We start from the raw sequence: 246,330 nt of genomic DNA on the forward strand, positions 1-246,330 counted from the left end.
GAGAGAGAGAGAGAGAGAGAGAGAGAGAGGTGATGCACCTTCATGGAGGATACTGTTAATAACTTTAAAAAGATGAATGAAAACCTACAAAGATGCTCATTATCTTTTTTTTTTTTTATATATTTTTTATCCCACGATTTTGTAACCCATTTTTCACCCCTGTGTCAATCATCTAATGTGATCCTGGGCTCTACACACCCTCCACCAACCTAGTCCCCATATATGGGGGACAAGGGGAGAGCAACGGACTTGAACTCATGCCTGAGTGTCCACGTTGCTCCTTTACACCTGACAGGGGGGAGTTTCCCTGGTTGGACGTAGCGCGTGGAAGGAACACGTTATTCCAGCCAGTTCCTTTCCCCTCCATCAGGCACCCCGGCTGGCCAGGGAGAGGCAGTTTAGAGACCAGGATTACTGCATGTTTTTTTGTGAGGGTACCTATAGCCTACCCTAGGGGACACGGGGAGAACATGCAAACTCCACACAGAAAGGCCCTTTCGCCAACCCCGCCTTCGGGTGCATAAGATGCTCATTATCAAAAACAATTAACAAGCTCCATCCCTAAACATGGCAAAGTGTTTCACGTTCCGGGGCTGGAAAGGGGCTCTCCTTTCACACATGGAGCACGGTCAGACATCCCTAATCTGTTGCCTTCCCTCAATATACAGACGCCCCAGAGCCGGAAGAGGCGTCTGTCTACCTTTATGGCCTCAACAACCCGTAAATTGAGGCTTTTAACGCCTCGGCGTCTGTTGGCTAAAGGCTAAAGCATTGGCTAAAGCACTTCAGACGTGCATGAGAGCATGGCATGTTTGCGTTGCATTGTAGATCTATTCTTTCCGCTGCAGAGTATCTGTTAGGCTTTAGTCCTCCTCCTTTTTCAAGGAGAAGTCTGTATTACCGATTTGGATGCTGCTACTCCGCCCCCGCCCCCTCCTCCCCCTCCTCCCCCCAACCCCCAAGACATGAGACTTTTAAATGAAACACCCTGAGGCCACGGCGCTCGGCGCAGCAACAACACAGCAACGCCACGTTCTCTCTCTGAAGGGATATACCCTCCGCCTCCCTTCCCTCTCCTCTCCCTCTCTCTCAGAGTCCAGAGTTAACACTCATGCTTTCCATTTGCCATCCGATATTGCTGATTTTTAAGGGTTTTCATGCTTTGTTGTATCAAACATAAGTTGTGTAAAACTAACGGCGGCGCCACTTTGATTTCACCCAAACACATTTTTATCCCCCCCTGTCACCCCGGGTACTATTTTCCAGAGAGGCAGTGCCGAGGCCTGTGGCCCTGCCTGTGCGCAGGCCAGGGGAGTATAGTGGGCCCTGCCTGTGTGCGGGCCAGGGGAGTATAGTGGGCCCTGCCTGTGTGCGGGCCAGGGGAGTATAGTGGGGCCTGCCTGTGAGCGGGCCAGGGGAGTATAGTGGGCCCTGCCTCTCAGTGGGCCAGGGGAGTATAGTGGGCCCTGCCTGTGAGCGGGCCAGGGGAGTATAGTGGGCCCTGCCTGTGAGCGGGCCAGGGGAGTATAGTGGGCCCTGCCTCTGCTCGGGCCAGGGGAGTATAGTGGGCCCTGCCTGTGAGCGGGCCAGGGGAGTATAGTGGGCCCTGCCTGTGAGCGGGCCAGGGGAGTATAGTGGGCCCTGCCTGTGCTCGGGCCAGGTGAGTATAGTGGGCCCTGCCTCTCAGTGGGCCAGGGGAGTATAGTGGGGCCTGCCTGTGAGCGGGCCAGGGGAGTATAGTGGGCCCTGCCTGTGAGCGGGCCAGGGGAGTATAGTGGGCCCTGCCTGTGAGCGGGCCAGGGGAGTATAGTGGGCCCTGCCTGTGAGCGGGCCAGGGGAGTATAGTGGGCCCTGCCTGTGAGCGGGCCAGGGGAGTATAGTGGGCCCTGCCTGTGAGCGGGCCAGGGGAGTATAGTGGGCCCTGCCTGTGAGCGGGCCAGGGGTGTAGCACAGAGCATGTGAGCGCTCATCTTTCTGCCGTTATTAAAAAAAGGAGAAGAGTTGATTGGCAGCTTTCAGTGGAGACTGGAGGGTCTGAGGCTACATCCACACACACACACACACACACACACACACACACAGTAATGTGTGCTCACGCGCACACACATAAAACACGTGTATGCAATCACACTCACACGCCCGCACGCACGCACAAGCATACTTGCCCGAGCTCAAGAAAGAAAGAAAAAAATAGCTACGATTTGTCCAGATTTCATCTGAAAGGGAAAATGAAAGTTTAGCATCTACTGTAGTATAATGCATAACAAATCCTCAGTACTCCCTGCCAAACCATACAATCAAAGCTCCCACTTTCGACAAAAACAACTGTGGGCCTTTTCATTGGAAAGAGCCCTGCTCCAGTTTCCCAGAGTCCCGTTTGGCAGCGCCGTGGATCGGCATGAACAAAGACAAGTCAAGGAAGGGTCCCCGAGGTCACTCACTCTCTCAACAATGATACACGCTTTGACCTCCGACCTCCTCTGTCCTCTCCCCTCATTGGTTGGCAGCGGGGTGAAATCAGCCCTCAACTGCTTCTGACAAAAACATAGGGGCGAGGGTTGCCTCAGGTTGAGTGGCACCGAACGCCGAAGCCTGCACGGGTGCCTTTCTGACAGAATTAGCAGTCTGGTAACTGCCTTTCTGATAGAAATACATTGTGATAAATGTATTTCTGACAGAATTTGCAGTCTGGTAACTGCCTTTCTGATAGAAATACATTGTGATAAATGTATTTCTGACAGAATTTGCAGTCTGGTAACTGCCTTTCTGATAGAAATACATTGTGATAAATGTATTTCTGACAGAATTACCAGTCTGGTAACTGCCTTTCTGATAGAAATACATTGTGATAAATGTATTTCTGACAGAATTAGCAGTCTGGTAACTGCCTTTCTGATAGAAATACATTGTGATAAATGTATTTCTGACAGAATTAGCAGTCTGGTAACTGCCTTTCTGATAGAAATACATTGTGATAAATGTATTTCTGACAGAATTAGCAGTCTGGTAACTGCCTTTCTGATAGAAATACATTGTGATAAATGTATTTCTGACAGAATTAGCAGTCTGGTAACTGCCTTTCTGATAGAAATACATTGTGATAAATGTATTTCTGACAGAATTACCAGTCTGGTAACTGCCTTTCTGATAGAAATACATTGTGATAAATGTATTTCTGACAGAATTACCAGTCTGGTAACTGCCTTTCTGATAGAAATACATTGTGATAAATGTATTTCTGACAGAATTACCAGTCTGGTAACTGCCTTTCTGATAGAAATACATTGTGATAAATGTATTTCTGACAGAATTACCAGTCTGGTAACTGCCTTTCTGATAGAAATACATTGTGATAAATGTATTTCTGACAGAATTACCAGTCTGGTAACTGCCTTTCTGATAGAAATACATTGTGATAAATGTATTTCTGACAGAATTACCAGTCTGGTAACTGCCTTTCTGATAGAAATACATTGTGATAAATGTATTTCTGACAGAATTACCAGTCTGGTAACTGCCTTTCTGATAGAAATACATTGTGATAAATGTATTTCTGACAGAATTACCAGTCTGGTAACTGCCTTTCTGATAGAAATACATTGTGATAAATGTATTTCTGACAGAATTAGCAGTCTGGTAACTGCCTTTCTGATAGAAATACATTGTGATAAATGCATTTCTGACAGAATTAGCAGTCTGGTAACTGCCTTTCTGATAGAAATACATTGTGATAAATGTATTTCTGACAGAATTACCAGTCTGGTAACTGCCTTTCTGATAGAAATACATTGTGATAAATGTATTTCTGACAGAATTACCAGTCTGGTAACTGCCTTTCTGATAGAAATACATTGTGATAAATGTTTTTCTGACAGAATTACCAGTCTGGTAACTGCCTTTCTGATAGAAATACATTGTGATAAATGTATTTCTGACAGAATTAGCAGTCTGGTAACTGCCTTTCTGATAGAAATACATTGTGATAAATGTATTTCTGACAGAATTACCAGTCTGGTATAGTACATGATGCCCAACTCATGTAAAAAAGAAAGAAAATCTCCGGCCTGCGTGCGAGGCTTCCTTGTCCATCCCCTCCCAATATTTCTGTCAGAAGCCGTTGAGGGCTGATTTGACCCTTTTGCGTCATGCGAGCGGAGGGAGAGAGACATTCCCATGATGCCGCTCGCTCTCCCCTCCTCCCCCTCCTCCTCCCACCCTGCACATCTGCTGCGTATCATTAAATAGAGAAGGCCCAGTAAAAAAATATCCACTTCCCACTGCACTCTTTGAGCTAAATATACATCTCCCCAGCTCGTCGTTAGATCGATTAGGACGAGTAAAAAATGCCGTTTGTGTGTCTTTCTTTCTTTGCCTTTATCTGCAGCCACGAACCGGAAGTGTGCTTTTCACCAGGCATGTGTACAAGATGTACACACAATTTATACTCAGTGTCGATTCATGCCAACAAAAAAGAATAACTGATCTACAAGTTAACAATGTTGTCTCCATGGCCATTAAGCGACAGTGGTGGAAAACACATTCTTCACATGCTGAAGAAAAAGTATCAATACTGCAATGTAGACATATACTATTACAAGAAACATCCTGAAAGCTAAATGTATCTTACGTAAAAGCATTGGTATCAAAAGTAAAAAGTGCTCATTATGTGCCATTGGAAATGCATGCCCCCCACCCAGTTATTATGTCTGTGTCCCTTTTATGAGTTCTTTGTCAGGTATACCCAAATATGGAGTCTATGTGTGACGTCAGAACAGGTCAGCTCCATATTATGGAAATCTAGGTGTGATCAATTGGCTAAATTGGGCGCTGAGTGTCCAGAGCCTGTGCGTGTGCATGTGCATGTGGTGTGGAACGCGTGTGTCGAATTTGAAGTCGGGCGGGCAAACAGTTCTCGAATGACGTGGATTACAGACGCACGCACGCACACACGCACACACGCACACACGCACACACGCACGCACGCACACACGCACACACACACACACACACAGAGAGAGAGAGACACAGTGCATTTATAGATAGATACTAGATGCTATTCGCCTACAGTACAAACACTAGTATATAGACATGGAACCGACGTCCACGTCCACTCCTTTTTTTCCGCCTCGACACCAAACCTCTTCACCAACAAAATAGCCGATCTACAAGCTGTGCGTCAGCTATATTTCCGCCCCAGAGTGCTCGGGGGGGGGGAACCGCAGCTTCATGTGGTTAAAACATAACATGCTATAGAGGGAATGCGGAAGCAAGGGGGGAGCTCAATGTGTAAATAATGTGTAAACCACACGTCCCCCTTTTATTGTTTTTTAAATTACTGTATTACATACTTCCCTTTCACTTTCCCCCGCTCCTCGGCTGTACTTTGACCCCTCCCCGACTTATTTCCAGTTATACCACACTGCACCACTTTCCGTTGAGGGGATTGGGTTATATTGCTCTTTTATGGAACCGTGGAGGCACCACTGACCAAAGTGATTTGTCAACGAGGCGCGCTTGGTCTTCAGTTTGGTCACGTCGAGGATAGTTTGGGCTAAAATGCATCCCTTGTTCCCCGCAATTAGGTGTAAGTAATGTGCAATGCAATGGTGGAAAGTAACTAAGTACATTTATCACTTAAAGAGAGTACTCATACTGTTTCATGATGTTGATATTGCCATTTTTTATTAGGAAGAAAACCCGGAGTGGGTCTGTGGATCGGGATCCAGATCTTAAATCCTCCGTATTTCTATATTGCAGTATTGATACTTTTACTTGAGTACAAACGTTGAGTACTTTTCCCCACCACTGCTAAAATGTATCCCTTTGCCCTGCAATTAAGAGTAAGTAATGTGCATGCATGTCCAAATGCACACCAATGTTGTTGGTCTATTTCCACAAAGAATAGATTAAACTGAATGCATTCACAGCTGCTGTCGCTCTACGGTTTTCCTTCAAACTAAACGAAAACACGGTGACAGTTTTCACTCAGCATTTTCTAAACATAACTTTTGGTAAAGGAAAGAAAATCTAACAAACCACGTAATTAATCAAAAGGGAATGAATAGGACTATTAATTACATTTTCAGCAAGGACAGCACTGGCGAACACTTAAGCAATATTACACGAGGGTGTGGGTTAACGTGATTATTGCCACGACAGTGATGCGGTAAGGAACGAGACGAAGTCGAGTCACGTTAAACCACAACCCTCGAGTGTAATATTGCAATTATACAACAGTTCCTTAAAACTAAGAAAATCGCTGAAAAAATATATATTTTTAATGACAGATGTAGTCACTACGACCACAAATGTCGCAACACTCGCAAAACCCAGACCTCTGAGAGAGAGACGTTACACTCTTGTTGCATGTGTTGATTTCAAGACGCCGATGGTTCCAATTTGGAATAACACGCATCTTTACAAAGTCAGCCAATTCCTCAGCATTAAATGGCAAGCTTTTCCTATACTGTACTTAAAGGGATTGTGACATTTAAAAAAAGTTTTGGAATTGTTCTTGTTTTTTTTCGGTTTTCTAATCTCAATTGCACCCAAAAAACATGAACTTTTAACATTCAGTAGATTTTCTGTGATCTGGGGTTTTCTGGCTCAAACAGGTGCTCTGATTTGCCGGCAGTAAGTGACATCACTTACTGCAAATCCCATATAGGCCTATGTCAATGGGATTTGCCAGCAGATGTCACTGTTTTCACTGTGTTGCCTGTTTTCATTGTAGCTCAAAAGGCCCAAAAAACCCCAAAGAAAACTTCAGACCACAGAAAATCCACTGAATGTTCAAAGTTCAGGTTTTTTGGGTGTAATTGAGGTCATAAAACCTAAAAGAAAAAAGAAAAAGAAAAATAAATGAAAATGAATGTCATAAAACCTTTAAAGCTGCTATAAGCAATAATGTCAACATTTTAATGACCTTTTAATAAAAACTAAATTGGTATTCAGACAGCCAGCAATGGGTAGAACGCTCCCAAAACATGTAGTCTCCGTGACACATCTAGGCCTAGGGGCCGAAATCTGCACTGAAAGATTTTCCTAGAAGCTTTTTTGTCATGCCTGTCTGCTTCCTGATTGGTTAGTCATTGTGACCGTTTTTTTTTTTACCAATGACAAAGCTTCTAGGAACATCTTTGAATGCAGATTGTGGCCCTATAGATGTGTCACAGAGACTACTTTTTTTGGGGGAGCGTTTTACCCATTGCTGGCTGTCTGAATACCAAAAAAATAAAAAATAAAAATAATAATATAATTAATTAATAATAATTAAAAAGTTGACATATTATTGCTTATAGCAGCTTTAATCGCTTTAAAGTTTGATTGCCGCGCCACCCTATCAAAACAAAATGTCGATACAAATTCCTCATTATGTGCATGATACTAGGCATTCAAGTGTATATACTGCATGCTAATACTGTAAGTTAGCATGTTGTACCGATGGGCACGCATTTCATTGAGAAGTCGCAGGAAAAATGTGCGTTTTGCCTTTTGACGCGGGGGGGGGGGGGGGGTGCTGAACAGTGGACGGGCCATATCTTTGACCTCAGGTTTAGCCTGTGAAGTAAAAACAGAGAGCCGAGGCTGGCCTGTTAAATCCCAGATGAGAGCGTTCTCTCTTCTCTCTCTGAGGTAGAGGCAGTAAAAATGTGAGACGTGCTCACATCACACACGGTTGAATCTCTGGCACACTGGATGGCGCCTCCACGTTTTAACCCATTCTGACCTGAGATCAGATTCATACGAGGTTTCCACTGGACACACACTGGTCTGATTAAACCCATTCTGACCTGAGATCAGATTCTAAAAAATGCCACCGAGTGGCGCGCTATGAGCTTGTAGATCTGCTATTTTTCAATAGCTAAAGCATAACATGATGCTAACACCAAAATGGGTGCCCGTTCAGAATGGGTTAAATTGGAAATGCTCACAGCCCAGCGGGCACGACGGCCTTGCCAAATCGCATGGTGGGTGTGAGTTGATGGCGGTGTGAGTGTGTGTGTGTGTGTGCGGCGCGCAGCCGCGCGCACATGCATGAATGCCTTTTTAACCGAGTTTGGGCGGGAACCCCTTTTGGTGTTAGCAATTATGTCATGCTTTAGCAGATCTACAAGCTCTGATCTACAAGCTCATAGCGCGCCACTGAGTGGTGCGCTACGAGCTTGTAGGTCTGTGTTTGTGGGTGAGTGGAGTGGGCACTCCTTATAAACAGACACATGCATGTGTCTTTATGTGTACGTGGGTACATGTGCGTTGCGCCCTTGTGTGCATGCATGCGTGCTGGCATGATTATCGTTGCACCCTATAGCACTGAGCATGCCGCATGCATGCGCACGTTCACCCACAAGCGAGCATGCAGTGGGGCTGCCTGTTTGCGTCCAGCGGCAGGCGTCCAAGCTCCCCAAACCTTGGCAGCCAAACGCAAAAAGAAAGTTGGCCCACGTGCAAAGTCAAGGTCGAAGGCTGCACACTATCGGCAGATGTAGACAAACACAGTGTCGGCGCAGGCTGGCCTCCCGCCAGACTGTGATATGTATTGTTTATACGGCGGAGCGCGGCCGTGCAATAGATGCGGTTACGTAGCCGCCCGCGCAGGTCTCACTTCTCACTCTCTGGAATGGATGCCCAACGAATAGCCGCCCGCCCTTGGCCCCTCCGTTCCCCGGGAGGAATTCTTTTGGAGAAGAGCGTATACGATTCGCTTTTTCTTTCTTTCTTTCTTTCTTTTACAGCTGTCCACAGTTATACGGGGGGAATGATCCTGGGAACTAGCTGTTTTGAGAAGACACGAGTGGTTTGAGTTAGCGTATACACAGTACTAATTTGGACCTACTGTATGACTGTATTCAGGAGAGGAAAGCGTTTGAAGTTCGGCTCTCTGCAGAGGCACGACTTGCACATCCCTCAGTGACGCATGCGGCGTGGCCATGTCCTTTTCTTACACTCCAAATCTGGAGAGAGAGAGAGAGAGAGAGAGAGAGAGAGAGAGAGAAAAAGAAGAGAGAGAAATCAATGGGCAGTGAGTAAGCGGTTTGGTCTGATTCTAATTGGCCGACGTAGTGCATAATTTGCATAATTTGTCAGAGGACGGCGAGGCCCGGGGAGAACTTGATTGGAGACGATGTCACGATGGATTCTCATTTCACTGGCGTGTGATTGGTGGTGAAGCCTCGAAAATGAGACCCCCCCTCCCTCCCCCCCGTCCCGTCCCCCATCCCCCGTCCAGGACGAGATGAAATGTCTGTGGATGATGATTATGAGCATGAATAGATGACAGAGCCAAAGCTCTTCTCCTCGGGAGTGAGGAGGGAGAGGAAGAGAGAGAGAGAAGGGGAGGAAGGAGTGGACTGTTTTCACTGCTATCACGCTCTTATTTCATGGAGGCATTAAATGAAAACGCTGTGTCTTCCCAGCGTTGTGAAAGCATCATTCCAGAGCATTTATATAGAACGCTCCGAACGAGAGGAGTCACACGACACACATTGCCTTTCAACTTCCAAGTCTTTTTTTCCCCTATTCTGCTAGTTTTTGATGTCTTCCGAGTTGTCCTGAGGCAGGTTCAAATATTCACCCCAATAAAAAAATAAAAGAAAGGGTTTTTATTTTTATTTTGCCAGCCCAAGAGGACACGGAGTTTAAGGCGGCTTGTTAAACAACGTCAAAAAGATGTTTTTTTCTTTTTCTTCTCCACCCCCCCCCCCCCCCCCCTGACGGAAATATCATTCTCTTATTGTGCAATTTCTCTCTGTTTAAGTCATTTCTGGTGGGAACCCCTTTTGGAGTTTTAAGCATTATGTTATACTTTAGCTATTGAAAAATAGCAGATCTACGATCTTTTAGGTCTGCTATTTTAGAAAATTCGTGATAATTTGGCGCAATGCGAACGTTTTTAACTCAAATCTTTGCTTCTGAGGCGTTCCTGGAATAACATATTTTCAGATGGGGGTCGGTGGCATATTACATATCATTTTTGGGGTCCTTGACATATTGAGCACCACAGATACAGCAACATGAGGTATTTCAGAAAACGGTATTTTTTTTATTTCGATGTCAGACCAAAATGGGTTACGCCAGGGCTCCACGGGCGCGTTGCGTCACGCGTGCGTGCGTCAAAAAACGAACCGGTTCAATTTTATGGTGACGGAGACGCGACGCAACGCGGGCAGTGGAGCCACCCTCCATTGATTAAAAGGGCACATTCCCGACACTGACGGAGACGCGACGCAGACGCGCCGCAGACGCGCCGCAGACGCGCCCAGTGGAGCCCTGGCGTTAGGCACCAGTGTGCCGAACAACAAGGCAGCATGTGACGCCGAGGCAAGCGAGTGCGTGAGAGGGAATGACAGTGACACATGATGCCGGGGGTGACACATGATGCCGGGGGTGACACGGCGTCAGTGCTCACAGCATATGCTCCGTGTCAGCGCAAAAGACCCGGCCCGGGTTCCATTCCGACGCCCGGCTTCTTCTTGTCTCTCTTCTCTCTGTCATTCGCTCAAACCTTTGGAGCTCTTTGCCCATACGGTTCTAAAACTATAGAGACGGACGGTAATGTGTTTTGTGACACAAACCATGGTTGAAATCAAATCAACTGTGCTCACATGTACACAGTTTCTGACTGGTTACCTGAATGATCATGCCTAATTTTGTATATATATTCTAGTATATATTATTTTTTGTTTTAGACTATAGTGTTATTCAAGTTTAGAGAAGTCTGCTGACAGGTGTTGAAAACTAGCACTCGTGGGTAATACACTGTAAGCCAGGGGTCAGCAACCTAAGATGTTGAAAGAGCCATTTTCGACCAAAAATAAATTCAAAATCTGGAGCCGCAAAGAAAATTACACATTATAATGCAGCTTGCCAAGCTTTATTATCTCCCGGGTTGCAACGAAACTAGCAGAATTTAGCATGCTTTCCCTGGAAATGTCTTTCAACGTTACTTTTTTTGTTGTTTGATAGCTTCTCACTGCAGATTAAACATACAGGCAGTCAATCTGCATTGGCTGTGAAGGCAAAAGCCTCTGTCCACGAACTGTTAAATCCTCAGTTTTTGCTTGTCACGTTTGGTCTCCTACAGAAACCATAAATGAAAAATAATTTATTGCTACTTTGAATGCTACAGGGAGCCACTAGGGGTGTGCTCTAGAGCCGCATGCGGCTCTAGAGCCGCCTGTTGCAGACCCCTGCTCTATGTTGTTCATTTAATGGTACTAAATTAACCCGCCAAGCCCATTTAGTATTTGAACTTTCAGAGTTACCAAATTAATTACATATAACCCATTAGACCCAAGTCTCATTCTAAAAACGCCTTAAGTTCTAAAACCTAACCTGAGGTTTCTGAAAACCTTCAGATTGTTATAAAAAAAACGAAAAAAAACAACAACTAATGAGACAACTCAGGGCAAAGCCAGGAGGGGAAAGAAGCGTACCACCTATATGTAGACGCTTAGCTAACAACACTGCAGAGCTCAAGAACCTGATGTTGGATACGTAACTGTGGAGGGCAGCGATCCAGGAATCCCGAGTTGGTGTTGGCTAGACCTCACTCTCGTAGTAAATAACTAATGAGACACAGAAGTATAGCATCCGGATTCACAGGTATAACAACATACAGTATAGGTCAGGGGTCTGCAACAGGCTCTAGAGCACACCCCTAGTGGCTCCCTGTAGCATTAAAAGTAGCAATAAATTATTTTTCATTTATGGTTTCTGTAGGAGGCCAAACGTGACAAGCATTCTTAATATTTATTCTACACATTTTTACAAAATTGGAAAACTTAACTAAACTAAAATTTGCGTCATAGCATGCGACACACTCAGTGCCGTGCCAGCCAGGTGTCTATTATAAACAAACCGGTGGGGGTGTGAGGCTGCTGCCTGCTACGCTATGGCTTCTACAGGGAGAGAAATAAAGATAGCCGACGAAAAACTGAGGATTTAACAGTTCGTGGACAGAGGCTTTTGCCTTCACAGCCAATGCAGATTGACTGCCTGTTTAATCTGCAGTGAGAAGCTATCAAACAACAACAAAAGTAACGTTGAAAGACATTTCCAGGGAAAGCATGCTAAATTCTGCTAGTTTCGTTGCAACCCGGGAGATAATAAAGCTTGGCAAGCTGCATTATAATGCGTAATTTTCTTTGCGGCTCCAGATAGATTTTGAATTTATTTTTGGTCGAAAATGGCTCTTTCAACATCTTGGGTTGCAGACCCCTGACATAGAGGGTTTCATTGTGTGTTTACATGCAGGATTGTATGGACCACTAGCGTTCCTATTCTGGGGCAAAACATCAAGCAAAAACAGTAGACCGGCTATTTTCGGTGAAGAGATTTACATGTAATGTCGTGGGGAAAAAAGGAAAAGGGGTCTAGTATGGACCTCTGGGGCACCCCGGTCAACAAAGTACACGCCGGTTTGAGTGGTTAATGTCATATATTGGATGGAGCAATAAGAGCGCTGTGCTGCATGTCACCCTGGGAGGCTGTCACCCTGGGCGGCTGTCACCCTGGGCCGCTGTCACCCTGGGCGGCTGTCACCCTGGGCCGCTGTCACCCTGGGCGGCTGTCACCCTGGGCCGCTGTCACCCTGGGCCGCTGTCACCCTGGGCCGCTGTCACCCTGGGCGGCTGTCACCCTGGGCGGCTGTCACCCTGGGCGGCTGTCACCCTGGACGGCTGTCACCCTGGACGGCTGTCACCCTGGGCCGCTGTCACCCTGGGCCGCTGTCACCCTGGGCGGCTGTCACCCTGGACGGCTGTCACCCTGGACGGCTGTCACCCTGGGAGGCTGTCGCCCTGGGCCGCTGTCACCCTGGGCGGCTGTCACCCTGGGCGGCTGTCACCCTGGGCGGCTGTCACCCTGGGCGGCTGTCACCCTGGGCGGCTGTCACCCTGGGCCGCTGTCACCCTGGGCCGCTGTCACCCTGGGCCGCTGTCACCCTGGGCCGCTGTCACCCTGGGCCGCTGTCACCCTGGGCCGCTGTCACCCTGGGCCGCTGTCACCCTGGGCCGCTGTCACCCTGGGCCGCTGTCACCCTGGGCCGCTGTCACCCTGGGCCGCTGTCACCCTGGGCCGCTGTCACCCTGGGCCGCTGTCACCCTGGGCCGCTGTCACCCTGGGCCGCTGTCACCCTGGGCCGCTGTCACCCTGGGTGGCTGTGCTGCCTGTCACCCTATGGGTGGCTGTGCTGCTTGTCACCCTATGGGTACTGCCACACTATCTAAAGAGCCGCGGACGTTCTCGGCTGTCCGCAGCTTCTTTTTCCGGGTTTTTAGACAGCTGGTGGACGGAAAAGAAGCTCCACTTCCGCGGCGGCCAGATTCCCGGAAATGCTCTTCTCCGCGGCAGTCGTCCGCAGAGGTGGATCTTCTTTTCCATCCACCAGCTGTCTAAAAACTCGGAAAAGAAGCTGCGGACAGCTTCTTCTGTCCGCAGCGCAAAACCGTTTTGTGTCTGGAAACGGGGTATGGGCGGTATATGCATGCGTGCGTACGTGCGTGTGTGCGTGTTTTCGCTGGCGGCACTTGATGGGGGAGCACAAGGAAACAACTTGCCTCCGTTGTTGACACAAATTACTCCACCCGTCCTTGTTTTGTGTGTGTGTGTGTGTGTGTGTGTGTGTGTGTATGTGTGTGTGTGTGTGTGTGTGTGTGTGTGTGTGTGTGTGTATGTGTGTGTGTGTGTGTGTGTTGGGGGGGGGACGGTTACTTTTCCACAACACCATCCCATCCCAATCCATTGTTAAAAAACAAACCCGGGCCCGCTCTCTGCCGGGGCTGTGTGTGTGTGTGTGTGTGTGTGTGTGTGTGTGTGTGTGTGTGTGTGTGTGTGTGTGTGTGTGTGTGTGTGTGTGTGTGGATGCATGGATTGAATCATGAGGGGGGCCTAAAATGGCGTGACTGCGGCCCGCCAGTTATGGCTCAGATCTCTCCCAGACATCAAACGCGCTGGACGTCCATCAGTCAGCCGCGACACAACATTTTACAGCCATTGATGTGTTTCGCTTCCCTCATGCTTTCTGGCTCCGCCGGGAACAATGGAGCCTCCCTTCCACTGACTCCGCCCGCGAGGATACAACACTTAAGACTGTACACACATTCACGACGAGACATGATGTTGTTCTGTACACGAGGTACAGTACAACAGTTACACACATTCACGACGAGACATGCTAGTCATATTATTTAGGGATGGAGCTCCTTAATTTTTTTATTGATAACGAGCAGAGTATCAAAGCCAACACAAGCAGACTGAAGAACAGTTTTCTCCCCCAGACTGCTTAACAAGCCTAAATGAACATTGAACATTCCATGGTATTACGGCCTTGTATATACTGATCTGAGTTATTTTAAACTTTACTGTTTTAATTATGTGTATTGTGGAGCATCAGCCAACCTAATGTTTTCACAATGCTGTACCTGTACATCTGTGTGACAATAAACACCTTGAACCTTGTGAACCTTATGGGTTCTCATCCAGCCCACATATCGAGCATTTTCTATTGTTTTGTGGAAAGACGGGAGACAATCAATACTTTTTACTACTGTAGGGCCTTCAAATACAGTAGCCTACTTTTCTGACAAACAATCAACCTTTTTACTTTTGGAAAATAGTTTAAAAATTAATTAAAATTCAAAAGCGTAATTTTGTTTACCCGGGCATGCAGTGCTGGTTGGCAAGTATAACTACTCCTTTAGACAGACATGCTCGTTAACCCATTCTGAACGGGAACCCATTTTGGTGTTAGCATCATGTCGTGCTTTAGATATTTAATAATAGCAGATCTACAAGCTCGTATCGCGCCACTCGGTGGCGCGATACGAGCTTGTAGGTCTGCTATTTTTTGAAAAATCGAAGAACGACTGACATAGAAACATAGCTTTTTCAGAAAACTGTCAGGATGTAGAAGACGTTTATAGAATCTGATCTCAGGTCAGAATGAAAACTGTCAGGATGTAGAAGACGTTTATAGAATCTGATCTCAGGTCAGAATGGGTTAACTGGCTTGATAAGCCCATGCAAAGCTTATTGATACCGGGAACTCTGTATACTCTGGTTTTTGGGGGTATGGGGTTTTGAGCTCCATCCCTATATATTATATATATATATTATCATATATATTATATTCCGTACACTTATGCACATTCAGGACGAGACATGTTAGTCATGTCCTGTACGAGGAGGAACAACGTGATGAGAGATATTATTACACGTTTATTAACCCATTCTGACCTGAGATCAGATTCATACGAGGTTTCCACTGGACACACACTGGTCTGATTAACCCATTCTGACCTGAGATCAGATTCTAAAAATGTCACAGTCGTTCTTCAATTTTTTTTAAATAGCAGACCTACAAGCTCGTAGCGCACCACTCGGTGGCGCGCTATGAGCTTGTAGATCTGCTATTTTTAAATAGCTAAAGCACGACATGATGCTAACACCAAAATGGGTTCCCACGCAAAATGGATTAAAGTAAAAGAGCTTCACTTTTTCAAGTCGGAGCAAATGTGTGATTTCCTTTGCAAAACACAGCTTTGTGTCAGTAGTGTGTGTGTGTGTGTGTGTGTGTGTGTGTGTGTGTGTGTGTGTGTGTGTCTGTGTGCGATAGTATACTTCAGTAAACTGAACTGACAACCAAGGCACTTCATTGTTTAGCACCTTCCTACATTTCCGATTGCCTGCCCAGATATGTTCCAATCCGTCTCCTTAAGTCATCCAGCCTTCCTCGAGGCGCCAAAAATGAATTAAAAGTAAAAAAACATGGCGAAGCATCGTTGGGCTTTTATGGGCCAATTGGGGCCTGGAACAAGCTCCCATTACATAATAAGACAGGCAACGACCATAGATGGCTTTAAAAACAAGCCGACACACTGTGAGCTTGTATTGATCGCCTATAATTATTTGAACTATTTTAAAAGGTTTTACAAAATAGTAAAAAAAAAAAAAAAAGGCAAATAAGTTTAATCTCCCCATGAAGGCTCCCAAATCTCTTTGCCGAAAATAGCAGATCTACAAGCTCACAACGAACGCCTCACCAGTTGGAGGCGCTGCAGGGTGCTAAGACCGTAGCTCTGCTAACATGGTGTAAATGTGGCACAGCACTGCAGTTTATGACAGAGTGGCTGGCAGCAGGGATGGAGCTCAAAACCATGTGAAAAGACCTGATAACAAGCTTATTGAGTACCTGGTATCAATAAGCTTTGGGCTTATCGAGCATATATACACCCATGACGTCATGTTTGAACAATCAATACAGGAAGAGGCGATCAAGAAATAAATCTAATCATCCATGCTGGCACAAACATGACGGTCTAAAAGTGGTATTGATATACTTGACAACCAGTGCTGCTTTTAACCCATTCTGACCGGGCACCCATTTTGGTTTTAGCATTATGTTATGCTTTAGCTATTGAAAAATAGCAGACCTACAAGCTCATAGAATCTGATCTCAGGTCAGAATGGGTTAAAGTGATACACATTAACCAGTTAACAGTTCCCACAAAATGATAGAAAATTCTCAACAGTGGGCTCGATAAGAACCCGGCTCCATAAGCCCGATCAATAATCAATAAGGTGCATCATTATCCCCATTTAGGCCTGACCTCAACATTTTTTTAAATTATTCGAAATCCTCCAGTTTTCTGAAATAAATATTTTCACGATTTTTCAAAAATAGCAGACCTACAAGCTCTTAGCGCGCCACTCGGTGGCGCGCTACGAGCTTGTAGATCTGCTATTTTTCAATAGCTAAAGCATAACATGATGCTAAGGGGTTCCCGCCCCAAAATGGGTTAATATCAATAGCTGGCAGACCCCATCATGGCCTCCGTTCAAATCACTGACGGACACTCAACAGACCGCCAGGCCTGCTCAGAGGAGCGAGCACATCGAGACACTGACTGCGTATCGTATACACATCAGCAGTATTTAGTCTGACAATAAAGCCGAGGAGAGACACAGAGGTGTACAGTATAGCCCATTCTGGACGGTGTTATGCTTTAGCTGTTGAAAAATAGCAGACCTACAAGCGGCACCGACTCGAATGCCGCGCTATACGAGCTTGTAAGATTGTGAAAATGTAAATGCAAGTCTTTGAATATATATTCTTTCAGAGCGAATGTTTTTAACTCAAATCTTTGCTTCTATAAGGGGATCCCTGGAACAACATATTTTCAGATGGGGGACGGCGGCCAATTACATATCATTTCTGCGTGGTCCTTGAAATGAAAATGTTTGATAACGACTGACAGAAACATGAGGTTTTTCAGAAAACTGTCAGGATTTAGAAGGCATTTGTAGAATCTTCCTCAGGTCTAAACGGGATAGAGTCAGCGAGCGTGCCCCCCCCCCCCTCCCTCCCTCTCGTCAGGGCACGATAACACCTTGGCAATTCAACACACATGTTGCTATATAGCTGTAGCCGCGCCGTAGCACCCCCAGGCGAGGTACATCCATGTGGAAGAGGTTTTCCACTCAGCCCCAAATGAAGGCCCACCCTCCAGAAAGGCTCGCCCCGGAGCAGCCCGGGAGCGAGATCTGACTCTGTGATATTAGGCATCGGGGTCCAGGAGTGGATTAACACAATTTGCACCTCCCTCCACTCGGTGTAGGTAACAGAGGAGAGCCCCCCCCCCCCCCCCCCCTCCCCCCAGCAGAGGAGGAGGCGGGGTCCTCGCCAACGTGTGAGACTTGGACCCTAGACAAACGAATTCCCCCACACACACGCACACTCACACTCACACACACTCTCACACACACACACACACGCACGCACACACACGCACACACACACACGCACACGCACAAGCACACACACACACACACACACACACACACGCACACGTCTCGAGGAGTCCGGTTTTGTTACAGAAAACATTACATTTACAAAGAGTAAATTCAATTCAGAATGCCCTAATGAAATAAGAGAGAGACGGGAATCTAATTTAACATCACTGCGCCCAACCTGCTGTTTTAATCCGTCCAGGACGGAAACGCATCTCTGTCGCCTTATAGCTTCTGACCACTTTGATTTAACCATTATTTAAAACTTTAGCTGTTGAAAAAAAAATGCTAAAAAAATAGAGCTTGTAGATCTGCTATTTTTGAAAAATCGTGAAAATGTGTGAAAGTCTTTGAATATAATATATTCTTTGCCAGTGAACACTTTTAACTCATATATTTGCTTCTGAGGGTGGGGGGGGGGGTCCCTCGAACAACACATTTTCAAATTGGGGGGGGGGGGGGGTCGGCGGCCAATTACATCGAATTCTGGGGGTCCTTGACATAGTTTGATAGAGAAACATAGATATTTCTGAAAACTGTCATGCTTTAGATTAAGACATTTGCAGAATCAGCTCTCAGGTATAAATGGGTTAAAATGCTTGAACAACTTCTCGGGGCGTTTTGTTACGTTCGTGGCGAGTTCACACGACTGTGGCACAGATACACCCCCACCCCCCCCCCCCCCCCCCACACACACACACACACACACAGCCCCCTCCCCCCCCCCCCCCACCCCCTCGTTTATTTTCTCTTGCACTCTCGCTCTGCGTCTATCCGTCATGTCTTTTTTTTGGGCCAACGGGACCAAGCATAACAAGCCCCAAAACAGAGTTATGATATGAAAGGTATATAACGGGACATCTGTCTTCTATACAGATAGAGCCGTCATAACACCTGTCAGTGCATGCACACACCGTGCTCCGACACGTCTGACACTTCCACACAGGCAGGAGGCTGCAGCCAGCCTCCTTCCACAGGCAGGAGGAGGAGAGCCCAGGCTGCAGCCAGCCTCCTTCACAGGCAGGAGGAGGAGAAGAGCCCAGGCTGCAGCCAGCCTCCTTCCACAGGCAGGAGGAGGAGAGCCCAGGCTGCAGCCAGCCTCCTTCCACAGGCAGGAGGAGAAGAGACCAGGCTGCAGCAAGCCTCCTTCCACAGGCAGGAGGAGAAGAGACCAGGCTGCAGCAAGCCTCCTTCCACAGGCAGGAGGAGGAGAGCCCAGGCTGCAGCAAGCCTCCTTCCACAGGCAGGAGGAGAAGAGACCAGGCTGCAGCCAGCCTCCTTCCACAGGCAGGAGGAGGAGAGCCCAGGCTGCAGCCAGCGTCCTTCCCCAGGCAGGAGGAGGAGAGCCCAGGCTGCAGCCAGCCTCCTTCCCCAGGCAGGAGGAGGAGAAGAGCCCAGGCTGCAGCCAGCCTCCAACCACAGGCAGGAGGAGGAGAGCCCAGGCTGCAGCCAGCCTCCTTCCACAGGCAGGAGGAGGAGAGCCCAGGCTGCAGCAAGCCTCCTTCCCCAGGCAGGAGGAGGAGAGCCCAGGCTGCAGCCAGCCTCCTTCCCCAGGCAGGAGGAGGAGAGCCCAGGCTGCAGCCAGCCTCCTTCCACAGGCAGGAGGAGGAGAGCCCAGGCTGCAGCCAGCCTCCTTCCACAGGCAGGAGGAGGAGAGCCCAGGCTGCAGCCAGCCTCCTTCCCCAGGCAGGAGGAGGAGGAGAGCCCAGGCTGCAGCCAGCCTCCTTCCACAGGCAGGAGGAGGAGAGCCCAGGCTGCAGCCAGCCTCCTTCCACAGGCAAGGGGGAGGAGAGCCCAGGCTGCAGCCAGCCTCCTTCCACAGGCAGGAGGAGGAGAGCCCAGGCTGCAGCCAGCCTCCTTCCACAGGCAGGAGGAGGAGGAGAGCCCAGGCTGCAGCCAGCCTCCTTCCACAGGCAGGAGGAGAAGAGCCCAGGCTGCAGCCAGCCTCCTTCCACAGGCAAGGGGGAGGAGAGCCCAGGCTGCAGCCAGCCTCCTTCCACAGGCAGGTGGAGGAGAGCCCAGGCTGCAGCCAGCCTCCTTCCACAGGCAGGGAGGAGGAGAGCCCAGGCTGCAGCCAGCCTCCTTCCACAGGCAGGAGGAGGAGAGCCCAGGCTGCAGCCAGCCTCCTTCCACAGGCAAGGGGGAGGAGAGCCCAGGCTGCAGCCAGCCTCCTTCCACAGGCAAGGGGGAGGAGAGCCCAGGCTGCAGCCAGCCTCCTTCCACAGGCAGGAGGAGGAGAAGAGCCCAGGCTGCCAGCCTCCTTCCACAGGCAGGAGGAGGAGAGCCCAGGCTGCAGCCAGCCTCCTTCCACAGGTAGGAGGAGGAGAGCCCAGGCTGCAGCCAGCCTCCTTCCCCAGGCAGGAGGAGGAGAGCCCAGCCTCCTTCCACAGGCAGGAGGAGGAGAGCCCAGGCTGCCAGCCAGCCTCCTTCCCCAGGCAGGAGGAGGAGAGCCCAGGCTGCAGCCAGCCTCCTTCCCCAGGCAGGAGGAGGAGAGCCCAGGCTGCAGCCAGCCTCCTTCCACAGGCAGGAGGAGGAGAGCCTAGGCAAACCGGACTTCATTTTAGTGGACGGGAGCAGGCCGGTAAATGGAACAGGACTGCCCCGCGGGCAGCCAGAACCGGCGACGGTGACAGCAGACGGCATCAATGTTAAGATATTTAATCTTTTTACCGCTCCGTGCCGTCCAGCAGGTGGTGCCGTTTGCCGTCTGATTCCATGTGAATGCAGCATTAATCAAATATTTGACCATTTACGATACAGGGCCAGGCAATGGCATGACATGAAAAGTGCACTGTCCTGTCTGTCACATCACATCACATATATATGAACCTTTATTGAGAAAAGGATATCCCCTCGTTTTCAAGGGGGTCCAGCAACATACAGCAAATACAGAACAATACAACAAGTACATTCATACATACTACATAATGGAGGACAAAACAAACAACAAAGCTCTCCTATAAAACTAGCCGCTCCCACCTAATCAGCCGCAACATAGTATCAATAAATCAATCATAGTCATGTAATGATACAAGTATGTAAATATGTAACGATGATGAACATACACCGGAAGCCAAACAGCAGAGCACCGGCTCATGCAAAAGCAGAGCCGTTTCTGTGGCTTTAGGTGGAGGGGACTTTTTTTAAACACGCGCAGACAGCATTATTCACAGAAAACCACCCAATGATATAGAACCACAGGAATTTTTGATAATTTATTAACTGTTAAGTTGAATTGATTAATTTCTTAACGGCGATTAATCGATTAACGATTGGCTATTAACATCCCAAAACTTGTATTGTATCCAGAGTGAAGGACAGGCACATGAATCAGGCAGCAGGGGGCACTGTGGGCCTGATCATCCCCTCACAGTGGAATCATATAAGACACAGCAGTGATGCATTAATGAAGCCATGGGTAACATTGGTTTTTCGACTGCCCCGTTTTCACTGTCAACTATATAGAGGGAAACAATAAATCGAGCAAATCGATTGGAAATCGATTAATAATCTATCCCTATTTTGGGCATGAATATATAGCCTATACTATACTTTCTGTTTTACTGAAGAAAAATCTAAAATTGTGATAATATGAGATCTACAAGTTCACAACGTTTTGTGCTTGTAGATCAGCCATTTTCACAGTTTCTGCACTACACCATTGTGTGTCGTTTTTTTATAGGCCTATATAGGAAAATTTGCACTTCTTGATTATTCGATTAATCCAAAAAGCAATCAATAACGAAAATAATAATCGATAGCCCTATACTCACAACTTTCCCCAACATTTTTCTCTTGCTAGCTATAGCAGTTACATAACATGAACCGTATAGCGCCCCTTCTTATGCGAACAACATCTCAATCACAATTTGCGTCCTCACCTTCATCTGTTTGTTTGTCGTTTACACAATGTTTGTTCCCATTATTGACCTTTATACCGACCTTGAAACATAGTTAAGTTACGTCACCAATAATAGTGGTCCCTTATAGAGCGGCGCAGTCCCTCCCCCTTTCAGAACAACGAACGGCCCAGGAAATGAAATGCAATGCATTCTGACCATAGGATTTTCTTTAAGTATTTATTTAAAGACGGTTACGCCGCGGACAAAGCCAACTCGGATCGTGACAAATCATGACAATGAACACAATATTTTGGGCCGATCAAATCATTAGAAAGAAGAAAATAAAGGCAGGAGACAACACTATTTGTTTTGTTTTTCTTCTTATAAATTATTTGATCGGCCCAAAATAAAAATCCGATAGGAGAAATGCATTGCATTTCATTTCCTGGGCCACTCGCCGTTCTGAAAGGGGGAGGGACTGCGACGCTCTATTGGCCAAGGGTCTCCACCAACATACCCACAGACATTCCGACAGCCGATTGGTTCAGACACACATGACGTAAATTCTCCATTCATTGTCAATGGCATTTTATGTTTGTGTTAGGACAAAAATCTATACACTATAGCTGAGAATAGGAGGGGCTATTGGCGCCCCTTAAGAATATATACACAGGTGTCCGGTGTGAAAGTGGCCAGTCCAGGCCTGTGTGTCTCTCTGTAAGAGACGTTGAACGGCCAAAGATATCCCGTTCCATGAAAGAGCTCTTGTTCTTCTCCATTTGCACTATTTTTTCTTTTTTTTTAGGTTATTTTTTTTTAGGCTTTCGCCTTTTATATATATATATATATATATATATAGAGAGAGAGAGAGAGAGAGAGAGAGAGAGAGAGAGAGAGAGACAGACAGTAGGCTGACAGGAAATGGGGGAGAGAGATGGGGGAGTGGCATGCGGTGAGGGCCGTCGGGATCGGGAGTCGAACCCGCGGCACACTGCCAGACTCGGACTACCGGCCAAGGTACCTGGACCGCTGAGCCACGGCCCAGGACCTCCGTTTGCACTCTTAAAGAGTGTCTAAAGCCTTAATGTTCCATGTGTAAAGCACTTTAAATTGCCTTGCTGTTGAAGTCCGCTATACAAATAAATTAAACTTGCGTCGCCTTTCCTAAAATGCCCTCCAAAGTCCCACATTCAAGGATGTGGTCCGCCAAATAAATGCTTATACAGGCATTTCTATCTGCACCTGTGAAATGTGATAACATTTCTATCAGTACATGCAGTTACAGTATGCCAAAGAAATCTATATTTATTCGCTTTTATATATAGCGATAGTAATCATTAAAAAAATGACAAATAAAGTGATTCTGATTCTCATGGTTAAACGAACACTCTGTGTTCTGCAGTGTGGGCTCTCTCGGAAAAAAGAGAAAAAAATAGAAAAATGCCCAGAGGGTGATCATTTATCATGATTAAGAGCTTGTGTTTATTCAGTTACGTTGAGGCGTCACAGAAACTCACAGAACAAACGTTTTGAGTATGAAACTGTGGACGGGAGATATTAATATCTACACCACCGGAGTAGGCATCATCTGTTAAAGCCTGTACACGTACACACACACACACACACACACACACACACACACACACACACACACACACACACACACACACACACACACACACACACACACACACACACACACACACACACACACACACACACACACACACACACACACACACACACACCCCTACCCAGTGGTGGAAAAAAGGTTTTTCTTTTACTTACAGTAAGTAAAAGTATCAATACTGAAATGTAGAAATACTCTGTTAGAAGTACAAGTACGGAATTTAAATTGTACTTGAGTAAAAGTACAACAGTTATTGGCATCACAATGTACTTAAAGTACCAAACGTAGAAAGTAGACTATACTCATTATGCAGAATGTCCCATTTCAAGTTTTCAAAAGCGTAATCTTTTGAAAATAGCAGATCTACAAGCTCACAATCACGTCACATCACGTCAAACTGTGAGCTTGTGGATTCAAATGGCCGATACGTATGGCTATAATCGGCCGAAGTGGTTAATGTACGTTTTGTGATACAGTAATCAGAATCTACAAAGTATAACTAGTGACTAAAGTTTTCAACTAATTAGTATAATAATTGTCTCTGAGATGTAGTGGAGTAAAAAAATTAAAGTAGGCCTACTGGAAATTGGAAATACTCAAGTAAAGTACATACCTCCAAATTGTATTTAAGTACAGGTAAACGTAGTAAACGTAGGCCTACTTTTACACGCGCACGTACGTACGCACGCACGCACGTGCCGTACATTCAAAGGCTCACACACACAGAGACACCTATACAGTAGTGACAGTCAATCACACACAGCCTGTCTGTACACAGTAAAATCATCTGGGGTTTTGTGCACCCCTCTGTAACTCAGAGACGCATGTGTACAAACCAAACGGACCCCGGCGGCTTACATTCTGCACACTCTCTGCTGAGTTAAATTAACACGGAGGATTGTGACTGTGTACACTCGCACAACAAACAATTGATGCGAGCGCGGTGTTACTATGGCACCCCCCCCTCTGGTTTTATCACAAAGAGAAGGGCATGGGGCCCAGAGTGCTGACAAGAGAAGGCTTAGCGTTAGCTTGTGTTTCGTTCAGCCACTGTGTGCGCGTGTGTGTGTGTGTGTGTGACATTATCAAAAGGGCCTTGTCCAATGGGAGGGTGGCAGGGCCCGGGCGGACCCTCCCTGACACGGTGGCAATGTGCGCTGAACGCATGTCATTTCAGAGGAGGGTGCAACAGCCCACGTAGACCACCAACAAGGTAAGGTGATTTCATCCCATATTAACTGTAGCTCGATTCCTCTGCGGTGTGTGTGTGTGTGTGTGTGTGTGTGTGTGTGTGTGTGCGCGCAAATACAGTGACAGTGTGGTGTGTGGTGCTCAGCTGTCTATTTCTTTTCACCAGTTTAAACCAGTTTAAATGTCTCAGTTTAAAAAAAGTACATCTATGTCGTCGCTATCTGGCAGAAACCTCTCATCTCCATGTTTTCACTTTTTGTGTTTTTTCCGTAAATCAACACCATACCTATAAATACATCACACACACGTATGCAATATAGGAGATCTACAACCTTGAAACGTGGCAGGAAGCCACTCATTTTGAGCTTGTCCGTCTGCTACTTTTGTCGTTTTTTGAATTCGAATGACGGTTTTTGGACAAAACAATGAGGTTTCCATCCGACAGAGATAACATACTGTAATTGCTTCCGGTTCGACAGAGAGCGATCAAGAATATTTGTGTTGCTGAAATGATTGTTCCCACACTGAAATGTAGACCTTGAGAAGGACACAAACAGACATGTTCTTGGATAAATAACAAGCAGCTGTTCTTATAGAACATACAGGGGCAACATGGCGGCCCCCACCTTCACTTAATTAGCTTGTTAATATCCGAATACTGATTATATAATTGATTTCAGCTGTTACAATTCCAAACATGCAAACACCGCTTTAATTACTTCTGTCTATATTTGTACCTTAACCCATTCTGACCTGAGATCAGATTCATACGAGGTTTTCCACTGGACACAAGCTGGTCTGATTAACCCATTCTGACCTGAGATCAGATTCTAAAAATGTCAGTCGTTCTTCGATTTTTCAAAAATAGCAGACCTACAAGCTCGATATGAGCTTGTAGATCTGCTATTTTTCAATAGCTAAAGCATAACATGATGCTAACACCAAAATGGGTGCCCGTTCAGAATGGGTTAATGACTAAAAAAGTATATATGTCTTTTCTTATGTCAAATGTATTTGTATTTAAGTTTGACTGATTGCACTTGAGATTGGGTTATAGGGTTAAAAATGTTACTTTTCAGGATTCAAATTCAAAAATAGCAAAACAAATAAGTCATAACTGATAGCAAGATTTGCTGATCTACAAGCTCAAAACACGAGCTTGTAGATGGGCTATTTTGGAGTGAGTGTGGAACTATAGTGGCCCTCTGGAGTGAGTGTGGAACTATAGTGGCCCTCTGGAGTGAGTGTGGAACTATAGTGGCCCTCTGGAGTGAGTGTGGAAATATAGTGGCCCTCTGGAGTGAGTGTGGAAATATAGTGGCCCTCTGGAGTGAGTGTGGAAATATAGTGGCCCTCTGGAGTGAGTGTGGAAATATAGTGGCCCTCTGGAGTGAGTGTGGAAACAGTGGCCCTCTGGAGTGAGTGTGGAAATATAGTGGCCCTCTGGAGTGAGTGTGGAAATATAGTGACCCTCTGAGTGAGTGTGGAACTATAGTGGCCCTCTGGAGTGAGTGTGGAACTATAGTGGCCCTCTGGAGTGAGTGTGGAACTATAGTGGCCCTCTGGAGTGAGTGTGGAACTATAGTGGCCCTCTGGAGTGAGTGTGGAACTATAGTGGCCCTCTGGAGTGAGTGTGGAACTATAGTGGCCCTCTGGAGTGAGTGTGGAACTATAGTGGCCCTCTGGAGTGAGTGTGGAACTATAGTGACCCTCTGGAGTGAGTGTGGAACTATAGTGACCCTCTGGAGTGAGTGTGGAAATATAGTGACCCTCTGAGTGAGTGTGGAACTATAGTGGCCCTCTGGAGTGAGTGTGGAACTATAGTGACCCTCTGGAGTGAGTGTGGAAATATAGTGGCCCTCTGGAGTGAGTGTGGAACTATAGTGGCCCTCTGGAGTGAGTGTGGAACTATAGTGGCCCTCTGGAGTGAGTGTGGAACTATAGTGGCCCTCTGGAGTGAGTGTGGAACTATAGTGACCCTCTGGAGTGAGTGTGAAACTATAGTGGCCCTCTGGAGTGAGTGTGGAACTATAGTGGCCCTCTGGAGTGAGTGTGGAACTATAGTGACCCTCTGGAGTGAGTGTGGAACAAAGTGGCCCTCTGGAGTGAGTGTGGAAATAGTGGCCCTCTGGAGTGAGTGTGGAAATATAGTGGCCCTCTGGAGTGAGTGTGAACTATAGTGGCCCTCTGGAGTGAGTGTGGAACAAAGTGGCCCTCTGGAGTGAGTGTGGAAATAGTGGCCCTCTGGAGTGAGTGTGGAAATATAGTGGCCCTCTGGAGTGAGTGTGAACTATAGTGGCCCTCTGGAGTGAGTGTGGAACTATAGTGGCCCTCTGGAGTGAGTGTGGAACTATAGTGGCCCTCTGGAGTGAGTGTGGAACTATAGTGTCCCTCTTTATCATCAAAGTCCCCAACGCCTTCTAGAACAGGGTTTCTCAAAGTGGGTGCCATGACGCAAGTCCAGGGGTGCCACAGAATACTTTGATAATATGTTGGAAATGATTAAGAAATTAGACCCTCTACTTAGTATAACAGACCAGAGTTAAACTTCTATACTTGGTTCGTTCTTTTTCAGCCTACAGTTCACCAAGTCTCTTCACCAAAAAATAGCTCACAGCGCACATTGTGAGCTTGTAGATCTGCTACTTTTTGGGGTGAATGCCCCTCCCCCCGAGAATACGTAGGAATGCTGGGGTTTAAGTGGTTAAAAATGCCAAGTGTAGCAGTTGTTTTCAGTCCTAATGGAAACAAATATTCTCTCCAGTATTCCTCGTGACATGACTGATATTTACTTACCGTTAATATGACAAAAGGTGCTGCAAACTAACAATGTATTTCAGGGGTAAAACAAATACATTTACAGGGGTGACCTGAGTGTAAATGTTTGAGAAGCACTTGTTCTAGAAGTTCAGAGTTGGACAATGCGCAGTCACAATCAGCAGCCATTGACTGAGTCTAAATGACTTACAACCGTACAATCACAGCCTATACAAGACAATAATACATCCAACTACAATTGTTGTGTTTAAAACATTACATTTGTTTTATTTGAGAAATCAATTCATAACCGTGCTGCTTCGTTGACTACACTGATTGAACATGACTGTCAAATTCTTGCCAAATTATTTTATATATATATATATATATATATATATATATATATATATATAAAATAATAACCTTAAAAAAAATATATATATATATATATATATATATATATTTAAGGTTTTGTTTTTTGTATTTAAGCAAATATATATTCTATTACAAAATGTATTATGGCATATTAATAATTTGATTGACTAATTTATTATTTATTAGAGACAAAACAGCATTATATTTTTACTCTAAACATAGACGGTAAATATAAATGTATAGAGGTACCAGGTATTTTGCCTTTACAGATATATAATACATTTTAAAGCCAGATACTATTGGCAAAAATAAGGTTTCATTTTTTGTTCAACTTGTTGATTTAGTTCTCTTTCTGTATTTCCCTCTGTAAATGACCCTAACCCTTACACATACACATAATTAAGTAAAGTAAACCAGGCCTTAAATGATTGTCTGTTGGCATCTTTAATCATGATTTATGTCTGCACTTTTAAACAACTTTTAGTTGTTTAACAACTCATTAACAAATACTGAGTTAAACAACGCATACGGCTTCCTACTAAAGTATATATATATTTTAATATATTCAATAAAACAAACCAAAGCATTCTGACTTACCGGTAATCTACTGAGCCAATAATTTGTTTGACCAATAAACACAATTGTTAGAGAAGATTATGTGTATTGCAAGAATGCAGGGTCACCATACAAAACAATCCTATAGTTTTGTTTATATTTATCTGGTGATTTTTCATTCTGATTGGACACAGACTTTTATATTTGAATTAATTATACAATATAATTGCATTATGTACTACAGTGTAGTACATAATGCAATTATATTGTATAATTAATTCAAATAGTTACTGTAGTAACTACAGTATATTCCATTTCTGAAAAATGTGTCATACCAGAACTTCCCTCAGTAGTCATATACTGTAGGCTACGTAATTTCTGCAGTGCACACACACACACACGCACACACACACGCACGCACGCACGCACGCACGCACGCACGCACGCACGCACGCACGCACGCACGCACGCACGCACGCACGCACGCACACACACACACACACACACACACACACACACACACACACACACACACACACACACACACACACACACACACACACACACACACACACACACACACACACACACACACACACACACACACACACACACACACACACAAAAGACACTGTCAGGCTCCTTTTTCACGAGGGTTGAACTGGTACCGCTCATCCCCCCCCCCCCCCCCCCACACACACACACCTAATTTGATCCATAATCCAAATCAGATCCATAAAAGTTGGTTCGGAACTGGAAACAAAAAATACTTAATACTTCTTCTTGCCCTGAAGTGGGAACCAAATTGGACTTGTCACTATTCACTATGTGATATGATATAAACCAGGGGTTCCCAAAGAGGGGTCCCTGAGGGAGTTCCAAGGGGTCCGCAACTACACTCACTCTCAGATATAAATTAACTTTCATTTTACAATATTAATTGGGGTCTCAAGAGTCAAAGAAATGCCATTAATAAATGGGGGTCTGTGTAGACTAAATTATGCGTGTCAAACTGGGGGTCCTTGGAATTAAAATGGTTGAGAGTCACTGCTAGAGCCGTAAAAATCTTCTCTTATGGGGGTCCCTGGCGTATATTTTCTAATGGGGGTCCGCGGGCTAATGAGTGTCAATGTGGGGGTCCCTGACATGAAAGGGTTTGGGAACCACTGTTATAAACATACAAAGAACGGAACCAGCTCTATAAGAACCAAAGGTCTTTTGGTGGAAACGTTTCTTTCCTTTGGTATTGTACTGCCCTCAAGTGTTCACACTTCCACAGATCTGGCATATACATATTACAGTACATACAGTCAGCGGTCGAAGAAGTACTCGCATGTTTTACTTGAGTAAAAGCATCAATACTGCAATGAAGAAATACTGTGGTTGTTGCAGGCAACTTTAACCCATTCTGACCTGAGATCAGATTCATACGAGGTTTCCACTGGGTCTGGTCCACAAGATTCGATACACCACCAAGATACCCATGTACCTGTCTAAATACTTCCTTAATGTAAACGAAGTCCACACCCACAACACCAGAGGGAGTGCAACAAACCATGTACAACCCAGATTCGGCACAAACAAGGGACTAAATTCTTTTCGCTCCTATGCCACCAAAATGTGGAACGCCCTACCAACAGTCATTAAGACATGTGAATCCCTTGACTCCTTCAAAACCGCTCTCAAAGGGCACCTACGGATGGCTGCAATTCGAAACTGGCCTCTGTAAAATCTGAATCCCCCACACCCCCCCACCCCATTTTCCCTCACTGTATATAGTATCTTTTCCCTTTTTTGCTTCCCATATGATGAATTCCTGTTCTGTTCTTTACCTACAGAGAAATGTCTATTTGTATGTCTCTAAATGTTTGTATGTCTTTAAATGTTTTGATGAATTGAACAATGTGGACCCTGTTGTAAACAAGTGTAATGCTTAATTGGGTCGTCCACTCACAGTTGACAGTCTTTGTATTGAGTTTGTGCTTAAAATGTACTGTAAATTCTACAAACTGTTAATAAAGATTTCAATCAATCAATCAAACACACTGGTCTGATGAACCCATTCTGACCTGAGATCAGATTCTAAAAAAATGTCAGTTGTTCTTCGATTCTTTCAAAAATAGCAGACCTACAAGCTTGTAGATCTGCTATTTTTAAATAGCTAAAGCACGACATGATGCTAACACCAAAAGGGGTTCCCTCCCAGAATGGGTTAATACTAAAAGTACAAAAGTATTGGTATCAAAATGTAAAAAGTACTCATTATGCCGAAAGTCTCATTACAAGTTTTCAATTATTTAATGTATGAAACATCTTTTGAAAATAGCAGATCAACAAGCTCACGCGACGCATTGCGAGGGGGGTGGGGTGGGGGGGGGTAGTGGTAGTGGTATAATACAAGCACTCTGGGTTTGATGTTCTAAAAAAGGAGAACTGCGTGTTCTTTTAGGAAAATTTACTTTCATAATATTCCAAGATAATCCCCCTGCTGGCTCCAACGCATATTAATGTCCAAAAGTATGTCGTTAGAAATGGTTTGCCGTTTGGTTTCGTGTTGTTGCTGCCAAGGAAAGGGCTTTATGAATTATGGGTGATTCATTCAAGGCTGTAGGGGCATCATGGCTCCTTAAGTCAGTGAATCCCAAACTTCAAACCAATTTGAAGAGATATGCCAGGGACCCCCAGGGACCCCCATAAGAGAAGATTTTTACAGCTCTAGCAGTGATTCTTAACCCGTTTAATTTCAAGGACCCCCAGTTTGACACGCATATTACGTCTACAGAGACCCCCATTTAATGGCATTTCTATCTCGGAGATCCCAATTTATATTGTAAAATCAATGTTAATTTGTACACACAGTGTACACACAGTTCCATTTGTACACACAGTGCTAGAGACGTAAACATGTTCTCTCATTCCAGACACACAGGAACGCACCCAGGGTGCCGGCCTGATTACGCCGAGCCGCCCCGCGTCCGAAACGGTCAAGGAATGACAGAGTTACTGTGTGGGGAATTAGCATTTAGCAGACACCTCTCTCTCTCTCTCTCTCAGGCAACAGTGCAACACTATCTCTCTCTCTCTCTCTCTCTCTCTGTTTCTAGCACAACAGCGCCCCTACTGGTACTCTAAACATAGTCACATAGGTTAAGACGGACATTGCTGTTCAAAAATGGACTAAAAACATATATTTTTACCAAAGCATTCCCTCGACTTTCCCCCCCCCCCCCCCACTTTTACTTAGTTTTATCCTGTCCCTTTTTAGTTTAGCCAAGCTGGGTCCCACGAAATTGATTGTTGCATATTATGCCGTTTTTATTTTTTATTCTTATTTCTTGCCATGCTTTTAACTCTGTAAGCAATCTGAGATTCGAGAGAATGTAAAGTGCTGTATAAATTATAATTTATTATTAGTATTTTTTTATTACTACTACAGTAACAGGCCTGCTATGATTGCAGTCAGTCAGTAATAAGTAAAAAATCACACCCGCGTGAACAGAGTGGTGCAACTCCACTCTCCCACCCCCCCCCCCCTCCTCTCTCTCTCTCTCTCTCTCATTAGCAGGCAAATGCAGCACTCTCTCTGTTTCTCGCACAACAGCGCCCCTACTGGTACTCATTCTCGTGCTCATTAATGTCACAGCCAGGTGCACATGAACAACACATACTGTAGGTAGGCACGGACATTGCTGGTTGTAGGAGTGGTTGCACCACTCAAAAATCACACCTGTGTGAACCGAGTGGTGCAACTCCCCTCTCTCTCCCCCTGGACACATAGGTGGACACATAGGTGAACACACAGGTGAACACACAGGTGAACACACAGGTGAACACACAGGTGAACACATAGGTGAACACATAGGTGAACACACAGGTGAACACACAGGTGAACACACAGGTGAACACATAGGTGAACATAGGTGAACACATAGGTGAACACACAGGTGAACACACAGGTGAACACATAGGTGAACACATAGGTGAACACACAGGTGAACACACAGGTGAACACACAGGTGAACACATAGGTGAACACATAGGTGAACACATAGGTGAACACACAGGTGAACACATAGGTGAACACACAGGTGAACACATAGGTGAACACATAGGTGAACACACAGGTGAACACACAGGTGAACACACAGGTGAACACATAGGTGAACACATAGGTGAACACACAGGTGAACACATAGGTGAACACACAGGTGAACACACAGGTGAACACATAGGTGAACACATAGGTGAACACACAGGTGAACACACAGGTGAACACACAGGTGAACACATAGGTGAACACATACTGTAGGTGAACACACAGGTGAACACACAGGTGAACACATAGGTGAACACATAGGTGAACACACAGGTGAACACACAGGTGAACACACAGGTGAACACACAGGTGAACACATAGGTGAACACATAGGTGAACACACAGGTGAACACATAGGTGAACACATAGGTGAACACATAGGTGAACACATAGGTGGACACACAGGTGAACACACAGGTGAACACATAGGTGAACACATAGGTGAACACATAGGTGAACACATAGGTGAACACACAGGTGAACACAGGTGAACACACAGGTGAACACACAGGTGAACACGGGAACACGGACATTGCTGTTCCTTGGAGTGGTTGCACTACTCAAAAAGGGTTAAACGTTAAAGTCCTACTACCATTAGTCACATACTGTACTGTACATTGCTGTATGCGAAATTAGTTCTCCGCATTTGAACCATATCTTGGAGCGGGGAGCCAGAAGCCGTGTCGCGCTCAGGAATCATGTTGCTAGTTGATCTACTCCCCCCCCCCCCCTCCTGAGTTTAAGTGGTAATGTAGATAATAGTATTTCAGAGGAATTCAAACTGATTGACCTCTTTGGTCATGTTTGCAGCAGTATAGTAAAGACAGTGTTGACTGAAGTGGCTCTTATACCATGACGTGGTAAACGGTATAAGTGTTGCACAGTAATAGTGCAAAGTAAGGTGACAGTAATAAAAGTCGTCTACCTTTCTTTGTTCTTTCTTCAGGGTATTATGACTCTACCAGGAGTGAAGTTCTGTTGAAAGAGAATGAGCATAACACGTTGTAATCGGTGAGTACACCAGAGTGCTGTGTAGTATTGTAGTGGATGCACAGTGAGTGGATGCTCAACCCCCCAAAAATAATCAGTATTATTTGAACTGGGGACCCCAAATGGGCCCAAAATAATCATATTTGAACTGTGGACCCCCCCCCCCAAAAGAACCCCCGATTCTCATTATAAACGATTAAAAAACGAATCACAATTTCCAAAAAACAACATTTTCAAAGTTAAAGTTACAAGAGTTTTTACTATAAGGTGTTTATTCTTTATGAAATGTTAGCTTACCATAATCACAGTAAACATTATGTCTTCACTCTTCAGTCATATTCAAGTGACTCCAGTCAGGTGTGTGTGTGTGTGTGTGTGTGTGTGTGTGTGTGTGTGTGTGTGTGTGTGTGTGTGTGTGTGTGTGTGTGTGTGTGTGTGTGTGTGTGTGTGTGTGTGTGTGTGTGTGTGTGTGTGTCACTTTTCAGATGATTCTAATCGACTCTCGTTAATGTTACTTACTTGCATCATATCAAGGCAATAATGTTGTTCTGGGTAAATTAGAACTACACCAAATCTAAGATAGATACCATCAAAGCCAAGAATTTGTACATGACCCTCTCACATGTTTTGTTTAACTATAGGCTACACTTGGTTGTTAAAGTCCAAATGAAAACAATATGACTGAAATAACATAGAAAAACTGATCAGGATTTCTTTAATGAGAGTTATTTATATATAATATTTTATATTGGGTAAAATATACCTGTGTTTAGTGATGGTGTAACAAAAATATGTTTAGTGTTCTAGGGTTAAAGGACCTTAAATTGTCACTTCACTGTCATCTGGGGACCCCCCAAAATCACGTGGGGACTCCCTTGGATTGAGGTCCCCCCTGGTGCACTGTACTGTCAACCACGATCAGTCTCCAGTTACCATTAGGCCTACATACAAATGTTACCATTATAAAGTAAAATTTGGCAACAAAGTCATACAGATTGGCAGTTTATTGCTAGGTTATATACATTATCAAATGTATGCATGTATATGTAGTACATTATACGTACTGTATGTGTGTATTAAGAGTATGCGCAGCAGGAATACACATATATGAACATATAGTACTGTATATGTAAGCATGTAAGCATACTGCAGTTTGTGCATAATGCATAACATACTTCCATACATACTGTATGTACTGTACATTCACTACTATATTATTACAGTAAACCACGTAGGGATACGTAAAATAAACCACGTACAGTAGGGGTGCATACTTAGTGTAGACTAGTCATTGTTTAGACATAAGGTTGGTGAGGGGTGCGTTAAGACGACCGGATTAAGGCTGGTGAGGGGTGCGTTAAAACGACCGGATTAAGGCTGGTGAGGGGTGCGTTAAGACGACCGGATTAAGGCTGGTGAGGGGTGCGTTAAAACGACCGGATTAAGGCTGGTGAGGGGTGCGTTAAGACGACCGGATTAAGGCTGGTGAGGGGTGCGTTAAAACGACCGGATTAAGGCTGGTGAGGGGTGCGTTAAGACGACCGGATTAAGGCTGGTGAGGGGTGCGTTAAAACGACCGGATTAAGGCTGGTGAGGGGTGCGTTAAAACGACCGGATTAAGGTTGGTGAGGGGTGCGTTAAGGGTTGGGAGAGGGTTAAGGTTAGGTTTAGGTGTGCTGCCCCGTGGGAGGTTAGGGTTAGAGATAGGTTGTAGGACTAATGACTGGTCTAACCAATGACTAGTCTAAACTACAGTTACTTTCCCCCACGGGACGATAGTGTAAACATTGAATCACTGCCACCTCACTGTGGAAGGGGTGCATATAGTTTAGACTAGTCATTGGTTAGACATGGGTTAAGGTTAGGTTTAGGTGTGCTGCCCCGTGGGAGGTTAGGGTTGTAGTTGTAGGACTAATGACTGGTCTAACCAATGACTAGTCTAAACCAAAAACTGTCTAAACTAAGTACTGCTCCCCTGTGGAACTCACTCCCACCTCACATCAGAGCTGCCCCCACCTTCGCAATGTTCAACTTCACAAACACAGCCACCTTTTCAGACTTGCTTTCCCTACATACAGTAATTCCCCACCCTCCACTACTTGTGTGTCTACCTTAGTTTCTAGTTTTTAACCTTTTCACCTAGTTTATTTTTCTAATGAAACAGTTTTTATTATTTTGTTCGGCAAAGCAACTTTGAGTACCTTGAAATGCGCTATATAAGTATTGTATGTATTAATGTATTAATATTATTATTATAATCATAATATGGTGTCTTGTACATGCATGTACATACAGTAGTACAGTACATTGTCATCATAGTATTACACGTCATACTACTATGGTCCCTTGTACTGTTGTACATGCCTGCCTCTTGTGCTCAGGGCCGTCATCCCCATCAGCACTTTCCAGCCGGTGTAAACACAATAAGAGCAGGGTTCACACACAGATCACACACACGCGCGCACGCACTGACGCACGCACGCACATAAACACACACGCACGCACTGACGCACGCACACAAACACACACGCACGCACTGACGCACGCACGCACACACACACACACACACACACACACACACACACACACACACACACACACACACGCACAGTTAGCACCCGTCTCTCACTCTAAAGGTTTGATTATGACCCACACAAAAGCTAAAATGGGGAACACGTATAGATTTCCGTCTAGACAAGGGTTTATTTCCGTTAATAATAAAGGGGCGGGGGGGGGGGGGGAAACACGTGTGGATGCTTGACTGGTGAGTGGCTTAAAACATGTGTTTTTCTTCCCAAACATTCTGAAATCATGTGGTCGCAACCATTTGATCCAGTAGTAGTTATGGGGCTTTTTCTACCTATTTTCCTTAGGTTTTAGTCAGTGGTGGTTTTAGTCAGTGGTAATTTTTTTACTTTATTGGAGTATCTCAGAGTCAAATATACTTTTACTCCACTACAATTATTTGAAAACTTTAGTTGCTATTTAGTTTGTAGATTTTGATTTATTATTATTATTATTATATAACAGTAAACCCTATACACATTACCGCCATTTGCAAATAGTAAATATCTACAAGCTCTGCAATGCGTCGCGAATCGCGATGCGACACATTGTGAGCTTTTAGATCTATTTTTCAGGAGAAAATACACAGTACATTTGAAAACTTGTGAAATGAGACATTAAGCATAATAATAACACCAATAACACAATTTTGATACCAATAATTTTGTACATTTGTACTTACTAAAGTATATATTTCTTTTATTCTAGGCTTTTACTTGTAACAGAGTATTTCTACATTGCAGTATTGATATTTTACTCAAGCAAAACATTCATTCCACCACTGGTTTTAGTTGATTTAATGTAAAGTTAATCAATAATGGAGTTCAGAGTACATTCTCCTTTAGCTTACGGGCCAGGCTGACCCAGTCCAAGGCTTCATGATGCTGCTCTACTAGAGGACTGATCATAATAGAGGCAGTAGTAATAGAAGAGGCATTTCAAATGTTTTAAAGCAGATCTCAGTGGTTGGTCTATAACTCTGTATACGATTGGGAAAGTCTTTGGTACTCTTCATTGTCTTTGCAAGTGGAACAAACCGACAAGCCAGAAAACTGCAGGTCTGCTAAAACTCTGTTATTTTAAATCAAAGCTAAAACATAATAATAATAATAATAATAACGTTTCTGCCCTTTGAGGGTTATTAATGTTATATTTCTTTCTCATTTTATCGTTTTCAAATATCCTTTTACAATGCGTTTATTTTGCTCTGTGTCTTTATGTCTTAAAGCTTAATGTTTAAACTGAAGCAAATTTGAATGGCCTTGAAATGCGCTATACAATTAAAATTGGTAATCCATCCACTTTGCCACAAACTAAGGACTTGTAGTTTATTAATCTATGTACAGCTTTGTTGTTGCACAGGGTTACATATAGGTTAATCCTTAATCATTGTGAAGTTTGTAAACTATAACATTGATGGTGTTTATGATGTGTAACACCGAAAAGAGACATTATTGTGATCTAGTCTCTTCTCAACAGTGCAATAATTCAACTGACTTTCTGAAGTTTCTCAAACATTGTTCATAGATACAGTTATTTGGCTGTTACTTTCTTTAAGCGAATAGCTTTAAGAAGCTAATATCTTTAAGCCAAAGAACTATAGCTATAGTATAGCTTTAAGCTAATATATGCAGAGCATCTGCCTGTGTTCCACTCAGCCCGTTATGTAGCGTAGTGCTTCTCAAAGTAGGATACGGGGACCCCCAGTGGTCCTCAAAGTAGGATACGGGGACCCCCAGTGCTTCTCAAAGTAGGATACGGGGACCCCCAGTGCTTCTCAAAGTAGGATATGGGGACCCCCAGTGGTCCTCAAAGTAGGATACAGGGACCCCCAGTGGTCCTCAAAGTAGGATACGGGGACCCCCAGTGCTTCTCAAAGTAGGATATGGGGACCCCCAGTGCTTCTCAAAGTAGGATACAGGGACCCCCAGTGCTTCTCAAAGTAGGATACGGGGACCCCCAGTGCTTCTCAAAGTAGGATATGGGGACCCCCAGTGCTTCTCAAAGTAGGATACGGGGACCCCCAGTGCTTCTCAAAGTAGGATATGGGGACCCCCAGTGCTTCTCAAAGTAGGATACGGGGACCCCCAGTGCTTCTCAAAGTAGGATATGGGGACCCCCAGTGCTTCTCAAAGTAGGATACGGGGACCCCCAGTGGTCCTCAAAGTAGGATACGGGGACCCCCAGTGGTCCTCAAAGTAGGATATGGGGACCCCCAGTGGTCCTCAAAGTAGGATACGGGGACCCCCAGTGGTCCTCAAAGTAGGATACGGGGACCCCCAGTGGTCCTCAAAGTAGGATACGGGAACCCCCAGTGGTCCTCAAAGTAGGATACGGGGACCCCCAGTGGTCCTCAAAGTAGGATACGGGAACCCCCAGTGGTCCTCAAAGTAGGATACGGGGACCCCCAGTGGTCCTCAAAGTAGGATACGGGAACCCCCAGTGGTCCTCAAAGTAGGATACGGGGACCCCCAGTGCTTCTCAAAGTAGGATACGGGGACCCCCAGTGGTCCTTAAAGTAGGATATGGGGACCCCCAGTGGTCCTCAAAGTAGGATATGGGGACCCCCAGTGCTTCTCAAAGTAGGATACGGGGACCCCCAGTGGTCCTTAAAGTAGGATATGGGGACCCCCAGTGGTCCTCAAAGTAGGATACAGGGACCCCCAGTGGTCCTTAAAGTAGGATACAGGGACCCCCAGTGCTTCTCAAAGTAGGATACAGGGACCCCCAGTGGTCCTCAAAGTAGGATACAGGGACCCCCAGTGGTCCTCAAAGTAGGATATGGGGACCCCCAGTGGTCCTCAAAGTAGGATACAGGGACCCCCAGTGCTTCTCAAAGTAGGATACGGGGACCCCCAGTGGTCCTCAAAGTAGGATACAGGGACCCCCAGTGGTCCTCAAAGTAGGATACAGGGACCCCCAGTGGTCCTCAAAGTAGGATATGGGGACCCCCAGTGGTCCTCAAAGTAGGATATGGGGACCCCCAGTGGTCCTCAAAGTAGGATATGGGGACCCCCAGTGGTCCTCAAAGTAGGATACAGGGACCCCCAGTGGTCCTCAAAGTAGGATATGGGGACCCCCAGTGGTCCTCAAAGTAGGATACGGGGACCCCCAGTGGTCCTCAAAGTAGGATATGGGGACCCCCAGTGGTCCTCAAAGTAGGATACAGGGACCCCCAGTGGTCCTCAAAGTAGGATACGGGGACCCCCAGTGGTCCTCAAAGTAGGATACAGGGACCCCCAGTGGTCCTCAAAGTAGGATACAGGGACCCCCAGTGCTTCTCAAAGTAGGATACAGGGACCCCCAGTGGTCCTCAAAGTAGGATACGGGGACCCCCAGTGGTCCTCAAAGTAGGATACGGGGACCCCCAGTGGTCCTCAAAGTAGGATATGGGGACCCCCAGTGGTCCTCAAAGTAGGATATGGGGACCCCCAGTGGTCCTCAAAGTAGGATACGGGGACCCCCAGTGGTCCTCAAAGTAGGATACAGGGACCCCCAGTGGTCCTCAAAGTAGGATATGGGGACCCCCAGTGGTCCTCAAAGTAGGATATGGGGACCCCCAGTGGTCCTCAAAGTAGGATACGGGGACCCCCAGTGGTCCTCAAAGTAGGATATGGGGACCCCCAGTGGTCCTGGGGGTTCCCAGCAAATTGAGGAACAGTTTAACCACTTAAGCTCAATTGTATTTATTGCCTATTTCTGAAGAAAATGGACACATACTGTATTCTCTTATGGGGTGCCTGGCACAACATATTTTCAAAAAGGAGTCTGTGGCCCCAATACATACAGTATTATTGTCTCCACCAGCCGAAGGCATGGGGAGAGTATGTTTTGCACTCCGTCCGTCCGTCCGTGTGTCCGTGTGTCCGTCCGTCCGTGACCAGCTAATCTCAGCCACCGTTAACCCGGTCGATGCCAAATTTTGCACACACACTCCCTGGATGCCAACCATGAACCTACGGGTTCTGGATTCTGATCCACTGGAGAAAAAGAAACACCCTGTACTGTACTTTACTGTACTTTTTTAAATTAAAACAATTAAATACACATTGCGTGGCTGCCTTTTCTATCGCACGTTGACAATCTGGCACTTGTGCTCCACCCACTGCCCCCGACTGAACCTGATTGAGTTTGTAACCTGCGTATATGACGGTAATCACTCTCTTGTGCGATAGCAACTGCTGCTTACGACCTCACTGACATGTAATGTAAGGTTGCTTTCATTACGACCTCACTGACATGTAATGTAAGGTTGCTTTCATTACGACCTCACTGACATGTAATGTAAGGTTGCTTTCATTACGACCTCACTGACATGTAATGTAAGGTTGCTTTCATTACGACCTCACTGACATGTAATGTACATAAGGTTGCTTTCATTACGACCTCACTGACATGTAATGTAAGGTTGCTTTCATTACGACCTCACTGACATGTAATGTAAGGTTGCTTTCATTACGACCTCACTGACATGTAATGTAAGGTTGCTTTCATTACGACCTCACTGACATGTAATGTACATAAGGTTGCTTTCATTACAACCTCACTGACATGTAATGTAAGGTTGCTTTCATTACGACCTCACTGACATGTAATGTAAGGTTGCTTTCATTACGACCTCACTGACATGTAATGTAAGGTTGCTTTCATTACGACCTCACTGACATGTAATGTAAGGTTGCTTTCATTACAACCTCACTGACATGTAATGTAAGGTTGCTTTCATTACGACCTCACTGACATGTAATGTAAGGTTGCTTTCATTACGACCTCACTGACATGTAATGTAAGGTTGCTTTCATTACGACCTCACTGACATGTAATGTAAGGTTGCTTTCATTACAACCTCACTGACATGTAATGTAAGGTTGCTTTCATTACGACCTCACTGACATGTAATGTAAGGTTGCTTTCATTACGACCTCACTGACATGTAATGTAAGGTTGCTTTCATTACGACCTCACTGACATGTAATGTAAGGTTGCTTTCATTACGACCTCACTGACATGTAATGTAAGTGTTATGGTCTGGCTCCCTGCCTGTCCATCTTTCCACTTTGGCCACTACCCCCTCCCTTTGCTTCTACACACACCTGTCTCCAACTGCCTCATCAGCCCATTTGTTCACTTCTCACTACTCACCTGTGCCTACTTCCCCTATCAGCTCCACCCATAAGACTGGACTCATTCTGCTAATGCTTGGCTAGAGTATAACCATTTGTTAGTGTGTTTTCCGGACTCCTGCTTTTCAGTACTTCTTTCCCGAGTGTTCCTCAGGTTTGATCCTCTGCGTGTTTTTTGGACGTTAATACATTTACTCTTTGTTTACCTTTTGACCTGCCTGGATGGATTTATGGTTTTTGTCCTGCCTGCTTCAGTTTGGTCTTCATTAAAACTCTTGCAGTACTCTGCCTGTGTTGCCTGCATTTGGGTTCTACTTTGACACGCACCATAACAGTAAGGTTGCTTTCATTACGACCTCACTGACATGTAATGTAAGGTTGCTTTCATTACGACCTCACTGACATGTAATGTAAGGTTGCTTTCATTACGACCTCACTGACATGTAATGTAAGGTTGCTTTCATTACGACCTCACTGACATGTAATGTAAGGTTGCTTTCATTACGACCTCACTGACATGTAATGTAAGGTTGCTTTCATTACGACCTCACTGACATGTAATGTAAGGTTGCTTTCATTACGACCTCACTGACATGTAATGTAAGGTTGCTTTCATTACGACCTCACTGACATGTAATGTAAGGTTGCTTTCTCGACCATGCCTGCAGTATCTTGACTGGATGTGTTCATGACCATGTAGGCAGTGTTGATTTCGTTGACTAAAGCTAAGACGAAAAATGGTCGTCGACTACCATTTTCCACTGATGAAAACTAAATAGAAACTAAATAAATACTAAGCTATGCTGACTAAAACTAAGACTAAATATATTGACAATTTCATCAACAAATTTTAAATCCCCCTTTCATGATGACGCCAGGCCCAGGAAATTATTCCCAATGCATTTTTCCCATGTAGACATTTCAAAAAGTATTTATTTAAAGACGGTTACGCCGCGGACAAAGCCAACTCGAGTTGTGACAAATCATGACAACAAATATACAATATTTTGGGCCAAACAAATAATGAATAAAAATAACTGCCATTTTCTTCTTCTTTCTAATTATTTGTTCGGCCCGAAAATTGTCATGATTTGTCACGACAAGAGTTGGCTTTGTACGACAATAAAAAGTTATTTAAATAAATACTTTTTAAAAAGTCTATGACGAAAATGAACAGTTAACTTAGCTATCGATGAAAAAATATAAGATTTGCACCACATTTTCACAATCTTTCAAAAATAGCAGATGCACAAGCTCGTAGCGCGGCACGCTATTAGCGCTATGAGCTTGTAGATCTGCTATTTTTCAACAGCTGTATAACATAATACTTAAAACCCCAAAAGGGGTTCCCGTTCTGAATGGTTAAATGGGTTAATTGTGACAGACAAACCCTTCTTATATAGGTACAATGATTGCTATCGCTATGATATCGCGAATAAATATAGATTTCTGTGCCATAATGCATGTGCTGATAGAAATGCATGTGTTATCACATTTCACAGGTGCAGATAGAAATGCCTGTGTAAGCATTTATTTGGCGGACCACATCCTTGAATGTGGGACAGTATAGGAACCCTTCCCTATACTGCGCAGCGCCTCCACCTCTGCGTTCTTCTGCCTCCTTTTTCACTTGCCTTTTACTTTATACCTGACGTAAACAAGTCTACTTTATACCTGACGTAAACAAGCCTTAGTGCTTTTTCTGGTTTTGTCCTCGTGGCAGTTTTTGTATTGACCCATTTACAAATGTGACCAAGTCCAGCAGAATATGCCTCATCTCGCCAGAATGAACATGCCTTAAATCAATAAATAAACTCGTTTTTTTTTGTCAAGATTGTTTGTTAAATGTATCTGATTGTACAACCCTAACCCTAACCCTATGTACAGTATATCGTAGCCTACTTTATCAGTGGGATTCAGCGTTTTAGCCAAGGCGATGTAATTACCTAAGCATAATACCAATATCATTTGAAAATGTATCTCTCTTCAACAAATGGGAGCCAGCAGCTGGCTTTTCCCCATTGCTTTTCATAATTCAATGTTTTAGCCAAAGCGTTGCAGGCCTAATTATTATTATTAATATTATAATATTTTCATTCCATACCCAAACTGTGTGTGTGTGTGTGTGTGTGTACTACACACACGCAGAAGGACTGGGGCGCTGCCCGGAATGATGTAGAAACGGGTGCTTCGCTTCCCTACTTCCTTCACATGTGTTACAGATGACACTAATTAAAGGGATAGTTCAGCTTTCTTTTTAACTTAAGCTGTATGAAATACTTGCCATTAATATAGTGGTTGCAACTGTATTAATTGATTGTCCGAGTCCCGTGGTGGGAGTTCTGCTCTGGTTTTGGTGAAATATTAAATAGTCCCGGTCATTTTGTGGGGGGCACTGGGGCCACGCAGTAAAAGTAAATTAATTCACAAAACTAACGTAATTTGCATTTTGTTTTTTGTTTTTTTTTTGCGGCTTACATCTTTTATTGATTTTTTGAAGGGACAGACAGTAGGCTGACAAGAAACGGGAGAGAGATGGGGGATGACATGCAGTAAAGGCCGTGTCGGGTCCGGGAGTCGAACCCGCGGCACACTGCGACTGGATTACCAGTCCGGTGCCCAGACCGGTACGCTACGGCCTGGGCCGTAATTTGCATTGTTGACCTATTTCTAAAATATTAGCGCAACTTTCGTTCAACTTTGACCCCTCTTATCACATGGAACTATTTTTGGGGTGTAGTGATATGGACACAAAAAACATAGTTCCATGTTATAGAGGGGTCAGAACAGGCTCTGTTCTATTTGGTGTACAGTGGTTCTCAAACTTTTAAATTTCAAGGACCCCCATAACTCTGAGAGTGTACAAATGTGACCAAATTTGACTGAGAGACTGCCATTGGATTTTTTTGAATTTTTGTTTTTTCATGTCATATGAAAGCAAGGAAATCATATATCAAATTGACATATTGGTTGTTCAGTTTGACCCACCAGTTTGGGAGATATGGCTTATGGAGTAATGTCTTGCAGAGTTGAGAAAACAGGCTTGAAATGTTCACTTTCAAGCCTCACTCTAACATTACATCTAGCTACATGTTTAAGCATTTATTTCATATTTACATGTCGATTTCAGCTCTGACATTTGTTACAGACATGCTCTAGTATGTGAAGAGTCTGCCTGTGCTATAAACTAATAAAAAAATTAAAAAAAAGTTTTTCTCCTCTGGTGAAAAGCTGGAATGTCTCTCAGTCAAATCTGGTCACAAATGGTTTGTACACTCTCAATAGTTACAGGCCCGTACAGGGCCATGTGGAACCCACTGTGTTTCCAGTCAGCAAACATATACAATATCAGCAACCCTGAATCTGTTCGACCAGAATGGAACAGAGCCTTCATTAGTATCATCGGTAACACCTTGTGAAGAAAGTAGGGAAGTGGCCCAAGTTCTTTCCAAAATGGCGTGTATATGCATATAGTATAGAGCCCATTGGGCCGAGCTCCTGCATTCCTGAGCGCAGTGTGTACTGACAGCTCTGATGTGTTCCCGTCTATCCGCAGAGAGACAGGTGTTCGCTGCGCAGAGATGTCGATGGTATGCCTCACAGACTTTGAAGAGTACGCCAAGGAAAATCTGTCCAAGGCAACCTGGGATTACTACGCCGCGGGGGCAGACGAGTGCTGCACCAGGGATGACAATCTGGTGGCTTACAAACGGTACGGTAAAACAATATTGCAATAATGCACAGATTCACTGCAATGACATACGAAACAATTGCATGAAGCTGGACCTACTGTGCAAACAGTATGGATGGAGTGTGCGTGAGCATGTGTGCGCGCGTGCGTGTGTACGTGCATGCGTGCGTGTGCGTCTATGTTACATACAGTACCATCTGTAATGTATTTGAGAAAAGATATGTTTGTAGGTACACTATTACTGACTGACTTTTGTATAAATAAATATGTGAAATATAGCCGATACGTTTTTACGACATGCTATACGGTTCAAGCACATTAGCAGAGTTCTGCCATATGTGTGAGGCCTAGTTCAGAGCAAATTGTTTTGACGAGATAAAACAATGTTTTACCCGATTAAGGCGGTGTCTCACAACATGTCACATCTGCGAGCATAGATGTAAGCACATTAGAAGAACGATATGTGCAGCGGTCTGAAGGACCCTCAACGAAGAACATATTTTACTGCTGCTAGCCTTGCGTAGCCAGCCTTTCGTCAGCCTTTGCAATGTACAGTATATTGCCCCAGGCAGTTTGAGTCTGGTTCTCGCTCAACTGTGGGCGTGTTTCGGCCATAGAGTTAAAGGATAGAGGGCGGACTGGCCCACCCATAGCTGGCCCACCCATAGCTGGCCCACCCCTAGCTGCTATTCATTTCAATGGAAGTTGCTCAGTGGCGTTTTCGAAGAACGGTCTACTTCCGCATTTTTTCGATTGTCCAAAATGTGGAAGTGCTCAATGTTAAACCCAGACTGCACAGGGTGTCCTCGTGCTAAATGCTAGGGCCCGTCTGCAGTCCCAGCTCTGACCAGTAGGGCCGAGCGCTTCAACGTTGGCCATCCCTTCTGGGGGCTTGGTTTCGGCGGGCTTACACTAGTACCAGGCGATAACCAACCAGGGCCCAGTATGTGTGTGACGTATAGCGGCCTGCGCTGCTCTGATTGGTTGTAGTAGGTCTAAACGATAGAGTCTGTTGAATATTTTTGTAACGACCACACAGAGGGGAACCAGAGTAACATCCACGCAGTGATATTCCTCTATTGGCTGCGCAAGGCTATCTTACCGTAGCAGCAGCCTGCTGATAAACAAAATGGTGGAGGAACAGGTGCACAGCCAAGGACATGAAAACAAGGAGATATACACAAGTTCAGGGACAGTAGTCTCACCGCATGATTCAAGGGCTTCACGATGATTTATTATTATCTAACCATTTATATACACCGGGAATAAATGTTGGCCACCCTACCAGGGGTCACACAAATGTGTCCGTGGCAAATGTTTGATTTTCTGTTTTACACACCATTATAATTCTAATCTCTATCATAACACCCACTGACTAAATGTCACGTCTCCAGGTTTTCTCCAGAATACGTACGTATGGCAATTATTTATTATGAAGCTATTAGGCACATTAGGAGTCCACTAGTACCAGTTAGTGGTTCTCAAATGTTTTATTTGCAAAGGAAGACTCCGGTAACTCTTGAGTGTTCACCTGGAACCAGGTTCCATGTGAACTCTCTCAGAGTTACAGACCTGTTATTCAGGGCTATCTATTTATGCATTTATTTGAAAGGTGAATAAATTGTTCATTTAACTCAGTGTGTATAGAAATGACTCTCGTGGGTTGAAATGAGTAGTTTTCACATCTATAAAGCTGTGTAGAGCATGCCTTTATATGGGCTCTAGCTAAGATATTACCTCAATAACTCAATAGTAGAATTCTGTGCTAATGTATCCATTTGTAACTCAATTATTATGTGTACCTTTTTGCACTAAAATATGTCCCCCAGGGCTCTATACTAGGTCCAGCAGATCTCTTCCCAGAAAATATAGCTGATCTATAAGCTCACATCGCGTCACGGTACAACACGTTTTGAGCTTGAAGATCAGCTATTTTTGAAGAATGTCCCCTCCCCCACTGACCCAGATTAGCGACACTAGGGCTAGTGGTTCTCAAAAGGGGAGGTCCAGAGACCTAACATTGCACGAGTACCGGACATAATTGGTTCATCCGTTCCCTCTCTCTCTCTCCCCATGGTACAGGATCATAGTTGGTTCATCCGTTCCCTCTCTCTCTCTCTCCCCATGGTACAGGATCATAGTTGGTTCATCCGTTCCCTCTCTCTCTCTCCCCATGGTACAGGATCATAGTTGGTTCATCCGTTCCCTCTCTCTCTCTCTCCCCATGGTACAGGATCATAGTTGGTTCATCCGTTCCCTCTCTCTCTCTCTCCATGGTACAGGATCATAGTTGGTTCATCCGTTCCCTCTCTCTCTCTCTCCCCATGGTACAGGATCATAGTTGGTTCATCCGTTCCCTCTCTCTCTCTCTCCCCATGGTACAGGATCATAGTTGGTTCATCCGTTCCCTCTCTCTCTCTCTCCCCATGGTACAGGATCATAGTTGGTTCATCCGTTCCCTCTCTCTCTCTCTCTCCCCATGGTACAGGATCATAGTTGGTTCATCCGTTCCCTCTCTCTCTCTCCCCATGGTACAGGATCATAGTTGGTTCATCCGTTCCCTCTCTCTCTCTCTGGCTCCACTTTACATCTCTGAAGTACTGCATGCAAAGCCAAACACACGTTCTCTCAGGTCCTCTGAAAAAGGCCTTCTGTCTATACCAACAACTAGACTCAAAACAAAGGGTGGCCGTGCATTTGAAGTGGTTGCCCCCACTTTGTGGAATGCCCTGCCCCATGAGCTAAAGAATGCAGAGTCTGTCGACGGTTTAAAAAACTTGTTAAAAACATGTTTATTTCGTCAGCACTTTATTTTATGATGTATTTTTACTTGAATTATTTGCATCTCAATGTTTTACCTTCTATTGTTTGTTTCATGCCCTTGTTTTAACATGATTGTTTTACCTTGTTGTACAGCACTTTGTAACATTGTTTCGAAAGGTGCTCTATAAATAAAATGTACTTACTTACTTACTCTCTCCCCATGGTCCAGGATCATAGTTGGTTCATCCATTCCCTCTCTCTCTCTCTCTCTCTCTCTCCCCATGGTCCAGGATCATAGTTGGTTCATCCATTCCCTCTCTCTCTCTCTCTCTCTCTCTCCCCATGGTCCAGGATCATAGTTGGTTCATCCATTCCCTCTCTCTCTCTCTCTCTCTCTCCCCATGGTCCAGGATCATAGTTGGTTCATCCATTCCCTCTCTCTCTCTCTCCCCATGGTCCAGGATCATAGTTGGTTCATCCATTCCCTCTCTCTCTCTCTCTCTCTCCCCATGGTCCAGGATCATAGTTGGTTCATCCATTCCCTCTCTCTCTCTCTCTCCCCATGGTCCAGGATCATAGTTGGTTCATCCATTCCCTCTCTCTCTCTCTCCCCATGGTCCAGGATCCGTCTGAGGCCGCGCATCCTGCGGGACGTGTCGGTCGCCGACACCAGGACCACCGTGCAGGGGACGGAGATCAGCTTCCCTGTGGGCATCGCGCCCACCGCCTTCCACTGTCTGGCCTGGCACGAGGGAGAGCTGGCCACAGCTAGGGGTGAGAGACAGAGAGAGAGAGAGAGACAGTCGAGATCATGGATTTCACAATGCCACGCCAGACTATAACGTACAGTCGTACAGTTCACTTGTACAGTACTGTACGTATGTTTAACCAAGTGCATTCTGTCTTATGGTGGTGGTGTAAATGGCAGTGGTTTCCCAATCAATGGACACATTTTCATGGGTTACGACACAAGTAAATCTTCTATTTTCAATAGAACAAACAAACACACATCTAAGAAATAATAATAATAATTAAAAACTTAAAGTGTAAATGTTATGTTATTCCTTTTTCTATTAGTTTCGGTTACCTTATACTGTAGGTGGTTGTACTGTTAAGTAACTTGAACAATAACCCTAAAAAACAACGTGAAAAAATATCGTGATATCATGTATATCGTGACACTGCCTGAAAAGATAGTGATATTATATCTTTCCACATCTCCCCCCCCGCCCCAAACAGCGTCGGAGGCAGTCAACACGTGCTACATCAGCAGCACCTACTCCACCTGCTCGGTGGAGGAGATCGTGGCGGCGGCGCCCAACGGCTACCGCTGGTTCCAGCTGTACGTGTACCGCGACAGGAAGCTGTCAGAGCAGATCGTGCAGCGCGTGGAGGCGCTGGGCTACAAGGCGCTGGTGCTCACCGTGGACGTGCCCTACACCGGCAAGCGCCGCAACGACATCCGCAACCAGTTCAAGCTGCCGCCGCACCTCAAGGTCAAGAACTTTGACGGCATGTTCCAGGTACAGTGACTGCGCCGGCGCACTTTAGAGTCACCAAGAAGATGCCAAAAGCCGCGAGCGGCAGGCTTTTTAAGACAGCTGGTGGATGGAAATGAAGCTCCACCCTGCATGCGGCAGAATGCCGCGGGGGCAAGCGCTTCCGGGAATCTGGCCGACGCTACATTCTGCCGCTAAGGGTGGAGCTTCATTTCCATCCACCAGCTGTCTAAAAACCAGGAAGAGACGCCTGCCACGAGCTGCTTTTGCCTGTGCATGGAAGCCCAAGTGTGCTTACACCCTGAGTGGGTGTAACATTTTCTTTTTTATCCCAATACTAGGAGGAGTGAGCAGGCCGCTTCTGACAGGGGGAGGAGTTTTCCCGGTTGGACGTATAGCGTGTGGAAGGAACACGTTATTCCAACCAGTTCCTTTCCCCTTCATACAAAACATAACCACTTCAGCCCTATATACATTTTGGCCCTTTGAGAATAGCCGATCTACAAGCTTGCGATGCGAAGCATTGTGAGCTTGTAGATCGTCTATTTTCAAAAGATTTGAAAACTCGTAGAAACTTCACACAGAAAGGCCCTTTCGCCATCCCTCACCTCTAGGGTATGGGCACTGATGATTAAATTTTTCATATACCGACGTAGAGGTATTTCTGCTTTTACTTAACCACTTAAAACCTAGTTGGCTGAAGAGTTCCACCGGGCTCTACACTAGGCCTGTTTTCGTGCGATACTAAATATCTCAACTGAAAATAGCAGTACCTACTTTTTGTATGCCTTTATTATAGATAGGAAAAGTGTCAGAAAAAGACATGCTCGCTGCATGAAAAATTAAGGAAGACTCCTTAGACTGAGACTTAAAATAAGGCGAGTTAAAATGAGCAAACGCTTCTTCAGTGCTATAAGTATAAGGCCCTATTATAACAGTGAAGAAGGTCCCAGGACCGAAACGTTTGCTAATTTTAACTCACCATGAGCACAGATGGAGCACTTTATCATGAGCATATAAAACGTCTCAGTCTAAGGAGTCTTCCTTAATCTTTCATGCAGCGAGTGAGTCTGCCAGTTTTCCTTTGTGTTTTTGAGACCACCACACCTGCAGTACACCATGGAACAAAGGACGGAAGAAAGGCGCAGCAGTTTCCCCATGTGCTTTATCCCATTCTGACCTGAGATCAGATTCATACGAGGTTTCCACTGGACACACACTGGTCTGATTAACCCATTCTGACCTGATATCAGATTCTAGAAATGTCAGTCGCTCTTCGATTTTTCAAAAATAGCAGACCTACAAGCTCGTATCGCGCCACTCGGTGGCGCGATATGAGCTTGTAGATCTGCTATTTTTCAATAGCTAAAGCATAACATGATGCGGACACCAAAATGGGTGCCCGTTCAGAATGGGTTAGTCGAATCTAACATTTCAAAAAGATAACTCAACGCGTCAAATAAACTACAAAAAAAAAGAAAACAAAAATCACGATGTAAACATCCGGCTGCTGCTAACACACAGAATTCGTTTCTGCAGCAGCTGACGGCTGAACAACCATCCTGCTCTTCTACCCAACGCATGTTGTGCTTACCGCTGCCCAAGGCAAGCACGGTAAGACGTTGCCATCAGTTATTCATCCAATTCATAATAATACGTTTGGGAAAGTCAAATCTCCCTGCCATAGAGTTATTATCTGCCGCGGATCGATTGAATAGTCTCACATAATACGTGACGTATTCAATGTGCAACTTCTCAGTCTATCGTTGCCGAAAAGGCAGAGCTACAAGCTCACAACGCGATGCAACCAGGTGCGATGTGAGCTTGTAGATTGGCTATTTTTGGTGCGTGACACTGTCGTACGATGATGTACAGTATACAGTACATTACGCTTTTAAAGTGACGGTACACAATGAACAGTTCCCTCTGTCTGAAATGTTCTGTATAACGGCCAAGCTACACCGGGCATGTGTGCGTTTGACGTGAGCGCACTGCGCGCACAAAGTATGCGTGCGAAATGCCCCGGCTACACCAGATCTGTGGCGCGCGGCAGATTTGTACAGGACCTTCCGGGAGGATATATAGATACGCGTGCGTATGCGTTTACTGCACGCATTTACTGCGCGCGTACAGTGTGTTTGGATAATGATATGTCAATGATACCAGCTACACCAGACGCACGGATACCGCGGGCCATCCTACGCGTGCTCTAAAAATAGGATTCGTTCTCATTTTTTTTACGTGCGTATGCCCCCATGCACGCGTATCTATATATCCTCCCGGAAGGTCCCACACAAACCTGCCGCGCGCCACAGATCTGGTGTAGCCGGGGCATTTCGCACGCATACTTTGTGCGCGCAGTGCGCTTACGTCAAACCGTGAGGCCGTGAGGCCCTAGTAAAATGTAGTGCAGGTTGTAGGTTGGTTAAAATAAAGAGAAGATTATTAAAATAGAATAAGATAAAAATATACAGTATATTCTGTTTCTGTGTGTGTGTGTGTGGGGGGGGGGGGGGAGAGAAAAAAAATGCTGCTGCATGAGAAACAAACCTACTGTGGCTGTCAAATGCACCAAGCACCAAAAATGTGTCTTCAGTGTTTGGGTGATTAACTGCAAGGGATTATTATTTTTGAGACTTATTTTGAGTCCTGCTTAGTACAAGTAAAAAACACTTTTGTAAAACTTTTGATAATAAAATACTTTTTTTTGTCCAGCTCATGAATGTAGCCTGTGATAGTGTGATTAGTGAGTAACAAGTAAGAAGAAAACAAAAAACAATCTTAACCCATGGTGCATGAATGCCCCACCACTATTGTGTCGGGTTGGTCCATCGTAGATCTACGATGAACCCACCCGACAAAACAGTGGTGGTCCCCAGGCTGCTCCTAGTCAGAATGGTGGTCCCTGGGTCAAAACCAGTTGAAAACCCCTGATGTATAGTATAGTATAGTTAGTATATACACTGTATGTATAGTTTATATGTACTGTATAGTTTCATTATATAGAGATTCCACTGTAACATTCTTAGCTTACGCATGTTTCATGAATACTACCGTAATTTCCGGACTATAAGCAACGACTTTTTACCCATGATTTGAACCCTGCGGCTTATACAACGGTGCGGCTAATCTATGGATTTTTACAGCTAACGCAGAGCCATCTAAGGCTCTGAGCTAACGAAACGGCCACTAGGGGGCCACCTGCGGCTTATAGTCCGGTGCGGCTTGTATACGTACATATTTGGGATTTTCCCTAAATTTGGCTGGTGCGGCTTATATTCAGGTGCGCCTTATAGTCCGGAAATTACGGTACTTTTTATGTATGTGATGTATTGCCATGCTTTTTTGTTCTTGCCTAATGTAAGTCGCTCTGGATTAAAGATGCTATGAGCAATAATATGTCAACATTTGTATGACCTTTTTATTTGTTAGGTATTCAGACAGCCAGCAGTGTGTAGAACGCTCCGAAACTAAGTTTAGTCTCTGTGACACATCTGCAATCTGCATTCAAAGATGTTCCTATAGAAGCTTTGTCATTGGTCGGAAAAAAAACCCGGTCGCAATGACTAACCAATCAGGAAGCAGACAGGTAAATCGACCAATGACAAAGCTTCTAGGAAAATCTTTGAATGCAGATTGCGGCCCCTAGATGACGTGTCGCAGAGACTACATTTTTTGGGGGAGTGTTCTACCCATTGCTGGCTGTCTGACTACCAAAAAAATTAAGTCATTAAAATGTTGACATATTATTGCTTATACCAGCATCTGTTAAATGCCTAAATTGTAAATTGTAATATATACTTTGTATACTTCCCCCCCCCCACCCCCCACCCCTGTTAAAAGCAGCAAGAGGCTGCAAACGCCGAGGAGTACGGGATCCCGGCCAACAGCCTGGACCCGTCCATCAGCTGGAAGGATGTGTACTGGCTGCAGTCCCTGACCCGCCTGCCCATCATCATCAAGGGCATCCTCACCAAGGAGGACGCCGAGCTGGCCGTGGAGCACGGCGTCCAGGGCATCATCGTGTCCAACCACGGAGGGCGGCAGCTGGACGGAGGGCCCGCCACGGTCAGAGAATTAGCATTACTGTGTAGCCCTTATACCCGTTATGTGAGATATTATTGCCCCCTCTAGGTGCATGGGTTTTTAATTCAGTAATACATTCATTATCATCGTACTATAATTCAGTCAATGTCTGTCTAAATGTGTGTCTGTGTGTCTGTGTGTCTGTGTGTCTGTGTGTCTGTCTGTCTGTCTGTCTGTCTGTGTGTCAGAAACACCACCGTATCTCCTCACCGCCTGCACCAATCGCTCCCACTTTTCACACAGGCATTGACCATAATAATATGGATGTCTTAACGAAAATGTCTTTTCCAATTTAACAAATTATAAATTAATAATTTATATTTATTATGGTCAATGCCTGTGTGAAAAGTGGGAGCGATTGGTGCAGGCGGTAAGGCCGTATCTCACACATTCAGACAGACATTGACTGAATTATAGTATGATGATAGTATGATGATGATGATTGTCATCATTTGCTTTCGTGAAACTTAACTTCTGCCGTTTTAAGAGTTTTGGCAGTTCTGAGCTATATCGTTTTGCACGAAATGTGGCAATTATGGTAGAGGGCCGTGACGATCCCTACAAGCTCACAGCATGGGCGGAGCTTGAGGGGGTTCAGGGGGTGCACTGCATAAGTTTTTTTTTTAACTTAACTTCTGGCTTCTGACTGTAGTTTGTAATCATCTCTCTTATCATGATATGATGACTCGCTGTATGGCTGTAGTGCATGTGTGTATGTGTGTGAGCTGCTGTACTACCTAAATAACTCATTTTTAGGGGTTAGGGCATTGTAAAAACGCTAAAATAATAAAATAAAGGTCAAAAAAATTGCGCGCGTCGTTGGCCAAGCAGTCGCACCCCCAGGCGTCAAGTTCAAGCTCCGCCTATATGGCTCACAGTCAATGGTCAAAAGACCTCTGACCTTTAGATCTCTAGATGCAAAAATGTTGTTATGATTTGCTTGATCAATCTTTGGCCTTTTTTTTCCATACATGCCAATGGCATCTCTCTCTCTCCCCCCCCCCCCCTCCCCCCTCTCTCTGCAGATAGACGCCCTGTCTGAGATCGTGGACACGGTGCAGGGCCGGATCGAGGTGTATCTGGACGGAGGCATCAGGACAGGCAGTGACGTGTTGAAGGCCCTGGCCTTGGGAGCCAAGTGTGTGTTCATCGGCAGACCAGCCGTCTGGGGCCTGGCCTACAAGGTGTGTGTGTGTGTGTGTGTGTGTGTGTGTGTGTGTGTGTGTGTGTGTGTGTGTGTGTGTGTGTGTGTGTGTGTGTGTGTGTGTGTGTGTGTGTGTGTGTGTGTGTGTGTGTGTGTGTGTGTGTGTGTGTGTGTGTGTGTGTGTGTGTGTGTGTGCGTGCGTGCGTGCGTGCGTGCGTGCGTGCGTGCGGTTATGTTTTTCTATATTATTCCTGTCACTAATCATATTCAACTACCAAATGTAGAAACGATCAGCTGTGACTTAAGTTATAATAAGGAGTAATAACGAGCCTGAGGGCGAGAAGCGAGGTCGCGTGCACGCCATCAACTATGGGCTTTGGCATGGGGGGTCAGACCAACATATCCGCCTGGGTGACAGCAGACTGCTGGGCGAGCGCTGGCGCTTTTGCATTGGGGTGGAAGTGGCTTGAGTGTGCAGGGTTTGATGAGGGCCCAGGGCGGGCTTTCATTTTCGGGCCTGTTGAGAACTCTAGTTTTCACCGGATATATGGAGATCTAAGGGTTTGAGGTCAGAAGTAGAGTTGCTGGCCAATATTGATGACACCAGGGATTCTCCATATATGGGCTTAACTGTGACAGCAGGTCGCATTTACTATGACATCAGGTCGATCAGGGTCTCCGCACTTCCTTCCGTGACGATGTCACATGATGTCATGAGACCTGGACACCATACACACTGGTGCCCGACACACTGACGAAATGCGCCATTCCATAGTTAACTGCAACCTTCGGGTCGCAATCATAGCACCTTTCATACAAATCATGCTGCTCAAAGACTGCTACAATTGAAAACATGCAACTACTTGCAAGTTGCAACCATTATATCCACAATGGCATGGAGTTGCATTGTACATTTGTGCGGTCTGGCCTTTAACCCATTTTGGCTTTAGCTATTTAAAAATAGCAGATCTACAAGCTCATATCGCGCCACCGAGTGGCGCGATACGAGCTTGTAGGTCTGCTATTTTTGAAAAATCGAAGAGCGACTGACATTTTTATAATCTGATCTCAGCTCAGAATGGGTTAATCAGACCAGTGTGTGTCCGGCGGAAACCTCGTATGAATCTGATCTCAGGTCAGAATGGGTTAAAGTAAGCAGTAATAAATCAAATGCATAATAATAGAGGGTATATACTGTACGCACATGCATAAAGTGAATGGAAAATCAATTGGAAAAGTGAATTTCACGTCGTTTAACCCTCTAACACCCAGCGTTGCTTTTTAGCAACACTTTTATTTTATTTAATTACTAAATTATTATTTTCTGTTCTTTTTTCACCTAAACGTCATCAGTGATGTTCATTGCAATGCCATTTCAATGCCATTGGTCATGATATTTGCATATAAATACCCCCCACAGAGGCTGAAATTCACACAAATAAAAAATGTCTGGACTCTGTGCGATTTTGAATTTTTTTTAACCTAAGACTTTTGACCTTTACCCTAATAAAAGTAGGTAAAATAATTGTAATATATGTTTTTTTGTGATCATTAGAATGTCTAGAACATGTTTTATTCATTATTGTGAAAGATATCCCCAAAATGTAAATTATTAATTATATTATTATATAATTATTATATAATGATTATACATTTTTCATATATATATATATATTTTTTTGTCTTAGTCCTAGTAAAAGTAGTAGTAAGGTTGAAATCTATTTTTTGCAAGTAGAAATTAATGCGGGTGTTAGAGGGTTAATGCAATCAGGTAGGAGTTTTTTGTTTGGATGTATGGGCCAGAAAGTAGTTTTTTGCCACTTCCGGGTAGGATGATGATATCATGTCACGCACATACTGTACCCTCTATAGTAATCTAGGATCATAGATGAACTAGATAAAGTGCCCCTCGGGGCACAGGGCTCCTGGTGGTGCTATAATAGGACAATAATGTGAAAAAGGTGCCATTTGTTCTTACGTCTTGGATGGCAATTGCATGATTTGAGGCATTTTGTTCAAAAACATCTGTTGTGCAAAAAATCCACCTGTTGGTGGCGCTATAACAGGCCATTGTGAAAAGCGTGGGATATATTCCTCAGCCTATTAGGAAAGTATGTGAAAGATTTCACGTAAATTTATGATTTGAGGCTTTTTGTTCAAAACGGGGCAATCCGTCAAACTTTGAAAGCCAATGTGAACACATGACATGACTTTTTAAACAAACAGTATAATATTAAAACAGCTATAATCTGTACATTACTATTATGCTCGATGTCAGGTCAAATTACCTGACATCTATCTATATAACATGCTATCGTTCACAAAGTGGAGTTCGGGGACCCCCAGGGGGTTGCCAGCTAAATTATAGTTTGTAACCAAATGGACCCTTATGGGTATGAAACTCAGAGAGTGTACACATGGAACATTGGTAATTTGGTTCCATTTGTACTCAGAGTTAAATTAACAGTGGTTTTGAAATGCCATCAAATGGGGATCCGTAGCCTAATGCATGTCAAACTGAGGGTCCATGAAATTAATGTTTCAGAATCACTCCTAGAGCCGTAAAAATCCTCTCTTATCGGGGCAACTGGCTGGTATATATTTTCAAGCGGGGGTCCGCGGGCTAATAAGTGTCAATTTGGGGGTCCTTGACATGATAATGTTTGGGAACCACTGATCTAAATGACATATTTTAGCCTTTGCATAAGCCTGCAAGGTCGTCGAGGCTAGGCAAGTGCAAGGACTATTTAAAGAGGGCAGGTATAGCGAAGACTCCATGTTGCTCCCTGGAAGGAAAGAAACATGGGCAATGGGCTATAATATGCAGCCAACACTTCCGCGTTCAGCTTCCTTGGTTCTCAATTGCGCATGTTTTGTTCCTTCCAGGGAGCAACATGGAGTCCACCGTACGGTCTTCGCTTCCTGTCCTCTTTTAACCAATTCTGACCTGAGATCAGATTCATACGAGGTTTCCACTGGACACACACTGGTCTGATTGACCCATTCTGACCTGAGATCAGATTCTAAAAAATGTCAGTCGTTCTTCGATTTTTTTCAAAAATAGCAGACCTACAAGCTTGTATCGCGCCACTCGGTGGCGCGATATGAGCTTGTAGATCTGCTATTTTTCAATAGCTAAAGCATAACATGATGCCAACACCAAAATGGGTGCCCGGTCAGAATGGGTTAATAATAGTCCTTGAGCAAGTGCTACGGGCTGAGGTGGAGACTGAATACACAACAATTTGAGTCATGACATAATAATAATGTTTTTTTACATCCTGAAGGCGCCACTTCACTGCAGTTCTAACTGCAATGAGGAATGCTTCAACGGACAACGGACTGTTTCAGGGGACGCTCCGCGGCCAGCCATGTACTGTATGGCCACAGACATGTACTGTATGGCCACAGACAGACAGGCGCAGAGTGCTAAATGTACATAAACATGTGTGTCCTTGTCATTCCAGGGCGAAGAGGGAGTGCGGGAGGTGTTGCAGATCTTAAACGATGAGTTCCGCCTGTGTATGGCTCTTTCTGGTGAGTCATGTTAAATACAGATTAAAGGGACACTTCACCCTTTTTGCAAAAAAATATATGTTAATGACGTTTAGAAGCTTTAGAACACTTTCCTGGGGGTCTTTATGTGTGTAATATGTGGTTTTAGATATTTTAGATTGTAGCAGTGAGCCTGTTGTCTCTGATGTCATGGACACTGGGCTCACTTCCTTCCTGGACTACATGTTGTCTCAGTAAGACAGCTCTCCCCCTATCCACAAGGAGGAGCAGTGCACCAAAGAATTATGGGAATTGTAGTCCAGGAAGGTAGTGAGACCAGTGTCCATGACATCAGAGACAACAGGCTCACTGCTACAATCTAAAATATCTAAAACCACATATTACATACATAAAGACCCCCCAGGAAAGTGATCTAAAGCTTCTAAACGTCATTAACATATATTTTTTTGCAAAAAGGGAGAAGTGTCCCTTTAACCACATCAGGCCTGTGATATACATTTCGGCCATTTGAAAATAGCCGATCTACAAGCTCACAATGCTTATTTGTGATCTGCTATATTTTATATAAATTTGAAAACTTGAAATGGGACATACTGCACTACTAGTACTTCTACTTTTGGTATACTTTAAGTACAATTTGATGCCAGTACTTTTGTACTTCTACTCAATTACATTTTGAATTATTCTTACAATGAGTAAAACGCTCCTCCAAAAATAGTCTCTGTGACACATCTAGGGGGCCACAGTCTGCATTCAAAGATGTTCCTAGAAGCTTTGTCATTGGTCGAAGAAAAAAAAAAAAACTGGTCGAAATGACTAACCAATCAGGAAGTAGACAGGCAAATCGATCCAATGACAAAGCTTCTAGGGACACCTTTGAATGCAGATTGTGGCCCCTAGATGTGTCACAGTGACTACATTTCTAATGGGAGAGTTTAACCCATTGTTGGCTGTCTGAATAACAAAAACTAATAAACAAAATGTTTGCTCTGAAAGAATATATGTTCAAAGATTTGTGCCGCATTTGTACGATTCTTCAAAAATAGCAGACCTACAAGTTCATAGCGCCGCCACTCGGTGGCGCGCTATGAGCTTGTAGATCTGCTATTTTTCAATAGCTAAAGTATAACATAATGCTTAGTTAAAACACCAAAAGGGGTTCCCAACCAAAATGGGTTAAAATGTTGCCATATTATTGCTTACAGCAGCTTTAATAAAAAAAAAAAATGTGAGTACTTTTTCCCCACCACTGTCTATGCTATACTGTCTTTAAACAGGTTGCAGGAATGTGGCTGAGGTCAACAGGAACCTCATTCAGTTCTCTAGACTCTGAGGCAACCAGCAGAGGGCGACATTGAGCCAGAAGTACGACTATACCGGGGATGACGGACTGATGACTCACCAGGCCTGGTCTACTGTTGAAGCATGTCCCAATACTACAGAGAGAGAGACTACACAACACACTAAACATTAAGAGAGCTACTGAGCTTTTAAAAAAAAATCATATAAAATCAACCTTGTTCAATTTTGTTTCATCATTGAGCCGAGTTCCTTGGATGAAAAAAGCTCATACGATGGACACTATACAAGTCTTTGTATAGCTAATAATCCACTATCTTATCTAAAGAGTGGAAGAGTGTGAGAGTGAATATAGAGGCATGACATTCTGTCTGTGAGGTGGAGGAGGGGCGGAGGGGGGAGGAGGGGTGGCAAACTAAGTAAGTGAACATTGATGGATATTTTTTTTTTTCCCCTTTTTCTTTGCATTTTGATCTTGGAAAATTATTTAAATCGGTGGAACGTTTTTATTTTGATTGTATGAAGGCTTGTAATGGTTGGTGACCTTTTCAAAATGAATGCCATTATGCAATGAGAGTGTTTGAATAAATGCCTGCTGACATTAAGTGGTGTCCCATGGAGTCAATGCCTCGTTTTGCTCTGATCCTGAGTGGAACTCCTTTTATTTGTAAGATCTTAATGTAGAGCAGATGGAAGACCTGGCAGGATTCCTGCACTGGCTGCTGTTTGACAGCCTGTGTTGACAGCATGTTACCATGCAGTAGCAATATTAATAAACAGGACAGGTGATTAGGAACTTCCCACAATTTGTTAAAAATGGTAAAAGGTAAATGGTGCATTTATATAGCGCCTTTATCCAAGGCGCTTTACATAGATTGTGCATTACATTCACCCATTCATACACCGATTGCGGCGGAAGCCATGCAAGGTACCAACCAGCACATCGGGAGCAATTGGGGGTTCAGTGTCTTGCCCAAGGACACTTCGACATGTAGACAGGAGGAGGAGCCGGGATTCGAACCGCCGACCCATGGATCATTGGACGACCTGCTCTACCTCTTGAGCCACAGTCGCCCCATGTTACCACTATTATGTACTATGTGGGACCATATTTTGATCTTGACATTTGAACAAAACGAGATATCACCATTTGGGAAATTAGCAGTCAATATAGAATATATACCGACCTTTTTCAAGCAACATTTAAGTGTTACGGTGTCAAAGGGTGGCAGAATGTGTTGAACCCAAAATGCAGAGTCAAGACTCACAAACAGCAGAATAGTGTTCAAACACTAATTTATTGATTAAATGCTGAACAAAGGCAGGGTAACAAAAACGGGCAGGGTATCAGCAATCCCAAAATGCAAACACAAAAACAGGTACGAGCAATTACCTGAGGTATTCACGGCAGGGTCCAGAGGAAACACCGACAAGAGCTCCAGGGTAGACCACCTAACATGAAAGTAATGAACTGACAAAGTGTGAGTGCAAAGAGTCCAGTTATATCAGGGGCAGGCTGATTGTCAAAGTGTTCACAGGTGGGATGATGAGGGGATTGGAGACAGGTGAGTGAACTGACTGTGAGTGGAAGGGAAAGTGGGGGTTGCCAGGTCTGTGGAGAGGTTGCCAGGTCTGGCAAGGTCTGTGGAGAGACAGATGGACCGGCCGGGAGCCAGACCATAACATTAAGGAAACAGTTTTTTTAGTTTTTATGTTGAAATCCTTCAATTTGAAGAATAATGAACACTTTTTGGGGCGTCTTATTATAGGAGCCATTTCAAAACTGTTCCAACATGGTCAAGCTTTGTCCAAAAAATAGCAGAAATACAGTATAGGTAATCTATAAGCGCACAAGAAGTTTCATTGCGATGCAATGGGCTACTGTTGACCTATATTTTGTATTCATTCGTCGGTCAAAATGGGCCTGATGCAAGCTAGTCATCGCTGACCAAAAAGTGGTGGAAAAAATACTCAATTGTTTTACTTAAGTAAAAGTACCAATACTGCAATTTAGAACTAGAACTAAGTAAAAGTACGGAATTGAAGATGTACTTGAGGCCCAGGCCGTAGCGTAACGGTCTGGGCACCGGACTGGTGATCCAGTCGCGGTGTGCCGCGGGTTCGACTCCCGGACCCGACACGGCCTTTACCGCATGTCATCCCCCCATCTCTCTCCCGTTTCCTGTCAGCCTACTTTCTATCCCTTAAAAAATCAATAAAGGCGTAAGCCGCAAAAAAATATCTAAAAAAAAAAAAGAAGATGTACTTGAGTAAAAGTACAAAAGTATTGGCATCAAAAAGTACTAAAAGTTAAAGTATTCATATTGCAGAATGAATGTCCCATTTCACAAGTTCAAAATGTGTAGAAACTCTATTGAAAAAAGCCGATCTACAAGCTCACAATTGTTGCGATGCATTGTGAGCTTGTAGATCGGCTATTTTCAAATGGCCGAAATGTATAGGGTTGAAGTGGTTAATGTATGTTTTCTAATCACAATTTAAATCACCAAAGTAACTAGTAACTAAAGTTTTCAAATAATTGTAGTGAAGTAAAATTTTGACTCTGAGATGTAGTGGAGTAGAAGTAAAAGTACTGGGAATTGGAAATACTCAAGTAAAGTACAAATACCTCAAAATTGTACTTAACCCATTCTGAACGGGAACCCATTTTGGTGTCAGCATCATGTTATGCTTTAGCTATTTAAAAATAGCAGATCTACAAGCTCATATCGCGCCACCGAGTGGCGCGATACGAGCTTGTAGGTCTGCTATTTTTGAAAAATCGAAGAGCGACTGACATTTTTAGAATCTGATCTCAGGTCAGAATGGGTTGATCAGACCAGTGTGTCCCCAGTGGAAACCTCATATTAATCTGATCTCAGGTCAGAATGGGTACAGTACAGTACTAAAGTAAAAGTACCTACAGTAGTTACTTTCCACCACTAAGCTAATTTGACTAACTGCCACTTCCTTTTACAGTGAAAGTCGATCCACAGAATAAAGGCCAAAACCAGCATGCAGTCTTCTGCACTTCTCTATTCTAAACAATGCTTCTGTAAAACGGGCTTCCTCAGCCAGTGCACACAGACCACATACTGTGAGCCCAAGAAGGACCTGGGTTTGAATAAGACGCCCATCTTGTCTTGCAGCCGACAGTAGGTCTCTCCTCTATCTGCCCTTCCCTTGGATTCCTTTATATCTATCTACTAGGGGTGTGTAACGATATAGTAACTGTACCGAAATATCGAAGTATATCGTTGTGTAAACAGCAAATATCGTGTCGTATCATTTTGACTTTGTATCGTATCGTTTTGCAGTGGAAAGAAGCGGTATCGAATCATTTTGCAATGGAAATAATACATTTTACATGAAGTACCATGTGCATTGTGAAAATAAAGAAGAGGATCCAAGGCACTCTGTTCCAGTGAGGTGGAAGTTAAGGCATGGCAAAGATCATTACACAAAAATGGAGGACCAACGCGTTTCGGCAATCAGCCTTCGTCAGGGTCCCCCCCACTATTTAGCAATTTTAAATGATGGTATGATTAACTACTTCTCCATTCCATATAGCTACACTTGGTCTATCGATAAATGTGTGTATTCTCTGTGTTCATGTCAAGGCGAGGGTTTGTCCACATGTGTCCAAATACAATGTCCATCTATTTGCCATAGAATCACTGTGTTTACTTATTTATATCCATAATAATAGTTTTACACATGTTTAATGTATTTGCTAAATAGTTAATGTATCGATTTCAAATAATTGAATCGTGTCGTATCGTATCTCCATAATTAACCAATATCGTCCATGTATCATATCGTCAATGTATATTGTGATACGTATCGTATCGCTGGTAAAAATGTATCGTTACAACCCTAATATCTACACTGACCTGATACAGAGCATAATAAATTCCCAAAACAAACAATGCTTTTCATGTTCATTGTTCAAGAGTCAATAATTGTAGTTTGTCTTATTGGTGTGTGTGTTCGAGGTATAGTCAAAACAATAAAGGTGAGCCTACACAAGAACAACAACAATTCAGTCAGGATCCTAAGTCATGGTCGCAGAGTGGAGGGCATGCGAGGGGAGGGTTCCCGAGATGCAGAGAAGATAAAGGAAGGAGAAGTTGTAACGCAGGAAGCGAGGGCAAGGTGTTGAGACACAGAGTGAGAGTGAAACACCCCCCGATGCGTTAATTGTTGCTCGCAAACCAGTTCCTGTTTCACTGCAGGAGACATCTCTACTGTACTGTATGGTTTCAGAATTCTACTGTACTGTATAGCTTCATATTGTTCTGAGAGGTCCCTGGGCTGCAGGCGGTATAGAGTACGTATAGCTTCATATTGTTCTGACCCGTTACAATTATTCCATAATCGTCTAAAATCGCAATCATTTTGAGATACTCGCAATTATTTTTTGCATAATCGTCAGCATGTAAAAAAAAAAGCTAAAAATTGCTGATCTACAAGCTTACAACGTGTCACTTTGTGACAAGGCATTCGAGGCATTTTGATTAATATTTCCAATGTTCAATGCCCCAAACGCATTTAAATTGGTAATCGCAATTATTTGTGTGACAATTGATCGCCAAGTTAAATTTGTATAATCGTTTGGTGACAGCCCTAACTGAGAGGTCTACTGGGCTGCAGGGGACATCTACGTATACCGTAGCTTCACATTCTACCTCGGAGGCCTGGGTCTTCACGTACGGTCCTCAGGCTGGAGGGAGCTAGTCTCAGAAGCAGTTTCATGCGGAGGATCTCTTCTTCCAGGTGAGTCACAGTGCTGGACATGGCGTTTAATGGCGTTTTACAGCACTTAGCTCGCTGCTACGGCCATGAATGAACCTTCAAAAGTTACTAAATACCAACATTATTTTGTGTGTGTTCGACGTAATGAAGGTACCGCGTAACAGTGTTGATTTTGACCGGACGTTTTTATTTTAGTTTTAGTCATACAGTCTCTTTGTTTGAATTTAGTTTTAGTCACATTTTACTCAATGTTTTAGTCACTAAAACATTGAGTAAAATGTGACTAAAACTAGATCGTCAGTGTGCCATATCAACATTAATTAATTTTAATGACACCACGTGAAAAATTCCAACATATTTTGCTTGTCCATAAATATAAAGTTTGTCCTAAAAGAAACCCCCAAAAAAACTCTCTCACACACTTGCCAGTGTGCCAGTGATCACCCTCCTTTGTGCCAATGTTGGCACTGGTGCTTAAGGTTGCCTACCCCTGTTTTAGTCTAGATTTAGTCAACTAAATATCATAAGATTTTAGTCGACTAAATCTACAGTTGATCAGTCGTCTAAAATGTATTTTGGCGGGTGTTGATGCCGCCGTAATGACTGACCACCTAGCCATGCATTATCCCTTACTTAAGAGGTTTGTCATACCTGGATGCTGCTCAACCTGCACTTTAACTTAATTTCTATCTTATCTACTTCATTAAATCCAGTATTGTTACTTTACTAGTACTATTATTTGGTATTTTATCATTATGTCTTCTCTCTTGCTTGTCACTGAAAAATTTCACAGAACTGTGACAAATGCATTCCCACACGAGTGATATAAATCATGTGTTCATTATCTTGGCTCCATGTGCTAAATCACAATAATTTATGCCGAGTCTATCGGGTAAATTTGTTAAAAAAGAAAAAGATATAATGTGATGAAAATAAAATAGCTGAATAAACATGTCTCCACTCAGGTCTTCTACCCGGCGTGAAGCCGATGGACAGCAGCCACCAGACGCCAATCGCAGGTACCCAACCAATCATGCTTGGGTATACCGGGTACTGATCCCAACACGCTTGGGTACCGGGTACCCATTAAAATAAAATTACTGAAAATACGTGACAAATTATGCTTTTTTTGGTAATGTGTTTTGAAAATAAAAATCACTCCCGTGTGAAGTGAAGGGCGCTAATATATTAAAGTCTAACTCATGTTGATATGGTGAAGTAATGGTGATGTAAAACAAACGGTGCAAACTCAAACATTAAACGCCACTAACAATAAAGAGACAATATGACGTAATTAGCACATTATGACGTAAAATTTCCCTTCATTGTCAATGGCGTTTACAAAACAAACATTGAACTAAAGACAAGCATTACACCTGTATATGGGAGGGGCTGGCGCCCCTCAGAAAATAAAAGGGACCCATAATAATGGTCCCCGACCCTAGTTGGGGAACCAGGGCTCTAGGGGTATTGTATAGTGGGGATGACAGCGGTCCATTATGCCCTCCGTGTTTCTTCACTAGTCCGATCCAGAAGAACACAGTTTGCCGGCCACTGCTACAGAGCTGACAATGAGGTTATATCTTCCCTTCTTCTCTGGACCAGCCCAGAGGTAGAAAACTGTCGTTCCCTGATCCCTGATCGCTAGAGACACATGCATCAGTAAACAGGAACTGAGGTGGCAATGAAAGTCTGGCGTGGCATTGTGAAATCCATGATCTCGACCGCGGTCGAAAAAATGATGATGATGTCCTCTTTCTCTCTCTAGGGCTAGTGCGGATGACAGCGGTCCCGGCCGGCTCCACCGCAGGCTGTCCCGCCTGGGGAGCAGGCATCAGAACCGGGACGGCGCCGGTGGACCGCCTCCTCCCCAGCCTGACGGACCTCCGAATCCGTATCCGGACAACAGGCCGGCTCCCCAACAAGGTCTCCAACTAACCCTTGTTTACGACCCGATTCTACAAAATGCCTTCTAAATCCTAACAAAAACTGATTTGATTCTATATCAGTGGTGCTCAAACCTTTTTCCCCCAAAATTATTTGTATTCAGCTACTTTATTCCAGGGACCCCCCCAGAAGCGAAGATGTTATGAAAAGAATATATACGTATATTCAAAGATTTGCACAAATGCTCACGGCTTTTCAAAAGGTATTTCTCTTCTGTGGGGGTCCCTGGCAAAAAAACATTTTCAGACGGAAGGGTCCGTGGCAATATACATCTATTTCAGAGGGTCCTCCGACCTTGGCACGAAAACGTTTGAGAACTACATGATTTTGAATTATGACGGTTTATGTACAGTAAGTGTCTCAATAATAATAATATTGTATCCCCGCAGAGGACCGGCGAACTCCTCCAAGCTCCGGAGGCGTTGCTCCTCCTGCTGCCGGAGCCCCGCCTCCACCACAGCCCCCGGCCGGCCACGCCCCTGTGGCCACGCCCCCAAAACCAACTCCTCCTCCTCCAGCAGCAGCAGCCTACGTGAAGCCACACCTCCCCCCGAGGCCGCTGGCCAGGGTGTTCAGCAGCGGTCAGCACGGAGCTGACATCCTGCAGGTAAACTAGCTTATAGCAGCGGTCAGCACGGAGCTGACATCCTGCAGGTAAACTAGCTCATAGCAGCGGTCAGCACGGAGCTGACATCCTGTAGGTAAACTAGCTTATAGCAGCGGTCAGCACGGAGCTGACATCCTGCAGGTAAACTAGCTTATAGCAGCGGTCAGCACGGAGCTGACATCCTGCAGGTAAACTAGCTCATAGCAGCGGTCAGCACGGAGCTGACGTCCTGCAGGTAAACTAGCTTATAGCAGCGGTCAGCACGGAGCTGACGTCCTGCAGGTAAACTAGCTTATAGCAGCGGTCAGCACGGAGCTGACATCCTGCAGGTAAACTAGCTCATAGCAGCGGTCAGCACGGAGCTGACATCCTGCAGGTAAACTAGCTTATAGCAGCGGTCAGCACGGAGCTGACGTCCTGCAGGTAAACTAGCTCATAGCAGCGGTCAGCACGGAGCTGACATCCTGCAGGTAAACTAGCTCATAGCAGCGGTCAGCACGGAGCTGACATCCTGCAGGTAAACTAGCTTATAGCAGCGGTCAGCACGGAGCTGACGTCCTGCAGGTAAACTAGCTTATAGCAGCGGTCAGCACGGAGCTGACGTCCTGCAGGTAAACTAGCTTATAGCAGCGGTCAGCACGGAGCTGACGTCCTGCAGGTAAACTAGCTTATAGCAGCGGTCAGCACGGAGCTGACATCCTACAGGTAAACTAGCTCATAGCAGCGGTCAGCACGGAGCTGACATCCTGCAGGTAAACTAGCTCATAGCAGCGGTCAGCACGGAGCTGACATCCTGCAGGTAAACTAGCTCATAGCAGCGGTCAGCACGGAGCTGACATCCTGCAGGTAAACTAGCTTATAGCAGCGGTCAGCACGGAGCTGACATCCTGCAGGTAAACTAGCTTATAGCAGCGGTCAGCACGGAGCTGACATCCTGCAGGTAAACTAGCTTATAGCAGCGGTCAGCACGGAGCTGACATCCTGCAGGTAAACTAGCTTATAGCAGCGGTCAGCACGGAGCTGACATCCTGCAGGTAAACTAGCTTATAGCAGCGGTCAGCACGGAGCTGACATCCTGCAGGTAAACTAGCTCATAGCAGCGGTCAGCACGGAGCTGACATCCTGCAGGTAAACTAGCTTATAGCAGCGGTCAGCACAGTGCTGACATCCTGCAGGTAAACTAGCTTATAGCAGCGGTCAGCACGGAGCTGACATCCTGTAGGTAAACTAGCTTATAGCGGCGGTCAGCACGGAGCTGACATCCTGTAGGTAAACTAGCTTATAGCAGCGGTCAGCACGGAGCTGACATCCTGTAGGTAAACTAGCTTATAGCGGCGGTCAGCACGGAGCTGACATCCTGCAGGTAAACTAGCTTATAGCAGCGGTCAGCACGGAGCTGACATCCTGCAGGTAAACTAGCTCATAGCAGCGGTCAGCACGGGGCTGACATCCTGTAGGTAAACTAGCTCATAGCAGCGGTCAGCACGGAGCTGACATCCTGCAGGTAAACTAGCTTATAGCAGCGGTCAGCACGGAGCTGACATCCTGCAGGTAAACTAGCTCATAGCAGCGGTCAGCACGGGGCTGACATCCTGCAGGTAAACTAGCTTATAGCGGCGGTCAGCACGGGGCTGACATCCTGCAGGTAAACTAGCTTATAGCAGCGGTCAGCACGGAGCTGACATCCTGCAGGTAAACTAGCTTATAGCAGCGGTCAGCACGGAGCTGACATCCTGCAGGTAAACTAGCTCATAGCAGCGGTCAGCACGGAGCTGACATCCTGCAGGTAAACTAGCTCATAGCAGCGGTCAGCACGGAGCTGACATCCTGCAGGTAAACTAGCTTATAGCAGCGGTCAGCACGGAGCTGACATCCTGCAGGTAAACTAGCTTATAGCAGCGGTCAGCACGGAGCTGACATCCTGCAGGTAAACTAGCTTATAGCAGCGGTCAGCACGGAGCTGACATCCTGCAGGTAAACTAGCTTATAGCAGCGCTCAGCACGGAGCTGACATCCTGTAGGTAAACTAGCTTATAGAGCACCGAAGTCTGACGTCACTTTCAGTAGAGGGCGTCAGTCCCCAGGTTCATGTATTTGTTTAGTTGCATTGAAATCGCCATAGGAGGATTTTTAGAACGCTTCATATAAGAACTGTGTTTGAAAAATAAACATGTCATCCCGGCCGCTTCACTCATATGGATATGAAGAATCAACTGACTGAGAGAAAACGCTAATGTTACTGCTGCTGAATTAGTTAGATTTTCGCTAGAAGCAGACTGTATCATATATGAGTGACTGACTGTTGCAAACGATACAGAGACACCTCCCTGACAATAACGCCGAGACAGCTTGTTTATTTTTGGACCACAACGCTTATAGTAGACGATATTAAGATCACCCCATGTTATTCTCCATAGAGAAATTACTTCCGCGAACCAGGGGAATCGTCGGGATGAGCGAGTTACGTCAGGACTTCGGTGCTCTATAGCGAGTCTCTCACTAACTCCCAGCAGTGTTGTTTTCGTCGACTAAAACGAAGACGAAAAATGTCCGTCGACTACCTTTTTCCACTGAAGAAAACTAAATGGAAACTAAATTAAAACTATGCTATGGTGGCTAAAACTAAGACTAAATATACTGACAATTTCGTCACCTGTAGATTTAGTCGACTAAAATCTTATGACATTTAGTCGACTAAAACTAGACCAACACTAATACATTCAAGGTGACTAAAATGTGACTAAAACTAAGTGAAAACTATTCAATAGACTATGACTAAAACTAAAATATTGCTGCCAAAAACAACACTGACTCTCAGTGGGGGGGGGGACCGCCTCCGCTGCTCTCTAGCAACATTTCCCATTGTCGCGCGAGGGTTTATAGAGTTTCCCGAAAATAAACAATACCAGGTAGCTATACTCATCGAAACAAAGCCTGCTAGACCTAGGAAAAAGTCTATTCTCCAGGCTGGGAAGCGTCTCAGGTCCCCAGTTTCTCTCTAAAATGCAGAAGTAATGTACCGGACAGAGTAACTTCCTCTACTAAGGCATTTCCGGGTTGTGCCTATATCCACTTGGATGCATTTTATTTCATGACAGAAAATAGTGCATTTTAGAGAGAAGCTGGAGAAACTGAGACGTTTTCCAGCCTGGAGAATAGACTTTCACCATCACCAACACAAAACAGGCTTTGTTTCGGTGATTAGCGGAGTAGTTTTGTTTATTTTGGGTAAAGTAAAGTTGGACCCCTCGCACAGCAGTGGAATGTTCCCCCGTGTGCGCAGAGGCCTTCTCGTCAGGGCGTTAATGAGAGACTCGGACCAGGGCTACAGGTAAACTAAACACCTTCCCCCGAGGGAAGGTATAAAGCAGCACAACAGCGTTGACACTAAAGGGTTGCCCACCTGCCTCTGAAAAATGTATTATGGCCAAAATACACCATCATTCATATTTTCTACTCAAAATGTGTTACATAATAGTGGAAATAGCCAATCTGCACATGCAGCTCACAGTTGCGTTGAGAGCTTGTATATTTTCCACTATTTTTAGCAAACGTTTAAAACTGTATGAACCAAACCATCATGGCGATTATGCAAAAGTTAATTGCGATTAGGCGATTATGTAATAATAATGGAGACAGGCCTATACTGTATACACACTATCAGCTGATAAACTAATTACTCAATATTGTTCCTCTTCCCCCAAAAGGGCTTTGCTACGTTCCGGCTAGACGAGACTCTGTGCGATGTGATCCTGGTGCCCGGGGACAGCAGCGAGGAAAGGTTCCCAGTACACAGAGTCATCATGGCTTCAGCCAGCGACTACTTCAAGGCCATGTTCACTGGTGAGTCCCCGTACCATTAAGAACTGAGGGTCCCAGTCTACAAACGTTGAGGTTCTCTCTGGTAGTAGCAAGGATGGAGAGGAGGATCAGGAACGAGTACATCAGAGGGTCAGCGCATGTTTTGGAGATAAAGCCAGAGAGGCCAGACTGAGATGGTTTGGACACGTACACAGAGGAGGGATAGTGAGTATAGGCTATATCGGTAGAAGGATGGTGAGGTTGGATTGAACTGCCAGGCAGGAGTCTTGGTAGGGCCTCCCAAATCGCTCTGGATTAGGAGCGTCTGCTAAATGCCTAAATTGTAAATCGTAAACTCATTTCACAGTGCGGTCATAGTATAGTCTATATAGCTCTGGTCCATAGCCCTAATGCTAATTGATAACTATGATTCAGAATCATAGAAGCATTAGGGCTATGGACCAGAGCTAAGTATAGTCTAGTGTCACAAGGCACCGCTATTTTTACTTTCACTTCACGTCAACATACTGTAAATATACAGCAAAAGACAAGAAGCAGCAAAGCTGTTAAGACTTCACCATCTGACTACGTGCTGCATTAGACTTCCTGTTTTTGGAGGTTGGCAGCAGCAGCAGCTTGCACAATATTATGTAATCAATCCACTGGAATACTGTAGGGTTTTTTTTCTCCACATAAACAAGCTGTTTGTTTCAACTGTGTTTGACTTCATTCCAGCAACCTTTGTTCTAAAGCCTGTGGTTCTCAATCTCAACCCTTTGTGGGCTCATATTCCGAACAATCCTCAATTCTCGCTATAGGATTTTAATCCATTTTGACAATTCTACAAATGGCTTCTAAATCCTACACAGTTTTCTGAAAAACCCTATGTTTCGATGTCAGTGGTGCTCAACCTTTTTCATGTCAAGGACCCCAAGAATTATCTGTAATTGGCCGACGACCCCAATCTGAAAATATGTAGTTCCAGGGACCCCCCCCCCCCCCCCCCCGAAGCAAAGATTTGAGTAAAAAATGTTCGAACATAAATTCAAAGATTTGCGCCACATTTTCACGATTTTTCAAAAATAGCAGACCTACAAGCTCATAGGGGCTATGAGCTTGTATATCTGAGTAAAGTATAACATAATGCTTAAAACACCAAAAGGCGTTCGCGCACAAAATGGGTTAAACTGAGGGCCACAATGTCTGGAATGATTACAGTTTGACGCCTGGTGTTTTTTTATGCATGAATGCACTGCAGGTGCATAGATGTAGACTAACAAAAGTTACAGCGTTATATTTCCCAACAAAGCCTAATGTATCACCACTTCACCAGTCTATTAGAACACATTTTCTTCAGAATAAAGTCAATTCAAAGGGTACGGCACAAAAATAGACACTTCACAATAATCCTTCATAATGTTGATTTACTCAGCTGTCTGGCTGAAAAAGCAAAAAGCTTTTGTGAAGATCTTGTACAGTCTCTGTGCGGACCACTGGTTGAGAAACAGCTGTTCTATCTAGAACAATTAAGGCTTCTCAACCTTTACAGGCCATGAACCCCCAGAATAATCCTATTATGGGGACCCCCCACCCTGACAAGCACTTCGTAGGATCGTAGGACTTGAGGCATTACATTTTGTTTGACTCAATTCCACAGATAATATTGTGAAAATAGCAGATCTACAAGCTCACAAATCACAATGCCTCGCAACGTTGGCTATTTTCCCTATTTCTTATACTATACTACTTTTTTTATTATTTACAGTAACAACTTGGCCAATGTTTGTTGATACTTTTTATGTCGAGGTATAAAACAGGTCTTGAGTAATAAAATTAACCTAGTTTTTCATCATTTCTGAATATGGGCTATAGCCCATACCGTACGGCATACTATAGCACGCCGTTTTTCATCATTTTTGAGGATTTGAAAAAAAATGTTGGGTTATTGATGGGTTATAGCCCATCGTTTTTTGAAAATTTTAAAAATTAAATTAAATTCATGTGTGAACACGTGATGTGTTGCTGAAGAAATGTGAGGTATCTGCTGAGGTGTTGCTATGGTGCTGATGCTGCACCGCTGAGACGATGCCTGATGCGCCAGCACAAGATAACGATCTGGAAACCGTACAAATCACTGCTGTGATGTTTATCTCCAGGCCACAGGCAGGGAAGGGTTTTTTTTCCCCCCACTATAACAAAAATCTGCGAATTGATCTGCAAAACATTGCATTGATCTTGTAAAGTAGCTTTTGTTGTTATTGGTGACGTTTCTAAACATATTTGCTATTGACGTTTAGACAAAAGCATATAGATTGTGTGCCTATACTGACGTGCACAAACAAATACAGAGATGGAAAGGGAGAGAGAGAGAGAGAGAGAGAGAGAGAGAGAGACAGAGAGACAGAGAGAGAGACAGAGGGGGTGAGAAAGACAGACAGGTGCAATTAAGCCTTGCATTTGATTAACACCAACACAAACTCAGAGAAAATGGTTTTCTCACCACCTAAGTGGTGAGAATGAATGAACAGGCCTTGACAGGTTGAAGCGTGTCGAAGACAGAGACCAGTGGTGGTGCAAATGTGTCAATTGAATTTAGGTTATGGTGGCCAAGTTCCTACTTCCTCTTGTTGGAGATTCACAAAGGGGTGAGGCCCAGCGACAACATGACACATTGTATTGCACATCGCAGCCTATGAGTAATACCTACGTGTAATATTTGTCCACTTTGGTGTTGATCGCTACAGTAGTTACACCAGAATTGGTGACCTATGGAATTATGTGACTATAGTGGTTCCTATTATCTCTGCACAAGCAGCACATTGTGAATAGTGTCACAATTTTAGGGTTAAGCTATTCTTGAACTGCGCACTTAAATTACAATACCTCGATTGATCGATTGCTATGCGTTATTACTTTGAATAATCATTTGACCATAGTTTTTCTTCATATTATGATATGCTCTGCTGGACAAATCATTTTAATTTAACATGGAGTTGATCATAAAATGTGTCTGTTATTATTGTCACTTACATATTCTTTCATTTGTATGTAATCGTGTTGTCCTCAGTTTCCAGCCGTAGAGTTCAAAACTGCCAAGTCTGTGTTCTCAGACCGCCCCTGCAACACAACAAGAAATTAATTAATTCATTACGCAGTCAAAGTGTTTAACAATCAGCATCCTTCATCATGTCAACACCAGTGATGGGCAAGCTACTTGGAAAATGTAGTAAGCTACACTACCAGTTACTCTCTATTAAATATAGCTCAACTACAACGAAGCTATCCCCAGATAATTGTAGCAAGCTACACTATAAGCTACATGGCAAAAGTAGCTAGCTACATGGACACTACTTTTTTTTAAAATATTTTTTATCAACTTAATGATCAAGTTTCCACCGAACAAATAGCCTATAGACAGGCAAAAATGCTGAGTTAGATTTTTTATTAAAAAACAAGCCCTCTGTCTGGCTTTTGGTGTCAACTTTTTCACATTTACTTGTATTAATGTACCTTGCGGTGTCAGGAGCCGGCTGATTCATGTGTTCAGTGTTGGGAAAGTTCTTTTTTTTATTAACTATTACTATAGTTCAGTTCACAGTTAATTTTTTTTAAAGGAACTAATTCAGTTCATAATTCAACATTTTGAACTAAAGTTCATGGTTCCAAAAAATTAACGATTTTAGTTATTTTTTGTTATTTTATTTTAATTATTATTATTGCCACAGCCTAGCCATTTGCACACCAGCTGAGAGACATAATTTAGACTAGAGAATGCTAGTCTCTCAAGACAGACTGTTGCCTCGATAGGCACTGTTTTACCGAATATTTGAGGATGGGATACTCAGATTGAGAGAATGCTGACAGGCACTTAAATGAGATGTTAATGTCCTGTAGGTAGACTTAGAAATAAAACTAGTGTTGACTAATCAATACAAGTGGCTCTTATTTTGATGGGGCAGTTTCTGCACAAGAAGTCCGTTTGACTTGTAAACAAGCTACGATGAATGAGCTGTCAAAGTACTATAGTCACTAAACCACGTTAGCGATCATATTTACAATATGAAAACTTTCACTTAGAAAATAATGTAGGTTACACACGCTGGAATTAAAGGTATATTCAGTGATTTCACTTAATTCAAATATCACTTATTTTTTTGTTTTGTTGTGATAATCCTCCCTACTATAGAGTGTGCTGGCCATATAAGGAGTTCCTCCCTGTCCCCAGTTAACCCCTGGGGGTCAAAAAACCGTAGGTTTCGTTTTTGACTCTCTATCCTGATTGGACGAAAGGCTGGGTCCCACAGCCAAAAACGAAACCTAAGGTTTTTTGAGTAAAATCACTGAATATACCTTTAAACATGGAACCTGCAGGCAGCATTAGGTGAGTAATTAATTGTGTTGTGCTAGAGATAAAAGGACAGCTGCTGCGTGGGATCCTCTTGCTGCTTAACAACATAACTGTGTCAGACTCTTCTTATCTAAACCAACCAATCATGGATTTTTTTCCAGGGATTTTTTTCCCCCACAAAACTTTATTTAACAGTAAATTTGTAACTTATAGCTTTTGTTGAAAGCTACGTCACTACTTGGGTCTAAAAATAGCTACACTACAAAAAACGCTACTTGGTTCAAAAGGAGTGAAGCTACCATCAAGCTACTGATAAATGTAGTTAAGCTATGTAGCTTCGCTACTTGTAGCTAGCTACTGCCCAACACTGGTCAACACACAGAGAATGACGGAGGGATCTCGGCATGGTGGAGATTTGCACACCACTGAGCGCGCCATACTAGTAGTCACACGCCTCCGTCTGGTTTCCTCCCACAGGGACGTGCAGAGAGTGTCAGAGGGGCAGGGGGCCGGAATACCGTAAGAGGGCACTTTTGGACAAAAATAGCGAAAAATAGAAGATCTACAACATACATGGGCAACTGGCGGCCCGGGGGGCCCCCACCTTCACTTAAAATCAGAATACTGATATATTATTGATTTCAGCTGTTACAATTCCAAACATGCAAACATGACCCGCTTTTGTATGTCCAATGTGTTTAGATGTAGTTCATAAAGTTAACATAACTATAACTACATTTATTTGAAATTAAATAAAAAGGTAATTTTTCATGATTCCAATTAAAATATTGCAAAAATAGCCGATCTACAAGCTCAAAACGTGTCTATTTTTGCTACGACAGTAATATGCAACGTGGCCCCTCTGGAGTGAGTGTGGAAATATAGTGGCCCTCTCCATCGTCAAAGTTGCTCACCCCTGATCTACAAGATCAGCTATTTTTCGGGGCGCAACCCAGCACTCTTTAGCTAGTGGAGAGGAGATGCAGTGTACGACATGGATTTCTTTCTTGAACAAATGTGTTACGCAAAATATATACTGCATATATCCTTTGGTGTCTTTGATGTCCTTTGATGTATATACTGTATATATCCTTTGATGTCCTTTGATGTCCATGTGTGCACTCCCCTATAGGTGGCATGAGGGAGCAGGAGATGGGAGAGATCAAACTGCACGGGCTGACTAAGACGGGTCTGAAGAACATCATAGACTTCATCTACACGTCCAGAGTCACCCTGAACATGACCAACCTGCAGGACACGCTGGAAGCAGCCAACTTCCTGCAGGTCCTCCCCGTGCTGGCCTTCTGCAACCAGCTGCTCAGCAGTGAGGTGAGTGAGACAGGCTCATTGCCACTGTAAAGCTGGCTTAGGTGAGTGAGACAGGCTCATTGCCACTGTAAAGCTGGCTTAGGTGAGTGAGACAGGCTCATTGCCACTGTAAAGCTGGCAGTGAGGTGAGTGAGACAGGCTCATTGCCACAGTGAGGTGAGTGAGACAGGCTCATTGCCACTGTAAAGCTGGCAGTGAGGTGAGTGAGACAGGCTCATTGCCACTGTAAAGCTGGCTTACCAGCCAAGGTGCCTGGACCGAGCCACGGCCCAGGCCGGATCATTGTTTTCTTCATGTACTGTATGCCTTCCTTTTGTTGTAAATTGAACTATTGCACGTATAGTGTTTGGGAAGTCTGAAGTATAAAATACTTCAGCAGTACCGAAGTGCTTAAGTCTGTATTGTCGAACTTTTTCCCATGTCAAACCTTCTCAGGTCAAGGACCCCCAAATTGACACATATTAGCCCCCGTTTGAAAAAAATATGCCAGGGTCAGGGACAGATTTAATTAAGAAAACTAATCCATAATAAAAAATATGTATATTTAGCCTTTTTTCAAAAATGTTATAGCAGAAATAGCCAATCTAGTCATGCTCATGCGGTATGATTGAGCATGTAATTTTTCTATTCTATTTTTGTGCAACACTGATTTTATACATAATTATACACATAAATAGTGCTTAAAGCTGTACCTCTTCTATCCCCGGATTTGAACCAGTTGTGCTGATTTTCTTTTTAATACCATTTAACTAATAGAGCCTGCCTGCTTGCTCAGGGGATAAATGTAATCTTGCCTTCAGGTCAAAAGTCGTGTCAAACTAGAAACAGGATGTCTCACCTAGACACAGGACCTAAATGTCTCAATAGAAGAACCACCCCAATCGTATAACCAGATATATTGTATTTATAACAACATACTGTACTTAACATACCGTTTGGACAAAAGGACATCTTGCTAAATTATAAAAATCATTCATAAAAATAAGAAGTTACATAGTGACGCCTTAAGTGGTTAATAAAACTCAATGAAAGTTTTTAAAATCTATTGTTATTACTTACTTATTCATTACTTTATTTCATAATCAATAGTTGCAGCCTTGGACCAAAATGTGTGTCCCGCAGGCTGGAGGTAGTAAATGTATGTATTTCTTTGTTTTAATGGGTGAAGATCACGATAGAGAACTGTGTGGAGGTGGAGCGCATGGCTGCTGACCTGCAACTGGACGACCTCAAGGGGAATATAGGTGAGTGGAAATGGAACTCATGACTCCATTTCATTCCTGGCAAGAAAAACACATTGGATACCAACTGATTATTGAACTAACCAGGAACATGTCATTTCATGCATTCGTTAATAAACGCCATTGACAATGAAGGGAAAACATACGTCATTTTTGTACCTCATTACGTCAAATATTGTCTCTTTATTGTTAATGGCATTTAATGTTTGTGTTGGCACCGTGTGCTTTACATCACCATTACATCAGCTAATCAACATGAGTTAGACTTTAATATATTAGCGCCCCTCACTTCACACGGGTGTGATTTCTTTAACCCATTCTGACCGGGCACCCATTTTGGTGTCAGCATCATGTTATGCTTTAGCTATTGAAAAATAGCAGATCTACAAGCTCATATCGCGCCACCGAGTGGCGCGATACGAGCTTGTAGGTCTGCTATTTTTTTGAAAAATCGAAGAACGACTGACATTTTTAGAATCTGATCTCAGGTCAGAATGGGTTCATCAGGACCAGTGTGTGTCCGGCGGAAACCTCGTATGAATCTGATCTCAGGTCAGAATGGGTTAATTCGCCACTGTGTGTCCAGGTGACTTTGTGAGCCAGAATCTGGCGGCGTTGGTGCAGAGCGGCCGCTACCTGCAGCTGTCCGAGGCCACGTTGGCGAGCGCGCTGTCCAGCGACTCCCTGCGGGGCTTCTCCGAGATGGAGCTGTACCGCATCGCCCGAGTGTGGCTGGACCACGACGCCACGGCGCGGGCCTCCAGCGTCTACGCCCTGATGCGCCACGTCCGCTTCCCCCTCATGAGCCCCACCGAGCTCATCCACATCTCCCAGGTAAGAAAAATACTATCATGGAGACAGTAAAACACTTTGGAGAGTACTTAACCCATTCTGACCTGAGATCAGATTCATACGAGGTTTCCACTGGACAACACACTGGTCTGATGAACCCATTCTGACCTGAGATCAGATTCTAAAAATGTCAGTCGTTCTTCGATTTTTCAAAAATAGCAGACCTACAAGCTCGTATCGCGCCACTCGGTGGCGCGATATGAGCTTGTAGATCTGCTATTTTTCAATAGCTAAAGCATAACATGATGCCAACACCAAAATGGGTACCCGTTCAGAATGGGCTAATGATGATTTATTGAACTGAATGGAGAATTCATTACTAAACCTTCTGATATAGAAAACTACTTCAATAATTACTTCCTCAGTAAAGTGAACACACTAACGGCCGATACATACTCCTATTTTACCGCTGTAGTGCCGAAATGATTTCGGCTCGTCAGAAATTTTCAGTAGCACCGAAGAACCGACTTTAGGACGGTACCCGCCCCCCCGAACCTCAAATGACGTCACATTGTAGGCTCTATAGAGCCGAACCGACTTTAGGACGGTACCCGCCCCCCGAACCTCAAATGACGTCACATTGTAGGCTCTATAGAGCCGAACCGACTTTTATTCGGCTCTAAAATAGGAGTATGAATCACGCCTAAGAAATCAAATGTTGCCTGTGGGTGGTGGGCTGTCCAAAGCTATAATACAAAATTATGTGTGAGAAGGATATAGTGTGTTTGAATTCAAGCCTATCAGTGTTGATTGTATGGTAAGGCTACTTCATGCAATTAAAGGGATTGTGACATAAAAAAAAAGGTTTTGGAATTGTTCTTGTTTTCTTTAGGTTTTCTAATCTCAATTGCACCCAAAAAACATGAACTTTTAACATTCAGTAGATTTTCTGTGATCTGGGGTTTTCTGGCTCAAACAGGTGCTCTGATTTGCCGGCAGTAAGTGACATCACTTACTGCAAATCCCATATATGTCAATGGGATTTGCCAGCAGATGTCACTGTTTCACTGTGTTGCCTGTTTTCATTGTAGCTCAAAAGGCCCCAAAAACCCCAAAGAAAACTTCAGACCACAGAAAATCCACTGAATGTTCAAAGTTCAGGTTTTTTGGGTGTAATTGAGGTCATAAAACCTAAAAGAAAAAAGAAAAAGAAAAAGAAATGAAAATGAATGTCATGAAACCTTTAAGTGTGATAAACCTTGTGGGTTTGACAACATCGATGGCAGATTGCTTCAGTTATCAGCTAAATCAATATTGCTAAGCCTGGCTGTAGGCCATATTCATGTATTAAGGATTGTGCTTATCCTGATTTGTGGAAAATTTTAAAGGTTACTCCTCTGTCAAAAAACAGTAGGGTGCCCTTTACGGGTCCAAACAGTAGGCCCATCAGCATTCTGCAGATATTAACAATATCAACTCAGATTTACAGCATGCATACAAAGCAGGTTACTCTACAAGTACTGCACTGACTGTCTTACTGATGAGTGGTTCAAACAGATTGACATGAAGTCAGTCGTGGGGGTGGTGCTCTTGGATTTCAGCACAGCCTTTGTTTGACCTTATAGATCATGAGCTACTACTCATGAAACTATCAGCATATGGATTAAAATATTCTGCCATTGATATATTGAAGGGCTATTTAGTGAACAGGAAACAAAGTGTTATGTTCAATGGTTCCCTTTCAAAGATTGAGACACTTAAGTGTGGAATTCCACATGGAAGCTGTCTTGGCACCCTTCTTTATTCTATTTTTGTAAATGATATGCCATATGTATTAAAATATGCAGGTATGGGGATTTATGCGGATGACACGACTATGTATGCATCGTCAGAGATTATTGAACACATCAATGAGGTGCTTCAACTAGTCAACCTCAACACAGCTACAATAATGTATAAGATCTACAATAAGCTACTTCCAACCTGCATGCAGGATCTGTTCAAACCCAGGTAGAGTAGATACGAACTCAGAGGAACTGAAATATTCAAAAAAATCTAAATCTCAAGGACTAACACAAAAGATTCGCCATTGGGGTGAATCTGTGGAACGAACTCAATACAGAACTAAAAGAGAGCAACTCCATAAGAACATTTAAAAGATCATATAAAGCTATGATAATTGACAAATATATAAAATTTAATATATACAGTATGCATAGGCACTATTAGGCAGTAGATATTTATATAATACAAAATTATATAAATAAAAATATATAAATAATATAAATTATTTGAAGTAACCACTTCAAACCTAAATATACAAACACATATGCAGTAAAAGTAAACAATAATACACACTATATTTGAAGCAACCACTTCAAATATAAAAGCACGCTTTAAAGAAAAGCTAAATGTATGTGGGCGTAACTAGTATAAGGCATATAAGCTAAGAAGCACAGCACTATAGAGAATCAGTTTTCCCATTGCTACTGTTCCTGTTTTTGTTTTTTTCTATTCCTTTTTTTCCCTTTTATTATTTGAATCATTAATAAGGTGGGCATAATAAGCTTCGGCTTCAGCCCAAACCTTTTCAGTCAAACTGTATTTCTGTAACCCTCATTCTGAAATGTACTGTACTGTAAATGACTGAGATAAATAAACTAACTAACTAACTAACTAGAGTTAAAACTGGTTTCTGAATGGATTATGGAAAATAAGACGAAGTTGAATGTCTTAAAAACTAAATGTATCGTAATTGGTTCTAAATATGCTCTCAGGACAGATAGCATATCACCTGACATACCCGTCAGGTGAAAAGAAGCGGATTGGACTCCTCATGCATAGAAGGAAGCATGAGGTCAGTCCGTTGCACTCCCCAGGTTGTCAGAGGAAGTGTATAGCGCCCAGGATTACATTAGGACAGTTGACACTGGGTGAAACTTAAAATAGACTAAGACTAAAACATTTCAGATGACTAAAATACGACTAAAACTGAACGCTCTCGTCCCAGGAGGACGAGGAGGGAAGCGGCGTTGGCAGGTCCGTGATGCGCACGGACGCGGCCTGCGTCAACCTGCTGCTGGAGGCCAGCAACTACCAGATGATGCCCTTCATGCAGCCGCTGCTGCAGACGGAGCGCACGCGCATCCGCTCCGACGCCACGCGCCTGCTGGCGCTGGGCGGCGTGATGCGGCAGCAGCTGGTGGTGAGCCGCGAGCTGCGGCTGTACGACCCCGCGGTGGAGGAGGAGGTGACCGGCGGCGGCGGCGGAGGAGGCGGCCACTGGAGGGCGCTGAGGCCCATGGAGGTGCCGCGCTACCAGCACGGCGTCGCTCTGCTGGGCGGCTTCCTCTACATCGTCGGCGGTCAGTGGGTTATTTTTTCCTTTCATTTTATCAGCTTGCAGAGCTGATCAATGTTCGCCCAAAGTAGTAGTAGTAGTAGGGTGAACAGATTATTAAGGCCAAGCCCTACCTGGACCCTCATCAAACCCTGTACACTCAAAACACTGCCCCCGCTGCCACCCTTAGACATTCCATATGTCGATCTGACCTCATCAAACCCTGTACACTCAAGACACGCTCCATATATGGCCAGTACAGAATTCATTCCATATGCTGGTTTGACCCCAAAAGCGCCAGCGCTCGCCCAGCAGTCTGCTGTCACCCAGGTGGAGGATGCGTGCATGCGGCCGAGGTCGCTTCTCGCCGTCAGGCGTCCCACTGGTAATAGATAGAATGTGTTTGTCCCTACAGGCCAGATCACCTACGACACCAAGGGTAAGACGGCAGTGGACACGGCCTACCGCTACGACCCTCGCTTTGACGCGTGGCTTCAGATCGCTCCGCTCAACGAGAAGAGGACCTTCTTCCATCTCAGCGCTCTGAAAGGGAAGCTCTACGCAGTCGGCGGAAGGAACGCCTCGGGAGAGATCGGTGAGTGGGGCCGATATGCTGCCTCTATAAATAAGCCTGCAGTTCAAAATTCCATTTAGTTTGTCATTTTTTAGTCATCTGAAGTCTAATTTTAGTGTTTAAGATTTTAGTCGACTAAATGTACCGTTGATTTAGTCAACTAAAATGCATTTTGGCGGGCGCGTCGCAATGCGTGATTTTACACTTGCTGAAAATAGCCGGTCTACAAGCTCACAGCGCATCGTGAGCTTATACGTAGATCTGCTGTTTTCAGCATGCAACCAAGGAACTCGTTTTTATTTGTTGACAAAATTGATAATATGTTTAGTCTCAGTTTTAGTCATCATAGCTTAGTTTTTATGTAGTTTTCTTCAGTGAAAAAAAAGATAGTCGACAGACATTTTTTTGTTTCATTTTACGCGCTCAAGCGTCAAATTGTTGTTAAACATCGGCATTACTAAATTTAGTCTACACAATTATAGAATGTAGGAGATTATTGTCTTGCCTGTTATCTCTCGAACGGTACCAACATCAATACATCATGGAATTGTGGACAAAATAACACAATTCTTACATTTTGGGTTCGAGAGGCTAAAATCTCATCAAATGGTGACCAGTCCGTGGCTCAAATGCCGAAACAGTTACGGGCCTTGACATGAAAAGGGTTGACCACTGTACTGTACTGTACTATACAATTCTACATTCTCTGTGGTCATTTTTTCCAGACACGGTAGAGTGCTACAACCTGAGGAAGAATGAGTGGTCGTTCGTGACCAACATGGTGGAGCCACATTACGGCCATGCGGGCAGCGTCCACGGCGACCTGATGTATGTCTCAGGTACTGGAAGACCGCTCGTCTTTTTGGGGACTACAGCGGTACCCGTTGGGCTGGGCACTGTGGCCTACTTGGAACGATGCAAGTTGGAAATGCATGCCCCGTCCAGTTATTTCGATCGGTGGGGAAGGGGGGGGGGGGGAGGGGGGAGTTAATATAGCATCCAAATATGCTATTTTAACTGCTAAATAAATACATCAAAGGAGTGAGGGGCGCTCTTATCATCATACATCAACTCATTCCGGGCTAATCACAATTTGAGTCCTCAGTTTTGTCTTCAATGTTTATGTCAAAACTGGCCATTCGTTGTCAATGGCATTCAATGTTCGTTTTAGGTTAGGACAATGTTTGTGTTTACATAAACCCTCAAAGCTGGACATAGGAGGGGTTAGCGCCCCTAAAAACAGTTTTTTGTTTATGGGGGTCCACAGCCAAATAAAATGCAAGTGAATTTGGGGGTCCTTCCTTGAGACATGAAAGAAGAAGTGGATGGATGTGTAACAGCTATTCCCTGGGGCGGTCAGTTTAGAGAGCTGGATGGGCAGATCGTAACAACACTCAGGCCTTAAGGTAGTGACGTACACAACAGAGAGCCTGCGTTGTTGACCTACATCAACCCCACTTTCTGTTGCACGTCATACTCGCATATAGGCTCTTTAGGGCTTTGTTCGAATTCTAATCTCAAGTTGTTTCTTAGCAACCGTGGGATGAGAAGAAACTAGCTTGTCACCGCGGCGGGAATTCTTCGCCGTGCAGAATCAGACCAAGAGCATGCAGGAAACACAAAAGAGATGTGGTCCATCGAAGTGGGTCAGAGACAGCTAGAGACCTTTCAAACAATGCCAAACCGCAGCTTTCAGAAGTCTGACTATGGTTCCGTCTGCTTGCATGGCATGCCAGAAAACATCTCACAGAAACGACAAGGCTAAATACAACATTCCTTTAGCCACTGTTTAAAGTAAGTATGCATAGGAAGAATAGTTTTCGTACGATATTGTTGCAGTGTCAGTTAACTTGTGTCTCCGTATTTCAAGGTCATACACGAGTGTCACCAAAAGTAGCGACAATAGCAGATACAAGTTCACAAACGCATCACATCCGGACTATTTTACCTGACATTTCTGAACATTTTTGAAAGTCAAATTGTCAAGACAAATAAACGGATTCTGAAGGAATACCAAACGCGTATAAATAATATAATCAATGAACTACAAGCCCAAATAATTAGTATTTGTTGTGGTAGTGCAGGGTGTGGGGTTGAGTTCGATAAGCAGTAGCTGATTGAACACAAATAAAACAAAGAGCAGATCCTGGAGATGGATGTCACAATACAAGACAAGGCTCTCTTCACAGTTTGCAGCTTGCAACACCTGACCACTTCCTTCCTCTTCAAAACCAAACAAACACACCCTCTGTGCTTTTTGACAGAGAGAAGAACTGTCTCAGAGCCTCCCCCACACACACACACACACCCTCACACACACACACACACACACACACACACACACACACACACACACACACACACACACACACACACACACACACACACACACACACACACACACACACACACACACACACTTTTTCCTCTATTCACTTCACCATTTCTACCGTTTTTAATGCTTGTGTATTTTTACATCAAAGTTCCATTACGGTCAGTGGTGGACAGTAACTAAGTCCATTTACTTGAAGAGTATACTGTCATTTTTGGAGCATGAGTATGACTGAGACTACATTCCATTTCAAAGACAAAACAATATTAGTGAAAATAGCAAATCTACTATCTCACTACACGTCACGATGCTAAACTAACCTTTATGTTTGTGTAGAACAGCATAAATGAAGCATAGCGTTAGTTCATGCAGGGTGACTCGGGGAGTCGCAAAAGCCCAGCTGTAATCATCTGTCAGTCTGCTGATTGGTTCCAGTCAGCCACACACCAATCACACTTCATTCCCTCATTCCCTCATCAAGTCGCTAAGTCTCCACCAATCACACTTCATTCCCTCGTTCCCTCATCAAGTCGCTAAGTCTCTCCCCATCCCGTCCAATAGGCACGTTGGCAAGACAGGAGACATGGCAAGCTGTCCTTCTCACCCATTGAGATCTTAGAGTATATATATTTATAGAGAAGGCACCCAGAGGAAATCATGAGGCGAAATGGACATAGTGGCCGAATGAAGGTATTGCAGCCTGGCCCCAAACACATGAACGCGCTGTCCGTTGACTATCATTGTACACGTTCACGACGGACGACGCTCGTGCGCGTTCAACGGCAGCGCGTTCATGTGTTTGGGGCCACTCACCATTGCAATCCGTCCCAGAATGCACTCTGTTCCTACCAGGAAGGAGGAGTGAATCCGCCTCATGAGCTTTTGAGCAACTCAATGCAAGTGGATGGGAGGAGAACTCGGGTGTCTTCTCTAGATATATATACTCTATATGATTGAGATGCATGGTAAATGACGGGATTTCTCCATAAAGATAATCGTTCGTTTCAGTAGCAAGAGCTTGAAAATGTCTTTTAAATCTAGTCAGCCAGGCCTGCAGTAGGCTATGCACTGGACAACATGTGCATGACATTATTTCAATAAACTAGAAATACACAATGGTAGAGGGTGAAACAGTATGCAACTCAATCAACTTGCGACCATCTGACAGGAGTTTTCATGTAATGCACGGAAGACTACAGTGATTAGTATTATTCATGAGTGATTCATGGGTGTTGTGGGTTCAAATCCCAATCCCGATGACCTTTGTTGCGTGTCACCGCCCCCCCCAATCTCTCTCTCTCCTGTCAGTCCTATCAATAAAGGCATAAAAGCCAAAAATAAATCTTACAAAAAAAAGACATCATAAAGATGAGCTCACTGTCCCTTACACTGTAACAATGTGTCTGCCTCTGCCACTAACTATAGGTGGCATCACCAAGGACACCTTCCAGAACGAGCTGTGGTGCTACGACCCCGCGGACGACGCGTGGAGCCAGCGGGCCGACATGTTGGAGCTGCGCGGCCTCCACTGCATGTGCACGGTGGGCGAGCGGCTCTACGTCATGGGCGGGAACCACTTCAAGGGCAGCAGCGACTACGCCGACGTGCTGAGCTGCGAGTGCTACAGCCCCGCGGCGGACCAGTGGACGGCGGTGGCGCCCATGCCCCGCGGCCAGAGCGACGTGGGCATCACCGTGTTCCAGGGCATGGTCTACGTGGTGGGGGGATACTCGTGGAACAGCAGGTGGGTGCATGGGTGGTTTAAGAAGCACTGAGGGGTGCTCTGCTCCCTTCAGGTTTTTTGGAACCGATTTTTCTCATGATCGGCCGATAATGATCTTGTGCGTATGGGGAGAATTTGAATATTTCCAAAATTATTATATGTCAAAACCCACGTCAAAATTGTTCCTGTGTGAACAAGCTCACTTTTTGAAAAGTTGTGAAAATTGTGTGTAATTCTTGGAATAATATTCCAAGAATTACACACATTTTCAGTTAAAAATGTTTGCTGTGAAAGAATATATATTATATATTCTTTCACAGCAAACATTTTTAACTCATAACTTTGCTTCTGGGGGGGGGGGTCCCTGGAACAACCTATTTTCAGATGGGGGTCGGCGGCCAAATACATATAATTGTCGGGCTCCTCGACATGAAAAATGTTGAGAACCGCTGATATAGAAACGTAGGTTTCTTCCCAGAAAACTGATTCAGAAGGCAAAATGTGGATAATCTGGTCTCAGTCCTAAATGTGTCAAAGGAGACTTCATGCGAGTATACTTCTCCCCACCCCTGCAGGTGCATGGTGGACTGCGTGCAGAGGTACGACCCAGAGCAGGACGTGTGGGACCGCGTCTTCGACGTCCTGGAGCCCCTGGGAGGGATCCGAGCGTGCACCATGACCGTGCACGTGCCCGAGGGCTCCGTGGACGACGCCCAGATACCCGAGTGCCCGCTGCCCACATCCAAGAACTGAGAGAAAGAGACAGAAAAACTCCTGTCGCAAATTTCCCTTTTTTTTTCACTTTCAAACTGGCCTTATTTTGGGCATGCTTCCATCCATCTACAACCGCTTATCTGTAGTCGGGTCGCAGGGGCAACAGCTTCACCAGAGAGGGAAGTCTGGGGGATCCCGAGGCGTTCCAAGGCCAGTGAGTCGATGGAATCCCTCCATTCCGTCCTTGGTTTGCCCCGGGGTCTCCTCCCAGTGGGATGTGCATCAAAGACCTCCCTAGGGCGATGCTTGAGCATCTAGGGAGCATCTAGGAAGCATGTCACAGTCATTCATAATTTTAAGTAAAAACCTTAAAAAAAATGCGAAAATGACACTGTACATATATTATGTATTTATGTTATTGGAATAGTGATCTGTTGGACTTCTTGCTGACACCAAATGTGTAATAAAATAACAGGCTTCAATAAAATCAGCAAAATATCGCCGACCCCCATCTGAAAATATGTTGTTCCAGGGATCCCCCAGAAGCAAAGTTATGAGTTAAAAACGTTTGCTGTGAAAGATTTTGTAGTCATCCTTAGGGCCCCAAATCACGAGTGGCTATTTCAAACACAATTTTTTTTGACCTGGGATATTTTGACGGCAGTAATTGCCTGTCATAATTTCACCCCCCTCCGTACATAAGTACATATTCTACATAACATACTTTTCAGAGGGGCCACATTTCTGTACTATAAATTATTGTTTTTTGACTGGTTTTATGTAAAAAAAAAAAAGAAATGTATACTGGATTTATTTATTGTTTTAAAGGAGAGAAAAAAAGAGCTGTATGCTGTATTCATCATGATTAAAACAAACAAAAAAAGTGTGCTGAATGTAGTCAAAGAAAATACATAAAAATAATCCAATGCTGAAAGAAGCCTTGGGCTGTCTGCCATCCTTCCAGATAAGACAGAGGAATGTCCTCAAACTAATAATTATCCAAACATGGACATGTACTGCAGGCAGCTGCAGCAGCCATGAGCATGATGCAAATGATGTCCTTGGACCCACAATATCTGATGAGCACTCCATTAAGTGATACCAGATCATAACGCAAAGTTTCGCCTGAAGCTTTCATTTGCCAGTGTTTACAGTGTGATATGCGACTTAATCAATTACAAGGAAATATCACAGTTTGTGGGATGAAAGGACAGAAACACAAAGAGAGAGAGAGAGAGAGAGAGAACATCCCTATTCGTAGATATATTTGATTAGATAATTATAGAAAGCAAAGGTGACAACATCATTATGCGGGAGGCGCGCCTACTGAGTGACAAAAAACTACTTTCTGGCCAAGTCCAAACAGAAAAGTCCTATCTGTCCTGGGCCACTGCCAGACTGGTAGTCTGGCAGTGTGCCGCGGGTTCGACTCCCGATCCCGACGGCCTTTACTTCATGTCTTCCCCCCATCTCTCTCCCCATTTCCTGTCCCCAGCCCAGCCTACTGTCTGTCCCTCCATAAATAATATAAAATAAAGGCGAAAGCCAAAACAAAACAAAAACATTAAAAAAAAAGTCTTATCTGATTGCATTACACAACATTAAACTAATTTTGCCACTCACTATAGTATGCATGCGCAGACACTCTATAGTTACAGCAAGGAGTTTGACAGTGAATACAATGCAAACTGTGAGTCCAGAAGTTCCTTTTTTTATCAGTTTCTCAAAGGACATTATGATGAGGGAGGGAAGACAGGGCAACTGACCTTCAGTCATTCAGGACCTGTGGGTGCTTGTGTGCACGTGAGTGTGCGTGTGCGTGTGTGTGTGTGTGTGTGTGTGTGTGCGTGTGTGGTTTCTTTCCTCTGCTCAGTGTGACGTTCAAAAACATTTTAGTGGTTCATTAGGTTTACAGTAAGTCATTTGTGTTTGGGATAAACATGTCGGTCATTAATTTGGATCATCGGCCTCTAGCTGGGAGGGACAATATGACCATGACCAGCTGTGATTCATCGTTACTAACGGGGAGGGGACATGCTCTTAACCTTGACACATCACATCTTTTGGTGGACAGTTATTTGTTTTTTGTTGGCTGCTCTGGCGTCACCATGCAGCCTTGTACGTTCCATTCTCAGAAGAGCATATTGGGCTGCAATAAAAAATAAAAATAAATCGTTGCGAATATTGTATCGTTTACTTTTCCGATCAATCGAATAATCTTGAAGTATGTTTTATTTTTATATGAACGAATTGACGCAAAAAAACTTTTAATAAGCGACTATACTAGTCTGATTAACCACCTAAACCAATTTTAAACTTTGCCGTACCAGTGACACACAATAATCCTACTATAAATGGTCCCTCCCACACCTGACAATTGATTAGCCTACTTAACCACAGTCAGTTTGCCCTCTACACACACAGGCAGATACAGAGATATCCATGTGGGACAGACAGTTAAAACGGGTGCTATGACAAGTTGACAACAGGTATTATTAGGTAGGTTCCAAAGTTGCATCGTTCTCAAGTAGGCCGGTGGCCGACGGGCACGTACAGGTCACACACAACAAATACAAACTTTTTACTGTACATCCTTTACTGTAATTCACCACAGGTCTTTTTTTACGTCAATAACCAAAGTTCTTTGCCGAAAATAGCCAATACAAGATCACACTGTGTTGTGAGCTTGTAGAACTGCTACAGAATAGGGACACTAGGGTTCCTGTGGTACATTTATGAATTTATGATTCATAATCGATTAGTTCAATTGCTCCTTCGCCTGGAAAGGAGTCAGCTGAGGTTGGTTCGGGCATCTGGTTAGGATGGCTCTCGGGCGCCTCCCTAGGGAGGTCCTCGACGCACGTCCCACTGGGAGGAGACCCCGGGACAGACCAAGGCGCAGTTGGAGGAAACCCATCGACTCACTGGCCTTGGAACGTCTCGGAATCCCCCCAGGAGGAAGTCACTAATGTTGCTCTGGAGAGGGAAGTCTGGAGCACTCTGGTGGAACTGTTGCCCCCGTGACCCCACCACGGATAAGCGGTTGAAGATGGATGGAGTTCAATTAACTGTTGCACGCCTAATATATTCACTCAAACACTGTCTGTTTGTACTCAAGTGCAGTTTGGAGCTATACTGACAACTCTGTTTTTTAATGAGAGCTTATAAAACGGCTCCAGCAGATGTAAAGTATCTCCATCCTTTAAAGACACACTACGCTACATTTCAAAGCCACTATCCTAGTTTTATTCTAAAATACATTTATCTTCGTTCTATTGGCAGTTATACGAGCCACTTTGAAGAAAAGGGGGCTGAAGCATACAATCTGTTCAGAATAAGCAATAGACAGGAAGACAAAAACTTTTGGTGTCTTCCATTAAACCAGTGGTTTTCAACTGATTGTGAACCAGGGAACAACACCCTGACTAAGAATCAACCTGGGGACCACCACCCTGACTAAGAATCAACCTGGGGACCACCACCCTGACTAAGAATCAACCTGGGGACCACCACCCTGACTAAGAATCAACCTGGGGACCACCACCCTGACTAAGAATCAACCTGGGGACCACCCCCCTGACTAAGAATCAACCTGGGGACCACCACCCTGACTAAGAATCAACCTGGGGACCACCACCCTGACTAAGAATCAACCTGGGGACCACCACCCTGACTAAGAATCAACCTGGGGACCACCACCCTGACTATAGAATCAACCTGGGGACCACCACCCTGACTATAGAATCAACCTGAGGACCACCACCCTGACTAAGAATCAACCTGGGGACCACCACCCTGACTGAGAATCAACCTGGGGACCACCACCCTGACTGAGAATCAACCTGGGGACCACCACCCTGACTGAGAATCAACCTGGGGACCACCACCCTGACTGAGAATCAACCTGGGGACCACCACCCTGACTAAGAATCAACCTGGGGACCACCACCCTGACTATCAATCAACCTGAGGACCACCACCCTGACTAAGAATCAACCTGGGGACCACCACCCTGACTAAGAATCAACCTGGGGACGACCACCCTGACTAAGAATCAACCTGAGGACCACCACCCTGACTGAGAATCAACCTGGGGACCACCACCCTGACTAAGAATCAACCTGGGGACCACCACCCTGACTGAGAATCAACCTGGGGACCACCACCCTGACTAAGAATCAAGCTAGGGACCACCACCCTGACTAAGAATCAAGCTAGGGACCACTGTTGTGTTGGGAGGGTATAGGCTAAGCTTAGCGCTTTCACAACACTTGATAATGCTATGCAATATATACATACCACTGTTTCTAGTGGTCCATGGGATAATAGGCCTGCAGGTGGTCCATGGGAAAAATGTTTTTAAAATATAAATAAAATATCTTTGTTAGATGTATTAAAATATGTTTAAATAATACAGTATTTCAAAAGTCCATCAAATGTAAGAAAATATTTGAATCGATAGCCAATAAAAAGATTGAAATTAAATCATGACTGTTAAGGGCTTGATTTCATTCATTGCACGATATACTACGTGCAACAAATTGTATCAAGCCAAGGCATTATTTAACTGAAATATAAGACTGGTACAGAGCCAAAATATATATCTTTTGAGAACCACTGATCTATTCCTATCCCACGGTTACACTTCTCTTACTGTATCCATCCTCCCATTAAACTCAGGTTAACTGATACAGTACTGATAGTGACAGAGCAGACGAATGGGCACATTTCCTAATAATGATGACTCAATCAGGTATGCTGTAGACTGCACCCTTCTTGAGAAAACTCCCTTTTCTGTGGAATTTCTTAACCTCAGACTTCCCAGTAACTGATAACATTTATGCACTTCCACGTCCGCCAAAAGTAGTGCATTGTTCCGTGGAAGAAAATACAAAATATTCACTTTGCTACAATACTAAATGCATGTTCAGGGACCACATGCAATACCTTCACGGACCACCAGTGGTCCATGGACCACCTGTTGAAAACCCCTGCATTAAACCTATAAATCAGGGTGGTTAAATTCTATATTTTCAATATTTTGTTCAAGGCCAAGATATCGCCAAAGTACCATTCATGCTATATTTCCCCCCATCTTTTATGAAGATCCGGTCTATACAAATACAAAATCTTACATTAAGACTGTAAATCAAACATTACCATAAGTACTTTACATTTTGTGTTGTCAGCTCCACTCTGTATCATTGTTCCATTTAGAAGCATGCTGTTATCTTGGTCTATTCCATGGGTAAAGGGCAAAGGCTCTGTGTACTTATTCCAACGTAGGCTGTCCTTGGGAGATAGCAGATTTAAAATGTCTCCCCTCCCCTCCCCTCCCCTGTGGGTGTCTGTCTGACTCCTAAATGCATCACATTCCATCTCGGTGTGCCAGAGACCATCCCGTCATTCACACTTTCCCTCAGAGCTGAAAGGGTTGTTGTTACATTTGGGGGGGTTTGTTTCCAAAGTAATCTGCGACTTATAAAAAAAGAAGAGGGTTTTTAAGGTTCCAATCGCAGTGCCACAGACGTGCAGAAGCCTAGCCATCGACTGCTTCAAAAGCAGTTATTTTCTATTCGGAAAAGAAAAGCTGTGTCCGCGTCCACATCACATGTTGTGACCATGCCAGGTGTTTTCAGCACTCCATTATGAGTTGTGCATTGAGCTTTTCAAGCATCAAGGTACATCACCTTCTTTTCTGACACATTTTTCCATAGCTAAAAAGGACAGTGACAAAAAAGGACAGATAAAGGCAGAAGAGACTGAGGGAGGTTGTGAGTGCACTGAATACCAAAGTGCTTAGCCAGCCATGTCTCTGAGCAGCGAGGTGTGCCTGGTGACGGGGGCCTGTGGATTCCTGGGACAGAGGCTTGTCAAGCTCCTGCTGGAGGAGGAGAGACTGGCCGAGATCCGTCTACTGGACAAACAAGTAACGCCTGAACACGTCAAGTCTCTGGAAGGTAAATGTCGAAAAACATTTAAAAAAACTTTTCCTTTTCAATTATCATTCACTAACCGTAGAACTATACTAACCTGTCCTTAACCTGTCCTTAACCCATCTGTGACTTTACAATTGTAGCCACTTTAACCATATTTGTGTACTTTGACTATTCAAATATAGCAGATATACAAGCTCGCAGTGTGCCCTGAAGAAAAATCATGAAAATGTATGCAGATCTTTGAATATATAATTTTTTTAAAGCAAACATTTTTAACTCAAATCTTTGCTTGATAAAAACAATTTTGAGTTGGTGGTGTCCGCGGCCAAATTTGGAATTGGCCTCAGGTCTTAATGGGTAAACTACTCCTTCAACCTCAGGTCCATTTGGTCACTCTGAGAGTTATATGGGGGTCAGAAACAGTTTGATAACTATTATGGAGTACATTTATATTGCTGATGTTGATTTGTTGTTTGTCTGACTGTACAGTAGAGACCAAGGTGAATGTGTTGTTTGTGTATGTCAGACTGTACGGAGGAGACCAAGGTGAATGTGTTGCGTTTGTGTATGTACTTTAGACTGTACAGTGGACACCAAGGTGAGCGCGTTCGAAGGAGACATCAGAGACAGCGACGTGCTGAGGAGAGCGTGTCGCGGGGCGTCCATCGTTTTCCACATCGCGTCTCTCATCGACGTCACCGGGGCTGTGGACTACAGCGAGCTCTACGGGGTCAACGTCAAAGGTAATACTATATACAGTATATAGGCCCGTCTGAAGCTATTTTACACAATCCTTCAGAGTCGTTTCCATTCATCTGTATTGACCCATTAAGACTTGAGACCAAATGCCTTCTAAAATCAGTAGGACTCAAAAGTGTTCAAAACTAGCAGATGCACATCTTTGTAATCGGGTTTGTATTGTATTCGTTGTCATCATCTGCCCTGTGCAAAGCCTAAACGGCAAACAGAAGAAAAAAATAATAATTATCCTCCAATGAGGTTTCTTTTTAATTATTAAAATACGAATTAAACACATAAAACAAAAGGCGGGTATGTCGTATTACGCGCGGTGGAACCCTGGATTAAACAATTAGCGGCCATCAAACTTAATGCCAAAAACACAATTAGAAAATTAATAGCAGTTATTTGAATGACAATTATTCATCATTTCACTCCCTCTGCCAACCTGGGGAGAGCAACGGACTGACCTCATGCTTCCTTAAGGTCAATGCATGGAGTCCAAGCCGCTTGTTTTCACCTGACAGCGGGGGAATTTCCCCCGGGTTGGTCGTAGCGCGTGGAAGGAACACATTATTCCAACCAGTTCCTTTCAGCTCCATCAGGTGCCCCGGCGGGCCAGGGGGACAAGCTTTCTCTTCTCTTACGTCTCTCGTGTGTTTACATTTTGTTCCGTATTCATTGGGAGGTAGAGAAGGCCGATTGGGAAACGGAAGGTCCCAGGTCAATCCCGTGCTTCCCCCTGAGTTAGTATCGAAGTGCTGAAGCCCTAACTGAGCAGGTTGGTGCCTTGCATGGTTTCCTCCGCTGTGTGAGTGTGTGTGTGTGTGTGTGTGTGTGTGTGCGTGCGTGTGTGTGTGTGATTTTAAAGAACTGCCCTTCCAGGCACATTACATTTCAGGCCAATGGTTCCCTTCCTTTGGCTTTGTTGTGATTGGTTGTGAATGATAGCTGGGAGGGAGTAAACAAGAGTCCCAGGCCCTCTTGTGGTGTCTAAGGGTAATGAACTGTATAGTAGGATTTGTTCTCAGTGTTTTTAATGTCAAATTAAGATGTATTTTTGTAGAAGGAGGGCGTTTCGTAAGACAGGCTAAGGATCTCAATGTCAGGATCAGAATGAGAATGAGTTGTGTTGTCACACCACAGGGTTACAGGTGCAAATCAGTGGGTGAATTGTGTTTTTGTGTCAGCTCCATCATTTTGTTGTTTTCCAGGAAAGAAAGAAAAAGGCGGTGGGCAAAGAGAGGGAGATTAAGGGGGAATTTAATGATCTACTAATGCATACTGTCCCAAATACTAGTGCCAATGGATGACCCATATCTATTTTTAGTAGTGGAGCGAGTGCTTTGATTGCTTCGTTGAGCAGACGCCTTTGCTTGCACACAATATGAAATATGTATGCGTGTCCACATAAACAGAAGTACAAGAAAGCCTTGTACAAAGGACACAAACAAAGAAAGCAGGAAGAAAACAGACATTTACAAAGTGCATATACGGCAGAACATTGTTACAATGGTGTTGGCATACTTGTCGAACACAGGGGACCGTACCTATGTTCCCTCAGCTCTATGTTCCCTCAGCCTACGACAACCTACCTCCTCCCTCACCCTAACCCTAACCTCCCCCGGGGCAGACACATAAACCTAACCGCAACCCTCTCCCGACCCGCAGCGCACCTCGGGGCTGAGGGAACATAGAGCTGAGGGAACATAGGTATGACCCCGAACACAGCAGACAACAATCATGGATGGGTAAAGGAAACAGCGCCTCCTCCTTGCTAACTCCTTTTAGAGAGGCAAGCCATTTGACGGCCCCTCGCAACCAACTATCGTGTGCAACAGTGCATGTGCCCTATACCAAAGACAAAAACAAAAAGTTTACATCTGTAGCCTAGCTGTGAGATGGTCTGCTCTAGCTAGGTGGTTTCCAGCCCTTTTCATTCCAAGGCCCATTTTGAATTCAGCATTTGAGCCACGGACCACCATGTGTTGATGTGGTAGCCTACCGCCATTAGGAGAGATAACAGGCAAACATTGATCAAAATAACAATTATTCCTACCATTCTCTAATTGTGTAGATTTGTAAATAATTAAGTAATGCAGATGTTTAACAATAGAGAGCGTAACAACGAAACCAAATGGACCCGTAGCCGTAGGGGTCCATTTAGGAAGGGGAGCGACGCAACAGAACCATATTCTTCCTGTAATTGTTTATGACAGACAGACAGACTGGTTCACCGATCTGAGCACCTGCCCCCCTTCTCTCCCTGGTAGAAAACGGAGAGCGGAGTGGAAAGCGGATAACTGACTGTAAAGGTCACACACAGATTTTTAGCAGCGTTTCTCCATCGTTTTTCTGAAAAACGCGTCCAGTGTGCAACCACCGTTACTCTGCACTGTAGTTCACTCCCACTCTTATAGACCAGGAAATGTGTCGTGTTACGTTTGCCAAGACGTTTCTGTTTCTTGTGAAAACAAAACGCCTACGGTATCCGAGGCTACATCAGACGCAGCTGTGCATAGCCTAATTCAGTGGTTTTCAACCATTTTGATACCAGGGCCCATTATTTATTCTGCATTTGAGCCACAGAACATGCACCATTTGATGAGGTTTAGTCCACAATTCCATGCTGTATTGATGTTGGTACCATTAGGAGAGATAACCATGAGCAAAAATAACAATTCTTCTACATTCTCAAATTCGCATGCGGCGCATCACCAGTGTTGCATGAACATGAACACAAGTGTTTCTTCATGTCCTTCCATGGTTCTTCCAGGGACAAAGCTCCTGCTGGAGGCGTGCGTCCAGGAGAACGTGGTCTCCCTGGTCTACACCAGCAGCATCGAGGTGGCGGGACCCAACTCCAACGGAGACCCCGTCATCGGCGGCGACGAGGACACGTCCTACACCTGCTCCCTGAAGTTCCCCTACAGCAGGACCAAGAAGCAGGCGGAGGAGCTCACCCTGCAGGCCAGTGTTGTCGCTGACGCCTTAAACGATGACGAAAGAAATGTTTTGTTCGTCAAAACTAAAACTAAAAGTAAAACTAAATGAACTGATTGCAGGCCCACGGCGAGGTGCTCCAGAACGGAGGCCGGCTGGCCACTGTGGCCCTCAGGCCCATGTACATCTACGGAGAGGGCTGCCGCTTCCTCCTGCGACACATGGCGGACGGCGTCCGAAACCAACACGTCCTGTACAGGATGTCGGCGCCGGAGGCCCGCGTAAACCCCGTGTACGTGGGCAACGTGGCGCTGGCGCACCTCCAGGTATAAGGGCCGATTCATACTCCTATTTTACCGCTGTTTCGGCGCTGTAGTGCCGAAATGATTTCGGCTCGTCAGACATTTTCAGTAGCACCGAAGAGCCGACTTTAGGACGGTACCCGCCCCCCCCCCGAACCTCAAATGACGTCACATTGTAGGCTCTACAGCGCCGAACCGACTTTTATTGGGCTCTAAAATAGCAGTATGAATCGGCCCTAAGGGGGTGAGCGATACGGTGAAAGATATGGTGACACAGTGAATGCACATTCTATGATTTGCGGTTCTATACCTAAAAACTAAACCCATTGAGATCTGAGAACAGATTCTAGAAAATGTCTTCTAAATCCTGAGAGTTTCCTGAAAAAACCTTTGTTTCAATAATTCAGTGGTGCTCAAACTATTTCATGGCAAAAAAAGAAAAAGAAAAAGATTGTCTGTCCTGATGAAGATCAAAGCCACCGAAACGTCAACCTAATAAAGAGCAACATTTTGGCAAAGTGTCTGACAGTGTGCGGGTTCTTTCTTTGTTTTTCAAAGATACCCCTTTTAACACATTCTGACCTGAGATCAGATTCATACGAGGTTTTCCACTGGACACACGCTGGTCTGATGAACCCATTCTGACCTGAGATCAGATTCTAAAAACGTCAGTCGTTCTTCGATTTTTTCAAAAATAGCAGACCTACAAGCTCGTATCGCGCCACTCGGTGGCGCGATATGAGCTTGTAGATCTGCTATTTTGAAATAGCTAAAGCATAACATAATGCTAAATGGGTGCCCGTTCAGAATGGGTTAACACAACCCATGGCAGTACACTGCAATAGAAACGCAGCATTTCTATTCTATTTTGTACGTTTTATAATAAATAAAATACGCTAAATTACGTCCTGGCACAGGGGGTTATATATAGTGCTTAAAACGTAACCTGTCGTTCCTTGAACGATATATATATATATATATATATATATATATATATATATATATATATATATATATATACATATATATACTGTATATTCAAATATTTGCAGGATTTTCGGTTTCGGCCCAAAGGTAGAAAATATATCACCGAATAGTGTATGCAATTAATGCATTCAAAAGAGCTGAATAAATGTTTTATGGACCCATAATAGTGATTATTATTTAAGTTAAGTTTTGCCATAACCATTTATTTTGCCATAAATCAGGTAGCTTTAAGGTACGGCCATGACAGCAATGGTAGGAAAAAATATATATAATAATCATATTTGGATATTCGGTATTCGGCCAACTGTTTCCTATATTCGGTTTCGGCCAATAATTTCCCTTCCGGTGCATCCCTAGTAATCGCAACGATATAGTGCTTGAAAAATAATGGTGATGTGATGTTCTATGTTTCCCTATGCCAACCCTCCCCCCCCCCCCCCAACCCCCCTCCAGGCGGCCCGGGGGCTCGGAGACGCCCGGAAGAGATCCAGGATAGGGGGCAACTTCTACTACGTCGCCGACGACACGCCGCCCGTCAGCTACTGCGACTTCAACCACGCGGTGATGTCGCCGCTGGGATTCCGGATCCAGGACAAGCACATGCTGCCCCTGCCACTCCTCTACGTGATCTGCTTCCTGCTGGAGGCGCTGCGCGTGCTGCTGCGCCCCTTGGTGCGCATCGCCCCGCCCCTGAACCGCCAGCTCCTGGTCATGCTCAACACCCCCTTTAGCTTCTCCTACCACAAGGCGCGCAGGGACCTGGGCTACGCGCCCAAGTTCACCTGGGAGGAGGCCCACCGGCGCACCGTGGACTGGCTGGCCTCCGAGCTGCCCAGGGAGAGGGAGAAAACATGGGCTAAGAAAGCCTGATTTTATGTTCTATACAGCAGTGTCCTCCCTCCTGCCTCAAAAGAGCAGAGCTATTCAAGCTTGTAGATCTGCTCTTTGAAAGGCTTAAGTGACACGGTCATGCTATGGGGTATTTTAAGCTTTAGCAATTACAACTCCACAAGATGCACAATGGTCTCAGCTATATCTCTGGTCTTTTAGATTCCCTAATGGAAAAAAAAACCCTCACACTTGTGTGAAGTGAGGGGCGCCTCACTCTTTTAAAGAAATACCGTATTCTAAACAAACATTAAAAGTCCATATTATACTTGGCTGCTACATGATGTCATGTTTAGTACTCTAAAACAAGCATTAAAAGTCCATAGACCTGGCTGCCATATGATGTAATTTCCAAAAGCCAGACATTGGCGGGGCTATAGCGGCTAGCGCCCGTCAAAAACAGTTGACAGCGGAGAGGTGTAAAGGTGGTTGTACACTGGACGCGTTTTTTGGAAAACAGACGGAAAAAAAGCAGCTAAATATCCGAAAACGCGTCCAGCGTGCAGGGATGGACACTCGGACACCTTTAGTGTCCGAGTAGTTGAGGATGAGTTTTTCTGTAATGGGGCCATTTTCTTATCCGTAGGCTATAGCCTGCTTTCTGTCCAGTGGATATGAGAGTTGCAGTGCAGGGCTTTCTTTTTAATTAAGGTTTGTACGGGAACCCCTTTTAGTGTTGGCATCATGCTATGCTTTAGCTATTGAAAAATAGCAGATCTACAAGCTCATAGTGTGCCACCGAGTGGCGCGCTACAAGCTTGGAGGTCTGCTATTTTTGAAAAATCGAAGAACCACTGATATAGAAACATAGCTTTTTCAGAATCTGATCTCAGGTCAGAATGGGTTAATGTTTGTGCATACCCTGGTTAACAGATTGGCCCAAGACTATGATTTAGACTTTTATCCAAATCATGGAATAATCTTTTTCTACGGTATGTAAGGAGTGGTTGGGGAGGCATAGGGGAAATGTTGTACTGTAGTGATTGGGATACTGTAGCGTACAGTACAGTATGTGCGCTGTAACAACTTGTAACTGGTGTATTTTTGCTCTGTTGAATGCTCCTCTGTGTAAAATGGAATGTGAGGACTTCAAACATTGACGACAACGCATTTTCAAGAATATATTAAACTTTGTGAAGAGAAAAACAAAATAGTATTTCTTTCTCTTGAGCATAATGAATGCATTTCAATCCAATGAAACTGTCAATCCACCTTTGTGCAAGTGTGGCCTACACCAGTGAACCAAAACATTCACAGACATCCAACAAATCTAGGTCACTGGATAGGAAACTAGAAGGACACGGCTGCATGCCGGCCTACTCAGGCATGCACGTAAGCAGTCGCACACACACAGTTGATGGGGAATAAATACTGTACATAAATAAGTTCATGATTGCGCTCCATCAGACACAAACAACATGCTGAGCTCATAAATGCAGTACACGCACACGCACGCACGCACACACACACACACACACACACACACACACACACACACACACACACACACACACACACACACACACACACACACACACACACACACACACACACACACACACACACACACACACACACACACACACACACACACACACAGTACTGTATATACATGTAAACAGAAAGAAAGAGGCCAGTTGACAGTAAGTCCAGAGTCCAGCAGACAAACGGCCATTGAACACCGCCAGTGAGGTCATACCAGTCCAGACGAATCGTGTGTCCCCCATACAGACACCAACTGAGCCCGAGACTGGCTAAAAGGAGCAAAGGACAGGCTGTAGCTCGAAGAAAAAAAAAAGGAATGCTGTGGTTTGTGTGGCTTTAAACAAACAGCAAAGTAAATTCACCCGACCGACCACGGCCAACATCATTACAAACAGGAGCTGCATGCGACAAAGCCGCGTGTGAAAATAACCCCAAGCTGTTATTTACCTAATGGCTTTAGGCGGATTCCTAACCTGCTAGGGCCGACGGTCGGCCAGGGTAATACAACTCAATAATCTTTCTCAGAGGTACCACAATGCTCCATAGAGCTGGGATTTGCCACCGGCCAAGAGGTCCAGTCACAAATCCAGAAATAAGCACTTCACACTGAGCAGCTAAGCGCCCACTAAGCAGTGCTGAGACCTTCCTCAGACCAGCGGCTCTCGTCTCCTCTCCTCCACTCAGCATTCTGCACCGTCTAAAGACAATGTCCTGCTGCAGGGAACCCAGAATGACTCTCCTTAGGCTTCTTCTGACCATCTGCATCACAACAGTGGCGGGTAAGTAGCCTTAATCCTCACTCTGGTAAAGACTTAAAAAGCAAGTATTTTTCTTTCTTTCTTTCTTTCTTTCGGTTTATGATTACTGTCCATTGAGAGCCTTTAAGTAAATGAATGTAAAGGGAGAAGATGACACTAGTAATAGAGTAGTAGTATAGATTTCATACTCCACACTTTAATTCTGATTCCACACTTTAATTCTGAATGTGTGGCAAATAAGCAGACCACGGTTATTATAGGTTGTTATTTAGTTTTTCCTGTTGTTTTTATTTTTATTAAAATGTTTTTCATGTATAGATTCAGAATGGGTTTGCTAGTTTTGGTTTACTTCTCCGTGTTTAGAATTCTTTTTAGTTTTTATTAAATATTTAAAAAAAATTACAATAAGTTTTAGCTTTTAGTTTAGTTTTAATTAACGTTAATAACCTTGTGGGAGACATGACAAATAACAATTTATGCCAGTGAAAGATTAATTAAATATATATTATGTCTTTAACCTTTCAACTCAGTGTTAACCCTGCTTGCATCCCATGTCTATAATGCATTATAATCAGCTCATAAATGCACCATTTACCACAACACTGTAAGATTATAGTTATAAGAACTAAAATATGCACAACCAATTATCCACGGACACGTTCTTGAATAATAACTGAAAATATTATGCTATAGTGAGCAGAGCATTCATTTTTTTTTTGAGTTTCTCTTACTTTATCCAGCCGTCTATATTAAACTCATGTTAACTGATTATGTAACTTATGTATGAGTGAGCAAACACGTGCTGGAAATGTCCTAATAATGATAACAGAGGCAATCCGGTACACTTCCCCGTCGTGAGATTCCAACTCCCTTTTCTTCTGTGGGAGTTCTTGACCCCCTACTTCACAGAAACTGCTGTCGACTACATTCTTAAAGCCCTAACCACACCAAAGGGTCACCATGCAACTCCTTGGGTCTAAACGGTTGCAAGGAGTTAACGCTAAAACCGTTGAATCACTAGGGTCAACGTGGGTCAACGTGCAACAAGACATATCACACCGCAGGGACAACCCTAAAACCGTCTCGACCCTTTGGTGTGGTCAGGGTTTTAGGTCACCAGGTCATTGAGTCAACCGTTTCTCAACTAGTGGTCCATCGCAGTGGTGGAAAGTACTAGTAACTTTGTAGATTTATATGCATTTCGGCCATTCGAAAATAGATGATCTAATTAGCTAATAATTATATCCATTGACCACTCGCGAGCATAAATAGCCTATACGTGTGCATGTTGCGCAAGGAATAATGATGGTATACCGTCTGAAAAAAAAAAACCTACTGTAGATTACAGCACTATGGCAAAGGCAAGAAAACTGAAATCAAATACAAATACAAACCACAAAGAACCTGAATGTATGTATGCATGGAATAAAGCAAAAACAAATCTCAAGACTGAAAATGTAAGGTTATGTTTTAGGACGACCAGCTGAAGAGATCATGACATTTCTAAAGACCATTCATGTTTCTGGAAGATGCTTAACTAAACTTGTATTCTATTGCTAGTTTAATCACTTCAAATACCCCTTCTTCTTAAAAATAACTAATGACCGAAAATAGCAGATCTACAAGCTCTCAACATGACGTGTTGTGAGCTTGTAGATCTGCTGTTTTCGGTGCGCATGCATGCACGCTTTCACAGAAGGACACGCTGGCTTCTATGGAATACAAATGACTGAAATAAGTCGTGGCGACTGAGAACTTTAATCCAGTGTGTATGAACGCATTAAGTATACAACGTATACATAACCCTCAGTAGGAGAAGAAGGACACGGGGCCCACCAGCAGCGTGAACATGCGGCGGACGAATGCGCCGACTTCAACAACACTGTTTGGCAGGAGTACCGTCACCAGGGCTCCAAGCTGCAGATCCAGTACCTGCTCCTGACTCGCAGGAACATGGACTGCGCCAGCGCGTTCAGCCAGGACAGCCTCAACAACACCCAGGAGCCCTCGCTGTTCAACGCCTCGCTCCCCACCAAGATCATCATCCACGGATACAGGTGAAGAAGCCCATGTATTGATTTCACAGACTATTTATAACCACCAGACAGTGGCCTTGTGGTTAGAGTGTCCGCCCTCAAAACGTGCCGCAGTGCGACGCGTTTTGAGCTTGTAGATCGGCTATTTTTGCCGGTTTTTGACAGTAATATGACAGTATTTGACAGTAATATGCAATGTGGCCCTCTGGAGTGAGTGTGGAACTATAGCGGCCCTCTCCATCGTCAAAGTTACCCACCCCTGTTTTAGGGCCCTGGGCAGTAAGCCGTCATGGGTGAAGGAGCTGGCTCAGGCCCTGCTCCCTCCCTCACCCATCCCTCCCTCCCTGTGTGTGTTTTAGGGCCCTGGGCTGTAAGCCGTCATGGGTGAAGGAGCTGGCTCAGGCCCTGCTCCCTCACCCATCCATCCATCCCTCCCTCCCTCCCTGTGTGTGTTTTAGGGCCCTGGGCAGTAAGCCGTCTGGGGTGAAGGAGCTGGCTCAGGCCCTGCTCCCTCACCCATCCATCCATCCCTCCCTCCCTGTGTGTATTTTAGGGCCCTGGGCAGTAAGCCGTCCTGGGTGAAGGAGCTGGCTCAGGCCCTGCTCCGGGCGACAGATGTGAACGTGGTGGTGGTGGACTGGATCTACGGCGCCTCGTTCGCCTACAACCTGGTGGTGGAGAACTACAAGGAGGTGGCTGTCCAAATCTCTGTCCTCATAAACCAGCTCCAGGTAAGACTCACACTCATTTGTTTCACCCCCGTCTGTTATAGCAGGATATCCCGATTTGCACAAACATAAAAATGGACAAACTTTAGCTTTGTATGCCAGTTGTCAAAAGGGTGGCTTTTTTGTCGGGACGGGGGGAAGCCACGACAGCACCCAAACCAAGGAGGGGGGCTTCTTGGCACCAGCTTGGAACTGGCAGCGGAGGGTCGAACCTATAGACGGCTCAAATGTCCAGACACCATACCATAGCTGGCCTGACATGGTTCTTGTGCATGTCAGAAAGAATCAACAAGGCCTGCTGGAATTGACTGTAGGCCTACCCCATGGGAAGAATGGATGGAGGATGCAGAGGCGTGATTTCAGAAAGAAATAGGCGGTGAAAAATAAGTTAATGTGGCATATAGCCCCATTTCTAAAAGAGCAAAAATAGTGGATCTACAAGCGTAATAATATTGGTGGTCAAAAGGTTGATGTGTGTGATGCGAACTTAGATAAACAAAAAACATGTGCGAACAACCCCAATTAAGAAATACACTCCTTTCCTAATTCTTTATAGCCATTTGTATTCAAAACAATGCACTTTGTTTGGACAATTGCACTTTTCCCCCATTATTTTCTTCTTTACTTCAATAGAAATCAATATCACACTCTTGTGACTGTGAGGGGCGCTCTTATCATCATCATCATATTCCGTGCTCCGCCATCAAATCATTTCCGTGGTGTGGCGCACACGCGCACACGCGCCCACCCACCCACCCACCCACCCACCCACCACACACACACACACACACACACACACACACACACACACACACACACACACACACACACACACTCTGAAGCAGTTCATCCTGGGCATGCACATTGCAGGCCTCATTGATTGATTGATTGATTGATTGATTTGATTGATTGATTGAACATTGTAACAGTTTGTATATATATTGACATTTTATTTCATTTAGAGGATAGCCCCTTGAGATGCATCATCTCGTTTTAGAGGGGGTCCTCGGGCAGAACACAATGAATACAGTACAGTACAGTACAGTATGTCGACACAGAACAATACACTTACAACAACAAAACATAGATGCTCTCCAAACCACTCAAACAATACATCAAGACCAGAAGCAACTGCACTGAAACACCTAACAAAATACTAATAATAGTGATAATAATGAAAATAATAAAAAATAAAGATAAAGCTAAAAAGAATAATCAAGCATTAAAATACACACCTCTCTCCAAAAAAGTACAAATGGGTTTCAGGTATACAAGCAAAGAAGCCTTGAAAATGTTAAATGATGTAATTGATCTCAAAGAAACAGACAAGTTGTTCCAACCTGATGAAGCTTTAAACTGAAAAGCACGTCTCCCAATTTCATTAGATGTTGTGGGTACAGAAAAATAAAGTTGTTGAGTATGTCTAAGGGGGTATACTATAGTACCGTATGTATACAGTATAGCAAAGACTAACTTTTCTTACAGGGGCTAGTTTAGAATTGCAGACGGTTTTGAAGGAGTCTAGGGATTCACATGTCTTAATGGCTGTTGGTAGGGCGTTCCACATTTTAGTGGCATAGGAGCAAAATGAGTTTAACCCCTTGCATGTCACTCCCCCATTTCCTGTCAGCCTACTGTCTGTCCCTCTAAAAAAATATATAAAATAAAGGTGAAAGCCGCAAAAAAACATTTAAAAAAAGAAAGAAAAGAAAACGCACACGCAGGCTAAAACACCTACAACAGCACCAAGACCAGCAGACGAATTCTGACCTGATGTCTGGCCTTTGATGACATTTTCTTGGGTGACGATCTCCGGGGAGGTGATGGTGTGGAGGTGGGAGAAGTCGGCTGGCTCATCGTCCGTGCTTCTCCTTCTCCTTCTCCTGTTGCCGCACTGCAGGAAGTTGCTGCAGGTGGAGACCTCGCACAGGCGCGTGATGCAGTGCAGGTAGTAGGTGGAGACGGTCTCGTTCTCCTGCTCCGTGAAGCGGAAAGCCGGGAAGGTGAAGCGGGCGCTCTGGCTGACGCCATTCTGGATCATGGTGGTGTGCTGGTCAACCTCGCAGGGTACAAACAGGTTGAAGATGCTGGAGTCGGTACCAGGAAGTGGGGAGATTGAGGTGTAGCACTGGTCCAGAAGCACGTTGTACTGGCCTGTCAAGTTGGTGGCTTTCACCTCTACGAAGATGTCGGTCCTCAGCTCGATTCCATTCTGTGGCATCACCATGGGCCTTGTGTACTCAGCATCGCTGAACAGCTCCAGGCGCAGGGTGCTGATGAAGCTGCCATTGTTGTCCTTCAATGCAATAGAGGAGCCTGACACATCCATCTGGGTGTTGTTGATCAGGTACTCTAAGGGGTAGGCGCAGGAGTAATAGTACTTCAGCTCTGCATTGTAGGTGATTGTCCCTGTGGTGGGATCGGAGGATCGCACAATGCCACTGACTTTGACTGTCTGGATGTTGGAGAAGTCTGAGAACACTCCTGTGCCGGCAGCGCTGGTGGTCCTGAAGACACTTCCACAGGCATGGGTATTGTTCAAGGGGAAGTTGAAACGGACCACGGGTGGATATACGGACATATCCAGGGTTCCCTCGCAGGCTGCTTCCGACATATGGTTCACGATCATCAGCGTTTCGTTGTAGCCGGTGTAGACGATAGGGCAGGCTTGGATTGCCAGACTGATGGAGTTGGTGCCACATGTCACCTCGATGTCATTGTATTCTGGACGCCTCCCTAATCCAAGTCCATTACAGGTACGCAACGTCAGCTGACCACTTGTTTTCATGATGGTGGCGACGATTAAAATAATGTGAAAATTCATCTTGGCTCTATGACGGTGTTCCGCGACCTGCGTCTGGAATCTCTGGATACCTTGTTTATATTAGTCAGCTCTGACGGCAATGGTGTGTGATGGGTGTTCAGATGTCTCTTTCACTGCCATTGGCTCAAAACAAGGTCAAAGCACCTGCATTGTATTGTATAATGCCTTTTGTAATCAGTGCAGCATTGAAAATGAACGCTTTCCCTAATGCCCTCAATATATTTCTAGAAAAAATAAATAAAAGGTTGAATGAAAGGCTGGCAGACAACCTGAAATCCGAGCTCGTAGATCAGCCAATTTCACAGAATATAATGTTTGCCTTTAGGGACGTTACATCTCTTCTCTTTGTGTTCATACAGAATGCAAAACACAGAATGCAAAGCGTTTCACAGAATATAATGTTTGCCTTAGGGACGTTACATCTCTTCTCTTTGTGTTCAGAATGCGAAACATAGCCTCTATGTCTATGACAACCGCTGTTGTCATTCCTCTTTGACATTCCAATCAAAACAGATTGTTGTCTTCCTTTCTATTGGTTATGTACATTTCCCATTTGCACTGACAGTTGATCATTGGGTAAATGATTGCATGTAAAATATCACGTACAATGAGCTTTAATTGTACAAATAATAATAATGCCAGCATGATGGGTGATTGGAGTGAGGAACCTCCCTTCAATCGAAGATGAATTGATGTTCACACTGTCAATTCCATCCCACGTGCAAATTGCAAAAACAAAACTCACATGCACTGATTTTATGTAAAAATGGATCAAGAAGCATGGTGTCAGTATAGTCTGGGCCGTGCAAGAGGCGTCTGAGTACATGGTGGTGGGGCAGAAGGGGATTATATATATGTGTACTAGTCTGTAATGGATATTTTAGAATACCAAATAGACTGCCAACTATACTGTACTGTATGTATTTATTTGTCAATCTCATTCAATGCGAATTGAATCGATCTAACAGCACTTCTCTATGCTCACTATTGCTCAGTCAGCGAATGTGTCCATTTGTGTCGTGTGTTATCTTTAGAATATATCCTTACATGGACATTTAGTATAGCATCTCTGTTAACAGTGGACTATAAGAAACGGACACTGGGAGATGATCAATGAACTAAACTCAACTAAACTATCTGAGAATAGGGTTGGGGAGGCTTGCGGAATAGGCACGGAGGCTTGTTCCTATATGATCTGTATGTGTTTCTTCTGCCTGATTCTTCATAATAAATTCAATACGTCGCCACTGAATGGACATTCATATTTTCCATCATAACTCTCAAAGAGTACACGTTGGTGATGTCACTGATCACATGACCGTACAGTTCTAGAACAGGGGTGCCCATTACGTCGATCGCGGTCGACCAGTTGATCGCAAACGCTGCGCAGGTAGACCGCTTGGCACTGCCATGAAAAAAAACAAAAAAACAATCCTCGCCTCGGGCAGGTGGCGGTGGCTTTAAAACCCCCCACAATGCAGTGCCTTGTTTTCAAGTGTGGGGAACAAACAAACAAATTAAAATGATATCTATCCATCATTGTTCATATAGCAAGATGCGCGCGGCAAAGAAGCCTAAAACATATCACTTCCATGCAGAGTGGGAATAAGATTATTTTTTCACAATGTCACATTGCAAGTCCAACTGCGTTTGCCTTACTCGAGCCCATCGCCACATTCATGTGCTTCCCATTCAGAAGCTGATGTTGATTCCATTGCCTCGAAAATAGCAACACTTTTTAACGTGAACTCTTCTGCGTTGGAGAATGAGATCATGGCGCTGCAGGCTGACATACAGTTAAAGTTGCGCGCCCGCGATGGAGAGTTTTGGAACTTAATCGTGGAGGAAAAGTATCCAAAAATCAGGACTTGTGCAGTCTCGCTCACAGCGTTATTTGGCTCCACATATTTATGTGAATCAGCGTTTTCCCACATGAAGATAATTAAGTCCAAATATCGTTCCACGTTGACGGACGATCATTTGGAGGCCTGTTTAAGACTAGCTGTCAGCAGTGACTGTCCGGATTACGCAGCACTGACGGACTCCATTCAGTGCAAGGCTGCAAGCAGTCATCTGATTAAAGGGATAGTTCAGATTTTTTTACTTAAATTGTATGAAATACTTCCCATTAATATAGTGGTTGCAACTGTATTAATTGATTGCCAGAGTCCTGTGGTGGGAGTTCTGCTCTGGTTGAGTTGAGTGGTGCATTATTCCTTCATGTGATTGTGTATGCTTTTTATGTGTGATACTTTTAATATTTGTAACATTTTATGAGCAATATATGTTATTACAAATTGAAATTGATTGACGTTATTACAAAGAGTAACTTTAACAAAAAATCTCTTCTTTGCAATGTGGGGTAACTGAAAAGGTAAATAAATATAATTGATTTTGAAACAGTCCTAATGCCTTAATGTTATTTATTTTGAGTATTTTAAGCAATGGGATAATATTTTTTTGGTTGGTAGATCACCTTGAGCTGGCAATTTTAAAAGTAGACCTCAAGTCAAAAAAGTGTGGGCACCCCTGTTCTAGAACATCCACACATCAACTCTAAGATACAGTATATTAATGATAAGATAGATAGATAGATAGATAGATAGATAGCTAGCTAGCTAGCTAGCTAGCTAGCTAGATAGATAGATAGATAGATAGATAGATAGATAGATAGATAGATAGATAGATAGATAGATAGATAGATAGATAGATAGATAGATAGATAGATAGATAGATAGATAGATAGATAGATAGATAGATAGATAGATAGATAGATAGATAGATAGATAGATAGATAGATAGATAGATAGATAGTTTATTTGTCTCGGTCATGGTTTATCCAACATTATTACATACATAAGGAAAAGGGGTTGACATGATACAATTGACCGAAAAGGAAAGGCTCCACCTTGCCCTTGGTGGTGCCGCAGGCTCCGCTTGAGGCTTGAATGTCCCTCCTAAAGGCCTCACTAATAATCATGATAAAATGGCATGATTCTTTTCTACTCGATCTGTGTCTCATAGGAGGGCTGTGGGCACTGGGCAGTTTAGAAACCGTCTTCCAGTGACATCATCATTAGGCAGATTTATTTTTTAACAATATATTTTTACAAAAATGTTTAGATTTTCATTATCGTGAGAACGATGGCTTCCATTTTCGCATTTCAACTTTTCAGGACTAGAAAGCCTGCAGTTTCTATTCGCTTGGATTCCCCATCGATGATGTTGATGTTAAATCAAGACATACAGTATTTATTGTAGTAGCCTAAAGGCAAGGGAGACATAAAGAGAGGATGGGTAAAGACACACTATAAGCTGTGTTTGACCCCTGGAAGTTCCAATGATGCACTCAGCTGATTAACCACTTACATGAGTCCTATGTTACACTTGGTCGTATGATGAAAAAAGCGAAAAGTCTCTGAAGAATTCTGACAATACACTGCCCAATATACTGTACTAGGGATGCCAGGCATCTGAAACAACTGACAACCATCTGTCCCGACATAACAGAATCATGGCTGCAGACTGGACTCCTTCCACTTCATCGGGGTCAGTCTTGGGGCGCATGTCTCCGGGTTTGTGGGAACCCTCTTCGAGGGCAAGATTGGAAGAATCACAGGTGAGCCCAAACTACAATAATTATTTAAAAATAAAAAGAATTCGGGCCACATAAAGACTGCAGTTACAGTAGCTACCATATACTGTACGTTACAAAGAGGTCAACATCAGAGAGTGCCAACACAGAGAAACATCTATCTACAGTATAAATGCACCACATCTCTGTAAGTCTACAGGTAATCTATAATCCACGTAACTCGAGAACCGTTAGCCCCACCGACTTCAAATTCGACACACGTGTTCCACACCCCCACAGGGAGCGCAGGGCCCGTTGTCGGAACGTTGTCCAGAACCAGCACAAAAGCCTCTTCCCGGGCTCTGGACCTGATCACCCCTGGCCTATATCTCCATGTACTGTATGGAGCTGTCCTGTTCTGACATCGCAGTGATTGTTCTGACATCTGCATAGACTCCATATTTGGGCATGCCTGACAAAATAACTCCATACATGGCCATAAAAGGGACACAGACATAATAACTGGGCGGGGCATGCATTTCCAACTTGCATCGTTCCCAACGGGCACCGCTCTCGTACTGCCATCCGACTCCACTGCTACAACTGCTATGGAAGCGCCACAACGGAGCCAGACAATAAAGGTCTCTCCACAGTGGAGAAGTCACTCACAGAGCCTCTTGTCTCTCTCCAACGCTTTAATTTGAATGAGACTTTCAAAGAAAGCCAGCAAAGCGTTCCAAAAATATCACAATTGCCACTTTGATGAGAGCGAGCCCCGCCCCCCCCGGAGCTGTGTGGAGTGGCACAGGCCTTCCTCTCCACCCACATCAGGCAAAACAATATGCAGCTGTTTGCTTGTTTACGTCAGTGGTTCTCAAACTTTTTCCATGTCAAGTTCCCCTAAATTAATTTTGGCCGTGGACCCCAATCTGAAAAGATTTTGTCCAAAGGACCCCAATACAAGATTTGTGCAAACATGTAAAATAAATATATTATATATTCAAACATTTTCAAAGAATCCCAAGATGTTCTTTCTTTTTTGTTAAATAGATGACACTGGGAACTGACACTGATAACCCCTGCTCTAAGTTTAGACCACGTATCACCAGAACTCTGACAAATGGACCCTAACGGGTCCATTTGGTTCCATTTGTACACCCATTTGTACACACTCAGAGTTACAGCCACATCAGTGTCCATTTGGTTTCCTATTCCATCCATTTATCTGGACCTCACATTGAGAACCACTGGTTTACATGGTGTGATGTTTGTTGTCTGTCTGACTGGCAGGGCTTGTGTGAGCTTTTTGTATTATTCAAATGCAGTGAGGCACCATATAAGCACTGTTGACAAGACTATCTTCAAGAGAAGGATGTATGCTAAACATAGTTCAGGCAGTTGTGTGTTCCACTGACTGGAAACATCCGGGGACGACAGTGAGCGAAACCACGTGAACCCCATCGTTGTGAGCTTGTAGACAGCTATTCTCACAATTTGACGTACAGTAGGCTACAACCAGGTATACGCTAGTGTTTAAGTGGTTAAGTCTCCAATATCTGGCTCACTCAGTACATACCTGAGCAAGCATGGAATCTTGATAGATCCCAAATAAATAAATACAATTAAGTGCAATTTGGCAAAAGAATTATGCCCTTCAGGACAATATATGTGTTGAAAGGTGAAGAGTGAGTGTTTTACCTCCTCATGCAGGTCTGGACCCCGCCGGGCCCATGTTTAAAGAGTGAGTGTTTTACCTCCTCATGCAGGTCTGGACCCCGCCAGGCCCATGTTTAAAGAGTGAGTGTTTTACCTCCTCATGCAGGTCTGGACCCCGCCGGGCCCATGTTTAAAGAGTGAGTGTTTTACCTCCTCATGCAGGTCTGGACCCCGCCGGGCCCATGTTTAAAGGGAGTGTTTTACCTCCTCATGCAGGTCTGGACCCCGCCGGGCCCATGTTTAAAGAGTGAGTGTTTTACCTCCTCATGCAGGTCTGGACCCCGCCGGGCCCATGTTCAAAGGGAGGGACACGTTTGACCGGCTGGACCCCTCGGACGCTCTGTTTGTGGAGGCCATCCACACCGACTCCGACTGTGAGACAACATAAACAGGACGCTGAACTACTGTACATGTTGATATTATTAATATAGTTTCCTACTTGTTTATGGGATTTGTTGAAATGAATATAATCATAATAAAGTTAATTCAATTTTCATTATGTAGGCTGCTATAGGGCGTAGCCGCTAGGCCTAAAGTTAAATGTAGCGTAAGTGATATGTTGTGTGAACACGTGTGTGTGTGTGTGTGTGTGTGTGTGTGTGTGTGTGTGTGTGTGTGTGTCTGTGTGTGTGTGTGTGTGTGTGTGTGTGTGTGTCTGTGTGTGCATGCTTGCGTGCGTGTGTGTGTGCGTGTGTGCGTGCGTGGAATAAAGCTATAATGTTTGTTCAATAACAGACTAGAGAATAGGTTATTCTTTAATAAACTTTAATAAATAGAAAATATATTTTCAGGTGGGTTTGCCAATTAGAGTTACCCATTTATCAGCTTCAATGTTATAGTGTAGCCTACATCCATTTCCATATTTTTCTTTGTGATCAATTTCACTTGTATTCTCTCCTGGTTGGAAAGCTAAAATTGGTACACCGACATATACCTGAAAATGCATTTTATGTTTACTAAAAGGCTGAAGGATCAGGGAGATTCCTATTACTGAACAAACACTGATATGTGACAACAAGGCATTGATTAATATCAGAATAATATGAAGCTATTTAACACTGCTTTTAACAAAGAAATCTAGTGACATGCACCGGCTTGCAGTGGTGGGAAAAGTACTCATAGTACTCACTTGCATAATACTGCAGTATACTGCAGTATACCAATACTCTGGTATTGGTATACTGCAGTATAATTACCAATACTCTGGTATTGGTATCAAAAACGAATATGTGCTTAAAACTGGTATACTGCAGTATACCAATACTCTGGTATTGGTATCAAAAACGAATATGTGCTTAAAACTCATTCTGAACGGGCACCCATTTTGGTGTTAGCATCATGTTATGCTTTAGCTATTTAAAAATAGCAGATCTACAAGCTCATAGCGCGCCACCGAGTGGCGCGCTACGAGCTTGTAGGTCTGCTATTTTTGAAAAATCGAAGAACGACTGACATTTTTATAATCTGATCTCAGGTCAGAATGGGTTAATCAGACCAGTGTGTGTCCAGTGGAAACCTCGTATGAATCTGATCTCAGGTCAGAATGGGTTAAAGTACCAAAAGCGGAAAGTAGCCTACTCATTATGCAGAATGTCCCAATTGATGTATAAGAAATATTTTGAAAATAGCAGATCTACAAGCTGTGAACTTATAGATATCTATTTTCAAATAGCCAAATTTGAATGTATGTTTTTTGTAATAATAATCCAAATCTACAAAGTAGATTTAGTAAAAGAACAATATTTGCCTTACTTAGCCCCTTTCGGTACGTCCCTTAATACGCTAGCCTAAGATTTAGACTCTCATAGATATATTTATCAATTAGGCTAAGAATCGATAAATACATCTATAGAGTCTAAGGGTACGGAGTCCTTAAGGGGATATGTTGTCCGTATTACGGCCCTAAAAATAAAATAAAATAAAATCCTCAAATTCGTACTTAAGTAGAGTAAGCAGTGGTTCCCAAAGTGGGGTCAGAGAACCCAGGTGTGAGGGATTCAGTCTGGAACCAAATGGACCTTATGTGTCTGTAACTCTGAGAGTGTACAATGGAACCAAATGGACCCTTAAAATGACTTTGATTTTACAATATACATACATTGAGGTCCCAGAGATAGAAATGCCATTAAATGGGGTTCTGTACTAGCTCTGGTCCATAGCTCTAATGCCTTGGCATTAGGGCTATGGACCAGAGCTAGGGCTGTACTAGATCAAACTGGGGGTCCTTGAAATGAAACGGGTTGAGAATCACTGGTCCCTGGAATATCTTTCCAAAGGGGGTCCGCGGGCTAATTAGTGTCAATTTGAGTGAGAATTTGAACCACTGCAGTAGGCTACAAGTAGGCTACAGTACAGTAGGCCTACTTGAGTAAATGTAAATGTAGACCATACATTCCACCACTGCCAGGCAGCTAGCTTGCTTGTTTGTATATCCTACATTTAGATGGGATTCAATTAGCCTATTATTGCGGTTCAATTGGGTTTCCACTTTTCCACCATGAACTTAAACCACCAGGTTTCTTTAATTACCTTTTATTATTATCCCCCATCAGACTTTGGCATCTCCATCCCTGTTGGTCACGTCGACTTCTTTCTGAATGGCGGCATGGACCAGGCGGGATGCGCCAGGACCAGATTTGCGTCAAGTAAGTTGAAAGCCAACCGTGCGTTTTTGTTTGTGTGCAGACAGTAGGACAGTAGTGAATAAAATAATGTTGACACTCGACACTGACTTGCCTGGCACAACATTTTAACTAAGGCTGTTAATTGTAGCCTACGGCAGCATGGACGCTAATGTTCCTGACTAATAATACACAACTAAACGAACTAAAACCAAAAAGAAGACCCATATGATGTGCCGGCATTTGACTCCTTAAGTGTGAGCCTTTTGTTGTCAGTTCTTGTTTACTTCCCAGTGTACGGCTATGTGATTTGCGACCACATGAGGGCGGTGCACGTCTACATGAGCGCGCTGCTGAACGCGTCCTCGTGTCCGATGGCTGGAATCCCCTGCTTCAGTTATGAGGACTTCCTCAACGGACACTGTCTGGGCTGTGACAACGGCCTCTTTAACGGCGTCTGTCCCACTATAGGTCAGTGAGTGATTGATTGATTGATTGATTGATTGATTGATTGATTGATTGATTGATTGATTGATTGATTGATTGATTGATTGATACATTTCAAACGAAAGCACAAGCTCAATACAAAAACTACCACTACCACTATAAGACTTATTTACAACAGGGTCCACCTTTTTCATTTCATCAGTGTTGATCAATGTTGGGGTAAAAACTCTTACTGCAAAATAGAAATGTTACTCTGTTACAATTAAGTAAAAGTCAGAAATTCAAAATGTAGGCCTACATGAATAAAAGTGCAAAAGTATTGGCATCAAAATGTACTCAAAGTAGCCTACCAAAAGAGTACTTATATATTGCAGAATTGTCCCATTTCACAAGTTCAAAATGTGTAAAACAAATCTTTTGAAAATAGCCGATCTGCTATTTTTTTAACTAACCAAGATGATGGCCCTGATTACTATGATATGATATGATGTCTTGTGACCCAGTAACTTTGTATGCAAAAACATATACACACATTTGACAGAAAGAAAGAAAGAAACAAACAAACAAAAATACATACATAAAGACAAGAGCACAGCTCAGCTTGTAGTCCTGTCCTGGCCAAACTCCTGATTAAGCTTCAAAGACAAAGGACCTCTTCAGTCTGACCTTATTGTATGCTGGAACAGCATATCTCTGAAGGCAGCGACCTATACTCGATGTACAGAACATGGCCAGTGTTTGTTGATAGAGTGTCAGAGACCGACACAGTGATACAGCAGAGAGCTTGAAGATATGTCCTTGTGACGTTTAAACCACACCGTCATATGTTGTGTTAATTACTCTTCAAGCAGTTAATGTATACCAACAGGCTTCATTTGATTTGTCATGTGAGACGAGCCTGTGATTCTCAGTCATCGTGTGTGTGTGTGTGTGTGTGTGTGTGTGTGTGTGTGTGTGTGTGTGTGTGTGTGTGTGTGTGTGTGTGTGTGTGTGTGTGTGTGTGTGTGTGTGTGTGTGTGTGTGTGTGTGTGTGTGTGTGTGTGTGTGTGTGTGCGTGCGTGCGTGTGTTTCAGGTTTATCACAGAACAGTGGGATAACAACGTCTCCACTTCCAAAAGAACAGAAGCTATTCCTCCTCACAACCTCCTCTGCACCCTATTGTGGTGAGTGTGTGTGTGTGTGTGTGTGTGTGTGTGTGTGTGTGTGTGTGTGTGTGTGTGTGTGTGTGTGTGTGTGTGTGTGTGTGTGTGTGTGTGTGTGTGTGTGTGTGTGTGTGTGTGTGTGTGTGTGTGTGTGTGTGTGCGCACGTGTGTGTGTATGTGCGTGTGTGTGTGTGTGTGTGTGTGCGTGTTGAGGGCCTGTGGATTTAAGTTTACATAATACATTTCACACCATGCTGACACTTTCACGGTCAGTTTTTGCTCGCTCATATTTCGGTTGTATATTACCGTACATACATACGTACTGTATGTACTGTCTGTTGTGGTTTTGTATTGTGTTCTTAACTTCTTATGCCTCTTATGCTGCAACCCAAATGTTCCAACTTGACCCAAATAAGTCTTTTGAGTTTGGTCCGGTTCTCCCCTTCCTCTCTCTCTCTCTGTCTGTCTGTCTGTCTGTCTGTCTCTGTCAGCTCACCACATCCTGTTGGTGATTGACGTGTCTCCCCTTGATAAGAGCGCCGAGATTGAAGTAACTCTGAAGACAGGGAACCTGGCAACGGTGAAGAGACTCAGATTGTAAGAAAGCACACACACACACACACACACACACACACACACACACACACACACACATCCACGCACGTCCACACACACAGCACCGCCGGTACTTTAAAGAGAGTGTTTCATTCCACAAATTAGTTCCCTGTGGCATTCATCAGCAGAAGTTAAGTCGTACAGTACCCACCCATGCCGGTGGTGTCACTGACCAATAACAAGAACATTGCTAGGCATGCCCTTAATCCCCAGAAGTCCTCACTAGAGAGCCCTTAACATCAATTGTTTCTACTTTGGGAGTTAACCTACTGTACAGCGACCTCACACAAAGACAGAGACAGTGCTTTCATACTCTCTTTAATTATAAAGAGTCTGGCGGGTGCTCCTATTTTTGGCTTCTTTACATAATATTGTGTCCTTTTGTCTGTGAAGCACATTGTGACGGTAACAAGAAGACTCACCCCGGTGCGTGCCCGTTTTTCCTCCCGGAATTTTCCCCAGTGAGGGGGATAACTTTGTAATATGCTATTGGCTGTTTGTATTCTTTTTGGAAAAATATAAAAAGATACTCCTGTGGAAAGGCTATATTATATTACTTATATTGACCTTATAAACAATTTAGTATTATTTAGTATTATGTAAGGTTTTGCCCCCTCAAATGGTACCTCGTCAGATAATCCCCACATATCCTACAACAACTTCTGTGAACAGACTTCACTGTAGTAGCTTTTCATAAATTATATTTGTACTTAGTCTGTTCTGCTGTCATGAAAGTTTATAGTTAGAGAAATTCAAAATCCAGCCGTCTGCTGTCCAGCCTCTCCCACCCCTCACTGGGGAACATTCTGGGAGGAAAACAGAAACGGGGCGAGTCTTCTTGTATTCATTGTGACAACCCTATACCTCATACTGTAAGAACGTTAGCCCTGTATACTGTACAGTACTTTGTTGTATACAGGGCTATCTATAACGATATATTTGTTTCTTTTGTTTTTGTGTGAAAATTGTTACTACTGTGACTATTATTAGCATATTGTTTTGCTCGTTTTTCTGTGCTTGTTTTTTTTTTTAAAGAAAAAAAACCTTGAATGTTGCATTGTTCAGTAGAAATGGGACACATGAGCTGTTTTGTTTGAGGACCTGTAAAAGGGGTATCCATATACGTAATAAGCCTAGGCTTCAGTCTATACTTTTTTTTTTCCAGAATAAGAAAAAGAAAAAAACTGATGAACTAAGAATGTTTTTTATGAAAAAGAAGAAAAAAAAACTAATAAACTAACCTAAACTAAATATACCCCAAATTTTGACAGCAGGTTGAAATTGTTAAGAGCTTTTTTATTGGTATTATTAAGCTGACTTTAATACTCAAGAGGTTTCCTGACTTAGACTAAAGACGGCTCACTTTGCAGTGAATAAGGGTGCGTTCATGCCAAGTTGTATTCTACTTCCGAGTTAGAAAAGAAACTAAACATGAATGTTCTCTCCAACTCATAAATTCCTGGTCGGAAATTCTGCGCTATGTCAGAGCAGAGGTCTGGTGTGGAGCTGTTATGTCACAAACACAATCTGGTGATATTTATGCAGCGTTTGAATAAGAAATAATAGAGTTCAAGTTTATGTTTATGCAAAAGAGCTGCAATTTCACAGCTTCTGCTGTTGTTTTGGTCTGGTGTGGAGCTGTTATGTCACAAACACAATGTGGTGATATTTATGCAGCGTTTGAATAAGAAATAATAGCGTTCAAGTTTATGTTTATGCAAAAGAGCTGCAATTTCACAGCTTCTGCTGTTGTGAAAGGACAAAGGAGCAGCCAAACAGACGCGAGTTTCTTTCAAATGTAAATTTTGTTCCAACGTCGTCAACTATCTAATCAGAATGTTCTGAGCGGGGAAAGTATACTGTGGGAATTCAAGGCTATGTCCAGACGAGAACAGAGAGTCAGAAACTCATGCCATTGAAATGTCTGTATCTGTCTTCAGCCAGCCTTCACACTGCTATCTCAGGTTTAAGACTTTCCCTCAGTGCTCTATACTAGTGTATTTTGTGTTTTCCCCTCTACATTCAATATCTTCGCTGAAAATAGCCGACTGACAAGCTTGTCGACCTGCAATTTTCTGCGAATATTTAGCTATAACCAAAGAATAAATATGAATAAACAATCCAAAACAAAAGTGCCATTTAGCAAACTGCATAAAAAGGTAAATGCTGAACAGAGGTGAAAGAATAGGTACACTGCTCGCGTGGAATCTCAAGTGTTCAACTTCTGCTAAATTAATTGCACGGGCGATCTTTTCCCTGCGGTCAGCATCGCCTGACAGACAACGAGACATGTTGTCGACCCAGAACTGGAGCCATTATAATACAGTACAGTATAGGCTACTGCTTTATATTATAAATGGAGAGTTGGCAACTTCTATTTTGAGAGCAGACACGAGCGGAATACCGTGTGTTAATGGCCAGGTGCAGGGCGCTATACTGTACATATAAACTCACTGTTTGTCCCATTACTGCACGCACGTAGCGTATGTCCCACCGGCAAAGTGTAAGGCACTACGGTATACTGTATATCCTATTGGTCAGGTGGGCACACTTCCCATACATTGCTCCTGCTTTGACGTATAGCAAATGTCTGCTAGCTTTTTAGTCTACTAGCAATTTCAGTTGCTTAGTTTTGATTTATTAGTCCTTATTGGTCGCGTTCCTGTTCTCCCTTTGAGCTTCTTCGGTAGTGGGTACTGTATTTATGAGCATTGTATGTCTTTCCTGCTTTTTTGTTGTGTATTTTTTGTTACTGGCAGAGCTGTGTCACTTATTTTGCCTCTTGTCTTGGCCAGTTCACACTTGTAAAATAGACTACACACAGTCTCAATGTGGTTTTTACTGGTTAAATAAAGGTTAAAAAAAAAAGTGCAGGGCACTACGACAAGTACATACTGTACAGTATGTCCCATTGCCCAGGTGCAGGGCACTGGGGAAGAAGTTTGAGAACATAAAAAAAAAAGTCCCTGCAATTAATTAAACAACTCTCTCCTGTTTATGCAACTGGGTTAGATTGTTAAACAAAGTGCACCAAAAAGCTTAAATGCCAAATTCAAGATATATTTAGAAATAATATTAGTCTATTGTTTGATAGTAGCAAGGTCTTACAACATTTTCAATCTTTTTTTAAAGTAGTTCTTTCAGATGTAGAACAGATGTTTCCATCATTTCCATATTTTAGAATTCATAATAAATAACTGTTTAGTTTATTTGATCATCTTCACCAGTATCAATACAATAAATACATCAACATAAGGAAACTGTTTACATAGTTACATTGTTGTCCAATTACTAAATTGCTGTCCAAATTGTTGTTAATCTAAACGTGTGTGTGTGTGTGTGTGTGTGTGTGTGTGTGTGTGTGTGTGTGTGTGTGTGTGTGTGTGTGTGTGTGTGTGTGTGTGTGTGTGTGTGTGTGTGTGCGTGTGTGTGTGCGTGCGCGTGCGTGTGTGCGTGCGTGCTTCCAGTCAGACAGACACTAACAAGTACAGTAGGGTCGTTGCCCACCCAGCTGCACTGTGTGAGATAGACTCCATCCAGCTGAAGAACACAGGATTCCGGTTCTACAGGCAGGGGGACATCCACATCCAGTCCATGTGTCTGTCTGAGTTCCCCTCACTCACGTACGTACAAGTACAGGCCATGTGTGTGTAATACAGTGGATCTCAGTTGACCTTTTCAGGCTGCGGCCCCCAAAAATAATCATATTTGAACTGGGGACCCCCCCCCCCCCATCCCACCCTGACAACTTAAGCACGTGGAATTATAGGAGTTGAGGCATTACATTTAGTTTGACTCGGTTCCATAGATCAATGAAAAAAAAAAGAAAACCGCTAAACAAAGGGTATTTATTAAATATAATAATTAAATATTATCATAATCATTATTCTTCACAGAATCAAAGGTTTTATGGTCATGATTCACCAGGATCCTGGATGGCTTGATTCTAAGCTTAAAATAATTGATATAAATAAATATTTTTGTAAATCTCTATGGGAAAAATAAGTGGCCAGAAAACCATGCCTGCACTGCATGTGCACTTAAGCCTCTCCAGCTGATCCAAAATGCAGCAGCTCGCTTGGTCTTCAACCAGCCAAAATTCTCACATGTCTCCCCCCTGCTCCGCTCCCTCCACTGGCTCCCGGTCGCTGCCCGCACAGAATACAAAACTCTGATGCTGGCATTCAAAGCAACCAAAGGTATGGCTCCCCCATATCTTACAAGTATGATTGAACCCTACAAACCCTCCCGCGCACTCAGATCAGCCAACGCAGGGAAACTGGAAGTACCCTCACTAAAAACGCCGGGACAACGCTCCACACGTCCCAAACTCTTCTCCCTTCTGGCTCCAAAACTGTGGAATGCACTTCCCATTGCAGTCAGAACTGCAGCATCACTCCCAATCTTCCGCCGTAGCCTGAAAACCCACCTTTTCAGACTCCATCATGGCCCATAGCACTTACCCTAACCCCTTAGATAGCATTTATGTTGGCTTAGATAGCATTTGACACAGACTTATAGCATGTTATGTAGACAGCACTATAATTGTATTGTATATAGTCATAGCACGCCATAGTACATATGTATAGCATAGTAGTGAATATGTATAGTTTATTATGTATAGTGTATGTATAGTTTCATCATATAGATATTCCGCTGTTACCTTCTTAGCTTACGCATGTTTCATGATAAATGCTTTTATGTGATGTATTCCCATGATTTTGTTCTTGCTTAAATGTAAGTCGCTCTGGATTAAGAGCGTCTGCTAAATGCCTAAATTGTAAATTGTACTGCTATGCCTAATGCAAGGTCTGTTAAAGGACTTAACAAAGTTTCCATTGGGGTCCTTTTGTAGTCAAACCATCGAAAATATTAGGGGCATATTAGGCTTCCCCGACCACAAAGTACTGTAGTGCAGTTCCTGCATGTTGTGTGTGTGTGTGTGTGTGTGTGTTTCAGGCAAGAAGAGCCACTGTGTGTGACCAACATTGACATCAGACGAGGAGCTCCCTGGTCACATGACTTCATACAAGTGTGTGGAAGATTCTGAGAGAAACACGTACACTTCTTCAGTCAATAAACACTCACTCACTGAAAACCAATTATCTCTCTTTCACACACACACACACACACACACACACACACACACACACACACACACACACACACACACACACACACACACACACACACACACACACAGTGTTACAGTAAGGTACCTGTCGATAAACATCTAGTTTAGCAAATTCCTCCTTTGTGGATAAAGTTAGTAAAGTATGGGCAAGGATGATTAAAGTACTGCATCTCTTGCCAACTTTCTGTCACACACGCGCGCGCGCACACACACACACACACACACGTCACACACAGTACACGTCCCACCGCTGCCTTTGAATTTATTATTCAACACTGTTCTTAGCTATTATTAACAATCGACTGGAGAAGACAGGAAGATAAATGAAAGGGTGAATTTGTCCCAAATCTGTCTTTGGATGTGACGGGAAAGACATGTACACGTATGTATGATAGGCCTCTGACTGTTCCAGAAAGTACACATAGGCAAACATTTACATTATTCACAGATAGAAACACATAAACTCCACATATCTTTTGGGGGAAACAACAACCTGATGCTTTGCTTTTACTGTGTATCAACCTAAATGATTAAACATTTGTGCTTTCTCATATTATGAAATGTTACAGTATCACTGTAAATGTATTTCTGTAGTGAATGTTACAAAAGTTCCATCATTCGGTAAAGCAAAGCAATAAAAGGACAACTTTTCCCCCCCTGTCTATATTTAAAGGTGTTTGCAGGGATGATCTAGACTAGAGAGTGTGTAACCTTTATATTTTAAGACATTCTGAACGGGCACCCATTTTGGTGTTGGCATCATGTTATGCTTTAGCTATTGAAAAATAGCAGATCTACAAGCTCATATCGCGCCACCGAGTGCCGCGATACGAGCTTGTAGGTCTGCTATTTTTGAAAAAAATTGAAGAACGACTGACATTTTTAGAATCTGATCTCAGGTCAGAATGGGTTCATCAGACAAGTGTGTGTCCAGTGGAAACCTCGTATGAATCTGATCTCAGGTCAGAATGGGTTAAAGGTGTTTGCAGGGATGATCTAGAGAGAGTGTGTAACCTTTATATTTTAAGACATTCTGGCGTCAGTGCTCAGACTGACAGGAAGTGTGAAACAGACTTGTTGTTGCTGTGGCAACTTCAACAAAAGTGTCCTGTCCCGGGACAGAGGAGACAGCACTCGTATCTGCAAAGGATCACTTTAATCCATTTTGGGCGGGAACCCCTCCTGGTGTTTATAGCATTATGTCAGGCTTTTATAGCTATTGAAAAATAGCAGATCTACAAGCTCATGGCGCGCTACGAGCTTGTACGTCTGATATTTTTGAGTAGTCATAAAAATGTGGTACAAATCTTTGAATATATATATTTCAGAGCAAACATTTTTAACTAAAATATTGGCTTCTGGGGGGTCCCTGGAACTACATATTTTGAGATGGGGGTCAGTGGCCCAATAGAGATAATTCTGGGGGTCCTTGACATGAAAAAGGTTGATAACCACAGACAGAAACATGGGTTTTTCAGAAAAATGTTAGGATTTAGAAGCCTTTTTTTTATCGACTTCAGTCAAAATTGGGTTAATGGAACAGCGAGCACGCTTGACATTTCCGGAGAAAGTCTTTTTCAGAGCTTACACTAGGAAGGCATGTCGTAGGGGTCTATATATACAAGATACCCTATATATACAAGCTTAAAACGCACTGTGACGCGTTTTGAGCTTGTAGACCAGCAATTCCTTTTGCTATATTATATATACTAGCCCTTACCCGTTGTGAGATATTTGCCCCCCCTTGTGGCCGTGGGGGGTACTGCACCCGGGTGCGTTTGTAATTGACTAATAAATTCATTAATAATCATTGTGTGAAATCGAAAAAAGGGCTTCGTTACGCCTTCCATATTCATATGGTCAATGCCTGTGTGAAAAGTGGGAGTGATTGGTGCAGGCAGTAAGGAGCTACGGCAGTGTTTCTGACACACAGACACACACAGACATTGTTAGAATTATAGTATGATGATGATGATATTATTTTCTTTGCTATTTTTTAATTGGAATCCTATATTTGAATTATAGTTATGTTAATTTATGAACAAAATACAAATACATTGCCAATGGATGTAAAAAAAAAACAATGTAGTGGGTGTGCATGCTTCATCTCTCGCTCTCAGCTAGGGGTCCTTGGCCTGAAAAACGTTCAAAACCCGCTGCGTTAAACACATCACAGACATTATCATTTATTTGTACAGAACTTTATGGTTCATCAGTGTGGATGCTTAATCTCACATTGGTGTGGACAGTTTTTTATCATGACAGCGAAGAAGGAAAGAAATCAGAAAGACAGGCCATTGCATTTTCACAGCACACAAGAATTTTATGGAAATATTGGCCCCATGACATTGTAGCCCCCCGTTATTATTCTGTAAATAACCATAACCAAACACTGCAGTAGACATTTCACAGCAGACCATTTTGTGTATTCAATTGCTGACTCAATCCAAAGCGGTGCAAAAGCATCCCAAGTGTCCTGCTGAATGAATAATAAAGAACGGAACCAGTCACTCAGATTGAGTTATGGTAAATGAAGGTGCAGTTACATACACACATAATATGACACAAGCAATATAAACATGCCCTCACAAAACATGAACGTGAAATAGAAAATAAGTTATGTGGCGGTACCACCATGCAGGCATATTAAATTAACAATCTGCCTATAGGTTTTTGAAACAATAAGTGAGAAATAAAAAGGTTGTCATATAGCCTTCAATGTCAAGTCCACATAATACCTGGACTTGTGATTGGATCATATTATGATCCAGTTTCCAACCTCAAAACCGGATGAAATAAAGGCAAAAATGGTATTATCATATTACAGTGACCTAGTGTGGTCGAGACTTGGTTTCTTATAAATAAAAACGTGAGATCAAATGTTGAAATTCTAACTGACACGGTGGATATCCTGCTGAGCTGTCCGTTATGTCCACATATATATATATATATATATATATATATATATATATATATATATATATATATGCTTCCAGTGGTGGAAAGTAACTAAGTACATTTACTTAAGTACTGTACAGTACTTTTACTTCTACTCCACTAAATTTCAGAGGCAAATATTGTACTTTTACTCCACTACTATAGTATTTGAAAACTTTACTACCGGTAGTTAGTTACTAGTTACTTTGTAGATTTTGATTATTATTACAAAACATACAGTAACCACTTCAGCGCTATATACATTTCGGCCATTTGAAAATAGCCAATCTACAAGCTCACAATGTGCCGCGATGCGACGCACTGTGAGCTTGTAGATCTGCTATTTTCAAAAGATTTTTTATTTGAAAACTTGAAATGGAGTACTTTAGGTAAATTTTGATGCCAACACTTTTGTACTTTTACTCAAGTACATTTCGAATTCCGGGACTTTTACTTGTAACGGAGTAGTTCTATATTGCAGTATTGATACTTTTACTTAAGTAAAAACTTTGAGTACATTTTCCACCACTGTACATTTCCATGCTGCCTAGAGGCCTGTCACAAGGACGTCAGGAATGTGGACAGCAATGACCGGGATGATTGATCAGCATGGCACCAAATGGAAAGACATCCAACGTTCATCAACCTTTTCCTCCTCGATGTACCTTGAACCCCCTGACATTCATTTTAGACCTGAACCTGCTAGTGATGCACTTAAAGGGATTGTGACATAAAAAAAAAGGTTTTGGAATTGTTCTTATTTTTTGTAGGTTTTCTAATCTCAATTGCACCCAAAAAACATGAACTTTTAACAATCAGTAGATTTTCTGTGATCTGGGGTTTTCTGGCTCAAACAGGTGCTCTGATTTGCCGGCAGATTGTGATGTAAGATCCTGCAAATCCCATATATGTCAATGGGATTTGCCAGCAGATGTCACTGTTTTCACTGTGTTGCCTGTTTTCATTGTAGCTCAAAAGGCTTCCAAACCCCAAAGAAAACTTCAGACCACAGAAAATCCACTGAATGTTCAAAGTTCAGGTTTTTTGGGTGTAATTGAGGTCATAAAACCTAAATGAAAAAAGAAAAAGAAAAATTAATGAAAATGAATGTCATAAAACCTTTAAACCCTGTTGTAGGGTACAGGCCAGGGGCCTGTTGTAGGGTACAGGCCAGGGGCCTGTTGTAGGGTACAGGCCAGGGGCCTGTTGTAGGGTACAGACCAGGGGCCTGTTGTAGGGTACAGGCCAGGGGCCTGTTGTAGGGTACAGGCCAGGGGCCTGTTGTAGGGTACAGGCCCCTAGGGTACAGGCCAGGCCTGTTGTAATGAATGTCATAAAACCTTTAAACCCTGTTGTAGGGTACAGGCCAGGGGCCTGTTGTAGGGTATAGGCCAGGGGCCTGTTGTAGGGTACAGGCCACTAGGGTACAGGCCAGGGGCCTGTTGTAGGGTACAGGCCCCTAGGGTACAGGCCAGGGGCCTGTTGTAGGGTACAGGCCAGGGGCCTGTTGTAGGGTACAGGCCAGGGGCCTGTTGTAGGGTACAGGCCAGGGGCCTGTTGTAGGGTACAGGCCAGGGGCCTGTTGTAGGGTACAGGCCAGGGGCCTGTTGTAGGGTACAGGCCAGGGGCCTGTTGTAGGGTACAGGCCAGGGGCCTGTTGTAGGGTACAGGCCAGGGGCCTGTTGTAGGGTACAGGCCAGGGGCCTGTTGTAGGGTACAGGCCAGGGGCCTGTTGTAGGGTATAGGCCTGTTGTAGGGTACAGGCCAGGGGCCTGTTGTAGGGTACAGGCCAGGGGCCTGTTGTAGGGTACAGGCCAGGGGCCTGTTGTAGGGTACAGGCCAGGGGCCTGTTGTAGGGTACAGACCAGGGGCCTGTTGTAGGGTACAGGCCAGGGGCCTGTTGTAGGGTACAGGCCAGGGGCCTGTTGTAGGGTACAGGCCAGGGGCCTGTTGTAGGGTACAGACCAGGGGCCTGTTGTAGGGTATAGGCCTGTTGTAGGGTACAGGCCAGGGGCCTGTTGTAGGGTACAGGCCAGGGGCCTGTTGTAGGGTATAGGCCTGTTGTAGGGTACAGGCCAGGGGCCTGTTGTAGGGTACAGGCCAGGGGCCTGTTGTAGGGTATAGGCCTGTTGTAGGGTACAGGCCAGGGGCCTGTTGTAGGGTACAGGCCAGGGGCCTGTTGTAGGGTATAGGCCTGTTGTAGGGTACAGGCCAGGGGCCTGTTGTAGGGTACAGGCCAGGGGCCTGTTGTAGGGTACAGGCCAGGGGCCTGTTGTAGGGTACAGGCCAGGGGCCTGTTGTAGGGTATAGGCCTGTTGTAGGGTACAGACCAGGGGCCTGTTGTAGGGTACAGACCAGGGGCCTGTTGTAGGGTACAGGCCAGGGGCCTGTTGTAGGGTACAGGCCAGGGGCCTGTTGTAGGGTACAGGCCAGGGGCCTGTTGTAGGGTACAGGCCTGTTGTAGGGTACAGACCAGGGGCCTGTTGTAGGGTACAGGCCAGGGGCCTGTTGTAGGGTACAGGCCAGGGGCCTGCAATCTTTTTTTCCCATTAATTAATTAAGTGCCATGTTTTCATTTTCATGATAGTCAGCCATATATAATTATGACATCGAAATTCAATATTCCCAGCTGATTTTGATTGTCCATAGGATACATATAACAATTAACAACCTTAGAAATATTTTCTTTCACATCAGGATGTAATGGTCATTAATAAACTCCTCAGTCATGAGTTAGGAGTTTGAATGAATGTACAATTATGTGCAGGGTGTAATTGGTGGATGTGAGTGGACATAATTTAACGGACTAAACTTTTTTTGAAATATTTAATTTTAAAAGAAAAAACTTCTCTGTCTCACACTTATGCCAGTGTTCACCCTCCCCTGTGCCAATGTTGGTGCCTGTGCCCACGGTTGCCTACCCCGGGTATAGGCTACACTTAGTTTGTACCTAACCAGAAAAGATGGTCTTTTTGTTGTCGGGGAGAAAAAGGCAATGACACGTTACAATATCTTCCAATGTTGTCACTCTATACTCCCGTAATCACCAGTAACCAATATCCACGTGGTTCATGGCAGGCCTCAATTAGGCTAACTGTTAATTGCAGTCCAGATACCCAAGGAAAATAGCAGGCAATACACTCAAACTACAGTGCTGTTTCAGATTTAAAAAAGACAGGTAAAGTAAGTGAGAGCAAGGAGAATGAATAGTGACAAATCCTCCAATCGGGGCATGGGATTTATGTTATGCTGAATTTATATTCCGTTGAATGACGGTGTCACTAACCAAAAACAGCCGATCTGCAAGCTCACAACACATTGCATGGTGAGTCGTGACACAATGTGAGCTTTGCACATCGGCTACCATCATAGGACAACGAATAAATAAGGCTTTCAGCACAGGGCGAACAGGATTGCATAGTTTTTGTGTTGTCCTATACACAGGTGGCCCACATACAGACAGTACTATAAGAATGTAACATGTGTAGAGTATATGTACTAATGTACTCAATGCTCCGATTCCTAAATGTCTTATTCGAGTTCAATGTTGTGTCCTCCTCACTCTTCCTATGAGCGAGGTACAGTACAATGCATTAGTGTAACATTCAATGTAAAAAAAAAAAAAAGACCTGCTGGAAATTTAGAATTCACCCAACAGACGTATAGTTCTGGACGACGTGTTTCTCCAGGAGATAGATAGCATAGATCTCACAGCTTGGGGGTGTCCGTGGGGGCGAGCGGGGCCCGGCCCCTCTGGGCCCAGAATCGCGGCGGTATGCTCCCATTGTTGTCAGCTCCTGTGTGGAAACAACACAATCATTCTTGGGGGATGGAACAGCTTCATTCATCTTCCATGTGAAGTACAAAGAAACTAGCATACCATTCATTTGAAGATTCCCTTGAAAATGTCCAATAATCTTTGGCACACTGACATGCTATACTTGTATACAATATGACCCGGTTCATTATGGCACTAAGAAAGATTTAGGCAAAAGTGCATTCCTTCCATCCTTCCATTAATTAGCCTACGGCCAATTGAGTTCTTGGGACGCCAGGCCAGGCCGGAGGCAATGCATCAGAGCTTAACCCCTGGTATCTGCGGCGGTGGGCGGGAACGTTACCCGGCATGCCCCAATCGAGCACCAGCGATAATCTTGTCAGGGGACCCGTGATCCCAGAATAGCATCATGCCTCATACGAGTAACTTCCCCGGAGGTGTGAAGTCACGTGCAGACTAATGGCACTCATAGTAAACCATTCATCTCTTTGGTCTTCTTGTTCTAACCGATTAGGGAAGCACGTCAAGCACTTGTTTGTGATTGTGACAGATAGGAGGACGTGTTGACGTGCCGTATGGATCTCTGACTGGATGAGAACTAGTCAATCATATCTGCCTCTGACTGCCTCTGTCTCATCTCACCCCACCATCAAGCCATGACATTTCCTAGCAGCTAGCAGCTAGTCACCCCCACATACCCACGTCTGAACACTGTGAAGGTCAGCAAGTGCTTCCATGATAGAAACGGTCCAGCAAGCCGCAACCTAAATTCAAGTACTCCCACACACACACACACACACACACACACGCACACGAACACACTCACACTCACACATTCCTCCATCCATCTCACCCTCCCTCCCTCTGAAATATGATCTTGCCCTCGTGATTGGTCGAGCGGTAGGTTTGGGAAGACAAGGGGAGGGCCCACAGTAGGCTATATGATAGGGGGACAGATGGAAAGATGGACTGAGAGACTCTGTGGAGAGAAGGGTTGGGGGTGGGGGGGGGGGGGTAAGAGCATGACACCGGCTTTCTGGATATCACAGAAGTTTCCAGGCCGTAATCCTCATCATCGGACACAAACACATGCATCACCGCATGCCTGTCTGACATCTTCACAGTGGATGTCCTCCAACCACCTCAAACTGAACCCAGACAAGACTGAGCTTCTCTTCTTCCCAGCTAAGTCCTGCCCTATGCGGGAGCTAACTATTTCCGTAGACAACGCCCTGGTAACGTCTGTCCCAACAGCCAGGAATCTTGGTGTTGTCCTGGACAGTCAGCTCTCGTTCAAAGCTCACATCACAGCTGTCACTCGATCCTGTAGGTTCACACTCTATAACATACAACGAATTAGACCGTTCCTCACACAGGAATCAGCCCAGCTCCTAATCCAGACAACAGTCTTAGCCGTAGTCTGAAAACCCACCTTTTCAGACTCCATCATGGCCCATAGCACTTACCCCACCCCCTTAGATAGCATTTCTGTAGACTTAGATAGCATTTGATACAGACTTATATCATGTTATGTAGACAGCACTATAATTGCATTGTATGTAGTCATAGCACGGCATAGTACATATGTATAGCATAGTAGTATAGATGTATAGTTTATATGTATAGCTTCATTATATAGATATTCCACTGTTACTTTCTTAGCTTACGCATGTTTCTTGATAAATGTTTTTATGTGATCTATTCCCATGCTTTTTTGTTCTTGCTTAATGTAAATCGCTCTGGATTAAGAGCGTCTGCTAAATGCCTAAATTGTAAATTGTAATTGTAAACACACAGCTGGTGTTGTTGGTGCTGTTGCTGCTCTCTCTTTCACTTACTCACACGCGTGCGTGCGTGCGTGCGTGCACACACACACACACACACACACACACATACACACACATACACACACACACACACACACACACACACACACACACACACACACACACACACACACACAATGGGGAAACCCCTCATTCCACCCTTTTCAGACCTGCTAGCTAACAACACTTGGCTCTCTCAAGGTCATGAGAGTACAAATACAAGCAGATCCAGCACAATGTCAGAGCGAACGCAAGAGACTTTGAAGACAGAACGTTACCTCCTCATTGTTCTTCTGTTAAATTAAAACAATTATTTAAATGTTTTAATAATACAAAATAATATATTTTAATGATTATTAAAACAATATATATATTTTTAATGTTTTTTTTTATATATATTTTATATTTTTTATGGAAGGATAGACAGTATGCTGACAGGAACACTGCCAGACTGGATTACCAGCCAAGGTGCCTGGACCGCTGAGCCACGGCCCAGGCCAAAACAATATATTTTAATAATTATTAAAATAATAAATATAAGCATTTCATGGTAGTTCTTTGGCTCCCTATTCTCGTTCCGCAAAACACAGATAACAATAACATCCCACTCTGAAGCCAGGTTAGTAACAGCTGTGGACCCGACAAGCCATACGTATGCATGCACACACACCCAGCCAGCCCAGAGACCAGACCACCCTCTCCCATCCTCCACGTAGCGGTGTGTACTTACATGTAGCTTAAGTGGTGACCCAGTGTGTTAGCTTCAGCACCCCCTGCCCCCTCTAACTCAAATCAATTCACTCCCATAATCCATTAAGGAGCCCGCCACGTCCGCAAAGTCCTCCAGGACCAGGCTGGTGGAGTCCTCACCGGACGGCAGCTCCATGTCCGGGGCCCAGGAGGAGGAGGAGGCCTGGCGCTGGTTGTAGTGGGGCTCAGCCATGGGGGGGGGACTCCGCCTCGCCAGCGGTCCTCCTAGCGGACTGGGTTGGCGAGGCTGGGACGGGTTCGACGCCAGGGAGGAGGAGGTGGAGACGGACGCCGGCTCCTGCCGCTGCTGCTTCTGCAACGACTCTCCCCCCGGGTCCTTGGCGTTGCCGCTGTCCCCCTCGCTGCCCGGAGGCGAGGAGCAGGAGGAGGGCGCCAGCACGTGGTAGAGGCTGGGCAGGCGGATGTCCAGGCGCACGCCGCTCTTGATGAAGAGCTTGTCGTTGAGCGTGTAAAGCTTCTCGGCGATGTCGTAGCCCAGCATGACGGAGAAGACGCGCGCGATGTAGCGCTCCTTCGACAGCAGCTGGTAGAGGCGGCGGCGGCGCCAAGAGATGAAGCGGGAGTCCTCCTCCGCCGTCAGGGTCACCTATAGGGGGTCACGGAAATACACAGATCAATAGAGTTATGCTGCGTTACTTCACACTGACTGGCAGATGCAAAGCGACACAGCACATCTTTGTAGCTGAAGTTGAAACCAGCTCAACTATCTTTGAATCTTCATGGCGCTGGCTTCCATTGAAGCAGACTGTATCTTTGCATCTGCCCGTGTAAACGCAGCATGAATGCCTATTTATACTCTAGTTTTAGGTGATGAGGTGAGTAGGTGACCACCGAAACGGTAATTACTAGTAACAAAAACAGAGACATGTGTTTAGGTGAGCGGTGAAGCACTTACCACTGCGGCGTGACGTCATGTTGTAGTTTTAGGTGGTCACCGTATCACCTAAAACTGGAGTATGAATAGGCCTTTACGGGTCATATACCTCTGTTTTATGGAGATCAATACCAAACAATGTATGATTCAGAGTCTTTTTGCATTCCTCAACCTAATATAATCAATTAAATTCAAAGGAGCTTTATTGGCATGAGAAAACGCACGTTTACATTGCCAAAGCAGAAGTGGAACAAGACAATCAAATTAAAACAATGTATTTACAAATAAATATTGGATATAATTAGGAATTAAATAAAGGTGTAAACAGAGCTGTGTTACATTAACACTTTGGGTAATACGATCTTGTGAAACTATAAAAAGATTGTGCATTTTCTGTCAGAGATAGTTATACAATATACATGTATACATTGTAGTTGTTACATCCCCACCAAAGAGGTCCAGGTGTTTTTTTGTGCAAAAACTCCTTATTGGCTATTTCCCCTACCATAAGCCCTCAATGAATTGCATTGAATTGAATGGGAATTGAATGGGGCTATGGGGTGTTGTGCTAATTCGCTTATTTCCATCTAAATAAGTAGTACAGTGTGCTGCTTGGGATATTATTATTTACATTATGAAGAGAGGATATATACAACAAATAATAATTTTGAGCGATGGAAATAAGCAAATTAGCACAACCCCCCATAGCACCATTAAATTCCCATTCAATTCAATTCAATGCAATTACTTTAGGGCTTATGGTAGGGGAAATAACCAATAAGGAGCTTTTGCACAAAATAACACCTGTATCTCTTTGGTGGGGACATAACAACAACAAAGAACGGTAAGAAAGCCTTTAGTATGGAATTCTCCTTTAAGGTGCTTGCTCGTATTCCTTTTGACATCCTTCTCCTGTCACAGCAGTCATTTTTGGTCATTAGTCATGTTTTCAAACTCTCCTTGGGTTATTGTAATCCGTGGAAAGTATTACGTCTCTGATGTCTTGGTACAGACAGTGGGCAGACGGTTAGGAAGCTCAGTCTCTTCCTCTGCTGGCGGCTAATTAGTGAGACTCACATCATGCTTAGCATCACTGCTGCCGACCATTTTCCAAACACACAGCCTCAGCCGTGGTGTTTGTTTTTTGAGGAAGCCGTCGGACTACGTTATTTTCAGTACGGTACAAAATTTGTCTCTGCAAATTACATTTGCAGAGACTTGAAACGTGCTTGAGATTGGTGATGCAAGGTTATGTTTTTAGTTTATTATGGGTTTTTTTGTGACTTTCGCCTTCATTTTATATATTTGTTTATGGAGAACAGACAGTAGGCTGACAGGAAATGGGGGGGGGGGGAAGACAAGCAGTAAAGGCCGTCGGGATCGGGAGTCGAACCCGCGGCACACTGCCAGACTGGATTACCAGTCAAGGTGCCTGGACCACTGAGCCATGGCCCAGGCCGCAAGGTTATGTTTTAGTTGCGGTCTATCTGAAAACAGTCCTGGGGAAAACACGGATTCATTTTGGGGTTCTTGTTGCTATGTAGGCCACATTTTTGAATAAATATTTGAAGTTTTTAAGAATCAGCCTCAGTCCTATGTAAAATGGTGACTTTGTTGGAAAATAAGAAATAACACAACATCTAAAAATATAGCCATTAATGGGGAAATAATATGTTTCTGTACGATATACATGATACATTATGTACATTATGTATATGTACATTATATACCTTTAAAGGTATATTCAGTGATTTCACTCAAAAAACCTTAGGTTTCGTTTTTGGCTGGGACCTAAGCCTTTCGTCCAATCAGGATAGAGAGCCAAAAACGAAACCTAAGGTTTTTTGACCCCCAGGGGTTAACTGGGGACAGGGAGGAACTCCTTATATGGTCAGCACACTCTATAGTAGGGAGGATTATCACAACAAAACAAAAAAATTAGTGATATTTGAATTAAGTGAAATCACTGAATATACCTTTAAAGCTTCACTGCTGAAACATGATACATGAAGAAAACGTGTTGGTGTCCGGACTCCTAACCCAACAGATGTGTTGGTGTCCGGACTCCTAACCCAACAGCAGTGGCACATTATTCTGATGGCACGTTGGTCCGTTATTAACCCTGTCCCTAGCCCTGACCACAACCACGTTGTCATTACTAATTCTGAACACACCAATGAACTTTAGGCCTGCCTATAGGCAATTTAAACTATTTGGTTTTAGTCTAGTCTTAGCCAACAGAAATGTAACACTACCATACAATAAAATAAAACATAATTGCCCAGCAAACATAATTTTTTTCTGTTCTTTGTTTTGTACATGGAATTGTATGGTACAAAACACTGAAGTCCTTAACCCATTCTGAACAGGCACCCATTTTGGTGTTAGCATCATGTTATGCTTTAATAGCAGATCTACAAGCTCATAGCGCGCCACCGAGTGGCGCAATACGAGCTTGTAGGTCTGCTATTTTTTGAAAAATCGAAGAACGACTGACATTTTTAGAATCTGATCTCAGGTCAGAATGGGTTAATCAGACCAGTGTGTGTCCAGTGGAAACCTCGTATGAATCTGATCTCAGGTCAGAATGGGTTAAACTAGAAGCGCTGCACGCACCTAAGACACGCAAAAGACACACTTGTGTCCTGGCCGTCAAACAACAATGTGTGGTGAAACCATGTGACTCCCATTGGAAAGGCTGTGTGTTTGGAAAATGACACACAGAACACACACAGGACACAAGTGTGTCTTACAGTAGGTGTGAGTTGGTCCAACTCGCCCCATTCTAAGCCTGTCAGGATAGGCCTGAGGGCAATTCCGCTTTTCAATTGATCCTCCTGATGGCAGGCTGCGATAAGACGCAAGTGGCCGCACCCTATGCAACAATAACAAACTGGGGAAGTAAATGCACAAGTCATGATGTGGGAATGTCCAGATGTCAATCGTTTTTGGTCTAGAGTTTCAGAAGTGCTATCTGGAGGTAATGGGATCTAGAATTCCCCTCTTGCCTAATATTTTGTTGTTGAATGATGATTCAGCGATTAGGTTGACATTGACAATGCCACGTAGAAGACTCCTGCTCTTATAGGGCTGACAGCTGCAAAAAAAACTGCTCGTCCTAAGATGGAAACCTCCCCATAAACTTGAGGTCTCACAATGGATCCTCTCTTTAATGGACATGATCTCTCTGGAACTCTCTATAGCTCCATCCAATGGGGCACAAGAAAACACACTTGTCATCTTATCCACAGCATTAGAAAAACTTAAATCATGGGGGTGGGGTGGGGGAAACCCCCTTTTCGTTAAAAAAAGAATGAAAAAATGTAAGAAATACAAAAAATGAAAGACGCAACTGGCCGCAACCCAAGAATCATCCTGGGTTTCTGGTTCGGAGTCCTTGAACGGCACCACACTAATGTAGTTTCTAATTCGTTTCTCAGCCATGTTATGGTCAAAAGACTTCTTAAATGGCTCTCTTTTCTGCTATAATCAGGGTTGGATTTGCCTAGGGTGGTGCTCTAGAATTAAACCATTTAATATCTGAGGTTGATTCTACAAAATGTCTTCCAAACAGTTTTCTGAAACACAGATGTGTTTCTATATCAGTGGTTCTTAGTTTTCATGGATCAAGGATCTCCAAAATGATAAAACATAAAAAAATTAAATTAAAGGTCCACTGTAGTTGGCACAAAGTCTTGTAACCTTTTGTTTTTTTTTAATGGCACTCTAAGCCTCCTGCCTGAAGCCTATAAGGTCAAATTCAGGGCAAAGAGGGTGGGTAGGCTAATTTCAGTTATTTGTGTATTTTATTACCGTAATTATTGTGTACATTGTGAGGGGAATATATCAGTACCCAAAATGTTGCTATGGCATTGGCAACCGACCTATTGAGTGTTGGACGTTTGCAGTGGCGTGCACAGACATTTAGAGGGGCAGGTGCTCGAGTGAAAAAAAAGGGCACCTTGACTGTGCAGCGCATTTTGGGGCGGGAACCCATTTTGGTGCTTTATAGCTATTGAAAAATAGCAGATCTACAAGCTCATAGCGCGCCACCGAGTGGCGCGCTACGAGCTTGTAGGTCTGCTATTTTTTTTTAGTATCGAAGAACCACTGACATAGAAACATAGCTTTAGATTGTGGGGGCCTAAATAATATAGTATAGAAGCGTTTTTTATCAAGATTTGATCAATGTCACCGCATGGTCCACACACTACACATTAAGAAAAAAAGAGCAAAATTGCCAAAAGGGCAGGGGGTGCTCTAGCACCCCCTAGTGTCTATCTGTGCACGCCACTGTATTGAGTGTTGGACGTTTCCTTACCTGGAAGTTGCCTTCCTCGTTGGGCCTGAGCGATTCCCACTCAGGTGAGTCCAGGAACTGGTGTGGTTGGATGTAATGTAAGAACTGTCCCTCCAGAGACACACTGATCCTGATTAGACACAGACACAATTATAAACAAAGGGAGGTGTGTGTGTGTGTGTGTGTGTGTGTGTGTGTGTGTGTGTCAGTGGCGTGCACAGACATTTAGAGGGGCAGGTGCTCAAGTGAAAAAAAGGGCACCTTGTGCAGCGCATTTTGGGGCGGGAACCCATTTTGGTGCTTTAGCTATTGAAAAATAGCAGATCTACAAGCTCATAGCGCGCCACCGAGTGGCGCGCTACGAGCTTGTAGGTCTGCTATTTTTGTTATCGAAGAACCACTGACATAGAAACATAGCTTTAGATTGTGGGGGCCTAAATAATATAGTAGAAGCGTTTTTTATCAAGATTTGATCAATGTCACCGCATGGTCCACACACTAAAAAGTAAGAAACAAAATAAAACTTTTTTTTTTTTGAGCAAATTGCCAAAAGGGCAGGGGGTGCTCTAGCACCCCTAGTGTCTATCTGTGCACGCCACTGGTGTGTGTGTGTGAGAGAGAGAGAGACAGAGAGAGAGAGAGAGAGAGAGAGAGAGAGAGAGAGAGAGAGATTAGCAGGTGATAATGAGGAAAGGGAGGGCTGGAGGTCACCGTAAAAAGACCTCTACAGCAGTGGTTCCCAAACTTTTCAGGTTGCGAGATTAAATGTTTGCCCGGGACCCAAACTAGTGAAAACTACTACTTCTTAAACATTTGTTTTCTACAAAAAACATGCAGTAATGCTGGTCTCTAAACTACCTTCCCCTGGCCAGCCCGGGGGCGGGATGGCAGGGAAAGGAACTGGTTGGAATAACGTGTTCCTTCCACACGCTACTGTGCGTCCGGCTGGGGAAACTACCCCCCCGTCAGGTGAAAATAAGCAGCTTGGACTCATTACAATTTACAATTTAGGCATTTAGCAGACGCTCTTAATCCAGAGCGAGCGTCTGCTAAATGCCTAAATTGTAAATTGTAATGAGTCCAAGCTGCTTATTTTCACCTGACGGGGGGTAGTTTCCCCAGCCGGACGTAGCGTGTGGAAGCAACACGTTATTCCAACCATCATCATGCATAGAAGGAAGCATGAGGTCAGTCTGCTGCCCTGGCAGAGGAGGTGTAAGCGCCCAGGATTACATTAGTTAATTGGGTGGAAAAAAATAGGTTATAAAATCGTGGGATAAAGATTGAAAAATTAATACAATTAAACATTTGTTTTCTAATTTATGAAATGTCTTTTGATGATTTTTCTTTATTAAATAATAATGTAGGAAACAAAAAAAGTATGAGCACCCGACAGTGCTCTGCAGCACATTATCATGAATGCACTACTGAACACACACACACACACACACACACACACACACACACACACACACACACACACACACACACACACACACACACACACACACACACACACACACACACACACACACACACACACACACACACACACACACCACCCCCCTCCGCCCCACACACACACACGGTGTACCCTATGGCTGCTAATATTGTAGAGATATAAATATCATTGGCTGTCGACGCTGTGATCGACACTATACACAAGAGACACATTACAGTGTTGTGTACAAGTCCTGCCTCGAGACCTCGGTGTGTTGAAGTCACACCCATTCTGACCTGAGATCAGATTCATACGAGGTTTCCACATGGACACACACTGGTCTGATTAACCCATTCTGACCTGAGATCAGATTCTAGAAATGTCAGTCGCTCTTCGATTTTTCAAAAAATAGCAGACCTACAAGCTCGTATCGCGCCACTCGGTGGCGCGATATGAGCTTGTAGATCTGCTATTTTTAAATAGCTAAAGCACAACATGATGCCGACACCAAAATGGGTGCCCGGTCAGAATGGGTTAACAAGCAGGAGGGAGTACAAATGGCGAGTCACTGATTGAAAAATCATAATAACAACACTGTTCACAACATCTTTATGGGGGCAGCGCTGCAAATATATATTATATTAATCGATGACAATACTTGTTATGATGAAAGATATGTTCAATACCAATGATGAATGTATTTGTCTTGGGGTTTTGTACTGTGTAATGTATGAGGAAAGTCACTGATAACAGAGAGCATTGTGTCTGTATTTAGGCCAGGTGCTGGACGTCAAGGCCTCAAGGCGAGAATCAAGGAAAAGGCAGAAACATCCGCACACTAGTTTAGAGACTAGTTCCTTGGACTTTACTTTATTTTAAATGGCAAAAGTGGCTAAAACATTTCGACCTGCAAAATATGATATATAAATACGATATTTTGTCCGATGAAGACCTTAACAGGTCGAAATGTTGCGGCTTTTGTCATTTAAAATAAAAAAAAGTCCTTGAAACTCTCAAATCTGTATATATAAGATAAATTAAATCCGTGGCTCACAGAGTATTAAAGTGACCTGGGTTCAAATCCGACCCGAGGCACTTTACTGAATGTCATCCCCTCCCCTGCCTTGTTGTGTCTCATATTGTAGCCATCAGACACACTGCATTACACACAGTGCTGTAAAATAACTATGAACATTTACTTAACTCATTCTGACCTGAGATCAGATTCTAAAAATGTCAGTCGCTCTTCGATTTTTCAAAAATAGCAGACCTACAAGCTCGTATCGCGCCACTCGGTGGCGCGATATGAGCTTGTAGATCTGCTATTTTTCAATAGCTAAAGCATAACATGATGCCAACACCAAAATGGGTGCCCGTTCAGAATGGGTTAAGTACTGTACTGAAGTACAATTTTGAATTACTTTTAGTATTAAATGCGAGTATTTCCAATTGTTATACTTTTACTCCACTACATCTCAGAGGTAAATATTACACTTTTACTCCACTACAAGTATTTTAAAACTTTAGTTACATTGTAGATTTTGATTATTACTACAAAACATACATTACCCCCTCCAGCCATTTGAAAAAAGCCGAGCTCACATACTCGCAATGCGTCGCAATGTGACGCCTTGTGTACATCGGCTATTTTCGAAAGATTTTTATACATTTGAAAACTTGTGAAATGGGACATTCAGCATGACTACTTTTACTTTTGAAATTTAAGTATATTTTTGCACCAATACTTTTGCACTTACTACTCAAGTCCACTTTGAATTCCAGATGTTTATACTTGTAACAGAGTATTTCTACATTTGCAGAATTGATACTTTTACTTAAGTAAAGAATTGGTGTACTTTTTTTCCACCACAGCACTATAGACCCACCTCCCGTTCAGCAGGAAGGACAGCTGGTCGATGGGCGTCTTGCCCTCCAGGGCGTACGTGTCGCCCGTCTTCAGCTCCACCACCCTGTTGTCGAATGCCCCGGCTATCTCCTTGAACGCCTGCACGGGCACCCCCAGGGGCAGGTACACGGCCTGGTACAGCACCGTGAGCTCCTCGCTGTGCAGACCCTCGCTGTGGAGCCGGAAGACAAGGTGGCAGATCTGCACGGCGCACGCCAGGAGCAGCAGCAGGTTCCAGACGAAGACGTCCAGGCCGCACACGGTCATCCAGCCCCACAGGGTCAGGCACAGGAAGGAGGGCGTCATGAAGCCGAAGATGTAGAGGCAGCCGTAGGCCGTGCTGCCCCCCATGTAGCCCAGCACCAGCATGGTGTTGCCCAGGTGGTACAGCGCGCCCTCCGTGTTGTTGGTCCAGCCGTCGCAGAGCCGGTGGCCGTAGATGATGGAGGAGTTGTACGAGCTCATGATGACGCCGGGGAGGGACCTCTTGAAACGGCCGACTTATGTACGGATCCAAGAAGTTAAAAAGTTTTAAAATAAAAAGGTGTTCGATGTGTAGTATGCACACGAAAGAAAGACAGCAAGAAACGAATGCCGTGCTATACCGATGAAGCTCGTCTGCTCAAGCGCGTTTCCATCTGCAAAGTTCAAAACGGATTCTTTCTAGCATTAATTGATCTTCAACGTTTTTCAAAATCAAGAGTTTTTGTTCCTCTGCCATACAGTTGGAAGCAAATGCCTCTTCATGGAGAAGTTATCACTGCTTTTTCAGCCACTGGACTAAAAACATAGTAGGAATAGATCTATTCTCTTCCCTTCTGAAAGTATGTTGTTCTGTGTGTCTGCCTTCTACTTTTCTTTCCATTTCTCTCACTCATTAGTGTGTGCTCTGGAGAGCTAACAGCTGGTGACACACAGAGAGAGAGAGAGAGAGAGAGAGAGAGAGAGAGAGAGGGGACAGGAAGAGAGGGAGAGGGAGCAAAGGGACACTGGGAGAGGATAGACCCCTAGAAGGATAACCATGTTTGGAATTGAAACCCAAGGAGAAGGGGAGTCACTGATAGAAAGCAGACCAGCTACTTAACATAACAGACGGACAGGAGAGAGAGAGAGAGAGAGAAAGAGAGAGAGGAGAGGGGGATGATGGCCAGTGACAAGAGGGACTCGAGGGATCGAGGTTGAGTGACTGTAATGCCGGCTGATTGGCACAAAGATCTCCGTTTACAACATTTCTGCCCGAGTTACAGCCCAGAGTATCCCGAAACAAAATAGAGCCCCATAACTTCACAGGCTTGGTGTGGCGCCAATTGCGCTGGCTTCGCCAGTGCATATTTAGAGTCACTGAAATACTGTAGATAGTGACTGAGCAGGTCAGATTTCAGCAACGAACCGCCTGCTGTACCACACTTCACACAGCCCTCTGATAGACACGGGCCCACTCCATTGCATGCCCCCCATAGTGTACACACACTTTTACTAGTTCACTTCATTCAAATGTATACACACTCATTTTCTGTCAAATCTGTATTGTATTGTGTAAGTCATGGCCAATAAAAACCTCAAATACTAGACTAAAGACGAGAAAGGTGGCAGTTAGTCAATAACCAGAAGATTATAATAAATTACGTTTTCCACATCTTCAGTTCATCCCTCTGAAGGACATTGTGACATGATTACCAAAGTAATTTCTCATACAATTCAATGTTTTCCGATATAGGTGCATGCAAAGTTAACTGTGATTGACCGACTGTCATTGCCAAAACATGTCAAAACATATATGCATTTATGTATATACCCAACCTAATTATTGCTGTATGGTCAGCAGATGCTTACACTACAGTATCATGTATAAATCACTGATATAAAAAAATAACCCCAACCTGGTAGCATAAAGGCCCTTCACTGATTATATAGTTCTCATAATCTAACACGGTGTGTGTGTGTGTGTGTGTGTGTGTGTGTGTGTGCACACATAGCATGTCACACCTAAACATGTCCTGGCACTCGTAAAAATGGGAAAGGTCACACAGCAGAAGCCCCTGACATGGCGTCACATCCATACAAGGAACAGAGCCACAAGAGACTCATCGTAATGACGGCAATCACAACACAATCCTTGGTGTTGGTGTCAATTCAACTCTACACTATAGAGTAACTCACAAGTATACAAATAGTTGTACACTCGGGCGTTAAGTTACTCCCGAGGACGTTCATCTCACGTGGTACCTAAACCGTCTGTCTCACAATTATGTTTTTGTGAGACATATTTGCACGCAGTGACATTATCCCCGTTTCATTTGTGTGCATTAATATAACACCAGCCTGGGATCACTGATTTGCAGTGGGGGACATTTCTGCACATTTTGCAACTTGGCTCGGGGCCATCGGAGCTGTACGGTCCGTCGCTAAATACAGCTCATGCTACTTGTCTTACAAAAAAAATAAAAGAAAGTGGCACACACACTATTGAGGAAAGAATGCCGATATGTGAAGTGTTGGCTGTACCAGGGGCAGAGTTATTTTAAGCCGGGTGCATACCGGGGACAGCAACTGTGGCAGGGCAGGCAAACCCTTTTCACAGGAAGATTTAGAACCAGCCTTTATTCTGAGTGAGAACCTAGAACACATGAAAGGAGGTTCCCGTAATAACATTGTCAATGGACATTAAATGGGTTTTAAACTTTTGTCAATTAAATATTTGAGTCCGTGTATCAAGAATAATTGTAACATATCGCATCAGACGACATTTGCCATTATCGGCAGATGGCAGTAGCTGATATTTATCTCTTGTTAATAAGCATACATTTTGCGTTGGCTATGTTGGTCATCTACAGCCTACCAAGCTGTCGATGAACATTTATTTATTGTATTGAAGATGACGTATTTGTTTCCCTGGCACAAAAGGGGGAATAAAAACAACAAAAACTAATTAAACATATCGGTATCGGCTAATTGTTTATTTGTTATTTTCGGTATCCATATCGGTGCATCCCTACTAATTGGGGAATTATGTCAAGCAAAAAAAATAAATAGAAGTGATTATTGCATAGGATACATTTTATTGAATTTCTACAAACAGCACAGGACACATTCACATCATTTCTTTAAGTTCAAGTCTTGAAAATATTAAGAACAGCATAGTCACATCTTCTCCAATGGCTCATTCCCTTCGGGTTGACATAAATAAAAAGACAAGGAATATCCACGGTCCCCCTCTCAGACAGTCAGCAACACACTGCAAAAGAAGAGAAATGTATTAAGCAATTTTACAATTAGAATGAATTATTCCCATTCCTCCAAACCAACCACCTCCCTCTTCTCTGAAAGGGGAACTTGACTAAGGTCACATTCTCACCTAATACTTCGGTAGACTCAATGTGTATGGGCGGAGATTTTGGGATTATTGCATTATTTAATTTGCTGCGGTTTGCCTTCACACTGTCATCCGCAGCAATTGGAAACGCAGCAGGGGGGACCTTTATCAATGTGTTCCATTCATAAACTAGCCTACACAGTGAAATCTATGGTGATAAAATTATACTCATAACGTGCATGTGTCGTGCCGTCTGGGACTGGTCTCCCCCCCCCCCCCCCCTCTCTCTCTCGCTCTCTCACTATACACACGCAGCCACACACTGTTCTTTTGGGCATGGAGGCACAGCGCTGAGCGCACTGATATAACAAACAGCAGCGCAGAATGTTTACACGTTTATTGAGATGAAAGTTCCTACTCCCCACTAGTCCCCACACAGTGACAGCACTCCATGTTTACGGCACGCACAGACAGACAGAATATTCTGTAGGCTATAATACTATTACACTGCAGTGTTTATGTGTTTTCTTAAGCAATTGATTAATGTACTCGTCCTCATTTCGATCAGGGCTTCAGTCTCCTCATTTGACCACGTCTATCCACGGTAACGGGACATCTTTGCGCTGCGTAAAATATGCCTTCTCCGTCTCCAACTGTGTTCAGCTCCTCACCCGCCACATTGTTTGCTTCATTTCCTTTATTTACTGCGGATTGCATTCACACCTGCACCGAATCGTAATCAAGTGCGATTGGAAGCGAAGCGAAACCCCTGTTTTTCCTCGGAGTATAATGCGGTTCTTTGATACGCATTACGATTCGAATGAGCCTTCACACCTGCCAAACGAAGTGCACTTTCTGAAAACGCGCAGCAGGATTCGTTTTAATCGCACGCAACAAAGCTCTCTGGTATGAATGTGACCTAAGTGTGGAGATGAGAGGGGGAACAGAAAACCACAGAGTAGTTTGTTCTGTTTTCTGTTACTCATTCATTGCATTCATATACCAAGGAGCATGAGACCCTATAGGCTTATTTTGTAGTTTTATTTTCTTCCATTCATGATTTGCTTCATGCTGCAGCACATGAATGCGTGGGTGGGTTTGATTTAGGTGTGCAATTATTGACCATCCGGTTATGTTTTGCACTGCTTTGACGTGTAGCAAAGAATACAAGAAGACTCACCCCGTTTCTGTTTTCCTCCCAGAATTTTCCCCAGTGAGGGGTGGGAGAGGCTGGACAGCAGACGGCTGGATTTTGAATTTCTCTAACTATAAACTTTCATGACAGCAGAACAGCCTAAGTACAAATATAATTTATGAAAAGCTACTACAGAAGTCTGTTCACAGAAGTTGTTGTAGGATATGTGGGGATTATCTGACGAGGTACCATTTGAGGGGGCAAAACCTTACATATACTAAATAATACTAAATTGTTTATAATGTCAATATAAGTAATATAATATAGCCTTTCCACAGGAGTATCTTTTTATATTCTTCCAAAAAGAATACAAACAGCCAATAGCATATTACAAAGTTATCCCCCTCACTGGGGAAAATTCCGGGAGGAAAAACGGGCACGCACCGGGGTGAGTCTTCTTGTTACCGTAGCAAATGTTGTTGTGCTAGATATATATATATATTTAGTAGCAAATGTATATATTAGTTTTATATTGTTCACTTTAGATTCCCTGCCGTTTCTCCTTCAGCTCCCTAGGTAGTGGGTAGTACTGTATTTACGAATGTTATACGTCTGTCAATGTTCTTGTCCTGTATTTGTGTTACTGGCAGAGCTGTGTTAACATTTTCCTCTTCTCTTGGCCAGTTCATACTTGTAAAAAAGAGAGTTTAGTCTTAACGTGGCTTTCACTCGTAAAAATAAATTAATAGTACAGCAAACAAACTACAGCCTATATGGTTTCATACCCCTTAAGGCATATACCAGTTAAGGTTAATTGCAAAACCATCACTGTTCTGAATTTTCTCAAAAGATTTATTCAAAGATTTCAATTTTTTGATATTGCTATATACTGTACATAGCAACAAGAACCCCAAAAGAGGCTCCCGTCCTGAATGGGTTAACCCATTCTATATGGGAACCCATTTTGGTGTTAGCATTATGATATGCTTTAGCCATTTAAAAATAGCAGATCTACAAGCTCATAGCACGCCACCGAGTGGCGCGCTACGAGCTTGTAGGTCTGCTATTTTTGAAAAATCGAAGAACGACTGACATTTTTAGAATCTGATCTCAGGTCAGAATGGGTTAATCAGACCAGTGTGTGTCCAGTGGAAACCTCGTATGAATCTGATCTCAGGTCAGAATGGGTTAAGAAATATAAGACTGCTGCATGGATCTAAAAACTACATCCCACAGGAGTTAGGTGCTCTTTGGAGATCATTAGCTCAGAAGCAATAGCAGAGTACAAGTTACTTTCCATGGTACAAAAACATATTTTAGGATCCAATGCACTCTGTTCAGTTTCGGATGGCTTCATGGCTTAGTTGGCAAAGAAAAATCACCCAAACTTCATTAGGCTTCCCGATGAAGCCTCGCTGAGCAGAACACATGTCATGTTTGCGAACTAAGGGCAAAACAAAAGGCTCTTTTACAAGCACTCAACATGCCATTTTCTACAAAAACAAACGCAACAATGTCAATTTATAAATTGAGTGCACAATGCTGCAAATAACCAAATCCATTTGGTTTTCCACATGACATGTACACTGGGATATTACAGTGCGAGCATCGGACTAGGCCCCCACACACAGGCAAGGCCCCCACAGGCCCAGGTCACTCTGCAGTCATAACAACGCCATGCTATCCTGCCCTGGACTGACTGACGCATACAAGTAAAACGCTACAGAGCCAGCCAGGCAGCGCATGGATGGAGGCACATCATCATGCCCCACGGGACACACAATGGATGGACACACAATACAGGCATCACGCATCACTCACTCACTGCCCCTCCCACGGCCAAAGTGCCTCCATGATGACCATGCTGTTCCTCCAACTTCCACCCAGTCATTCAATACAAAAGCCATGCGAGTTGGACCAATATTCTGACCATTCTGACCCGAGATCAGATTCCAAAAATGTCTGTTTGAAAATGACAGTTTTCTGAAAAAGCTATGTTTCTATGTCAGTCGTTCTTCGATTAAAAAAAAAATAGCAGACCTACAAGCTCGTAGCGCGCCACTCGGTGGCGCGCTATGAGCTTGTAGATCTGCAATTTTTCAATAGCTAAAGCATAACATGATGCTAACACCAAAAGGGGTTCCTGCCCAAAATGGGTTAACCCGTAAAAACTGAGACCAGATTCTACAAATCAAATGTCTTCTAAATCACGACAGTTTTCTGAAAAACATATTTGGTGCACTGGTGGTGCTCAAACTTTTCCATGTCAAGGAAGGACCCCCAGAATTATCTGTAATTGGCCGCTGAAAAAGTGTTTAAAAGCCAAGGCGACATTAAATGTAATGGTTTAACGATGGACCCACATGAGCCATTATTGTTTGCTGGCGTGAGATTGTGTCTGCATGCATTAATTTACAAATATGTGGCAGCAGCCATTTGATTGTTTGCAAGTCTGGTGGTGACGACGATACTTACCAAACATTCACACCAACACACACATTATGGGGAAAGTTAGATCTTGAATCCAAGCGCCCTCATGCATTCTTTGTGAGCTTCTATCAGGTCTGTGCAGTTCTCTTCTCCCCTTTCGATGATGCTAGGAGGGTGGAAGGGAGTAATGAAAATATTATGGGGTGCACGATTATGAAAATATGACAGATCTCTTATTTGCAGGGTCATATCTGCCGATAGAGATTCTGACCGATTCTGATATAATACGGATTATGCTGCCTTCAAACTATTAGAAATACACAAAACAAAAGCGACAGAGTCATTGACTGTCACATTATTATTGCGTCATCAATATCTGTGAAAATAATCTGGATAATTTTTTTAGACCGATCAGATACTGATTATGGCATTTTTATGACCGATATGTCAGTGCATCGCTAATATAATATATATATATTGAGTATGAATGTCGCAACATTCCCTGACACATGATCGCCTTGGCAGTGGTGGAATGTAACCAAACTGTACATTTACTTAAGTACTGTATATTCAAGTACGATTTTGTAGGTACTTTTACTTTACTGGAGTATTTCAAATATTCAGTTCTCTCACTTCTACTCCTACATTTCAGAGGCAAATATTGTACTTTTACTTTTACTTTATTTGATTATTATTAGTTACTTTGTAGATTTTGATTAATAATACAAAACCACTACAGCCCTATATACACACACATTTCAACCATTTGAAAATAGCCGATCTACAAGCTCACAAAGCATTGTGAGTTTTTGTAGGTCTGACATTTTATTTTATACATTTTAAAACTTGAAATGAGACATTCTGCATATAAAGAGCACTTTATACTTTTGGTACAGAACATTTTGATGCCAATAATTTGGTACTTTCACTCCCAAGTACATTTTGAATTCTGGTCTTTTCCTTGTAACAGAGTGTTTCTACATTGATTGCAGCACTGATACCTTTACTCAAATAAAACCCTTTTTTTCCACACCACTGCTTACTTTAGTTCCTTACCAAGTAGCCTCTGTACGCAGGCTTTTATTTTTGTTCGCATTCGACTCAAAAACTTACCAAGCATCCCTTGGTTTCTTGGTTTCAGGACAGGCGCAACAAGCTTTGAGAGGCTTCTTCTCAGCTGCAGCATCGGCCGCTGGAACTTCCTCGCAACTGGCAGCAGACAGTGTTGTCGACATGATGATGATCTATCTGTCTGGAAAAGACAACAATACGTTTAAAACAGTGGTTTCCAACCCTTTTTTGCGTTGCACAGAACATTCGGCAGAAAATGGCTAAAAATGCATTTTCGGCCTATTCGGTTTCGGCCCGAATAGGCAGAAAATACATCACCGAATAGGGTATGAAATGAATGCATTCAAAAGAGCTGAATAAATGTTTTATGGACCCATAGTGATTATTATTTTAAGTTTTGCCATGACCATTTATTTTGCCATAAATCAGGTAGCTTTAAGGTACAAATGATATATATGAATCATATTCGGTATTCCGCCAACTGTTTCCTATATTCGGTTTCGGCCAAGAATTTCCCTTTCGGTGCATCCCTACTTTTCACATCAAGGTCCATTATTTATGCAGCATTTTTTTGGCATGGACCTAGCCTGGCTAATAAGGACCACCATTTGATGAGATTTAGCCTCTCAGGCCCAAAACTAAAGAATATGTTTTGTTATCGTTGAATACGATTTTGTCCACAATTCCATGGTGTGTTGATGTTAGTTAGGTACCATTAGGAGAGATAACAGATCAAAATAAGAATTATGGCCCAGGCCGTAGCGTAACGGTCTGGGCACCGGACTGGTAATCCAGTCGCAGTGTGCCGCGGGTTCGACTCCCGGAACCGACACGGCCTTTACTGCATGTCATCCGCCCATCTCTCTCCCGTTTCCTGTCAGCCTACTGTCTGTCCCTTCAAAAATCAATAAAAGGCGTAAGCCGCAAAAAAATATCTTAAAAAAAAAAAAAAAAAGAATTATTCTACATACTCTCATTGTCTAGAGTTAAAGATCTATAAGGGTTCATTCGGTTAATACAAACTCTACATCATTTAGCTATAGGGGCCACCTGGCTGGAGCCTCCCCCGAGGACCTACTGTAGCCTAAGATTTAGACTCTCGTAGATGTAATTATCGATTCTGACAAAATGTCAGAAAGAATCGATAAACAGTAATACATACATCTACGAGAGTATAAATAGGCTATAGGCCCAACAGCCTGGAATAAACTTCCATTCGAGCTCAGACACGCACCCTCTGTAGACATTTTTAAATCTCAACTCAAGACTCACCTCTTCACTCTTGCTTTTAGTTGAGTTTTACTATGCACGTTCCTACCTTTCCTGTTTCCTATTCCTGTTCTGTTCTTTAGCTACATAGAAGTGTCTATTTGTATGTCTCTAAATGTTTTGATGAATTGAACAATGTGGACCCTGTTGTAAACAAGTGTAATGCTTGGGTCGTCCACTCACAGTTAACAGTCTTTGTATTGAGTTTGTGCTTAAAATGTACTGTAAATTCTACAAACTGTTAATACATATTTCAATCAATCAATCAAACCCTGCCCTGACTGATTTGCTGCATGTGGTGTTTATTTATTTTATGTTCTTATATTCAATTTTGTTCTATCATTTTAACTACTTGTGTTTTATTGTATTTGATTTTTGTGTCCTGCCCTGTGAAGCACTTTGAGCTGCATTTATGTATGAAAGGTGCTATACAAATAAAGTTTATTATTATTATTATTATTATAGGACCACTGGTGGTCCCCGGACCGTTGGTTGAAAACCACTGGTTTAGGCAACCTCGGTCCCAGCCTTATATCTGCGAAGAGAAAAGCCGCTGGAAGGGAAGGGTGTCGCTTGCCTTGTTAATTAAAGCTTGTTGCTCGTTTTGTTTGTTTGTTTTTATTTGCAAGCGACACCAACGTCACAACGTGCCACGGAATAAAACGTTAGCTCAATGTTAGCTATACATATAGGCTAACCACAGTAATCAGTGTTGCCATGTCCACTTATTATAAGCGACGTTGGGCTTGTTTTTTTCTGTAAAGTTGCTTAAGATATTGGTTGGTGGTTGCTGTTTTCGGGGCGTGTTTCTATTAAGTGTGGTTGCTTATTTGGGCTTGCTTCCTAATGTTGTTTAAACCCGTGATTCTCGCACATTTCCATGTCAATAATAATATTAAAGGACATAGATTTGTCAAAGGACACTACATCTAAAACTATTTGTTGCCAGGGACCCTCGTCTATACCAGATTTGTGTTGTTGATGATTGATTCAAAATTATTACAAAATATTCCACATTTGACACTTTATTCCGCCACTTTAAATAGCCGATGTGGTTTATTTTGGGCTGACATGACCTGACATGCTTATTTCTCCCACGCAATCTGGCAACACTGCCTACAGTACCACAGTAAACCCTCTACAGAGCGTCTACCTATTTATTTAACAGCTGATTCATAAGACAAACTGAACGTTTTCATCAACGGGACGTTGCTCAGCCGCATAGCAAGTTAGCAACGAGATAGCGTCATCATTAATATCATATTATATATATATATTATGTAACTCACATGTTAGCCGGTTAGCAGCTACGGTGGTTCTTGTTGCCACTTCGACTTTCAAGATCAAACAGGAGGAGTGAGTGAGTGTCGGTTGTGAAACACGTGTGGGCTCTCTTCCTAATATTGTCACGTGGGCCAAACGCGCAGACTTCTGGGATATGTAGTCACGGTTCACTAACATTCAGTCTAGGGAGGGTGCGGATGCAATAAATCAGTGGTTTTCATGTTTCAGCCCTTGTCATGTGAGGGCCAGTGAGGGCCATTATTTATTCAGCATTTGAGCCACGGATGACATTTAGCATCGCTGACCCAAAACGTAAGAATGTTGTTGTTGAAATGTTGTCGTTGGATAAACATTTGTCCACAATTGACAATTCCATGCTGCTCCATTTATGATTAATTCCTGTTCTGTTCTTTGGCTATATAGAAGTGTTTATTTGTAGGCCTACGACTCTAAATGTTTTGATGAATTGAACAAGGTAGACCCTAGCTCTTGTAAAGAAGTGTAATGCTTTATTGGGTCGTTCGTCCACTCACAGTCTTTGTATTGAGTTGTGCTTGAATTGTACTGTAATTCTGCAAACTGTTAATACATATTTAAATCAATCAATCAGTATTGAACTTGCAGCATAGATAATAGGCTTAACACTAACAGGCATGTTGATCAAAAGTGTGTAAACTTCTTGTATTAATAATGCAGATGTTTAACAATAATTTAACTCTCCATCATTTAGCGGGACCGGCAGGCACCCCCTCAACCCCGGACCACTGGTTGAAATCCACTGTTGGAGGCTGTCTCGAGCTGAAATAGGTTCAGGTTCAGGTAAATAAATAATAAATGGTCGTGGTTGATATAAAGGGCAAAGGCCATAGCCTTAAGGACTTCTTAAGGAGAAGTGACAAGTCCTTAAGGACTTCTTAAGGAGAAGTGACAAGTCCTTAAGGACTTCTTAATGAGAAGTGACAAGTCCTTAAGGACTTCTTAAGGAGAAGTCCCTGAGAGTAGATAGGCCTATATGTCTGTCTATGTAAACAACATGGAGTCACCAAAAGAAATAGGAGGGCCACCTATGGGCCGTGTGCTGAAATGTCCGCAGATGTCAGGGTCAGGGGATAACAGGACGAATGTGCCTGTTGGTCCTCATTTCAAATTAATTACATAATATAAACAAACGTCATGATGAGATATAAGCGCCGGAAGTGGTTCGTATTGTCTCTGTTGCTCATACAGTTGTTACATTGCTTTTGTTTTTGTTTGTTTGTTTGTTTTGCTGGTCCGTGCTATGACAGCTTCCTGTTTAGAACAGGTGCCGTGCTGAGATTTGATTTGTCTAGTCCCATGTAATCCTCGATGTCCTTACCTCCCTCCCAGGCCAGCACCACCCAGCCCAGGCACCTCCCTCCCAGGCCAGTACCACCCAGCCCAGGCACCTCCCTCCCAGGCCAGTACCACCCAGCCCAGGCACCTCCCTCCCAGGCCAGTACCACCCAGCCCAGGCACCTCCCTCCCAGGCCAGTACCACCCAGCCCAGGCACCTCCCTCCCAGGCCAGTACCACCCAGCCCAGGCACTGGCAGTCAGGCACGAGACCTAAACCCCAGGCAAGTGTGACCACTCTATGAGTAAGGGTTCAGCTATAGGACGGCCTCCTCTCCAGGCAAGTGGGGTGAAAGCCCACGACAAATTTCCCTTGTGGACAATAAAGTTTACCTTGACCTTGGCCCCGGCCACCACCCCAAGAGGTCAAGGTAGAACCCCCATGCAGTGGCTGGTCCGTCCAGTCCAGGTGGGCTGAAAGCAGCTCTTGAGTGCTGAGAGGGAATCTGCGAGGTGAGCCACACATAAAACATCAATGACAAACAAGAATACATTACAGAGGGAGACACAACACTACACAATTGCACACATGATGTGGATAATCTAGCCTCACAGAGTTACTGCTGTTTCAGAGCCTTCAAATAATTTCCGTGGTACACAACAGCTTGTGCCCCTCAAAACAGGTGCAGGGTAAAAAAAGAAAACAGTGTGTCAGTCATGTCACAGGAATTATTTGATTCCTGTGAGTGACAGTTAGTTCCATTATATGAGGGGGTCACAGTCACACGTATGCACCCCATTGTGCAAGTCTCTGGGTGCGAGAGAAAGCACCATATATTATTTCATGTTGGCAGCAAGAAAGAAATGTGGCGGGGCGCCTGATGGAGGGGAAAGGAACTGGCTGGAATAACGTGTTCCTTCCACGCGCTACGTCCAACCAGGGAAACTCCCCCCTGTCAGGTGTAAAGGAGCAACTTGGACACTCAGGCATGAAGGAAGCATGAGTTAAGTCCGTTGCTCTCCCCAGGTTGGCGGAGGGTGTGTAGAGCCCAGGATCACATTAGATGATTGACACAGGGGTGAAAAATGGGTTACAAAATCGTGGGATAAAAAATATATATTAAAAAAAAGAAAAAAAAAAGAAAGAAATGTTAAAAATACAATAAAAATCCCAAACTTCCCGATTCGCCAGTCCGTGCTTGAACTAGTACAATACCAAGCTTACAATGATCTGCTCACCCGCAGACAGAGACATCATTATATCATCTGCTCCACTTGGTTTATTTGATTCTGCACACCAGAACATACGTATGCATTATGCATAAATGCTACTTCTTTCCACAGGAAAGTTGGCAGCTACGGTGAGGTAAGAAACCCTATCGGGGCTTTTACGAGAACCTGACCGTTTTCATTACATGCAATTTGAATTATTTTATTATTAAAAACAAACCCATTTTGAGCGGGAACCCCTATTGGTGGTTACATACATTATGTTATAATTTAGCTATTGAAAAATAGCAGATCTACAAGCTCATAGCTCGCCACCGAGTGGCGCGCTATGAACTTGTAGGTCTGCTATTTTTGAAAGATCGTTAAAATGTGCCTCAAATCTTTCAGAAAATTGTCATGATTTAGAAAACATTTTTTTATTTCGACGTCAGGCCTGAAAGGGTTAAAAAAAACAAATGATAAGTGATAAGTAAAAGAATAATAGGACAACAGAAAAATATGAAAGTGCTACTAGTCATGTAAAATAAAAAGTGAAAATGAAAATGAAGAAGTTTAGAAAACCCATACAATAGTAGGATGCCTATCATCTAGTTACGATTTGGGTATTGGGTCATATAAAAATCACTTTACATCATATTATATACTGGTTCATTCACTATGTGCACGATATGATCCAAAACATCACATGGCTGCATGACATTTAAGATAAACCTACAATTGGTACTGTGTAATATATATTTTATGGATTCCCTGAAATATGGGGTGGCTCTTCTTACCTGGTGGATAGACTTACCCTGGCCTGTTCTCCCCTAGCCTACATTGTAAACTAAGTACAATGTACCCTCTGGGATCAAGAAAGTATTTTCTCCGCTTACATTTGACTAATCTCCCAAATGTCCTTAAGGTGCAACAGTTACAAACGGTTTCATCATTATTGCCCACTTACAACACCCTTGATTAGACACAGGATAAATTTATTACTGTGACATTACTGTATAGGTAATGATACCTGCACTTATGAATGTATAAATAACTGTGTGTGGGGGGGGGGGGGATGTGAATGTGCATGTGTTTACATAATGCACATGCTCTGCTGTGCACAGTACGGTAGAGCAGCCGTGCACATTAAATGCTGACTCACTTATTCAAGGTTTTAGGGCCAGCTGTGTGCCACATAAACAAGCGAATATAAGCACATTATTTTCGCTGTCGGCATAATCTGTCCCTTTGACAAATCTGCATCCACATCCGAAACGCACTCTTCACATTCTTCACTGTGCATGTTGCGAACTCATCAAACACTGCTCTTTAAAAAAACAAAAGAAACTCCTTATTGTTCCAGTTTGAGCTACCTCCTCCTCTGGGGGAGGGGGGGGGGGGCAATGTGCGTGACCACAGACACGGTGCAATTCCTCCCGACCATGACCAGCAGATTTCCACCGGTTCAGTGGAGCGACCCAGACGGAAGCGGGGAGATGGAGGCGACAGCCCACCAGCGTCGAGATGCTATGAAGTAAGTGTCTCTTCATCCAGCTCTCCCTACACGAGTCTGATCGTGTGAGGGGAAGCGCTAAGCCTAAGCCTATTGACCTATTAAAGTGGTCAGGTCAATGATGAGCATTTTACACCGCAAATGTCAGCACGCACAGTACAAACATTACAATGACCCTAACTAAAACTGTGGCAGGTCTGATATACTGTGCATAAGATATTCCATTTGATGGAGGCACCTTATACTTTATTATTATATTATTTGGCTGCGGTCCAAAGACTTTATGCCAAGAAAAACCTCCATAAGAGAAGATTTGTGTGAATCTTTTTCCAAACGAGTCAAATTGTTTTTAAAATGCATACATTTTCAACATTCGTGCCCAAGTAGAACAGTGCCCAACAGCCACTAATTTAGCTGGAGACCCCCTGGATTGGAACCCCTTCAAGCACACCTGGGGGGGTCCCCGCACCCACTTTGAGATACCACTGCCTTACTGTGTTAAGAGTGCATACAGTTGGTTTTGGTGTCCTGTGTAAAGTGGGTATAGTGATGATTATGATGTCATCTTCAGACATACCGTAACCGGAATTGTGTTGAAGGTTTTCAGAAGCGAAGCATCCTGGTATATTATGTTACTAATCAATAACCCTATATTATGTATTATATATTTAATTCATAACTGGATCGGCGCATTAGCCCCTACACCCTGAGCCGATTTATCCTGACTATAGACTATGTTGGAAGACGATATTGGGAGACATCGGTGTTAAAAGGTGTTTTAGTGATGTCGACCTCACAGCTAGATGGTCCTGGGTTCGAGTCCCGCTGTGGGTGCTGGGGGGGGGGCGTGTTCCCTCCTCCGTGTCATCAGTGCCCATACCCTGGGTGGGGTTGGCAAAAGGGCCTTTCTGTGTGAAGTTAGCATGTTCTCCCCGTGTCCCCTAGTATAGACGAATCCAGGAACGGGTCTCATGGTCGCATCTTACGTATTTCCTGTAGGCGGACTCGACGTAGCTGCGGGGTTTAAACCCTCACCAGGCGCATCTCTTCCACTACAGTGAATGGCAGAGTGACTGATGTTAGTCTGCCTCAAACTTTACTCTTTTACCTGCTTTTTTACTAACACTAACATTACAAAGATGCCCAGAACATCGAGATGAACCTGTGTAGTTTATGGCTGCGCCAACAGTAGTGGCAACATAAAAAAAATGGAATGTCAAAATATTCACTGTGGTGGCTGAGACCAGAGCCATTGAGTAATGGTTGAGACAAAGCAGTGAAAGGTCCTGAAAGATACATAATGTCAGTCTTACCCAATACCCAATCTTTCTGTTTTATGAACACAAGGCTGCTGTATTTTATACCTCATACTAAGCATTTCAAATATGAGGTATAAAGTAGGCTACAGCAGCCTTGTGTTAATAAAACAGAAAGATTGGGTATTGGGTAAGACTGGCGTTATATATCTTTCACTGCTTCATCTCAACCATTACTCACTATTATATTTTGACATTCCATTTTTTTATGTTGCCACTACTGTTGGCGCAGCCATAAACAACACAGGTTCATCTCGATGTTCTGGGCATCTTTGTAATGTTAGTGTTAGTAAAAAATCAGGTAAAGGAGTAAAGTTTGAGGCAGACTAACATCAGTCATTCTGCCGTTCACTGTAATGGAAGAGATGCGCCTGGTGAGGGTTTAAACCCCGCAGCTACGTCGAGTCCGCCTACAGGAAATACGTAAGCTGCGACCATGAGACCCGTTCCTGGATTCGTCACTCTATAGGTACCCTCACAACCAACATGCAGTGATACTGGACTCTATACTGCCGCCCCCTGGCCAGCCGGGGCACCTGATGGAGGGGAAACTCGAACTGTGTACGTCCAACCGGGGAAACTCAGTCCGTTGCTCTCCCCAGGTTGGCAGAGGGAGTGTAGCGCCCAGGATTACATTAGATAATTGACACTGGGTGACACTACGTTAGCATTTTTGTTTTTTACCATAAGGGGAAAATACAATTAATAAATACTATTACATTATAGCCCTTACAATGCAGCTCTTGTTGAATACAGGGTTTTACCTTTACGTGAGTTTTGATATTGATAGACTCTCACGTCTTTTGCCAGACGTGAGAGCATGCCATAAATAACGATGATAAAACGATCAAATCTGATGATGTGCCGGTGTTTCCATTAACAAATCTCTCTCTCTATCTCTCTCTCTCTCTCTTTCTCTCTCTAACACACACACACACACACACACACACACACACACACACACACACACACACACACACACACACACACACAGACACAGACACATGCACACATACTGTACACACAGTCACACACACACACTAATGCTCTCTGCTTCGCTCTATTTCTCTCGGTGCATGCATGCTGTCCACATTACTTTTCTGGTTCGCACTGGCAAAGCACGAGAGGGCTGGCCGGCCGTCCCTCCCTTCCTCTCCATCCCGCTCTCTGTTATCAATGCTACTACATGCAAATGGAGTGACCGGTCTAGACAGACGCCGCGCGTCGCTACCCCCAAAACTCTACACCAGACCCGACGTCAGCTTTGGTGTGTCAGGCCCATTGTATTGTATTTGTATTTGTATTTTTATGTTACAAATCTGCTGTTGTCATCCCTGGCCTGCAGCCAAATATGTCTATTGTCATCAATGTGATGCATGATGAGAGTGGACTTTTTTTTTTTTTCAAATATGATATTTTGGCATTTCTGAATTATTTTGTGCGATCTAGTGAAAAGAGAGAAAGCAGGAGAGAGAGGGGAGATGACATGCAATAGCAGTGGTGTAAAGTAACTATGTACATTTACTCAAGTACTGTACTTATTTTTAGGTATTTGTCTTTCCTGAGTATTTCCAATGTTCAATACTTTTACTCCTACATTTCAGAGGCAAATGTTATACTTTTACTCCACTACAGTTATTTAAAAACGGTATAGTTAATAGTTTCTTTGTAGATTCAGATTATTATTACAAAACATACAGTAACCACTTCGGCCATTTGAAAATAGCCGATCTACAAGCTCACAATGTGTCGCCATGCGAAGCACTGTGAGCCGGTTAAGACTGATATGAGGTCAGGGGACTTACGTGGCCGGTTAAGACTTATATGAGGTTAGGGGATTTACGTGGCCGGTTAAGACTGATATGAGGTTAAGGGGACTTACGTGGCCGGTTAAGACTGATATGAGGTTAGGGGACTTACGTGGCCGGTTAAGACTGATATGAGGTTAGGGGACTTACGTGGCCGGTTAAGACTGATATGAGGTTAGGGGATTTACGTGGCCAGTTAAGACTGGTATGAGGTTAGGGGACTTACGATTAGGGGATTTACGTGGCCGGTTAAGACTGGTATGAGGTTAGGGGACTTACGTGGCCGGTTAAGACTGATATGAGGTTAGGGGACTTACGTGGCCGGTTAAGACTGATATGAGGTTAAGGGGATTTACGTGGCCGGTTAAGACTGGTATGAGGTTAGGGGACTTACGTGGCCGGTTAAGACTGATATGAGGTTAGGGGACTTACGTGGCCGGTTAAGACTGGTATGAGGTTAGGGGACTTACGTGGCCGGTTAAGACTGGTATGAGGTTAGGGGACTTACGTGGCCGGTTAAGACTTATATGAGATTAGGGGATTTAAGTGGCCGGTTAAGACTGATATGAGGTTAGGGGATTTACGTGGCCGGTTAAGACTGATATAAGGTTAGGGGACTTACGTGGCCGGTTAAGACTGGTATGAGGTTAGGGAACTTACGTGGCTGGTTAAGACTTGTATGAGGTTAGGGGGTTAGGGCACTTATGTGGCCGGTTAAGACTTGTATGAGTTTAGGGGGTTAGGGCACTTACGTGGCCGGTTAAGACTGATATCGAGGTTAGGCGACTTACGTGGCTGGTTAAGAGTAAGACTGAGGTTACATTTAGGGTTATATGGTTAGAGTTGGGGTTAAATTTAGGGTTAGTGTTAGTAATAGTAGGACAACACGAGCAACGCCATGTCGGACATCTCCGTGTTTCCTAAGTGGTTCTTATCAATCGATTTCCATGCGAATCGAGCAGTAGTACTTTCTACTTTTGGTACTTTTAAGTACATTTTGATACACACTACCTTTGTACTATTACTCGAGTAAATTTGTAATCATAGGGCCATGCACTTTGTAACGGTGTATTTCTACATTACAGTATCGATACTTTTACTTAAAAAACTTGAGTACATCTCCCACCACTGCCAAACAAATGCCGGTGTATTAATTAACAAGGCCCACCAGCCACCGGAGGCTCCGCTTCCTGCGTCAGCTTAAAAAGTTTAGCTGTGAGTGGAGCGGCATTAACGCAGCACTTAATTCAGACCTCCCGTGGAGAGGGTATACTCGTCTTCTCAGTCACATTGTGGTAGGACAACAACACAACCCATGCCCTTGAGAGGTGACGGCCGGAATGATTTGTTGTACGCATGCAGCGTCAAAGCTTATTTATTGGCCGTGACCTTCCTTCTGTGTCCTCCCATGTACAGTATGTCACGTGTATCATACGCAAGACGCAGATGGTCAGGCACGTCCACACATAAGGCATCAAAGCCGGGGGCTTGAGGCTGCATGAGCACCTGCCCTTTTACCCGTCTGTAAAATAAAATGCCCTCTCCAACTTCCAAGACCACGAATGTAGCTTTTACTATGGTGAAAGAAATGCAAATGCTACCCCTTTCCTTTCCACGCCATACCTGATTGCATGCAGCATTCAGGAGAATTGCCTTTTTTCCAAACTCTCCTGAACTTGAACGCAGCATTTTGCACTGTGTATATGAAACCAGCAGCATCTTCAGTAGCTAATGAAAATAGCTGATTTACAAGAGATCTGCTATTTTTCATTTTATTAATTTCTTTGCCAAAATTGTCCTTTTAGGGAATTTCAGCCCCTAGCGTCCTCTCTAACAGTCTCTGCACGTCACTGCAGATGGTGACGGCTGACTCCTCTCACCCCACATGGCTCTCCCTCTCTCTCCAAATCCCCTCCTCTCTCCAGAAGGAGATTCCACAGTTTTAAATGCGAGACAAATCTCGCCTGTCCCGAGGCTTGTGCCATACGTGAACTCTGCAGTTCACTTCACTGCTTCCCAAACAGTGGCTCGGGACCCATTTGTGAGTCGTGGACACATTTTTATGGGTCCCTTTTAATCTTTGTTTGCCACATTTTGTTTTTAATTATTATTTCTTTGTAGGATTTTTTTCTTCCCTTTTGCACACCTACCAGGTGCGCCGGAGCAGGCAACCAGTGCGAATAATGAGAGAAAGGAGATCCTGCACACGGTCTTCACTTATGTAACAGTAGTTTATTAAAGCTACTGAGTTACAGCGTTTCGGTCTCACGGCGTTTATCAGGATACCTGATGAAGGCTGTTAGACTGAAACGTTGTAACTCAGTAGCTTGAGGTAATGTTCTTCCCCTCTTTTGCACTAGATATGGTGGCGTGTGGTATTTTAATGTTGTACGGGTCACTGTGTGCCTTTGTTGTCTTGTAGTGTATCTGTATGCTGCAGAGCAGGTCCTTCTTGGGGTCCAAGACAAATTTCTCCCTCGGGAGACAAAATCAAGAAACCTTGAACCTTGAACCTTGAACTCAGTAGCTTAAAGGACCACTTCACCACTTTTCAACCTATATCTTCATATAATAGGTCCTCACTAATAATCATGAAGAAATGGCACGGTTTTCTTCTACTCAGTCTGTGTCTCATAGGACGGCTGTGGGCAGTTTAGAAACCGTCTTCCAGTGACATCATCATTAGGCAGACAAGATTATTTTACAAAAACATTTAGATTTTCATTATCGTGAGAATGACGGCTTCCATTTTCGCATTGCAACTTTTCAGGACTAGAAAGCCTGCAGTTTTTATTAGCTTGTATTCCCCATCGATGATGTGACTGGAAGACGGTTTCTGAACTGCCCGCAGCCCTCCCATGAGACACAGACCGAGTAGAAAATAATTGCAATAATTTATTCATGATTATTAGTGAGTACCTATTATGATAATAGGTTGAAAAGTGGTAAAGTGGTCCTTTAATAAACTACTGTTTTATTATTTCTTTAAAACATTTTCATGAATTCAAAACATAATTCAAATATTTCTTTCATTTATTTCATGAAGAAATTAAAGGAAAAAATCGAAGAAATTCCATAAATTAGAAAACAAAACGTTTAAGATGTAGTGAAAATAGCCGACCTACAAGCTTTGCGCCACGATGTGAGCTTGTAGATCTGCAGTTTTCATCACTCACCATGCACTTTGGTCCCCGGGGAGACATCAAATTGGGTCACGGGCAAAAAGCTTTGCGAACCACTGCTATGGTTCACGTATATTATATATATATATTATATATGGTACAAGCAGTTTTAGCAGCAGAGCAATCATTCGCCAATGAGCACTTTAAAAAGTAGGTGCGGTAGGTAGGAACTAGTATTTTACAAGTAACCAAATGGAGAACTTTAGCACTATTTTAACAAATTCAATCCCATGTACTTCATTGACCAGTGTCCTCTATACCTTTTTCCCCTCTACACCAAATCTCCTCACTGAAAATAGCCGATCAACAAACTCTCAGCGTGCAGCGCTGGCTGATGTTCTTAGAAATGATGTATGAGAAATGGTATTGCCATGTGTAATGTTCAGACTTTAGCATCTATAATCTGGCGTGCTTTTAAAGTCTGTGTTGGGCTACATTTCAATGCATCCTGTCCTCCACTGTGCTTTGACAATGACGCAGGAGAGAGCCAGGACAATGGCAGGGTTGGGAATTATCCACCGTCCACAGGCTGGTGAAATGGGCTGTGGCTTATGAGTTTGTGCACTCAGTTTAGCTCCCATTAGCAATGAGGTTTTTATCTCCCCCTCAGGTTTTTTGTGGTGATTAAAAATGCATTGCTAATGGGAGCTAAAGGCTGTATTCTGGTCTGACCTCGTATGACCTCTGTCCAGCAGTTTGTTTTTTTTAGGTTTGGATGTGCTTGCGTGCCCTTTGGCACTTCTCAAGGTTATACCAGCTCTACCAGCTGCATTGGCTTAGAACCAGGCGACCATTTGAAGGTTCATTTGTATTTCAGAAATTATTTTGGTTGATGCAGTGATAAAACATGAATAGTTTAACTAATAGTAATCCGCATCCAAGAAAATACTGATGATAATATCATGAGCTAGATTTGAACCCGCCTGCGTGTTGTTTTGTTATTTTTTTAATTCATGACGTTCACGTCGCGATCCCTGTCAAGTAATACTTGTTAACACTTGCTATTACTTGCGAATTCTACCAAACACTTTGAAGCAGAGCCAAAAGACAAGCCAAATTCCTTACCACTCTGTAATAGGAGAAAAAAATTGCTCCATGTAACCTTGCCGTTGACATCTCCAGATAGACGATATCTAAAAAGGTTAAAGCCCATTGGCGGAATGTTAGCATGTGAGGAGGTCTCCAACGCATAGCAACCATCTAATTAAAATGTTAGCATGTGAGGAGGTTTTCAACGCATAGCAATTAGCAACCATCTTCTTTGCTGCTTGTGACCTTGATCTTTGACATTTGACCTTCAACCCCAAACATAATCATCCCTTAAGCGCAGCATATTGATCATTCTTCTTTTCAACCCAAAACCATTCCCACCAAGTTTCAGAAAACTTTCAGTTTTCAAGTTATTTCGCTTATAGTCAGACCTGACCAATACGACCTTAATCATCTCGCCTGCAGAAGCAGCCTACTGATAGCCTTTCGTTCTCAGGTTATCTTGCCAACAAACAAACCCAAACAAATGAACAGATCCATACCACAAGGGGAACCCGAACCACACGAAAGTGGCACAACAAATGGAACTCTAACCCACATAGTTTTGGGACTTGAACCCACACAATGTTAAAAATCGATTCTAATTGAAACTGTAACTGTCTTAGTTATGGAACTTACACCCACAACATCAGGGGACTCTCTTGTTTCTTGACTCTCCCCACTAACAGAGGATTATGGAACTCAAACCCATATTGACATTGATTACCGTATACAGTAATTGAGTTAACTGAGTTTTCATAATTCACAGTAAACTATATCTATAAGATGATGAGATGTCACCAACATCTCATCAGCCATCTTCCACACTGACTGTAGCCAGGGAGCCAGTCACTCAAAATTTGAGAGGACCTGTGATGTCATTCGACATACTTTTTATTTCTATTTTTGAGCAGGTTCAATGTTTGTTTTAAAAACCCCATTGACAATGAAGGGGACATTTACGTCCCTAACACAAACATTAAATGCCATTAACAATAAAGATAATTTTACGTTTAATTTTAGTTCAATGTTTGTTTTAAAATCGCCATTGACAATGAAGGGAAACATTTCATCATCTTGTCCCTAACACAAACATTAAATGCCATTAACAATAAAGATAATTTAATGTTTGTTTCGTTACCGTTTGTTTTACATCACCATTACATCAACATGCGTTAGACTTTAATATATTAGCGCCCCTCACTTCACATGGGTGTGATTTTTTCTATTAATTTGGTCAAAGGTCCGCAGAATGAGAGGTCTGCTCTGCCGGGAACAGAGCGAAAAATGTATGGCCATTTTAGTATACCACACCATAGATAATTATTATATGGTAAAAAATTACAAATTTAAGTACCATGTGACATGTCAAACTAGGGGGTTTTCATGATTCTGAATCCATTCCAAGCATTAGTTTTGCACGAAAAACACTCCTTGGCCTATAGCCATAGCCGTCATCACAAATGTGATGAGGTCAGCGCATTTGGTCACATTTGGGCGTGTGGCTATGGCTGAAGTTAGGCCAAGGAGTGTTTTTTGTGTAAAACTAATGCTTGGAATGGATTCAGAATCATGAAAACCCCCTAGTTAGACATGTCACATGCTACTTAAAGTATGATGAAATTTGGAAGATTTTGCCTTATATAAAGTATGTCATGACATCTTTATTCCTTGAGCTTTTGGGCCTGTGACTCCCCAGCTACTGTCTCTGAATCTGAAAGAGACAGTGGGGGCTGTTAGCATGAAACTTGGACACATGCTGGGGTTTAATCAGCCATGGTTGGGTCGCCTTGAGGAGGGTGTCTGTTCGTTTGTGCATCAGGAGATGTTTAATTTACTAAGAAAGCAGCCTTGTAATTGTAAAAGATTCATTCACCCATTAGTTCACTGTGACACTAGTCTCAACTTGCCAGACGATCAGAGATCTCTGCCTACCGAAATGTCTGGGGCCTTCTAATTGCGGACGGTAGTTGCTAGGACAGAGGCAAGAAAACAGCCACAAAAACACCTGCTTTGAAAACCAATCACATCATCGCCGTGTATGCATGTCCGCCCTAAAGACCTGGATTGATTTCCACACTTGGTTTTAGCAACGAAGGTTGGGAGACTGACTGACTCACTCTCTGCTTAAGTGACGCATTTGTCTGTGTATGATGTTAATCAAATGGCTTTCTCATCCTTTCCTCAGAGGTGTCCTTGAAGTGTGATGCAGTTGTGGAGAGTTGCCATGATGTCCAAAGTGTCCTCCCCATGGCTTGCCCAAGTCACGTGACAGCCTCAGACGCCTCTCCGCCGCCCGTTGTGTAAGCTAATTGTCCGACTACATCTCTTAATCCTGTTTCTTGTTTCCCTTTTCTCTGGTTTCACATCGCATCACATCACTCTTCTAAGAAAACAAAAACAAAAGGAATCCATCAAGGAAATTTGCGAGAGGATAATATATGCAATATATGCAATACTCACACTGAATCAGTCATGTCACGCTTTTTTATCTGGTTTTATAATTGGTTGTAAAATAATGCACGTGCATGTGGAGATCGCCTTGAGCACCGAGCATATGTACAGTATCACGTAACACTGTCCCGTATTTAATTACATCCCAAGTATAGATGGCCGAGACTGAACTCCATCCGTGTGCCCTGCCAGATGTCTTCGGATGACGATAATTGTGATATTCAAACCCCCCCCCCACCCGCACCCACCATTCCACCACCCTCACCCACCATCCATTGTGTTCTGTCTTAATGTGAGCGGGACGGTGCCCTATAACCACCCCTTTGACACGGCTTGATTCATGTGGGGGGATGAGGCAGTTACTGAATAGTTGATGAGCCAGGAGAAAAAGAAAAGAAAAGGGGAGGCAGACAGAGAGGGAGAGGTAGGGAGAGAGACGGCGAGAGAGAGAGACAGGGAGAGGGAGGGAGAGAGACGGAGAGAGAGAGACAGGGAGAGGGAGGGAGAGAGACGGAGAGAGAGAGACAGGGAGAGGGAGGGAGAGAGACGGAGAGAGAGAGACAGGGAGAGAAAGCACTCAGTGTGTGCGTGTATGATATATACAGAGAGTGTGTGTGTGTGTGTGGCAGAGAGAGAGAGGGAGAGGGAGGGACAGGGTGAGCGGAAAGTCTGGTATCCTCTCCGCTCCGCTCCGCTCCCCGCCACACAGCACCTCTTGCTCACGGAACGCCGGTGATGGAAAATTACCGTGTTACCAAACGCTGAGGTCAGGACCGGCAGGCGGAGACGAGCGAAGTCGGACTCCGCTCCTCCGGGACAACAACAACACGAGCTGCTGAGCCAAGTGTAAAGAGGAGCATGGCCCGTGCTTTGGGCTGAGGCAGAGGGTACGCAGCGGAGGACGAAGAAGAGGAGGAGGGAGGGAGGGAGGGAGGGGGGCGGCGTGATATTCTGGGGGGGGGGATGGAGAAAGTTAGCCGGCCGGAGACTGGGGGCTTCACCAGGGCCACCTGTGGATGGAGGGCTCTCCTTCTCCCGCAGTTGAACCGGCAGTCCCTGTACGTGTACGGCAGCGAGGTAGCCGTGGAGAAGGAATGCGTCCGCCAGCTGAAGAGCAAAGTTCTCGTCATTCACCCGTTCAGTCCCATGAGGTAGGGCTAATAAACTTGACTTGACAGATCTAGGCCATTGCAGAATATGCAAAAAGTTCTGCAGATTCAGCAAGTTGGGTGTTCTTGTAAACCTTTTCCCTTCCCAAATTGGAATCGTTTGCTGTTACAGTACAGTATACGGTACAGTATGTAGAAGCAGTCTTTTTTGTGAGGGTTAGTGTTCATCACCCGTGTGTTGTTATGTGTATTTTGAAGTTGACTGTACGCAGGTGAAAGTAGAGCAGAGAGAATTAATTGCGACTGCAGTTACTTGAGAGGCAGCATCTGAGCCCCAAATGTAGAGTAACTAATAACATCAACATAATATCAAATCAACGACAAAGTACACACAGTGGTGGCATAACTTGGTGGCAGCTTCTGCAATGTGCAAACCTAGCAGAATGAATATCACAAATCAAGTTAAAATGCAATAAGTCTCCTCAGAGTTCTAACTCATCAATTTGTATCTCAGAGAGTTCTTTGTCTCCCCTCTCTTTCAGGAGTTATTACATTATGGGCATGATGGCCATCACATTTCTGAACCTGATTGGGATTCCGATGGAGATTGCTTTTCTGGACAGCAATAATGGGCTTGGATGGGAGGGCTTTAACGTGTTCTCAGACACGCTGTTCCTAATAGACGTGGCCCTGAATTTCCGAATGGGAATCATACCAGAGGATGCTGAGGTGAAAACGGCTGCTATATTATAGGCTACTCTATTTTCAGCTACAATCAGGGGGATTATAATCCCTGTGCAGCCCAATGCAATCTCTCACTTTCCTCTATATGTAATCTAAGCAATAGCTACACGAAGGACTAGATTAATAAATCCCCCACCGTTGCCTTTGGCAAAAGTCGGCACCTGTCATTTCATAGAACATTTGCAATCAAGTTTTTAGATTATAGAATGTTTGTTTTCCTCCAGCTTTACTTGCTGGGGGCAAGTGTCTCTTATCCGGCATACGTATAATGGCAACTGATCACAGCCCAGATGGGACGTTGGACGCGTCTGTGCTGTGGTTTAACAGTGACCTTGAACATCTGCTTTGGTCAAATAAATCTGCTTTGATCCTGTCAAATGATACCCAAGGCAGAGTTCGTTTGAGTGTAAGTGTAATTAAAATAAGACATTTTGGCATCTGTTTAGAGAACCGATGTCCTGATTTCATGCCGACTCGATTTGAGCAAAAATATTCTCGTAAAAATGTAGTTGGAGTGTTAGGTTTGTGATTTGACAGGGCTGTGTGCATTGACTCACATTGCTGTCCTGTGCCTTTTCACAGATGGCTATCCTGGATGTCAAACTGATCCGTGTGAACTACCTGAGGTCATGGTTCATACCGGATGTGATAGCAGCTTTCCCCATAGGATACATACTTTTAATTGCGGTAATAAGGAATGCTTTGTTGATGTAGTTCACTTGCTCAAACTCTAATGTACATGGTATGGTTTGTTTTAGCTGCATGATAGAATTACTGTATGCGCTTCATTACCGTTGATTGATGGTTTAAGAGGCTGTGCTGCTCCTTACAACCAACTTGGCTTTGTCCAAAGGGTGGCGCTAGAGGAAAAGTCATGGGGTCCACAAAATCTGTCTGTTTTATCCTGGAGGTGCCTGTTAGGCAACTCCTTGCAGCCAAGCGGTTTGCGAGTAGTTGCATGAAAGAGTTGCATTGGTGTGACATGTCCTTCAAACTGTTTTGTTGCAAGGAGTTGCGTTGGTGCTGTTTTGGGCCTCACATTTGAGATACCATTGAGGTTCCCTGTGTTTATGTTATATTAATGACATTCAGGGAGGGAGGGATGGGAGGAAGAAAAGAACTGGAGAGTGACAGATGGGGAGGGAGGGAGAGAGAGAGATGAAAGAGAAAGATAGAAAAGTAGGGAAAGGTGGATATGGACACATATATATATATATATATATATATATATATATATATATATATATATATATACCAGTCGCCCTGGGGGGGGGGGCCTCCAAAAAAGATATAATTGGTTGTAAAATAAAGCACTGCATGTGGAGATCGCCTTGAATAATAATGATTTGAAATTGTAAATTATTGCAATCCAGTTAGTTATTGTATATTTAGTATTATGGTTAAAACATTGAGAGCTTCTGTGCTCTGCTGTCTGTACTGCAGACAGTGACGCTGTGTTGTGGTGGGATAGCTGTGGAAACTCCTGCCAATGTCGCTGTGCCTGGCAGCCTGCCATGCACAGCGACTACAGTTAGTCAGTTAGTCAGTCAGTCAGTCAGTCTTTCTCTCTCTCGGGGGGCTGCGCGACCATGAAATTTTGTCTAGCCCAGGGGCCCTTGGGAGGGTAATTCCGGCTGTGTGTGTGTGTGTGTGTGTGTGTGTGTGTGTGTGTGTGTGTGTGTGTGTGTGTGTGTGTGTGTGTGTGTGTGTGTGTGTGTGTGTGTGTGTGTGTGTGTGTGTGTGTGTGTGTGTGTGTGTGTGTGTGTGTGTGTGTGTGTGTGTGTCTCTGTGTGTGTATTCCTATTCCTTTGGCCTGAGGGTGGCGCTAGACTAGAGGACGAGACATGGGGTCATTCAAATCATAGTTGCGATATATAATAGTGCATATAATAGTGGTGCATTCAACATTGGATGCTTTAGCAGAGGATCTGGAGGATCCCATTCATTTTCAATGGATGCCGTCTGGTGCGACTGCGCGGTGCCTGATGCACATAACATGGCAAGGTTTTTGGTCATTGCGCCTGACATTTACATAGAGTTCAACTTTAAATGCAAATGAGGTCTGTCCACCGTCGTGACTCATTCCAGCTCTCTGCGATTTGATCGGACGATAAAGGTTGACAGTGCTGATCAAATAGACTGAAGATTATGTTTCTGCATTGCCTATTTCTCATCTGAAATGTTATCAGAAACATATTTCAACTAGTACTGTTTAGCTATAAGATTGCGTTCCAATTTTCCTGGATTGATTTACTTTTACTTCTACTCCACTATATCTCAGATCCAAATCCAATGCTCCATTACATTTACTTTGTAGATCTTCATCTTCATTTCGGCCATTTGAAAATAGCCGATCTACAAGCTCACAATGTGTCGCAGTATCCAGTGTGAATGCACCGTTAGGGTTCACCTTCAGGGAGCAGGAAGGCACTCACCATGTTTCATGGCGAACTGAGCTTGGCAATTAGAGTTTGAGATCACTGTGTGTGTGTGTGTGTGTGTGTGTGTGTGTGTGCAAGTGGAAAGTTTGGCCTGAGGGTGGTGCTAGAGTAAAGGCCATCGTTGGGTCACCGAAACTAGTAGGGGTCATGTCTGGGGACAGCTTAAAAAGGTGCTCAACAAAATGGCAACCCAGGCAGTCATTTGCAAGATATTTGTTTTCGGGGCGGAAAGGGAAAGGCTGTCTGACCAACACAGCCATCATTGTGACCCTGCACGGTGGCACAGACCGTTGGTTAACTTGTACTGTGGCCTCACAGCAAGGTCCCGGTCCTCCCCGGTACCTTACAGCAAGGTCCCGGTCCTCCCGGGTACCTTACAGCAAGGTCCCGGTCCTCCCGGGTACCTCACAGCAAGGACCCGGTCCTCCCGGGTACCTTACAGCAAGGTCCCGGTCCTCCCCGGTACCTTACAGCAAGGTCCCGGTCCTCCTGGGTACCTTACAGCAAGGTCCCGGTCCTCCCGGGTACCTTACAGCAAGGTCCCGGTCCTCCCAGGTACCTTACAGCAAGGTCCCGGTCCTCCCAGGTACCTTACAGCAAGGTCCCGGTCCTCCCGGGTACCTCACAGCAAGGTCCCGGTCCTCCCGGGTACCTTACAGCAAGGTCCCGGTCCTCCCGGGTACCTCACAGCAAGGTCCCGGTCCTCCCGGGTACCTTACAGCAAGGTCCCGGTCCTCCCCGGTACCTTACAGCAAGGTCCCGGTCCTCCCCGGTACCTTACAGCAAGGTCCCGGTCCTCCCCGGTACCTTACAGCAAGGTCCCGGTCCTCCCCGGTACCTTACAGCAAGGTCCCGGTCCTCCCCGGTACCTTACAGCAAGGTCCCGGTCCTCCCAGGTACCTTACAGCAAGGTCCCGGTCCTCCCCGGTACCTTACAGCAAGGTCCCGGTCCTCCCCGGTACCTCACAGCAAGGTCCCGGTCCTCCCGGGTACTTTACAGCAAGGTCCCGGTCCTCCCGGGTACGTTACAGCAAGGTCCCGGTCCTCCCGGTTACCTTACAGCAAGGTCCCGGTCCTCCCAGGTACCTTACAGCAAGGTCCCGGTCCTCCTGGGTACCTCACAGCAAGGTCCCGGTCCTCCTGGGTACCTTACAGCAAGGTCCCGGTCCTCCCAGGTACCTTACAGCAAGGTCCCGGTCCTCCCGGGTACCTTACAGCAAGGTCCCGGTCCTCCCGGGTACCTTACAGCAAGGTCCCGGACTCCCGGGTAGTGCAGAGAGAGGTTTGCATGTTTGCATGAGTTGCATGTTCTCCCCGTGTTTGCGTTGGGTTTTTCTCGAGGCTCTCCCGTTTCCTTCTATGCCAAAACACATGCGTACTATGGGCCATATCTTGCGCCACCCCTTAACCCTTATCCCTAAACTTATTTGCCATTTTTATACTATTTAAAAAAACCTTTTAAAATAGTTCAAATAGCTGACCTACAAGCTCACAACGTGTAGATGTAGATCGGCTAGTTGAACTATTTTAAAATGATTTTCGAAAATAGTAAAAAAATGGCAAATAAGTTTAGGGATAAGGGATAAGGGTGGCGCAAGATGGAGCCCATGATAGGGACTCCTGACAGTGCCCTTGACCAACGCTTTACCCCTGACTGTGTCCCTGCCTGTGCAGCGCCCGGGGACCAACCTGCTCCCACAGCACTTCACACTCACAGCGGCCGCTCATAGCTCCTTAGGGTGGATCAAATGCAAATTGCATGAAAGGACTCTAACGTCAAATCAAATTACGGCTGATTTATAGTTGCGCTCCGGTGTCTCGCTACCGAACATCACAGATATATATAATTCAATTTGATTCGATTTTACTTTATTTAGCTTGTAGATCTGCTATTTACGATGTGAGACACAATGCGCAACCATGGTTAAATCAGGCTTCAGAGCCCTGCATAATGGTAGCAGGTCTACGGATGGAACTAAACTCAAACACAATGTTTGTTGTTTATCGAATGTCGTAGGCCTATTTACCGAAAGACCACAGCGACCAGAAGACCAACAAAATGATGAGGATCCTCATGTTCGTCCGAATCCTCAGCCTCGTCAGACTGGTGCGCGTGTCCCGGCTGGTCAGGTTCTTCAACGAAGTGGAGAAAGTACGTACGTTTGAATCCTACCAAGCTCTCTACCAGATACTCCACCTGCCTAGTCGGGTCTAAATGTCTAATGACTTTGTGTGGAAGTGCAGTGAGTTCATGACACCGTGCTGATCATTAGCGACTAGGTCACTTCATTTGACAGGCACAGCTTGTCTCTTGTGGTTAAGAGTTTCAAGGGTTCAAGGTTGTACTTTATTGTTACATCTTCTGTGCAGCTACATAAGAATAAAACTTCTTTTAGTTTGGCTTCCTTCAGACAATGCAGCAGCATAGATAGCATAACATTCAAAACAGCAAACCAAAACACAGCAAGCACAGCAAACAAAGGGATAGCATAAAGAAAAGCAAGAAAGAGTAAAAAAAAATAGTGTGCATGTTTTCCCTGTTGTAGCAAAGTCAGGTAAACTTTTTGTGAACAGCTTCACAGTGTTATGTTCCAAATATACAACACAACTTAGTTTATAAGAAGGAGCATTTTGAGGCTTTGTTCCATATCAACAAATTTAGTTTAGAAGGTGCTCTCGTTGTGTCACCTTCACTACTAACGTATGAGGAGTTTTACCTGGAAAAAAAAGAAAGAAAATACGCGTCATGCAAGTTCAACTAGGGATAATTGATGGTTGTGGCGGTCATTATCGAGAAATAAAATCCAGACAGGGTGATTAGGTACCGACGCCGGTGCATTAGCGGAGGTGTCTAATCATCCCGAAGGGATTTAATTTCTTGATAATGACCGCGGACCCATCACTTATCCGGCTTATTACACGGCTACTTAATGAATAAATTAATTAATTGACCCAAAAGTAACAATAAAACTAAGTGCTGTGCTGGCCAGCACAGCACTTAGTTTTATTGTTACTTTTGGGTCAATTAATTAATTTATTGCCCAGCGCAGCACACATGTCGCCTCGGGAAAACAAGGAAGTGAGTGTTGATCAAATAGAATCAACTTCCGGCTACTGTCTATTTCTTGCTTAGAAAGTTTTCAATAACATTCTTCAGAGCAACATTTAGTTGTAAATGATATTGTGTTTGTTTACATGACTATATGTTGGATACAGCGTAAAAGCCAAGCAGCACAGCCAGGTGCTCTGAGCCTTTGATTAGACAGCGGTCTGTTATAGAGTTGCTCGGTCATTATCCTGAAATAACATATAACAGCGTTTGACCAATCAGAATCAAGCATTCAACCAAGAGTGCAAATTTAAGTTTACATTAAAGGCACAGTATGCATGTAACCAGCTCAGTGGCCTTGTGGTTAGACTGTCCGCCCTGACACTGGGAGGTTGGGGTTCGATCCCTGGCTGGGTCATACGAAATACTCTAAAAATGGACCCAGTGCCTCCGTGCTTGACACTCAGCATCAACAGTTGGATTGGGGGTCAGTCCCTGCGACACACTAGGCCCTAGGGTCATGTCCAGGGGGTGTACTTGTACATCAAGCTGCCTCACGCTACAGAAACAGAAGATAGGCTCCTGCCCTGTGGGCCTCATGGCTCGGCAAGGCTACTTATAAATGTAACTTTGCACTGTGTTTACATAACAAAAGTATATAGCTTATCTTTTCTTTTTAACAAATCATTTCCCTCAATACGGAATAGCATTGGTCTTGGTGAATCATGACCATAAAACATTTGATTGGTTATTTAATTAATACATACTTAAATCAAAACACTTTTGTTTTGTGGTTTGTTTTGTATTTTTTTAGGTCATGATTCACCAGGACCATGGATGGCTTGATTCTAGGCTTAAAATAATTGATATCAATATGTTTGGAAATTTCTATGGGAAAAACGCCTTCGTTTTTTGTTTGTTTTTTGGAGTGAAACCGCAAAATGGCCACGACTGCTACTGTATGCCCCAAAACAATGTGTTTCTGCAGGTAAACGCCATCACCACACTACTCCGGTAGCTGATAAGGGCTGGCGTATCATGTAAAGAGTAGACTTAGGGCAAAGTTACATACAAGGCCTTTAAACCAGTGGTTTTCAAACCCCATTATTTATTCAGCATTTGAGCCACGGACCATCATGAGATTTAGCCTACAGTCTCAGACCCAAACCTTTTCCACATTTGTGATCCCGTTAGGAGAGATAACAGGCAAACATTGATCAAAATAATTATTCTACATTTTCTAATTATGATGTGGATTTGTAAATTAAGGAGAATTCCATGCTAGAAGGCTTTCTTACCTTTATATGTAGTTGTTACGTCCCCACCAAAGAGGTCCAGGTGTTATTTTGTGCAAAAGCGCATTATTGGCTATTTCCCCTACCATAAGCCAATGAATTGCATTGAATTGATTTTTTTTTATATTTTATTTATTATATTTTTATATATCCTCTCTTCATAATGTAAATAGTATCCCAAGCGGCACACTTTACTACTTATTTCGATGGAACTAAGCGAAATAGCACAAAAACCCAAACCCCATTGAGGGCTTATATTAGGGGAAATTTGCACAAAATAACACCTGGACCTCTTCGGTGGAGACGTAACAACTACAAATAAAGGTAAGAAAGCCTTCTAGCATGGAAGAGTACACTAGTATAGAGACAGGAAGGAAGAGAGAACAAGGAAAACTAAAACAGGTCGGATGATCAAATGTTCGCTTCCTGACATGAATAACATTTACAAGCAGGTCAGAGATGAGGTGAAAATAGCAGCAGGCGCAGATGTGTGAGTGTACAAACTGTACATACAGTATAGCATGGCATGGGCAGACTATTATAGCTCTGGCAGCTTTGATTGGTTTCCACTCCAGGCGGGTGGATGCCCACAAGATGCAGCCAACAGGAACAGTAACAGATGTAGAACATTATGGGCATTTGTGTAAATATAGTCTTGCGTGCAGGTGAGACATCTGTATCCAATTTGTATGGGTCACATTTTTGAGTGGTGCACGGAAATAGCATATTGTCACCACCAAGTGTCACTGTTGTGCAGCCTAACACACAGACACATACACAGAGGCCAGGGAGGAGAGCTTGTACAGTACAGTACAGTACAGTACAGTACAGTACAGTACAGTACAGTACAGTACAGTACAGTACCACTCACTTCAGACGGGTCATTTTTACGCTCCATTACGCAGCTATGTGTGTCCCTCCCTATGTATGCGTGTGTCTGTCCGAGCACGGACAGCTGAAACACCTCAGCAATACCACTGGATGGCACTGTTGTGCAGCGTCGCACACATGCGCGCACGCAGTCGCGCACACACATACACACACACACACACAGATATGGGCTTGTACAGTACAGTACGAGAACTTAAGTACAGTATAGTGTATAGTACAGTACTGTTGCACCACTCAGTTCACACAGGTGATTTTTCATTATTTCAAAGGATTTTGGAAAACAAATCGATCATTTTCAGAAAATAAAACTAAATTTCAACTTAATTTTTCAAGAGAATGTCATCAATTAAAAAAATATATCAAAGAAATGACAGGAATAAAAATAAAAAATAAACCTAAGAACTAGTGAAAATAACTGATCTACAAGGCGTCGCCTATAATGCGTGACGTTGTGAGCTTGTAGATCAGATATTTTCACAATAGTTTGGGTCTATTGAGCTAAAGAGTTTAGGAACCATGTGCCATATGTTTTTATTATCCTATATGTTAACCCATTCTGAACGGGAACCCATTTTGGTGTCAGCATCATGTCGTGCTTTAGCTATTGAAAAATAGCAGATCTACAAGCTCATATCGCGCCACCGAGTGGCGCGATACGAGCTTGTAGGTCTGCTATTTTTGAAAAAAATCGAAGAACTACTGACATTTTTAGAATCTGATCTCAGGTCAGAATGGGTTCATCAGACCAGTGTGTGTCCAGTGGAAACCTCGTATGAATCTGATCTCAGGTCAGAATGGGTCAAATATCACCCAATGGTCACATAACGTGTTCTGTGGCGGCCGGCGGTCACGCAGGTCTCCAACGCCAACCTGGACGTGGTTCGCATCTTCTTCCGCATCCTGTCTCTGTTCATGATGATCTTCCTGCTGTGCCACTGGAACGGCTGCATCCAGTACTTTGTCCCCATGCTGCAGGAGTTCCCCTCGGACTGCTGGGTGCGCAACGAAAACCTCATGGTGAGCACATTTCTATTTTAGTTTTAGTCACAGTCCCTTGAATAGTTTTCATTTGGTTTTAGACGTCACATTTTAGTCACCTGGAATGTTTTAGTGTTAACCTTGAAATTTAAAACAAATATTCTAAATCAGGGGTACTCAACTGGCGGACCGCGGTCCGCGACCGGATCGCGGACCACCTCTTTGCGGACCACCCAAAAGAAAAAAAGTTAATAATATAAATAACATCAATTGGTACATTTCTCATGTGAAATTGCTGCAAAGGCCCCCAAAATGTCCCCCAAGGGCCTCCAAAATTCTGGCGCGCACAATGTGGCCTGCCAGGGCGTATAACTCCCGGCCTGATTTGGAGTTCCACTCCGGGCCTGCACTCTGCACCCCATTATTGGTTGGGTGGAAGGGGATCTGATTTGTATAAGCTTGGCTTGACCATACTAAACGGGCATAGAGCCCCGCTCTCCGAAGGACGCCGCGCATGGGACCGGACCTCGGTCTTATTCAAAAAAAAATTGTGGACCTTCATAATTTCTAGTTGAGGACCCCTGTTCTAAATCCTCCAATTTTCTGAAATATTTTTTTTTCACGATTTTTCAAAAATAGCAGACCTACAAGCTCGTAGCGCGCCACTCGGTGGCACGCTATGAGCTTGTAGATCTGCTATTTGTCAATAGCTAAATTATAACATGATGTTTAAAACACCAAAAGGGGTTCCCGCCCAAAATGGGTTAAATCTTAATCTACAGCTGATTTAGCCAACTAAAATGTATTTTGGTGGGCCTTGATGCCGTCGTAATGACTGGTTTTACACTTGCTGACAACAACCAAGTGTAAAATGACTTATACTGGATCTCGTGTCCACTAGTCCCCTTCCTAGGATTTTTGTCTAGTTCTTAGCTGTGGACGAAATTGTCAATACATTTAGTCTTAGTTTTAGTCAGCATAGCTTAGTTCTAATTTAGTTTCCATTTAATTTTCGTCAGTGAAAACTGACTAGTTGACGAACATTTTTCGTCTTAGTTTTAGTCGACAAAAATAACACTGATGGTGAGGGAGGCGCACTTTACTTTACACACACTTTCATCATGTGTATGGTTCCCGTAAGGCAACTGTTCCTAAAGTGGGGTTCCGGGGATCCCCAGGGGTCCTTGAGGCAGTCCTTGAGGCAGCTAAATGATAGTCAGGAACCAAATGGACCCTTATGGGCTTGTAACTCAGAGAGGGTACAAATGGAACCAAATGTACACCCAGAGTTAAATTAACATTCATTTTACAATATAAATTGGTGTCCCAGAGAGAGAAATGCTGTTAAAATGGGCGTCCGTAGCTTAATGCATGTCAAACTGGGGGTCCTTGAAATGTGTGTGTGTGTGTGTGTGTGTGTGTGTGTGTGTGTGTGTGGTATAGAATGAGTAACAATGTATGGATTTGTTATGCAATTTCTTTGTTGCAGCAGAGTGTAATTTAAATGTTTACCCTAATTTGTCTTACTGTGTATTAATTAGCCTACTTTAAACTGTTCTCTAGATGAGTTAGGTGACTATGTATAGCAGGTCTAGTTTGGGGTTCCTTTGTTATGGTAATATGTGTTGCGTTCTTCGTTTAATTATCTGCAATATGCAACATTGAATTTCGCCGAAGGGACGCAAAAGCTTATTTTGTGGCATGCCAGTTGTTAATGTTTGTGAAGCAAACTGATGATGCAATCTCTCCCCGCCCATGCAGAACGCCTCAGTGGGAGTGAAGTACTCGTGGGGGGTGTTCCGCGCTCTGTCTCAGATGGTGGCGTTGTCCTATGGCTCCATGGACGCACCAACAAGTAAGCCTCATTGATTTTTCCTTTCCTTTCCCCGTAATTCAATCGCCGACCTTCAACAGACCAAAGTTACATGTATATTCTATCCTTTTTCCACAGAGTGCTGAGTATAGCGCTCGTTTGAAGTCCCCGTTCACACACACGTAGAAGACCACGTGGTGTAGAACTCCCTGCCCTTTGGTGCAGCGAGGCAGTTTAATTCTGTTTTATTTTGGCACATGAGTCAAATCAAAGCAGTATATTATTTACAAATTCTAGAAAGAAAGTAGCAAAACATATACGTGCAGTGTTTTATATAGACGTTATACCCAGGGATGTGCTGTGGACTTTAACTAAAGTGGGGCTACGTCGCGCACACGTGCACACACTCGCGAGCGATCACTAATTGAATATGAATTGAGATTTAATGTAGGCCTATTTATTGAGCCAAAACATTCAGCAGGTCAAATTGTATTCTATATTTACTTGCATAATGGGGAAACTTTCGTGTCATCATAATTATGCATTTACCTTGCAAACGTCACATCTGTAATTTACTTTGTTCATGAATCCATCAGCCACTGTTCTTTACACTAGGCCTACTTCAGACACTTTAATAGATCGAACACAATGGACCGTCACCATTGATATGCAGATATGCATCCAAGGTCGATCGTTCCTGTTGTCAAGCTGTGACACTCAGCATCGATCAGCAGGTTTTTACTGAGTTTAGCGAGGTGCGAAAACTGCGAATGGCTGTGCGGGCTTGCGTGCATCTTCCAAAACTACCCGGGTGGCGCCCTGCCCTGGATAGGATAGCCCCTATACCAACAGCTCACCCCTGGTTATACCTGCAGAAATCCCACCCGCAAGTAGAAAGTGGTGACACAGGTTTTGTTTGTTTGCTTTTGTCTGCTTCTCAGATTACGTTGAGATGTGGATCGTGATGGTTAGCATGGTGTCTGGCTGCATGATGTACACGGTGCTGGTGGCCAACGCTACCAACATGATAGCCAACACCGACCCAGCAGCCAAAGAGTACAAGAGCAAGGTCCTAATGATGGGTGACACTTTATTAATAACGACCTCTCTACCCTTATGTGTTAAGGAATAAGGACTCTGAGAGTCACATTGGTAACGAGACGTTACCAAATGGACCCGTGTTAAGGTTCCATTTGGTTCCAGTTGGCACCCTCTCAAAGTTAAATTAACACTTTTACGGTTTTACTGTGTAAGGCGTTCACTTGTCTATAATATGACACATTGCTTTATTAATCAACTCCACTAGCAAAACACAGATTTGTATTGCGGTGTTTGTTATGTGTTGTGTTATGTATATGATTTCGACTTTATTTATTTTTCAACCAAGGTTCATTTTTTAGGTTATTATTAGAGAAACTAAAAGGTGAGTGTTAATTTTCTTTCATTTGCTGCTTTCTTTCGTTTTAGGGATTTTAGCTCTTTTTGACAGGGGGGCGGGGGCATTCAAGCATGGGGCTAAATATGTATTTTTTTACCAAATTTGATGGTGATTTATTTATTTATTATTTACTATAGTCCTAATAAACCCCAGGAAATTACATCTGGCCACAGAAGATCACATGATCTACTGAATGTGAAGGTAGCCTACTGGGGGAAGGCTTATACTGTGTGTATAGGCTCAATATGTCAGTTTGTCACATTCAGTAGATCCTGTGATATTTTGTGGCCAGATGTAATTTCTTGGGGTTTATTAGGACTATAGTAAATAATAAAAAAATAAATCGCCATAATATTTTGTAAAAAAATACATATTTAGCCCCATGCTCGAATGCCCCCGCCCCCCTGTCAAAAACTGCTAAAATCCCCAAAACGAAAGAAAATGAACACTCACCTTTTAGTTTCTTAAATAACAACCTAAAACATTAACCTTGGTTGAAAAAAACTAAAGTTGTCCTTTAAGCAGAATAAGCAGTGGCACCTTGTACTTTTACTATACCATTTTATTTAAAATGTATTTTAAAGAAGACCCTAAGTGCAGCTGAAACTTTGGTATAGTAGAGCACAAGACGAATGCCACCACGTACATTAGGGGTTCCACATGCATTCTCTGTGTTGCTCCGCGGGCAATCTGGGAAAACAAAGGGAAAATGGCACCTTTCTTTTCCTTATTGACGTGAGTCAATAAGGTCTCCAGAGACTACTACTACTCAGTGGGTGACGTGGAAGTCACGACAGAAAAAGCAGTTCCACCTTCCGGGTGGCTGGAGCAAAAGGTTTCCACCATTCCATTCCACCATTCCATTAAGCATTACACTTGTAAACAAGTGTAATGCTTAATTGGGTCGTCCACTCACAGTTGACAGTCTTTGTATTGAGTTTGTGCTTAAAATGTACTGTAAATTCTACAAACTGTTAATAAATATTTCAATCAATCAAAAAAACCTTCCGGGTGGCTGGAGCAAAAGGTTTCCACCTTCCGGGTGGCTGGAGCAAAAGGTTTCCACCTTCCGGGTGGCTGGAGCAAAAGGTCTCCGGCTCCAACCCCGGCTCCACCACTATACGTGTCCAAGTGTCCTTGAGCAAGACATGTACTTATCCCCTATAATAACAGATCCCCCCCCCCGGTGCGCTAATCACAGCCGTCTGAGCCAGCTGGATGATGCTGTAAAAGTTGATTGATTTTTTTTTTCTTGCATGGACATATTTGTTGTACATATCTGTTCGAATGGACAAAACACCAAAAAAAGCTTATTGTGGTCTTTTGACTGTAAATGTGTGTGTAAATAGTGAGCCACATGTTGGTAGCAGAGACGTGCAGAAAGTAAATAATGATAATAAAATAATCCAGGTTGTGGGTTCGAATCTACCTACCGTGGTCGTGGTGCAATCCGGCTTTGTTCGGGCGTCCGTGCGTGCTAACACAGAGCCGGGCGGGGAGGGTGCTATTTGTCACTGCATGTATTCCTACGGACCAGGTGGTGTAGTGTCGGGGGGGGGGGGGGGGGGGTGGGGGGGGAGTAGGACAAATTGGGCTCTACGTCCTCCCGGTGGGGGCTCCTCACTGGCAGGAGAGCCAGCTAGGATACAACAGCAGTGACAATACAGACATGTGTGTGGGGAGGAATTAACTGGCATAACGACTAAATTGAGGAGAATTAGGGGGTAAAAATAATTCGCTGCTCTAAATTAAATAGATGGATGGATAGATGGATTGATGGCTAGAAAGATGGATGGTTAGGGATGAGGTCCAGCTGCTATGCAGCCAGCTCTTTGTGGACGTGCCTGTCCATATGAGCCAGACTCTAGTCTAGTTTGTCGGCTAAATGAAATACACAGTATTTTCTCAGAGTTACATGCAGGCGTAGAAAGGAAAAGAAAAGAGAAGGATTGTGGGCTGAAACTGTGGATGTGGGTTCCTCATAATGTGTGTGTGTGTGTGTGTGTGTGTGTGTGTGTGTGTGTGTGTGTGTGTGTGTGTGTGTGTGTGTGTGTGTGTGTGTGTGTGTGTGTGTGTGTGTGTGTGTGTGTGTGTGTGTGTGTGTGTGTGTGTGTGTGTGTGTGTGTGTGTGTGTGTGTGTGTCAGCAGCAAGCTTAATTCGTACATAAATCGCGTGACGTTATCAATTGTCAGTGACATTCTGCTGACAACGTGCTGTTAAGACGTTTCGAAGAAATATGACGTCCCTCGTCCCCTTTATCTGAAGAGAACCGTATCAATATCAACGGAACAGGGCACAGACAGTGCAAATATACCGTGACAAAATAAAATGCAAGAAAAGCCAAGCCAGTGTTCAAGTTTCAAGACTCAATAATTCATATATGATATCCATTTCAATGAAACATTGATTGGAATTTCTCTTGGCGTGTTGTGCTCTGCTCGGAGTAAACGAAACAATATACAATACAATACATATACACGTCAGCATGAACATATATAACACCATTAGAACGCCCTGAGGGCGAGTTAAACTATGACTCTGGTGTCAGTGAGGTCAGATCAGATGTAGAGTTGCTGGCCGGCTCCATATATGCAGATCTAGTGTGTCAAACCATGAATGGCTACCCAGGGTTTGATGACGTCAGTGTCGTGATCTTCATATATGGAGATCCAGGTGATGATAGTGAGCTCCACATAATTATGAAGATCCATGTGTTGTACCAACTTGGTTCATTTGCAAGTGTGACTCGCGTCATGGCAACCACGCTGGTTATCATGAGACTGTCACAACATGGCCATATATGGCCTTAATATTGATTACATCTGGGAGCTCCATATATGGGCATAACAGGGATTGTATTATTAGGGCGTCGTCTGGGAATGCCCATATATATATGGACCTGTTTTTCCCCTCTTTTAAAAAAAGATTAATTGACATTTTCAGGCCTGAAACAACAGAGCTTGTTAACCCGTTCTGACCTGAGATCAGATTCATACGAGGTTTCCGCCGGACACACACTGGTCTGATGAACCCATTCTGACCTGAGATCAGATTCTAAAAATGTCAGTCGTTCTTCGATTTAAAAAAAAATAGCAGACCTACAAGCTCGTATCGCGCCACTCGGTGGCGCGATATGAGCTTGTAGATCTGCTATTTTTCAATAGCTAAAGCATAACATGATGCCAACACCAAAATGGGTGCCCGTTCAGAATGGGTTAATACGTTTGAGAAGCAGGAGTGAAACTGTTAATCTGGCGTCAGTGAGGTCAGAGATGTAGATCTGCTGGCCGGCTCCATATATGCAGATGTAGGTGATGATGGGCATAACAGGGATTAGTAGGCGTGACGTCACGAGGCGTAACGGACTGGCATGCAACCATATATGGAGGGAGGCGTGATCGACCGACCGAACGACTGACGGGTTTTGCATCTTTGTCATAGTAATCTGAGACCTTCGGTCGCAGAAATACTCCAAGAATAGCTACTCCAAGAAGAGAAGGAAAGTAATACAGTAATACAGTAACTCTGGTCTGGTACAGTAACACCAGAGCAGAGTTATGAACGCCAAGCAATCATTTCTACATCATTCCGGGCAGTGCACCCCCCACGCCTCCGCCTCCCAGTTCTTCTGCGTGCGTGTGTGTCAACACACACACACACACACACACACACACACACACACACACACACACACACACACACACACACACACACACACACACACAGAGATCAGAGTCACAGACGCACACACACAGTTCAGAATGAAACACACACACACACACACACACACACACACAGAGATCAGACTCACAGACGCACACACACACAGTTCAGAATGAAACACACACACATACACACACACACACACACACACACACAGTTCAGAATGAAACACACACACACACAGTTCAGAATGAAACACACACACATACACACACACACACACACACACACACACACACACACACACACACACACACACACACACACACACACAGAGATCAGAGTCACAGACGCACACACACAGTTCAGAATGAAACACACACACACACACACACACACAGAGATCAGACTCACAGACGCACACACACACAGTTCAGAATGAAACACACACACACACACACACACACACACACACACACAGTTCAGAATGAAACACACACACACAGTTCAGAATGAAACACACACACCCACACACACACACACACACACACACACACACACACACACACACACACAGTTCAGAATGAAACACACACACACACAGTTCAGAATGAAACACACACACATACACACACACACACACACACACACACAGTTCAGAATGAAACACACACACACACACACAGTTCAGAATGAAACACACTCACACACACACACACACGACACAGTTTTGGTATGGAATGAAAATAATATGATAATTAGGCCTGCATCGCTTTGGCTAAAACACTGAATTATGAAAAGGACCGCAATGAGAAAAAGCCATATCCGCTGGCTCCCATTTTGTTGAAGAGAGATACATTTTCAAATGATATTGTTGTTATGCTTAATTACATCGCTTTGGCTAAAACGCTGAATCCCACTAATAAATAAAGTGGGCTACTGTATGTACTGTACAGGCATTCATAACTAGGACATGAATGTAGCCTATACTGCATAGGACTGTACAATTATATAGCTTACATTTAACAAACAAGCTTGATTGACATTTGTAAATAGGTCAATACAAAAACTGCTTAACCCATTCTGAACGGGCACCCATTTTGGTGTCAGCATCATGTTATGCTTTAGCTATTGAAAAATAGCAGATCTACAAGCTCATATCGCGCCACCGAGTGGCGCGCTACGAGCTTGTAGGTCTGCTATTTTTGAAAAATCGAACAGCGACTGACATTTCTAGAATCTGATCTCAGGTCAGAATGGGTTAATCAGACCAGTGTGTGTCCAGTGGAAACCTCGTATGAATCTGATCTCAGGTCAGAATGGGTTCATTGTTTACATCAGGTATAAAGTAAAGGGGAAAAAAACGTGACAGACGTGTATGGAAAAAGGGGCAGAAGGAGGAGGAGGGGCGGGGGGTGGGGGGTGTGCTGCCCGGAGGAGAAAGGAGTGCTTGGTGTTCTGAACGCCATGCAGGCCCAGACCACTCAGTAATCTGCTCAAAGCAGTGTGGCACTATTACCTTCATCTTCTCTGAAATGTCTTCTGATCGGCCAGCCGAGAAGAGTTCAGACGTTGATTTGATTGGACTATTTTGAAGTATAATTTTCCCACCACCCCCCATCTCGCTAATAACACGGCTAAAAATAGGAATCAACCATCCCTATATAATATATGCAAGCCAAGGGATCCTTAGCCAAGCATTCACTACAAAGTGTCAGTGGTGGAAATTACAATTGACAGCTGTAGTTACTTTATAGATTTGAATTAATATTACAAAACAATAAACATACATTAACATTACCCACTTCAGCCCTACATACATTTCGGCCATTTGAAATAGCCGATCTACAAAGTATCACAATGCGTCGCCTTGTGAGCTTGTAGATATGCTATTTTCTAAAGATTTGTATACATTTGAAAACTTGAAATGAGACAATGTGCATACTGCATAAAGAGTACTTGTACTCTTGGCACTTTTGGCACAGTAGTGTTGCTTTTGCTCGTGAAACAAAATGTATGTACTTTTTCCATCAACTGACTTTATGTCAGGGAAGGTCGCCTCCCGTGACACCGCTCACAACAGCCATACGTTTCTCCACAGGTGAGCCGACTGGAACACTACATGACCTTTATGAAGCTGCCGCCAGAACTGCAGCTTCGCATCAGCAAGTACTACCAGTTCCGCTACGGAGGAAAATGGTTCGACGAGAAGGAGGTTATGGACACTGTCTCCAGTGCACTGAAAGAGGTACACAATCATACTCTCTCTCTCTCTCTCTCTCTCGGTGCACGCCGCTCCAATGAAGGGCGGTGTGTCTCTCTATAGCTAAATTCCAATACCCAAAATCTCGGACACTCGCTCACTCCCACTCGGTCACTCGGGGTCATTCCAGCGTGACCCGGAAATGGTTAACGTTCCGATTGTTAAAGCGCTCCATCGAGGAGGAGAGGAGAGTCGAGTGGAGGAGCCGAGTGAGCTCTCCGAGACCGCATAGAGCGAGTGTACATCAGGTGCAGGCTCGGTGGGGTATTTTGTCTCCTCGCAGCGGATTTCCGCATCACGTGTACATGTTTTTTTTCCTTCTCCAGTGACATAAGTCCGCCTCCTCCACATGTGGCACAGAAAACACTGATGAAACCCGATACTGTGCACCCCCCCCCCCCCCCCCCATCCACTAGCTGCCGGCCGGCTGACTGGCTGAAGTCGCCGACCCAACGGCCAACACACACATGCACGCACTGTTCAACTGTTTGTTGAAGAGACACATTTTCGCTGAATGAATAGAGCTTCAGAATGATAAAGTAGCCTATCTAGCCTACTTATGTGAAAGTGAAAGGACCACAACAAGCCACTGGCTTTATTGCGTTGTGTGATATAAGCATAATAAAAGTAGGATATATAAATTAGGCCGGCTATATTGTGCGCACCTCAAAAGCTATAGTTAATTTATCTCTGTGCATGCCTGAATGCACAGACTGCTATGAATGACGGTGACAAAAATGAAAAATGTATTTATTTATATGTGGACTGAACTGAATATGTAAGTCAGAGAGACTATACCTAATTCCTGTTATAGTGTCCGTTATTTGCAAAGACCGCGGAGGAGGACTGACTGTCGGAGTAGTGGGTGATTTATACGTGTGCGCATCCTGGCGCTTATTCACTATTTCAGGAATAAATACCCTTGCCTTGCACATGTTACCAATACATACACATTGGCCTCGGACCCTCGGTTACATGTACAACATGATGAATTGTCTATTCTGTAGACTGTACGGCTCTGTTCGGAGTTCCAGTGATCCAGGCATCCAGCTGTGTGACACCAATTTTGCTTTGGCAATGTTAACGTATGTTTTCCCATGCCAATAAAGCCCTTTGAATTGAATTGAATTTGATACACGTCATTAGTGATCGCGGAATGTGCCGTCGCTTTGAAATGACAGCGTAGTACATTCCGATTCCAGAGGAAAATTCAACCACCACTCTGTCCTCGCATAGAATCCTCTCCTCCTCCTCTCCTCCTCGCTGGGGGCGGAGCCGAGGAGCGAGTGGAGGACGCGAGGAGAGTGAGCGAGTGTGAAAGTTGCGGTATTGGAATTTAGCTTAAGTCTGTCTGTTTAGAGTACGACCTATTGACCCCTGCAGATGAGTGGGGCCGCATTCGAGTCACACACTGTTGAGCAGCTCACTGAGCAGTCAGCTAATTGGGGTCGCATTCGGGTCACACACACACACACACATGCACACACGCGCACACACACACACGCACACACACAAGCCTGCACCGCTCAGTTCACACATGTGCGTGCGTGCGCACGCAGGTTTTCGTGCCTGAGTGCGCACGGCCGCACGCAGGTTTTCTTTTTGCGGTGCCAAACCGTTCCAATGAGTGACCGAGTGTGTGTGTGTGTGTGTGTGTGTGTGTGTGTGTGTGTGTGTGTGTGTGTATGTATGTATGTCTGTGCAGACCTATATACTTTGTTGTCAATGTCATACCGTTGCCGTGTACTCTCTCTGTGTGTGTGTGTGTGTGCGTGCGTGCGTGTGTGCGTGCGTGCGTGCGTGCGTGCGTGCCTGCCTGCCTGCCTTTGTGTTTCAGCAACTCCTGTCAGTGTTGTGCCTCCGCCTCCTGGAGAAGGCTCCGTTCTTCCAGAACCGGGACCCAACGTTCCTCAACGCCGTCCTCCACAAGATGGAGTACAACATGTACCAGCAGGGTGACGTCATCGTCCGCCAGAACGCGCCCGCAGACCGCATGTACTTCATAGACCACGGACAGGTGGTCTTTGAGGGACTTCGAGAAGGAGACCAGGACTTCGAGAAGGAGCTGTGTGACGGAGAACACTTTGGAGGTAACCACTAACACTAGAAGGTCTGAGAGGTCATTTTGAGCTAAGTTATTAGTACATTTACTCAAGTACTCGGGGCTTAAAGTTCTCAGTCCTGGGGACGGATTTCAGTCCTGAGGATTTCATAGGGGTTATTTAAGGAGATCAGTGCAGATTTGCAAAAAGTAATTTTCCGTCTTGGGATTCTTTTTGGCTTTAAGCCTGTACTGTACTTAAAGGACAATTATTATTAAGTAACCGAGGTTCATGTTTTAGGTTGTTATTAGAGAAGGTAAAAAAGATGAGTGCTGATTTTTTTTCTTTCTTTCATTTCTTTATTATTATTTATTACTATAGTCCTACTAGACCCCAGGCAATTAGATCTGACCACAAAGATCACAGGATCTATTGAATGTGAAGGGGGAGATAACAAACTCACAGTATGGCAGCCCCCCTAGTACCCCCCTTTAGATTCAGTATATCGCGTGATCTTTTGTGGCCAGATGTAATTCCCTATGGTCTAGTAGGACTGTGGTAAATAACAACAGTGGTGCCCAAAATAATCGATTCAGCAATGCATCGCGATTCGGGCCGTGCAGCAATGCAATGAAATGCAGAGACCAGGGTCTCTGATATATTAATATATTATACTTCCTCCTCTTCTTTTTCTTCACAGAAAATAGCCAATCTAATAGCTCATTGTGAGCTTGTAGATTGGCTATTATTTCTCACTGAATTATGTCCGCCTCAGAAGAGAGACGCTGGGGTTCATGTGGTTAAAGTGGGTAATAGTTAGACCTTGAAATTAAAGATGCGCGCCGGGCTCTAGTCCCATTTGGTGGTGACAAAGTCAACACAAGTTAAAATATCTCCTTTATTAATGGACCACTTCAGAAAGGTTAAAATGTACCCTATCTATTAAAAGAGTTTTTTGAGTTCCTTCAAGGTTAAGGACAAAACCTTTCTTCTAGGTTTAGCCAACACTGTATACTTTTCGGCTGACATAGCTTTTTAGAAACCCTTATGAGGACCAGGGATTGTGGGGTTTGTTATGAGTTGGTCTTCTTAATCAATTTGAACATCAAGTAACACTAAAGACTCAGGCTTCTTGAACAGGTTCCAAACAAAGCTATTATAGTTTTTCATTTTTCATTAGTTTACATTTTTTTATTTAGTTTTTTTTACCTTTGTGTGCAATTTGAGTTTTCATTATTATAACAAAATTAGTTTAGTTTGTTTGTATAAGCTCACAGTGCATCGCTATGCGGCCCATTGTGATGAGCTTGCAGATCTGTTTTTTGTCAGACTCAAACTAACTCACCACTTTTCAACCTATCTTTATATAATTGGTCCTCACTAAAGTTCATGATAAAAATAGCACAATTATTTTCTACTCAGTCTGTGTCTCATTGATGGGGAATCCAAGCTACTAGAAACAGCAGGCTTTCTATTCCTGGAAAGTTACCATGCTGTATAGCGGAAGCCATTGTTCCCGCGATAATAAAAATCTAAATATAAGAAAATAAATCTGCCTAACGATGATGTTAATGATGATGATGAGAAGACGGGTGGGTTTCTGAACCGCCCACAGCCCTCCCTATGAGACACAGACCTAGTAGAAAATAATTGTGCTATTTTATCATGAACAGAATGGTTTTATTTCAGTTAATTAAAATGTTAAATGCCAATTATAGTTTTATATAGCTTAACTATCATAACCCTGGTTCCGAATCATCCCTTCTGGTGTGTCAGGTCTTTTTTTTCTTTTTTTCTTTTTTTAAGTTTAGGATTCAATCTCCCATGTGATTAAGCTCATTACTGCATCACTAGTCGCATGTGTGTTTTAATTGGCAGTGGTGGAAAGTAACTAAATACATTTACTCAAGTACTGTACTTAAGTACAATGTTGAGTATTTTCAATACTTTTTCTTACTCCACTACATCTCAGAGGCACATATTGTACTTTTACTCCACTACAATTATTTGAAATTACTTTGAAGATTTTTGAAGACTATTTTCAAATGATTTTTTATATAGGCCTACATTTGAAAACTTGAAATGGGAGTGACATCATGTATAATGAGTTATTTTACTTTTGGTACTTTTAAGTATATTTTATTATTTTGACGCCAATACTTCCATACTTTTACTCAAGCACATTTTGATTACAAGACTTTTAATTGTAACATGAGTATTTCTGCATGGCAGTGTTCGCCTCCCCGCAGCCTGTGTGATTTCTGCATGGCAGAGTTAAGCGTTATTCATAGTCTGGATTTTCGGTGGTGAGGTGACCACTGAACTACAACATGACGTCACTCAGGTGACCACTGAACTACAACATGACGTCACTGAGGTGACCACTGAACTACAACATGACGTCACGGTGAAGAGCAAACCACCGCCACAGCACTCTCCGTTTTTACTCACCACCGATCAACGTTATTTCAGCTCCGCTGGTCACCTCACCACCGGAGCGGTGGTCACCTCACCACCGGAGCAGTGGTCACCTCACCACCGGAGCAATGGTCACCTCACCACCGGAGCGGTGGTCACCTCACCACCGGAGCAGTGGTCACCTCACCACCCAAAATCCAGACTATGAAAGCCTTTAGTGTGATTTCTGGTCTAGAGGCAAAAACAGCCGATGGATCCTATTGGTTCATCGATCTGAGCGCCCTCCTCTTCCCCCCTCCTCCTCCTCCCACCTCCTCCTCCCCCCTCCTCCTCCCTTTGGAGGAGTCAGTACTGCCACCTCCTGGTATGGAAAGTTATTGCACAGGATTTGCTCATCGGCGGTCGGTTGATAGTGCTCAGTCTGCTGCAGTCTGTTTGCAGTCTTTTGGGGTGCAGTACTTAGTTTAGACAGTTTTTGGTTTAGACTAGTCATTGGTTAGACCAGTCATTAGTCCTACAACTACAACCTATCGCAAACCCTCACCCTAAACCTAACCTCCCACAGGGCAGCACACCTAAACCTAACCTTAACCCATGTCTAACCAATGACTAGTCTAAACTAAGTATGCACCCCGTCTTTTGACAGTTTTAACTAGTTTTGACTAATCTGGAGTCTCTGGACGAGTCTGCTCTGTCTGGAGCCACCTTTAGGGTTCGAGTTAATCAGTTCTCTCCCCCTTCCCTTCCCTTCCCTTCCCTTCCCTTCTCTTCCAGAGATGTGCATGCTGACCAGGAGCAGACATCTGACCACTGTGCGAGTTAGGGTTTGAGTTAATCAGTTCTCTCCCCCTTCCCTTCCCTTCTCTTTCAGAGATGTACATGCTGACCAGGGTGAGACATCTGACCACTGTGCGAGTTAGGGTTTGAGTTAATAAGTTCTCTCCCCCTTCCCTTCCCTTCCCTTCCCTTCCCTTCTCTTTCAGAGATGTGCATGCTGACCAGGAGCAGACATCTGACCACTGTGCGAGTTAGGGTTTGAGTTAATCAGTTCTCTCCCCCTTCCCTTCCCTTCTCTTTCAGAGATGTGCATGCTGACCAGGGTGAGACATCTGACCACTGTGCGAGTTAGGGTTTGAGTTAATAAGTTCTCTCCCCCTTCCCTTCCCTTCTCTTTCAGAGATGTGCATGCTGACCAGGAGCAGACATCTGACCACTGTGTGAGTTAGGGTTCGAGTTAATCAGTTCTCTCCCCCTTCCCTTCCCTTCTCTTTCAGAGATGTACATGCTGACCAGGGTGAGACATCTGACCACTGTGCGAGTTAGGGTTTGAGTTAATAAGTTCTCTCCCCCTTCCCTTCCCTTCCCTTCCCTTCCCTTCCCTTCTCTTTCAGAGATGTGCATGCTGACCAGGAGCAGACATCTGACCACTGTGCGAGTTAGGGTTTGAGTTAATCAGTTCTCTCCCCCTTCCCTTCCCTTCCCCTCTCTTCCAGAGATGTGCATGCTGACCAGGAGCAGACATCTGGTCACGATGCGAGCAATGACCGACTGCCAGTGCTACTCCCTGTCCTGGGACGGCATGCAAGACGCTCTGGAGTACTTCACAGAGATCAGGAACGACGTGGAGAAGTTGACCCTACAGTTACACGAGGAGGACGATCGCTTGACGATATGTTAGTTAGAACCCTGGTTCCCCCAAAGGGTCCTTGAGGGAGTTCCAGGGGGTCCCCATCTGTATGATAGTTTGGAACCAAATGGACCCTTATGGGTCTGTAACTCTGAGACTGTACAAATGGAACCATTCGTACGCTCTCAGAGTTAAATTAGCATTGATTTAACAATACAAATTGGGGTCTCAATAAATGCCATTAAATGGGGGTCCGTAGCCTATTGCATGTCAAACTGGGGGTCCTTGAAATGAAAATGGTTGAGAATCACTGCTAGAGCCGTAAAGATCTTCTCTTATGGGGGTACCTGTCATGTCTTTTCAAATAGGGGTCCGCAGGCTAATTAGTGTCAATTAGTCTATGGACATTTAAATGGAACCAGATGGACCCTAACAGGGCCATTTGGTTCCATTTGTACACTCGCAGAGTTACAGACCCATAAGGGTCCGTTTGGTTCCAAACTATCATTTAGCTGGGGACCCCCCGGGACTCCCTCAAGGACCCCTGAAGGTCCCCGGACCACACTTTGGGAACCACTTATCTACTGTATTATTGTAACGAACCGGGAGGACAATAAAGCTGTGTGGGGCCAAGAACATTGGCCCCCAACGTTGTACAAGGGAATGGCGGACCATATAGAGTACTGAAGTCCTGGCGTCACTCTCGCTACCCCTGGGTCACAGTCAGAAGTATATTTTTTCAGACCACTGGTTGAAAACCATTGAAATAGGACATGCATTCAAGGACACTTTGAGAGCCACTGGTGTAGCAGAGTCATGTTTCCAGTGAGCCAACATATCACGAAAGCAGCACCCTGACAGTGCGTTTTAACATCGGGCGAACAGCGGCGAGTCTGGGCGACACAAATCTCCCAGTGGGCGTTCCTGCTGTCATTGGCTATGTCCTCGTATTGGCGAGGTGTGGAGGGTAAACAAAGAAACACATGAATTTGATTGGCTATATCGCCGGAACGATGTCGTCCAAAGATATATATAAATACTTTCACGTTCCTCCGTCGACTCTTTGACTATGGCCTCTTCGCCTGCTATCGCCAGCAGTTGCCGGGTCCCATAGACAAATAAAATATGCAAGGCTATCACCCGCTGTTAAAACGTACTGTGACTCAGTTTGACCCGAATGGAACAGAGCCTTCATTCATCAGTATCAGCGCTAACACCTGTGAGGGAACTAGGGAAGTAACGGCCCCTGAGGAAGAGTTATTCTGTGTGCATAGAGCCTATTGGACATCTGTTAGGACATTTTTAAATGAATATATTATATATATATGAATATATTATATATATATATACAGCGATGTCAGCGATAGGTTCTCTATAGTTGTGTGTCACACCGCAGATATATTAGCCTAGAGATGCTACTAATATAACAATCTTATATATCACACAACATACAGTACATACTAATCCTATAACGATGCGGTTTAAGACCACGCACATTTACCTACAGTATATTGTACAGAATGAGCCGGACAATAACGTTATAATACAAGTACCATGGATGTTGCACAGACATTACATGGACACTGAGCTTGTATAAGACGTATTATGGGCATTATTCGGTTGTGTCGAATTGTACAGAAGTTATGTTAAGACTGTATAGATTACCCTGACAAATACCAAATGTACAGAATACGACAATAAAGGTATATGAGACCATGGATAGCACCTGGACATTTAGTCAAGTAGGCATTTGTCTGTCTGTCTGTCTGTCTGTCTGTCTGTCTGTCTGTCTGCCTGCCTGCCTGCCTGCCTGCCTGCCTGCCTGCCTGCCTGCCTGCCTGCCTGCCTGCCTGCCTGCCTGCCTGCCTGCCTGCCTGTCTGCCTGCCTGGGACATGCATTCATGAACACAGAGAGATGTTGAGAGAAGGTATTGCAGATGACAGTCCGATGACACATCTGTTACAATGTTCGTTGCATGAGAACGATTCGGGTGATTTGGACTGTTAACTGAACATTATTCATCACAGTTAATCTCAACATTTTATTTGATGCAATGTTTATATGACAATTTACAATTTAGGCATTTAGCAGACGCTCTTAATCCAGAGCGATTTACAATAACCTGGCTTTGACCTTTATAGAATAACCTGGAGGTAAATACCACATAAAGACAACAACAATTGTTGATACATTGATACCCGTGATATGACCAAAAAAGAATACAGCTTTGTAAGCTTGAGTTGAATATGAAAGATGGCTTCCTGGAGAGTGGAGGGGAGGTATATTCACACATAATGACACTGTACAGTGTGTACACAGTAAAGACCTAACCTTAGATGTATCCATTTGTAACCCTGAGTGTACAAAACGGAACCAAATGGAGCCTTGGGGGCCATTTGTACGAGCTGTACTACTGTGTGTAACTTTACAGAGTATGTACATACAATATAATAACTTATACAATTGGGGTGGTTGTATATGGTCTCCTTGCTCTTCTATTGAGACATCCAGACCCCTTTTCCACTGTTTGGGAACCGGTTCAGTTCAGAACCAGTTTTTAGCCGCATGAGCCAGACCTCCAAAGTTGGAACGTTAATTATGAATTGAGTGGGCAAAACCATACCTATATTAAATTGTTTATAGGATCAATATAAGTAAATTAATATATGATAACCCTTCCACAGTATAGTAGCTTTTTCATATTTATTTTTTTGCGTGCATATTTTCCTATATGATGCCTAATTTGCATATTTACATTTTTAAGATTTGTAATACAATAAATCATTGTCTTTGTGTAAGTAATCAACTGGGGAAGTTTCATGGTGATAACAATTTATTATAGGTATGGTTTTGCACACTCAATTCATAATTAACGTTCCAATTTTGGAGGTCTAACAACCAAAAAGAACTGAACCGGTTCCCAACCGGTGGGAAATGGGCCTGTGTTCTGGTTTGACACGACTGGTTGCAAGTGTTACTTGCCTGAAGGACAAATTTAAATTCCTCTGCTGAGCAACCAGGGCAGGCTATCATCTGAGCTGTAAAACAATTCGGCACTTAGACGCGGCAGTACCAGAGTTCAAATGTGGGGCAGGAACTGAAGGTTATGTAATGCTTTTTAACACGGAGGATTTTAGTCTATACCTACTGCGAGTGCTGACCTCACCATTTCCTCACCCACTTTGCTCTGCCAGTCTCTCTCATCATCTCTTGCCCTCACTTTTCTTTCTTTCACCTCTCTCCAGTGGTGGAAAAGTACATATATTTTTTTACTTTCCCTACCTCCCGTTACCACAGGCGGTAACGTGAGGCTAGTGCCAGAGAAATGCGCAACATAAGCAAAGAAGAAGAGCCCTCATCTGGCCGACCCGGAAGCGATTGCCCTCCATTGTACGCGGCAGGCTCGCTCATAGCCATGATCTGCCGCTCGAACTATTATTATGCATAGCGCGACCTCGAATTAATGTTTTACTAAGATCTAAACATGGTCCTTTATCTCAATCTGAGCCCTAAAATGCTTTAGATCGTGTGCGTGCGAGTGCACGAGGAGATTTTGGATATTCGATGACTAGTACACAGTATAGGAGCCACCAGAGGTTAATAAAACCGGTAAATAAAATACAAAGGAGGTTGCAAGCATGAATCCCGAGAAATCCCGGGATTGGCATACATTCGGTTAAGTAAAAGTACTGCAATGTCATGTGCTTGTACTTGTACAGGTAGTATAGGATACCTCCCTCTCCCTCTCCCTCTCTCTCTCTCCTATCCAAACACACAGACGGTCCCCGAGGCCAGGCGGTGTTTGTATTCGTAGAGGTAGTAGGAGGCCTGGGGGAAGTTGCACCTCATCTCCATGCGTCCGGGCACCACGTGCACGGCCACGCCGGGCGTCAGGCCCTCGCGCAGCTTGCGCTGCATGCGCGCGGCCAGGTAGCGGCGCGCCCGGCCCGGGTCCTCCTCGATGGAGGCGTACACCTCGGGCGGCGGGTTGGGGATCTTCCACTCCAGGTCCACGATGAGCTGGTGGATGCGGCTCTTGTCCAGCGAGGTGGGCGTGTCCCGGTAGCACGCCACCACGTGGGGGCTGGGCGGCTCCGACGCCACCGACAGGAAGTGGTCCTTGGTGGTCGGCGGCGGCGGCGTGGGAGTGGCGTTTGTGCCGGCGGCGGCCGCAGCGTCTGTGGCGGCGGTGGCGGCGTCGTCGGCCTCACCTTCCTCCCCGCCCTCGCCTTCTGTAACAGAGAGATAGGTCCTCGGTTACTTATGTTTGTGCTTTTTGTTTGTTTGTTTTTTATCCCACGATTTTGCAACCCATTTTTTCACCCAGTGTCAATAATCTAACGGATTAATCCTGGGCACTACACTTCCTCTGCCAACCTGTGGTGCAGTCATAGAGTATTAAAAGGATAGAGACTGATCTGGCGCGAAGCTCCGCCCCCTCCGCTATTCATGTCAGTGGAAGTTGCTCAGTGGCGTTTTGAAGCACCCGGAAGGATCGTTTATTTCCGCATTTTTTTGCTGATTCAGCATTTGGACAACAAATTTTGGTGTCCGGAAATGCGGAAGTGCAGCTGGGCTTTAACATTGGGCGCTCGGTTGCACGGGGTTTCCTCGTCAAGAATCCACGGGTCCGCCTGCAGTCCTTCCTCTTACCACTAGGGCCCAGCGCTTCAACATTGGAGTGCATAGCTGGCCCCTTGGGTGCAGTGGACTGACCTCATGCTTCCTTCTATGCATGAGGAGTCCAAGCTGCTTCTTTTCACCTGACAGGGGAGAGTTTCCCCTGCCGTACGTAGCGCGTGGAAGTTATTACACGTTATTCCGACCAGTTCCTTTCCCCTACATCAGGCACATTTATGTCTATTCACGCCCCAACCTGCCTCTGATTGGCCTACAGAACGTCCCCTCTGTGACGCACACGGCAGTTTCTGTGACGCATGCGGAAACTTGCCCGCACCAGAGCCGAAGGAGGCGTCTACCTTTCTATGTCTATGGCTAAGATGGTGCATAGGTTGGTTAGACGTACTAACCGTCCGACAGCTGGCATTAGGCCGACAAAAGCTTTGTACTTTTGTAAACCCGTTTCTGCCTTTATTAATTAAATGTACAACAAATCTGTGAGTCATAAGTAACTCAGGTTTAAATCAGATTTTTAACTATTTCCTGGGGTGCAACTCCCCAGGTGGCGTAGTTGGCTATATATCAATTCATACCGCCATGCTACACATGCACCCATGGCTAAGGTGGTCATTCTCATACCTTCGCTCTCCTCGTCCTTCTTCTCCTCCTCCTTCTTGTCCTCCGACTCGGTCTTGTTGTCCCCTGCCTCGTCCTCCAGGGGGCCCACGGCGGGGTGCAGCATCACCGCCCAGCGGAGCCAGTCGTAGTTCTTCTCCAGGGTCTTGAGGATGCCCGCTGCGGCCTCGTCGGGCGGCGCGCGGTTACACATGGCCTCCTGGAGGTCCCGCCGGATGTCCTCCTCGGCCTGCTCCAGGAAGTAGCCGGAGCAGCGGCCCCCTGTGGTCTTCATCTTCCTATAGAGGGCGCCCATGCGGTCGGACCAGGTCTTCATCAGCAGAGGCTGGTCGCGGCCCGTCAGCGAGGCCTGCGTGAACAGGCAGAGCAGCCCCGTGCCGAGGACAAAGTTGATCTGCAACGGGAGAGAGCCGATATCATCGTCATACATACCAATACGGATAAATGTAATGATGTGAATCCCGAGACCACGAGAGTAATCTCTCTCTCATTGCATTTTCCCTCTGTGAGAGCAGAGAACAGATCATTTTTCTATTATTATACATTATTGAGGGGCGCTATAAACAGCTATAATGTAGTTTCTGTCTTAACACAACCCCATTGACAATGAATGGAGAATTTACGTCATATATGTCTGAGCAAAGCGGCTGCCGGTATGTCGGTGGAAGCCCTTGGCCAATAAGGGACCACCATTCTTGGTGACGTAACTAAGGTATGTTTCAATGTTGGTATAAGGTAAATAATTGATTAGAGCGCCCCTCACTTCACACAGGTGTGATTTTTTGTTTCGTAGGGGCAGATATTCCCGAATTTCTATTTGAGCCTTTTTTGAGAAACAGAAGACTGCTGCATTTGGGGAATTGTTTAGCAACAGGACACTGGCTATTTTAAGACTGATTTGGCTCACTCATTTAAACAGGAAAGCACACATGGCCTTGTGAGACTAGAATTCACAAACTGTTCTTTTTTTCCAAACAGACCTCATTTAATTCCCATCAAATCAAAATCAATCATGTTTTTGTTTTATATAATAATTTTGAGTGGGTCTTTCCCCCTAGCCTCAGTATTACCCACTGTACCCAGGCAGGCATGTAGCCTACTTTCAATCACATTAGTTTCCTCCCAATATCTCAATTTGACATTTTCAATTTGTACAAACGCAGGCACAGTCTCACACACACACACACACACACACACACACACACACACACACACAGCATGTGTGTTGGAGTGAAGGATGACGTGTGAGCTTATCAACTACGTATGGTCCATGTCTGTAGCTGATAAGTTCTTAAAGGTTAACAGGCCTCGTTGTGCTTCATTGACTTCACAATGTCAAGTTGGTTCACGAAAAAGTCGGCTCATGAATGAGTGAGTGAGTGAGTGAGTGAGTGAGTGAGTGAGTGAATACCAGGGTGGGTTGTTTTGTTGGCCAGTAAACATCTGTGTTCTGACCTATAGCAACCATGCTCATTCATTCATTTAATATGGAAAAGCAGTCAGCCTATTTCTGGAGAGAAACGTGTCATAAAACAACAAAGTGGTTAATAGACTGGAAACGAGAGAGGCACTGCTGTCATTGGCAACACAATACCACAGCTTTATCATTGCACACACACACACACACACACACACACACACACACACACACACACACACACACACACACACACACACACACACACACACACACACACACACACACACACACACTTCATTAAAATGTTCTTTCATTTGATCATTCTCCTTTTTTTATTATTTCCTATGCTGCCATAAAAATAGTAGCTTTCTCGGGAAATCCATGCACATTGCATGGATGCCAGAGCAGAATCTCTGGCCCAAATATTGGCCTGTTGTATTGGCTACACTACGTAGCCTATAGTGTAGTGCAAAACACATTATTTTTTATATTACTCCTAATCACGCAAATCACTATAGTCATGTGATCAAGACGCATCTTTTGGAATTTTCATATTCCATCCTTAATAGCTATAAGATTGGCTTCCAAAGTTTGCAGGAGTGGCTCGTTTTGAACAAAATGCCTCATATCATGAACGCAGCGTCCGATTGCCGTGAAACTGCCTACATTATTCCTACAGATTTTGGCCAAATATCACAATAATCGGTATACATATCATCTTTAACCACTTAGACACAAGACACGTAGCCAGGGCCAGGAATCAAAGCTGGCACCTCCTGTTTCCACATGGTGCCCTCTCTCTCTCTACCCATTCAGCTACAGCCTGTGCCCAAAACAGGGACGGGGCTTGAAAGTGGTTAAGAACAAAACGTGTAGCCTTTGCCAGCTTAGAATGCAAGAAGAAGATAACAGTATAGGTCCCTCAACTCTGCAGAATTAAATATTGAGTTTATTCTCCAACGGAGAAGATGGCTGCAGCATGCGTTCCCTCCGCCCCGGGGACTGAGATGCGTTTCTGTGGTATTTATCTATTGGACAACAACACAGACTGAACATTTAATCCTGTACAGCTGTGCTCATCTCTCTTCTCTCTCTCTCTCTCTCTCTCTCTCTTTTTTAAATGGACACTGGGATTGGATTGGGCATATCTCTTTATGTAAGGCTGTCTGGCATGATGTTCATGTAACTCTAGCCTATAAAGGAGCCAGACAGAGTATAACTAAAGTACATTTACTTTAGTAGCTATAGCTACTGTGGGTCGATCTGTGTGAATACATTTTTTTAATATTTTTTGCAAGCTCACTCCGCTACATTTCAAATACAGAGGAAATATTATCCACTGTCCGAAATGAACCTATTCTTAGTTTTACAAAGTTTTAATTTTTTTGTCTCCACCAGGCCCAAGGCATGAGGAGAGAGTATATTTTTCGTGTGTGTGTGTGTGTGTGTGTGCGCGTGTGTGCGCGTGCGTGCGTGCGTGCGTGTGTGTGCGTGCGCAGACAGACAGACAGACAGACTAGTCACTGTGCATGGTGCGCTTTGGGGCTGTTGTTACCCCACAACACAGCAGGCACTGTCTGTGCAGACAGATCGCAATGTTTTAACCATAATACTAAATATTCAATCACTCACTTTAATTGGATTGCAATACTTCCCCCCCCCCCCCGACCCCCACCCTAGCCCAACGGTAAATCTGGCTCTGTGTGTGTGTGTGTGTGTGTGTGTGTGTGTGTGTGTGTGTGTGTGTGTGTGTGTGTGTGTGTGTGTGTGTGTGTGTGTGTGTGTGTGTGTGTGTGTGTGTGTGTGTGTGTGTGTGTGTGTGTGTGTGTGTGTGTGTGTGTGTGTGTGTGTGTGCGGACTGTGCGCACGCTTGCACATGTGTGAAAGCCAAATAAAGTGCTCATCTCTCTTTTCTCTCTCTCTCTCTCTCTCTCTCTCTCTCTCTCTCTTTTCTCTCTCTCTCTCTCTCTCTCTCTCTCTCTCTCTCTCTCTTTTTTAAATGGACACTGGGATTGGATTGGGCATATCTCTTTATGTAAGGCTGTCTGGCATGATGTTCATGTAACTCTAGCCTATAAAGGAGCCAGACAGAGTATAACTAAAGTACATTTACTTTAGTAGCTATAGCTACTGTGGGTCGATCTGTGTGAATACGTTTTTTTTAATATTTTTTGCAAGCTCACTCCGCTACATTTCAAATACAGAGGAAATATTGTCCACTGTCTGAAATGAACCTATTCTTATAGTTTTACAAAGTTTTTCTTTTTTTGTCTCCACCAGGCCCAAGGCATGAGGAGAGAGTATATTTTTCGTGTGTGTGTGTGTGTGTGTGTGTGTGTGTGTGTGTGTGTGTGTGTGTGTGTGTGTGTGTGTGTGTGTGTGTGTGTGTGTGTGTGTGTGTGTGTGTGTGTGTGTGTGTGTGTGTGTGTGTGCGTGCATGCGTGCGTGTGTGCGTGTGCGCGCGTGCGCAGACAGACAGACAGACAGACAGACAGACAGACTAGTCACTGACTCACTGTGCATGGTGCGCTTTGGGGCTGTGTTACCCCACAACACAGCAGGCACTGTCTGTGCAGACAGCAGATTGCAATGTTTTAACCATAATACTAAATATTCAATCACTAAATCTCACTTTAATTGGATTGCAATACTCCAGCTCTGTGTGTGTGTGTGTGTGTGTGTGTGTGTGTGTGTGTGTGTGTGTGTGTGTGTGTGTGTGTGTGTGTGCGGACTGTGCGCACGCTTGCACATGTGTGAAAGCCAAATAACTCAGATTCACCATTTCATCACACTGCATGATGGCAGGCAGGCAGGCAGACTTTCGCCAACCCTCCCTCTACTCCACCCACCTTCACACAGAACTCCTTCATCTCCAGTGCCCTCCACCCACCTTCACACAGAACTCTGTCATCTCCCAGTGCCCTCCACCCACCTTCACACAGAACTCCTTCATCTCCCAGTGCCCTCCACCCACCTTCACACAGAACTCTGTCATCTCCCAGTGCCCTCCACCCACCTTCACACAGAACCCCTTCATCTCCCAGTGCCCTCCACCCACCTTCACACAGAACTCCTTCATCTCCCAGTGCCCTCCACCCACCTTCACACAGAACTCTGTCATCTCCCAGTGCCCTCCACCCACCTTCACACAGAACTCCTTCATCTCCCAGTGCCCTCCACCCACCTTCACACAGAACTCCTTCATCTCCCAGTGCCCTCCACCCACCTTCACACAGAACTCCTTCATCTCCCAGTGCCCTCCACTCACCTTCACACAGAACCCCTTCATCTCCCAGTGCCCTCCACCCACCTTCACACAGAACCCCTTCATCTCCCAGTGCCCTCCACCCACCTTCACACAGAACTCCTTCATCTCCCAGTACCCTCCACCCACCTTCACACAGAACTCCTTCATCTCCCAGTGCCCTCCACCCACCTTCACACAGAACCCCTTCATCTCCCAGTGCCCTCCACCCACCTTCACACAGAACTCCTTCATCTCCCAGTGCCCTCCACCCACCTTCACACAGAACTCCTTCATCTCCCCAGTGCCCTCCACCCACCTTCACACAGAACCCCTTCATCTCCCAGTGCCCTCCACCCACCTTCACACAGAACTCCTTCATCTCCCAGTGCCCTCCACCCACCTTCACACAGAACCCCTTCATCTCCCAGTGCCCTCCACCCACCTTCACACAGAACTCCTTCATCTCCCAGTACCCTCCACCCACCTTCACACAGAACTCCTTCATCTCCCAGTGCCCTCCACCCACCTTCACACAGAACCCCTTCATCTCCCAGTGCCCTCCACCCACCTTCACACAGAACTCCTTCATCTCCCAGTGCCCTCCACCCACCTTCACACAGAACTCCTTCATCTCCCCAGTGCCCTCCACCCACCTTCACACAGAACCCCTTCATCTCCCAGTGCCCTCCACCCACCTTCACACAGAATCCCTTCATCTCCCCAGTGCCCTCCACCCACCTTCACACAGAACTCCTAAATCTCCCCAGTGCCCTCCACCCACCTTCACACAGAACTCATTCATCTCCCAGTGCCCTCCACCCACCTTCACACAGAACTCATTCATCTCCCAGTGCCCTCCACCCACCTTCACACAGAACCCCTTCATCTCCCAGTGCCCTCCACCCACCTTCACACAGAATCCCTTCATCTCCCCAGTGCCCTCCACCCACCTTCACACAGAACTCCTAAATCTCCCCAGTGCCCTCCACCCACCTTCACACAGAACTCCTTCATCTCCCAGTGCCCTCCACCCACCTTCACACAGAATCCCTTCATCTCCCAGTGCCCTCCACCCACCTTCACACAGAACTCCTTCATCTCCCAGTGCCCTCCACCCACCTTCACACAGAACTCCTTCATCTCCCAGTGCCCTCCACCCACCTTCACACAGAACTCTGTCATCTCCCAGTGCCCTCCACCCACCTTCACACAGAACTCCTTCATCTCCCAGTATAACCTCCACCCACCTTCACACAGAACTCCTTCATCTCCCAGTGCCCTCCACCCACCTTCACACAGAACTCCTTCATCTCCCAGTGCCCTCCACCCACCTTCACACAGAACTCCTTCATCTCCCAGTGCCCTCCACCCACCTTCACACAGAACTCCTTCATCTCCCAGTGCCCTCCACCCACCTTCACACAGAACCCCTTCATCTCCCAGTGCCCTCCACCCACCTTCACACAGAACCCCTTCATCTCCCAGTGCCCTCCACCCACCTTCACACAGAACTCCTTCATCTCCCAGTGCCCTCCACCCACCTTCACACAGAACTCCTTCATCTCCCAGTGCCCTCCACCCACCTTCACACAGAACTCCTTCATCTCCCAGTACCCTCCACCCACCTTCACACAGAACTCCTTCATCTCCCAGTGCCCTCCACCCACCTTCACACAGAACTCCTTCATCTCCCCAGTGCCCTCCACCCACCTTCACACAGAACTCCTTCATCTCCCCAGTGCCCTCCACCCACCTTCACACAGAACTCCTTCATCTCCCCAGTGCCCTCCACCCACCTTCACACAGAACTCCTTCATCTCCCAGTACCCTCCACCCACCTTCACACAGAACTCCTTCATCTCCCCAGTGCCCTCCACCCACCTTCACACAGAACCCCTTCATCTCCCAGTGCCCTCCACCCACCTTCACACAGAACTCCTTCATCTCCCAGTGCCCTCCACCCACCTTCACACAGAACTCCTTCATCTCCCAGTGCCCTCCACCCACCTTCACACAGAACCCCTTCATCTCCCAGTGCCCTCCACCCACCTTCACACAGAACTCCTTCATCTCCCAGTGCCCTCCACCCACCTTCGCACAGAACTCTGTCATCTCCCAGTGCCCTCCACCCACCTTCACACAGAACTCCTTCATCTCCCCAGTGCCCTCCACCCACCTTCACACAGAACTCCTTCATCTCCCAGTGCCCTCCACCCACCTTCACACAGAACTCCTTCATCTCCCAGTGCCCTCCACCCACCTTCACACAGAACTCCTTCATCTCCCAGTGCCCTCCACCCACCTTCACACAGAACTCCTTCATCTCCCAGTGCCCTCCACCCACCTTCACACAGAACTCCTTCATCTCCCCAGTGCCCTCCACCCACCTTCACACAGAACTCCTTCATCTCCCAGTGCCCTCCACCCACCTTCACACAGAACTCCTTCATCTCCCAGTGCCCTCCACCCACCTTCACACAGAACTCCTTCATCTCCCAGTGCCCTCCACCCACCTTCACACAGAACTCCTTCATCTCCCAGTGCCCTCCACCCACCTTCACACAGAACTCCTTCATCTCCCCAGTGCCCTCCACCCACCTTCACACAGAACTCCTTCATCTCCAGTGCCCTCCACCCACCTTCACACAGAACTCCTTCATCTCCCAGTGCCCTCCACCCACCTTCACACAGAACTCCTTCATCTCCCAGCGCCCTCCACCCACCTTCACACAGAACTCCTTCATCTCCCCAGTGCCCTCCACCCACCTTCACACAGAACCCCTTCATCTCCCAGTACCCTCCACCCACCTTCACACAGAACTCCTTCATCTCCCAGCGTCTGGGCTTGTGGTTCTGCACCAGCACCTCCAGCAGGGTGGGCTGGTCCGTGAGGGTGGACACGCCCATCAGGCGGTTGTGGAGCGCCGTCAGCTGCCTCTCCAGACGGTAGTCCTGGACGTACTGTAAGAACACCTCCTTCTCCCGCTTGGCGAACTCCGGCTGTGCCCGAACCTGACGTGCAAACAGAATCATGGCTATTTTTCCTAAAAGAAAATTCCTATACATTTTTATCCCATGGTTTTTGTAGCCCATTATTCACCCAGTGCCGCAATTGCCGCAACTGTAATCCTGGGCGCTATATACTCTCACTCTGCCAACCTGGCCTGAGTCCCGAACTGAGCTCCTGCTTCCTTCAATGCATGAGGAGTGAGCAGGCCGCTTCTTAAGTTCTTATCACCTGACAGGGGGGTGTTATTTATATAGGACGTAGCGCATGGGAGCATATAGATATTAAAATATATACAGTAGATGCCTCATTGGTCGCTGCAGTTTGTTGGAGCGACCTGTCTCCAACAGGAGGAGGAAGCCGAGCAGAATCTTGATGGAACGCGCGTCTCTGATTGGCCTATAAGGGCCAACCGTTCTTCCGTTTTGCTTCCGCCATGCTTCGCAAGGACTCTCGGAAAAGCTTGCCAATGCAATCACGCGTCCCCATCGCCTCCCGGTGCCTCCATGTTGCCTTCCGTTGAGATGACAGATGACGCCCCAGAGCCGGAAGAGGCTTTATATGTCTATGCATAGAAGGAACACATTATTTCTTTCCCCTCCTTCAGGCACCCCGGCTGACCAGGGGGAGGCAGTATAGAGACCAGGATTACTGCATGTTTTTTGCGAAGGTCACGGGGAGAAGATCCACTGGAAAGGCCCTTACGCCGTAACGCCAACCCCACTACACTTAGCCTACATATACTATTTGTGTGTGGATTGATGTCCTAGTGTTCTGGGGCGTGCATGGTGTCCTAGAGAGTCTCCCATAATAGAAGAGCCACAGGATCAACTCTGTAAGAATAGGTCAGTCAAGGGCGTAGTGCAATTCTGTGTGTTCTGACACATGTGTCCACTCCACAGGACAAATGAACATGTGTGTTCATTTGTCCTGTGGAGTATAAGATTCAGGGTGTTATTTTACCCCTTTTGGGTCCATTTGTACACTCTTCAACCTATACAGTTCATATAGTTTATACAGTATGAAAATGGCATGGCAGTGGAGAAGGCATGCATTGTTAATATTATTACCATAAAAACTATTAAAAAGATGTAAAAGAATCAGCACCCACCACAAATTAAATACGCAAATGACATGTCACATTTAATTGGCATCTAAAGAAATGTTCAAATATCAAATGAGTCGGTTTGAATCAGCACCACAAATGAAATATACGCAAATGACATGTCACATTTAATTGGCACCTAAAGAAATGTTCAAATATCAAATGAGTCCGTTTGAACAGGCTGCAGCAGCGTGCTCCCGCTGTCAGTCAAAGGGCCTTCGTAAAGTCAACCTAATCTAATCTAGAAGTACTTGTTGGAGGGCACCTTCACCCTGTGTGCTGTTGGCGTGCCTCATGCCACCAACCCCCCACCCCCCTCCCTCTGAGGCAGGGGTCATCAATGTGTCCGACATGTCCGTCCCGTGGCAAGACTTGGCCTTGTCCGTGGCAAATATTTAGTTTTTTAGTGTTTTAACCCATTCTGACCTGAGATCAGACTCTAAAAATGTCTATTACATCCTGACAGTTTCATTATTAACCCATTCTGACCTGAGATCAGATTCTAAAAGTGTCTTCGATTTTTCAAAAATAGCAGACCTACAAGCTTGTATCGCGCCACTCGGTGGCGCGATCTGAGCTTGTAGATCTGCTATTTTTTTTTTTTTTTTTTTTTTAGATATTTTTTTGCGGCTTACGCCTTTATTGATTTTTTAAGGGATAGAAAGTAGGCTGACAGGAAACGGGAGAGAGATGGGGGGATGACATGCGGTAAAGGCCGTGTCGGGTCCGGGAGTCGAACCCGCGGCACACCGCGACTGGATCACCAGTCCGGTGCCCAGACCGTTACGCTACGGCCTGGGCCGATCTGCTATTTTTAAATAGCTAAAGCATGACACGCTAACACCAAAATGGGTGCCCGTTCAGAATGGGTTAAGTTAACCCAATTACTGAATATCAGTCTCTGTTCTTTCTTCAGAATATGCGTGACACTGATTTACTATGACGCTATGGCACATTAGGCGTCCGCTATAGCTCAGTGGTTCTCTAACTTTTTATTTTCAAAGAGCCGCCATAACGCTGCAGAGAGTGCAGGGTCCATTTGGTTCCATTTGTGCACTTTCAGAGTTACAGACCATTAAAGGTATATTTAAGGCCCTTTATGTATGTATTTCTGGTAGTATTATTTTCCTGTATGTCCGCATGGCAAACAAAATGTCCACCAGCATGGCGACCGATGACCCCTGTCTGCCCCTGCGGCGGCCTTACCGCGGTGCCGAGCTGATAGTAGACCACAGCCAGGTCGTCCTCCAGCTGATGGACTTCCGGGTCGTTCATGAGGCCCTGCCCCGATGTGCCCAGCTCCTGGTCAATGAGGTCCAGGTTCTTCTTCAGCAGCTCTGTGTCCTCGGCCGTGGCGCTGCCTCCCATGTGGGAGCAGATCCCCTGGACCAGGACCCTCAACGGAACCAAAACCTTTCAGTTAATTCAAATTCATTATCACTTCATTCTACTAACCATAACTACTCTTTTTTTCCTTTTTGTTTCAAGGACGTTTTATTTTCCACCTGGAATGGTGGTCCCGGCCGGACCACTGTTTGAAAACCGCTGAACTATACAGCAACATCAACGTTTAGTTTAACACTTTTACTTCAGTATTTTCTTTGTGGTATGTGTTGTATAAGTATATCAAGCCCCACATAGTCACAATTTAATTTCAAACTTTTACCCCCACACTACTTTATTATATTGTATCAAAGATTACATTTGATGGACTTGTGAAATATTATTTAACATATTATATAACATATTTATTAACAAAGGTACAATATGCTACATAATGGCTACTCCCTGTATTTTAAACATTTTAGTAGTGGCCTACGAACGACATTGGTTCTGTGTTTTTGTTATAGGTTCAGTCTGTCTTAATAAGAGCTCACCTCATGGTCTGCATGTAGCCCACTGGCTCCAGAACCTTTCCAAACAGGGCCATGGCTGGAGCACTGAGTACTATGAGTAGAGAGAGCTCTCCTGAAAGACAGCAATGTATAAGAAAACAATAATAATTAGATAATCATTATTTTGATTGTCACTGTCGGGCGGAAAGCTTGACATAGGCCTACAAAACAAAGTATAAAATACAGTATATTATGAAAAAACACAAACATCGACAGTGATAATATAGGCTACTGTAAATGTATTCATAATAACACATGTAAAAAATAAAAATAAACATGTATTTAGTCAAAATCAGTCAAAATTTGTCAAATATTTATACAATTTAGGCATTTGGCAGACACTCTTAATCCAGAGCGATTTACAGTAAGCGAGAACAAAAACATGGTAATACATGATCAAATACATAGAAATAGTCCTCATGCCCACATAAAAATAGTCCTCATGATGAATCGTACGTAAGCTAAGAACAGTGGAATATTGATATAATGTAACTATACGTACACTATAGCTGCTATGTCTACATAAAATGCTCTAAATTATCTGAATATGGCACATGATAGAGGCTACCTACTTTGAACTTTCTGGTTGAATGTGGGGCCCTCTGAGTTCTCAGTAGCCTAGTTCTGCAGCCAGGTAGCTTCTGTTCAGGACAGGTGTGTGTGTGTGGTGAGACTGGTGACCTTCATGCTTTGTGCTCAGTATTTATTCACTCTCCAAAATAATCTACATCTGATCAGTGATAAGATGTCACCACCGACCAACTACCTCCTCGGATCTCAAAAGTGACTAAACACAGAACAGAATAAAACTCCTTTTAACAAAGTTTATGAAAATAAATGTGTAGCTGGAGACTTTCTTCCCAAATACTGAGATAATCTTTGTGACTTATTGTTTAGTTATGAACTTTACTTCACAAATCCACTGCAATGTTTGTCCTCTCTTTTGCAATTCGCCTCCAAAGCGTTGGGTGGCAGCATAGCCGAGTCAACCAAAGGCATAAAACTGTTTCCGCTATAAGAAAAAAAGGATTTACGAAAGCAGCAGACTTACAAGCCCATAGCGAATCGCATTCGTCACAGGCTGTGGGCTTGTAGTTCTGATATTTTGACGCACGACACCGTTGGGCGACGAAGTATGTTGGCCTTACAGCCGGTGTTGCCATGTGGGTTTATTATAAGCGACGTTGGGCTTCTTTTTCTGTAAAGTTGCTTGTGGTTGTAATTAAATATTATATTGGAATTGGTGGGGGGTTTATGATGAATGCGTTTTTTTGGGCTTGCTTCCTAAATGTTGTTTAAACCAGTGGTTCTCAAACATGTTCATGTGAAGCCAAGAACGCCCATGTAATTGTCTGCGGACCCCATCTGAAGATATTTTGTGACAGAAACCCTTATTAAACAAATTTGTGTTAAATTATTTTAATTTTAATATATATAGATATTAAAACCACACGTTTTCTCTGGAAATTATCAGATGAATACGGTATTAAATTTAAATTGCTCATTTTGTGGAGTGGCTGGCTGCATTTGACTATATAGAAGTGTCTTTGTACGTCTCTAAATGTTTTGATGAATTGAACATGGTGGACCCTCTTGTAAACAAGTGTAATGCTTAATTGGGTCGTCCACTCACAGTTAACAGTCTTTGTATTGAGTTTGTGCTTGAAATGTACAGTAATTCTGCAAACTGTTAATACATATTTCAATCAATCAATCAATCAATCACTTTGGGACTCGTTTATATACCTGGTCGCTTATATCTGTTGCGCAAAACTCTGGCAACACTGCTCACAGCAACAACAAACCGGAGGTACACAAAACGAAACGGCGCCTCATTCGAAAAAAGCGTTTGTCCCTCCCCACTGTCCCCAGAATACTCCATGCCCCAGACGGACAGACTAGGGTGAACACTGAACACTGAACAGTTTAATAATAGTTGACATTTTCTGTATTTGTTGGACGCAAACAAACAAACAGACAGACATGGACCCCACGTCTCGCTTCTTCGCTAAGCTCAGAAAGGTTGCGGTGAACCTTGAGACACGAAGCGCAGAGCTCCAGAGAGCTTATGATACCCGCAACGACGATGATGATGATGACGGTGAGTTTGCAGAATAATGGGTACATTTCACATGAAAGCACAACTCATGATGCATTCAATATAAAGACTGTTAGTGTTACTGACTGTGGACGACACATTGGTAAAGCATTACACTTGTTTACAAGTTACAACAGTGTCCACCATTTTCAATTCATCAGAACATTTAAACAATGTTTTGATTGATTGATTGAAATATTTATTAACAGTTTGTAGAATTGACAGTACATTTTAAGCACAAACTCAATACAAAGACTGTTAACTGTGAGTGGACGACCCAATTAAGCATTACACTTGTTTACAACAGGGTCCACATTGTTCATCAAAACATTTAGAGACATACAAATAGACACTTCTATGTAGTTAAAGAACAGAACAGGAATTCATCATATAGGAAGCAAAAAGGGAAAGGATACTACAGTGAGGGGAAAAAAGGGGGGGCGGTGGGGGGGATTCAGATTTTACAGAGGCCAGTTTCGAATTGCAGCCATCCGTAGGTGCCCTTTGAGAGCGGTTTTGAAGGAGTCAAGGGATTCACATGTCTTAATGACTGTTGGTAGGGCGTTCCACATTTTGGTGGCATAGGAGCGAAAATAATTTAGTCCCTTGTTTGTGCCGAATCTGGGTTGTACATGGTTTGTTGCACTCCCTCTGGTGTTGTGGGTGTGGACTTCGTTTACATTAAGGAAGTATTTAGACAGGTACATGGGTATCTTGGTGGTGTATCGAATCTTGTGGACCAGACCCATTGCAAGATGCTGTACTCTGTCGTCGACCCTAAGCCATCCCAGCCTGTCAAAGTGGGCAGGGGTGAGGTGGGTTCGTATGGGTATGTACAAATATAGACTTAGAGTGATGACACTGTCTGTAAACACTGAACAACTTCAACAACATGACGAATGGACAAGTCACGTGGAGAAAGTACCGAAAATGTTAGTTAATACGTAAAAGTATTAATACTGCAATGTAGAAATGCTGTTACAAGTAAAGGATACTTGAGTAAAAGTACAAAATATATCAAAATAAGTACAATCGGGTACATGAACGAACTTAGCCTAACATTTAGACTCTCGTAGATAATCGTATTTATCGATTCTGACAGATTGAAAATGCCAGAAAGAATCAAATACATCTACGAGACCAGAATCCAAATTCTAGGCTAGAAACATGACATGATTATCATGACAGCTCGTGAAGTACGAGCAGTCATGTGAAGTGAACCATGGCTAGGCTAGAATTAACTGTCAAGAACGAGAAATGCACTGTGAAGCTGTTTGTTTGCACAAAGTTAGGTAGCAGCTATTACTTGGGTCTGGGTGGTTATGGTAAACAATTAAAATGCTGCTGGTATTATAGCAAGAAAAGATTACAAGATAAGATGTACAATTGTACATTAATTTTGATGGTGCTCGATCTTGAATCTGTTTTATTCTCTCTTTGCTCTCTTTTGCACACTGCCACAGACAAAACCGTCTATAAGTCCACACTATTGATCCATAATGTATAAATGATAGATAAGGGGTCAGGACAACGAGGCCTTTTCGTGGAGGGGTCAGAATGAAATTTGGACTTAGACTGTTTTTAGTCTGTGGTACTGTTATTATCCTACTCATTATGCAGAATTATGTCCAAGTTTTCAGATCTACAAGTTCACAATGTATCGTATCGTGATGCATTGTGCAGAGCAGCTATTTTCAAAAGGCCGAAATGTATATGGCTGAAGTGGGAGCTCCAGGAAAACGTCATAACTACTTTATAACTAGTGACTAGTACATATTACAAATATTGAAAACATTGTATAATACATAATCAGTTTGGTGGTCCGACCTTTGACATGAAAAACTTCAGAACCACTGATTAAACTCAACATGTGCTTATTCCCTCAGAAAAGAAACAGAGAGCCATGCGGGCGTGTTATGAGCTGAGCTCTGAAGTTAAGGAATTTAAGGTAGGTGTTCTTTTTTTTTTTGCTTTTGCCGGCTGCTTGAAAAGCGTCTGGACAACATTTACACGCACTATTAGTGGAGGCAGCGGTGGCCGAACGGTTTGCGGAGCGGTCTTGATACCGGAAGGTCGTCAGTTCGAAATCCCCGGACCGGCACGTTAAAATTACCACCGCTGAAGTGCCCTTGAGCAAGGCATTGAACCCCTACCATGAAATGTTCTATGAGCAGGGTGTGGCTGTAAACAAGCATCTCGAGCTTAGTCCACTTCCCTGGGTAAACAAAGAACTTTGCTTTCCATAGTGGACACTACTATCCATAGTCTGACTCTGAACGGCATAATTTAAGCCCTAACCACACCAGAGGGTCGCCATGCAACTACTTGCAACCATTATTCCCGATGGCATGTTGCAAGGAGGAGTGTGGTTTGTTTTGTTGCAAGGAGTTGCAGCGGTGTGGTTTAGGCCTCATATTGGGAACGCCGCAACGTGTTGAGCTACCTGCAAACGAACAAGGCCTCAAGTGGGGCTAGGACCCCCGGTTGAAAAACACTGTCTTGCATCAGTGTATGGTCTGTTTAATGCAGCCTGCCATGTTTTGGCCATGCTGTAGTTTTTTATTGGGCAGTGGACTACAAAATTGGTCTTGGTTTGTCATTCTACCCGTTAACCTCTAAGCAGCCATTTTGACATTAAATAGATTAAACACAGGTGTAATGATACTAATTAATTCAGATTGTGTTCATGCAGGTCAAAGAGAGTCATGTAACAGAGTAACATAACCTTAATGAGCAATTTGCAATTCACTAGTAAGCAAGTCATTTGCTAATACATTATGCAAATCTCAGACCGCCCAAGTGCAAACGACCAGACTTAAAAAAAAATGTATTTTGAATCCTATTGCTATTACTTTACGATACTACTTTTATTGTTGTTTACTATTGTTTTTGAAAATCTTTTTGAAAATAGCAGATCTATAGATGTAGATCGTCTATTTTCAAATGTCTGAAATGTAAATAATTCTTATGTGGTAAATGTATGTTTGTAATAATAATGAAAATCTACAACTAGTAACTAAAGTTTTCAAATAAATGTAGTGGAGTAAAAGTACAATGGGGCAGCTGTGGCTCAGGAGGTAGAGCAGGTCGTCCAATGAACCCTGGGTCGGCGGTTCGAATCCCGGCTCCTCCTGTCCACATGTCGAAGTGTCCTTGGGCAAGACACTGAACCCTATACATTGCCTCCAATGAGTCGGTCGGTGTGAGCTCGCCACCATTGGTGTGTGAATGTAGGAAGTGAGGACGCTGGCGTCGACTGTTTGCCGCTTCACCTCCAAATGTATGAATGAACCATTGTAAAGCGCTTTGAGCACTTGGGAAAGCGCTATAAAAATGCAATTCATTAGAAAAATGCAATTCATTACAATATTATTAAATATAAGTATTGGAAAAATGTGTACAATTTATAGTACAAATACCTCAACATTATACTTAAGTACGGTACAGTACTTAGTTACTTTCCACCACGGATAGTGAGTGGAACCACAGTGCCAGTGATAATGCAGTCTGAGGTGAAGGCTGACCTGAAGCAACAGAGGAAGAGGGTGATCGATTCCTAATGCTTTCATAACAGTCTCCGGTGGAGGCTGACCTGAAGCAACAGAGGCAGAGGGTGATCGATTCCTAATGCTTTCATAACAGTCTCAGGTGGAGGCTGACCTGAAGCAACAGAGGAAGAGGGTGATCTATTCCTAATGCTTTCATAACAGACTCAGGTGGAGGCTGACCTGAAGCAACAGAGGCAGAGGGTGACTGAGACTAAACGCTTCCTTGATGCATGCATGGTGATGAAACGGAAAGTTGGTGAAGACATGGAGACCATTCGAAAACATTGTGAGAAGTACGGCTACCATGAGGCTCCCCAGAAAACACTAAGTAAGTAAAAGAGGGTATAGCCGGTGGGATTTAGTAGTGAACTATGCAGAGATGTCAGACAACTTTCAACCGTTGTGTCTCCATTTTGGCCATGCCATTATAGAGCGTCCCGCCCCCTTTCATGACGACTAGAGCCCCGGAAGAGAACTCCCCGTTCATTTTCCCCATAGACTTTTCGAAAAGTATTTATTTAAAGAAGTTTACGTCGCGGACAAAGCCAACTCTGCTCGTGACAAATCATGACAATAAAACGCATGTTTTTGGATTTGTAAGAAGAAAATCAAAGCAAAAAGTGTTGTATCCTGCCTTTTTTTCTTCTTAGTCATTATTTGATCGGCCCAAAACATTTATTGTCATGATTTGTCACAAGCCGAGTTGGCTTTGTCCGCGGCATAAACGTCTTCATATAAATACTTTTTGAAAAGTATATGGGGAAAATTAATGGGGAATTCATTTCCGGGCCTCTCGTCGGTAGCGGGACTGTGAAGCTCTATAGGCCAAGTAAAAAACAAATCTTAAAAGAGGCAAATCTACGAACTGAATTTGTGAACTTGTAGATCTGCACATTTTTAAATGGGGCTTAAGTGGTTAGAGAAGAGAGATGTGCACTAAGAAAATAAGATGGACAGTCATTTTTTACTGCAAAACCATTTAATATATGTGGCACTGCTTGTTATCAAACCTGAAGCCTGTTTTTACTGTAGTCAAGGACATAGAGAGATATTAGCCAGCTGTATTGTACCCTCCACACAGTATTTAAAACCCACCTGCTGTGGTGCTGTGCTCCCACAGCAGCTGTCTCCAAAAGGTCACTTGCGTCTCCAAAAGGTCCTTCGGGAGTCCTGATGCAGGGCTCTAGAGCGGGCCGGTCTTTGTTCAGCCCCTTAGCTGATGAGAGATGAAACAAGGACCCCCACTACATTTTATATATCTGCTGTCGGGAGGAAACCCCATAACTCCAAAATGTTCATTTTTCAGGAAATTAAATATATATATTTTTCAGGAAATTAAGAAAACCTTATATTCTTCAAACAAAGCAATACAGCCTCATCAAAGTTGGTCTTGTAACTTTATATATTGTCAATTACTTCCATGAGAGGGGGAGAGGTGGTGGAGTTAGTTGCTTTAGCAGACATTTTGAGGGTCCAATGGAGTTAAGAAGTTTTGTCCAAAGCACTTTTTACTACTTTCCATTGGTCCAATATCTTCTAAACAACACACAGACGTGAAGGGTGTTCAATAGCAGTGATTTATGAAACAACACACAGACGTGAAGGGTGTTCAATAGCACTGATTTATGCCCAACAAAACCCCTCAAAAAGGGAGTTGGGTTTCCTCCCGACATCAACGTATAATAGTGTTACAAATTACACTTCTTCATAGCTGTCATCGCTTCATAGACTTGTTTGACAGAACTATCTTATCATCCGTGTTTTTAATTTAATGTTTTTTGTTTAACGCGTCACGTTTTCTATTAACACGTCACGTTTTCTATTAACACATTTCCCTGCCGTACACAAATAAAGGAGGAACAGAGCAGCAGCAGCAGCAGCAGCAGGATGCTGGTGATGAGAAAGCGGGACGAGCATCTGAAGATGCAGAGAAGGTCGGAGACGAGGAGGACTCTCACCCTGCAGCAGCCGCCGCCGCCGACCTCCAGCGCACCCCTCAGTTCTCCGACTTTGGCCTGTCGGAGGCCAACCTGAGGAGGAGGATGATGGAAGTGGAAGCTGTGGACGGTTCAGGCCAAGCGGAGTTCAGCGGAGCGGCGGTGGCCCGGGGCGGAGCCGCAGCAGCCGCAGCCTCCTCCCTGTATTTACGCAGCCCTCAGTTCGCCGACTTTGGCCTGTCGGAGGTGGACCTCAGGTAGGGGTGGGCGAGATGGAATATTTTGTCAATGATATTATTATCACGATATTTGTTTCATGCAGGTTTTAGGGTTATTTTTCAAGTTACTTAGTAACAGTAGAACCACCTACAAGTTAACACATTCTAAAAGAAAAAGGAGGAACGGAACATTTAGACAAAAATACTTTTTTGGTCTCTTTTGTCTACTGAAACAGTCGTTCTACAAAACTATGAATTAAGGTATAGAACTGCAAATCATAGAATGAGCATTCACTGTATCACGATATATATATATATATATATATATACGATGTCTCTGAAAAGGCATATCGTTGGAGACATTTGATCACGATATGAGATTTATCACCATATGGCCTCAGGAAGAGACTCCAGGGGCCTGACGTCGCGGCCCCCTCGCCGTACTTCCCGCCCTCCCTGTACGTGTCCGCTGTCATGCCCCAGACGCCCAAGTGTACGCTGCGCATGGACGACGACGACGAGGTGCACACCCCCCAGGCGCCGTACTTCGGCCTGTACTCTGAGCACACCATGTGTCTGAACAATGACTTCACCATGGATCTGCAGAGGAAAGACGTGGAGCTTCAGGCTGCTGGGAGGTCAGCGTGGTATACTATAGGCATGGGCAATTAATTGGTCACCACTTATTTGTCCGATATATTATTTAAGCAGATATTTTATAATTTATGTTGAAAAATAAAATAAAAAAAAGCCTGAAAAAACCTTTTGTGATGTTGAAGCCTGCACATGTGTATTTCTCATAATTATTCTTTCTTCGTGAGGGATACTTTGTGTGAAAGGGACAATAGCTGAATGCTTCAGTTTTACTCAGTTTTATTGTGTTAAAATAAGTTCTTCTGTCATGTGCAGCTCAACTGTCTCTGCACTCCACCCTGGGACTGATGGCTCGGCTTTACCTGGTATGACAATTGAGACTTACAATTACATTGAGATTTACAACTTTATTCCTGTATTTAATTCGGACCCCCTTTAGCTGCCACAAAAGTAGCAGAACTCTTCCTGGGGTCGGCATCTCCTTCTATACATCTTCATCTTAAACTTTTGGCCACTTTTAGCCAATTGTACTCTTTAGTCTATAACCCTTTCACAGCAGCCATTTTGACAGGTAAATATGGCTGAATGTTGCTGTGAAGAGGTTCCATTAAACGATGCCTTGCTCAAGCACAATTTCTCAGGAGCTAGCTTGTAGCTGCTACAACCTTTTGCCTTATGGGATCAGCGACTCCTTTCCCCACTGGACCGGCTGTCTACAAAACTTTATTTTGGTTGCCATAAATAATACTATTTAATTCATAATTCTGTTCAGGATCTGATTTCAATTGAGTTATTCAGTGTACATTTTAACATGACATAGTACATGCCTAAACTTTCCATAATGATTATATCTGTTTTTAAGTATTTATTTATGATGTATTTTCTCTATTATTAATGTTATTGTATCGGTCAATTTGTATTGGTGGTGGGGCGGGTGGTGTGAGACATGGCCAAAGCATTTCCGGGGGTCCCCAGGCAGAAACGTGCTAGATGATGTGTATTGTATTATAAGACACTAATCCAAGCCACTTTTACCATTTGGGACAGACCGTGTTGAACTTGCTCTCGTGGTGTTGTTTTTGTTCTCTCCAGTAGATGGAATGTTTCTATCTCCTAACTCTTCGGTCTCACGTATCTGGAGCAAAGGAGCGTATGGACGCGCCTCTTCACCACCACCACCGGAGGAGAGCCCTTTCCTAAAGAAGCAGGCCCTCTGCATGCCCCTGAAGTCTCCTGAGGTCCCCCAGGTCTACCTGAACAGAGTGCTCGGCTTGGTATGAATGATAATGGGTTTATTTGTGTTGAGCTTTTTCAAACAAGGTTACATAGTGCTCTCTACAGAACGATGAAAACCACGAGAATGAAACGAGTGCATAAAGCATGAGTGTGTACTGTACATTTGTCTGTGTGTACAACCATTTGGTTCCGTTTGGACACTCACCGTTCATTTAGCACTGAGGATTTTACAATGTAGATTGGGGCAAATTTCCTTTTTGCTTGTTGGTTTGAATGAGCGTTGTTCTTTGGTTCCCAGGGTGAGAAACACACAGGGGTCGCCAGTGTCCCAGCAGATGGTGGAAAGCCTGACTGGGATCTTCCCACGCCTGCCAACCGCTCAAAGCCCGGCCAGAGACCCTGGGAGTACGACGTTCCAGAAATGTCACTCGACGACCGCGTGCGTACGCCCGAGACGCCCGTCCTCGAGTCTGATTTGTGGCTACAGCTCTCAGGAAGTGTAAGAACAAGTCACATTTGACTGAAATGGCCCCATTTACACTGGCAGCCAAATCTAGTCTGAATCAGATCTGTGCCACATCCAGGTCACATGGTATCCGATCTTTTACAAAAATGTGACTTGAATCACATTCAGAGGTGGTTTCAAATCTGATTTGAGGTGATCCGTCTCAGTCTGAATGATCAGATTCCATGTGACTTGTTTGTGTTTAGACTTGTTTAAACAAATCAGATTCCAATCTGGATTTGGCTGCCAGTCACAGATCTGTGACGGATCAGATCTGGTCACTTGCAAATGCAGTGTGAACAGTTGGTTGGGCCAAAAGATCAGATTTGACTGGATGTGACTGCAGTCTAAACGGGGCCTTAGTCGTTTTTTCACTTTGTTTGTCTTTCTCACCCTCGTCCTTCCTGTTGTCCCTGCAGAGGGGTGTTGCAAGTGGGCAAACGGAGCCGATGGAGCCCAGTGTTCCCAGTCTGAAGCTGGACGACGCCATGAAGAGCCCCGTGATGCCAGACCTCAGCTCTGAGACACTGACCAACATTCATGTAAGTCTGCCATTCACAGGGCTTAAAGTTCTCAGTCCTGGGGATTTCATAGGGGTTATTTAAGATTTGCAAAAAGTAATTTTCAGTCTTGGGATTCTTTTTGGCTTTAAGCCCTGCGTTAAGGCCACATCTCATGTAATCATTCTTAATTCATTCTTAAAGCTGCACTATGTAACTTTCCTGGTCTACCCTGGATTTGAAGCACCTTGTAACCTTGTTTAGAAAATGTATTTAAAAAGGTGTCCTCTGAGTCTCCAAGGCTACCTCTATACTTTTGTCTACTTTATTATTTAAAGCCATCAAGGAATACCTCAGACAGACATGCTTTTAAAAATGTCATTGAAGCACATTCTCCTCCTGCACAATCGTTGCACCTTTATTTTTTATAGTGTGCATAGTAGTCAGCCTTTGCAAATGTTTTGTGTGCAAACTTAAGGATTTCATCTAGCACCTGACTAAAGAAAACGTGAAATTGTTTAACACTGTGCTGAGTTCAGCAGTTTTTCTTAGCAAGACTTTGCAGTGGCCTTGTTCTGATATAGCTATACTGCATATTTTGCCTATGAACATATACAGATTGTATGCAAGAAAACAACTATTTAGTCTAAAGGTATGTATTCATGAAGTAATCCATATATTGGATACTTGAATTTCATGGAGTTGTAAATTAAATGGTTTTCTTCAGAAAGGCTTTGCACAGATAAAATATTTTTTTTCTTCCTATGAATTAATTTGTTCAATTTCTTTCATACCTCAGCATATGCTGGAACGGAAAATGGCAGTAGTGTTGCCAAACCACAGACCTCCAGGAAAGGAAAACAGGTAAAAACTGCAACACTTGCTTAGAATTACATTTAGAGGTTACTAGGTATTATTTTCAGTGTGCAACACCGGCGCACAACTAAGTACAAAAGAACAAACAAATGTATTTATAAAATTGCTGTGCTAAAAATGTTGATGTCCTTCCTTACACAACTTATAGTAGTACAAACAAGTGTGTTTGGGCTTGTTTGTAATGTTGTTCCAGAAGAGCCATGAAGGTCATATCCGAGGTGACGCAGGCTGAGTTCCAGCGCCTGCCCAGCTACCTTCGTCAGATGCCTCTGTCCAACCTCAACCAGGCCGTCCAAAAGCTCAACCAAGCTGCTGCTGACTCACAACACGGTTAGTTGGAACTTGTCTGTCTGTTTTCTGCCCAATATCAAAGCAAATCGACACATTTAGGTGTGGATATATTCAGAGATCTCACAATTGAGTTATGGGGCGTCGTTGAAATTAAAAGGTTTGAGCACCACTGATCTAGGAATAAATACAAATTCCATGTTTATTTCTCTCCGCAACGTTTTCATTCTTACATTTGTGCTCCTTCATATGATGGTGTGGCGTGCCAAAAATAGCAGACCTACAAGCTCACAATGCAAGTATGAATCGGGCTTAAAACGGTTTCCTCTCCATGTGAATCGTCAGTCTGAGCTAGTCTAGGCTTAACCACTACACTATATCTCCTACTTTCCACAGACTAAAAGCCCATTCTCTGTAAGACAGAGACAGATTAGTTGGTGAGAGGGAGACACAGGGACAGTGGCTCCAGAGACACCAGCCATTTATCAAGAGAATGTTGTCCAAGGACGGATGCTCTTTTACATCAACAGCTGGCGGCACACTCGCACAATTACACACATTTTCGTGTAATGCCATTAAAGAGTGAAGTGGCTTTTGGACAAAACACTGGGAATAGAACCCCTTAACCACGACAGCATTAGTTAGTGCCAGGCTCTACAATGTGACCCATACACTTTACAGGAATGCTGTTTATTATCCCATTTGCGTGGTTTTGTCCATTCCTCCATGCATACGGTGTTGTAATTGGCAATTTGTCACCGTCCACTGTGGCAATCTGGCAACGTTTATCTAAATGTGGCAGAGACGGACCATGAAAGCTGAATACATTCAGTATCTTTTCCAATGTGTTTTATTCAATGCATTACTTGAAAAGGATCCAGCTTAAGTGGCAACATAAGATTGACCTAAGAGTAAGTTGACACCCAGGGCTGTGTTATCAACTACATTCAAACGCGGTAAACCAATGTGACCTCATTAAGCGCTGGATTCAAGCATTACATTTCTAAATGTTTTTATCCCACAATTTTGCAACCCATTTTTTCACCCAGTGTCAATTATCTAATGTAATTCTGGGCGCTACACTTCCTCTGCCAACCTGGGGGGGCAGCGGACAAACCCCATTCCTTTCATGCATGAGGAGTCCAAGCTGCTTCTTTTCATCTGATATTCCCCGGCCGGACTTAGCAAGTGGAAGGAACACGTTATTCCGACCAGTTCCTTTCCCATCTATCAGGTGCCCTGGCTGGCCAGGGGGAGGTAGTTTTAGAGAACAGGATTACTGCATGTCTTTTGTGAGGGTACCTACCCTAGGCCTAGGGGACACGGGGAGAACATGCAAACTCCACACAGAAAGGCCCTTTTGCCAACCCCGCCTCGGGTATGAGCACTGATGACGCGGAGGAGGGAACACGCCGCCAATGCCCACAGCGTCCCCAGCGGGAATCTAAAGTACTTCTTTACTTAAGTAAATGTATCAATAATGTAATGTAGAAAAGCTCTGTTACAAGTAAAAGTCCGGCATTCTGTCCCATGTATTTCAAGTTTTCTAATGTATACAAATCTTTTGAAAAAGTGTTAATGTGAGTTTTATAATAATAATCAATCTACAAAGTAACTACCGGTAGTAACTAAAGTTTTCAAATAAATGTAGTGGAGTAAAAGTCTAATTTTTGGATCCGAGATGTATAGTATAAAGTATTGGAAATTGCCCACTCCACTACGAAAGTAAAAGTACCTCAAAATGTTACTTAAGTACAATACCTGCGTTCCACCACTGGAAACCATGTATGTTCAAAAGTCTTTGTACTCATTTGTATATGAAAATGGCTGATTGACAAGCTCAGATGGGACACGCTTGGAGCTCGTACGCCGGCTACTTTTCGTACTACACCGTCATACGAAATGAGTATGGGCCATTACGCGAAATATGGCAATGCACGTTTTTTTTAATGCAATGGAGAGTGTGGAAAAGAGGTGAAGAAACGAGTGCAACGACGTTCTCTTCATGAACAAACACCACTGCCTGTAACCCATCCTGTAAGCATTTACACAGTCAACTCTCACAACAGTTACGACGTGCACGTAATGCCAACGACTCCCATTACCTGTGGGCTGGGGCCCCCTGATGGGCCGTGAGGACTGAGGACAAGAAACTTTTTTTTTCTTTTCTTTGAACAAATGGTTTCCATTGTGATACTGATAAATGACGACCTGCACTGTGAACTTAAAGGAGAATTCCATACTAAAAGGCCTTTCTTACCTTTCTTTGTAGTTGTTACGTCCCCATCAAAGAGGTCCAGGTGATATTTTGTGCAAAAGCTCCTTATTGGCTATTTCCCCTACTATAAGCCCTAAATGAATTGCATTGCATTGAATGGGATGTATGGGGTGTTGTGCTAATTCGCTTATTTCCATCGCTCAAAATGATCATTTCTTTGTATATATCCTCTCTTCATAATGTAAATAATAACCCAAGCGGCACAGTTTACTACTTCTTTCGATGGAAATAAGTGAATTAGCACAACACCCCATACATCCCATTCAATTCAATGCAATTCATGTAGGGCTTATGGTTTGGGAAATAGCCAATAAGGAGCTTTTGCACAAAATAACACCTGGACCTCTTTGATGGGGACGTAACAACTACAAAGAAAGGTGAGAAAGCCTTTTAGTATGGAATTCTCCTTTAAGTGATCGGATGGTTGGGCCGCGAACACTTTGAAGATTTTCAAGTAAGCAATGGGCACTCATTCAGAAAAGGTTGGGAGCCTTGATGACTGCCATTTGTCATTCAGCATGTCCTTGGAGTTGGGCCTTGCTCGAACCTGCGCTGGAATACAAAGTGCATTGTCTGGCGTGTCACTTTGTAAAGGATACATCATCTCAAGTGACGGAGCAATTTCACCTCTGGGAGTTGGTTTACAGCAGGACAGGCCAGTGCTCGTCTGTCTCTCTGGGGTAGAGACCATGGGGCTGATCTCCCCATTAGACCACAGATGGCTGACATTTTGACCAATATAAGACAATTATTTTAATACATTTTTGAAAAACTTTTAAAAAATAAGACATCTTCAAAATTGTTAATTGAAGTTTCTATTTGAGAACATTAACTTGTAAGAAAACAAATGTAAACAAATAACATGTATATGTATATGTCATGGATGGATTTGGCTGTTGTGTAATTTGACATGTATGATGTAGCATTGAAGTGTAATTTTGTTTCTGCCTCTTGGCCAGTTCCCACTTGCAAAAGAGTCTGTCTCTATGTGCTTTTACTGGTTAAAGTTAAATAATAATACAAAAAAAATATATATATATATTAGTAAACCACAGTTGTCAGTGGAGAGAGAGATAGGATTTTGTGTATGTGCTCAACCATAATTATTTCTCCACACACCATTCAGTCTTCAGTGTCTGATTATAATCCATGTGTTTGGTGCCCCCTGCAGATGAAAACGAGGACTTCAGCATGTTGGAGCTGAAGAGGATGGCGGGTCTAGACACTGCTGTGAGCAAGGCTCCAATCTATTTCCTCTGCCTGGCGGAGCTCAACAGACTCAAGCAGGTGCGAGGTGTGGGGATGAACTCGGTATACAGGCTGGTCGCCAAATGAACACCTGGGCTGGGTCTTTCTTGATCGTGTCGATTGTTGTTCATTCCTGGGGGAAGTTTTGAAGCTATGTCCATGATATAATTAATGCCGTTTAGGATGTTTTAAAGTTGTCACTGATTTAATAAATGCTTTAATTGCATCAGTGCCTTGATTTTTTTTCTTTTTCTTTTTACATCCATCCATGGACTTAAAGTGAGCTGTACAGCGATCTTTATGATTCCATTATAATAATAATAAAACTTTATTTGTATAGCACCTTTCATGACATGAAATGCAGCTCAAAGTGCTTTACAGAGCAATGGACAAAAAAAAAAGAAAAGCAAGGCAAAGACATTAAAAAACAAGCAGTAATGCAATACAGTGAGGACATGAATAACTTTAAAAAAATTAAAGATCAATTAAAAGCAATGTTGTAGAAGTGGGTCTTGAGCTGTGCTTTAAAAATGTCTACAGAGGCTGCCTGTCGAAGGTACAGTGGGAGTTTGTTCCATGCCGTCGGCCCGTAGAAGCAAAAAGCTGCTTCCCCGTATTTTTTAGGGAAAATACATTATAGGCATATAACCCTCAACCTTGAACAGTGAACAGCAAATTATTAGTTTACTTGAAACTGCACCAATACTGTTTTCAGATCAGCACTATTTTTTCTAAGTAATGCTTTGCATTTTTTAAATGTTATGCTGTATATTGGTTGCCTAAGGCGTTATATTTTATCTGTAATCAATTCAATTCAGTTATTGTTGTAGACACAATTGCAGGTAAAACTCTGCAGGCTTCATGTTTGCAGCTCAAGGAGTAAAAACTTCAATGGCCTGTAGAAGTCCTAAATCACATGTGAAGATCTATAAATCTAACTCACATTTGCATATAATTGATTTATTAATTGCAATGCTTGGCTAAAGACATTTCTTGCTATTGCACGACTTTGCAGTCCACTGAATTAACGTACATTTTACTAGTACATAGTTCATTTTATAAGGCCACAACATTTTCCCACTTTTTACCCGTTATGTTTTCTGGCAAACTTCAGACGTGATTCTCTTTCCATCGTCTCATACTGTAGGTGCCAGAGCCCTTTTTTCCCCACCCGTATTCAATATGTACAGAATACAGATACTGTACATGTGACAATTACAATTTACAATTTAGGCATTTAGCAGACGCTATTAATCCAGAGCGATTTACAATAATCAAGAACAAAAGCATGGGAATACATCACAAAAGCATTTATCATAAAACATGCGTAAGCTAAGAAAGTAACAGTGGAATATCTATATTATGAGACTATACATATAAACTATATATATATACTACTATGCTATACATATGTACTATGGCGTGCTATGACTATATACAATGCAATTATAGTGCCGTCTACATAACATGCTATAAGTCTGTATCAGATGCTATCTAAGTCTACAGAAATGCTATCTAAGGGGGTAGGGTAAGTGCTATGGGCCATGGGCCATGATGGAGTCTAAAAAGGTGGGTTTTCAGACTACGGCGGAAGATTGGGAGTGATGCTGCAGTTCTGACTGCAATGGGAAGTGCATTCCACAGTTTTGGAGTCAGAAGGGAGAAGAGTTTGGGACGTGTGGAGCGTTGTCCCGGCGTTTTTAGTGAGGGTACTTCCAGCTTCCCTGCGTTGGCTGATCTGAGTGCGCGGGAGGGTTTGTAGGGTTCAATCATACTTGCAAGATATGGGGGAGCCATACCTTTGGTTGCCTTGAATGCCAGCATCAGAGTTTTGTATTCTGTGCGGGCAGCGACCGTGTGAGGGGGAAGGCCGGGAGACGAAGAGTGAGGAATCGAACTGGGGACTCAGGCATTTGAGCCCATGTGGTGCACAGCCTAACCACTTGCCCCATCATAGTGGGGTCCATGAGGGGTTTTCAGTGGGTCCCTGGTAAAAATGGGAACATTTTCACTATTTCACCACCTAGAAGTTAGCTCCATGTATAATCTTAGGTTTCAGTCTCTTCCATATTCATCTCCCAACAATAGGTACTAACATCTTTTGCTGAAGATCAAATGGTCTGTGGCTTAATATCAATTTGGGTGTCCTTACCATGAAAATGTTCAAGGACCCATTTGTTGGAAGGTCAGAAGACTGTATAATTCCAGTATAATCAGTAGGTACTTTAAGCAATGGATTAAAACAAGATTTTAAACCTTTGCATTTTGTATTCATGCAATGGCTTCTATTTCAAGTTAACATGCTTGGTCAAATTTAATTACCTTTTCAAGGCACTGTATGATGAGTTTTCAACATAACATGCCCTCCTTGCACTTGAGCTGTGAGATCAGAACTAACCAGAGTGAAATACTTATTTGCCTTACAAACAGTCCATTGTGGTTTTATATGCATAGACTTTTTGAATAGAACAGAACACCATCTTATGTTATATAAAGTCTTTAATTCACAGCATTCCAACAGAAGAGCAGAGTCTGCACTCAACACAAAACTTTGGTTACACAATGTAGAAAAGCTCACAAATTTCTAGAGTTTGAAACAGCAGGTATAAAAAGCGTTTTTCCCAGCTGAACACCTCTGCACGGAATGACATATTTCCAGGAAAGGTGGGCAATGGTCCCTAGATTACCATAATAGCTTAGTTCGTTTTGGAGGCATCAAAAATAAAATAAAAAAAGGTCTTCTGCCATAACTTTGCCAAAAAAAACATTTTCTTTCAAAGTGTTTACAAAATGCTGTGAATGCTATACCAGTTATTTCAGATACATTGTTTACATGAAACAATTTGTATGAATGTATATTATCTTTTATAACAAATTGTGATGTGTACTATTTTTGTTGTCTGTGTGTGTGTGGGGGGGGGGGGGGGGGGGGAGGGAATGTCACATCTGGGTATAAATGCAACAGCCAGTGTGTGGGGAAACTGTTGCATCCATTGTGAACGCAACAGAGCGACAGGATTGATTTTTATCGCATCCGGTGTGACTGCACCTTGAGAGACAAATATGAGTTTGTATCTATAAAAAAACCTCACATACATGCCAACAAAGCAACACAATTTAAGGGCAATTGGGTGATGAACATTGTCACCTGCAGGTTAGAGTGACTGTTAGAATATAAGAAAGTTCCCAGTTTCAATCAAGGCCGGTGTTTGCTGTCGTCTGAATGTCGAAGATGTAACCGTTAGTAGGGTCTCATACGACCCAGTATTGGTGGGGCTCTGTTGGGTGCCGTGATTGCTATGTCCAAATAGTCCCCAATCTTGAACTTTTGGGACTTCAGCGTCATAGAATCATCTGTGCCCTTCTGACCTGACACAGTGTTGCCAATGTTTTTCACTCTGAAACGCAAAGAAGGCAGTGTCACAAAAACTATTTTAATTCACTTCAGAATCTGAATAAATTTCATTGTCATGTCACACGATTACAGGTGTCAAAGTGGGTGAAATAATATTTTGTGCAAAAGTTGCGAGTACTTAACTTTAATATTGTTAACTCAAGTTAACAATATTAAGCCTAACCTCGAGGTGATTGGACACACACACGGTCGACGGCTTTGCACCAATGTACCTGTAGACGCGGGTTTTCAGGTCGGGGTAGACTGTGGCAAAACTGAAATGTGTGCCCTTCTTGCGAGCTTCGGGATACACTTCTTTCACAAGACTTGTCAGCTCTTTCAAGGTGGCATCCGTCCTGTGAGGAAACACAGAAAATCCTAAAGCATCTTCTCAAAGGACTGGAGCATGGCACAAAGCCTACATGCGAATACACAGGAAAATAATTTATCCATTTGTAACAAGAGTGCAAAACTCTGAGTTGAATTTTAAATTAACATTGCTGATTTTGCTGTGTGTCAGTAAATTAACATCACAGTACCAGCTTGCTAACCTGACTCCGCCAGATTGCAGCAGTATTGAGTTCCCTCCTACCTTGATCTGGGCTCTCTCAAGCAAAAACGATGAACCGGAAGCAGCAGACAAATCTGATATCTCCATAATAATTTCGAGTTGTAGTTTTGTTAGGTTGTGTTTACATTTGCGCTGTGGCAGCGCTTCAATAGGTCAGTCTCGCGTTGATTCCGCCTCTAGCGGCCGCATATCGCTCCGATCAGCATTTGATCAGAGTACGGCGTCTCTGCCCGAGAGAGTCCAGATAGGAGCAGGAGGAAAACACTGCTGCCGCCATCTCAGGTTACCAGCTTGCACCACCTTCATGCAAGTATGTCTGTCTTGAGTGTCTTCCATAGTGTCATAGCTTGCACGCATAAAAAAAAGACAATAGTTATCTTACCAGGTGTAAATCTGAAGCTCGTTTGCAGGAACGTTGCCTCTGGTGAACTCATCCACTCTGTGGTGTCGACCGTTATTGGTGGTGAAGACCCTCAGCAGAAGAGGGCATGTCTGGTTGGAAAGACAACACAAAGCAGACATGTAACTCAACAGGACAGCGTGACTTCCCTCCCTGTGGAACTCTGGCATCATGTTGATGAAGCCTGTCTTGTCTCATTTTTGTGGGCAAATATTGTACTTTTTACTCCACTGGTGTTGAAAAAAAAGAGCATACTTTAATGCTTAGTATGAGGTATTGTAAAGTACAGCAGTCTTGTGTTCCTAAAACAGAAAGATTGGGTATTGGGTAAGACTGACGTTATGTATCTTTCAGGACTCTAGACGGTAGATATTTTGACATTCCGTTTTTTTTATGTTGCCACTACTGTTGGAGCAGCCATAAACTACACAGGTTCATCCCGATGTTCTGGGCATCTTTGTAATGTTAGTGTTAGTAAAAAGCAGGTAAAAGAGTAACGTTTGAAGCAGACTAACATCAGTCACTTTTCCATTCACTGTAGTAGAAGCTTGGTGTGGGGAAACCGCAGATTTGTCGTCTCCGCCTACAGGAAATATGTAGGCTGCAACCATGAGACCCGTTACGGAATCGGTCTATACAGGGTCTCAGTGTATGTGTCTTCAAGAACCCTGCCCCCCACTATAGGCAGTGGGGGGCATTAGGGAGGAGTTTCACTCAGAACGGGTTATTCTGGTTGACATTTTCCTGCCTACCAGTAGGCTAGTTAGTAGACTGCGAGGCTATTTTTCCAGCCTCACTGTGGAGACATATACCATTGTAGATATAAAATAATTAAATAAACACTGTATGGTTTGGGTGTCAGATGACATAACATAACCTTGATCCACAACAGTAATGGGTCTGCCCTTGTCGTTTTTATACCCAAACTTGTCCATTCCACCGCGGAGATATCAAACAATGAAATACATGTTGTACTGTATGGTTTCTTTGGTTTGGGTGTCAGCTGACAAAATATCATAACCTTCAGCAACATTCCTAAACACATGTATGCTCTGCTGCTATCTACCTGTCCTCAAACGATTCTTTTAGTTTAGTCTTCCATGTTTCTATGGCTAATTGTGCATATTATTCTTATTGCCTTCCTGCTTGGTCCTGCATTATCGCTGCTTGCAGCGATTCTTTTGTACTAGTAGTAGTAGCCTTGTAAAAATAGTACTGTATTGTAATTTGTAAGTTCTTATCCAGATGTGCAAATGTTAGACTTGATCAAATACATCTATGAAGTCTTGTTCCAGTCTGGCCAATAGCACTTATCCTACCCCCTTAGATAGCATTTCTGAAGACTTAGATAGCATTTGATAGACTTATAGCATGTTATGTAGACAGCACTATAATTGCATTGTATATAGTCATAGCACGCCATAGTACATATGTATAGCATAGTAGTATAGATGTATAGTTTATATGTATAGTCTCATAATATAGATATTCCACTGTTACTTTCTTAGCTTACGCATGTTTCATGATAAATGCTTTTTTGTGATGTATTCCCATGCTTTTCTTTTGTTCTTGCTTAATGTAAATCGCTCTGGATTAAGAGCGTCTGCTAAATGCCTAAATTGTAAATTGTTCAGTGGAAACAAATGCTTTTCTATTGCTCTCGGCATAAGTATTATGTATTATTTGAATAGCCGTAATTTGCAACACTAGATTTTTTTTGTATATTAAAAAAAATATCTAGTGTTGCTGACTTAGCCCAAACATTTAGAATCTAAATGTTTGGACTATTGCTGACTGGACTTTGACTTGTAACCGTGTTACTAGTTTACCGTTTCCTCTTGGGACGACGGTACAGAAAAGGTAAACTAGGCTGTCCCGAAAGGAGCTAGGTGTCTCAGGTACATTTAATATGAAGGACCCCAATGGAAACAAGCCATATATAGTGCTTTCTCGGGGTTTCCTCCTCGCAGACATTGTATTGAACTGTACTACTTTCCTGTGCTTTTCTCCTGACTGCAAACTGTTATTGAATCAATGAAAAGCTCCAAACCTTCTCTCTGTCCACTGGCTGCTCTGGTTCTTTCTTGATCTCCTCCTGTGTCACCCTGGATTCCACCACGGCCATCATTGCGCGTCCTCCACGTACACTTTCTGAATGCTTAAACATGTAAAGACTAAAGGTCAAAGTAAAGTTTAACCCGTTCCTAACCCAACAAAGGTCGGTTTTAAGTTTAACAAATGATGTATCGAGCGAGGCTTCCGTCTTCACGTTAGCAACAACAGCAGCTCAACACAGGTTGGGCGCATACTGATGACGGGCAGCGTCTAGTGAGCTAATCTAGTGAGCTAATTTAAGACTTCCGGTGGACGATCTCTTCAAAATAAGAGTATCCTCTAGAGTATTGAAAAAAAGTTTAATTTGCACATTAAAACTACAAATTAAGCATTTAAATGATGCTATATGATGCTATAAGACACACATTATGTTTCTGTGTAAGAATAAGTAATTAAATCCTTATAATAATAATAATAAAGTTATCTAAATGGATAAATGCTATTCACTGGAGTGCATGGACTTTATAAAGTGGACACTGGACAAAAGACGGCTCCGCAAGGCAACTATCTGGACATACCCACGCGTTCGGGGAGATGTCCTATACCACACCCCACTCTCCGCTAAGCGGGAGAGGTGTAAAATTCACAGTAGCAGACCTTCTACTGGGGTCAAGGCTGACAAAAAGTACCGTTTCCGGACCCAGAATGGACACTGGACAAAAGACGGCTCCGCGAGGCAACTATCTGGACATACCCACGCGTTCGGGGAGATGTCCTGTACCACACCCCACTCTCCGCTAAGCGGGAGAGGTGTAAAATTCACAGCAGCAGACCTTCTACTGTGGTCAACACTGAAAAAAGTACCGTTTCCGGACCCAGAATGGACACTGGACAAAGAGGCCTCCGCGAGGCAACTATCTGGACATACCCACACGTTCGGGGAGATGTCCTCTACCACACCACACTCTCCGCTAAGCGGGAGAGGTGTAAAATTCACAGCAGCAGACCTTCTACTGGGGTCAATGCTGACAAAAAGTACCGTTTCCGGACCCAGAATGGACACTGGACAAAGAGGCCTCCGCGAGGCAACTATCTGGACATACCCACACGTTCGGGGAGATGTCCTCTACCACACCACACTCTCCGCTAAGCGGGAGAGGTGTAAAATTCACAGCAGCAGACCTTCTACTGGGGTCAAGGCTGACAAAAAGTACCGTTTCCGGACCCAGAATGGACACTGGACAAAAGACGGCTCCGCGAGGCAACTATCTGGACATACCCACGCGTTCGGGGAGATGTCCTGTACCACACCCCACTCTCCGCTAAGCGGGAGAGGTGTAAAATTCACAGCAGCAGACCTTCTACTGGGGTCAATGCTGACAAAAAGTACCGTTTCCGGACCCAGAATGGACACTGGACAAAGAGGCCTCCGCGAGGCAACTATCTGGACATACCCACACGTTCGGGGAGATGTCCTCTACCACACCACACTCTCCGCTAAGCGGGAGAGGTGTAAAATTCACAGCAGCAGACCTTCTACTGGGGTCAAGGCTGACAAAAAGTACCGTTTCCGGACCCAGAATGGACACTGGACAAAAGACGGCTCCGCGAGGCAACTATCTGGACATACCCACGCGTTCGGGGAGATGTCCTGTACCACACCCCACTATCCGCTAAGCGGGAGAGGTGTAAAATTCACAGCAGCAGACCTTCTACTGTGGTCAACGCTGAAAAAAGTACCGTTTCCGGACCCAGAATGGACACTGGACAAAGAGGCCTCCGCGAGGCAACTATCTGGACATACCCACGCGTTCGGGGAGATGTCCTCTACCACACCACACTCTCCGCTAAGCGGGAGAGGTGTAAAATTCACAGCAGCAGACCTTCTACTGGGGTCAATGCTGACAAAAAGTACCGTTTCCGGACCTAGAATGGACACTGGACAAAGAGGCCTCCGCGAGGCAACTATCTGGACATACCCACGTGTTCGGGGAGATGTCCTCTACCACACCCCACTCTCCGCTAAGAGAGAGAGGTGTAAAATTCACAGCAGCAGACCTTCTACTGGGGTCAACGCTCAAAAAAGTGCTGTGCCTTGGGGCATTGACATGAAATCACTTTCTCTACGCAAGCTAAGTCAGGTCAAGGAGTTACCTCTAGCTTTGGAATGGGTGTCACTTGTGTGCGTTGATTGCATCTGTCTGTGCATTTATGCATTTGTTTGTCCTGACGAAACTTGATTATTTCTCGTATGACACGACATAGAAACTACTTGTGACTACTGTCTTTGTGTGCTGTCGAGCGGATGTTCTTTGCATCAGCTCAAAGGTATAGCCTGCTGTGTCATTCGATTCATTTGTCCAGATATGCCATTTATGATCTTTAAGGATGTACAATGACGCATATGGTGGCCTGTCGAAAAATACACACATACTGGTCAAAGCATACTCATTTTGGTGGTACAGACAGGATAAATTGAACGTTTTTGGAATTTTTGTGCCAGCTCTTAACAGGATAAGTAAGGTCTGTGGGCTGTTAATTACTTCATATGTTGATAAGCTCTTTTCCTGCTGACATGTTTCACATTGTTCAGATTGAGCAGGTAATATTTGTGCAATAGTGTCTAAGATGCCTTTTTGTGACACGTCAAGTGGCTGCACTATGAATTGTGACATGTTCTTTGTAGATGGTAAGGCCTTGTCACCACATTGAGTACAACTATACAGACTAAGACTTTTCAGGCAAAGCAGGTCATCTCCAAGGAAAGGAGACCGAAGTGTGTATTCTACAAATCTATTTAATATGGTGCATACTTCTGTCCTAGAACATTTCTGAGACACTAATGACACTGATGTGTTGGCTAGATTGAATTTCTCAAGTTTCCGTCTAAATGTTGAGTCCTGCGCTGCTGCTTCTTCAAGCCGTGTGTGACATTTTTTGATAGCAGATGTCTGTTGTAGAAATGTTAGAATTGGTAATGGTATAGCTTCACACATATTGTCATTTAGACTTTCATTGCATAAAACCACATCATCATCATCTTCTTCCAAATTGTCCTCCGTTATTGTTCTGTTAATTGCTTTCAACTGTCCAGGCACAGAATGTACAGATGTCTGTATGTTTTGCTTGAACAACTGTGTGGACACCACACATACTCAACCAAACTACTAGTTTGTGTATAAAATCTAATGGGTCATTGTGCATTCCTAAGGCCAAGTAAGATGCTATTCACTAGTTGTTGAGTGACACCACAGATTGTTTTGCAATCAAATGTGTGACCTGGATTTTGAAAAAACGCTTGAATGAGAGCTGCTAAATTCCCCGGCATAGATGACAACTGAACCATCGAAGTAGGTGTCAATGGTTTCAATTTATCTTGTACTACTTGTAGATGCAGTATACCCACGCGTTCGGGGAGATGTCCTGTACCACACCCCACTCTCCGCTAAGTGGGAGAGGTGTAAAATTCACGGCAGCAGACCTTCTACTGAGGTCAACGCTCAAAAAAGTGCTGTGCCTTGGGGCATTGACAATTATTTAATTAACGAATTAAATAACCTTATTTTATTCTGAAGGCAACCGGATGTCTTAAATTAGCTAGCTCTCAGACAGGAAGTTCTAAATTAGCTCATAAGACGGAGCCAAATATCTGTCTGAGAGTGGAGCCTGCCTGGCAAATGACATGGGGGGTCCTTTTTGTGGGCTTGGCCGAAAGTGGGCGTTACCAAAAGGTGGGCGTGGCCATGGCCGCCAGAAGTCTGTCAGATTTTGACAGCTTCAAATTAGTGTTAAACATAATATAACCCAATTGACTCCAGTCCTCTCTGTTTAATATATCTATAATGAAACTATATAAACTATGCATATACCATGAAGTGCTATGACTACTAGCTCTGGTCCATAGCTCTAATGCGTTTCATTTAGAGCTATGTTACTCTAAACTTCCCCGCTCGCATGAATGCAGACCAGCCTCTACTCTTTGGCGTAAATAAAAAGAACGTTTTTGCTACACATAAAAACAAAGGCGAGTTGTGTCATTAGAAAGCCTACTTTGGTAATTGGTTCTAGTTCTAGTGAACAGAAATAATAAATAAATAGACTTGGTAACCTAACTGTAGGGAGTGCAAACACATTAAAGAACCTGGGGGTTATCATCTATGAAAAGGCAACACAATGAGCAGAAAATAAAAATGAACCATGTAAATACAACAAATTGAGCAGAGCACTGCAGGGAGTTGAACCCCATTCCGGTAAACCAGAAGTACCACAACCAGTGCCTTGGTTTTTGTTTTGTTTTACGAGGTCCATTCGTTGAAATGTAAATTTTGCATTGCAACGGTAAAGTAATTTCACAATTGACATTGTAGGCAATAATTAATAACGGTATCATGGCACCAGGCCAAAGCCATGGGGATAGAGTATGTTTTGCACTCTGAGTGAGTGTGTGTGTGTGTGTGTCCGTCAGTTTGTTAACAGCTAATCTCCAGCACCATTAACCCGGTCGATGACAAATTTTGCACACACACTCCCTGGATGCCAACGATGAACCTCTGTCCCAAATTTTCCAGAACGGCCTGTATAGCACCACACATTTTTGTATGCCCTCCGAGACTATGGACTATAGCCTTTCGCTTTTCCGCGATTTAACCTTTTTTCAAATCGTGAACAATGATGAAGAATCGCGCACTATAGCATGCCACTTAATGACCTTGGGGTCATCAAGGTCATTGATATTGATCAATAACCTTGAGCAGTATAAATGACCTTCAATAAGACTAGTAAATGACCTTGACCAGTATAAATGACCTTGACAAGTACAAATGACCTTGACCAGTAGAAATGACCGTGACCAGTATATGACTGTGACCAGTATAAATTACCTTCATGAGACTAGTAATTGACCTTGACCAGTATAAATGACCTTTAGAAGACTAGTAAATGATCTTCACCAGTATAAATGACCTTTAGAAGACTAGTAAATGATCTTCACCAGTATAAATGACCTTGACCAGTATGCGGTCCGTGACCATGGACTATAGCCTTTTGCTTTTCTTGATTTTCACCTTTAAAAAATCCTCAACAATGATGAAGAATCGCACACTATAGCGCGCCGCTCAATGACCTGAGACCATGGACCAATGAATGAAATACAACACATTGAGCAGGGCACTGCAGGGAGTTGAACCCCGTTCCGGTAAAGCAGAAGTCCGACACCAGTGCCTTAGTTTTTGTGTTGTTGTTCATTTAAAGGTCCAGGTGTGCATACGCATGTGCCCCTGTGTGTGTAGGTGCATGTGTGCATGTGTGTGCACGCTTCAATGACCACTGTTGGACCCAATGGCGATCAAGGACCTCAGGGAGCCACCCATAATTCACAACGGTCACAGCGAACTCTGTTGCATCACAACTGGTGGCCAACAGTCGTAACCAACACCGCCACGACCCACAGGAGAATACCATCGCACAGTGGTATCAGACCAACCACAATCAGCCAGCCCTCAAACCAAACCCTTCGACCTAGAAGAACTCAAAACTGCAATGGGAAAGTTGAAACCCGGAAAAGCAGCAGGGATTGATGACATACTGGCAGAAATTATACAGCACCTGGAACCTAACGCAAAGACCTGGCTCGTGGGGATGCTGAACACATGCATGGCACAGAAAACCATCCCTTCTGTCTGGAGAAAAGCCAAAGTGGTTGCAATCCCCAAACCTGGCAAAGACCCATCATCCTCAAAGAGCTACCGACCCATTTCCCTCCTCTGCATCACCTACAAGAGAGGCTGCTACTCCAACGCCTCATACCACTCATAGACACCAAGCTGACTAAAGACCAAGCTGGTTTCCGTCCCGTCCTGTGCTGGACAGAGCTCAACCTCACCCAACACATTGAGGATGGGTTTGAGGGAAAACAAATAACTGGAGCAGCAACTGGAGGGCGAAGCAAGCACGCAGGCAGCTTGTGCCTGCCTGCGTGCCTGCCTGCCTTCCTCATGTGGAAGCTGCATAGTTGAGTTTGTGTGTGTGTTTCTTTTTCTGTCTTTCTTTCTTAGGACGAAGATCAAGGTAGACGCCGTTGGAAGGCTCAACACAAGCCGATGCCCCTAGAGATCCATCCCAAAGCTTCCCTCAGGGAGTCCAGCAAGCCAGCTAGCCAGCAAGCCCGCCCAGTCAGCCAACGCAGCCAGCCAGCTCCGCCAGTCAGCCAGTGTAGAAAGTCAGGCTGCCAAGCCAGCGCACATCAGCCCTTGCAGTCAACCATTGTAGCCATACCAGCCTTGCTCAGTCAGCTCAGCCAGGCCTCTCTCGAGGCCTGGCTCTCTGTCTGCCTGGCCCGGTCTGCCCCGCCCTGCCTTGCAGCAACAGAACCAGCCTTGCTGGCAAGCCAGCCAGCTCAGAATACGAGCTCAGCAAGCCAGCGCAGCTGGCAAGCACGCAGTTAGTCTAAACCAGTTTCAGACTGGCAGGCCAAGGCAGACAGACAGGAAGACCGAGGCGCCTAGGCAGGCAGACAGGCCAGGAAGGCAACAAAGTGCAGGCAGGGGGACTGTCCGGCCTAAGGCTGCGCTGCAAGGGTTGGAGCCTGGCCAGCTCCTGCTGGTCTAGACTGAGTGGCTGTGGCTGCACAGTAAGGCTGCGGTAACCTAGTCTGGGCTTGCTGCTGCACTGGCTTGCTCAGCTCGCATTCTGAGCTGGCTGGCTTTCCAGAAAGGCTGGTTCTGTTGCTGCAAGGCAGGGCAGGGCAGACCGGGCCAGGCAGACAGAGAGCCAGGCCTCAAGAGAGGCCTGGCTGAGCTGACTGAGCAAGGCTGGTATGGCTGCAATGGCTGACTGCAAGGGCTGATATGCTCTGGCTTGGCAGCCTGACTTTCTACACTGGCTGACTGGCGGAGCTGACTGGCTGCGTTGGCTGACTGGGCAGGCTTGCTGGCTAGCTGGCTTGCTGTGCTCCCTGAGGGAAGCTTTGGGATGGATCTCTAGGGGCATCGGCTAGTGTTGAGCCTTCCTATGGCGTCTACCTTGATCTCCGTCCTAAGAAAGAAAGACAGAAAAAGAAAGACACACAAACCCAACTATGCAGCTTCCACCTGAGGAACCGAGACGCGAGAAAAGAACTGAGCGTCACTTGGGATGGTCACAAACTCTCCAACCATACCCACCCCATGTATCTTGGAGTTACACTGGACAGGACACTCTTCTTCAAAAAAACACCTGGAGAACACAAAAGCCACGGTCAACACCCACAATAACATCCTGTGAAAACTAGTGAACTCCCAAGTGGGGCGCAGACCCACAAACAATCCGTGCAACTGCCATGGCCCTGTCTTTCTCTACAGCAGAGTATTCCTGCTCAAGCTGGAGCCGATCACGTCACACCAAATTGGTCGACACAGCCCTAAATGACACCTGTCGCATCATCACGGGATGGGTCAAGAAAACACCTGTCCCGTCCGTGCCTTTATGCGCTAGCCGGCACCTCCCCCCGCACATCAGACGACTGTGTAACGCTCAAGATGAATGGAAAACACAGGAGATAGACAGTGAAGTCTGGAATGAAATGATAGAGAACACCTCACACACAGTTTCCTTTCGTGGCTGTTTACATTCGAGGGTCGCCGGTCCTCTCAAACGGAACAGTTTAACGTCATGCCCAGGACGAAAAGATATAGAGAACACCATAATGACAAATGACAAATAACAGCAGGAAGGCATGGGCCACAATCCACCGTCTTGGCAAAGACCACACCACCCATAATTCACAACGGTCACAGCAAATTCTGTTGCATCACAACTAGTGTAGGTATTGGATGGAGCCCGCACACCACAGGTATAAGAAAGACGTGATGCAGAGGAGGTAAATGGGTCGGTAGCTCTTCGGGGATAATGGGTCTTTGCCAGGTTTAGGGATTGCAACCACTTTGGCCTTTTTCCAGACAGAAGGGGTGGTTTTCTGTGCTGTGCATGTGTTCAGCATCCCCACAACCCAGGGCCTTGAGTTAGGTCCCAGGTGCTGTATCATTTCTGCCAGTAGGTCATCAATCCCTGCTGCTTTTCCGGGTTTCAACTTTCCCATTGCAGTTTCAAGTTCTTCTAGGTCGAAGGGTTTGGTTTGAGTGATGGCTGATTATGGTTGGTCTGATACCACTGTGCGATGGTATTCTATGTGGGTCGGTGGCGGTGTTGGTTACAACTGTTGGCCACCAGTTGTGACCAAGACCGCCACCAACCCACAGGAGAATACCATCGCACAGTGGTATCAGACCAACCACAATCAGCCAGCCTTCAAACCAAACCCTTCGACCTAGAAGAACGTGAAAGTGCAATGGGAAAGTTGAAACCCGGAAAAGCAGCAGGGATTGATGACCTACTAGCAGAAATGATACAGCACCTGGGACCTAACGGAAAGACCTGGCTTGTGGGAATGCTGAACACATGCATAGCACAGAAAACCATCCCTTCTGTCTGGAAAAAGGCCAAAGTGGTTGCAATCCTTAAACCTGGCAAAGACCCATTATCCCCAAAGACCTACCGACCCATTTCCCTCCTCTGCATCACCTACAAGCCTATCCCGTCACACCAAATTGGTCGACACAGCCCTAAATGACACCTGTGGCATCATCATAGGATGCATCAAGACAACACCTGACCCTGTCCCAACACCTGTTTACATTCGAGGGTCGCCGGTCCTCTCGAACGGAACAGTTTAACGTCATGCCCAGGACGAAAAGATATAGAGAACACCAACATGACAAATAACAGCAGGAAGGCATGGGCCACAATCCACCGTCTTGGCAAAGACCACACCACCCATAATTCACAACGGTCACAGCAAACTCTATTGCATCACAACTGGTGTAGTTATTGGATGGAGCCCGCACACCACCAAAAAAAAGAAAAACAACATACTATAGTATGCCCTCCGTGACCATGGACTTTAGCCTTTCGCTTTTCTGCAATTTAACCTTTTTTCAAATCCTCAACAATGATGAAGAATCGCGCACTATAGCGTGCCACTTAATGACCTTGACCAATATCAATGACATTGAGCAGTATAAATTACCTTCAATAAGACTAGTAAATGACCTTGACCAGTATAAATGACCTTGACAAGTACAAATGACCTTGACCAGTATAAATGACCTTCACCAGTAGAAATGACCGTGACCAGTATATGACTGTGACCAGTATAAATTACCTTCATGAGACTAGTAATTGACCTTGACCAGTATAAATGACCTTTAGAAGACTAGTAAATGATCTTCACCAGTATAAATGACCTTTAGAAGACTAGTAAATGATCTTCACCAGTATAAATGACCTTGACCAGTATGCGGTCCGTGACCATGGACTATAGCCTTTTGCTTTTCCTTGATTTTCACCTTTAAAAAATCCTCAACAATGATGAAGAATCGCACACTATAGCGCGCCGCTCAATGACCTGAGACCATGGACCAATGAATGAAATACAACACATTGAGCAGGGCACTGCAGGGAGTTGAACCCCGTTCCGGTAAACCAGAAGTCCGACACCAGTGCCTTAGTTTTTGTGTTGTTGTTCATTTAAAGGTCCAGGTGTGCATACGCATGTGCCCCTGTGTGTGTAGGTGCATGTGTGCATGTGTGTGCACGCTTCAATGACCACTGTTGGACCCAATGGCGATCAAGGACCTCAGGGAGCCACCCATAATTCACAACGGTCACAGCGAACTCTGTTGCATCACAACTGGTGGCCAACAGTCGTAACCAACACCGCCACGACCCACAGGAGAATACCATCGCACAGTGGTATCAGACCAACCACAATCAGCCAGCCCTCAAACCAAACCCTTCGACCTAGAAGAACTCAAAACTGCAATGGGAAAGTTGAAACCCGGAAAAGCAGCAGGGATTGATGACATACTGGCAGAAATTATACAGCACCTGGAACCTAACGCAAAGACCTGGCTCGTGGGGATGCTGAACACATGCATGGCACAGAAAACCATCCCTTCTGTCTGGAGAAAAGCCAAAGTGGTTGCAATCCCCAAACCTGGCAAAGACCCATCATCCTCAAAGAGCTACCGACCCATTTCCCTCCTCTGCATCACCTACAAGAGAGGCTGCTACTCCAACGCCTCATACCACTCATAGACACCAAGCTGACTAAAGACCAAGCTGGTTTCCGTCCCGTCCTGTGCTGGACAGAGCTCAACCTCACCCAACACATTGAGGATGGGTTTGAGGGAAAACAAATAACTGGAGCAGCAACTGGAGGGCGAAGCAAGCACGCAGGCAGCTTGTGCCTGCCTGCGTGCCTGCCTGCCTTCCTCATGTGGAAGCTGCATAGTTGAGTTTGTGTGTGTGTTTCTTTTTCTGTCTTTCTTTCTTAGGACGAAGATCAAGGTAGACGCCGTTGGAAGGCTCAACACAAGCCGATGCCCCTAGAGATCCATCCCAAAGCTTCCCTCAGGGAGTCCAGCAAGCCAGCTAGCCAGCAAGCCCGCCCAGTCAGCCAACGCAGCCAGCCAGCTCCGCCAGTCAGCCAGTGTAGAAAGTCAGGCTGCCAAGCCAGCGCACATCAGCCCTTGCAGTCAACCATTGTAGCCATACCAGCCTTGCTCAGTCAGCTCAGCCAGGCCTCTCTCGAGGCCTGGCTCTCTGTCTGCCTGGCCCGGTCTGCCCCGCCCTGCCTTGCAGCAACAGAACCAGCCTTGCTGGCAAGCCAGCCAGCTCAGAATACGAGCTCAGCAAGCCAGCGCAGCTGGCAAGCACGCAGTTAGTCTAAACCAGTTTCAGACTGGCAGGCCAAGGCAGACAGACAGGAAGACCGAGGCGCCTAGGCAGGCAGACAGGCCAGGAAGGCAACAAAGTGCAGGCAGGGGGACTGTCCGGCCTAAGGCTGCGCTGCAAGGGTTGGAGCCTGGCCAGCTCCTGCTGGTCTAGACTGAGTGGCTGTGGCTGCACAGTAAGGCTGCGGTAACCTAGTCTGGGCTTGCTGCTGCACTGGCTTGCTCAGCTCGCATTCTGAGCTGGCTGGCTTTCCAGAAAGGCTGGTTCTGTTGCTGCAAGGCAGGGCAGGGCAGACCGGGCCAGGCAGACAGAGAGCCAGGCCTCAAGAGAGGCCTGGCTGAGCTGACTGAGCAAGGCTGGTATGGCTGCAATGGCTGACTGCAAGGGCTGATATGCTCTGGCTTGGCAGCCTGACTTTCTACACTGGCTGACTGGCGGAGCTGACTGGCTGCGTTGGCTGACTGGGCAGGCTTGCTGGCTAGCTGGCTTGCTGTGCTCCCTGAGGGAAGCTTTGGGATGGATCTCTAGGGGCATCGGCTAGTGTTGAGCCTTCCTATGGCGTCTACCTTGATCTCCGTCCTAAGAAAGAAAGACAGAAAAAGAAAGACACACAAACCCAACTATGCAGCTTCCACCTGAGGAACCGAGACGCGAGAAAAGAACTGAGCGTCACTTGGGATGGTCACAAACTCTCCAACCATACCCACCCCATGTATCTTGGAGTTACACTGGACAGGACACTCTTCTTCAAAAAAACACCTGGAGAACACAAAAGCCACGGTCAACACCCACAATAACATCCTGTGAAAACTAGTGAACTCCCAAGTGGGGCGCAGACCCACAAACAATCCGTGCAACTGCCATGGCCCTGTCTTTCTCTACAGCAGAGTATTCCTGCTCAAGCTGGAGCGGATCACGTCACACCAAATTGGTCGACACAGCCCTAAATGACACCTGTCGCATCATCACGGGATGGGTCAAGAAAACACCTGTCCCGTCCGTGCCTTTATGCGCTAGCCGGCACCTCCCCCCGCACATCAGACGACTGTGTAACGCTCAAGATGAATGGAAAACACAGGAGATAGACAGTGAAGTCTGGAATGAAATGATAGAGAACACCTCACACACACAGTTTCCTTTCGTGGCCGTTTACATTCGAGGGTCGCCGGTCCTCTCGAACGGAACAGTTTAACGTCATGCCCAGGACGAAAAGATATAGAGAACACCATAATGACAAATAACAGCAGGAAGGCATGGGCCACAATCCACCGTCTTGGCAAAGACCACACCACCCATAATTCACAACGGTCACAGCAAACTCTGTTGCATCACAACTGGTGTAGGTATTGGATGGAGCCCGCACACCACAGGTATAAGAAAGACGTGATGCAGAGGAGGGAAATGGGTCGGTAGCTCTTCGGGGATAATGGGTCTTTGCCAGGTTTAGGGATTGCAACTACTCCAGCCTTTTTCCAAACAAAAGGGATGGTTTTCTGTGCTATGCATGTGTTCAGCATCCCCACAAGCCAGGTCCTTGCGATAGGTCCCAGGTGCTGTATCATTTCTGCAAGTATGCCATCAATCCCTGCTGCTTTTCCGGGTTTCAACTTTCCCATTGCAGTTTCACGTTCTTCTAAGTCGAAGGGTTTGGTTTGAGGGCTGGCTGATTGTGGTTGGTCTGATACCACTGTGCGATGGTATTCTATGTGGGTCGGTGGCGGTGTTGGTTACAACTGTTGGCCACCAGTTGTGACCAAGACCGCCACCGACCCACAGGAGATGTGCTGTGAGTTTGCATATCTGCTATTGTCCAGCATAGGACCGTTGCACAGTGAAGTATAAACAAGGCTTTAGGATTTATAAGTCGTTTTTAGAATATAATAGAATATTCACTCCAGTGAATAGCATTTATCCATTTAGATAACTTTTTGATGTTATTTAATTACTTATTTTTACACAGAAACATAATGTGTGTCTTTACAATAACTGTAATGTAATAATAATACTAATAATGTAATGTAATAATTATTAATTAAATAACCTTATTTTATTCTGAAGGCAACCGGATGTCTTAAATTAGCTAGCTCTCAGACAGGAAGTTCTAAATTAGCTCAAAAGACGGAGCCCTGATGACGTCGTTTTTTCTTGCTTTTGAAAGAATGAAATGAAAGAAAAAAATCATCATACAAATAAAGTTAAACACCAAACAAATAATTATTATGTAGACAAATTAATTCAAAACAAACATAATATACATTATATTTTTTTATATTTTAAAGTGCTCAGATCTTTGTCTCGAGCCCGCCTACTGTATCCGGTACTTAAAACACGCGCGCGCGCACACACACACACAAACAATATGTTTAACTCTCAGATAATATACGGACGGTAGGCTATTCCTAATATTTATATATTTTTGTAAAATAGCAGATCTTCAAGCTCATGTGGTGTTATTTATATTGGGCTTGATTGGCTGTTTATTTATCTCTCTCTCTTGCCTTGCCAGTCACTAAGGCCAGTCACCATGCCAGTGTTGCCATGTCCGCCTATTATAAGCGACCTTTGGCTTGTTTGTAAAGTTGCTTCCCTTAAGTTGTAACTGTTGTTTAAAACATTTTCATGTCAAGGAGGATCCCCATGTATTTTTCACCCCGCTGCAGTCTTGCAGACTAGACGTGGTCTCACGGTCCGTGAGCCAGGGCGCTAAACAAATATCGCAGCCATTGCTCCATTAGATTTCAATTTGCTCATCTGTGGAGTGTCTTCTTTTGGGCTTGTTTAGTCTCTCGGGAAAGACTGTTGATGGCAGCAACTATTCAAAGGAAAAGAGGGCGTTGTTTTACTCTTCTTTTCTTTTTTTTTGCCAATGGGTTCCCAGATTGAGGCTTGTTTAGACCGAGTTGCTTATTTCTCACACAAAATCTGGCAACACTGCCACCAGCACGACCACCATTTTGGGAGTCAAAAAAAAAAAAAGAAATCTCAAGCGGTCCCCACTACTCCACACCACCACACACACACACACACACACACACACCACCGTCCACCAGTGTACCACCACCCGTGGGTGTGGAGGAGGAGAGGGTTATGGTTCACACGTGCGTGGTGGCCGGCTGCAGGAACAGAAGGACCCCGGGCACCACGCTATCCTTCTACCGCTTCCCCCGGGACCCCGAGAGGAAGCAGCGGTGGATCGCCGCCGTCAACCGGGAGGGATGGGTGCCCAACGACGGTAGTCGCCTCTGTAGCACTCACTTCGTCTCAGGTAGCCTGCACATTAGCCTGCGTACACACGTCACCCGCAGTAAAAAAAACAAAAAACAAGACGCATTTTGTAATGTAGGCTGTGTAGTAGCTAGCCTGACTGACTGTACTGTACTGAGTGTACTCCACTGTTTCCCAAACAGTGGATCGGGACCCAAATTGGGACCTTTTTTTCCCCACCACTCGAGTATGCTTTTATTTCTTCTGGCCAAAATGGATGACAGGGTGAGTTTAATTCCCCTGTAATTTTGACGACCATTAGTTGGACCATCGATTGATTGATTGATTGATTGAAATACTTCAGAGTTCAGTTTGCAGAAAAAAAGCTACGTACAGTTCAATACAAGGTCTGCTATTAGGATTTACAACCCAAGAAAGTCTATGGCTTCTTTCCATTGGAGTCCTTCAGATTAAATTAATTGGCTCCACTAGAGACTTCCCTCTCCACCCAGAATTGTTATTTTGATCAACCTAATTGCCTGTTATCTCTCCTTCAGTACCAACATCAATACAGCTTGGAATTGTGAACAAAATTCTATCCCAATGACAACAAAGTTTTGTGTCTGTCTGAGAGACTAAATCTCATCAAATGGCTCAAATTACAAATAAATAATGGGCCTTGACATGAAAATGGTTGAAATTAAAACCACTGCCTTTGACCACCACGCTTTTTGTTCTTCTCTCCAATGCGTCCAGGTAAGCAGGTGAAGAACCCACGGTCACCAGATTATGTCCCCTCCGTGTTCATCACGGTGTCCTCGGCGGAGATGAAGGAACCAGGGGCTTTTGAACCGCTAGACAAGCAGGAAGCGCAGGTAGAGGCCGCCAATGCCTTGCTGTTCCTCCAGGGCCAAGGCAGGTCATTGGTGGGGGAACACGGGCAGACCCAGGCACGTGAAGAGGAGGAGGAGGAGGCAGGGGATGAGGGGAGTGCTTCCTCGTCTGCCAGCAGTGATGGAGATGACGATGAGAATGACGACCTGGAATTGGCGAGCGACAGCAAAAGGGGAAAGTTTGCCCAGAGGTCGTCGGACGTGGTGCCGTTGAACTTTGAGGACATCCTGAAAGCTCTCAAGAGAGAGAACCAGAATCTCCGAGAGTCTGCGGAGAAGATGTCGCTCTCGGAGACCTCACTGAAGAACGACGCGGAGAAGGTGAAGTTCTACACGGGTCTTCCCAACTACTTTGTGTTGGAGACCGTCATGTGGCTTCTGGCGCCCCACATGGACGGCATGAAGAACGTGAGGCTCACCAAGTTCCAGCAGCTTCTCCTGACTCTCATGCGGCTCCGCCTGGACCTGCGCAACCAAGACCTCGCCTACCGCTTTGGCGTGAAAGTCGGTACGGTGACCAGGACGGTCCACCGGATGGTCAACATCATGTCCTCCACCCTGGTCCCCACGGCCGTTTTCTGGCCCTCCAGGGCCGAGCTCCGAAAGAACCTTCCCGCTGCCTTGCGCTCCGCGCATCCAGACTGCGCTGTCATCATAGACTGCTTCACTGTGCCCTTTGAGGAGCCCGTTTCCCGGACCAACCAGCAGCAGACGGCCTTGCTGCTTACACCTCCGTCGGTTCACCAGGGGGCAGGCAGTAGTTCCAGTAACATACTGAAGTACCTGATAGGTGTGGCCCCTCAGGGTGTGGTCACCTTTGTCTCCAGGGGCGTGCTGGGAAGTGTCAGTGACAAGAATCTGGCCGAGGGCTGTGGCTTCCTGTGCAAGCTCCTCCCTGGCGACGTCGTGCTGGCCAATCGGGACCTGGACATCGGTGAGTCTGTGGCCGCCCGTGGGGCTCTGTTCCAAGCGGCTGGCGAGGGAGGAGGAGGAGCTCTGCTGATGGACACATGTTCCCCAGAGGCAGTGAGCGTGCACCGCCACGTGGAGCGGGTGATCTCCATGGTGAAACAGAGATATGCCATGCTCACTGGCCCCGTGGAAAGCCCCTTCACCGCAGCCTCGGAGCGCTGCACGTCCAGCCTCTCCACCTTCGATAAGATTGTGCAGGTCGCCTGTGCCTTAAACAACCTGTGCATCTCTGCTGCACCACTGGAGTGACGCAGACTGCATTCTGCAACCCAGTCGCCAGTCAGGCACGTTAGATCCCCTCTAGAGCTTTGGAACTGAATAAGCATACTGCTCACTACGTCACTAAGTGAACACTACATGTTAACTGCAGGAAAACATTTCAACTCATACAATCCAGTTCACGCGATCACATGTGTGATCTCTGTGTCCTATGCCAGTTCATTCCATAGTTGTGAACATGAACAACTCTCCCCAAACCAGACAGACACCACATGAAGTATTGTCATTAAGGTATACAACTCACTACAGCTGTTCAGCAACACATGAAGATTTTGTTTATGGGCCAATGGAAGATTTGTTTAATCCTTCACAGTTTATCGAGTAAAAAAAGTGTGCTTTCTTCTTTGCGTACGGTGGAACTTGGGGAATGCAGGGCAGTGAGGAATGGAATGGAAATGAAAACACAAACAATAACCTGCAATAAAGCAAGGCTGCCCCGAGCACTAATTAAATGGGCTTCTGAGCCATAAGATTATGAAAGATATCAACCATCATTTAATGGGAGAGAAAGCTTTTCATAGCACATACTATGCAAAACAAAAGGGGGGGGGGAGTTGAATAATTGTAGCACAATTCTGTTTAAATTCTAAAAATCACAAATTGTGTGACGTGACCGGCGCTATTATCGTCATACATCATCATACATCACATTCCGTGCTCAGCAACAAATCAAATTTGGTACACACATACGCACAACGCTGGGCATACGAGGTGCTAGCGTCCCTCAAAACGTACTTCAGCCTCCAGAATAAACAACAAAAATAATTGTCATTTCTTTACTAATGTCTTTACATTACTAAGCTGTTCCCTTTTCAATTAGAGCTGTACATTACTGTGACATCACATATTTGAGGAAGAACAGACCCCTCACCTGTGGGCATTTGGGTAAGAACTGTCCACCAATATGAACTGAACTGTCTTGATGCACAGGAACACCCTTTGAGTATTGAAAGTCAGCTGTACATGCTATCACACTTCTCTGCATAATCGTAACGGTATATTTGGAATATAAAATAGCACCATTTTGTGTCAAAGGGACTAAAGAGAAGCCTTTGACATTGATCACTTTTGAAAAGGCTAGGCTATATGTCCCGGGAAGGATTCTGCAAAGATCTTTTCACTGACAAAGAAACATCATTGACAACATTACGCTTTGCTGTGGTGATCTCATCAGGGGTTTTTGGCACTTGGAGAATGTACTGTAGACGTATGGTGGTTGGAATTCCATCGCCTTGGAGGGATGTGTTGGCATGTTTCGCAAGTTCTGTCTTTGCTTTAATAATTAAAGTTGAATTGATCGTTGCGTTTAGGGACCTTGATTGTATATTCATGTGTATCAGACCTTTTGTGTTTGTGACAACATAAGACTGCAGGGTAGTTTAACCACATTAACCCTCTATTTTGGGTACAAATTTTGGGTACAAATTCTAAAAAATAGCCTAGTCCTAGAATTATTAACTAATACAAGTCAAGTCAATACAATCTGGTGTTGAGCAGCTAAAATATCTACAAGCTCACAATGCACCGCAAATCTGCGATGCAATGCTTTGTGCGCTTGTAGATAATTGTCTTGTCCGGCTTAAAGTGGCTAAAGAAGTCGTATCAAGTGACGGATCAAATGGATAACTGCAGAAAAGATCAATAATTTGATTAATTTATACATTATATAGTTTGCAAGCTTGAACTTGGATATTGGTTCTCGCTGATGCCTTCTCTGTTCTGCTCATATCACATTGTGTTAATCTCAATATAGTGCTAGAGTATTTTAGTTAATTCACCTGCATCACGCTTGGAGGTATCTGCTTTAGTTAGGGCTGGGCAATATATCGATATTAAATCGATATTGTGGTATGAGACTAGATATAACGTCTGAGATTTCGGATATCTTAAGACTTAATCTATTGATATAGCATTATGCTGCCTTTAAAAAAAAATGAACTTTTCAAAAATAACAAAATAGCTGATCTAAGAACTCACAATGTGTCACAACAATACGATAAGTTGTGGCTATTTATCTTTTGAAAAATAAATAATAATAATTAATCACAAAAGATATTGTGATATTAGTTTTTTGTCCATATCACCCAGCCCTATGGTTTAGAGTTGGCCTGCATCTTGATATACCCCTTTTGGTTCAACTCTGTTCTCCTCCATTGTCGGCGGTGCCTTAGTTTGTGAAACTGCTACTGCTGTTTAAATGGCTCTGATTTTTCTATGAATATTTTTGCACCATGCAGAATGCTTCTTGATCCTTTCCTGGTTTTGGTGTTCTTTTAAAACAGGATATACACAGTTTGTAGGCTATTGCAATATGAAGCAACATTTTCTTTGTCTATTTTTGTTTGACTGTTGACTTGTTACCCTGTTACACTCTTCTGCTGGAGAACAACTGTTAAGTGCTTTCTTTTCTTACACAACTTCCCCTGTCTACTATTTAATATATCTATTAAAATCTGAATGATGTCAGGTTGTTATGACCACTTCCAATGTCTTTTTGTTTACCTGATTGAAAAATGTGGGGCAAAAAAATAATAAAGACAAAATAAATAAAGTGAATGAGTGATTCTTAAACTTTGTCTTGAAAGCCAAACTGGATCATGATTCTATCTGTTGGTTCCCCTCAGTGGAAACATTATGCTTCTTCATCCACATGATGAACCCTATTCTGGAAAACCTACTAGTTACATATAGATTGTAATGTGCCCATCAGTCCAATAGGTGGCATTATTAAGCCTAATTAGCCATGGTGTGTGTAAATGCTCAGAGCTATATGAGTCTTATTCAGGAGTCTTATACAGTATATATCAACCTTTTATTAAAGTTTTATTATGTTAACATTACTCCATCTATATATGACTGCAATCTACCTGCATGTCTGTCTGTCTGTCTGTCTGTCTGTCTGTCTGTCTGTCTGTCTGTCTGTCTGTCTGTCTACCTGCCTGCCTGCCTGCCTGCCTGCCTGCCTCTTCTAAAATTACACTGTATAAAACAAAACGATCATCAAGCATTAAGGCCCAGGGTGATTGTGTGGTCCTCTCACTTGTTCAACACAAGAAATAAGAGTTTGTATGTAACAAATCAAAAGGGTCAGAACTTAGTCAAAGTGTCAAAGTATTGTTCCTCAAGGAGATGCATAGTGCCATGAAGTTTCATGCCTGGCTGTAGCTTCAACAGGGAACAACAAAATAGGCTAGCCTAGCACAATGACAAACTGAACACTCAATGTTCAATATAAAAAAGGCTACTTTGGATGCAAAATAAATAAATAATAAAAATATAGCTGCAAGCTATAGGCGGGACCAAGAAAGAAGA

General features: G+C 44.2%; 11 protein-coding genes across 11 annotated transcripts; 7 read left to right on the forward strand and 4 right to left on the reverse strand.

The window, feature by feature from the left end:
- Window positions 1–44,495: 44,495 nt before the first annotated feature.
- On the forward strand, window positions 44,496–58,982 carry hao2 (hydroxyacid oxidase 2 (long chain); the record flags this gene model as incomplete). Its single annotated transcript, XM_083776484.1, has 7 exons — window positions 44,496–44,626; window positions 47,991–48,142; window positions 48,608–48,891; window positions 52,714–52,935; window positions 53,979–54,137; window positions 57,565–57,634; window positions 58,891–58,982. The coding sequence occupies 7 exons, from the start codon at window positions 44,496–44,498 to the stop codon at window positions 58,944–58,946; spliced, it is 1,074 nt and encodes a 357-aa protein (XP_083632610.1). The 3' UTR covers window positions 58,947–58,982.
- Window positions 58,983–63,542: 4,560 nt separating this feature from the next.
- LOC310866514 (kelch-like protein 9) lies at window positions 63,543–86,737 on the forward strand. Its single transcript, XM_083776148.1, has 13 exons — window positions 63,543–63,688; window positions 64,633–64,686; window positions 65,436–65,593; window positions 66,004–66,221; window positions 69,929–70,064; window positions 75,503–75,699; window positions 76,868–76,943; window positions 77,527–77,774; window positions 80,743–81,097; window positions 81,488–81,667; window positions 82,372–82,485; window positions 85,404–85,722; window positions 86,277–86,737. The coding sequence occupies exons 1-13, from the start codon at window positions 63,666–63,668 to the stop codon at window positions 86,452–86,454; spliced, it is 2,256 nt and encodes a 751-aa protein (XP_083632274.1). The 5' UTR covers window positions 63,543–63,665; the 3' UTR covers window positions 86,455–86,737.
- A 5,487-nt stretch (window positions 86,738–92,224) lies between these two features.
- hsd3b1 (hydroxy-delta-5-steroid dehydrogenase, 3 beta- and steroid delta-isomerase 1) lies at window positions 92,225–98,194 on the forward strand (the record flags this gene model as incomplete). The annotated part of the gene is made up of 5 exons (XM_083776149.1): window positions 92,225–92,375; window positions 92,933–93,097; window positions 95,869–96,062; window positions 96,158–96,361; window positions 97,778–98,194. 5 exons carry the CDS (start codon window positions 92,225–92,227, stop codon window positions 98,192–98,194), a joined length of 1,131 nt encoding a protein of 376 aa, XP_083632275.1.
- Window positions 98,195–100,417: 2,223 nt separating this feature from the next.
- On the forward strand, window positions 100,418–121,322 carry pla1a (phospholipase A1 member A). The gene is made up of 11 exons (XM_083776483.1): window positions 100,418–100,476; window positions 102,266–102,512; window positions 103,045–103,222; window positions 109,554–109,662; window positions 111,606–111,707; window positions 113,886–113,978; window positions 114,249–114,425; window positions 115,475–115,564; window positions 116,035–116,140; window positions 119,626–119,781; window positions 121,118–121,322. Exons 1-11 carry the CDS (start codon window positions 100,428–100,430, stop codon window positions 121,206–121,208), a joined length of 1,398 nt encoding a protein of 465 aa, XP_083632609.1. The 5' UTR covers window positions 100,418–100,427; the 3' UTR covers window positions 121,209–121,322.
- LOC310866372 (zona pellucida-like domain-containing protein 1) lies at window positions 103,325–106,007 on the reverse strand (the record flags this gene model as incomplete). The annotated part of the gene is made up of 2 exons (XM_083775980.1): window positions 103,325–103,431; window positions 104,990–106,007. 2 exons carry the CDS (start codon window positions 106,005–106,007, stop codon window positions 103,325–103,327), a joined length of 1,125 nt encoding a protein of 374 aa, XP_083632106.1.
- Window positions 121,323–126,717: 5,395 nt separating the features above from the next.
- Window positions 126,718–139,982, reverse strand: popdc2 (popeye domain cAMP effector 2). The gene is made up of 4 exons (XM_083777507.1): window positions 139,106–139,982; window positions 135,800–135,908; window positions 130,564–131,190; window positions 126,718–128,026 (listed from the first exon to the last, which is right to left on the reverse strand). Exons 1-3 carry the CDS (start codon window positions 139,588–139,590, stop codon window positions 130,621–130,623), a joined length of 1,164 nt encoding a protein of 387 aa, XP_083633633.1. The 5' UTR covers window positions 139,591–139,982; the 3' UTR covers window positions 126,718–128,026; window positions 130,564–130,620.
- Window positions 139,983–142,164: 2,182 nt separating this feature from the next.
- cox17 (cytochrome c oxidase copper chaperone COX17) lies at window positions 142,165–149,714 on the reverse strand. Its single transcript, XM_083776425.1, has 4 exons — window positions 149,633–149,714; window positions 147,117–147,255; window positions 146,049–146,169; window positions 142,165–142,360 (listed from the first exon to the last, which is right to left on the reverse strand). The coding sequence occupies exons 2-3, from the start codon at window positions 147,236–147,238 to the stop codon at window positions 146,085–146,087; spliced, it is 207 nt and encodes a 68-aa protein (XP_083632551.1). The 5' UTR covers window positions 147,239–147,255; window positions 149,633–149,714; the 3' UTR covers window positions 142,165–142,360; window positions 146,049–146,084.
- A 14,700-nt stretch (window positions 149,715–164,414) lies between these two features.
- Window positions 164,415–190,929, forward strand: hcn5 (hyperpolarization activated cyclic nucleotide-gated potassium channel 5; the record flags this gene model as incomplete). The annotated part of the gene is made up of 11 exons (XM_083776150.1): window positions 164,415–164,602; window positions 165,103–165,289; window positions 165,887–165,991; window positions 169,763–169,897; window positions 173,836–173,997; window positions 175,720–175,813; window positions 176,713–176,840; window positions 182,975–183,121; window positions 184,974–185,226; window positions 189,090–189,285; window positions 189,774–190,929. 10 exons carry the CDS (start codon window positions 164,415–164,417, stop codon window positions 189,272–189,274), a joined length of 1,584 nt encoding a protein of 527 aa, XP_083632276.1. The 3' UTR covers window positions 189,275–189,285; window positions 189,774–190,929.
- A 16,146-nt stretch (window positions 190,930–207,075) lies between these two features.
- ska3 (spindle and kinetochore associated complex subunit 3) lies at window positions 207,076–221,091 on the forward strand. Its single transcript, XM_083776068.1, has 12 exons — window positions 207,076–207,255; window positions 209,139–209,200; window positions 210,963–211,128; window positions 212,655–212,994; window positions 213,357–213,593; window positions 213,865–213,914; window positions 214,642–214,823; window positions 215,084–215,284; window positions 215,710–215,832; window positions 216,590–216,654; window positions 216,860–216,996; window positions 220,404–221,091. Exons 1-12 carry the CDS (start codon window positions 207,138–207,140, stop codon window positions 220,565–220,567), a joined length of 1,845 nt encoding a protein of 614 aa, XP_083632194.1. The 5' UTR covers window positions 207,076–207,137; the 3' UTR covers window positions 220,568–221,091.
- Window positions 221,092–222,961: 1,870 nt separating this feature from the next.
- sap18 (Sin3A-associated protein) lies at window positions 222,962–227,120 on the reverse strand. The gene is made up of 4 exons (XM_083776395.1): window positions 226,896–227,120; window positions 224,828–224,937; window positions 224,108–224,230; window positions 222,962–223,878 (listed from the first exon to the last, which is right to left on the reverse strand). Exons 1-4 carry the CDS (start codon window positions 227,010–227,012, stop codon window positions 223,722–223,724), a joined length of 507 nt encoding a protein of 168 aa, XP_083632521.1. The 5' UTR covers window positions 227,013–227,120; the 3' UTR covers window positions 222,962–223,721.
- Window positions 227,121–240,757: 13,637 nt separating this feature from the next.
- Window positions 240,758–243,325, forward strand: LOC310866519 (uncharacterized protein; the record flags this gene model as incomplete). Its single annotated transcript, XM_083776153.1, has 2 exons — window positions 240,758–240,935; window positions 241,631–243,325. 2 exons carry the CDS (start codon window positions 240,758–240,760, stop codon window positions 242,986–242,988), a joined length of 1,536 nt encoding a protein of 511 aa, XP_083632279.1. The 3' UTR covers window positions 242,989–243,325.
- Between the last annotated feature and the right edge of the window lie 3,005 nt (window positions 243,326–246,330).

The sequence above is a fragment of the Protomyctophum parallelum genome (assembly GCF_964188405.1).
Source record: "Protomyctophum parallelum genome assembly, chromosome: 11".
Lineage (NCBI taxonomy): Eukaryota > Metazoa > Chordata > Actinopteri > Myctophiformes > Myctophidae > Protomyctophum > Protomyctophum parallelum.

Coding starts and splice junctions, on each gene's coding strand:
- pla1a (XM_083776483.1), top strand. CDS start 100,428: ATGACTCTCCTTAGGCTTCTTCTGACCATCTGCATCACAACAGTGGCG. Junction 102,513..103,044: donor ATCATCATCCACGGATACAG/GTGAAGAAGCCC, acceptor TGTGTATTTTAG/GGCCCTGGGCAGTAAGCCGT. Junction 114,426..115,474: donor CGGCGTCTGTCCCACTATAG/GTCAGTGAGTGA, acceptor CGTGTGTTTCAG/GTTTATCACAGAACAGTGGG.
- popdc2 (XM_083777507.1), bottom strand. CDS start 139,590: ATGAGCTCGTACAACTCCTCCATCATCTACGGCCACCGGCTCTGCGAC. Junction 135,909..139,105: donor TCCTTCCTGCTGAACGGGAG/GTGGGTCTATAG, acceptor GTGTCTAATCAG/GATCAGTGTGTCTCTGGAGG. Junction 131,191..135,799: donor ACGAGGAAGGCAACTTCCAG/GTAAGGAAACGT, acceptor GACCCCCTATAG/GTGACCCTGACGGCGGAGGA.
- cox17 (XM_083776425.1), bottom strand. CDS start 147,238: ATGTCGACAACACTGTCTGCTGCCAGTTGCGAGGAAGTTCCAGCGGCC. Junction 146,170..147,116: donor AAGAAACCAAGGGATGCTTG/GTAAGTTTTTGA, acceptor CCACCCTCCTAG/CATCATCGAAAGGGGAGAAG.
- sap18 (XM_083776395.1), bottom strand. CDS start 227,012: ATGTTTAAGCATTCAGAAAGTGTACGTGGAGGACGCGCAATGATGGCC. Junction 224,938..226,895: donor AGCCAGTGGACAGAGAGAAG/GTTTGGAGCTTT, acceptor CTTTCCAACCAG/ACATGCCCTCTTCTGCTGAG. Junction 224,231..224,827: donor GAGCTTCAGATTTACACCTG/GTAAGATAACTA, acceptor GTTTCCTCACAG/GACGGATGCCACCTTGAAAG.
- LOC310866514 (XM_083776148.1), top strand. CDS start 63,666: ATGCGGAGGATCTCTTCTTCCAG. Junction 65,594..66,003: donor CAGGCCGGCTCCCCAACAAG/GTCTCCAACTAA, acceptor GTATCCCCGCAG/AGGACCGGCGAACTCCTCCA. Junction 82,486..85,403: donor CGACCTGATGTATGTCTCAG/GTACTGGAAGAC, acceptor CACTAACTATAG/GTGGCATCACCAAGGACACC.
- ska3 (XM_083776068.1), top strand. CDS start 207,138: ATGGACCCCACGTCTCGCTTCTTCGCTAAGCTCAGAAAGGTTGCGGTG. Junction 216,655..216,859: donor CCTCCAGGAAAGGAAAACAG/GTAAAAACTGCA, acceptor ATGTTGTTCCAG/AAGAGCCATGAAGGTCATAT. Junction 216,997..220,403: donor TGCTGCTGACTCACAACACG/GTTAGTTGGAAC, acceptor TGCCCCCTGCAG/ATGAAAACGAGGACTTCAGC.